The following is a 286289-nucleotide window of genomic DNA, read 5'->3' as shown; positions in this document are numbered from 1 at the left end:
GATTTCAGTTGAAGAACCAAGCAGAGGAGCCGGGCATGGTGGTGCATACCTGAAATCCCAATACTTGGGAGGCTGAGACAGGAGGATCCCGGGTTCAAAGCAAACCTCAGCAACTTAGTGAGGTCCTCAGCAATTTAGTGAGACCCTGTTTCAAAATAAAAAAAAAAAATATGGCTGAAAGTGTAACTCAGAGGTAGAACACCCCTGGGCTTAATCCCCAGTAACACACACACACTCACACACACACACACACCACCACCACCACCAAAAAAAAAGGTTACATGCTTCCAACATACAGCAGTGAGACAGGTACAAGGTTAACATTTCCATTTCAAAAGGGAAGAAAAAAGTAGGGAAGGGATAGACCAACAGAAAGACCAAAACACAGCAAGGCAAACATTCATTCCGAAATCACTATGTCTAGCGTTCTGGGTACACCGGGTGGGCTGTGGGGTGCTGCCCCTGACTGTGCTGGTTGCAGCCACATGGCCGCTGTCTTGAGCTGGCTCTGCTTGTTGCCTGCAGCTTCCCTCTACAGGTGTTGCATGGTGTGGCCATCTTTCCCTCCCTAGGGGCTCCATCGCAGCTTCAGCCTCATTCCACAGCTCCATTAATCAGTCCTGTCGGGGCTACTTGCAGGGGCTCGGATCCTTCAGTATGTTGCCTGGCTTTTCAGACTTTCCTTTGAAATCCTGATGGAGTCACCAAAACCCACAACTCCTGCATTCTGCACGCCTGCAACCCCAGCATCACTGGATGATGCCGAGGCTGCCACCAGCGTGCAGTGTCCCTGGGCTCCCTTGAACCGTGGCTGCAGTGACCTTTGAATTCCTTGCTAGCTAAACATGGGGAAGTTATTCCAAAGGTAGTCCTGAGTAAGGACATCCCAGGGCTCTCTTTTGAAAGGATCCTAACCTGGAAAGTCTTTGAAACAAATTTCCATTACTCTGCGTTTGGGCCTGTGATGGGAGCGGTGGCCTTACAGAGTTCTGAGATGTTCTCCACTCATCTTTCCTGTTGTTCCAAAGGCACTTGACTTCTTGTTATCAGTGCTATCAGCCCTACCTCCCTTGCAACACCCCCCCCCCTTTACACATATTTCTTTCCTAACCAAGCTGTAAATTTTCCAAATCTTTCTGCTCTGCTGCTCTTTACTCCTGACTCCCACTTTAAGATGGATTAAAACAGACAAGGATGCCCATGACACAACCTTGGTGCTTTGCTGCCTGAAATCTTTTTGCCAAACAAACATATCCATCACTGTTAAGCCTGGCTTCCCACAGAATCTCAGGGAATGGACAAAATGCAGCCAAACGGTGGTTGCATAACAAGGGTTGCTTCTCATAGATCCTAATAGGGTCCTCATTCCCAGTTGAAACCCTGTCAACATAATCTTTACTGTCTGCATTATGGTCTTCTGGGCCTCCACTGGAATGATCCCTTGAGTTCTACTTACAACCCTTTAGGATTCATTCTTCATCGTCATCGTCTTCTTTGTCTTTTTGCAGTACTAGGGATTAAACCCAGGGACATTCTACATCCAATCTACACTCCAAGCCCTATTTATTCTTTATTTTGAAACAGAGTCTCACTAAATTGCGAAGGGCCTAAGTTGCTGAGGCTTTCTGTGAACCTGCCATCCTCCTGTCTCAGTCTCCCAAGTACTGGGATTACAAGCGTGCGCCACCACACCCAGCTCTTCCAGGCTTTTTCTAGCCTACCCCTCCAAAACTTTACAAACTCCTCCTACAAACCAATTCCAATGGCTCTTCCACATCATCAGGTAGTTATGGCAACAACCCCACTTCTTGGTACCAATTTTCTGTGTTAGTTAACTTCCCATCACTATAACCAAATACCTGAGAAAAGGGTTACCTTAGACCATAGCTTTAAAAGTTGCAGCCCATGGTCAGGAGGATCTCCAGTGGACATGCCAGAAGGCAGTGGTAGGGAGGGCCACCGCTGCAAACTGCTTACTCCATGGTCAGTAAGCAAAAGAGGAAAAGGAAGGGGCCCAGTCCCACAACTCCTTCAAGGACATTCTCAGTGGCCTAAGGACCTCCCACTAGACTCTGCCTCCCCAAAGTTCCACTCCCCTCCCACAGTACCATCCTGGGAACAAAACCTTTAACACATGGGCCCTGGGTTTGATCCCTAGTACTGCAAAAAAATAAAATAAAATGAAGATTCTGATAAGGTGGGTCTGGGCCCAAGAGTCTACATTTCTACCAAGTTCCCAGGATGCCCTAGACTGTTGTGTACACACACACACACACACACACACACACACACACACACACGTTGAAATCTTAACCAATGTGATGGTATTAGGAGGTGGAGACTCTGGAAAGTGATTAGGTCGTGAGGGCAGAGTCTTTATGAATGAAAACTCTTATCTCCTCCACCGTGTGGGGCAGAAGATGGCCAGGAAGCCGCAAGCCCTCGCTGGACATCAGCCCCACTGGCACCTTGGTGGACCTCCCAGCCTTCAGAGCTGTGAGACGCAAACTCTGTGGCCTACAAGCCACCCAATCTAGGTTCTGTGCTACAGCGGTCCAAATGGCCTACGACCTAAGTAGTGTGGATGCTACGGCCTCCTGAGCGCCTTCGCCTCTCTCTCCGGTGAAGCCAAGGATCACGCGGGTTGCTCGTTTGGTCTGTCTTCTCCTCACACCCGTGGTTCTCAGCCCCAGGGGACATTAGGCAATATCTCCAGACATTTCTGGTTACCACGATCTCATAAAGGAGACTCCTGGCATCGAGCTACTTAACATCCTACAATGAATAAGACATTGCAAAAGTCAGAGTGAAGTGAAACTCCTGCCTCAGTCTCCCTGGCCAAAAAAAAGTCAATGATTCCAAGACTGAGAGCTTTCCTAGTCCCTGAGAGTAGAGACTAGAATGTCTTATTTTCAGTTTAATCCCAGATTCGGGCAGAGTACCTGCTTAGAGTATAGCACAGCCAAGAAGTTCCTGAGTGATGGGGTGTGTCTATACAGCGCCTAAGAAGATTGGCCTGAGCGGCCTACGGCCTAAGGCAAAACTTTAAGTAAAGTGATTCAGCAAAAAAACGGTCAAGATGGCGCCTGGAGGAAGCTAGGAAGGCGTGGTTTCCCCATTCACTATGGGTGGGGAGACTGAGCGGTTTTTCCCTTTCTACCTTTAAAGGAGCTTTCCGCACACATGAATGGCTCATGTACTGGCCTGGGATTGGCTGTAAACTACGTACTAGATATCTTTATCCCGGATAGGCTAGGCTACTTCTCATGGAAATTCCCCCCGTGGCTTGGTGCTATATAAAGAACTGCTTGGAGAGAAATAAATGAGATCTCGCTTGACTTGACTCCCGGCTCGTGGGTTTGTGTTCCAGTCATCTGGTACTCATCATCTTGCCAAGCCCCGTCAGCTGTCGGGCAGGATTCCCGACACCTGAGTATTCTCTTCACCATTCTCCACCCCAATTCTAGATGTTTCCATGTTCTGTACATTTCCTCCCATCACAACAGCTAAAAGGTCTGAAAGAATCCCTGGTATCATAAAGTTCTACACAAAATAAAAAGTAAAGCTAATAAATAACAGGGAATCCAATGTGTAAAGACTTTAGGACTTTTTGACTCTCTGTAGACATTTAATAGATAGTTAATAATTTATTGACAGATTCCTTCAATGATTGTGTGACATTCAATTATTTATTTATTTACTTATCTTGTGGTACTGGGGACTGAACACAAGAGTATTCTACCTCTGAGCTACCCCCCAAGCCCTTTCTATTTTATTTTAATTTAATTTATTTATTTATTTACTTATTTATTTATTTATTTATTTATTTATTTTTGGTGGTACTGGGGTTCCTGGAAACCTTTCTACCTCAGGGCTACACTCCCAGACCCATTTTTTATATTTTTATTTGGAAACAGTGTCTCTTAAGCCAGCAAGGCTGGCTTCGAACCTGCACGATCCTCCTGTCTCCGTCTCCCAAGCACGGGGGATTACAAGCCTGCGCCACCACGCCCAGCTTATTTTTTATTTTGAAACAGGGTCTTGCTGAGTTGCTAGAGCTGTTCTCTAACCTGTGATCCTCTTGTCTCGGCCTCCCAAATACTGGGAACATGTGTGTATCGCCGCACCTGGCTGGCACTCATGAATACTGATCAGAAAGTTTGTCTCTGACCTGAGCACAAAGGTTGTGACCACAAAGCAGCGGTGAGGACTGTCCTTGGGAATGACATGTGCCAAGGACAGAAATGGCAAAGCCATTGACTTCTGCTGACTGCCTTCCAATTGCCATGAGTAGCCAGTGTGAGACATTTGCTTCAGTCTCGCTTGTCTAGAAAGCACTGAGAAGTAGACATGACCGCAGGCTGGGAAAGGAGATTGGTGGCTGAGTTTCCTTTGCAGTGGTCTGATCGTAAGCAAACGCCTGCGTGTGGTAGGAGAGCTACTGAAAGGCCAGAGGGAGCAGCCGGCTGTGGCATCTGAGATGAGATATAACATGGAGAGTCCACTTGGTGGCAAGGGTATGGAGGAGTTGGTATTTTTCTGTCCTGTGGGTAGCATTTTGGAGAGTTATTTGGCAATTGATTTTAAAATAAAAGAAGAACGTCGGGCGTGGTGGCACACGCTTGTAATCCCAGCACTTGGGAGGCTGAGACAGGAGGATCGCGCAGATTCGAAGCCAGCCTCAGCTACTTAGTGAGGCTCTCAGCAACTTAGTGAAACCCTGTTTCCAAATAAAGTATAAAATAGGTCTGGGAGTATAGCCCGGAGGGGGATCCACCCCCAGTACCACACACAAAAAAAATTAAATTAAAAGAAAAGAAAAGAAAAGAAGAAATTTGTGAAGGAGTAAGGATGTGCCATCAAGCTGAAGCTACATGAGAAAACATAATGTCAGCAAGGGCCATTTGGCCTGTCTTTTGCTAAAGTGCAGTGAACCATAACATTTCTTTTAGGAAGATGTCCTTCACACGCCAAGGCCAGCTTAGATAACCAGAGACTGGCAATTGGGTTTATTCATAGTGAATATGAATAAACAACGTTTCTGGGGGTAACATTGATCTTCCAGCAGTTCCTATACTCCCCTGTTCATGTAGCTCTTAGAAACACCCCTAGACTTTACTACCCTAGACCAGATACCCCCCTGTCCTATCCTTCCTTTATAAATTTATGTTCTTTCTCTAAAAAGTATAAATACATAACACTTTGGTCTTTTCTTCAGGCTTTACTCTTAGGAACATTACCCCATGAACATGTAAATTTAATATAACTTTTATGCTTTTCTCTTGCTAATTAGCCCTTATATTAAATGGATTCCTAGGTCCAGCAAAAAGCTCACATAAGAAGTAAGGAGGTGTCACCAGGCATGGTGGCAATGTGCCTGTTATCCTAGTACTTAGGAGACTGAGACAGGAGGATCTCAGGTTCAAAGCAAGTCTCAGCAAGTTAGTGAGACTCTGTTTCAAAAATGAAAAATAAAATAAGGTTGAAGGTGTAATTTGGAGGTAGAATGACTCTGGACTCAACCCCCAGTAAAATGCTAATACTAATACTAATACTAATACTAACTAATATTAATACTGAGGAGGAGGAAGAGGAGGAGGAAGAGGGAAGAGAGGATCTATCTACCTCTATCTCCTCTTTCTCTCTCTTTCCTCCTATACCTACTTTTATTTTAAGAAAATGCCATAAGTTTGAACCATGAATGATAAGGAAAATGCAGTGAAACTTTATTTATCATACCAAAACTTTGGAAACAAGTATCTTTCCATAATAGACTGATGAAATAAATTAAGCTACACACATGCAAGTGTGCACACATACACACCTATATCTACTCACAAACACACACATTGGCATATTCCATAAATATCATATTGTCAAGTTTGTTTATACTAAGGATTGAACTCAGAGGCATTCTGCCTCTGAGTTATACCCCAGCCCTTTTTTATTTTATTTTTTGTTTTGAAACAGGATCTCACTTGGTTGTTAATGTCTTGCTAGATTGCTGAGACTGGTCTTGAACCTGTGATCCTCCCATCTCAGCCTCCCAAGTACTAGGATTACAGACATGAACCACCATGCCCAGCTTGCCAAGTTATAAAAAGCAAATTGTGAAACTCATGTAGGGTTGACATCTTATTTTGTAAAGTTAGACACAGAATGTATATGGGCTGAGAGGTCTACTAAGACTGTCATGAAAATGTAAATTTTAGTTAGCTTTGTTTGATGAAATTGGACACAATTTTTACTTTCTTCTCTGTACTTTTCTATATAATTTGTATTGCTTAGAAGAGTATATCCCATGATTCCAAAAGCAATAAAACTACTTTTACATAAAATGTAATGTTATAGCTGTTATTATTTCCTTTCAAAAAATGTTATCCCTTCTAAGATAGCCAAGCTGTACTAAATGCTAATTTCTCAGTTTGGTTCACTGACGTCTTCTCCTCCTTCTTTCTTCTTCTTCTTCTCCTTCTTCTTCTCCTCTTCCTTCTTCTTCTCCTTCTCCTCCTTCTCCTTCTTCTAGGAGTTAAACCTAGGGGCATTCTACCTCTGAGTTATACCCTAGCCCTATTTTATTTTATTATTTTTTTTAATTTTGAAACAGAGTCTCATTAGGATGCAGAGGGCCTCACTAAGTTGCTGAGGCTGGCCATGAACCTGTGAACCTTCTGTCTCATCCTCCCAAATACTAAGATATATTGACTTCTTGGAAAGACAGAACTGTCCCAAAAGGAAGGGCCACTGGAGATGGACTCCCGTTATCTGTCTATTCCTTATTACCTGATGATAACCAGTTATATATCTTTGCACCATACTGGCTAGCCTCTGTCTCATACTGCCGCCACGTTACCCTCCAGACTGATCCTAACCTGCATTCCCTGACTTGTTGATAAGCACCCCCATCCATCTCATCACCCAGGCAAGACACCCAGAAATCATCTCGGATTCTTCTTCTTTCTTCCCCTCCCACCCCCGCAACATCTCTCAAACTGTTCATCTCCTGCCCACGTCCACAGTGCTACCTTACTGTGTGTCTCATCAATCCTCACCTGGATCCTCACCGTGGCTCCCTGCGACCTCACTCCTGCTCGCCACTGATCCATCTCTTTTCCTGCAGTCAGAAAGACCCTTTCCAGCATAGAGATGATCACGGCACTGTCTCTTCTCAAATCCATCAGTGGTTCTCCTCCATCTGAATAGAATAAACTTCCTAAATATCTCATCCTCTTCTTTCCTATGAGCTGTCATATATGGTATTCCTCTCCTGGAATGCTCTTATTTCTTTAAACCCAGCACATTACTTCACCTGGCTAATCCTCCTCATCCCATGGTATCTCTGCTTAGTCACCATGTCCTCACAGAAACCTTCCTGGACTGTATATACATATTACACACACATATACATACTCAGTATGTGCTTTTATAGTTCCCTATAATTCCTTATCGTGGGACTTATCACATTGATTTATAATTACTTGTTGATATGTCTACATCCCTCCCTAATGATCTTTCAGGACCAGAACTGTGTCTAGTTCACTACTGTATCCCTAGCACTTGGCACATTTCCCATACATGGATACTCACAGAATGAGTGTGTTGTAGACATGGATAACTTCCATCCAAAATTGATTCCTCTTTTGAAAGAGGTCTTTCAAATTAGCCCTGAGCCAGTGAACTAACCTGCCCTAGGCCCATCTACATTCAGACATGTCACATAAGCTAAAAAGCACCTTTGCTACTGGAGCTGGTAGAGTCAGGGTTTTCTGTTCCATGCAGACCAAATCATCATAAGAAAATGACTGAACAGAGCAGAATGTGTATGGTAGCACATACCTGTAAGCCCAGTATTTGGGAGGCTGAAACAGGAGGATCACAGGTTCAAGACCAGGTTAAGCAATTTAGCAAGGCTCTCAGCAACTGAGACCTTGTTTCAGGTATAACTCAGATGTAGAATTCCCCTGAGTTCAATTCCCAGTACCACAAATAATAAATAAATCTAAAAAGGGTTGGTGATGTAGCTTGGAGGTAGAATACCCCTGGATTCAATTCCCAGCTCCACAAAAAAAAAAAAAAAGAAAGAAAGAAAGAAAAGAAGTGAATGAATGAATGAGTTCACCAGCATGAGAAAGCCAACTCCCCTGTAATCCAGCTGGAGTCTTGCCTTGACAAACATATAGTTGTTTTTTTTTTTGTTGTTGTTTTGTTTTTGTTTTTTTGCGGTACTAGGGGATGGAACCCAGGGGCATTCTACCTCTGAGCTATGCCCCCAGCCCTATTTTTTATTCTTTATTTCGAAACAGGGTCTCACTAAGTTGCAAAGAGCATTATTAAGTAGTAGCTGAGGCTGTCCTCCAACCGCGATCCTCCTGTCTCAGCCTCCCAAATGCTGGGATTACAAGCATGCACCACCACGCCTGGCTCAAATGTACAGTTCTTGATAAACTCAAGGCAATAAGACAATAAAATGTTTAATATCTGGAAGTTAGTTTATTATAGTTTTCTGGATAAACTTAGCTTTTGGTGGAAGCCTCACTTTATAAGGGAAAAGAATTCCCAAGTAGGACTTTATTTAAAAACAAGGGCAATAATATCATGAATAGGGAAGGGTAGGGTGTGCGGAGAGGGGAAGCTCACCAAGTACTGTTTGTGCACACACTGTCCCTATCACTTTGAACTATATTATGATGTGAGACTACAGTGCACCAATAAAGGTATGTTAAGACACACACACACACACACACACACACACACACACACACACTTAGAGACGTTCCAGGGCCAACACACAGTGTAAGTGTGCTAAGTTTTAGCACACCTAAGAATAACTTAGAGACCTTTTTTAAAAAGCAGGCTCTTCTGCCGAGGGGTTAGGCCGATGCCGGGGCCATCGGCTAACATCGGAGCCTGCCGTGAGGAAGGCCGGTGCTGGGGCCTCTGAGGCCGGGATCAGAGCCAGCTGAGGGGTTAGGCCAGTGTCGGGGCCAGCGAGGCCAGAACCGGGGCCTCCCATGAGGCAAGGCTGCTGCTTGAACCAGCGAGGTCTGGATCAGTCCACCGGGTAGCCAGGCCACAACTGGGGCCGTCAAGAGTGGGATCAGTATTTGCAACACGGCATGCACAGAGAAATATCGCAGAAAATTAAAACCAGATGCTTCCCCTAATCAGCAATAACTAGGAGGAAAGGGGCAACAGGAAGTGGTCGAGCTATAGAAAGGGCCCTATAGTGAAGCAATTAAGGTGACCAATCAGAGGGTATGGAATAGGGGAGGATGGAGCCTCTTTAAAAAGCAGGAGGTACATAAACATATGTATCAAAGTTAATCACCAAACAAGCATGGGATTGAGGGAGGGGGAGGGAATGGGATGGGGAATGGATGAGGGCTAATAGGATGATGTGTGCTTGTATATCCTCTCAAGTCTTATATTCCAATGTGATGTATGATTACAATGCACCAATAAAAATAAATTAAAAAATAAAGCAGGCTCTTGGGCCTCACCCCTGGAGGTTTAGATTGTGGAAGGGGTGTAGTCCAGGATTCTGCATTTTTAGCATGCATTCTGATGTAAGCGGTCTGCAAACCACACTTCAAGATGCTCTAGTCTAACACTCTCACTTTATGTCTATGAAACAGAACCACCAAAAATGGTGTTTTTCACAGTCAAGGGAGCAGATTAAAACTATGGAAAGATCCAGAAGAAGGGAGCCATATTTTGGTTTCACTATTTACCACAATAGGACATGGAGCAGACAAGTCACAAGTCATTTAACTTCTCTGAGTCCAAATGTCCCCATTTGTCAAAAATAACCACGACAGTTCCCTGCACTGCCACCCCTCAGGCTGTTTTGTGGAAACCAAATGATCTCAGTAGCTATACTGTACAAATATAAGAAAATGCTGCTAGTTAGAATTCTGGTGCTTACTGAGCTCCTTAATTAAAAGAAAAACCTATTTGTGTTCATGAGGCTCTACTTGTTGAGAAATAAATGGAGACTCACACTTTAGGAAGATTGTTATATGGTCAAACTATAAAAGGGATTGTGCTTAATTTCTAGTTAACCTGCAAAATTACTGTCTCCCTATTAACATCCTCCCTATTAATAGACATTCTGACTCTTCATGGGTCATCAACTCTGTAAATAAGGTGCAGTTATGAGTAGATTCTCTGTCTCAGGCAGCTGCTTTGCCTCCAGCAAAAATTAATGGGCTCCATGACTTCATTCATATGACCTGGGTAGAGGTACTAGAGTGATCAAAACTGCCAGGGCCGGGGGAAGAATGTGATTACAAAGGGGCAGCACGGTGTGGGGAGGGTTTGGGGTGATGGAACTATTCCATATCCTTGTTATGAGGGAGTTACAGAACCCTAATATGTGATAAAATTGTAAACCATACACAAATACACAAAAATAAACACTTTTACTATTTATTGTTGTCTTTGCCTAGATAATAACAACCCAAAGGGCTGGAGTTTGTGGAGAGAAAAAAGAAGAATCAGAAATCCAAGGAGAGGAGGCAGGGAGGGAGAATATAAACAGATGTTCTGAGTACTTTTTCATTTCTTTCCCTTTTTTGAGAGTTGTTTCCTATAGACGTTTTCTCTACTTCTCTTCCAAGGCTAAAGCTATCCTGATTAACCAGCAATCTCCATGGTTTCTCTTCAAAATACTTAACAAATTTTTAGGTTAAACTTTATTCTCCAGATATCTCAACCTGAACTTTACACAGTAAACTGCCAAAGCAAATATGTTGGTTTCAACACATGAACTCACATAGGTACAAGAAAAGGTACTGTCTCTCTCTATTGGCTCTCTGTATATTGCAGATGCCCCCCCCCTTTTTTGCGGTACTGAGGATGGAACCCAGGGGCACTCTACCTCTGAGCTACACCCCCAGCCCTATTCTTTAGTCTTTTTATCTTTTGAAACAGGGTCTCACTGAGTTGGGAAGGGCCTCGCTAAGTAGCTGGAGCTGTCTGCAAACCGTGATCCTCCAGCCTCTGCCTCCCAAATGCTGGGATTACAAGTGTACGCCATCCAGCTCAGGTGCCCTCTCTTGATTGCAGCTTCTACAGATATAACACAAGACAAATCTGCAAATTTAAAATTTCTAGTAGCCACCTTAGAACAAGAAAAGCATACAAAAATAATTTTAATGCTCTTTTATTTCACCCAATATACCAAAACATATCATCTCAACATGTAATTAATAGAAAATTGTTAATAAGCTATTTTGCACTCTCTTTTTATGTACTGTCTTTGAAATACTGTCTTACACTTTCACAGCATCTGAGTTTGAGCTAGCCCTCCTGGAGGCACAGCTTCAGCTGCCATGTAAGACAGTCCAGGTCTAGACTATCCACTTTTGAAGCCTTATGCAAACAGCCTATCACTATTTGGACTTTAACTGTTACTGAATATCTGAGCCCTTGACTAGGTTCTTCAGTCACTCATTGGTCAACACAAACTGGTGTGTCTACTAGCATGGTGCCCTGTGCTGGAAGCTGGGGATACAAAAGTAAACAAATGCTGTTTGCCCTAAAGCTCAGTCTATGGGGGTGGAAGACACAAAGAGACAATTACAACCTCAAAGAATGGTGACAGTGATGCAGTGTTTTATGAGCACCTGAAAGGGGAGGTAAGTGCCATAAATGGAGCTTAACAGGTGGCCCTGAGCTGCCTCTGGGCTGTGTAATGTTATCTCTGTGAAAAGGATGGGAAAGGCATTCCAGAGGTGCCCTGATTCACCAAAGACACTAAAATGAAGGTCCAGGAGACCCAGGGGACCTCCTAAAATGTGTCAGGGAAAGGGCGAAAGGAGGGGAAATGGCAGGCAGGCCAGCCAGAAGGGTCTTGCTTGGCTTCTACACTAAAACATCTCAAAAACTTCCCAATGTCTGGGGGAAAGTAAATTACTTCGTTTTCAGCCGGGCACAGTGGCCGCCTGCTTTGTTCGCCACCTTACCCCAGAGCCCGCGACAGCAGCACCGAGGCTAGCTGCAATTCCTTCCCTCCTTTCTTCTCCAGGCTCCCCATCGGCCTCAGCCCTCAGCGGGTGGGAAAAGTGGAGGGGAGCCAGCCTAGCTTCTATGCTTCAAAAGTCCTTAGGAGTTCACAGTCGGGCTTCACCTCTCTGGGCTGCTTCCTCATGTATAAAATGGGGCTCACAACTACTCACCGCCCCGCACTGCTGAATAGCTCAAAGGAATTTATGGGAAGCACTTCAAAAAACCGAAAAGATGCATCCCCTGGCCTTCTAGTGACCCCACCTGTCCTTGTCCCCGCCAGGGGACTCTCCTGCGGGGATGCAGGGTGTCTGACTCCCGGCCTGGAGCGCCTCCCACTCTGGAGAGGTGGTCCATCGCGTGGCCGCTGGACGCGCTTCTAGAGCACGCGCCATCTAAAGGGGAAAGGAGGGGCGACCTCGCTGACCCCAAGGCGGGAACCCGGAGTCCCCACCGCCCCCGCGTGACGGAGCATCCCGACCCGACTGTGCCCCCGGCCCGGGTCAGCCCCTCCTCGCGCGTCGGCGAGGGGAGCGGGTGGAGCGGCCCGGCTCCCGCAGCCAATGAAAACAGCGGGTTCCTGGTCCGATCCCCGGCGCGGCTCGCCATTGGTCGCCGCCCGGGTCTCGGCCCACCGAACCTTGGCGACCCGAGCCAATCGCGAGGCGGCGGGCGGCCCCGCGGCTCTCCGGGCGGCGGCGGGCGCGGAGCGGGCCGGGCGCGGCGCGGGCGGCGGTGACAGGCGGCGCGAGCCCGAGCCCTCCCCGCGCGGCGCGGCACCATGGAGCCCGCCGTGTCGCTGGCCGTGTGCGCGCTGCTCTTCCTGCTCTGGGTGCGCGTGAAGGGGCTGGAGTTCGTGCTCATCCACCAGCGCTGGGTGTTCGTGTGCCTCTTCCTCCTGCCGCTCTCGCTCATCTTCGACATCTACTACTCCGTGCGCGCCTGGGTGGTCTTCAAGCTCAGCAGCGCGCCGCGGCTGCACGAGCAGCGCGTGCGGGACATCCAGAAGCAGGTGAGCCGCGGGCTCCCGGGGAGGCTGCGTGCGCGGGGATAGCGGTCCACGAGGCTGCGAGGGCTGTGAGTGCAGGGGCAGCCTGGACCGGGGGAGGAGCCGGCGTGGGGGGGCAAAACAGACGTGATGGGGGGTCTTTCTGGAGAGGGAGCAGAGTAAGGAAAGGCACTGGAGCAACAAAACGTTGCCCAGGCGCTGTGGAGTGCCCACTGGGTGCAACGTGCGCGCGGTGCCTGTGAGGATTATAAAGAATCTCAGAGGAAGGTGCGCACGAGTCAGGTAACTCACCAGGCCCTGGCATGTCAGAGGAGGAAAAGCTTCCGGGAGGTGGAGCTGGGAAGTAGGGGAAGTGATTGGGGAGAGCCTGTCGGGTGGTGTAAGGATTGGTGTAAGCACCGGCAGGGAAGGGGGAAATCACAGGCATGGCGGGGTCAAGAAGGTTGGAAAGTTAGTTTGGAGCTAGAGTGGAGAGGGTCCTGGATGCCAAGTTGGAGGTTAAAGTTTATTTGGTAATGGTAAGGTGTTTTGAGATAGAGGACTAACGGCAGAATGTAGAATCCAGTCCTCAAACCTAAGGGAAGAGCCGCATTGCCTCCAGTGAACCAGGGATCCTTGATAAAGGCAGTGTAACTGGACATCCTCCCATTCGCCAGCCCTGAGGAACCTGGGACCCTGCTGCCGCTCACAGTGGAGCCTTTTTCTCTAACCTCCAGGGCTGACATAAACCTTGGGCTTGTGCATTTTCCTGGCTCCCTCCGCTCCTCCTTAGGTCCTCTCTTACTGGCATCAGGTTGCAAAGAGCTTCTGTTTCCTGCTGCCACCCTCTCGGCAATTGTAGCAGCCTCCATGTTCTGTTTGCTCCATGCTGGGTGCTGCAGGCAAGAACATGAAGATGGATGCAGGGAGACCTCCCTAGGAGGGATCAGACTTCAGGCCTGGTGGGAGGAAAAGGCAGTCCCTGGAAGCGCTGGGCTTTGCTGTTCTAGTCGCTGGCTATGCTTGCCCTCCTCTGCAGCTGCACTCATTCCTATGTCTTTCCTGGAGTTCAGGTTCTTGATTTACCTGCTGTTTAGCTGCTTTCAGTCTGTGCTCCCAGAAAGTAGGGACTGTTATCTGACTCGCCTCTAGCCCGCGGGGCCTGGCTCAAAACAGCATAATGAGTGCTTATGATTCTAAACTAAATGCAAAGACTTACTGTGGACAGAAAACAAGGGCCCAGGCCTGACCAGCCCCTGCCCTGGACCTGCCATGTGCTGCTGGTGTCCCCTATTTATAATCCTCACAGAGGCCCTGGTAGGTCTTATACCTGTTTTACTAATGGGAAAAAAATGGAGGTTCAAACTGTGAGTCATGTGCCCAGGGTGGCATAGTTCAGAAATGATGCCGGAACTCAAGGTAGCTGGAATTGAGAGCCTGAGCTCTTGACACCTTCTTTCCCTTTCTTTCCACTCCACCCTGTAAGCCTGGTTCTGTGGTCTCACACCTGGCTCATTGTAATAGCTGCCCAACCAGTTCCCCTTTTCTGGGCCCTCCCCTCACCCATTGGCCAACACATAGTTCCAAGAGTGGTTTTTCTCAGCATCACCTCCCTGCCCAACGTCATGGTTGGCTTCCATCAGGTTCTAATCCATCCAGTGTTTCAGGACTTATGGCTTCTATCCTCTGTGGCCCACCCTCCAACTTGAACACAGCACACTTAGTTCACTCTCTCAGGGCTTGTATGGAGTCCTGTGCTGCAGAGGCATCGAGGCCTGGTTGGTCACAGAATCCTACCTCTGGTCCTATCGCTTCAATGCACAGGAATCCCTTCCTTGGTATCCTCCCACACAACATGTAGCAACCCGGCCTTGATGTTAAGAAAGCCTTTCTTTATGTTGAGCTGGTGGCCCCACCAGCTCTGGTGCAGTCTCCTCCAGGAAACCTGATTGGCAGTTGACAGTACTCTTGGTTGCAACTCAGTTTAAACTGACTAGTGCAAAAAAGAGAGGCTTTACTGGCTCAGGTTCTGAGAAGTCTTCACAGACAGAACTAGATCCAGGATCCCTATATCTATCTCCATCTTTCCACACACCTACCACGTCTTGGCTCTGCTTTCCTGAGTTGACTGCATCCCCAGGGAGGCTGTCTCATTGTAGAGGCCCCAATGGGGCCAGCTTAGTCACCCCAGTAAAGAGAGAGGGCCTCTTAGCGGGCACACCTGTAATCCCAGAATTTGGTAGGCTGAGACAGTAGGATTGCAGGTTCAAGGTCAGCCTGCGTAACTTAGACTATGTTTCAAAATGAAAAGGGCTGGGGTATATCTCAGAAGTTCCCCCAGGATTCACTTCCCAATGCCACATTCAGGAGGAGGAAGAGGAAAAAAAGAACCTTTCTTGGAACCAGTCACATTGGCTTGGCTGGGGTCGTGGCCTCATCCCTGAATCTGTCACTGTGGTCAGGAAGGTAAACTCAGACCTCAGTCATGTGAACACCTTCTAGGTGGAAGTAGAATCAACTTTACCTGAACCAAAGGAAGAGATCATTATTAGAAGCAGATGGCGAAGAAACGGATGGTCACAGGTCAGAACAAGTGCTATCCACCTCCCCTGCCCAGGCCCCCCTGTGTTCCTGAAGGCTTGTCATCCCCTAGACTGGGTATGTCATCCTAGGGCCCTTGTGCTCTGGTCACTTATAGTCAAGGCTTTGTCAGAGCTGTTTCTTCCATTGGCCTGCTAGTCCTTCCCTGTCCCCTCTCTCCCCATCAAGATGGTTCCTGAGCTAGCACCTGTGAATGCTTAGAACAGAGTTCGGCACAGCGCATGCCTCAGCCTGACTCCCGTGGACTCTTTGTACAGCCCAGCTATCCTCCTAGCCCCATAGTCATGCACTCCTGGCTGCATGATCACAGGCAAGTTATTTTGTTTCGTAGTTTCCTCATCTGCAATAGGGGATCATTCCAGCCTCCTTGGATCATTCATGTAAGAAATAACAAAACAGTGTACAATAGGCGCCTTTGCACAGTGGAGGCACCCAGTAAATGATAATCATTTTAATAATTGCTCTTATTACCATGGCAAAACCTTTCCTGGACTTTCCAGTTAATGTTTTCAAAACACTCTGATCTTGTGTTCTAGCTCTTTCCTCATTCTATCTTGTGGTGTAACAACATGTTGACTTTTCTGTCGGCCTTTCGTGGCAGCCAGGGAGTCACCAAAGAGTGGGGCCAGCAGGTCTTCACCATCCTCTTCCTCCCACTTCCTCGATGGAGGCGTCTTTCCCTGCTTCCTCCCTGAAAGGCAAAGCTGCAGCTGCTCTGAGGATCTCAGTGGGGCCAGCTCAACCCCTTTCCCATCATTGCAGGTACGAGAATGGAAGGAACAGGGCAGCAAGACATTCATGTGCACAGGACGCCCTGGCTGGCTCACAGTTTCGCTGCGGGTTGGGAAGTACAAGAAGACACACAAAAACATCATGATCAACCTGATGGACATTCTGGAGGTGGACACCAAGAAACAGGTGAGAGCTCACCACTCCCTGGCTCTGGGAGCAGGGCACTGGCCTTGGTGTATATGGCTCATAGGGAGATAATTTTAGCCAAGGGCATCCCAGAGTGAGGAATTGGACATAGCTCCATCTCACAAATAGGCACTCAGAGCTCTCAGGGGGCATTCTTTGATTGTCTTCAGTTATCATGGACAGAAATGAGAGATCAAGGGCAGCTATTTACACCTTCCTGGTAAGGTAATGTGGCGGTAAAAATTGGGCTGCAGTGGTGGCTGGGAGGAGAGGATCTTGTTATGAGCTTCCTAGAGATTTGCTTGTCTTTAATAGCTTTAGAAATATGCAATACTCAGCTGGCTGTGGTGGATCATGACAGTAATACTAGTACATGGGAGGGTGAGACAGGAGAATTGCAGGTTTGCAGCCTGCCTCAGCAACTTAGTGAGGCTCTCTACAACTTGGTGAGACCCTGTTTAAAAATAAAAAATGAAATAGGGCTGGGGGTATAGCTCAGAAGCAAAATGCCCCTGGATTCAATGCCCAGCACCACAGAAAGAAAAAAAAAAAGAAAAAAAAAAAGGATAGATAGATAGAAACGGGGTGTCTTGCCACACGCTTGCAATCCCAGTACTTGGGAGGCTGAGACAGGAGGATTGCCTATTCGTGGACAGCCTCAGCTACTTAGTGAAGCCCTGTGCAACTTAATGAGAACTTGTTTCAAAATTAAAAATAAAAAGGGCTGGAGTTGTAGCTTTGAGGTAGAATGTTCCTGGGTTCAATCCCCAGTAACACACACACACACACACACACACACACACACACACACACACACACACAAAAGATAGATAGATGGATAGATGGATACATACACTTTGGACTACCTAACAACTCTACTTCTTGAAACCTGGTTTGATGAAAAGAAATATAGCCAGGAACAGTGATTCAAGAGCAGTGGCTCATGTCTGTAATCCCAGTACTTGAGAGGCTGAGACAGGAGGATCGCATGTTCACAGCCAGCCTCAGCTGCTTAGTGAGGCTCTCTACAATTTATCAAGACCCTGTTTCAAAGTAAAGAATTAAAATAGGGCTAGGGGTGAAGCTCAAAGATAGAATGCTCCTGGGTTCCATCCCCAGTACTGCAAACAAAACAAAACAAACAAAAATTTGCCATGTTGTCTTCTAAAGTGGTTGTAGCATTTTACAACCCACCCCCCAATCTGAGTGGCTCTGTATTGTATTAAGCCTGATATGTTTAGTCTGCACTTTATTTCAACAGATGTGAAGTAGCATCTCACTGCGGCTTTCATTTGCACTTCCTAAGTGACAATAATGGATGTCTTCTCATGTATATTTTGCCATTTATATATCTTCTTTGGAGAGGCCTATTCAACTTTTTTATTTTTTGCCAATTATTCTTCTCAGATTGTTGGCTTTTAAATTTAGCCTGTAAAAAGTCTTTCACTGATGATTTGCAAATAGTTTCTCCCAGTATGTGGCTTGTCTTTCAAAAACTAGAAGTTTTTAATTTTGAAAAAAATCCAGTTTGTTGGTTTCTTCTTTTATAAATCATGCTTCTGATGCCTTATTTAAGAAATCTTTGTCTAATACAAAGTCCTACAGGTTTTGGGTCCCCCCCCCCGTGTTTTATTCTTAGGAGTTTTATAGAAACCATAAAGTCCATCTAGCTGGACCTGGAGTTTTCTTTGTGAGCAGGTTTTTAAACTACAAATTTAATTTCTTTAATAGGTACAGGACTTATCAGTTTATTTGGTTTTTGTCGGGTGAGCTTTGGTAGTTTGTCTCCAAGGCATTTGTTCATTTTAAGAGATCATATAGTCTACTGACAAAGTTGCTCTTAATTAAATTCCTGTATTATCCTTCCTTTTAACATCTATAGAGTCTATAGCTTTCACATCCTTTGCTTTATTTTTTTTTCTTTTTTTGTGGTCTAGGGATTGAACTCAGGGGTATTCTACATTTGATCTGAGGTTACCCCCAGCCCTATTTTTTACTTGGAAACAGAGACTCACTAAGGTGCCGAGAGCCTCACTGGGTTGCTGAGTCTGGCTTCGAAGCTGCAATCCTCCCGTCTCAACCTCCCAAGTACTGGAGTAAAGGAGAGTCACTGTGCCTGGCTTATGCTCCTGATACTGCTAATGTCCATGCACTTTCTTTTCATCCTGATTAGCCTGGCTAAAGGCTAACCAATTTTATCAATCTTCTCAAAGAACTGGCTTTTGATTTCATTGATTTGTCTATCTTTTATCAACTTTTGCTTTGAACTTTCTTATTTATGCTCTTTTCTCGCCTTGGGATAATTGTCCCCTTATTAAACCCAGGACTTCATGCATGCAAAGCACTCCTTTGCATTTCTGGCCTTTTTTTAGGACTTTTTTTTTTTAAGGTGAAAGCTTAGATATTTAATTTAGACACAACTTCTCCCCCAGCCAACCAACCAACTTTCTTTCTTTCTTTCTTTCTTTCTTCTTTCTTTCTTTTTTTTTTTTTTTTTTTTTTGCATTACTGGGATGGAACCCAGGTGCATTCTACCCCTGAACTACACCCCAGCCCTATTTTTTATTCTTTATTTTGAAACAGGGTCTCACTGAGTTGCAGAGGGCCTCACTAAGTAGCTGAGGCTGTCCAAGAACTACGATCCTCCTGTCTCAGCCTCCCGAAAGCTGGGATTAAGTGTGTGCCACCACGCCTGACTCTCTCTCTCTTTTTCTAATAGAGACATTTAGTGCTTTGATTTTTTTTTCTTAAATACTGTTTTAAAGGAAGCACACAAATTTCAAGGTCTTTAAAAAATTTTTTTTTCATTTAGTTCAGAATACTTTCTAACTTCCCTTTTGATCAGTATTTTGACTCATGGGTTATTTAAAAGTATGTCATTTAATTTCCAAATATTTGGGGATTTTCCAGATCTTTCTATTTCTGATGTGTGTGTGTGGTCCTGGGGATGGAACCCAGGGGCTTTCTACCTCCGGGCTCTACTCCCAGACCTATTATATATTTTATTTGGAAACAGGGTCTCACTAAGTAGCTGAGGCTGGTTTTGAACCTGTATGATCCTCCTGTCTCAGCCTCCTAAGCACTGGGATTATAAGGGTGCACCACCATACCTGGCTGTGATTTTTTACTTAATTCGACTTAATTCTTATTTAATTCAGTTGTTATTGGAAAATATTATTTTAGATTAGATTTTATTTTTGATACAGGGGATAGAATCTAGGGCTTGGTACATGCTTGGCAAGTGCTGTAGCACTGAGCTACACCCCCAGCCCTGAGACATAACTTAATGGCCCAGAATTTGTTCTATCTTGGTAAACATTGCATAAGTATTTTATAAAAATATTTATTATATGTATGTATGTATGTATGTATGTATGTATGTATTCTGCTGTTTTGGTGTGGCATGTTAAATAAATGTCGATTCGGTTAGGTTGCTTAATAGTCTTGTTCAAGTTTCTGAGTCCTTACAAATGTTCTCTTAGTCTATCAATTATTCAGAGAAGGTGTTACTGAATATTACTGTGGGCTTATTTTTCTTGTAGGTCCATCAGTTTTTGCTTCAGGTGTTTTGAAGCTCTGTTATTAGATTCATGTATATTCAGATTTTCTCTGTCCTCTTTATTAGTTGACCCCCTTTATTATGAAATGACCTTTTATAATCCCTAGTTATATTCTTTGCTCTGAAATCTACTTTGTCTGATACCTCAGTTTCCATTTAACTAGTGATAGCATGGTGTGTGTGTGTGTGTGTGTGTGTGTGTGTGTGTGTGTGTGTGTGTGTTTGGTGGTACTGGCGATTGAATCTGAGGCATTATACCTCTGAGCACACCCCAGGTCTCACTAGGTTGATGAGAGTCTCACTACTTGTTGAGACTGTCCTCAAACCTGCAATCTTCCTGTCTCTGTCTCAACCTCTTAGGTGTGTTACCATGCATGATATAGTTCTTATATACTTTACTACTAACCTAATGTGTCTAAAATGTCCTCTTATAGGTAACATGTAGTTGGTTCTTCGTTTCTTATCCACATCTTACCACCTCTGCATTTTAGTTGAGGTGATGAGATCACTTACATTTATGTTATTGATATAGTTTGATTAAAATCTATCATCTTGCTATTTGTTTTCTATTTGCCCCATTTATTCTTTGTTCCCTCTTCCTTTTTTTCTTTCCTATCTTATTTTAGATTACAAAAAAAAAGTTTTATGACTCTATTTTAGCTCCTTTGTCGGCTGATTAGCAATAACTCTTTGTTCTTGCTATTTTGGCAGTTATTTTAGGGTTTTGAGTACCCATTATACTTATTATAATCCACCTTCAAGTGAAATGACCTCATTTCACGTGCAGTATAAGGATCTTACAATAATATGCTTCCATTTATTTACTCCCACACTTGTAAGTATGTTATAAACCTCACAGTATTATTATTTTAATGGTCAGGTAAGAAATTTAGTCCAGGCGTGGTGGCACATGACTATAAGCCCAGTACTTGGGAGGCTGAGACAAGATTGCAGGTATAAAGCCAGCCTCAGCAACTTAGTGAGGCTCTCAACAATTTAGTGTGACCCTGTTTCCAAATAAAAACTTAAATAGGGCTGGGGGTATAGCCAGGAGATAGAATGCCCCTGGGTTCATCCACAGTAACACACACACACACACATACACACACACACACACATTGAAATATTAAGAATCTTCTATATTTACCCATGTATTACCATCACTTCATTCTCTTCTATAGATTTATACTTCTGTCCAGTTTCATTTTCCTTCTGCCTAAATTTAAGACCTCCTTAACATGTATATTTATATATAAATATAGATTAAATTAATATATATAAAGATATACATATACTTTCTTTCCAATTTTTTTTAATTGGTGCCTGTATTCATACATCATAGTGGGATACAAACTTTTGTAGACATACATGCACACATCGCCCAGTCAGCCCCCACCCGATCCCCACCCCATTCTCTCCCCATCCCTCCCTCCCATGCTTGGCTTAGTGGTTGACATCTAGTATTATAGCAATTTATCCAAAATTAAAAATGATAATCTCACATAACAGTTTCATTTGTCTGATACCAAGCTTTTGATGACTTAAAGATAACATTTCAATATTTCTTTTTACTTTCTTTCTTACCAGAGAATATTTTTTTTCTACTTTTTTTTAGGTGAAACTATCATATATTTATATATTTATTTTTCAGAAAAAAACTCTATCCTAATATGGAATATGGACTCTAGATACCCAAAACGATCTTGAAATAGAACAAAGCTAGAAGATATATATTTTCTGATTTCAAACCATATAAAGCTACAATAATTGAAACAGTGTAGTACTATTCTAAAGGCAGATATATAAACCATTGGAGTTAAATAAAAGCCTAGAGCTAAATTCTTCCCTATATTGTCAAGTTATTTTTGACAAGGTTTCCACGAACATTTGGTGGTGGAAATAATAATCCTTTAACTAAATATTGTTGAAACATAATAATTACATGGAAAAGAATAAAGTTGGACCCTTACCTAATCCCATATACAAATATTAACTCAAAATAGATAAAAGACCTAAATATAAATCTTAAGACTATAAACTTTTAGGAGAAAATCTGGGTCATAAAACCTCACAACATTGAAATTGGCAGTGATTTCTTGGATATGATTTCAATGGCACAGGCAACAGAAGGGTATACAAACTCCCTAAAAAATAAAAAAAAATATTGTATATCCAAAGACAATGTAAACAGAGTTAACAGTTACTAATAGAATGGGATAAAATATTTCCAAATGCTATATCTAAAGGTATGTTAATATTCCAACTAGAAATCCTAAAAATTAACAACAATAAAGGCAAACAATACCATTTAGAGATAGGTAAAAGACTAACATAAGTAATGAATCTCCACAGATAACCAATCTTAGTTGACTGTTGGATGGAAACTCTTGTTTCTCTGGTTCTGGTGTGTGTTACCTATTTCTTCTTTGTAGTTAATCTCTTTGAGTATTTTCTCTAGTGCTGGTTTTGAAGACAAAAATTCCTTCAGTTTCTGTTTGTCATGGAAGCTTCTTATTTCTCCATCTAATTTGATAGAAAGTTTTGCTGGATAGGAAATTTTTGGCTGGAAGTTGTTTTCTTTCAGAGTTTGGAATATGTTACTCCAAGCCCTTCTGGCTCTCATGACTTGGTTTGGGAAGTCTGGAGTGATTCTAATTGGCTTGCCTCTGAATGTCACTTAGCCCTTTGTTTTTGTTGCCTTTAAGATTCTCTGCTGGGCTTCCACATTGGTCATTTTGACAATTATGTGGCATGGGGATCCTCTTCTCCGATCCTGTCTAAAGGGAGTTCTATAAGTTTCCTGGACCTGTGTATCAACCTCTTGCTCTATGTTTGGAAAATTTTCTGCTATTACTTCCTTGAAGAGATTGTTGATCCCTTTGGTTTCACTTTCTTTTCCCTCCTCTATTCCAATTATTCTTAGGTTAGCTCTCTTAAAATGGGCCCATATTTCTTCAATATCAGATTCCTGCTGTCGGATATTTTTTCCTAGATTAGAAACTATGCGTTCATTTTTGGAATGATCATCTTCTAGGAGCGAGATTCTGTTCTCCATGTGGTCTAATCGGTTGTTTGTGCTTTGAATTGAGGCCTTTACTTCATTAATTGCATCCTTTATCTCTTTTTGGCTCTCTCTGAGTTCTTTTCGAAGCACCTCTATTATTTCTACAGTTATTTTCCTGATTTGATCTTCTAGAAATCTCTGATTTTCTGTTTTATCGGGTTCTGATGTTGTGGGGTTGTGGGCATTCATTGCTCCAGTATTATTCCTCTTTCCCATGATTTTGGAAGTTTGTGCCTTCTCTGGGTTCTTCCCTTGGGTCACTATGACTTCACTTAAGGTGTTCTGGATCTCGAGTCAGTAGTATCTCAGACCCCACTACTCCTTTACTGGGTTGTATCACAGAGTCTCTGACCCAGAGAGTCGATAAAGGCTGCTTTAGACTGTGGGGGGTGCCAGGTTGCACGTTCTCCTATGGTGTGATATCTCTGCCACCGCCCCTCCCCCACTGGGTCAAGTCCCAGGGAGTACAGTACTGGGATTTCTCCTCTGTGGCCCGCAATTTGACTCACTGTTCTTGAGTACGCAGATGTAGCTGTACTGGATTCGGTGAATTCTCTGCTGCTGCCGCCGGTGGCAATATGGTGCCGCTGCTATGCCCTCGGCCGTGAGGCAGGCGTATTTCTTCTTGGTTTTGATTTCCACTCTGAATCCCTGCGGTGTGTGCTGAGCTCAGCCACTGGGAGCTTTAGATTTTACCTGCGGCGAGAAATCCCGCCTGGCTGTTCCGCAGCGGCTCACCTCGGCTTGCTGTAGCCGTCCGGTGAATTTGCCGCTGCCGCCGGCAATATGGCGCTGCTGCCGCGTCCTCGGGCGTGAGGCCGGTGTATCTCCTCCGTGGCTCTGAGCTCTGTTCTCAGTCCGCTTTCTCTCTGGAGCCTGGTGATTTTTTTGTTTCTCTGGTGATGGTGTTTTCTGGCTATGAAAGGCACGCCGCTCAACTTCCGGCGACATGGCCCTTTCTTTCCAATTTGATAGGCATTTTCTTTCAGTACTGTTAAGCTATTCCAGCCAGGCATGATGGAGCAGGCCTGTAATCCCAGTACATGGGAGGCTGAGACAGGATTATAGGCTCGAAGCCAGCCTCAGCAACTTAGTGGGGTTCTCAGCAACCTAGTGAGACCCTGTTTCCAAATAAAACATAGGGCTGGGGGTATAGCCTAGAGGTAGAATACTGGGTTCAACCCCCAGTACCACACACACACACACACACACACACACACACACACACACATTAAAAAAAAATTACTCCACTTTTTTTTTTTTTTTTCCAGTACTGGGATTGAACCCAGGGACCTTCTACCTCATAGTTATATCCCCAGTCCTATTTTTTACTCTTTATTTTGAAACAGGGTCTCACTGAGTTGCAAGGGCCTCACTAAGTAGTAGCTGATCCTCCTGTCTCATCCTCCCAAATGCTGGGATTACAAGCATGCACCACCACACCTGGTTCCACTGTCTTTTTTACTTATGTTGTTTCTGGCATGAAATCTATTATGATCTTATTTTTCCTGTATGTAATATCTTTTTTTTCCCTTCTGCCTCCTTTTAAGATTTTTTTCTTCTTAATAATTTGTTTTGAGCAAATTTATTAATAATAAATAATATTTCTTAGTATATTTTCTACATAATTTTTTAAAATTTTCCTGGTACTGAAGGTTGAACCCAGAGGCCTTCTACCTATAAGATATACCCCCATCCCTATTTTTTTTTTTTTTTTTGGTGGTACTGGGGATGGAACTCTTCTACCTCCAGGCTACATGCCCAGACCTATTTTATATTTTATTTGGAAATAGGGTCTTTTAAGCCAGCCAGCGAGGCTGGCTTTGAACCCACACAATCCTGCTGTCTCCGCCTCCCAAGCGCGGGGATTACAAGCGTGCGCCACCACGACCGGCCCCCATCCCTATTTTTGAAACAGGGTCTCACTAATTTGTTGAGGCTGGCCTTGAACCTGTGATCTTCCTGTCTCAGCCTCCCAAGTACTAGGATTACAGGTGTGTGCCACCATGCCCGGTTTCATAAATCCTATAACTGGATTTTTTTTTTCATCAAATCTGGAAACCTTTGGCCATTGTTTCTTCAAATATTTTTCTGCCCCCATTTTTTTAATTTTCTCTGGGGAATGTCACATATATATATTAGTCTGCTTCAAGCTATTCCTCAGCTCAGCTCACTGGTGAACTATTCATTTTTTAAAATTCTCTTTTTTCTCTATTTCCTTTTGCATAGTCTCTGTTACTATCGTTAATCCTTTTCTCTGATATCTAATTTACTGTTAGTCCAAACTAATGTGTCTTTCATTTCAGACACTGATTTTTATTTCTAGAAATTTGATTTGGGTCTTTCTAGTATCTTTGTAATGTATCTAACTGAGTATTTGAATTAGAGAATACAGCTATCATAGCTTTTGATATTCCTGTTTATTAATTCTAATATCTGTGTGTTCTGGGTCTGTTTTGCTTGGTTGGCTTTTCTCCGCATTTTGGGTCAGTTTTCCCTGCTACTTTGCATGCCTGGTAAGTTTTGATTGGATTGTGACATTCTGACATTGTACATTATTGGGTGCTAGGTATTGTATTCTTGCAAGTCTTAAACTTTGTCCTAGGAGGCAGCTAAATTATTTAGAAACCATTTGGCCCTGTTGGGTCTTGATTTTCTTAGGTGGAACCTGAACAGCATTTAATCTAGGGTTGTTAGTTCCCCGCTGCAGAGACAAGACCACTGCTGACAGATTACCCCTGAGTCGACACTTTACAGGAAGGCTTCCGTGTTTCCTGCAGTGTGAGCCCCGTGGCCTCAGCTGTTACCTTTTCTGATGGTGCTTTCTCTGGCCTCAGCCTCAGGTGCTGTCTGCGGGAGTTAATCCTCAGCTGATTTTGTCAGCAGCCCCCTTTGCAGTTCTTTAGCATCTTTCTCTGTGAGCTCTTTCCTTTTGGTGCTGTGTCCTGCAAACTCTCTTCCCCTGGGTCCTCTGGAACTTTCATCTTCATCCCTACAACCCAGAGCACGGGGCTCTGCCTGGGCCTAACTCCAGACAGGCGACCGGGGCATTTGCTGAACTTGCCTGTTTGCTTCCTGACTCTCAGGATCACTAACTTCCATGGCCTGTGTTCACGACACTGGAAACTCTTGTTTAAAATAGTGTATGTGTGCATTCATGTGTATGTGTGTGCATGCGTGCGTGCGTGTTCATGTGTGTGTGTGTGTGTGTGTTTCTAGACAACAGTGTAAATCTAGGCCCTATTGCTGTGGCTCATCTGAAAGCAAAAGCCCATGTAATGACATATTAGGGTGCCCACTAAAAATCATGTTTTCCAAGGATATTTAATGATAAGGGATGATAATCATAGTAAAGTGGTAAGGATTTAAAAGGCAAGACAGCAGTGTGTGTGTGTGTGTGTGTGTGTGTGTGTGTGTGTGTATTATGTTATGTTAACCATAAGAACTAGCAATATAAACATGTATTAAAAAAAGCAAAGTAAATCTGCTCCAACATTACCATTGATAACTCTTAAGAATACAATGAGTTTTTTCTTCTTAATTTATGCTGTATCTCCCAAATGAATGAGTTTTTTTTTCCTGTAATCTAGAAAAAATAAACTAGACATTAATTGTAAGATATTTGAAAGGATGAGATTCAACACTAGCTAACCCAGAGCCAGAGATCACATTCACTATAATTAAAGGCAGTGTAGCATTCTAAAAAGAGCCCACAGAGGCTGTCTAGGAACCGCTGTGTTGAGTGTTTAGGAAGGTTGCATTGACACCCTTTGTGTGCCAGAGCCTCGTGAGACCCAGGGTCCCTTTCCTTGTGTCTACAGATCGTCCGCGTGGAGCCCTTGGTGTCCATGGGCCAGGTGACCGCCCTGCTGACCTCCATTGGCTGGACTTTGCCTGTGCTGCCTGAGCTTGATGATCTCACAGTGGGTGAGGACTCCATGTTCAAGGGCAAGAGGAAGCAGGTGGTTCTTGGATCAGAGCTGAGAGGCCCTGGCCACCTTCCCTGTACTCCAGGAATGGCCACGCTTCCATCTGAGGCCGAAGTCACCCTGGCTTTTACTCGCCTAGTGCCAGTGAAGGGGCCCTCACTGTACACCGCTCCACTTCTGAGCAGTTCAAATCGTTAGACAGCACTTCTTAATTTCCAACTCAAATCTGCTTCCCAGTGACTTCTGTCCATTCGTTGCTCCAGTTTTGCCTATGGGACACATACAATCTCATACCCCTTTTTTCCCATAGGATCATGGTCCCCAAGGCCTTTTCTGTCCAAGGAAGTACCTTCCGTTCCTTTAACTATTCCCATAGCTCACGGCTTCTTGCCACCCCAGCAAGTTCCCTTTTCATTAAAGACCCTCTTAAAATGAATGCACACAAGCTGGGCATGGTGGCACAGGCCTGTGACCTCAGTACTTGAGAGGCTGAGACAGGAAGATTGCGGGTTCATGGCCACCTTCAGGGACTTTAGTGAGGCCCTGTTTCAAAAAAATAAAAATAGCCAGGGCATGGTGACACACACCTGTAATCTCAGCACTTGGGAGGCTAAGACATGGGGATTGGAGGTTCACAGCCAGCCTCAGCAACTTAGCAAGAACCTTAGCAAAATAAAAAATAAAATAGGGCTGGGAATGTAGCTCAGAGGTAGGCTGCCCCTGGATTCAGTCCCTATTACCACAAAAATAAATACATAAATAATACATAAAAATTAAACAAGGCTAGAGGTATAACTGATAGGTAGAATATCCAGGTTAGAGCCCCAGTAACACACATGCACGTGCGCACGCAAATATATACTGGTCTCTAGTTTGAGGCCAGCCAGAGTGAGGGTGTGAGCATCCTTGCTGGTCCTCTCATTCCTCCCCAGTCCTCCTCTCCCTCCCCTCGCCAGGAAAGAAGGCCTCACACTCAGCCTTCTCACTCCTGCTTCCCAAACCCACAAAGATGGGGGATCTTCCGTAAGTCAGCTGCCCCATTTTATGCCCCTGTCCTGCACATTACAGCTCTCCCTGGCTAACTCATCTGTCTCTGCAGGGGGCTTGATCATGGGCACGGGTATCGAGTCGTCATCCCACAAGTATGGCCTCTTCCAGCACATATGCACCGCCTATGAGCTGATCCTGGCTGATGGTAGCTTCGTGCGCTGCACACCGGTGAGTTCAATAATCGGGAACATTTATCCCATCCTACTCAGGGCATTAAGATCCTGGAGTCAGAGATGTGGCTTCCCTGGGGAGTCTTCATTTCAAATCTACCTGTTCAGTTTGTAGTCATAATAATAAAAATTTATATGGCCCCTTACATGCACTTAGACACTGTTGTGAATGCTTTTTATATAATAAGGCATTTAATCTTTCAACAACCCATTAGGTGCTATTATTTGCGACATTTTATAGACAGAAAAACTATAGCACAGAGAGGTTAATAAACATGCTGTAGGTCACACAGATAGGTCTACACAGCTGAGACTTAAACCCAGTAATCAGACTTCCAGATCGGCTTCAGCCACGCATTACACCAGGCTGCCTCTCTAGAGGAAGTCAGGCCTCCAAAGCTATGTCACATGTAGTGAGGTATAGCTAAAAGCAATCAGAGGGGTTGTTTTGGCAAAAGAAAAGAGGATTCTACTATCCAAAGCAGAGCACAAACACTCAAGGCATTTTACCCCAGAAGTTTAACGGGACTGAAACTTTAGATAATCTCAGACCTGTCCTAGTGTAAGTCAGTGTCCCCTAAAATGGGAAGGACATCATTCCTCCTGAAGTGGGCATTTCAAGGAGCCCCAGAGCTGCTGGCCTCTAGCAAAGTCCAGGAACGCCCCCTCCCGAGCTCTGGCCTGAGTAGATGGGTTTTGGATGGGATCCAGTCAGTTCAGCAAGTTTCCTCAGCACTGGCCTGGGTCCTGCCTTGACTTACTTGTTGCCAGCAGAGCAAAGGAGATTAACTCCCTTCTGAGGCCCAGGTTCCTTCGTGGCCAGAAGTAAGTAAGTATTGTGTGCAGAGCTCCTAGTACAGTGGAGCGCCCAGTAGGTCCAGCTTTACTGCTATCCAATCAGTGTGCTCTAGTGGCCCGAGCTGAGGGGTTAGTTGGCCCCATTCTGCTGTTCCAGAGGTTCTTCTGGCCTGTTGCAGAGCTTCCCTGCCCCAGCCCGCCCCACCCACGCCCACCTCCACAGGTATGGCGGAATGTGCGCAGGACAGTTTATCCTGTTGATAAAGCCAACACAAGGCCTGAGTTTATCTAAAGGAGCTTTTGTAGAATCAGAGACTGAATTCAAATGGCCAAAGGCTAGTGGTTTGTCTCTGAGACAAGTGTGGAAACACCTCCTGACAGTTAGAAACAGATTGGTGGAACCAGGTGAGGTGCTGTGGAAAGAACAGTGGATGTGGAGTTGGGTGACCTTGCCTGGGACTCCTTGGGCAATGCCTGTCACCTCTCAGAGACTCAGTTTCCTTACCTATCAAAGGGGTTGATGCCCTTCAGGAGCTTTGTGCACACACGTCAGGAGATGGAGGACCCCACAGCCAGTGGAAAGGTAGATCTCTTTCTGAGATCTAGCTCAGAAGGAGGTGTTTTCCTGTCCTTTGACTACCCTGGCTCTTAGTAAGGGCTCAGCTCTTTCAGGCTAGCCTGCCCTGTAGCGCCTTTGCTGGGGTCTTTGGGCAGTTGTGGTTGTGGCCTGTGGTTCAGAGGCTTGATGGAAGAGAACAGGTGCTCTCCCAGTGAACAACCCTGATGGAGAGCAATGCCAAGTTAAATGCCATGCGGACGTGGGAGGGACCAGAGAGTACAGCTGGTATAGTTCCTATTCAGATGTGCACAAGATGCCACAGAACAGGACGTCAGCAGCCCCATGTTCTCCCGTTGACTATGTGCCATGCTGTGGAGTCCAGGGTCCAAGTTCTCAGCACATGTAAATTCTGTCTCATAGTCCGAGAACTCAGACCTGTTCTACGCTGTGCCCTGGTCCTGTGGGACGCTGGGCTTCCTGGTGGCTGCTGAGATCCGCATCATCCCTGCCAAGAAGTATGTCAAGCTGCGGTTCGAGCCAGTGCGGGGCCTGGAGGCCATCTGTGACAGATTCACCCGTGAATCCCAGCGGCCGGAGAACCACTTTGTAGAAGGGCTGCTCTACTCCCTGGATGAGGCTGTCATCATGACAGGGGTCATGACAGATGAAGCAGAACCCAGCAAGGTAGGCCAGGGTGTCAGCTGCTGCAGGCCTGAGTCAGCTGACCTGCGGTACAGGCCTCGGGCTCTACCTTCAGACACATCCTAAGCAGTGATGCAAGTCTCCAGTTCCTCCGCTCCTGCCACCTGCCCGGGACATGTTCCTCTCCCCATAGGTGTGAACTATGTTTCCCACAGCAGCCCACATTATAGCTGAGGAAGCCAAGGCTCAGAGAGGTGACATAAAGTTCAACAGGAGGGCAAAGCCAAGATCTGAGTAGTTGATTTGATGCCTTGCAATCCAGATAGACACTTCTTCAACTTAATATCATGTTTTGGAGTTTTGTTTTGTTGGTACTAGGGAATTGAACCCAGAAGTATTCTATCTCCAAGCTACATTCCCAGACTGATTTTCTTATTTGGAAACAGGGTCTTCCAAGGTTACTGAGAACCTTGCTACGTTGCCAAGGCTGGTCTTTGAACCTGCAATCCTCCTGTCTCAGCCTCCCAAGTACTGGTATTACAAGCGTGTGCCACTATACCTGGGTAATACCATGTGTTTTGTGGATTTTTATTTTTTTGTAATGAGGATTGAACCCAGGGGCATTCTATCTCCAAGCTATACCCCTAGCCCTTTTACTTGTTTGTTTATTTATTTATTTATTTATTTATTTATTTTTAATATTGGAACAGGGTCCTGTTAAGTTGCTGAGGCTATCCTCAAACCTCCTGTCTTAGCCTCCCAAGTACTGGGATTATCAGCATGAACTACTACATCTGGCACCATGTAATTTTTAATAGCAGTTGTTTTCCCCATTTAGAAAGGATTTGCCCTTTCTATAAGAGAGTTGGAAGACATAAACAAGTAAAAGGAAAGAACAGACTTCACATACAAATGTGACCCAAAGCCAGCTGCTGCTGACATGTTTGCTATATTTATTTCCTGTCTTTTCTTATGCACAGACTTTTAAATCATTAAATCACAAAAGTGTTATAACAATGTGGAATGCATAAAGAAAAGGCTAAAATGCATCTGTTCACCACCTCCAAAGTAACCACTTCCAACACTGTGGTGTGTATTCTTTCAGACCTGTTTTTCTGTGTGTGTACATTTGTGTGCTTGTGTGGTTGCTTACCCTGATTTATTCCACTATATCCCACTTGTTGCATACATGTAAATAACTGGCCAAACTCATTGCTTTTTTTTTTTTTTTTTTTTTTCAGTACTGGGGATGGGACCCAGGGGCATTCTACCTCCAAGCTACACCTCCAGCCCTATTTTTTATTCTTTAGTTTGAAACAGGGTCTCACTGAGTTGCAGAGGCCTTACTAAGTAGCTGAGGCTGTCCAAGAACCACAATCCTTCGGTCTCAGCCTCCCAAATACTGGGATTACAAGCGTGCACCACCACGCCCAGCTAAACTCATTGCTTTCTGATGAGCATTTATCCTGCATAAGTTGTTTCAGTCTCACAAATGAGATTACATCTATCCTTGCCTTCATATATATAATTTTTTTGGAGAATTGAGTCAAATAAATAGAATTCTTAACCCAAGGTTTTGGGCACATTACATACTTAAGTAGGACCACACAACTCTCCAGAAAAGTTGTGTCTGTGTCTGCTGCCAGCAGTGGTGTAGGAGAACACCTTTTCCCCTAAGTTCTTGCCAAAACTAGTGATAATATTGCTTTATCAATTTTGCCAATCTGATAAGGTTAAAAATAGTTTCCCTTCTTATTTTGCAGTCCTTGGGTTACTTGTGAGGTTGAGCATCTCTTTGCAGAGTCTTCTAGCTTGTCTTCATCTGTGATCGCCTGTTCGAGTTTGTCTTCTTGTGTGATAAGAATTTCCCTGCATTACCTGGGCTTCATGGCTGCCCCAATGATGTCTGCAGGGCATTGAGCGAAGGTCAGGGGGAGCTGCCATCACAGTGCACCCAAGTGGTTTACTGTCGTCCAGTGTGTTGGGTAGAGGCTACCCAGCGTGGTGATTGGGTGGGGGTCAGGGAGGGTGTTGTATAGTTTTAAAATAATTGAACACCCGACCTGATTCCCTCATTTCCCCAAAAGGAGACCAAGCCCTCAGACTTCACCAAGTGTCCTGCTACCCCACGTGAACAGGGCCAAGCAGGAGGGTGGTGCATGCTGTGGAACGGGTAGGCATTACATCTCAGAGCACATCTTCCAAGCATTCCAGGAAGGCTGCTCAGGAGTGTGGCCCTGTGTGTCAGGCACTGAGGGACCCTCTGTAGGCAAAGGCAGGGTAGGTTCACGGGACCCTGAGAGGACGCAGCTTACCCCACTTCACTAAGTTCATGGGGTCCAGAACTAGGAGTTGGCTTGCTGTGGAAGTGCTAGGGCTAGATGTGGGGCGCAGGCCTCTCCTGCTGACAAACACCCCAGGAGAGACAGGCCATCTGGCTTCCTTACTGTTTCTGAGAAGCCTTGACATTAGGAGCACCTGCAGCCAGGTACACCAAGTCTCAACTTCATTGTGGAGCGGGTGCCACCGTGGGCTTGCAGCCAGGCCTCAGCTGGCTAAGCTCAAGCGGCTCCGTTTTCTGTTGAGTTTCAGTCTCCTTTAGTTGCCAGGCAGAGGCCCCACACTATTCACACTGAATCTGATTTCACCAAACATACTCTTGAGCCCTAAATTCTTGGCCCCTCACATTTCCAGTTTCCTCTCTGCAGAGCAAGCTTTACAAGAGGGCAGCACTCCTAGGCCATATGTGCTGGTGCCGAAGAGCGAGGTTAAGGCTTCTCTGGCTGCAGAGTGCAGTGGCTTGCAGAGGGATGGTGGAGATGGCATTGACAGGCGAGGAACTAGTACCGCACCTGCTGTGGGCCATGCCCCCTGCCACCACAGGGGGCAGTGTCTCCATTCTACCTGTACAGAAAATAAGGCTCAGAAATACTAAGTAGCCTGTGAAGGATTGGCCAAGTGAGTTATAAATCATAAAAGCAAATCCGCACAGTGTGTACAGGATGATCCTATTTTTATAAAAACTACAGTGTGTGTGTGTGTGTGTGTGTGTGTGTGTGTGTGTGTAATATCTAAAAGAAACTCCCACAAAATGTATTTTTAATTGTCATTTTACATGTGAAGAAACAGATTCAGAATGTGACCTGCCCAAGCCCACATAGCTAGGGGCCGACTAGACAGGGTTTGGCCCCAGCTACCAAGCCCCAGAGCCTCAGGATGCCCCCTGCCTCTCTTTTCAGGATGCCCCTACCTCTCTCCAAGCAAATCTGCTCAGAATTCATTGCTTAGTTGAGGGGGCTGAGTCATCTCAGGGCACACAGCTAGTAAGCCTGACCATTTGGACCTGAAGAAGCTAGCAGCTCAGTATAAGATCTAAGAGTTGTAGACCACAGGCTCAGTGCCAGGAGCCTATGGGTCCATCCTTCTGAGCTTCCTGCAGGGGATGGAGGTGTGGGCTGCAGTGAGGGGTGCCCTATGCTGGCCAGATGAGGGCAGGAGGAGGAGCTCACCTACCGAGAGCCCCGCATCGTGGCAGGCACTGTTAACATTCATACTCTATTCTTGTGGAGGAGGAACACCAGGCCAGGATGGGGTTACTAAGTTCTCTAGACTGGCAGCAGCTAGCCATGTGGCTCCGTGCACACCTCTTAACATCTTTAAGTGTCTGCTCTCTGCTGGAGGATGCCCACTGTGCCCGACCTCGCCTGGCTTTCAAGACTCAAAGACAGGGATCAATGGCAGCTCTAAAAAGGCCAGGAGTGCTGAACAGCAGCCCGTATCGCTGTCACTCCCTAGTGGCCTTTGCCACGCGTCTGTGAGCTGATCACAATGCCCTCTATCATTTCAGCTGAATAGCATTGGCAATTACTACAAGCCGTGGTTCTTCAAGCACGTGGAGAACTACCTGAAGACCAACCAAGAGGGCCTGGAATACATTCCCCTGAGACACTATTACCACCGCCACACACGCAGCATCTTCTGGGAGCTCCAGGTGAGGCTCAGCTCTGCATAGTTTCACTCCTGGGCAGGTGGGGAGCCAGGTCAGTTAGCATCGCAGCCATGCCATCCCCCTTAGGAAAGTAGCTCTGTCCTGAGAGACCTGAACACACTCAGCTGTAGCCTTTGTCTCCTGCGGGAACAGCCACCCTGCAGCAACAGCAGCAGGCTCTCCCCATGGGTGCCAGGAGTGGGTCACCGGGCTATGTTTTGGGAACACAGACCCACTGTTTTCCTGAGAGCAGTTAGCCTCACCCAGCAAGTGGATTCTGGCTCTGTGCAGGACAGGAGAATAAGAAGATGAAGTGGCTGATTCTCCCTAGAATGGACGTGGTAGACAAGCTTGACCTTGAAAGTTGAACAAGAATTGGGTATAGGGAGGAGTGGGCAGATGATGATTGGTAACATTTTTACTGGGATGAGGAAAGACCTCTCAGAAGATGAGCAGGGACCTGAACATGAGGAGGGCAGCCCACCCAGAACCTCCATGAGAGTGCCAGGAAGGGGAACAGCCAGATGCCGCCTTTTGGCGAAGTCTCTATTCAGATCCTTTGCCCATTTTTAACTGGGTTGTTTGTTGTTGAATTTGTACAAACACGATGTTCTGTAGCCACTTTTATCTGGTTCCAAAATTTTTTTTTATCCCAAAAGGAAACTTTGCACCATTAAGCAACCACTCTCCCCAAGCCTGTGGCAACCACCCATTTGCTTTTTGTCTCTGTGGATTGGACTTGTCTTTCTGGATAGTTCCTACAAATGGACTCAGATAGTATGTGTCTTTTATGGCTTGCTTCTTTCACATAACGTTTTTGTACATCAGTATTTCTTCTTTGGCTGCATAGTACTCCATTGTATGGATAGCCCGTGTTCTGCTTTTCGACTCATCTGTTGGCTGACATTTGGGTTTGCTGTGGGCAGTGCTGTTATAAAGGTTCATGGACAAGTATCTCTTCAAGTACCAGTTTTCAATTTCTTTGGATGTGTGTGTGTACATATAATACACGAATGGAATTGCTGCGTTTTATGGTAATTTTGTCTAGTTTATTAAGGAATGCCTGTTTTCCCACAGTAGCCCTACCATTTTACATTCCCACTAGCAATGTATGAGTGCTCTGATTTTTCTGCATTCTCACCCACATTTCTGTTTCAGGAAGCATTCTCACTTCTGTGACCCAGAAGTGAGACACAGCCTAGAAGAAGGAAGATTTCTTTGCTTACAATTTTTGGAGATTTTAAAGGCTTGGTCCATGTTAGGCCAGGTCTGTAGAGCTCAGGGCATGGTGGCGAGAAGCAGAGAGGGAAAGTGCCGGGCTCCAGCCGCACATCGTCCAGGTGGAGGCTGGAAGCAGAGAGAGAGCAGAGTGTGGGAGACCTTATATAACCCCCAAGGCCACACCCCAGGGACCCTCCTTAGCAGCGAAGCCCCACCACCAACATGGATACCTTGCTTCCATGAGGGATATTTAAAGTATTATTATAGGCCATTTTAGTGAATGTGAAATGGTCCCTCATTGTGGGTTTGATTTGCGTTTTCTTATCAATCAATCATGTTGAATGCCATTTCATGTGCACGCATGCGCACACACATACATATTTTCTTTTTCCCCTTTTTGGTGAAGTCTCTATTCAGATCCTTTGCCCATTTTTAACTGGGTTGTGTGTTGTTGAATTGTAAAAGTACTCCATGTTCTGAAAAGTAGACGCTTATCAGATACAAGATTTACAAATATTTTATGTTGTCTTTTACTTTCTTGGTAATATCCTTTGATGCCCAGAAGGTTTTTGTTTTGTTTTATTTTTGTTGCATTGTAATTTCCCATCATACTGGTGATGTAGAGTGCTAGGGACACACATGCACACAACCCATGGAGCAGTCACAAAAGTTCCAGTTTAAATGAAGTCCAGTGTTTCTGTTTTCCCTCTCACTGCTTATACTTCTCAGGTCATATATGAGAATCTGTTACCCAGTGCAAGGCCATGAACATTCACCCCTTTTCCTCTTAGAGGAAATGTTTTGGCTCTTAAAGGTTCTGGTCTTTTGGGTTGTTGCACATTTTAAGTTAACTTTTCTGTACCATGACAGGTAGGAGTCAAACTGCATTCTTTTGCATGTAGCTATGCAGTTGTCCCAGCAGGCTGCATGTGTTTGAAAAGCAGCCAGAAGGCCAGTGGGCTGGAGCCAGGGCACAGAATGAGGTCAGACGGCAGCCAGAGGCTGCGTCACGTGGCCCTTGTAGGTCGAGGAAGGGCTTTATGTCTTATTCTAAGTGTGATAAGAAGTCAGTGGGGACTTTGAGCAGGAAAATGACATGTCCTGATTTTTGTTTTAGAAGAATAACTTTTAAGGAGCTGGATGGAGAGAGATTGGCATGGTGGGGTCAAGGGTAGAAGAAGAGGAGAAAGATTTCTGTTGTCTGGGTGGCAGCAGAGGAGGAGGAAAATGGTATCAGACCTGGGAGATTCTGTGAAGGTTGAGCCACCAACAGCATTTCCAGACAGATTGGTTGTAGGTGTGAGTTCAAGGTTGGGGGGCCAGGAACTGGGTGAACCAGGTGCTCTGGGCTACCATGGGAAGTAGGGGAGGGGCTGGGAAAGGGAAGGCAGAGCTAGGTCCAGGTGTGTGCGCTCCAGGTGCCTCTCTGACCCCAGGTGGAATTTTGTGTCAGGACTTCCGGGCTTCAGCAGAGGTTGAGGCGACACACAGAGATGTGGGCATCAGTGGCAGACGAGTGCTGCGTAAAGCCATGGCAGTAGAGGAGTGAGGGTAGGTAGAGTAAAGAAGGTGTGAGAGCCAGCCCCGGGGCTCCCTGCAGCTCAGAGGGAGAGGAACCAGCCAAGGGGAAGGTGCCGTCAGAGGAAAGAGAGCGTGGCATCCCAGAGCCAAGCGAGGGCGTTTAGGAAGGAAGAACAGCTGCATCAAACGCTGCCCAGGGAGATGAGCAGAGACTGCACCTCTGGCCTTCACCCTGGGGAGGTCATGGCGACCCTGAGCAGTGAGGTGAAACCCTGACTGGTGGGCTCTAGAGAGAATGGGGCATGAGAGCCGTGGTGCACGCTTGTCATCCTAGTACTTGGCAGGCTGAGACAGAAGGATTACAGGTTCAAGTCCAGCCTCGGCCACTTAGCAAGATCTTATTTCAAAATAAAAAGGGCTGGGTGTATAGCTTAGAGGTAGAATGCCCCTGTGGGTTTCATCCCTAGTGCCACCCTGAAAAAAAAAAAAAAAGAGAGACAGGCAAGGAGGTGGAGAATCTTTGAGGCTCCCACTGAAGGGAAACGGAGAACCAGGGTGAGGCTGCTTGAGGCTGGAGGGACTGTGGGACAAGAGAAGGGATCTTGTTTGCAGGATGTTTTATAACTGGAGAGATGATAGTGCATGGGTGTGTATCCTGGGCAGGACACCGCGGGGTGGGGGGGACAGTGCCAGAGAGAGGGTGTGTCTCCAGGGGAGGAGGTGGCCTTTGTACCAGGTAGAGTTGCCTCTTAATGGGGCATGGACAGGAGGGAAGCAGAACAAATGGGAACAGGTCTGGGGGTATGTGGACATTCCCATCAGATTGCTTCTAACTGCTCAGTGATGGGAAGCCAGGATTTCAGCAGGGCTGGAAGACTGGAGGAAAGAGGATGTGGGAGTTGTCCCTTGCGCGTTGGGAAGCTCTTGCTAGGAAATGCAGGATTGCCAGGGCTGCCCCGGGCTTGCCTGAGCCTCACGGTGGTGTGTTCACACGCTCAGCTGTGAGGGTGGATGCACAAGGAGGTGAGGCCTCACTGCATCAGCGCATTGCGGTGAGGTGAGGAGTGGGCAAAAGCCAAGACCCAGGGCCATGATGGCGATGAGATCTGGCCCGGCTCAGGGCACCGGCAAGGGACTGGGCGGCCCAGGCGGGTGAAGAGTTGAAGGCAGGCCACTAGAAGGCAAGAGCTAGAGAGAGAGTGGGTAGCAGCGAGAAGACGAATGCTTGCCACAGGACCCGTGGAGACAAGGAGTAGAAATACAGTCTAGGGGTTGGTGAGCTTTTCTGAAGGCCAAACAGCCAGTATTCCAGGCATTGTGGGTCAGAAGATTTGCCACAGCTACTTGGCTCTGCCACAAAAAAGCAGCCACAGACAGCATGCAAGTGTGGTGTAGCTGGCTGCAGGAAAGGCATCTACGAGTGCAGGCGGCAGGCCAGGTGTGCTCAGCGACTGGCCTGGGCTCTGAGGCCAGATCCCCGCAGGCTGCAGTGTCTCCACTGTGCAGGGATGTGATGTAAGAATCAGTGTCTGAGGCTGGTAGACGATAAGACCCTTGCAGAGATGGGGAGCCAGCCACTGAGACCGAGGTGTGGGCAAGCTCATCTCTGTGGATATGAAGATCTCCAGAAATCAAAGTGGAAGAGGGTGACAGTGGTCCAGGATCTAATAAGGTGGGGCGGTGATGCGGGGGTGAGGGGAATCCAGTGATCTAGGATCAGGATCCACTGATAAGGAGTGATGGGAGTGGGGAGGCACGTGTTCAAAGTTGCTGATGCTGTTTTTAAGGAGGGAGAGACCTGGAAGCAGTAATGAGGGGCCAGGATGACCCTACCTCACCTGCTTCCACCCCAGTGGCAGGACGTCATGGGAAAGAAGATGGCACCCCTTCAGAGGGCTGAGGGACAGCAGGGTTCCAGGTGAAGGGTAAAGAGAGGAAAGGACTGTGCAGGAAGAGCCAAGGCCAGAGGTGGCCGCTGAGATGAGCCCTCAGGGGGACTGGGGAGGCTGGGGAGTGGCAGGTGGGGTCAGCTTGAGGTGCCGCTTTGCTCCCGCAGGGCAGGGTGAGTCCTTCAGCCCTGCCCAGACAGCACAGGGGTGAGGAGGTGAGTTTTGTTAAGAGCAAAGACTCTGGGAGACAAGAGAGGCGAGGAGCCAGTGAAGACCCGGTGGGGGGCACAGGAGAGATGGGGAGGGCGCCTCACCGTGGTGTTGGCTGTTATGCCGAACACTCTACACATGTTATCTTAGTCTCCCCACCACCCCTGAGGGTAGGTACCAGTGCTGTTTCTATTTTACAGGTGAGGAAACTGAGGTTTAGATGACCCAAAATAACAGGACTCCATAAGAGATAATATAATAGTCACTTATTAATGTGTAATGAACTAACCCAAAATGTGGAGTGCTAAAACAGGCAGTACCTGTTATGATGTCTAGGGGCCAGCACTTGGGAGTGACCAATCCGGTGGTCCTGGCTCAGGGCATGTCATGGTGGCCCTTGGGTGACTGTTCAGTCCAGCCCTGTCACCTGCCAGGCGTGGTGCAATCACTCCCCCTTACCCAGTACTCAGCCAGCAGCACTTGGAGTCAGGGCCAGGGCCAGCTGCATAGTTTTGAGGGCAAAAGAAGCCAAAAGTATTGTTGAAGGTACTGAAATATAAAGCTATTCCCTTTATTCTGTGGTCTCTCCTGTCATAAATATTTGCATTTAATGTCAGGCTAAGTAAACAAAATTAAAAATTTAAATCATTAGCGTGAATTTTACTCTTCATCCTTTAAGTACAAATATAAGAGTGCTTAACATTTCGTACATATGTATTTGCTACATCAAACTAAATCAGCTGTTCTTGTTTTACTTCTTGACACCTGCGTCTTCTGCCAGCCCTACCTGGCTCACTGCTGAGTGGGAGAGTGGAAGGGACAGGAGCCGGGTGGGCCCGTCTTGCCTTCCCCAGAGCTCACCGTGTTCGGTGCAGGCGGTTGGCTACTGTGAGGAGTTAGCGCAGGTGAGAAAGGAGATGCTGGGCCCTTAGTTGTTCCTGCTTCTTGGGAGGCCATTGCCACAGGGCCTGCCTCTGGGGCTGGGGGTCCCAGCTCAGGCTGGTCCCTGGGGTCTCTGGTGGCCCCCGCAGCCCAGCAGAACAGAGGCCGGTGGCAGGCAGGGCACAGGTAAAAGTCAAGGGCACCAGGGCCAAGAGGCTGCAGGCTGAGTCCCTGGAGTAACCGGGTGTTGGCAGGACAGTATCGGAAGTACAGCCAAGGACAGGGACCCCAGGTCAGCGAGGGACAGGATGAGTGATGGGGTGGACAGAGGTGGGAAAGAAGGGGAGCCACATTTAAAGCTTGGACTTTCTGAGGCCAACTGGGTTCAGCTGGCATGAGACGCGGCACAGCCTCACTCGGCAAGGGACGGCGTCTCGTGGCTCACCTCTCAGATGGCGGAGCTCTAGAGGCGCCATGACATACCATGCTGGCCCCAGCCTGGGGAATGGCATCCCCGCTCTGGAAATGGCAACCACTGAAGTTGTCCACACTGCTGGGACCAGAATCTTCTACTTCTGGGAATCTGTCTTACCCAAAAATCGTACATGTAAATGTGCGAAGGCCCACACACAAAGGATATTCATTGGGACCATTTGGAAGTAACCTAATGTCCACCAGTGTTGTCTAAAGCGTGGTCCATCCATCCAGTAGAACAGGGCTCCGCAAACAGTTTATGGAAAGAGAAGAGGATTAACAGTTCAGGTTTGCAGGGCCCTATGTCTCTTAAGTGACTTCTCTGCCCTCATAGCTGACAGCGCTATAGATTCTGTGTAAATGAAAAGGTGAGGTCGTGTTCCAGTGAAACCGCCTATTTAACCAGAGGTGGGCCAAGTATGCGGCCCCTGCAGCTCGGTGTTGATCACGTATGACAGAACGTGGTGAAGCTCTCTGGATCCATACGATGGGTTGCTCACTGGGCTTGGGTTGGGGTGTGATGAAGGCATCTGCTTGTTGGAGCACCAGGTACCTCTAGGAGGGCATGCGGAATTGGTGCTGGAAGCTACTCTAGATGGAGGGATGAGTGAGGGTGGCAGGCTGGGAAAGGGGGCTGAGCCTCTGTGCTTGGGATTTCCGCTTCTCCAAGGAAGTGGTAAAAGCCGTGCTTTCTATTGCACTTTCTCTGTGTTCCAGGCTCTAGTGTAGTGCAGAGATCAAATAAAAGAAAGTTGACTGGAGCCTGCCCTGGCGGGAGCAGCCACAAAAACACAGTCCCTCAGCCTTCAGTGCCTGGCACATGTGGCTTCTCTGGGCCTTTTTTTTTTTTTTTTTTAAGTACTGGCGATGGAACCCAGGGGCATTCTACCTCCGAGCTACACCTCCAGCCCTATTTTTTATTCCTTATTTTGAATCAAAGTCTCACTGAGCTGCAAAGGGCCTCACTAAGTAGCTGAGAGGCTATCCGCCAGCCGTGGTCCTCCCATCTCAGCCTCCCAAATGCTGGGATTACAAGCGTGTGCCGCCATGCCCAGCTCCTTCTGGGTCCCTTTTTCTAAGCTGCCTCTCTCGGTCCCAGCTCCACCACACTGCAGTCCAGTGCCCTGTTCTCCCCATACCTGAGCCTCTTAAGGACAGGGCCCATGTCTCCATTGTCTTGGTACCTCAGCACCCAGCATAGAACTTGGTGCTGGGGCGCTAGCCAGACATTGGGTGGCTCTCAGGAAGATGGCAGGACTTGGAGTGGGGAAGAAGATGTGAGCCAGGGACCAAAGTCTTCTCTGGGATGTGGAAAGGATGGTCTACAGTGGGCGCCCTGGAGGAGCTGGCCAGGGACAGAGGGCCTGGCTAATCAACAGCAGAGCTGAGGGAAGTGGCTCTGTCTTCCTGGTGGTGGCGGCACAATGGAAGAGGAAGGACAATGTCTGCTTAGCAGAACTTCCAGGGAGACTGGGTCAGGGTGCGAGTGAGGGGTGCCACCGGCCAGGGGCTTCTTGCAGAGCCTGAGCTGGACTCTGCCCACTGTCAGGAGCTGCCCCTGCTGCGAGGCTCAGGAAAGCTGCTACTCAAGCGTCAGTGCTGGGTGTCACTATTCTCATTCTACAGCAGCCATTTCTCACACATGTGTGCAATGACGCCTGTTCCATGCCAGCCACCCTGACCTCAATTGCCAAAACAGGAATGACAGCCACCTTATCACTTACTCCGGGGCCTGGGCAGAGGTCTTCCATTTGACCTCACATGTCCCTTTTCACAGATAAGGAAACTGAGCTCAGAGAAGCTAAGTAACTAGCCCAAGGGCGGTCACAGCTCTTAACTGCTAGAGCTGAAAATCAAAACCCGCTCCACCTGGTGAAGTCCTAGGTCCCCTCACCGCCCCACCCCAACAAGGATCGAACCCAGGAGCCCTTGTGTAAAGCATGGAACCCAGCCCCTCGCACATGGACACACTTGGCGCCTCTCTCCACCCCCACCTTGTCTTTCAGGACATCATCCCTTTTGGCAACAACCCCGTCTTCCGCTACCTCTTTGGCTGGATGGTGCCTCCCAAGATCTCCCTCCTGAAGCTGACCCAGGGCGAGACTCTCCGCAAGCTGTACGAGCAGCACCATGTGGTGCAGGACATGCTGGTGCCCATGAAGTGCCTGCGGCAGGCCCTGCACACCTTCCACAACGATATCCACGTGAGCTCCTGCCCCTCAGAACCGTGCGCCCCACCCCCACAAGCCTCACTCTTCCCAACCGTTAAAACAAGGGCTGTCCCGGTGCCTGTGAGGGCGTAGGGCCTGCTGGTAAGCACTTCCGTGAACTGCTCCAGTGTGTCCTCACAGGTAGACTTGGGGTATCCCAGCCAGGGCTGGAGGGGGGCTTCAGGAGGATGCTACAGAGCCTTCCTAGGGAATGGGGGGCAGCCACACACCTGTTACCTGCTCGAGAAGCAGCTCCAATGCCCACCTCCCTGCCCCCTAGGTCTACCCCATCTGGTTGTGTCCGTTCATCCTGCCCAGCCAGCCGGGCCTGGTGCACCCCAAAGGAGATGAGACAGAGCTCTATGTGGACATCGGGGCTTATGGGGAGCCACGCGTGAAGCATTTTGAGGCCAAGTCCTGCATGAGGCAGCTGGAGAAGTTTGTCCGGAGCGTGCATGGGTGAGTGGGGAGACAGATGGGCCCCCCTCCACACTCTCCCTGCCAGTGTTTCCTGACACGACCTCCCCTCCACAGGTTCCAGATGCTGTATGCCGACTGCTACATGAACCGGGAGGAGTTCTGGGAGATGTTCGATGGCTCCTTGTACCACAGGCTGCGCAAGCAGCTGGGATGCCAGGATGCCTTCCCCGAGGTGTACGACAAGATCTGCAAGGCCGCCAGGCACTGAGGGGGCCGCCGGGACAGACACGTGTGGGTGGACATGCGTCTGCCCTTTCCTCCAGCTTGGCTGCTTTCCCAGACCCATGTTTTCAGAAAGGATCCCCTCCAGAAATCTTACCCAGATACCCTGGCAGCTTCCTGCTGGCTCCAGAGGCAGCCTGGCCAAGTGTGAAGAGCAGGGGATCTGGAGTCAGATGAACCTGAGTCCAGGTCCCAGTGTAGCCACTCACTCGCTGTGTGACTCTGCTGAGTCACTTAACCCCTCTGCCCCCATCTCTTATCTGTAGAAGGGTCACTGTACCTGCTGCAGGTTGTCCTCTGAGTCAAGCACCCATCACATGGAAGGAGCAGTGTGAGCAGCAGCTGCTGGCATGGCCTCCCATTCAGCATCACCCCGACTCAAGTGCTTTGGATTCAGCAGTGGCCGAGCCTGGACAGGCTCCCCGCTAGGTCACCTGTGCACAGGTGTGGCTGGAATGATGATGGGGACCCCTGGAGTTGTCCTCTGTTGTCTGAGTCAGGAGAAAGAGCCCCTTGCTGGAAAGGAAGACTCCTTCCCATCCTGGGGTACAGGAGGGCCACGCAGGGACGGGCAGGCCTAAGATGTGCCGTGCCAAAGCCAGGTTTGATTCCAAAGTTCTCTCTGCCGTCCTTGGTGATGTCCTGCCCCTGCTTCCTGCTGGCTCAGGCCTGCAGGCCACCTCTCTCATCACTGAGTCCCCCTCAGAGGACCATTCCTGGAAAAGACAGCTGGATGCAATGTAGCCCCAGCCAGCATGCCAGGCAGGGAGGGGCATCGCAGCTCTGAACCCATCCAGGGCGTCTGGGCTCGTTCTCTGTGGCTCACTGGCCTCCCAGGCCTCCTCTTGTCCCCACTTAGTCACTACAGGGACGCATCCATACTGCTCTGTGGCCTGGGCGCAGGTGGACCGCTAGGTGGCAGGTGGAGTCCACCATCATTGCATCTCTGTGAGGAGTCTCCCGTGGGGCTGAAAGAAGAGCATCAACCGGATTCCTCCAGTCACTCATCCCCCTTTTTCTTTCTCCCACCCCCAGCTATAGTTAATTTCAGTGCCTTAACAAATCCGAAGCTCAGAGAAAGTTAGCTCCATTTCCGTTCAGAGGGAAGGGACCTCCCTAGGTCTCTCTGCCTTGTTATCAAAGCCTGTTTGTTTACGCAGCTCCATCTTAAGAACTTCCAGCCCAGCTGGATACCCTGAATGTGAGAGGATCTGCCCTGTAAGGGAAGCCAGAATTAGAGACCTCAGCCAGTTGCAGCAGGGGCTGGAGTCAGGGGACCTGGCTCTACCGTCGGCGAGCTGGACAACTGTAGACAAGTCGTTTGTCCCTCCGAGCTGCAGTTTCCTCATCTGTCACATTGGTACAGATAAGACCTCCCTGGAGCCTTTCTGACTGTCTTTGACACCATGTTTCCAAACCTGTGGGGACCATTCCTTGTTTGTATTGAAAATCAGAGGGAAAATTGATGTTGCAGGTGACACTTAGGGATTAACCATCACTTCCAGTCCTTCCTTCAGTCCCAAGGCCGGCTCCCCTCTCATTTTCAGAAAGGCTCATCCTTGGCTGGCAGGGGAGCATCTGTCTTGTCCCTCCAGGTGCCAGAATCTCTTAGTCATGCTTTCACTGAAGGCCGCCATGTGGTCCCAGGAGGGCTGGGCCCCTCTAGGGCAATCAGTAAGCAAAGGGGCCACTCTTACCCATTTGGCCTCTGGAGGAGGCAGGGAAAAAAATAAACCTCATTCTCTAATCTGAAAAGCATGCATTTGTAGCATGAGCTCTCCCAGGGCCCGTGTGCTTCCTCACTCGGTGCTAACTGATGACTCTACTCACTGTAGATGAATGGTTGGCCCGAGAGAGGCTGATCCAGCAGCTCAAGTGCCATCTTTCCACTAATGGAGCCTCCCTCCCGAAGCCACTGGGGCCGTGGCCAGGATGCCAGCATCCGGTGTCATCCTTAGTCCTATAACCAAATGCAGCCCTTCACAAACTTGCCCAGGAGCTGGGGCTAGGAAGGGAAGTTTTTTGGAATTATACCAGCCTCAGGTTAATGTTTAGCTCCAGTAATATCTTGCCTGGAAAAAAAAAAAAAAGCAGTCTTCCAAACATGGTGAGCTGAGTTCCAGCCAGTTCTTGTAGCCAGCCCTGTCACTGTCCTTCCAGGGGTGGCTTCAGGTGGAGCCAAACCCAGTGCCATGGAGCAGTGCAAAGCTTCTCCCTTCCAGAGCCTGGTTTCTTGGCTGTGTGACGTTTTCTGTAAAGTTTGTTGTTGCCAGTTTCTCTGGCTGGATGAATCATTGGCCATGACTGGAAGGGAAGAGAGGGTTGGGGATAGGTGTGGCATGGCATGGTATGTGATTTCTCCCCCTTTGGTTGTGGGAACCAAGGGGAAAGGCACGAGTCTCCCCATCAGGCTCTTGCAGTTGCAGACACTGCACCTGCTCTCCAGAACACATGTCCCTCTGGCTGTGGAGCCACTGCTTCTGTAAAAATAAAAGTATGGCCTGGAAAAAAGCCTTCGTCGTTTCTTGCTCAGGGGACCACGATGTGGAGTCAGACGCGAGCTCAGGTGCAAGCAGTACCGCTCTGCAGCTCAACGGCCCTCCCCAAACTTATGTATCCGTGGACAAGGGCTATGAAAACATGGGGATGGCAAGTTTATTTCCCTCGTCCCAGTGTGATCTGGACCAGGTGTTCATAGGCACTGTCTGTCTGCAAGGTGGAGAATGGGGGAAGCAGGCAAGAGTCCACGTGAGAGATGATGGCAGCTCAGGTCAGAACTGGTGGTCCTTGTTAAGGGGCCAGACCCGGTCATCAGGAGACCTGGCTGCGGTCCTGGCTCTGTCACCTGTTTGCTACCAACTAACTTGGGCGAGCTAGTTAATCCTGTTGAGAGCCTTTTCCACATCTATAAAGTAGAAGAAACTACGACCTATCCACCAAAACACATCCCTCCCTGTGTGTCCTCGGCTAGGCTGCCTTTCCCAGCCTCCCTTGCAGCACGTGTTTTCTCCATTGGAACTTGAACAGAAGTGGTAGGAACCCACACGAGTCCTCCTGGCTCCTTTCCCATGGTAGCTGGATGGAAATGACACCCGGGCGGTAGGAGGAACCTGGATCCTTGAGTCACTGTGTAAAGAACCCGCCCTGGGCTGTTAGGGGAGCAAGAAATAAACCTATTATAGTTGAGCCAGTATTTGTTAGAGCAGTTTAGCTTATGCCAAGTGCCCCAAGATTGTGAGGCTAAGTGAATGGAAATAGGAATTGAGTTTATTGCAATAAAGTTTTGTCCAAATGTAAAAATATACATGGTGGGCATTTTTCTGAAATAGGTGTGATACGTGAGTCTCATTCTGAAGTTATCTGCAAAGATCCCTTTGGGAAAATTACTTTTCCAGTTGTTCAGTTTCACAATTTAGATTTTGTATATTTCCCTCTGTGTGTGTGAATGTGTGTGTGTGTGTGTGTGTGTGTGTGTGAGTACTGGGGATTGAACCCAGTGATGTTCTGCCTCTAAGGTACACTCTCCAGCCCTATTTTATTTTTTTATTTTATTTATTTATTTATTTATTTATTTATTTATTTATTTTGTGGGGGGGGTACTGGGGTTCCTGGAAGCCCTTCTACCTCCAGGCTACACTCCCAGACCTATTTTTATACTTTTCTAATTTTGGAAACAGGGTCTCAAGCCAGCGGAACTGGCTTCGAACCTGCGCGATCCTCCTATCTCCGCCTCCCAAGCGCGGGGATTACAAGTGTGCGCCACCACGCCCGGCTTATTTTTTATTTTGAAACAGGGACTTGCTAAGTTGCTGAAGGTCTCACTAAGTAGCTGCGGCAGTCCTTAAACTTGTGATCCTCCTATCTCAGCCTCCCAAGTACCGGATTACAGCTCTGTACCACCACACCTGGCTTGTAGATTCTTCCCACACACACACAATACTGAAGATTGAACTTGGGCATTCTACCTCTGAGCTACACCGCCTGTCCTATTTTTTTTTTTTTATTCTTTATTTTGAAACAAGGTCTCACTAAGTTACAGACAGCCTTACTAAATTGCTGAGGCTGTCCACAAACCTGTGATCCTCCTGTCTCAGTCTCCCAAGTACTGGGATTATAAGTGTGCACCACCATGCCCGGCTTCTTTGTATATTCTCTTTAAAGGAGAAATTGTCAGCTTTCTGACACTATAATAAAATACCTGAGATAATCCACTTATAAAGAGAAAAGGCTCATTTGGCTGATGGTTTTGGAGGCTCCAGTCCGTGATTGGTCCTGTGGGAAGGGAATATGTTATGGTGGAGGTGAGTGGCCGAGCAAAGTCCTCACTTCACAAGCCAAGGAGCAAAGAGAAGCTGGGAAGGAACTGTGGCCCTACAGTAACCTTTGAGGGGACGCCCCATGACCCTCAGCCTCCCTGCCCCAGGCCTCAGCTCCTAAAGGTACCACCACTTCCAAGTCTCACCAAGCTGGAGACCAAGCCTTTAACACCTGGGCCTTTGGGAACACTAGATACAAACTATAGCATCCATTAAAACAACTTTTTCCGTTTAAGCCCTAAATACCACTTCCCGTTTGGATAGCACAGTGTCTTATTTAATCCTCATAATCTTATCACAAAAAAGGTTTGTCTCGTCTCCCCAAATTGCAGATAAGGAAGGTGAAGCTTAAGAAAGGTGGAATGAGTTGCCTAAAAGCCACGTGGAGACTTATTAAAGAGTTGGGCAAGGATGCAGACTCATCATCTGGTCTTACAACATCAGAGAGTCTAAGGATTCAGGATCCTGAGCCAACCCAGACCACAGCTGCAGACCTGGGGGGCTGAAGGGAAGCACCGTAGCCGGGTCCTGCCCAGGCAGGTGGCCCCTGGCTCACTGCACTTGATCTGGCTCAGAAGGGAAGCTGCTAGCAGCCAACAAAGTTTGTTCTTTGACCCAGGACATTTTCTTCTGCAAGGAGCCCCTCCTCCCAACCAGAACCTCAGGGCCATGCCCAGGGACCAACACTCATGGTAGAATTGTAATAGCTGGTTTTCCAAAAACCACTACAAGAAAAACCACATATACACATATACACATACACTACTATACAGGTTACATGGGATGTATTTCAATAAGGGGCCTCAGCTACATCCAGCCTCAAGATGGCCCACGGGTTCCATGCTGTGTGCCCACTGGTGGCCTTAAGGACTGTGTTAAGATGATGGAGGGCTAGGAGATGAGCTCCCAGGGACTCGGAAATAGCTGAATCCTGCTCATCCCATCACCCTGCTTTTCACAGCCTTCCCTTGGAAGCAGAGCCAAGGGATGATTTTTTAAAAATCATTGCAAAAAAAGTGAGGATTAAATGAAATATTTCATCTGTAAAATAGGAATAAAAACTCACCCTTTTTTTGCTATAAGATTGTGAGAATTAAATAAGACAGTGCACTATCCAAATGTAAGGTAGTAGTTGGGGCTTAAACTTCAAATATCATTTTAAGAAATGCTATATATAGTTTGTATCTGGAATGTCCCCAGAGGCTCATGTGTTAAAGGCTTGGTCCCAGCATGGCACTACTGGGAGGTGGTAGAACCTTTACGAGCTGACGTGTAGTGGGAGGTCTTTAGGTTATGGGGGCATGCCTGTTGTTTGCTCCCTGTCTTGTGAAGGTTTTGCTCTGCCACTTATTAGCTGGTTTGGTGCCCAAGAGCCCAACCCAGATTCCCTTGGTAAGGGGCTGGCACACTGCTGTGCCCTCCAATTCCAATCCTGATCTTAGAAGCAGCAGGCTCCTGAGCCTGAAGCCAGGGAGCTAGCATTGGGAGCTCTGAGAGGGCCAGAGAAGGAGCAAGCAGGGCCACTTAGTAGCTGTGTCTCATTCTGTCAACCTGGCCATGTGCAGGAGGGTGCCAGAGAGGATGGAAGAGCGAGGAGGTTAGACCAGCAACCTGGTAACTGACCTCGTGGAGCTAAAAGTAGAAGAGCCCTCACATGCATGTCCTTTGGACCCAGGGCGAGTGTGAGCCCGTACCCACAAACCCAAAGTCCAACCTGTCTGGGACATAGGGCCAAAGGGCAAGGGAAAGAGTGCAGAGGCATGCCAGGGCTGGCTTGTCCTCCCTGTGTGCCTTTCCTTCCATGTCTGTGTTCAGCGAGCTGGTGGCCTGAAATTACTCATTCACAACACAGAAATTAGCGAACACTACAATTCAGGGCTTGTTTTGTTCTAGTGTTCTGTGTCAGGGCTCTCCAGAGAAATGGCACCAATGGGAGATGTATATATAGGGAGGGCAGGAGACACATGCAAAAGAGAGAGGAGAGATAGAAGGTATTTGCTTACATGGGTTTGGAGGTTGAGGTGGTCCAAGATCTACAATCAGCGAGCTAGAGACCCAGGATTGCTGATAGTGTCGCTCCAGTCTAAAGCTAAATGCCTGAAACCCCAGGGAGCCTGTGGTGTAGCTCTAGTCCAAGGGCAAGCAGCTCAGGGCCCAAGAAAAGCTGATGCTTCTATCTGAGCCCAAAGGGAGGAGGGGACTGAGGCCCTAGCTCCAGCAGGAGGAGTTCCTGCTCTGTCTCTTCTCCACTCAGATCTGCTATGGATGAGGCCCAGCCATACTAGGAAGGACCATGTGTTTATTTCATCCAGACACAGCCAAAATAATGCTTATTCCAGTGGAACAAATTGACACAGAACCTCAACTAGCATAGATGTTTTGTTTTGAGAGCCTGCTGTTAATTATTTACCAGCACGCTACTTAGATACCACCTCGCGACACCCCCCCAAACGTGAGCTTAGCAAGAAAGGTGGCCCCACACCCTCTGTCTAGCCTCAGCAGAGCTGCCTCCCAGGCTTCTGAATCATCGACATCTGTGATCCTCCCCTATCCCCCAGCCACCCATTCCTATTCCCTGGTTCTTGTTACAGCAGGTCTGGGAAGGGGAGCAGATGAAGGGAACCCAGGATGCACACGTCCTGCCCCTGTGGGTCATGCCCCTGTGGAGGAGGAGCACAAAGGTCCATCTGCAAAAGCCTGAATGGCTCAGGGCCTGCAGTGGGAGATGTGCTTGCTCAGGCCCCCGGCAGATATCCTGCAACCCACAATGGTGGAGATGGAAGGTTTGAACTCAGACAAACAAGGGCTCCAGGCACCATGGTGACATGAACCTGCAGTCCTAGCTACTCAAAAGGCTGAAACAGGAGGATTTCTTTTATTCTGGCACTAGGGATTGAACCCAGGGACACTCTACCATTGACCTGCATCCACAGCCCTTTTTATTTTTTATTTTGAGACAGAGTCTCGCTACGTTCCCCAGGCTGGCCTCAAACCTGCGATCCTCTTGCACCGGCCTCCCCAGTACCTAGGATTACAGTTATGTGCTACATGCCCAGTTTAGGAAGATATCTTGAGCCCAGGAGTTCAAGGCCAGTCTGGGTAACACAGCAAGACCCCAACCAAAAACAAAAACAAAAAAAGTAAATTGTCTTAGGCTGAGGGTGTAGCTCAGTTATTTGAGCATTTACCTATGCAAGGCCCTGGGTTGGATTCCCAACACCACCTAAAAAACCAGAGCTCTCACCTGGCCCAGTAGTCAGAATATTGTGAACTCAGGATACTAAGCCAAAGAAAACACCATAGCGCATTCAGGGTGAACCACCACCCTCAGGTACTGACAAGATGAAAGCCAAGAGCTGGGCCGTGCATACCTGTAATCCTGTACGTGGAAGGCCAAGACAGGAGGGTAGCAGCTTTGAGGATAGCCTCAATAACAGTGAGGCTCTCTCATCAACTAGGGGAACCCTATCTCAAAATAAAATATAAAATCGGGCTGGGAGTGTAGCTCAGGAATAGAATGCCACTGGATTCTATCCCCAGTACAACAGCAGCAAACAATATGCAAGCCAAGAAAAGTCTGTCCTGCAAGCTATGTTTACTAAAGCAGCAGTGCCGTGCAACTGGATGGCCATGTTCCTCCTCTGGACTTTGTCAAGAGAGCAGCCAGGCCACAGCATTACTGATGCCCACCTGCCCCGGCCTGCTAGTGGGTCACCAGGACCTGGTGTGACACCCACTCATTGCTACCTCACCTGTGGTCCTTGTAGGGGGCACTGGAGTCCCAGTAAGAGCCTGGATATTAGGTCTGGCGGTGAGGCTTGCAAAAGGCAATTGATGTCCTGCTCAGAGCTTTCCACACCCTGGTAGGATCACATACTAGAGTGGAAGAAGTTGCTATCCTCCTGAGCAACTAGGGAGATGCTAGAACCCGACGTTTCCTTTATAAGATGTGTGTGTGTGTTGAGGTGGGGGTACTGGGGATTGAACTCAAGTGTGTTCTACCTCTCAGCTACACCCCTAGCCCTATTTTATTTTATTTTATATTGTAAAACAGGGCCTCGATAAGTTGCTGAGGCTGGCCTAGAACCTGCAGTCCTTCTGTCTCGGCCTCCCAGGTAGTGGGATTACAGGTCTGTATCACTGTATCTGATTACCATTACAAGACGCCTGTGCCTGAGTGTTCATTTCTACAGGACTACTTCAAAAGATCAAACTAGAATGGGTGGTTATTAAACATTCACACATGCATGCATGCATTCATTCACTCATTCATTTATTGGCTATAGGGCTCTTCCTCACTCCACACCCAAAACAAATGCTTTAAGGAAAGTTCAATATATAGCCAACAGGGAGCTACTTTGACTCCAGCAGGGACAGCCAGGAGTCCAGCCCTCGTGGCCAGCACCTGTGCCCTCCTTCCCCATGGGTTGCTAGAGAATGTGGCGGGGCCCTTTAAAAAAAATTTTTAATGGTGCATTGTAGTCATATATCTCAATGGGATAAAAAAAAAAAACTTGTGGAGATATACATGCACACATCACCCAATCAGCCCCTACCCAAATTTTAAACACTTCCCTCCCCTTCCCTCCTACCCATGCTTGGCTTCCTGCTTGACTTTGATATATTTAAATACATCGTGTGCTTTACAGAGTTTCCCTTATCCTCCCTCTTAGCCCCTCAAGATATATCACCTTAATTGCTTCTCTATAGGGTCCCTTCTTCATCTAGAGTTCCTCCTGTTACCCATTTCTCCCTAATATTTTGCACACTAAGAAAAGCATCTGATTTCTTATTTTTTGTGACATTTCACTGTAAATGCCATAATTTTGTTCTCCCTTATGGCTGGGCAAAATTCCATTGTGTACGTAGCCCATAGTTTTGAAATCCACTCATTCGCTGAAGGACATCGTGGCTGGGTCCACAGTTTGTCAATGATGAACTGTGCAGCTATGAACATGGTTGTCCATGCATTGGTTTAGTATTTTAGTTTTCATTCTTTTTGGTAGATACCCAGAGGTGGTATTGTTGAATTATATGGTAGTTCGTTTTCTTTCTTCTGAGGATCCTCTATACTGTTCTCCAAAGTGGTTGTACCAACTTGCAATCCCACCAACAATGTATTAGAGCTTCTATTTCTCCACACTTATTCCCACTTACTGGAAACCTGAAAACCAGAAGGTGAGTAACTTTGACAAGAGGATCAACTCACAACCAATTTTTTTAAACAGAGGTCACTTGGATCTGGAAATCTGCTGAGAGATTAGGTGAGGCAGCGGAAGCTTCTAGTGCTTCCTGGCCACACAGCTGAAAAAACCCGCTGGCCCTTTGCTGTGGAACAGGCCCCAGTTCCAGGCCTGCCACGCAACAGGCTCCAGGTCCGGCCTCGCTGGCTCCAGACCCAGCCTCACCGCGCAGCAGGCTCTGGGTGGCAGGACCCTTTTAACAAATCCCACATCTTCCTGTCCTCGCAGGGCCCTGCCCAGGCAAAAAGGAGCAGGGGGGGAGGTCACAGAGCAGATTTCTACTAAAATCCAAAGGATACTTTCACACGGGGAGGGACTGCCTGGGGGAATGTGCGAGGAGAGGCTGGACAGAGGAAACTGCTGTTGAGGGGTAGAGCAATGGTTTCCAAAATGAGAGGCCAAAACTAGGATTAGAACAAGATAATCTACTGGGATGCCAGAAGAAATATTTGTGTTCTTTTGGTTTGAGTTTCCCTAGAAGCTAACCCTGAGGCAAGGATTTGAATGCAAAGTAGCTTTATTTCAGGGGTAAAGAAAACATCAGAGAAGGTGGTGCATGCACATAATCATAGTACTTGGGAAGTTGAGACAGGAGAGTCACAGGTTCAAGGCCAGCCTCAGCAACTTAGCAAGACCCTATTTTATTTTTATTTTATTTATTTATTTATTTATATTGGTGGTACTGGGCGTGGGACCCAGGGGATTTCTACCTCCAGGCTATACTCCCAGACCTATTTTATATTCTTTATTTGGAAACAGGGTAGCAAGACCTTATTTTATTTTATTTTATTTTTTGGTGATACTGGGGTTCCTGGAAACCCTTCTACTTCCGGGCCACACTCCCAGACCTATTTTATACTTTTTTAAAACTTGGAATCAAGGTCTCTTAAGCCAGCACAGCTGGCTTTGAATCTACGCGATCCTCCTGTCTCTGCTTCCCAAGTGTGGGGATTACAAGCGTGCGCCGCCATAAGCAAGACCTTATTTTTAAAAGGTGTGGAGCATGTAGCTCAGAGGTAGAATTCCCCCGAGTTCAGTCCCCAGTACCAAAAAGAAAACACCAGTAAAGGTGCAGAGAAGGAATGCCACTGTTAGAAATAAATTTCCATGCTGCTGTAAGAAGACACATATTTAAAAGTAGCTTATCAAGGCAAATTTTTTCTTTTTTTCAAAAAGTCATGTGTGCAACAACAGCATAGAAGAAAGCTGCTGGGTATCCTATTTCCAGCTTGGGGCTTCTGTGCTGTGCTCCTATTGGCGGAAGCATGACTTCACAATCTTTACACCTTTGGCTGAAGAGGATGCCAGTGGCATGTTGGCACACACAATTTCCAGAAAACAGTGTTTTTTTTTTAAATAAAAAACACAAGTACACACAAGGCTACACAATGGCAAGGTTATACAATGGCAGTCCTACAAAATGGGGCCTAAGTCAAGCTATTCCTCTCATAGGAAAGATATAATTATATTCTCATACCAGCCAGTGATGGTACACTAAAAACAGATTACCCTTGAGGGCAACTAGAATTCAACTGCACAAGGAAAACTTTGGAAACTAGTGTAAAATATACACTTCAAAGTTCTAGCCCACAGGGGCCAAGGGAGCTGGATTTTTTTTTTTTTTTTTTTTTTTTTTTTGGTGGTACTGGGGTTCCTGGAAGCCCTTCTACCTCTGGGCTACACTCCCAGACCTATTTTATATTTTTGAAACAGGGTCTCTTACGCCAGCGCCACTGGCTTCGAACCTGCGCGATCCTCCTGTCTCCGCCTCCCAAGCGTGGGGATTACAAGCGTGCGCCACCACGCCCGGCGGGAGCTGGATATTTGATGGATCAGCTTCCACAGTGAGAAAGTACAAAACATCAGGAGGAAGGGGTCATGTCTCTGGCACTTCTGGGCCCCCGTGGGCCAATAAAGCGTGCACTGTCACCAGCCAACCTTTGTACTCCAACAAAGTGCACAACCATCTCCAGCACCCATGCCTTTCATAAGGCACGCAAGCTCACTGGTTATGTCCTAGCAAAACACTTAAGCACAAAGCCCAAATTCAGAGTTCAAGTTGCTACACAAGTTTCTCTTACAACAAAAGCATTCCAAATCTGCTTATCTTCTCTGGGGTGACAGTGACTGAAATATGATAGCTGGTAGATATATTTGAATAAATCTACTGGTGGTATAAAGGTAAATGGTATTTTTAAATGTTTTTTGCATATATTTAATTTTTTCTTAATTAATTTTAGACTTTTTTATGTATGTGTTGCATTACAGATTGAACCCAGGGGCATTATACCTCTCAGCTACAACCCCAGACCAATTTTCTTTCTTCTTTTTTTTTTTTTCCTTCAGTACTGGAGATTGAACTCAGGGGCATCTACCTTCAAGGTACATCCTCAGTCCTATATTTTATTCTTTATTTTGAAATAAGCACTCACTAAATTGCAGAGGGCCTCACTAAGTAGCTGAGGCTGGCCGCAAACCTTCAATCCTCCTGTCTCAGCTTCTCAAGTACTAGGATTACAACTGTGTGCTATCACGCCTGGCTCCAATTTTATTTATTTATTTATTTTTTATTTTATTTTTTTTATTTTTTGGTGGTGCTGGAGTTCCTGGAAGCCCTTCTACCTCCAGGCTACACTCCCAGACCTATTTTTACATTTTTATTTGGAAACAGGGTCTCCTAAGCCAGCGCACGGGGCTGGCTTCGAACCTGCGCGATCCTCCTGTTTCTGCCTCCCAAGCGCGGGGATTACAAGCGTGCGCCACCACGCCCGGCTCAATTTTATTTCTTAATTGGAAACAGGGTCTCACTAAGTTGCAGAGGGCCTCGCTAAGTTCCAGAGGCTGGCTTTGAACCTGTGATCCTCCTGTCTCAGCCTCCCAAGTACCACACCTGGCACAATTTTATAGAGAAATTGCAACGATACTGTAGAGTTTCCATGTCTCCCTCATCCCTCTTCCCCTCAGGATAACATCTACATCATGGCAAAGTGATCAGAAGCAACAAGCCCACACTGGCATGGTATTATTAACTAAATTTTAACCCTATTGTTCCTTTCCTTTTCCACAATCCTGCCCAGGATTAAATTCAGTTGTTATTTCTACTTATTTTTATCTCAAACCGAAACAGTTTACTGAGGTACGACCAGCCTCTAATAAACTGCGGGCATTGAAGTGCCAATCTGCTTTGTCTTGACATCTGTACGGCTACACTGCGGATGTCTATTCCTTTGCCTGTTGAACATTTGGGATGTTTCCAGTTTGGCGCTATTGTGAATCACATGATTAGGAACATTTGTGAACAGGCTTTGTGTGGGCATATGCTTCCCTTTCTCAGGCAAATACCTGGGAGAGAAATGGTTTGGTCAGATGGTGGGTTTATGGTTAACTTTTTCTCTTTCTATGCCGTCCTCCAAGGTGGGTGTACCATTTTACATTTCCACCAAGAGTACATGAGAATTCCACCTCCTCATCAATACCTAGGAAGTCAGTATTTTTGGTTTAGTCATCCTAGTAGGTAGACAGGGGTTTCTCAATGGTTTTAATTTACATTTCCTTAATGACTAAGTCATTTTGAATTTCTTGTGTTTGCCATCCATATATCTTCTTGGTAAAGTGCTGGTTATACCTTTTGTGCATTTTTTATTCTGTTGTTTCTTATTCTTAATATATACATATATCTATAGGTTCATAATCTAGATATGTCCTTCATCAGTTATATTATTTGCCAGTATTTTCTCCCAGTCTGCTGCCTATCTATTCGTTCTCTTACAAGTGTCTTTAAAAGAATGAAATGTTTTCATTTTAGTTAAGTCAGATTTAATAATATGTCTGATTTATGAAAGAACAAAGAGTTAAATCTGTATCTCAGAATTTTTTTCCTAACACAAAATCCAAAGATATTTCTTCTTTGTCTTCTTCTAGAAGTTTTATGGTCTTGGTTTTACATTTTGGCTTATGACTCTGATGAGAAAGGGTTCTTTTCTGCTCTGACTCGGCACGCGACACTTTCGACACCAAGCATTTCTCTAATGGACACCAGCTGGGTGTCCAATAATTCAATTGTGACAATATCTACCTGGAGACAATCAGATCCCATAGGTAAAGGGCTCAGTCTCACAAGACCGTCCCCACTTCAGATGTCAATCACAAGTCCCAGGCTGTGATCTGTGCCTCTCACCAAAGACCTCTGCCTCTCACCGACCCACTATAAACCGGAGTGTTCCCATCATCTTCAGGTTCAACTAATTTGCCAGGAGAGCTCACCAAACTCAGGGAAATGCTTTATTTATGCTTACCTGTATAGTATGAAGGCTATTACGAAGGCTACAGATCAACAGCCCAGGTGGGCAGGACAGGTGGGGAGAAGTTTCCAGGCCTCTGGGTGAACCACCCTCCAGGCACCCCCAATGTTCAGTACCCAGATTCTCCCTAAACGTAGACCTTCTGGGTTTGGGTTCAGGTTTTTAATGAGGCCTCATTACTAGGCATAATTGATTACATCATTGACCATTAGTGATCAACTCAATCTTCAGCCACTTTCCCTTCTTGGAGTTAAGTGGGATTGAAAGTTTCAACTGACCCTCTACTTAGGCCTGAATCTTTCTGCCACCAACCTGAAGCTATCTAGAGTCTTAGTTACCAGTCATCTAATTAGCAAATGGAAGACATCACTCTAGAGATTCTAAAGATTTTAGGAGCCGAGTGCCATGAAATTAGACAAGAATCAAATATATACTATATTTCAGATTGTCACAGATTTTGTTTTGGGTTTATTTTTGTACATGATTGAGGTCACGGGTCCTTGTTCACATTTTTGCAAATCCATATGCAATATAGTTTGGGCACCGTATGTTGAAAAGACAATTTTTACCCTTTGAATTTTCTTTGCACCATCACTGCAAATCAGTTGTTCATATGCGTGTGAGCCTGTGTCTGGATTCTCTATTCTATTCCTTTGACCTAGCTATCTTGGTGCCAGTTCCACACCGTCTTGACTACTGTAGCTTTCTAAGCCTGTTAAGATCATTTTAGTCATACAGTGTTGTTCTTTTTCTAAGTTGTTCTGGCTGTCTTATGTCTTTTGCATTTCCCTATCAATTTTCCAGTTAGCTTGCTGACATTCACTTTTTGGTGGTGCTGAGGATCAAATGGAGGGCTTTGCACATGACAGGTAAGGACTGTACCACTGAAGTATGTTCCCAGCCTAAGCTCGTCAACTTCTACAAAAAAGGTCTCTGAAGTCTTGGTTGCTGTTGCTTTAAATCTATAGATCAATTTGGGGGGGTGGCAGCCAACAGCTTAACAATGTTAAGTCTTTTGACCCCTTTATGTCTTCTTTAATGTTCCAGCTGTATTTTATTGCTTTCAGTGTGCAGATCGTATATATCCTTTATCAAATTTACTCCTAAGTATTTCATAGTTTCAATGCTATCATAAGTGATATTTTCAATTTTTTATTGTGTGTTGCTAGTATATGGAAATAATTGGTTTGTGTAGATGTCATTTTCGGTAACCTTGCTAACATGACTTCTCAGACTTAGTAGCTTTTTTGAAGATTCAGTAGTATTTTTTTAAACAGATAACCTTGCTATCTGTGAATAAAGATGGTTTTACTTCTTCCAGAATAGCTGTTTTGACACAAGTGAGAAACCAACCGCTTTCTGTAAGACCTGCTCTGAAGAACGTGTTTGAAATGTTTCTTATTCTGTGAGTTTTGTGGCTAAATCTGTGGGATCCCAGCCTCCTCTTTTCTGGGTTTCTGGAGAGCCGTAGGGCTGCCATGTGCTATACACTACACTCTCCCACCTCCTTTTGGACTTTAATGAGCAGGGGGCCAGCAGTCTGGCTTTAGAATAGAAAGAACACCAGGGGGTCACCCGTATTCCACCCTGTGGTCCATCTGGCTCTCCTTTCACATCACTGGATGATTGGAATTCTCAGGACAATCAATAGCTTGTAACAAAAGATAACTAGCCCCAGTGTCCCAGCAGACATGTGACCCTCCACAAACTCTCCCATCTCTCAGGCATTCTACTACAACCTTTCTCCAGACCCCATTCCCACTCCCATCTTCCCAGTCCGAGTCTTCAGGCTTCATTCAGGCCCTCCAGTCACTGTAGGCTGTCTTTCCCATGTGCCTTTAAGGAGTAGGATCCGAATTATAATCCACAGTTGTAGGGCATCTGCCCTTTGTAAAAGGTGTGATCCTTTCCCTTTAAAAAGAGAGAAAAAATGGCAGTGATTCCTGGGAAGGAGTGGACCTCCCTCCCTGGAGGCGCACCCCAGGAGAAGAACAGATATCTATTGGTCATGTGTCACAGGGGATCCTACAATGGAAAAGAGGTCAAAATTGGTGGCCTCCAGACCTTTCCCAACAGAGTGACCTGATTCTAAGGAGGAGATCCCTCTAACTTTGCACCTATTGTGACCCATCAGAGCGCCCAGATTGGTGTGTAAGAATGTCAAGTAAGAAAATCATAGCACCTGAAAGAGCATCCAGCCCAATTCTAGGAGAGAGCCTGAGGGTCAGAGAGAAGAGGGAACTTACCTGAAGTCCCTTGAAGACCAGAGTCCAGACAGAAATCCAGGGCCAGGCTCCTGACCTCAGTCCCACCTCCTCCCACTGCTCCATGCCATCTTGGGAGCAGAGCCTCTGAGGACTCTGGTCCCCATCCCTGCAGCCACTAGGAAGATGGCGTTCCCATAGGAACCCCTGGCCTATGCGTGTCAAACAGCATCTGTCACCATTGGTTACACATTTGATACACTTATTATCTGTGTATACACATGAACTCCTTAAGGCAGGGTATGGATTGGTCCTTGGTATTTCCTTGACACCTAGATAATGACCTGGTGCTTAGTAGATGCCCCACAATATTCATCAAAGGAAGGAAGGTGGGAGGAAGGGAAGAAGCTCACCAGGGTAAAGGGGGCCTTCCCCACCATCCAGTGAGTCTCCATGTCTCCTGTCTCTTCATTCCTGCCCACCAGCCCCACTGCCCCGGCCTGTCCCAGCACCTCCCCTCTCATCTCAAGACAGCCTCCTTGTCACTATCCCATCCCATCTGTTCCCCACCCAGTAATGCCACAGAGCTAGTTGTTAAAGCACCAGGGTTCTTTCCCATTAAAATCCTTCTGAGTGGGAGAAAATATTTGCAAAACACAAATCTGATAAAGACCTTATATCTAGAATACTAAAGAACTTAAAGGGCCAGGCGTGGTGGCGCACGCTTGTAGTCCTAGCATTCGGGAAGCTGAGACTAGAGGATCGCGGTTCACGGACAGCCTCAGCGACTTAGTGAGGCCCTCTGCAACTCAGTGAAACACGGTTTCAAAATAAAAAATAAAAAATAGGGCAGGGGCTGTAGCTCAGAGGTCAAATGCCCCTGGGTTCCATCCCCAGACCTACAAAAAATAAAATAAAATAAAAAGACTTAAAAATAGGACCGGGGGTGCAGCTCAGAGGTAGAATGTCCCTGGATTCCATCCCCAGTACCGAAAAAAAAAAAAAAAAGAACATAAAGAACTCTCAAAACTTAATATGAAAAAACAAGCAACCCATTTTTAAAATAAGTAACACAATTTTTAAAATGTGCAACAGATCTGAAATTACTTCAATAAGTAAGAGATATGGGGAAGCACAGGAAAATCTCAACCCTAATGAGACACACTATTAGAATGGCTAAAATTAGAAAACAACGACAACAAAACCCCTAACAGCAACAATAAGAAAAAATTATTTGCAAGTTGAAAAGCAGACAGAAGAATGGCAATTAACATAGCAGACCCAAGAAAGCTAAACCCCAAATCAGTAAAGGCCACAGCTAAGAGTCCTCCTATCCCCATAGACTAAGAAACTGACAGCACTGAGCAGCTCTGGGAGTGGGACTGAAGGCGAAACAATGGGAAAGGAGGCAGCCATAGAAAGTCTATAGAGCATCAGGTTCCCTCCCCCACCTGCTGCTGCCTTTTATTCAGCCTGGCAGAAAATTAGAGATTTATTCTCTGGAGTCAGAGAGGTTTCTCTGCTCAGGATAGCACTAGGCACAGTTGAAATGATGAGTGCCATATTCCAATCAGGGAATAAAATGGAAGTTTAGTTAACTAAATAGTGAGAGCACGAGCCTCTTCCTCTGCCGCAGATTCTAGAGCTTGGGAGGCAGGCTTAGATCCACGGAGAAGCTTTCTCTAGCCCAGGCTGAGAGAAAAGACCTGGCAATGCTCTCCCTGGAAATCCTCCCAATGAGAACACCCAGCACAGTGGTCCTGGGGTGGAGTCCATAGATGACACGGTCCTAGAGCCGTTAGAAGGATTTTTAGCTGACCCAAGAAAGCTAAACCCAGCCAAGGCTTAACAGATATTTGAGAAACATCTCTAACGTGGAAGATTGAGGCCAAAACAAACGTAGAGAAAAACAGGATTTGGAAAAAAGGGAGACTATGTCAGGCAAACTTGTCTTAAGATCATCAAAGAATGAGAAAGTACGGCTTTCATGAAGTAAAAGCGTGTTCATTAAAAGGATCATTCAGAAAACAAAAACAACTCTTCAAGATAAAAAGAAAGAGATATAATTCCAATACTTGGGAGGCTGAGACAGGAAGCTTGTAGGTTTGAGGCCATTGCATGATAACTTAAAGAGACCCTGTTTCACAATTAAAAAATAAAATAAAATAAAATAAATATTACACACACACACACACACACACACACACACACACACACACGATGAAAATAGAATGCAGAAATGAACATTTCAGTAGCTAAATGAGAACTTTCCCACCCATCTGAAAATTCATCAGCTCAGAAGTACCCAGGACAGAAGGAAACGGACAGGAATTTCAAATGAATCCTGAGATGAAAGGGTTTATAAGGAATCCTCCATACTTTGTAACCTGCCTTCTGTGCCTCTGGGCACGGCGCTCCTAACCCAGGAGCCCAAATGGGTTCAAGGGCTTCTTGAAAATGCTGAACCAAAGCCCCAGGGCAAATTGTTCACCAGCCCAACAACCTGACACTCACACAAACCTGCTGATTGGCTTCATAAGCATCCATAAGCCTTAATTACGCTTTACTATGAACCTGCAGGGTATAAATTATTCCCTTTCCACAGACAGGAAAACTGAGGACTGGAAGACAAAGGGTAACTCTTGGCTGGAGATGGGTCGAAAAGAAAAACTCTTAATTTGTATAGCTTATCTTAAGGAGGATACACCTATCTTATTCTTTTTTTATTTCCATTTTTTTATTATAAAAATAGCATATGTTTATTTTGAAAAAAAATCAAGCAATTTACAAACAAACAATGCAGGAGGTGAAAGTATCTGAAACCCTCCTCTCCAGAAGTAATCACAGCCAATAGTTTAGCGCTTAACCTCCACATTATGTTTTCTATACACTTTAAACTAGGATCATTATTCTTAATTTTTAAAAATTATCCATAGTTGGGCACAATGGCATATGTCTATGATCCAAGAGTTCAAGGCCTAGGGAACTTAGTGAGCCTCTGTCTCAAAATAAAAAATACACCCAAGCCTGGTGGCACATGCTTGCAATCCTAGTACCTGGGAGGCTGAGACAGGAGGATCATGGGTTCAAGGACAGCCTCAGCTACTGAGCGAGGCCCTTTGCAACTCAATGAGATTCTGTTTCAAAATAAAGAATAAAAAAATAGGGCTGGGAGCTGGGCGTGGTGGCGCACGCTTGTAATCCCCACGCTTGGGAGGCTGAGACAGGAGGATCACACAGGTTTGAAGCTTCAGCTACTTAGTGAGGCTCTCAGCAACTTCGTGAGACCCCGTTTCCAAATAAAGCATAAAATGGGTCTAGGAGTATAGCCCAGAGGTAGAAAGCCTCTGGGTTCCACCCCCAGTACCACCAAAAAAAAAAAAAAAAAAAAAAAAAAGGCTGGGGGCATTCCTCAGAGGTAGAATGCCCCTGGGTTCAATCTCCAGTAATAAAATAAAAAATACAATTCAAATTTATTGAGATGATATTGCAACTGATAGCCTCTTAGGTCAATAAAATAGAGCAGCAGCTAATATTCGCAAGCTTTTTTATAGTTGTCATGGTATTTCATGGACCTTTTATTTCTCAGGCTGTAGAACTACTTCCTGAAATGAGTTTTACTACTCCAGTATGAGAACCCAGCAACTGAGATGTCATGTGGTGAGGCCACCCAAGGCAGAGACCAGATTGTGTGGGTCCGGGTTGAAGGGTGTGGTGTTGAATGAGAACTTTTTCCTTACCAAGAGTATGATACAGATTGTCTCATCTGAGTCTCCTCAGCCATCTACCCAGTTCACAGCTGAAGGAAATGAGCTCAGAAAAGCAACTTGCCTCGCCCCACACAGCCAGTAAGGGGCAGAGCCAGAGCCAGGATCTAAACTTGGACTTGAGTCTCTTAACTGCCTCTGCTGTCTGGCTGGTGTTGGGGGGCAGCAGCAGTGTTCCCATGGGAACTAAGCAGGGGAACCCCAGCCCATCACAGGGTCAGCCCTCCCCTGCAGCTCCAGGGGCACTCACTGCATGTGCCGATCCCGGGTCAGGTCTGAGAGGTAGCGCTTGGGTCCCTCCAGGAAGAGGGACCGGTACCGCTGCCGGGTGTCCTTGTTCTCCATCAACGTGGTGTTGAGGTAGCGGCCCACGCCCACCGGGTTCTGCACCAGGAAGAGAAGGGCACAACATTAGCAAGCCTAGCTGGGAGGCTTGATCTCAGGCCTCCGCCCCTTCCCCCCGGCCCCTGCCCACCGCAGATGTTAGGGGCTGGATCAGGCCGCCCAGAAAGATATGCTGACGTTCCAAGCCCAGTCCTTAGAATGAGACCTTCTTTGAGAATAGGGTAGTGGATACAATTAATTAAGATCTACTGGAGGAAAAAGGGACCCTGATCCAATACGACTAGTGACGGCCATAGGACAGAGACAGATTAGAGTGAGACATGTCACGGCCACCACCAGGTGCCATGAAAAGGCAAGAATCTTCCCCGTAGCCCCACCAGCACCCTGATTTCAGTCTTCTAGCCTCCTCAGCTGTGGAACTGTACATCTCTGGGGTTTATTGTTGTTGTTGTTTTGGTATTAGAGATTGAACCCAAGGGCATTCTACTTAGCTACACCCCCAGTACTTTTTATTTATTTTCAAACAGTTTCATTAAGTTGCTGAGGGCTGGTTCATCCCTGAGGTTGGCCTCAAACCTGTGATCTTCCTATCTCTGCCTCCCAAGTACTAGGATTACAGGTGTTTCTGGCTTATATCTGTGTTCTTTAAGCCACCTAGTTTGTGGTCCTTTGCTATGACAGCCCTGTAGCACAAGGGAAACCCAGCCTTCTCATCGGGGCCTTCCCACCTCAGACTGCTCATCATGTGCTCATCTGACTCTAGTCTGAACATTTTACTTGGGGTCCCCAAGAGCAAAGTGTGGGGGTGTGGGATGAGACAGGGGTGGGAGCAGAAAGAGAAGAGAGGAAATTTACAAAGAAGACATCTCCAGGGAGACCAGGAGAGATCTTAAAAATAGAAAGCCAGCCAGGCGTGACTGCGCACTTGCTTGTAATCCCAGTACTTGGGAGGCTAAGACAGGAGAATGGCAGGTTCACAACCAGGCCCAGCTACTTAGTGAGGTCCTCAAAAGCTTAGTGAGACCCTGTTTCAAAATTAAAAAATAGCCGGGCGTGGTGGCGCACGCTTGTAACCCCCCTCCCCCCCCTGCGCTTGGGAGGCGGAGACAGGAGGATTGCGCAGGTTCAAAGCCAACCTTTCTGGTTTAAGAGACCCTGTTTCCAACTAAAAATATAAAAAATAGGTCTGGGAGTGTAGCCTGGAGGTAGAAGGGTTTCCAGGAACCCCAGTACCACCAAAAAATTTTTAAAAAATTTTTAATTTTAAAAATAAAATATAAAGTAGGGCTGGGATGTAGCTCAGAGGTAGAATGCCCCTGGGTTTAATCCCCAGTACTACACAATAAAAATAAAAACAAACAAAACCAGAAAGCCAGTCAAAACCAGGCAATACTCCCCTGTGCTCCCAGAGTCAGCTAGGAGCCTGCGCTGGGAGCCTGCACTCAGATTCCGTGGGGGTTGGTCTCAGGATAAAGCCATTGCGTGACAATTCATGGAGCGATGCACTTAGGTGTAGGGTTATTAAACTCCAATAAAAAATGCACTTAAAAACTGGTGGGGAGGGAGAGAGAAGAGCGAGGTCGGGCTTACAAGAAAGGCTCTCTCTCTCTCTCTCTCTCTCTCTCATACACACATACACACACACACACACACACACACACACACACACACACACACACACACACTGAGATGGAGCCAGGCAGGAGAGGAGGAGACAGAACCGGGACTTGCTGAACCAGGGATGAGAAACGGACCAACAGTATCAGGTGCCCCTGAGGCCCCAAGACAAACACAAAGAGAAAACAGGAAATATCTTCTAGGAAAGTTAGAGAACAGGGTGTCTGTGGAGTGAGGCTCTTATCTGGTCACCTCTCAAGGTGTGGTCCCTAGAAGAGCATCCTCACCATCACCTGGGAACTGAGACCCACAAATGCAGGGCTCCACCCAGGCCTACTGCACCTGTTGGGACCTGGGTCCTAATGAGCCTCCAGTGATGCTACTGCCTGCTTGAGAGGAGAGCCAGGGCCTTGCACAGGTGCGACAGGGGAGTGAGAGGAAGAGGGGCGGAATCCACTCCTGCTGGGGCAAGGTGAGTTCCCCGTCGTAGACCCTTTCAGACCCACTTAGCCAGACCCACTCCTTTCAGACCCACTCACCCAGCTTCCCAAAAACAACTGGTATGCCTTTATGCCTGACCGCTTGGAAGCCAGGAGGAATGGCGGTGGTTTGACGTGCTTGGACTCCTTCTCCTGAGGGAGCCATGAACCTGGACCAGATGTGGCCTAGGGGTGAGGATGGGAGGCTGCGTGTTGGAGAGGCTGGGAGGCTGGGTGGGGCAGCCTGAGCGGGGCAGGCGAGGGTTCCTGGCGGCAGCTCTCACCTGCCCAGCAGTGCTGAGCCTACAGCCTCGCACTGGGGACATGAGGGGACCCTGCTGTGCCCAGGTGACCCAGGCCAGCCACCTAGCCACCCAGCCCTCCATCTCTGTAAGGTTCCTGAGTGCCCTCGTGGTTGGGCAGGGTGCGAGGGCACTCCAGATGGCAGCCTGGGGAGTGGCACTCAGCCCCAGAGCTGGGCTCCATTCCTGCTCATCACCCCTGCCCTGGCCCCAGTTTCATTTTGTGAATGCTAATGAGAGTCTCCCCTGGGGAACCTGGCTGCAGGGGGTCAGAAACTGTTGGTGCCCTCTTTCTTCCCCTCCCCTCTCCTTCTCCTTCCCTTCTGGGCAGACCCTGCCTGGGGGGCCTGTGGGAAGCCTGGGGCATAAGAAGAGTGTTGGCTGCCACCCCCTCCCCCAGAGGACTGCCTTGAACAGAGCAGAGCCCAGCTCCCTAGACAGAGCAGGAGGCAGACCTCCCAAGGGGGCCTTATCTTGCTCTGTCCTGGCCCTGCCCTCTCTCCAGCTCCCCGAGAACCAGGGCAGGGAGCACGGGGTGGAGAGATCAACCCTGGCTGGGCACTTTTGCTCTAGGCTCTAAACTGCTAAGTGCATCTAGTTCTCCCAACCACCTCGCTGTCCTCCGAGGACAGGTGTGCAGACGGAGGCTGGGAGGGTGAGAAACCTCACCCAGTGTCTGATCCCTAAAACAGAGCTTTCTCCCCTACACAGCCACCGCATCCACATCTCCCACCCACAGGGGAGCTGCCACGAGGGTACACTGACTAGTTTTCGGGGGCACTGGCTAAGGGTGGTCCAATAAATCCTCTCTGTAGGGGTTTTCGGGTCGCGGGGAGCTTTTGAGAAAACCCCACGCTTCTTATTGTGACTTGAGTTAAGTTCATCCACGAAGCTCTTGAAATTCATCAGTTCTCTGGGCTTTTTTTTCTGAGAATGAGAGAAAGGGGGGAGAGAGAGAGATGTCATGCTTGGAAAATCAAGAGCCCCCTTCCTCACCCACAGCTGTTGCGGGGGTGAAATGTGCGTGGTGTGTGTGTGTGTGTAGAAGTAATCCCCCCCACCACCACCACACAAACAAACAGAAAAACCGTGGATTCTTGTCCTAAGCTAAGAATAAGTATTCATCGCTTGGACTGTTGCTGAAGATTTAAAGGAGTTTATTAGAAAGATAGAAATACAGAAAATAGAAATACAGCCCCATGCCAAGATGGCATGAGGGGATGACTCGAATGAGTACACCAAAGGGCTTACACGTGGACTTGGCCTTTTATACCCATGACCTCCATCTTGTTTGCGTGACTCTGACGTAGTGAATGTCCCTGTAAGGTACCTCCCCTAGCAAGGTGTGGTGAGGTGTCTCCTTTCATGAAGGGCAAGGTCAAACCCTGCCCCATCCTCCCTAGGTCATCATGTAGATCTGTCTGTAGAAAGAGGAAGCCCTTGCTCTCCTCTATTGACTTGTTAATTACTTTGAGCTAGGCTGATTTACATTGGAATAGCTGCCTGTTTTAGGCAGAAACCAAGTCCTTTCTTTACCCATGTCTGCCGCCATTTTGACGCAACTATTTTGAAATATACCAATTATTTTCTTTTGAAATATATTAATAATCAGGGCTTTCCCAAATCTTCCTAGGCCATTCCAATACTGGTACAACAGCAACCCCGGCAAGGCCAAGCAGTGGCCTCACTGTAGGGGTGCTAGAAAGCAGGCTGGAAGAAGTGCTTCCCCCCACCCAGCATGAGAAGTTAACTAGAGAAGTCTTCTCCCATATTAGGATTAGAAATAAGATATTAGAATATAGAGTTAAGATATAGAAGTAAGGTAGGATTAGAAACAGAATGAAGATCCGTAAGCCCAGCTGCCCAGGTTGCAGGATTCAAGGACCAGGGCAGGGGACCCACCAGGTCAAAGCCTCTAATCTCCAGCTTGCTGGCCAAGGTCTTTGAACATGGGCCCCATCCCCATATCTCTGAGCCAGATCAGCAAACAAGGCCATGCTAATCTGCTCTCCAGGCAGATTCCTCAGCGCAGAGATAAGCCTGGCCCAGCCAAGGTGGATGGGAGAGGCAGCCCTAGGGAACGAACACATACCATAAGGGAGATAAGCAGTCTTTAGCAGGCTCTGACGTGTGTGGATGCATGTTTTAAAATTATTGGTTGTACTTGTTTGTCCTTGTATCTGATTGGTTGTATTCTAAGGCTGGCGGGCTCAGACTTTTGGCGGGCTCTGACGTTGTAACCACTCCCTCCTGGGGCTATAAATCCAGACTGTGGAGTGAGCCCTGGGTCGAAACTCGACCATAGTGTCTGGGTCTCGACCCCTGGCTAGCTGGGACAGAGCTGCAGCACAATAAACCTTGCTTGCATTTTACATCTCTTGTGAGTCCTTCGTTATTTGGGTTGGTGGGCGATTCTCGTACCCTTCATCACCACCTGGAGTGGAGGTCTGCACCCTGCCACTCAGCTTGCCTGCATCCACCCCTCACTCATTGGACATAATTGATTGAGTTCCAGCACTGTTCTAAGCGAGAACGATACTTCAGATATTTAGAAGCCAGAGTGACTGGCAGAGCACAGAGGACTTGAAGGACAGCAAAACTGCTCTGGATGATACTGCAACAGTGGACAGTCACACATTTGCCAAAACCCGCAGAATGAATACCACCAAGAGTGATCCTCGTGCACACGGTGGGCTGGGGTGCTAATGGTCAGTCACTGTGGGCTCATCGACTATAACACAGGTACAGCTCAGGTGAGGGATCTTGCCAGTGGGGGAGGCCGTGTGTGTTGGGGGAGGTGGAGGGTACACAGACACTGCCTGGCCTTGCGGCTCAATTTTGCTGTGAACCTAAAATCACTCTAAAAGGTAAGGTCTATTAAGACAAAAAGAATCAACATCACATGACTTGGCCCTGGCCAGTCAGGGTCAGTGCTGAATGTGGTGCCCACTGAGGGTCACCGAAGCCCCTGCACTGCTGGCAAAGTGGCTTTCCTGGCTGGTCAGGGAAGGCCTGGGAGGTCACAGGGGAGCAGCCAGGTCACAGGTCAGTGGATCTTTACCAAATGGCCCAGAAGTATTCTCGCAGGACCCACACCCTTCCTCTCTCTCCTGGTGCCCGCACCCGCCCACGACATGCATCGCCTGCTAGCGCTCTGGAATGTTTTATTCTAATTTTTTTTTTTTTTTGAGGTACTGGGGATGGAACTCAGGGGCATTCAACATCCAAGCTACACCCTCACCCCTATTTTTTATTCTTTATTTTGAAACAAGGTCTCACTGAGTTGCAAAGGGCCTCACTAAGTAGCTGAGGCTGTCCCCAAACAGTGATCCTGCAGTCTCAGCCTCCCAAATGCTGGGATTACAAGCGTGTGCCACCACGCCCGGCTGGAATGTTTTATTCTATTCACGGAGGATTGCTTCTCTTTCATTAGCACGAGTTTCCAGGAGCTGGTTCCCCTACACTGAGACTGCTACAGGTCAACTCTGATGAGCAGGAAGAAAGCAAAACAAAGCAAGCTATGGGGCAGGAAAGCTAAAATTCTATCTCAGTTTCATCTCCTGGCCTTCCAATTCTCCACTTCATTAACAGAGTGCTACCACTAACCCAGCCAGCCTAGCTATGGAGCCTGAGAAGTCTTTCCCAAACAGCAGGATACCCACTTCTGTGTCCTCACGGTGTCTGCAGGCTTCCCAGCTGGTCTCCAAGCAGCCCGGCATCAGCCAGTGCAATTCACATTGGTACAGAGAAGGGACCCGGCTGTGGAACTGGACAGCCTTCCTAGTGTGCGAATCTGAGCTCTGCCCCCTGCCAGCCTCCGTTTCCTTGTCTAACTCAGAGAGCAGTGTCCCTCCCTGGCTCTGGGGGTCAGATTGGGGCCCCGGGCAGCGCCGGGCACCTGGGCAGTGTTCCTCAGGTTGGTCAAGAGGTTTGTCATCCTGCTGGGGAATGAACTCCCACAAGCCACCCAGGTACTCACCTGCATAGAGTAATGTCCATAAGGCAGGGGCTTGCTTCGGTCCCCAGAGAAAGTGTCATAGGGGCCACGGGTGCCCACAGTTCGTTCCACGAACATCTCGATGCCACTTTTGAAGGAGTAGGTGCCAGGCCCCAGACCACTGCCCTAGAGCACAGCAGAGGCCTGCAGCAGAGTTGCCAAGGCGGGGCCTCAGTTTCCCCATCCACCCTGGGAGCCCCCTCCAGAGCCGTGTGGACAGGCCAGGCCACAGGAAGGTACCTGATGGTCCAAGGGCAGCGGCTTGTTGGACATCCTGCACATGAGGCCCGTGGAGTGGGACCGGTTCCAGGCATTCTCCTCCAGCCGCGTGTACGGGTTGCCCTTCTCCCCGTAATTCCCAGGGCCTGGATAGTAATTCTGTGGGGCACAAAGATGGGACTTACAGGCCACTGGTCCTCTCTTTGTGCTGGTGTACTTGAAAAAGACATCTAGGATCCGCACCCCAAGCAGAGGACAGGATTTCCAGGCTGCCCACCCACCGGCCAGCTCCAGCATACCACACGGTCACCTCTGAGCCTGCACCACCATCCACACCTTCGCCTCCAAATCCGGCTTTTTTGCCAGGCTCCACAGGCCTGTCCAAGTCACATCCTACTGCTTGCTTTGTATACCCCAGGCTTTGGCCAGCACGGGCTCCCTGCCACCGCTTGGCACATGCCATTCCACCCAAACTCCCTGCCTTGGTTTGCTCAGGCTATAACTGCCACCGGGGATCCTGTCCCCACCCTCTCTGCCTTGTAAAATCCTACCAAACCTGCAAAGCCCGCTCAAGCGGCACCTCTCCTGGGAGCGAAGCCTTCCTTCCCCTAGCACCACAGGCAGTCACCTGCCTCGCAGACACTATGTGAGCGGCTTGCTCACTGTGCTGACACGCCTGGGGCCCTGGGGTCAGAGCCTGGCTCTGTTGCTTTCTAGCTGGGTGAGTTCAGGTTTTCTGAGCCTCATGGTTCATACTAGTAATATGAAGATGGTAATAATTTCCTGTAAGGTAATAACTATGGGGTTTAATAATATCTGCACAGTGCCTGGCACACATATGTCACAGTGGGATGACTGATATTCTTGGAAGACAGGTGGAGAGCTTAAGAACTGTTTCTGGAATGGCCGACAGGGGCCTAGACTGCCAGGGTTCGAAGGGTGGGCTTTGAAGGTGGAGCCTACCTTTCCTGTAGGTGGGTGGGGAGGCATCCTTGGTAGAGACCTGGCAGGATTTTTGCTGCTGCTTTACCATCTTTAACCACATGGGGTCGCTGCTGCTTCGCAGATGGCTCAGCCCTGCCCACCTCTGCCCAGGCAGGTGAGAAAGGACCAGGAACTCTGCTGGAGACTGAGGTCCCCCACAGTCGGAGACGTACTCATCCCCAGAGGAAAAGAGGGGTGCCTTGCCTCCTTCCAGGGCTCAGGGTGCCCTGGTGTGTTCTTGAGAAAACCCCCAATGGCAGAGTGCTGGGCCCTTAAGTTGTGTGCTAGGATGTATCCAAAGCCTTAACTTTTTTAATCTTAGCAGACCAAGGGCCACCCGCAATTAACACACAGGGGAAACCTGAGTCTCAGAGAGACAAATGGCACGTCCACACTCCCACATCCAGAAAGGGGCAGCATAGGGGTTCCAGCTCCGAAGCCCACCTTCTTTCTGAGCCTGTACTATTTGCTAGACGGGGGGGGGGGGGGGGGGGCAGTCAGCAAGAACCACAGTCCCTTGCAGGGTGTGGTGGCTCATGCTTGTAATCCTAGCATTTGGGAGGCAGAGACAAGAGGACTGCAGTTCACGGCCAGCCTCAGCTGCTTAGTGAGGCCCTCTGCAACTCTGTGAGACCCTGTTTCAAAATAAAGAATAAAAAAATAGGGCTGGGCATGTAGCTTGGAGGAAAATGCCCCAAGGTTCCAACTCCGGTACTATAAAAACAAAACAAAACAAAACAAAAAACACTTTGTCGGCATAATCCCATTTCTTCTGTAAGGCCTTCCAGTTCAGAGGTTTAGTATCACATTGGGCTGATGTAAAAATCTATGATATTAACTAGAACGCTATGTCATCACAGCTTTGGTTAATTTGGGGGAGGAATGGTCATATTATAAGATATATTTTTCAAGCTGGACCCTGAAGCATGAGCAGGATGATGGGTAGGGGAGAAGGTGGGCGGTCCCCCAGGCAGATGAGACACGGGAAGGAGACAGGGTCAGACTGTCTTCTCGTTTTGTCTGCTGTCATCCAGGCGTTAGACCCTGTCCTCCACTGTCAAGGAACGAGTCCGGGAACTCCGGAGCCAAGCCTGCGGTAGATGCCGTGACTGTGCGTGGGCCCCTGGTCCAGTCCTGCTGCCTTGCTGCCCAGTGGCGCTGTGACCTTGTGCGCCTCATTACTCAACCTCGGCACTGCAGTTTCACCTCCTTTAGAGTTGACATAATAATGGTGCCCAGTTCCTAGTGCTGTGAGGATTCAATTAATTAGTACGCGGTAAGTGCTGTGCTAAGTGCCAGCCGTTATTACTTTAGATTTGAAGGCAATGCCTCATTTTTACATGTCTCCAAGCGTCTCCTCTCCCTAGGTGGCAGCTCCAGCTTCCATACCTGAAGATGCATCTGGTAGGATGTGGCAAGGAGTAATGAATTTCCCTCCATTGTAGAACGCTTTGTGGTAGTAAGGAGTAAAGGAAGGCCCTGGCGTTGGAGTCCCCCTTGGCCGCTTACCAGCCCTGCAGCCTGGGCAAGTCATTTACCTACCCTGAGCCTCCAGGGCCTTACCTGGAATGCTTGCAAAGAATGAAAAAGAAGGTTTGGGAGCTCCTGGCACTTAGTAAGCATGTGTGCACTTATTCAGCCCACAAATGCTCACTGCATGCCTACTGTGGGCTGGGCACTGCTGAGACCTCAAGTGCTGTCATGAAATAACCACAGGGACGTGATCCAGGAGCTGCCATCCAGTGGTGGAAGAGACACTGAACACACACATAACAGGGACCCTAGGAGGGGAGATCTGGCCTCCTGGAGGCCCAGAGGTTTCTGCCTCTGTCAGACAGGCTGCCGGGGGAGAGGGCATCCCAACAGAGAGCCGCAGCAGGGCAGAGCACAGCCGAGGAGCTGGAGGGCTGCAGGCCGGGCGCAGAGTTCAAGGGCAAGAGCAGAGCAGCTCTCAGCAAACAGCAGCACTCACCCATGGGGCTGGCTGGGGCGTGATTGCTGCCTCCTCCCCCCACCTTCCTGAGCCTGGGCCTCACTCAGGTCCTCCCCACAAGCACTGAGGAAGATCACCCTGCACACAGCACTGCCACTGCCGAGCCAGCCCTGACCCCCAGGCTAAAATGTCCATCAGGTCCTTGGCCTGGGAGAACCTGCCAGCACCCTCCTACAGAACTTGGAGAACCTGGCAGGTGGAACCTCACACCCAGCCCTGCCCACCCCTTCCAGCCATGCTCTAACTCACCTGGAATGTTCTAGCACAGGTCCTTGAGTCTCCATTGCTCACGACCTGCAGGCTCAGCTCAAGTGGCACCTCTTCAGGAGGCCTTTCCCAACTGCTCTACAAACCTTCCCTGCAACACTATATTCCTCCCCTGCATCGTCTGCCTTGATAGCCCTCGTTAATTCTGTATTTCCTTCTTTGTACAGTTGTTTCCACCACTAGGATGTCCACTTCATGAGGGCAGGGATTGTGTCTTTGTCACTGCCAGATCCCCAAGGCCTAGGGCTGCACTTAGTAGGTGCTTAATTGTGATTTCCTGATTATCTGCCTGGATGTATATATAAATGGATGGATTCCTTGAGCCCTAACAGATGCTGAAGTCTCTGCTGGGAACCTAGAGATGGGCCAGACCTATCCCTTCTGGAATATATGACAGCCAGGGGCTCAAGACAGGCACTAGAAAGCAGAGGGGCTGTGGAGACCCAGAGGAAAGTCTGACCAAGCAGGGAGAGGATAGGGCACTTCCAGCACCGGCCAGGATGCACAGTCCGCCCACAGAGAGCAGAGATCCTCCTCCATAGGCGAGAACACCTACCCCAATGAGCCCTCGGAAGCGGATCTCCCCAGAGCTGAGCAGCCCCCGCTTGCTGCACGGTTTCTGCTTCAACTGTTCTATGAAGTCTTTGAAGTTGTAGGAGCCAGGTCCCAGCTTTTGCTCCTGCCCCAAAAGAAGAGAGCAGAGGATGAAAACCGTGAGCTAGGGATGTCTGTGCAGAAAGGAGGCCCAGGCATGATGGTGTTCCCTTATGAGGAGCTCTCCCAGGCCCTGGGAGGAGCCACAGCAGGCCAGAAAAGGCCCTGGCAGTGGGGAGGGCCCTGGCCCAGAAGCCCCTCACCTGCAACCGGCTCTCTTTCATGATGGTCTGGTACTGGAAGTGGGGCAGCTGGGTCAGTCGAGTGGCTTCCTGAGCCAGTGCCCATCCCGTGTCCTCCTCCTTCTTCAGCTTCTGTTTGCTGAAGCAGGTCTGCTTGAAGTTGTAAGTCCCAGGTCCTATGTGGGACTGAGAGAACATGGTCAGAGCTGGGTCAGCCACAACCCAAATAGGCCACTACCAGAGCACGTCCTTGCCCTGCCGCCTGCTGCCTTTGACCTGTGCTGGGGCCGGGCAGTCCCCAGCAGCCAGCCTGGCACCCAGGGCATGGCTCTCGAGGTGCAGTCATGACCTCCTGTGTCTCAGAGCCTCCCACACTCCACAGAAGTACAGGAAGCCTTCAGAGCCTGTAGCTGGCTGCCTGGGAGCCAGGAACGGGAGCCTGTGCCCCCCCCCCACGCATGCTGTTTCCCTACAGTTCTGCATTTATCAAGCACGTGAGAAGCCTGGTCTGGGCCCTGCTCAGAGCTAGGGCCGCGGGCACACACGCAGCTCAGCTGGCCCACTAGATGGGCCACTCAGGGAACGGGGCAGGGGCAGGCCACGTGGGAGCAGGCAGGGAAGCACCACAAACTTACCACGTCCACAGAATGATGTCTGGAGTACGGGGCCTCTGTGAAGGTGCTATATTTCTTGTGGTTGGGATAAACAGCGGAGACATCGAACCTAGAGAGGGACAGATGCCCAGTGATAGCCCAATGCCTGGCACCTGGCCCTGGCTTGCGCAGTGCTGGGAGATGGAGAAGTTGGCTTCCTAGCGGGTGGAGGATGTGGCTTCGGAACTAGCCCCAGAAGGATGAGCAGCAGGGTGGCACCCCACCCACCCCCCTGCACCCTGACTCTTCCTCCAAGCTTACTTTTTCTCCAATGCCTTTATCAATATCCAACACCACACACACACACACACACACACACACACACACACACACACACACTTACCATTCACCCCCACCCTTCTCCCATAAGAATGCAAACTCTAAGAATAGGGTTTACCAGGTGTGGTGGTATGTTCCTACAATCCCAGTACTTGGGAGGCTGAGACAGGGAAAGCAGGTTTGAGGCCAGCCTCAGCAACTCAGCAAGCCCTTCTGCAACTTCAAAATAAAACTAAAATAGGGCTGGAACTTACCTCAGAGGCAGAACACTGGGTTCAATTCCCAGTACTCCCCCCTCAAAAAAAAAAGTTGAGTTTTTTTTTCATTGCTGTAGCCCCAGATCCTAGAATTGTGCATGGCACATAGTGGGTCATATATGTGGGGGAAGAGGGAGAAAGATAAGACAGCTGGGCTGAAATCCCAATCACGACTTCTCAGTTGATGACCTACTAGGGTCCAGGCAGTGTGGACTTTCTAAATCTGGCACACGATAGGTGCTCTGCGGATGTTTTTCAAGAGCTTATTAAGGAATGGACAAGAAAGGAGGAGGAGGACAGGAGAGGAGGATGGGAGGAGGAGAAGGAGGGGAGGAAGGGGAGGGGAGGAGAGGAGGAGGGGAGGGGAGGAGGAGGTGAAGGGGAGGAGGAAGAGGAGAAGAAAAGGCTTCGGAAGGCAAGAGAGCCTGGGCGGGAAGTGGGGCTCCCCCTCCCTGCGCCCGCGTGCTCCTGGGGCAGTCTCCTGCTCCTCCCCAGGCAGGGGGTGGGAGGGGCGAGGCGGGTCGGGGCGGCAGCCTTGGACCGGTGCAGAAGGGCCCACCTGTGGCTCTGCACCCCGAAGGGCGCCCCTTGGAACAACTTGGTGGCAGTGGACATGGCGCCGGCGCGGACCCTGTGCCAGGGTCCAGGCTCCAGTGCCACTGGAGCCCCCTCGCCGCCGCGCCCTGCTGCCAGGGCAACCCGCCTTGTGACCCGAGGGGAGCTGCGGCGCGGCCACGTGGCGCCCCGCCCTGCTGGCCCACGTGGACAGGTTGGTATTTCCAGGCCCTCCTGGCAGATCGTCCTGGGCCCAGCCGACACAATGACCCCCCCTGGTGTTGGATATGGAGGCTGCTGGCCGAGCTTTGAGTCTTTTACTCAGGACAGCTGTTGAATGAGTGTGTTACCTAAACTAGGTCATTTAATCTTCACGGAGGCCTGAGGAGGACGATTGTCAGCTTTATTTCACCAACAAGAATGTAGATTGAGGGGGGGTGATTTGCCCAAGGTCGGGCTTGAGAGAGCCCTGGTTCAGGAGGCACTGCCCATGGGAAACTGAGGCCGGCCAGAGGGCAGACTTGGGCCAAGGGCATCCCACCCTTCTCCACTTGGGGGAGGGTCCTGGAGGGAGGCCCCGCATGGAAGACAGCAGTAAGGCTGGAGAGATGGGCAAAGGGGTGCAGGGACCTCAGCACTCATGGGTCCCCCAGACACATGTGCAAGGCACCCAGGCCCCAGATGTGGTCCCTGCCCTGAGAGTCTGCTGGGGAAACAGGATCCCGTGGAGAGGTTGGGCCTAAGGAAGGAGAGGGAGGCCTCTGAACAGCCTGTGGGTGGGCCGGTCAGGGAAGGCTTCCTGGAGGAGGAAAATTCCAGACTCCACATTGAAGCAGGTATGACTTGCCAGGTAAAGAAAGCTGAGGGTGTGGCCCCCAGTAGGCACGGTCAGCTGTCTTCCTTCTTTCTGCCTTACCCTCCCCAGCATTTCGTGGTTATGTTGTGAGATCTTCTAATATCTTCAAGATTGCCTATGAACCTCCCAGCAGCCTTAGGCAAAGATGGCAGAAAACTATACCCATTCCACGGTCATAAGATTGAAGCCGGAGACAAGGTAGGATGTGCCCCAAGTCCTGCATCCAGGCGACTAGAGGCACTCAGTGCCCTTCCCACATCCCAAGCTGAATTTATTGTTTATTTGTTTATTTATGTATTTGTAAATACATAAATAAATACATTTATTATATATTTATGTATTTATGATAGGGGTTGAACCCAGGGAATTCTACCCTGTAACTACATTCCCAGCCCTTTTTATTAATTTTATTAAATTTTGAAGGTTTCACAATTTTTCACATTACTGAAACAACCAAGCCCAATATTATGCATCTTTCATAGCTAGAGATCGGATTCATTTTCAGCCTGATGCGGCAAGATGGTCATGACCTTGGTACGGCATAAATATGCGTGTCATCTCATGTCTAATTCTTTACAGACCCAGCTTGGTCGCCTCCAGTGTCTCCTCTTGGAGTTGTACCTGATTTTATTACCAGTTTCCATCCAAATCTACTGGGGAATGGGACAATTTTGCTTTGGTTTCTTGGCCAGGAATTGCTTGACCCTGAAAGTCTTGTGCGAAGACACAGTGGAGAAGCAAAGGAGGAGCTCAAACCACAACGGCGGAGAAAAGGCAAAGAAGAGGAGTATTGATTTAACTTAGAAAAAGGGCCTCGCTAAGTTGCTGAGGCTGTTCTCCAAACTGCAATCCTCCTGTTTCAGCTTCCCCACGTACTGGGATTACAGATTTGTACTACCATGCCTGGCCCCAAGCTGGAATTTAAATAAGGGTGGTCCCCCCTCCCCCAGCTGGACGTCTGGCCTCCAGGCCTGGTAGGCACATGGTCCTAGCTGGCAGAGTGTCCACACTGCACCACTAAACTGTTGGCCAAAGGCAACAGGTCTCAGGATTATATGCAGAATAAACACCCTGAGTCACCCAAGCTCAGCCTCTGCCCCTGCCCAGCAGTGTGACCTTGGGCAAGTTACTACCTTCTTAGTACCTCTGCATGCGTATCTGTGAAATGATCTGATAATCCGTCTCCACGGGCTGCCCAACGAAGAGTAAAAAACCTAGTTAGTTAGCACTCTAATTTAGCACTCAACACAATTTAGGACACACGGCAGAATCTCAATAGGGTCATCCCCAGCCCTTGGGAAAGGACCTTGCAGAGACCCACAGGCAGAGACTATCTTATGCACTCCTGAGTAAGCACATGCCCCATAATAAATGTTCAGTAAATATTTGTTGAGGGACTCGTGAATGAATGAATAAGCAGATATACCTAGCTGGTGGCCTTAGGCAAGGTGCTCCCCAGCTTCAATTTCCTTACCCGGGACAGGGACTTAGATTGGCGCTTTCTGGAGAAGCTGATTTTAGGTATCTGGGAGGCTGGGAGAAGCAGTAGAGCAGCTGGAGGCAGGTCTGGATCCCGCTGTGGATACCCTCCCACCAGCCTGGATCTGCTCGGGTGTCCACAGCGGGGCCCAGACCTTCCTGCAGTTGCTCTGCCGCTTCTCCCCTTGGCTCTGTGGCCCAGGAAGAGTGACAGAGGCTGAGGGCCAAGGTCCATTGGGCCAGGAGTCCTGGCTGCCAGGCAAGCCAGAACAGGCAGGGTGAGTCAGCTCTAGAGCCAGGCAGCCTGCCCGGGGCAGCCCCATACTTCCCAGGCATAGCCACTTCCTCATCTGAGCAACTAACACGGTCCCTCTCTTAGGTGCTATTGTAACCTCCTTCACCCTCATTGCACAGCAAAGGAAATGAAGGCTCAGTCAGATGTAAAGGATAAGTTGTCCTGGTCACATCTAGTGAGGTATAGCGTCACACCGTGAACCTGGGACTCAGGTGCATTTGAGAGCTCCCTGGCTGCAAGAGTTTAGCCCACCCAGACCCAGGAGCCAGGTGTCCATCAACAGAGGTAAGTCAGGCTTCTCAGCCAGGGTCGAAGCCCCTTGGAGGAGCCTCTAGCCACTGGCTTTAGCCCCACTTCCCGCCACCTCTTCCCCAGGGTCCACGAGCTCCAGCCATGAGCCTGCTCTGTCCCTAGGACACACTGCATGGAGGAACCACTGGCCTTTACAGACCTTTCCGCAAACCCAACCCACCCTCCTCTGCCAGCGCCGACTCCTCTTCTCAGTAGACAAAAGCCAAGCCCACTCATCAGAACGGTTATTATCAGAGCAGTAGAACAAGACACACATTGGCAAGGATGTAGAGAAGGTGGAATCTTTGTCCATTGCTAATGGGAAAATAAAATGGGGTGGCTGCTGCATAAAACAGTATTGGCAGCTTCTCAATGAATTAAACAGAATTACTATATAATCCAGCAATTCTGCTTCTAGGTATAGACCCACAATTAAAGGCAGGATTCCAAACATGTATTTGAATAATATACTACATGTAGCAGCATCGTTCACAGTAGCCACAAGGCGGAAGCAACCCAAGTATACACCAAGAGATGAACAGATAAAATGTGACAGGTACAATGCAATATTAGCCAGAAGAAGGAAGAAAATTCAGGTATGCACTACAACATGATTGGAACTTAAAACATTATGCTAAGTGATATAAAGCAAACACAAAAGAAAATACTGCATAATTCCATTTATATGAAATACTAGAGTAGTCAAATTCATCAATACAGGATGTAGAGTGGTTGTTATCAAGCACTAGGGGAAGAGAGAAGTGAGGGGATGGGAGTCGCTGTGCTTGTTTTTGTTTGTGGGGTGCGTGTGTGAGGGGTACTGGGGATTCAACCCAAGACCATTCTACCTCTGAACTGCACCTCTGGCTCTGTTCTATTTTTATTTTGAAACTGGGTCTATGTTGCAAAGGGCTTCGCTAAGTTGTTGAAGCTGGCTAAGAACCTGCGATCCTCCTGTCTCAGCTTCCCAAGTACTGGGATTACAGGCATGTGCCACCACGCCCAAGTTGAAGTTAGTGTTTAATGTTATGGAGTTTCATTTTGAGAAGATGAAAAGGTTTCAGAGTTGGAAGGGATAATGGCTGCAGGGAATGTGAATGTACTGAACACCACTGAACTGTACACATGAACATGGTTAAAAAGACACATTTTATTTATTGCCCGATTTAAAAAAAAAACCCAAACCGTCTGAAAATCTATCCCTGATATTCCCAAGGAGGTGAGAACAAGTTTCATCTCATGATTGCCAGCAATTTATAGTAACAGCTTCTTTAATAAAATGTTTACATGTATGAGATTTTATATCAAAAAATTAACAGATTAAGCTGGGCGTGGTGGCACATGTTTGTAATCCCAGTACTTGGGAGGCTGAGATAGGAAGATCGCAGGTTAATGGCCAGCCTCAGCTACTTAGTGAAGACCCTGCAACTTAGTGAGACCCTGTTTCAAAATAAATAATAAAAAATAGGGGTAGGGATGTAGTTTGGAGGTAGAATGCCCCTAGGTTCGATCCCTAGTACCATGCACACACAAAAAAAATTGTTTTGGCCGGGTGTGGTGATGCACGCTTGTAATCCCAGCATTCGGGAGGCTGAGACTGGAGGATCACAGTTCATGGACAGCCTCAGCTACTTAGTGAGGCCCTCTGCAACTCAGTGAGACCCGGTTTCAAAATAAAGAATAAAAAATAGGGCAGGGGCTGTAGCTTGGAGGTCAAATGCCCCTGGGTTCCAACCCCAGACCTGCAAAAAAAAAAAAAAAAAATTGTTTTGATTTACCTTCTGACTGCTAAAGTCAAGTGTTTGCCCTGCGTTCATTAATGATCCCGACTTCCCCTTTTGAAGACACTAGTGCATTTTCTAAAATGAAGCAGCAGGAGTGGTTGGAGCCAGGTTCCAGGTAGAAGGAGGAGGAATCCAAAGTCCAGGTCTACTTCAGATCTAGCCTGTAGAGGATTCCACTCTTCAGCGCAGAGCTAACAGCCTAGGCTGCAGGCCAGAGGTCCAGGTCCCCTCCAGACCTGGAAGGAGGACTGGGAGCACAGGTGGGGACAGGACAGGAGCGGAGCAGCCTGACCTGGGGCAGTCATTTACCAGGCATCTTCCCTCGGCACCCTCATGTCACAGAGGAAGAAAGTAGGCAAGTCATAGATGGAACCCAGGGGCATTCTACCTTTGAGCTGCACCCCCAGGCCTATTATTATTTTTATTTGGAAGTAGGGTCTCACTCAGTTGTGGAGGGCCTAAGTTGCTGAGGCTGGTGCAAACCTGCAATCCTCCTGTCTCAGCCTCCCAAAGACTGGGATGCCATAGCTTTTTATAGGGACCCACTGCTGAGCAGGAAAAAAAGCACAGAAAGCCCACAGGGAAGCCTGGTGAATAATAGCCAGGGAAAGAGGAGGGGTGGCAGGCTCCACAGCTTCAGGGGCGAGGGTGGCTCCCGCAGCTGGCAGGGCGGGTCATGACGGAGAGCTCAAGCAGTCGGACTGGCACCGCCCAGCGAAGAAGGGTCTGGCAGGCCTTGGGTAGACTGGGGGTTCCAGGCCTCCTTGGGTATGCCCCAGTTCTGTGACCTGGGCAAGTCCTTTCCTTTCCGCTGAGCAGAGTGAAATTTCGCTTTTGCCTAGCGCCAAGGTTTGCCCGGCCGTGTTTGTCAATGCACCTGTTTTTCTGGCACACCTGGTTCTGCAACGCCGGTGTCTAGCAAAGCAGCGAAAGCGGAAACAGCTAACTGCGAGCTCTGGCCGGCGCTGCGACCCACCGACCGGCCGGAGGCGCCGGGAACCGGAGGCGCCGCGCCCTGGGGCTCCCCACCGCGCTCTGGGGGCGCCCAAGTCCGCTGCCCTCCGCCCTCCGCAGCTTGGGGGCAGGCACGAGGCCAAGGGGAGCAGCGATGGCCGAGCCCGAGGCCGCGGCCGACGACCTAGACGCCCTCATCGACGACCTGGACTACCTCCCGGGCCACTTTCACCTGGAGATGCAGCTGAACTTCGAGCCGCGCTCGCCGGCCCCGCTGCGCGCCCGGGACCTGCGGCTGCAGCGGGAGGGCCTGCGGCAGGAGCTGGAGCTGGCGGCCGCCCCGCAGCGGCCCGCCGTGCAGCACCTCCTGGGCGCCTTCGCCTTCTACCTGGAGGAGCTGGACGAGGCCCGCGAGTGCTTCCTGCAGGTGGCCCGCGAGGACCCGGGGAACCTCAACGCCTGGGCCAACCTGGCGCACGTGTACGGGCGGCTGGGCCGCGAGGAAGAAGAGGAGGAGTGCGCCGCGCGGCTGGCCGGCCTCATGGGCCTAGAGGAAGACCCCGAGGCGGCCGGGGACCCCCAGCTCCGCGCAGCGCGCTGCCTGGCCGAGCAGGGCTACGCACACGGCTTCGACGTGGGCTGCGCCAGCCCCGAGGAACTGGCGCAGGTGCTGGCGGCGGGCATCGCGCTCTACGACCAGGCGCTGGGCTACGCACAGCAGGTGGGTGACACGCCTCCCGCAGCTGGAAGGGCTGGGGTCCTGAGCCCTTTGGTCTCCCTCAGTCCTGGCCCTTTGGCCCGTGGACTGCCTTTCTGATGTGCACCCCCATTCCTGACCCAGACTGGGCCCATCACTTTGCTTTCCCCGGCAGGCCAGAGGGTGGACCCCCGGAGGCTGCCTGCCTAGGTTTTGCTAAACACCGCACACACTGCCTGGACAATTGACCCCTCTTCCTTGATCCTCCCAGGAGGTTCCCCTCGTGCTGTGCACACCCACCTATAAAGGGCCGGAACGGACAACCCGCCAGAAACTAAGGCAGCATTCCTACCTCTGCTTTCCCACCCCATCCCCATCCATTAAGACCCCGAATCCTGTCCTGTCCACTCCACCACCTTTATCTCTCGATCCAGCCGCCCTCCCCCTCCCTCAGCCAGCCCAGCCTCCAGAACTTCCCTCCTGTATCTGTGCAGCTGCCTGCATCCTCCCCGTGGTCCTGCCCTCCCGAGGACCCTTCTGCTTCCTCCTCCTCTGTGCTGCTGTGCTTCATCTTGCAGGCCAAGGCCCCGGGCCTCCCCGCTGGCTGCCGGATGAATCCTAGGGTCTTGGGCGGGCACGTGAGGATCTACCTGTAGGCCCTTCCTCTGCATGTCTCCTTCCAAGCCAGGCTTTTGCCACATTCTGCTTCTCCGCTTTCCCCCGCAGAGAGCAGCTCACTCTCCCTTTCTCAGCCCCTCCTGAGGTGCCCTTCTGCTCCACCTCTGCCTGGAAGCACCTCTTCAGCCTCAAGTTGGTCACAGGAATCCCCCCTCTAGAAGTCTCCACTAACTTCCCAGGCGCCCTCAGAGCCTCCTCCGGGCTCCCATAGCATGGTTCCTCCTGTTCATCAGCAAGTCCATCTCTCCAGCTCAACCTTAAGGGCTCTGAGAACAGAAACGTCCTTGTGCTCCGCCACTGCAAACCCAATAGCTGGCGCACGGTGGCGTCTTCAACGGAGGGGTACGCAGCATAGAGCCTGGCACTGAATGCACAGACACTACTTACACTAGCTTTCTACTGCCACAGAACAAATGCCCCAAAGCTTAACACAGTACACATTTATTGCCCCCAGTTTGGGGAGCCAGGGACCGAGGCCTGGCTGTGGGCTCATCGGAGGCTTGCCTGCCTGGGGACAGTCTGCTTCCACGCTAGCTGATGGGGTTGTGGGTGGGATTCGGTTCCTCCCTGGCTGCTGGCTGACCTTCTATTGCTTTTGCTAGATAGTGCTGTTTGGAAGCAAGTCACTGGGTCCAGGCCACACCCAAAGGGAGAGTATTGCACAAGTTCATGCATACTAGGAGGTGGGGAAACACTGGACGATGGGTAGATGGGATGGAGGGTGTTATCCCCTTTGATGGAAGAGGACACCAAGGTTCAGAGGGGTACCATGACTTTTCCACGAAGGCACAGAACAGGCAGGCTTGAGCTGACGATGGTGATATTGTCTAATGTTTAAATGTGTGATATTTAAATAACAAGTCTTTACACACAGGGTAGCATGGCTCCATTCACCAGACCTCTGAACACCCTCTTGGTGTCTTTTATTCCAAACTTGATGGTTTCTGTAGAAATGTGGCTGCCACGACTTCAGAGAGGACAGGTTGGATGGCTTGGACTTGTCTTAAGGACAGGAGCAGGGCAGGGCAGAGGCTAAGAGAGAAGACTGGGGTCGGAGGGCTGGGGTCCAGATCGCCGCTCCCAGGTGCTGACTCCTCTATCAGTGTTCGGCCTCTGTCTCTAAGCATCCTTTCCCTCTTGGCACTGTGGGGATCATAATGGTCCATGTGTCACGGGCTTCCTCATTGGTAACATGGGATACCTTTCATTTGGCCGAAGTCATAATGAAGAGTCAATATCTGTAAAGCTCCCAGCAAGAGCCTGCACAGGGTGAGTAGAGTCTGACTCTTCATCTCTCTCCCCAGCTAAGAAGCCTCCTCTGCTCCTCAGCTAAAGTCTAGATGTGGGGCGAGCAGGGACCCAGGTCTCCAGTTTTACATCCTGAGCCTGTCAGCCTGAATGCCAGGCTGTCCCGCCCGGATGGCACAGCCAGTGGTGTAGGAGTGGAATGCAGTTGTGGCTGCAGGTCCCAGCAGCAGAGCGGGGTCTAAGAGCCCGCGCCAGAAGCCAGGAGGCCTGGTTCCCATCACAGCTGCAGCACTACCACAGCGGAGCCTTCCCTGTGTGCTTTCCCCATCTGTGAAACGGGTGCAGGAAGGGAAGACTGTATGGGCTCCGAGGGCCTTTTCTGCTCTCAGGATGTGTTTGATTGGGGAGGTTGCTTCTTTTCTCTTTTCCTTTCTTTCTTTTGTTCTTTCTTTTTCTTTTTTCTTTTTTTTTTTTTTTTGTACCAGGGATGGAACCCAGGGTCATTGTACCTCCAAGCTACACCCCCAGCCCTATTTTTTAGTCTTTATTCATTTCTGAAAGAGGGTCTGACTGAGCTGTGAAGGGCCTTACTAAGTAGTTGAGGCTGTCCCTGAACCTTGATCCTCTGGTCTTCGCCTCCTGAGTGTTGGGATTGCTTCTTGGAGGAGGGGAGAAGAGAGGCAGAGGCTTAGTTGTAGAGCGCGAATGGAGGCCAGCCGCTCCCTCTGCACAGTCAGCACGGCCGTGGTAGGATGTGTGCGGTGAGCGAACTCCCAGAGTGGAGATGGGAAGCGGGGGGCCCAGGGCCCTGGAAGGGAGCGGCTGTTTCAGGGCTGTGTGGCTGCCAGGCTCTGTGCTCGTCTGTGGGCCTGGCCTGGCCACTGCTCAGGGCCACTGGTCAGGGGAGAGTTGGGGATGTAGACCCCTGACTGTCCTCTGAGAAGAAGATGAGAGTCTGTGTATCGAGTCCCTGCACACACAGGTGATGGTGTGTGGCAGTTAGCGCCGGAGGCCTGTGCTGAGCCCCAGCTCTGTTCTTTAGCTGTGTGGCTTTGGACGAGTCGCTTGTCATCTCTGGCCTCAGGGTCTGCTTCACAGTTAGATTGATTGTGATTATCCAGCCAAATGAGGGAGTGAAAGTGCCCATAAACTGGTAAATTCTGGGGCCCTCTGAGAGACATTTACTGAACTTTTTTTCTTTCTTATTTCTGGTGATACTGAGGATTGAACCCAGGCACATTCTACCTCTGAGCGATACTCCCCAGCCCTATTTTCTAATTTTTGTTTTGAAACAGGGTCTTGCTAGATCGATGAGGGTTTCACTCTTTGCCAAGGCTGCCCTCTAACCTGTGATCTTGCTGTCTCAGTCTCCCAAGTACTGGAATTACAGGCATGTGTCACCACACCCGGCTTATTGAACTTTATATTTATTGAACGCCTAATAGGTGCTAGGCCCTGTCTTTAAGAAGTTCCTGCAGTTAAGAAGGTCATGAACAAAGGAGGAAGTAAGCATTCATTCTTTCATTAACTGCTCTTACCGGCGCCCTTCCCCTGGAAGAGGGAGCCAAAGGGGCAAGCCAGAGATGTCTCCGGCTGGCTGAGGTCACAGACCTGTGTCATGGGACAGTTCTCCTTAAGTGCTGATCAACCGGAGGCCACACTTTCTGAATCAGAAACAGGACCCTAGAGGCTGACAATGGAAGTGCACGTTGGGGACCAAAAGTTGGCCCCCTGGGGTCCCGGGATGGCATGATGAGTCCCAGAGAGGGACTGCCTCCTGACAGCAGACGGGGCTGAGGGAGGCTCTGAGCAGGCAGCGTACACTGGCGGGAACAGGTGAGGGCTCCCCCCCCCCCAGCTGTGTGGTGTGTGCAAAGGCCCTGTAGTGGGAGCCCATGGAGCACCGAAACTTCAGCGACCCCTGGTCTAGAGCAGGGCACAGGCCGGGAAGAAGTGCAGCCCGAACTTCCACAGGGAAGAGCACATGCCGGCTCCAAAGGACGCTGACGTGTGTTCAGAATGGTGTTCTCATCTCGAGTGCGTGAGAGAGACAGACAGACAGACAGACAGAGGATGGAACCCAGGAGCGCTTTACCTCCAAGCTACACCCCCAGCCCAGTTTTATTTTTTGTTTTGAAACAGGGTCTTGCTAGGTTGCTGAGTCTCGTTGCTGTCCTGAGCTGTCCCCTAGGAGGCTGTCCTGGAGCCTGCAGTTCTCCCGCCGCAGCCTCCCAAGTACTGAGACTGAGGCAGGTGCCACCATGCCTGGATTCTCTGGCTTCTCATTTCCTCTTGCTTCCTTGGACTCTGCTTGTCAGCATTCTAATGAACTTGTACTTCTGCAAACATAGTGTGTTGGTTCACACCTCCCTAGGTTATCACTGTTCCCTCCGCCTGAAAAGCAAACTCCACCCATCAAAACCCAGCTTGAAGGTCACCTCCTCCTGGAAGTCACAGTGGGATCAGTGACTGCTGCCTCTGAGCATCTTTGGGACGTGGTCTTGGTGTTCACGGGACCCTTCGGCCCTGATTTACAGGTGTGGGGTGGAAGCATAATAAACAGCCTGCCCAGTGCACTGAGCTCGTAGCGCAGTGGGCTCTACTCCTCCCGGCCCCACAGCCCTCGCCCTTTCTGGAAGGGTCAGGAGGTGAGGACGCAATAAGAATGAGTGGAGAGGTGGGGTCACGTGGAGAGAGGAGGAGGGTGGGTTGCCCTGTGTCACAGAGATCGGGGGATGAGGGAGGAGCAGGGGCCAGAAAGAGGAGGGAGTGGGGCAGAAGGGTCACCACCCACGGGAGCGGGAGTCCTGGGCACAGTCCGCCCCAGCCTGTGCTGCCAGAGGATTTCTTACCCGTGGGGCTGAGATATCTGCAGGAAGGGAAGAGTCCCAGGAACTCAGAGGATAAAGACCACCAGGGAGCCAGGAATAGCTGTTCATCTGCTGACCTGGATTACAGTGCAAAATGCTGTAACATTAGTAATTCTGCTCATAATCTGAAAATAAGCAGTTTGTATGTGAATGGTCTCTGTGACTTTTATTCTCTGCCCTTCATTCCCTTTGTTTTTCTGCAAAAAAGGACAAAAAATAAGAGCAGGTCACCCCCCCCACATACACACAAGGTCACCGTGGATTCATGGTGGCAAATCTCAAGGTCCTGTGGGCGCCAAGAATGGGAGGCTTGCACCTAAACAGACCCGGGGAAACTTCTGCCTCCACTGCCAGCTGGCTTAGGCATGTTGCTCCGCTTCTGTGAGCCTCAGATTCTCATCTGCAAAGTAGGTTCCAGTGTGACCTCCCAGGGATGCCGTGAGCACTGTGGGACATGAGAGCACCAGGCAGGTGTATGTGGGCTCATGCTTGGTCCTCCCTGCACACGGAGATCATGCTTGGTCCTCCCTGCCTGCCTCTGGGTTCTGTGCTGCACTTGCTATTGCCTCCTCCTCCTCCTCCTCAGTCTCCTCCTCCTCCTCCTCCTCAGTCTCCTCCTCCTCCTCTTCCTCCTCCTCCTCCTCCTCCTCTTCCTCCTCCTCAGTCTCCTCCTCCTCCTCCTCTTCCTCCTCCTCCTCCTCCTCCTCCTCTTCCTCCTCCTCCTCCTCCTCCTCCTCCTCCTCCTCCTCCTCCTCCTCCTCCTCCTTTCTCCTCTTCTTTTGGTACTGGGGATTGAACTCAGGGGCATTCTAACTCTGAGTGAAACCCCCAGCCCTTTTATTTTGATTTTTATTTTGAAACAGGGTCTTACTAAGTTGTTGAGGCTGACTGCAAACCTGTGATCCTCCTGGCTCAGCCTCCCAAGTACTGGGAATCCAGACATATACCTCCTCACCGCTGTGGCTCTTGAACAGAGCCATGGCCAGCCCCTAACTTATCTTCAAGTGAGTCTGTCTTATCCCCTGGGGGGTGAGCCCTCAGTCTTTGGCTTTTCTCTGTTGTCCCTTGCCTCTCCAGGGAATATTACAGGGCTGAGCGCACAGAGAGACTTCTCAACCATTGTTAAACTTAATTTAGTTGAATAACTCATAAGTTTTACACCACCTATTTTTTTTAACTTTAAGTTGTTTTTTTTTTCGTGTGTGTGTGTGTGTGTGTGTGTGTGTGTGTGTGTGTGTTACTGGGGGTGGAACCCAGGGGCTTTTCTACCTCCAGGCTATACTCCCAGATCTATTTTTTATACTTTATTCGGAAACAGGGTCTCACTAAGTTGCTGAGAGCCTCACTAAGTAGCTGAGGCTGGCTTAAAACCTGTGCAATCCTCCTGTCTCAGCCTTCCAAGCCCTGGTATTACAAGCATGCGCCACCATGCCCAGCTTTAACACCTATATATTTTTTTAAATAAAGTATCTTGGCCGGGAGTGGTGGTACACGCTTGTAATCCCTGCTCTTGGTGGGGCGGAGACAGGAGGATCACGCAGGTTTGAAGCCAGCCTTGCTGGCTTAAGAGACCCTGTTTCTAAATTTTAAAAAGTATAAAAATGGATCTGGGAGTGTAGCCTGGAGGTAGAAGGGTTTCCAGGAACCCCAGTACCACCAAAATAAATAAATAAATAAATAAATAAATAAATAAATAAAGTATCTTAAGCCAGGCGTAGTGGCACATACTTATAATCCAGTACTTGGTAGGCAGAGACAGGAGCATCAGGAATTCCAAGACAGCCTTAGCAAGTAGTGAGACTCTCATCAACTAAGTGAGACCCTATTTCAAAATAAAAATAAAAAATAGGGCTGGGGGTATCTTAGAGGTAGAATGCCCCTGGATTAAATCCCTAGTGCCACAAAAAATAAAAATAAAAATAGAAATAAATAGAAATAAAGTAGCTTAAATTTACATTTCTCTAAAAAGCACAATATCCTTGTTCCAAGCCAACACAGTTATTTGATTTTTATTCTTCTCACACGTGCTAACCCCTCATCCTTGCTCCTGGCCCAGGGCAGGACCTGGGCAGTAACGACAAGAACCCGCATGGGTACCGGAGCGCCAGGCAGGAGCTCAGGACTCCACCATCATCAGCACCTCTGATGTGTATTGAAACCTTACAAACCTGAGACTCCTCTCCGCAGGGAGGGGAAGCAACTTGCCCTGGTTGGCCCAGCACACCTCTGTGCTGTCCAGCTTTCACCGGGCACCAGTGGGAGGGAGGAAAGGGGGGAGGCCATACTGGCAGGCCAGCCTCACACAAAGGTGTGGGCATTCCAGTCCATCAGGGTGGGGACTGGAAAGAAGGGCTGGAGGGCAACACACACACACACACACACACCCCTCCAGAGTCCTACGTGCTTTGATATAGTTCAGCTAGAAAAGGAGGTGGAGGAAGCAGGTAGAGCTCTGGGGTGCTTTTCATAGATGATCTCACTTGACCCTCAAAAGTCCTGGAGATCCAGCCTGGGCCAACAGAGGCCTAGAAAAGTGTAGTGACTTTCCCAAGGGCACACAGCCGTGAGTGGCTGGCAGGAACTGAACTCAGGACTGTTGGGCACCAAAGCCCAGGCTGGGGCAGCATTCCTGGGGCTCGGGGCTACTTCTCCCTTGCATATCACTGCTTCCTAGTTTGCCGCTGGTTTCTCTCCCCATTTACCTGGTAAGTGTGGGAGCTAGGTCTCCACTTCTCATGGATACAGGACCCCAGAGCCAAAGATGCTTTGAGCATCTTCTGGCCCAAGGACCTCTTTGACAGGAGAGAAGGTGATGTACCTGCGGGTGCAACACAGCAGAGACCAGAGGAGGAGCTGAGAAAAGCCAGGCCTCACTGTTAGTACAGAGACTGAGACTTCTTCAGACCTACCCAGCTGCTGCCACCCTGAGAGTTAGACTTGGACCCAGGACTAGACAGGGGATACTTCTTTCTCTCTGGGAACATGGAAGAGGAGTAGCTGAGAATAGTGCTTATAGCCTGGGAGCCAGCACAAAGCAAAGATGACTTGCAGAGCAGGCTCCTAGACAGATCCAAGACCAGAAAGAAGGTGGCAACCGGGAGCTGTAGTCGATTGGCTCCTGTCTATAACCTACGCAGAACCATCCAGGGAGCCCCAGACAGGCTGAACGTGTACTTCCAAGGCCTAGCACCCAACCCCCAAATTCCCTCCACCTGGCCCATTACCACCCCTCCAACAAGCTTCTACCCAACCCAGACCCTATTGGTACACACAGAGGCTGAACCAGTGGCCTTTCTGGGTCCCCTCTGGGCAGGGGGAAAGGAAGGGTAAGAGGCAGGAGATTGGGACTGAGGCTCCTGGGAGGCAGGAGCCCAGCTTAATGATGAGATGGGAGGAGACCCTCTCTGCCTATCACACAGGCCCCACAGGCAGCTGGACATTCCAGTTCCACAGGAAGGGCGCATTCCTGGACCTGCCACCTCATGACTTTTGTTTCTGTGGTATCAGCCTTCACTGACTGGGTCAGCCTGATGAGGTGAAATAAACAGGCGTTGGAGGCAAGCAGATCTGAACTCGAGTCCTGGTACTTCTGCTCTGGGCCATGGGGCTGAGACAGTGGCTTTTTTCTTAGTCTGTTTTCTCTGTGCAAGCAGGAGGAGGCAGTAGATCGTTGAAGGCTGTTGTGAGGACCCAGTGCCGCGATGCGCTGAGGTCCCCAGCGGCCCTGGAAGAGGCTCCTTCTTTGCTCTGTCGTTCCCCTCCCTGAGTGAATTCGTCAGCTCTCAGGAACCCACTCTGGAACGCCGAGTGCAGCCACCAAGGGCAAAGTTCAAGCTGCAAGGAAAACATTTTCCCTAAGAACAAACAAGGTGTCTGTACAGCCTATTCGGACGCATAAAGATTCATAAGCCTTGGGTACAGTCAACTCCTCTCTGTGTACTGGGGATGGAACCCAGGAGAATTCTACCTCAGAGCTACACCCCCAGTCCTATTTTTTATTCTTTATTTTGCAACAGGGTCTCACTAAGTCGCAGAGGGCCTCACTAAGTAGCTGAGGCTGTCCAAGAACCATGATCCTCCTGTCTTGGCCTCCCAAATGCTGGGATTACAAGCGTGCGCCACCACCCTGGCCAAAGATCTCTTATTGAAATCCCTTAAAATGTCCAAGGCCACCCAAAGTCCCATCTCTCAGGGCCACCTTTTGCAGTGCATGGGATCCTAAGACTCATCCTTTGACCTCAGTCAGCACTGCTCATGTAATGGCGAATTCAAATCCCACCACTCCTTCCAGGCCACCAGCCTTTGTTGCTTATACACATCCAGCCTTGGAAACTCAGATCTTTAGGCTTCCCTAAGTACTGTGGATTTCTGAACCTTTGCCTCATTTAAAAAGTGACAGGAGCCGGGCATGGTGGCACACAGTTGTAATCCCAGTACTTGGAAGGCTGAGACAAGAGGATCACAGATTCACAGCTAGTATCAGCTACTTAGTGAGGCCTTCCCCAACTTAATAAGATAAAAAAAAAATACAGCTGAGAGTATGGCTCAGAGGTAAATGCCCCTGGATTCCAGCCCCAGTACTGTAAAAAAAAAATAATAATAATCACAGGTTCAATGACAGCCTCAGCAACTTAGCAAGATTCTTGTCAACCTAGTGAGACCCTGTTTCAAAACAATTATTTTTTGTTAGGCATCATGGTGCATGCCTGAATCCCAGGACTTAGGAGGGTGAGACAGCATGATTGCAAGTTCAAGGACAGCCTCAGCAACATAGCAAGATTCTCAGCAACCTAGTAAGACTCTCAACAGCTTAGAAAGACCTTGTTTCCAAATAAAAAATAAAAAGGGATGGAGGTATAGCTTGGAGGTAGAATGCCCATGGGTTCAATCCTCAGTACCAATAAGTAGATAGATAGATAGATAGATAGATAGATAGATGATAGGTAGATGATGGATGGATAGATGGATAGATAGAACAAACAGACTAGGGGTGTAGCTCAGAGGTAGAATGCCCCTAGGTTCAATTCCCAGTACCAATGAAACAAAACAAAGCTTCACCTGCTAGCGTATCTTGCTTCCCTCTCCGTAGCAGAGTCTAGCTCAGTGGTTCTCAAACTTGGGTGTGCAGCAGAGGGTCTGTTGGTGGGCAGGCACCCCCAGGGTTTCTAGAATTTGCACCTCTGGACCCCCCCCCCCAGGTACTGCCTGTCCATGCTGCTGGCTGGGGGCCACACACTGAGAACCACTGATCTGGGTAGTTAGATGCAGAGACTCTGGAGCTAAACTGCCCAGTTCAAGTTCTGCCAGCTTCTAGCTGTGTGTCACTTGGGTGTATCACCTGGCCACTGAGAGCACAGCAACCTCGGCTATAAAATCAGGATAATAGTCCCCACCCTGTAGGTGATCCTTGAGAGAGTCCAACGGGTTAACATGTATGTGATGTGGCTGGTGAACAGTAAGTGCTCAATAATTAGCATGGTGAAAGGAGCAGCATCCCCAAATTTCAGTCCAGGCTTCGGCATCGGCCATGTGGCTCTGAGGATACCATCTTGCCTCGGTTTTCCCATCTGTGCTGAGAGGGTAAGGAGAAATCACTTTACACTCCACACAGGATGTTCTGAGACTCCAGTGGAATATTTTGAAAGCAATTTACAAGCAGTAAAATACCACACGGACACTAGTGTTTGCAACTAGATGTGGAAAGAACATGAACTTGAAGTCAGAGAGCCCTGGCCTGGGATATCAGGTCAAGTAGGCCAGCCTCTGCCTCTCCACAGTGGCCTCCTCAGTCCTGGATGAGGGAGAGTACTGAGGAGCTGGGATGTGTCCCGAGGACTCCTGCTCTCACCTTCAGCTACTGCTGGGTTACAGATTCACTTCAAAGCAAGGCCTTGCCCGGTTCCTCCCTCCCACAAATTTGCCAGTGGACGGCAGCCTCTTGGAGATCCTTCCAGCTAGACAGCTCCCTCTCCACAGACCACGGAATCCCCCAGCTCTGGGACTAGGGTGAGGACGAAGAGGAGAAAGCATGAATCGGCTTGGTGGTGCACACCTGTAATCCCAGTACTGGGGAAGCTGAAACAGGAGGATTGCAAGTTTGAGCCCAGCAACTTAGTGAGGCCCTCAGCAACTTAACGAGACCTTGTTTCATCTTAAGAAATAAAAAGAGCTGGGGATGTAGTTCAGAGGTAGAATATATGGGTTCAATCCCCACTATCAAGAGAGAGAGAGAGAGAAGAAGAAGGAGGAGGAGGAGGAGGAGGAGGAGGAGGAGGAGGAGGAGGAGGAGGAGGATGAAGGGTAGGGAATGTGGGGTCCTACCCAGAGCTCACACCAGGCAGAGCCTCTGGAAATACCCTCCTGGCAGCAGGCCTCAGGCTCTTCCCAGGCTCCTCCAACCCCTGGCCTCTGGGAGTCCCAAACCCTGTATCTGCATTCCTTGCAGCTGCCCAGGTTTCACAGGAACTTTATTCTCCAGGAGAGAGAGAACATCCCCTCCCTCTGCAGGAGGGAGGGGCAGCCAGAGGCCTGCTTAATTTAATTTAACGCACTGTGGCTTGCCAGGTTGCCCCTGGTAACAGCTTCAGCTGCTGCTTCTGCAACAAGCAGGATTTTTAAAGAGACAGCCGATCTTCAGCCCAGAATTGCACCACAGTGAACAGCCTCCACCAACTACATCGTGGGGGTGAGGTTGAAAGTCCGGGTACACTGAAGCTTTTGACTAGTTCTGTTTACCCCATTGATTCCATTCTACATCCACCGACCCCACCTGCAACCCCACACGCCCTCCTGAAGATGGCTCTCTCAAGTGGGGTCTGTTGAGGGGCTACACTTGGGATTGCTCACACAGATATCACTCAGCCAGCTACTTTTTTGGAAAATTTTAGTCTTGGGAGTTGAGGGGAAGGAGCTCCTGGGTTACCCCTGCAATTTAGACATACAGCCACCAGGTGGTGGTATTGATCGCTTTGTAGAAACCATAGCAGGCTCTGAACTACCTACTCAGGACTAAAATGGTGAGGGAATCCCTGGGGCATAAACCCTGGTACTAACTCTGTGAAATTTTGGGTAAGTCACTTCACCTTTCCGGTGTCAGTGTCCTAAGATACATAATGGAACTAATAAGATAACTAAGTGTTGTGGACAAGGCTTGGAGCTAGGACCTTAGAGGCAGACACAGGTTCAAATTCCAGCTGTCATGCACAAACTGTATGGTTTGGGCATTCACTTTCTTTTGGCTTGTATACCAAACAGGAGCAGTAGGAGCCAGGAAGAGTCCTGAGGACAGCCCAGTACTCCAACACTGGTGCCTGTGACCCCACAGGGACTAGTCTTGGGAGAGGTGACAGTGGAGAACAGGATGAGGCAGGGCATCTCCAAACTCCAGGGCCTGAGGCCTTGTTGCCCCCCAGGGCACTGAAACAGGTCACAGTGAACAACGGGCAGCCTCCTAGTGAGCCTGCCCGGGCCCAGCCGGACCCAGACCAGGGAAAACGGAACACAGGTTTCCTCTGATGGGCACTGCAGACAAGGACACAGCCTCCTAGGGGTGACTGGTCCCCCAGGCTGAGTGGGACATCTGGGCCGCTGCTCAGATCACAACCACCCCACCTACTCCCTCTTGAGGCCTCGCCCTCGTCAGGAGCACAGAAGGGAGGGCAGGGTCTCTCCACTGCCACGATTGTTCAGACAGCGACAAAGCCGACTGGGGCCGGAGGTCCTGAGCTACACCAATGCGCAGCCAAGCCCTTGGCCCTGTCCATGGCCACGCCTTGACTGCACAAGGCCTTTGGCCAGTGCGGCCCACAGAGTGCTCCATAAATCAAGGTTGTGAGTAAGGAAAGCAGATAAGGTGATCCAACACTCCGCCCCTCCCCACTTTGCTCTAGGAAATGTTTCCCTCTTCTGAAGGATGCCCTTGGATCCCCCTAATGTGCTCTGCTGGCTTAGCTCCCTGCTCCCACCCTGACCTCCAGGGCCCAGCCTTGGCTGCCTGCAGATCTGGCCGGCAGCCGCGTCGCCAACCTCAGAGCTCTTGCCCGTGATGGCCCTCTTCGTGGAATGCTTTTCCTCACCGCGTCCACCTGGGTGACTCCCCCTGAGGACCCTCTCCTGTGCCCCCCACTCTGAGAGGCTCTGAGAACTCCTGGAGTGGCTAGGATACCTCCTTGGCCTCCCAAGCTCCAGTATCCCTTCCAATTGTGTCTTTGGGTCTGGCTTTCTTGCCAAATCAAGGCCCCCTCAAGATGGGACCCCTTCCTTTCCTGTCCTGTCCTCATTATCTAGCCTAGCGCTACCTAGAGAAGATGTCAGGGGAAGACAGGCTGAGAGATGTGATCTGTGGGGCCGTCTGCGCGCTCTGACTGGACCAGGGCTCCCGACCTTGGCCCGAGGGCAGTCACAGCAGTCGGGTCCATGGTCTGGCGCACAGGTCCTCTCCCTCTACCCTCACCCCCAAGCTCACCAAGGTCTCCCTTGCTGGTGCTGGCTGCCGACCCCATGCACACACATTGTGGTGTCCCAGCTGTCTGCTCCGGGGCCATGCTCCTGCCACCCGTGAGGGATGCCCCTGATATGCCTCGGCCTCCTCAAGACCCTCCTTAAATCCAGGTCCTCTGGCTGGGAGCGGCCTGTCCACCTTGTACTTAGGCTGCTAACCCCTCACAGCCTTGGTCAGACTTTGCTTCTTTTTTTTTTTTTTTTTTTTTTTTTTGCTGGTCTGGGGATGGAACTCAGGGGCATTCTACCTCCGAGCTACACCCCCTGCCCTATTTTTTATTCTTTATTTTGAAACCGGGTCTCACTGAGTTGCAGAGGGCCTCAATAAGTAGCTGAGGCTGTCCGCGAACCGCGATCCTCCGGTCTCAGCCTCCCGAATGCTGGGATTACAAGCGTGCGCCACCACGCCCGGCTTAGACTTTGCCTCTTACTAGAGTTTTTGGCAAATGGCATGCAAAGGGAGTGTGGGCTTCAGAGCAGAAGAGTGTTTGATTCTCAGCTCTGTCAATCTCAAGCTGTGTGACTTTGGGCAAGTCACTTTCCCTCTCTGGGCCTCTTATATATTTATCTGTAAAATAGGGCTAACACCTCCCTCTTACGTTTGTTTGAGATTGAGGGGATGAGTGTCAGGACCCAGCACAGGGCAGGCATCCCGTCAAGTCCTGTTAATTGATGCCTGGCTGTTTCCCAGCTGGCTTGTGAGCTCAGGTCAAGGTGCAGCTCCTGTTCACAGCACCCACCTAGTGCCTCATGCAGGAGGCACTCAGAAACGCTAGCTGGACTGAGTACTGCTGTGGGAGTGGGGGAGGGGTGGGTGATGCAGGAGGCCACAGGGGGCTGGGGGCTGGGGACGCAGATCAACTGCAGGAGATGAATGTGGAGGGCGGGGCTGAAGCCCAAGGCAGAGCTGCCGATATGCACTGGGGGTTTTATTGGTTTTCATTAAAATTCCTTCCCGAGGCAGGAGCAGCTACTCCCATAAATAACGGCATAAATATTTTATCTGGTGCCCAAGTTGGTCTAAATGCACACAAGGTTGGCAAGAATAATAATGGGAAAGCAGTTAAGGGGGGTCCAGCCCTCAGGCTGAGCTGGACTCACTTAACAGGCCTGGAGTGGCTTCCTGGGAAAGTGAAAGGTGCCAGGGTTGGTGGAGGAGAGAGAAGGCAGCCAGTGGAGCGTGGGCCCCAGGGTGGGGGAGCCGCGGGAGGCGAGGGTGGGTATCCCACACCTGCTCCCTGATGCACCTCACTGGGGGTCATGCCACTTATCTTGTCAAACCCTCTGTGGTCAGAGCAAATAATCAACCTGCCCAAAGCCACCCAGCCAACACTGGCAGAGCCAGGACTGAGATCAAGGGTGTGTAAGCCCCCACCCCACATTGCACCTGCCACCTCTTGTGGCTCAAGGAAAGTGCTGGAACTTAAGATCAGTGGCCTGGGCACCCCAATCACAGCTGCACAACACTCTCTGCTTCCCCAGATCCCAGTGGAGGAGAAAAGGGGCTGGTACTTCACCATGGCAACGCTCTTCATCAGGTCAGGCCAGGGGTGGGCAGGGGCGGCCTGGGAGGCTGGGCCTGGTACCCGGACAGCAGGGGCGGGAGCAGAGGTGGCAGAGCTGACCTTTGGTGAGGGATTCCCAACACCGCTCCCTGTCATGCCTCCGGGGGCTGTGGGAAGGGGTGCCAGCCGGCCACCACCCCTTCTTCTTCTTGGCCACAGGCTGGACGGCATCTCCCTGGAGCTGGGCAGCGAGGAGCAGAAGAGGCTGCCCGCCTTCAACCGCACACTGGCCCTGCTGCGGCAAGTCCTCAGGTCGTCGGACCCCCGCCACCGAGGTAGGGCCCCAGGTGGGAGGAGGGCGGCCTCTGCCTGGCTGTCCCTGAGCCCACACTAGCCCTGCCTGCCTCTGGCCTTGCTCCACCTGGCACTGTCTCCCTTTCCCACCTGTTTCTTCCTCCCTTGTCCCCAGTCTCATGGGCTCACGTGCCCACATCAGGAGCCCACACACCCTGCCAGGGGATGTGCCCCTGACTGGTCACTGCAATGCCACGTGCCCAGGTCATCTTGGGACCTGAAGTCAAGACTCCTGAGAGGCCCTAGCTCCTGGCTGCTACCCCATTTTATGGCCAGAGAAATGAAGGCTCTTCTGGACATGGGTGGAGCCACTTTATTTGGGGGCTGACAGGCAGAGCAGGAAGGACATCCTCCGGGAGATAGGGTCAGAGGGGAGCCATGCCGCCAGGCGAGGGTAGCTTGTTAGACACAGTGATGAGCTCCAGAGGGTGGTTCACTCCATGTCCCCCCGCTCATCCTTTGCTCCTCTGTCCCTGGGTTGCTGGGCAGTGTCCTCCCCTTGTCCCTTCCTGCCGTCTGGGGCCTTGATGGAGCTGGCCCCTCCCCTCCCCCACGGCTGCTCCCTGGAGACCCTCTCCCACCCTTCGCCCCAGCCCTGGCCTGGTGCTACCTTGGGATGCTGCTGGAGAGGAAGGACACCTTCTCCACCACACCCCTGGGCGTCCACGACTGCGGGTACTCGGGAACCGACCCTCTGGACTGCTTTGGCAAGGTACGTGCACCCGGCTACTCCCTCCTGCAAACTGGGGAGGGGCCTTTCCTCTAGAACCCACAGCCTCCTTGGGTTCATCAGCCTGCTCAGGATGGATCCTTTCTCCAGATCCCCCATCCATCCTCTCTGAACTCAAAACAAAAGTATTCCCTATGGTCCTTCCTCTTTGCCTAAGACTAAGACCCTCCCCATGCCCGAGCTGACCCCAGCCCATTTCTTCAGTCTTGAAGCGGAGCCTCAGGCTCGTGTCCACACTGTTCCTCTGCCAGGCATGCCCTCTCTGCCCACCCCTGTGGCACAGAGGAAAGACCATGGGTTTAGCTGGGTTTCCCTTGCTGCACTACCCTTGGGCCACGTGACCCTGAGGCCAGTCACTTAGAACAGGCAGCAGGCAATACCAAAAAGGGGGAATGCCAAGGCCCAGCTAGAAGCCCCACAAGTATGGGGAGTGAAGGCTGACTCTGGTCCTCCCTTCCACCTTCCCTGGGAAGATGTCAGAACAGCCCCTCGGGTCTGGAAGGGTTTTCTGTCCACGACTGGTGAGCAGGGCAGTGAGTTGGGCTCTGGGGACTTGGTGCCAGTGGGTTTTCCCCAAAGTGTTAGGTCCCCTGATATGGCTGAACATAGGGCAGGAAGACATGGGTAGATGTGGAGAATTAGTCTGTGGTGATAGGGCTCTGTACAGGGGTGGGCTCCCTGTGGCTCAGACACCATGTAGTCTTATGCCAGACATGCAGGTACAGTTTATTCCCATCCTCTTCTCTTGTCAGGCCATCGAGATTGCCAAGGACCAACCTCCAATCCTGAATCACCTGGCCAAAATCTTCCACTATCTGGGAAAGCAGGACATGGCCATTGGTACCTGTAACATGGCTCTAGATGTCCTACGAGATCCAGAGCTCAACTGGCAGGCATACTGCACAAGGGCCAAGGTGGGTCACCCTGCATCCTCAGAGACCAGGGGCCAGTGGCCAAGGCCCTACTGCTGGGGCCTGAAGGCCTGGACCCTTCCTGGTAAAGGGAGCTGGGGAGCCATCAAGTCCCACCATTATGTGTAGTCAGGTTGTTGGGGTCAGGAATGGTTGAGATGCTTCCCACTGCAGGGATGCCTCCCACAGTGCCCGGGAGGGGAGCCTCCAGGCTCTTCTGGATTAGCCCAGTGGACTCAGACTGAGCGAAGCTGAAATACAGCCTCACTTTCTATGGCTGTGAGGCCTGTGGCAAGCCACCCACTCCTTTGATCCTCGGTTCCCAAATCAGTACAATATGGCGAATAAACCTCTCTTGAAAGGTTGTCAGAGGCTAAAAGATGTAGCACTGGGGCTTTAGGAAGATGGTAGACTACAGTAGAGGCAGATACTGTCATGGTTTGGGCCTTAGAAACAGCTCACATCACCATTTATATGCCACGGGACCTTCAGCAAAATACTCTTGCTTAGCTGGGCACAGCGGCACACTCCTGTAATCCCAGTAGTTGGGAGGCTGAGATTGAAGGATCACAGGTTCCAGGACAGTGTATGGTAACTTAGTGAGACCCTGTTTCAAAATAAAAAATATAAAGGACTGGAAGCGTAACTCAGAGGTAGAACACCCCTGTATTTGTCAGCATTTTCATAGCTATAATCCAAAGACTTGACCACGTAATTTAGAAGAAGGAAGATTTTTTTTTAGCTAATGGTTTCAGGGTTCAGTTCATGTGAGGCCAGGGCCTGTAAATCCCAGGGCCTGGCGTGGGAAACACAGAAAGGGAGAGCGCATGGGCTGTGATCCTCACATCATGGAGGCTGGAAGTAAGAGGGAGCAGAGGAGGAGCAACCACATATTATCCCCAAGGCTGCAGCCCCAGGGACCCACCTCCTCCAGCTACACCCTACCAGTCAGGCCTCCCAGAGAAATCCATGACAATAGATTCATCCACTGCTGAGGTTACTACTCTCATGACTTACTATATCAACCCTAAATATTAATAAATGAGCTTTTTAGGGGACATTCTGTATCTAACTATAACAACCCTGCAATCATCCCTAGCTCCCCCCACTGGGCCCCCATATGCTCTCTGGAGCCCCACAGGGGCCTCATACTATGGGACAGAGCCCTAGAGCTCTGAGTTTACTTTGCTCCAAGCTAATAAGCATCCCCCTCCCCATCTTCTCCACTACCGTTCACCTGACCTAGTGGCAAAATTGTACCTGGGGTTGGTCTCAATGGTTTAATTATTTTGCCAGCAAATACTAGGCATAAAATTCCTTCACTATAGTTTATGTGGTTATTATTATCAATAATGAGGATATTAATCATAAAACATTTCCATAAAGCAGCATTTCGCCAAGCACATCCACGTTGGTGATGTGATTTATCCTCACAAGAACCCTGCTAGAGACCAGCCATGTGCCGATGTACAAATGAGGCCACAGAGGCACAGTGAACTTTCCCAGGGACCTGCATTTAATTAGTGGGAAGGAACTCCAGCCTTAGTCTCCAAATTCCGTTGTCTGGTGTCTTATGCTGGCTGCCTCGTTGTAGCTCCAAAGGTCATATGACCAGTGGAGGAAGGAACCAAGGAAAGGGAACTCACCTGACCCGCAAAGCACCCTTGGTCCACACAATGGCCCACGAGCCCAGACCTGGCCAAGCCTGCCCGCCCTCCTCCCTCTGCTGCCTGAGCCCCCTTACGGTGCTCTTCTCCCCAGCATTTGGCTGGCCTCCTCACATCCTATGGGCGTAACAAAAAGACAGCTTCTAGAGACCATCTTACTGAAAATGTTGACTCTTTGCCAATATATTCTGTCCTTTCCTGGTTTACCTTTTCTTCTTAACACCAGCCATTCCCTGACACACTGTTCAGCTATTCATCAGGTTTATTTTCTCCCCCACTAACATATGAGCAAAGGGCAGGGTTTTGTCCTTTTGTCCTCTATGGTATCCTCAGAGCTGGGAACCATGCCTGGCACATAGTTGACTCTTGATGAATATTTTTTGAATGAATGAGTGAATGAATGAATGAACTAAGTGTGTGCTAGAGTGTGGCTAAGGGATGTTCTCTGAGTCATCATGGTAATTCTCCAAGGGCAGTATTAGAGCAGTGACTTTTCAGATGTAGAAAATGGGGTTCACGGAGGTTGGGTGATGTCCTCCAGGTCACATGGCTAATAGTGGGGAGGTCACTCAATGTGTCTGTTGAGTGAATGAGTGAATATATGAGAGGATCTTACTTCATCCACCCCTCCTCATTATACAGACAGGGAAAACAAACTCAGAAAGGGAGAGTGGCTAGCCCAAGCTGGCCCAGAATCAGGACCCAGGACCCCTGGGTCCCAGCCTCGGCGGCTTCTGCTGCAGCCCAGAATGGCCCCATTTGCTGTTGAGAGAGGAGCTGCTTGTAGGACAGAAAGCAGGGAGGTCCTTGCTCTGAGCACCTGGCCCTCTGTCTGTAGATCCACATCAGAGCCTACCTGCATGACCTGGAGCGGGCCAAGGCGGGGCTCGGGGGCATGCCTGACAGGAACCACCTGGCCTGCGCCAAGGCTGACCTGGAGGAAGTGGTCAAGGTGAGCCCAGGCCTCAGGACCTACCTGGATATTGGTCAGGTAAGCCTGCCTCTCGGCTTGATTGGCCAGTGCTCACTAATAACCAACTGACTCCCTGCCAGGCCACACCTGGGCACTGAGGACATGCAGAGGAATAAGGGGCACCCCTACACACCTCCAGCCTTGGGAGGATTAAACGTGATAATGTGTGCACAGCACTTAGAAGACGGCCTGCCCTCTACCACTCAGTAACTGTGGGCCACTGTTTACCCACAAGTGGCTGCTGAGCTCAGGGCATGTTACCAAGAGGTACCAGTATCATGATTTCACATATGAGAAAGCCAAGGCCTAGAAATGGACTCGCTCAAGGTTATATGACTAGGAGTGAAAGGGCTGGAACTGTAATTCCAGAGCTGTCCTTTTCCAGGAGAGCAGGCACAAAATGTGTCGTTAATAATTGCCAATGGAGGCAGGGCGCAGTGACACATGCCTGTAATCTCAGTACTTGGGAGGCTGAGACAGGAGGATCACAGGTTCCCGGCCAGCCTCAACAACCTCATGAAACCTTCTGCTACTTAGTGAAACCCTGTTTCAAAATAAAATAGGGCTGGGGATGTAGTTCAGAAGTAGAATGCTTCTGGATTCAATCTCTAGTAGCACACACACACACACACACATACACGCTGCCAACGGAGGTAGGGTGGGAAAGAATAATATTTATTTATTTATTTATTTATGCCGGTCTGGAGATGGAACCCAGGGGCAATCGAACTGTACCCCCTTCCCCCCTGCCCTATTTTTTCTTTATTCTTTATTTTGAAATAGGGTCTCACTGAGTTGCAGAGGGCCTCACTAAGTAGCTGAGGCTGTCCGCGAACCGCGATCCTCCAGTCTCAGCCTCCCGACTGCTGGGATTACCAGCGTGTACTACCAAGCCCGGCTAAGAATGAAATTCTTTTAACAAGTGTGGGGATGAGGAAGGTAGCAGCGACTGCAAAGACAGATGGAAAGCTCAACCTGCCCCCCACCCATCCTCCCCAGGTCTACTACTACATGGGCGTGGACGCCGTGCAGGAGCTGCTGGCGGTGGACGAGGCGGCGCTCGACCAGGCGCTGGTCTTCCTGGCCAAGGCCGGCGAGTCGGAGCCGGGCGCCGCGCTGCCCGAGCTCCAGCTGCTTCGCGGCAAGTGCCTGCGCATCAAGGGCGAGGAGGCCAACGCGGCGGCCTGCTTCAAGCGCGCGGTGGAGCTGGACGACGCGGGCTCCAGCCACACCGAGGGCTTCGGCTGCCTGCTGGAGGCGCTGCTGGCGCAGTGGAGCCAAGCGCAGCTGAGTGACTGCGAGCTGGGCCGCGAGGTGGACGTGTGGCTGCGCCGCGCCCAGGGCAAGTACCCCGCGGCGCGGCTGCGCCAGGAGCTGCAGCGCGTGTGGCGCGGACACACGGACGAGGTGCTGGGGCTGGCCCGGGCCTTGGTGGCCCAGGGACGGACGGCTCTGGTGCGGCTGCTCTTCGAGACCATGGAACTCGAGGGCGAGGGAGCAACGCGTGGACAGCGGGCATTCTCCTTCTGAGTGCCAGGTGCCCAGGACTGAGGCCCCGCCCTGTGGCTTGTGCGGAGCCAATCAGATTTCGTTTCGGAAATCCTGCAGGGTGTTGAGACTCTGACTTTTTTTTTTTTTTTGGGGGGGGGGGTACTGGGGATGATGGAACCCAGGGGCATTCTACCTCCGAGCTACACTCCCAGCCCTATATTTTATTCTTTATTTGGGGTCTCACTGAGTTGCAAAGGGCCTAAGTAGCTGAGGCTGGCTGCAAACCGCGATCCTCCTGTCTCAGAGTCACAAATGCTGGATTACATCTGACATTTTGAACTGCCCACCCTAGCAGAAGACCCTGTTTCAGGCACCAGGCATGAGAGGCCACTAATTGCCAGTTGATATAATTTTGCAAACATGCAGAAACATGCAAGTCTTCTGAGAGCAACAGAAGGTAGCTGCCTCGGTTGTGGCGATTTCCTAGTCCCTGAGGCCTGAGTACCTGTGTGGATTCCCAAGAGTCACAAGCGAGCCCTCGTGTCCTTGTAATGAAGCCCCTTGCCGGCTGGTGTAGGGAAGTGGTGCCCTGGAATCCCAGCTACCCAAGAAGTCGAGGCAGGAGGACTGAGTTCAAACCAGTGTGTGCAATTTAGCAAGACCCAGTCTCAACAAAAGACATAGAGAAAGAAAATTAAATAAAAATAACAAAAGCCCCCTTTGCTTGAGTTGCGGCATATGGGTTGTCTTTAATTACAGGTTTGAGACCAGAGGGACATTCCTTCCCATGGGTGGCTGGGAGGACAAAGGTGATGTGGCCCAGTGGCAGGCGCTCCCAGGGGAGCACTGCGGAGTGAAAGCCAGGGGAATGAAGATGGATCACACCTTGTGCTGCCCGCCCAACCCTTCCTCTGGTTCTTGCAGCCATCACCAGGCAGCCAGGAACTCACATTCAGCCAGTGTGAGCAAGGCATGATAAAAACTGAAGATGTGGGGCGTGGTGGCGCACGCTTGTAATCCCCGCACTTGGGAGGCTGAGACAGGAGGATCGCATAGGTTCGAAGCCAGCCTCAGCTACTGAGTGAGGCTCTCAGCAACTTAGTGAGACCCTGTTTCCAAATAAAGTATAAAGTAGGTCTGGGAGATAGCCCGGAGGTAGAAAAGCCCCTGGGTTCCACTCCCAGTACCACCAAAAAAAAAAAAAAAAAAAAGACTGAAATGTGACCGGGCATGGTGGCGCACGCTTGTATTCCCAGCAGAATCACAGTTCGTGGACAGCCTCAGCTACTTAAGTGAGACCCTCTGCAACCTAGCAACACCCTGTTTCAAAATAAGGAATAAAAAGTAGGGCTGGGGAAGTAGCTTGGAGATAGAATGCCGCTGGGTTCCATCCCCACTAAAAGTCACACACACACAGATACACACACACACACACACACACACACACACACACACACACACACAGAAAATAGATTGAAATCCTCCAGTTACAGGTTCCTAGGATCTCAGAGTCGGAAAGAACTTTTGTTGTCACCCACTGCAGCCCCATCTAGAGCAAGACTCCTCTCTACAGCGAGTGTCCTGGAAAGAAGATCTAAACAAGCATGTCTCTGGAAGATAGGCAGCTCAGTACCTTATAAAGGAATAAAAAATTTTCCAACAGGTCCGAGTCTCCTGAGTTTGACCCTCTCATGAGTTGAAGTCTTTTTTCCCACAATTTGTTACCCCAGTTCAAGGTCATCTTCTGGGGTCATACAGAACAGTTCCTAAAAAGCAAAGTGACCTTGGATGAGACCCTTTCCTCGGGCCCCATTCTCTCATCCTGTCACGGCGCCGTTATGGTGCTGGAGTTGTCCAGAGGGTGACAGGCTGAGCCCTGGCCCGGCCCCCAGCCGCCAGCCTCCCCCTCCCCAGACCTGCACAGAGTGGGTGCCTGCATCTGAAAGCAGAACAAAACAGGATTTCTCTCTGTCTCTAATCAGACTCCGAGGGCGCACCCTGTGTGGATGATGGTGGCTGGATGCCAAATGAAGTGAAATATCTCCTTTTCTCGGGCTGTTAACTTTTTTCTTGTTTAAGCAAAGGGAGGATAATGACATTTAGCACTTTACAACTCGGCAATAAAATGAGCAGATGGAAACCAAGCCTCAGCTTCATGGGCACGCTTCCAGCAAGAAACCCTCCCAGCAGCACGGGGCCAAAGTCACTGGCGGGCTTACTGATGGGGAGGAAGACACAGCAGCCTCCTCCCAGCTCCTCCCCACGCCCAGCTGCGCCAGGCGCCACCCCCGCCCTGGGTACCAATTCCTCACCTCAGCTCCCGCTGTCCCACCTAGCTACAACACCCGTCGCCTCCCAGGTCTGGTTGGAACACTGCCTCTCTACCTGTTAAGGGGAGGAGGGGTGTTAGTTACCTTTCTGTCACTGTAACATAATATCTGAGAAAACAACTTTAGAGGAGAAAAACCTTAGGCCAGAGAGGCTTGCCCATGGTTGGTGGTCGCCATTGCTTTGAGTCTCAGATGGGGCAGAAGATCATGGTGGAATGGTGGAAGGACATAGCAGAGGAAAGCTACTCACCTCGTGGCAGCCAGGAAGGAGAGAAAAAGAGCAAGGGGGAGGGGCAGGGAACAAGACTTATGCCCAAACCAAAGACCCCTTCCCTTTAAGTAGGCCCCACCTCCTACAGATTCAGCTATGAATTTATCGACAAATTAATCCACAAAGGAGGTCAGAGCCCTAATGGTCCAATTACTTCCCAATGCCCCACCTCTGAACAGTGCTACATTGGGGACCAAGTTTTAACACATGGGCCTTTGGGGGATACTGCAGTCCAACCATAATAGGAAGAGGAGGAGGGAGATGTTCTTTTGTTCTGTTTTTTGTTTTGTTTTGTTTGTGGTACTGGGGATTGAACTCAGGGACATCTGAGCTACACCCATAGCCCTTTTTATTGTTTTGTTTTGAAACAGGGTCTTGCTAGGTTGATAAGATTCTCACTACTTGCTGAGGCTGTTCTCAAACCTGTGACCCTCCTAAGTCCTGGGATTTAGAATTCAGGTGTGTACCACCACGCCTGGCTTGGGAGATGTTCTTTTTTGCAGTTCTGGGGATGAAACCCAGGGGCATTCGAGCTACACCCCCCTACCCTGTTTTTTATTCTTTTTATTTTGAAACAGGGTCTCACTAAGTTACGGAAGGCCTCACTATGTAGCTGAGGCTGTCCGCGAACCGCGAACCTCCGGTCTCAGCCTCCTGAATGCTGGGATTACAAGCGTGCACCACCACGCCCGGCTGGGAGATGTTCTTGATGAGAGGGTAGTGAGCAGACTTCTGTGGAGCTATTAAAAAGCTCCAGGTGGCCACAGAAGGACAACTGGACCAAGCAGGAAGGTCCTCAGGGGACAGTCATAGAAAATCCTTGCATTCTTCACCATCAAAATAATTTGATGCCTGGCTTGCCATGGCCAGGCACCGTGCACCTGTTCCACATGCCTGGCCCCATTTAATGCTCACAAGCCCATGAGCTGTACCTCAGCATCAGTCCCCTCTTCTACAGAGGAGGAAACTGAGGCTCAGAGAGATTACACAGCCTTCTCAAGGTCCCGTCACACAGCCGGGAGCGGCAGGTAGGCTAAAGAGCACTGATGAATGGCTTTTCAGCGATTTGGCTTTTAGATTACTTTCCCTTCTGTCACATATGTTGCTCTATAAACCAAACACATAAAATTTGGATGGATTTTTCATGTTTATGTCTCCAAGCCCATCAATAGCTCTGTGGCGGGGCCTGTTCTACTTGGGCATGTAAATTGTTTGGGTTTTGCTAACACAACTTTGATTATGAGTCGAGATGTGTGATGGAGGTAAGTTGCTATTAGAAGCTGTGAGTACAGACATCAGTCTGTGCATCAAACAGACCCGGGTATGTCTTCTCTTTTTACTGGTTTTGTTGGCCACAGAAAAGCTAAACAGTTTTTCTGAGCCTTAGTTGCCTCATCTGTAAAATATTTATAGTGGTGTGTGTCTGTGTGTCTGTGTGTGCCTGTGTGTGTCTGTCTGGAACTGGGGATGGAACCCAGGGGCATTATGCCTTTGAGCTACACCTCCAGCCCTATTTTATTTTTTATTTTGAAACAGAATCTCACTAAGTTTTAGAGGGCCTCACTAAGTAACTGAGGCTGGCCACAAACCTGCAACACTGAGGAATCTGTCTCAGCATCCCAAGTACTGGGATTACAGGTGTGTGCCACTACATTTGGCTTATAATGATATTTATACCTTATGGAGTAAGGATTTACTCAGACATAGAAATGTAAGGATTTAATCAGACATAGAAGATATTGTCCCTGGCACATAGCAAGGACTTTATAAATGGTAATGATAATGAAGACATCGATGATGATGATAGTTGGTGGCCACATTATTTGTTATTTATTTATTTATTTATTTATTTATTTATTGGTGGTACTGGGGTTCCTGGAAACCCTTCTACTTCCAGGCTACACTCCCAGACCTATTTTATACTTTTTTATTTGGAAACAGGGTCTCTTAAGCCAGAGCGGCTGGCTTCGAACATGTGTGATCCTCCTGTCTCAACCTCCCAAGTGCGGGGATTACAAGCGTGCGCCACCACGCCCGGCTCACATTATTTAATTTTGAGGAATCTAAAAGTCCCACTCTCATAGCTTCACTCTGGTCTCCAATCTTCATTAGTCGACTTAGACACAGAACAATGAACAGCGGTGTGCTCTGGGCCAGGGATGAGAGGCCCCAGAAGATGGGCAGGGATTCATTCACATGGCACACAGTGGAGAGGGTTCCTCCAGAACAAGAGGCATCAGCAAAAGAATGGTGGTTTCTTCTGATGGAGGAGAGGAGCGACGGGACTGAGTCAGCACAGGGGAGAAAGAAACATGGGCTGAGGGATGGGATAGATGCTCTCAGTGACGCTTCTTATCCAATCTTCACATCACCCTGTGTGATGATATTAGGGTTTCTGGATTGTTGACAGACATGTGAAGTATTTGCCAAGGTCATTCAGCTGGGCAGTGACTACAAAACCACCTCTCTTTCAGTTCAGTCGGCCTGAGCCAGGCTGGGCTGAGCGTACAGAGGGTGAGCTCAGGAGTCCCTTGGTTGGACTGTCCCTGGGCAGGTATCTCTGGAATCTGTCACCTCCCTTCCCTTCCTGTCCCATCAAGGCCATTGTGAGTCTCCTTCCTGGACTCTCTCCCTATCCTCTTTCTCCTCTGTGTTCACACCCTGTGCAAAGAAACGCAGTTGGCCTGAGGTCTCTCGGTGTCAAGCCCTCCCACTGCCCGCAGGCCTGCTTCTGCACTGGGGGTGTCTGCCTGGGGATGCTCAGCCAAGGAGACGGCTATCTTCCTCAAGTGTCAGTCACACCATTCCATGATGGTGCACACCATGGAGAAAAGTGCAAAAGTTCCAGTGACTTTGATCAGAGGAGTCTGTGAGTTGGGGGTGGGCAGAGTCTGAGAAAGGGATCACGCCTCACAGGAAAGGGTTCTGTGGCCTCAAAGAAGATAAACTCAGCCTGGCCCAGCAGCCCGTCACACGTGCTCCTGGTGCCTCTCTAGTTGTGCCTCCCAGGCGCCTGGGTGCGCTCTGTGCCCCAGCTAGAATAATCTTTTAGCTTTCTTCCTTATATCTATTTTTAATTTTCAGTCCTGGGGATTGAACCCAGGAGCATTCAATTTATACCCCCCTCCTTTTTATTTATTTTGAAATAGGGTTTTGCTAAGTTGCTGAGGCTAGACTCAAACCTGTAATCCTCTTGTCTCAGCCTCCCAAGTACTGAGATTACAAGCTAGCCCCTGTGCATGACTAGCTCTCTTCCTTATAATCAGCAGCAGCTTACAGACCCTCTGATCAGATGATCAGAATGTCTTTCTACATTTTTTTTTTTTTTTTTTTTGGTGGTAGGTACTGGGGATGGAATCCAGATACCTTCTACCTCTGGGCTACACTCCCAGACCTATTTTATACTTCATTTGGAAACAGGGTCTCACTAAATTGCTGAGAGCCTAAGTAGCTGAGGCTGGCTTTGAATCTGAGTGATCCTCCTGTCTCAGCGCAGGGATTACAAGCATGCACCACCACGCCCAGCTCTACCCTGCTTTTTAAACTGAGAAGTTGTACGTGTGTGTGCGTGTGTATGTGTGTGTGTGTGTGTATACATACATGTGCAAGTGCTGGGATTGAGCCCAGAGGATCTCTACCACTGAAGTACACCCCTAACCCTTTTTATTATTTGTATTTTGAGATAGGGCCTCAAGAAGTTGCCCAGGCTGACCTCAAACTTGTGATCCTCTTGCATCAGCCTCCTGAATTGCTGAGATTACAGATGTGTGCCACCACACCTGGCTTTTATTTTTCTTTTTGATAACTAATAAATGAGCAAAAAAATTCTGCTTTTTTAATGCATAGGGCTTTAATCATGAATGAGCTGTAAATCAAGATATTCAATAAGTTACTGGCATGTTGATTGATTGAAATGTCACACAGGAAGTTGCTAGCAGTAAAGGGCCAGAGGCTGGGTACCCACCACCCTGGACCTTCTCAGTGGGGAGCAACTCTACTCTTGACTGTGTCTGTCTTGACCAAGCTGTGCTCCTCCAGGTGCAGAGCCTCCTGCAAACTCACAGCAACATGCAACATTCTTGGCCTGCCTCCCAAAGGGGTCGTGAGCATTAATTAGTTACCATTGGTAAGTGTTCCGAAGATGTGGGGGTATACAAACGGGGTATATCATTAGGCCTCCCCACACCACTGTGCTCTGCAGCCTGGAAACTGCTAATTGAGAAATAATTAACACCTCAGGGTACAGAGGACAGCTGCCTGGCTTTTCCAGGATTGGGAGGGATATAATAATGTGCAGAGGGAGCAATGAGAAAGAAAAGGCTAGTTTGGGTGAGTAGATCCTGAGAAATTATGAAGACAATTTGGTTCTGCTTCCCAGGAGGAGCAGAGAGGACTACTGCTCCAGTACAGTCTCTGGAACTGCCTGGGGAAAGGCCTTCCCACAGTGTAGAGGCCAAGGAGGGCTCTTAGAATCAGAATCCAGGTCCACTCAGCTCCGCCCTGCCGCCTAGTGGACAGGAAGATGCTAGTCATGTGCGCCAACTGAGCTATATTTGCTCGACTTTGATGATACCATGCACCTAAAATCCCGCTGACGCCAGGCATGCATGGCAGCACGCACTTTTAATCCCAGCATTTGAGAGGCAGAGACAGGAGGACCGTGGTTCGAGGACAGCCTTAGCTACTAACTTAGCCCCTTTGCAACTCAGTGAGACCCTGTTTCAGAATAAAGAATAAAAAATAGGGCTGGGGGTGTAGCTAAGAGGTAGAATCCCCGGGTTCCATTCCTAGTACCGAAAAATAAATAAATAAAAATAATAAAATCCTGCTGAACGCCCCTCAGCAGGCTGTCTGGCCCCTTTCATGTGGGCTAGCTGAGCTCAGACTGCACATTCACTATTCTAGGAGAGACTTCAAATACTGACACCCAGGCCTACTCCAATGCTATCTGTGTGGGTAGGAGGGGTTCACCCAGGGCTTCCAGGGCAGTCAAGGTGAGAATCATCATTCTGACCTGTGTGTCAAGCACTGTTATGAACTATGAAAAATGAAGATGCAAACCCCACCACACCCCACGCCTCCGTTCACACCAGCTCATCTGTGCCTTTCAGTGTCCTGAGCCCTCTGCGTAGACATCCCACTCCACTCTCACTGGCTCTTATACTGGTAATCCCTGTTCATCCCCGCCACCACACCCGGGCAAATTCGTGTTTTAAAGACCTGAGCGGGCGAGGTGGCGCTCGCTTGTAATCCCAGTACTTAGGAGGCTGAGACAGGAGGAGGCCCTCTTACTTAGTAAGGGCGTCTGCAACTTAGTGAGACCCCGTTTCAAAAATATTTTTTTAAAAGGGGTGACTGGGCGTGTAGCTAGGAGGTGGAATGCCCCGGGGTTCAATCCCTATTACCCCCCCCCCACACACACACACAGTTTTTTTCCTTCTGTCTCACAATTGCAAAGTTACTTAGGTTGAAATACTGTTTACTCATAAGATGGGTTAGAAACATTGTTCAGCGGTTTGTTTCAGTTACTCCATCACTACCGGTCTTCCAGTCCCGATGCCAAGCAACGTGGGAAAACTACACTGCGTTCAAATTTCCCAGGTCGGCTTTGGCCATAGAGTTACGCCTTCCTAATTCCTAGAGGGCCCTTCCGGAATCCTGTTCTATTTACTGCGTCCCAGGCCAATCTCCGACCTTAGGAAGTGCCAGGTTTCCCTTTGGCTAAATTTCCGGAAAACCTCTCACGTATCCAGAGTGGGTGGGGCCAGAGCCTCCCCCGCCCCGGTCCCGGTGAGCGCGGCCTTGTGATTGGTGAAAAGGATTGGAGGCGGGGCTTGGGGCGAGCTGGCGCAAGCGCACTGGCCCGGCGCGGCGGACCAGCTGACGGCGCGGGTAGAGACTGAGTGGTGAGCTTGATGCAGGGCGTGCGGGGAGGGCGGGGAAGGCGGAGTGAAGCGATGGCCGGGTTCTGGGTGCGGGGACCCAGGACTTGGTGTTTGTTTCCCCACGTCCGTCCTGCCCTTGATTTGGGGCGGTGTCACAGTCACATAAACTCACCTCCGGCGGTAGTGAGAGTCACGGCGTTCCTAGAAGTGCCATCTTGGGAGGGCCTCGGAATCCCCTGTGGCCAAGCCAATCTTCCCGTGTTTACGGCTGGGCACCAGGCTGGGGAGTGGAGTGACTAGACCAGGCTCATTCTCCCCCCACGCCCACTTCCCCGCGTAGGCTGAGTCAGTTCTTAGGTGTGAGGTTGCATTGCAGTTTTCTAGAGGGTCAGTGACGGAAGCTTCATGGGATTGGGAGGGAGGACGGTTCCTTGCCTCCCAGGGATAACCTTGCACCTGTTTGCTGTTGCTTGACATTTGACATAAGGTGCATATCTCAGAACCTCCCTCTTCTGTGAGTTGGGAATAATAATAATAATAATAGCAGCAAACGCAGTGGCACTGAATGTGTACCCCACACTGTTCTAAGAACTTTTCCTAACTTCTAAATCCCCACAGTAAACCTGTGAGATGGATTTTATTGTCATTAGCATTTTACAGATGAAGAAACTGAGCACAGAGGGGCTAAGGCAGGTATCCTAAGCCACACAGGATGTGGTCAGTGAGAAGCATGCCTGGAATCCAGGCCGCACGGTTCCAGGGCCTGTGCCATTACTACTGGGTGGTGTCTCCACAGCGTGTTGCTGTTTTCATAACCAGGAAAATACTGTTTGTTTGTTTGTTTGTTTGTTTTAAGAAGTGGAAGTAAGAGATAAAAGAGTAGTGCTTTGACCTGCAGGATATTGGAAATAGAAGGCTTCACATCTGCAAATGTCAGCCCGTCTTGGAGTTTGCTGGAGACCAGACTGAGTGGCTGCCTGGGGATGCTGGAACCCAGTTAAAGCTCATTCCCGCACAACTCATTTTTTTCCAGGTGCTGTGTTTCCTGGAGCCAAGGTGTCATGGAAGGGCTGCTCACAAGATGCAGAGCATTGTCTGCCCTGGCCACCTCCAGCCGCCAGCTCTCTGGGTACATCCCCCACAGGTGTCACCAGTGCGCCCCGGGGAGAGGGCAGCAGCGCTTGTTACTGTCCCGCGTGTTCCAGCCGCAGAACCTGCGGGAAGATCAGGTGCTTTCCTCCGAGGGCAGAGCTGGGGACCTGACCTGTAAGAGCCAGCGGCTGATGCTGCAGGTGGGCCTGATCCGCCCAGCAAGCCCTGGCTGTTACCACCTCCTGCCTTACACTGTTCGTGCCATGGAGAAGCTTGTGCGAGTGATAGACCAGGAAATGCAGGCCATTGGGGGGCAGAAAATCAATATGCCCAGCCTCAGCCCTGCAGAGCTCTGGCAGGCCACCAACCGCTGGGACTCAATGGGCAGAGAGCTGATAAGACTACAGGACAGGCATGGCAAGGAGTACTGCCTAGGGCCCACTCACGAGGAGGCCGTTACAGCCCTCGTCGCCTCCCAGAAGAATCTGTCCTACAAGCAGCTTCCGTTCCTGCTCTACCAGGTGACAAGGAAGTTTCGGGATGAGCCCAGGCCCCGCTTTGGTCTGCTCCGTGGCCGAGAGTTTTACATGAAAGATATGTACACCTTTGACTCCTCCCCAGAGGCCGCCAGGGAGACCTACGGCCTGGTGTGCGAGGCCTACTGCAGCCTGTTTGACAGGCTGGGGCTGCGGTTCATCAAGGCCCAGGCAGATGTGGGCAGTATTGGGGGCATGATGTCTCATGAATTCCAGCTACCTGTGGATGTTGGAGAGGACTGGCTTGCAGTCTGTCCCAGCTGCAGCTTCTCAGCCAACATGGAGACACTAGATTTGTCACAAAAGAACTGCCCTGCCTGCCACAGTCCACTGACCAAAACCAAAGGCATTGAAGTAGGGCACACATTCTACCTGGGTACCAAGTACTCTTCTGTTTTCAATGCCCAGTTCACTGATGCTCATGGGGAACCATCCCTGGCTGAAATGGGGTGCTATGGCTTGGGTGTGACTCGAATCTTGGCTGCTGCCATTGAAGTCCTCTCTACAGAAGACTGTATCCGCTGGCCCCGCCTCCTGGCCCCATACCAAGTCTGCCTCATCCCGCCTAAGAAGGGCAGTAAGGAGGCGGCAGCTTCAGAGCTCACAGGGCACCTGTATGACCACATCACAGAGATGGTGCCTCAGCTCCGCGGGGAGGTCCTGCTGGACGACAGGACCCCTCTCACCATTGGAAACCGACTGAAAGACGCCAACAAGGTCGGCTACCCCTTTGTGATAATCACTGGCAAGAGGGCCCTGGAGGACCCCGCACACTTTGAAGTTTGGTGTCAGAACACTGGTGAGGTGCTCTTCCTCACCAGAGAAGGAGTCATGGAGTTACTGAGCCAAGTGCAGGTTGTCTAAGTGTCCTGTCTTGCAGCTGTGGCATTCACTAACACCGCGATTTCCTATACTCCTTTCCTAGAGGCTCTCCCCAGAAACGGGGCAGCTCGTGGAAGGTGAGAACTTGTTAGGGAAACCAATACTTGCCCAGTCATCGCTTCAGATGATTTGTACTTGAAATCATTACTGTGATCCCTTTCTCTGGGCCGGCCACACCACCTACGCCTTTCCTTTTATATTGCATCATGGAAGCTTCTGTTACGAAGCTGAGAGACAAGAACGAGACCCAAGTTCCAGTCTTGGCCTTGGGCATGTCATTTCCCTTCTCAGCTGAGTATCCCGTGTGCAGGATAGAAGTGGCTGAAGGCCGAGGGAGTCGTGTGCCACGCAGTCCACAGAACAAACCCCCCAGCCCTCCTCCCTGCGCAGCTAAGCTGAGAGTGTAGGGGGAGAACCAGGAGACCTGGTTGCTGCCCATCGTTGGTGGGTTGACACTCTGCTCCCTTGCTGTGGGCTCAGTCTCCCTATTTGTACCAAGAGAAAATGGAAATACAGCTTTGGCTGGGTGGCCCCACACATGGTCTGTGACAGGTGGCTCTGGTTCCTCTGATCCTGTGTAGTCAAAGCATCCTGCAAAGTTGAATTGCCTGATGGCCCCAAAACTACCTCTGGAGACTTGGCCCTGAGGTGGCTTAAGCACTGAGATCATGTTTTCTTGATTGAATAAAGTCAAACTGTTGAAGTGAGCCTTTTATGTTAGTTTGAAATAATTCCACCTATTTAATAGCTTTAATGGTTTACTATTTCTGTTCACTTTCTACTATTTCCACACTCAAAACAACAACAAAAGATAGTTGAGAAAAATGTGTTTTAAACCATTTTAAATTTACAGGGTTCATGAGTAGCAGGAGGCTTCTCTTTTTTTTTGTACAGGGAATGGAACCCAGGGGCATTCTACCTCTGAGCTATACCCTCAGCCCTATCTTTTTTTTTTTATTTTTTGGTGGTACTGGGGTGACTGGAAACCCTTCTACCTCCGGGCTACACTCCCAGACCTATTACTTTTATATTTTTATTTGGAAACGGTCTCTTAAGCCAGAGAGGCTGGCTTCGAACCTGCACAATCCTGTCTCCGCCTCCCAAGCGCAGGGATTATAAGTGTGCGCCACCACGCCTGGCCTCCCTCAGCCCTATTTTTTATTCTTGATTTTGAAACAGGGTCTCACTAAGTAGCTGAGGCTGCCTGCGAACTGCAATCCTCCTGTCTCTGCCTCCCAGGTACTGGGATTACAAGAGTGTGCCACAACATCCTGCTTGCTATTGATTTCTTTATTTCAAGACTGGGATCTTTTTCCTTAATGGGATATTTTACAGCTTCTCTAGGGAATGCCACAAGCAGGAGTTAGGTAACACCTGCAGAATGGTTTTATCCCAGAGGAAAGATGGAAATACTGTATACCTTACTCTCATTTCTGAACTTTCCAATTTTACTTCTTGCCATAAGTTGACCAAATGGGGATACTGGCAAAATAATAGGTACAGGATATGTTATCACTGCTCATTCCTTGGGGGAGATCTAAAAGCAACCAACTGGGAAATTGCAGAACTAATACTTGGGAACAAAGGCTGGAACATCATGTAAATCAAGCTTAGAAGGCAAATCAAGAATTCCATTAATATTCTGTTTTAATGGAAGAAACACCTGCTGGACTATCAATAAAGGAACTTTGCAGAAATCTGTTGAAATTGCCATTTCCTTAACTGCTGAGTGCCAAGCTCCTTCAAAGTTCCCACAATCCACTTCTATATTAAGATGGCAGAATGCTTATTAGAACAAATTGTTAGAGATACAAGTGCATGTGAGATCTTGTTTTGCTTAGAAAACAGATGGGAAAATAATTTCAAAATGTTATTACAAACCTGAATATTTCTATTTTAAATCAAGGTACATCACTTAATTTAAAACAACTACAGAGCCGGGCATGGTGGCACATGCTTGGAATCCCAGCATTTGGAAGGCTGATACAGGAGGATCCAAGTTCGCGGACAGCTTCAGCTACTTAATGAGACCCGTTGCAACTTAGTGAGACCCTGTTTCAAAATAAAGAATAAAAAATAGAGCTGGGGGGTGTAGATTGAAGGTAGAATGCCCTTGGGTTCCATCCCCAATACTGTATACAAAATTTTAAAATAAGACAATCACATCACTGGGCATGGTGGTGCACACCTGTAATACCAGTACTTGGGAGGCTGAGGCAGGAAGGTAGCAGGTTTCAGGCCAGCGTCAGCAACTCTGCAAGGCCCTCAGCAACTTAGACCCGTTTTATTTATTTATTATTTATTTATTTATGGTGGTACTGGGGTTCCTGGAAGCTCTTCTACCTCCGGGCTACACTCCCAGACCTATTTTTACATTTTTATTTGGAAACAGGGTCTCTTAAGCCAGCGCACGTGGCTGGCTTCGAACCTGCGCGATCCTCCTGTCTCTGCCTCCCAAGCGCGGGGATTACAAGCGTGTGCTACCATGCCCGGCTTAGACCCGTTTTAAAATAAAATAAAATAAAAATAATAGGGCTGGGGATATAGGTCAGAGGCAGAATGTCCCTGGGTTCAATTCCTAAAACTATAAAAATAAAAATAAAATGGAATAAAATAATCACATCATATGTAGGACTCCAGACTGGAATCAGACCACTCTGGCCACCCTTTTCCAGACTTCAGATTCTTTATCTCTAAAGAAAATGGTGCCTGGCTCACAGTATGTGCTTGGTAAATGGCAGCTGTGTTTATATTCAGTGATACTTTGTATGTAGTGATACTTTGTAGGTGGGTGGGTGGCACACAGGCTGTGTCCAGGTGGCATTCTGGTGGTTAGATCTCAATTACCCTGGCTAATGAAAACCATGGAGCTAGGAGAGGAAGGAGGCACTCACCAGGTAACTACCGGGGGGGGGGGGGGTGTCCTGTTTACAAGGTCAGAACCTCCTGCCCAGGTGCACCCAGAAAGCTCAGGTGCTGATGGGAGCCTCACTGATGGAGTCAGGTGCTATGGGGGTTTGGGTAAGGACTTTAGTAGGGATTGCTGCAGGAAGTGGTTTCTTCTTGGCAGACAGGCTGGGGGCACTGCACGACACAGTGATGCTGAGATGCTATAGCTGGACTGAGCCGGGCAAAGGCAGCGGGGTCTATTACAAACTCCTAAGAGGCGGAACCCGTCTTGGGAACGTGATCTCTTCTGACCTCAAGTGCTGCTCTGCTTTTCACTAGCAGAAAAGCACGTCCACTTGGTGCTGAGGAGGCGCCATACAGAAGTACACAGCTCAGGGTCCTTGACTCCCTTTACAGAGAAGTAGGAGGAGCTATGGAGTTAACAGTTACTGTGCAGCATGGTAGGAGCAGTGGTGGGGACACCTGGGCGAGGAGCCAGGGAGGGCTTCCTGAGGAGGCTGTGGGGTTGGTTGCTGGCGTTCAACAGTGAAGGCAGACACAGCTGGGGATGCAGAGAGGGGAGCAGGTGGGCGAAAAGGATCCAGGCAGAGGGAACAGAATGTGCAAAAGCCAAAAGCTAAGAGCACTGCAGAGTTGCGGAATAAGGAGTAACAGGGTAAAACTTGCTCTGAAGACAGCTCTGTTCCGTGTGCTCCATGGAGCACAGATCAACTCAGGCTCACAGCACTGGCACGAAGCAGTTGCTATCATCTTGCCCATGTTGCAGATGAGGAAACAGGCACAGAGAACTTAAGCAGAGTGTCCAAGGCCTACAACTAGTGAGCATGGGGCTAGGACTAGAACACAGCAGGCTGGCTCCAGATGGGACCTCAGCCACTGCTCCCTCCCGCCCCGAAGCCGGACTGTGCCCAGTGTTCTGGATGACTGAGAGCAAGGGAAAAGCTGCAGCCACAGCTGGAGGGTGGCTCCTGTGGGGCCTCAAGTGCCATGCCAAGCGTGCTGACAAGGGGATGGGAGCCTCTGAGGACACAGGTGGGGACAAGGACAGGCCTGCTTGTTGTGGTTGTTTCTCTCCACTGGAGCAGTTCCCAGCCCCAGGTCGAATTTATTGCATCCACTAAACAGTCAGAAGGCAAAGGCTGGCTGATGCCCAGGCCTTGCTCCACCCGTGTAGGTGCGGATGGATGTTTGTAAAGGACAGGAGCACAGGGCAGAGGTGGGCGGGCCTCGGCAGGGTGCGTGGCTCAGCGCCGGCTCTGCCCTCACCATGCCATCACTGTGTGCCCCACCTGCGTCTGTAGAGCTGGCCTGCCCTCGTGTGCCTGCCAGCAGTGTGCTGTGGGGGCCCCGTCCCCTACTCAGTTCTCCAGCTGCCACGCAGATCCACAGGAAACCAGACCGAATCGGATGGTTTTACCTCCATCACTGACTCCTGGCTCCGGGAAGGAAGGGCCAGGTTCTGGTCCTTCTAGGAGGAGGGTTCACTGGGATAGGGGTGGGAGAGGCTCCACCCTTAAGCTGGGGATGCAGATAACTATACCCCCCCACACGGGCCTCCATTTCTCTATCAAAAAAAAAAGGGGCAAGGGAGACTTGAGTCCGTGCGCTCTGCTGAAGTCCAGGGGATGCGAATGGTGGCCAGGGTCACCAGCTGGGGGTCAGCCCACGTTTCCCTCAGGAAGCATCTGCCTCCCAAGAGAAGCAGAGCACTTTGCCCGGCTCAGTCTGGTCTTCCCTGACTCCTGGAGGCCGGGTTCCCATCGCCACCACTACTGCCTGTGGGCTGTGCCCCTCGCTCATCCCTCCTCTATCGGCAGAGGCCAGGTAGGGCACTCATCCCAGCCAAGTTCTAGTCTTTCTCTCTGTGGGCACAGTGGCTGCAGGGCCTTGTGTAGAAGTCCCAGGATGCAGCGAGGCCCCTCTGCCACGCGCCCATTCTACTACCTGATGTGCAAAAGAGAAGCAGAGGCCAGGTCCTTCCTGGAGGAGGTATAAAGAGGCCATTTGGGCTTGAGCCTGGGAATGCTACTGCTGATTCTATGCATGTAGGCAGGGACCTGGGAACAGGTTGCTCCTTTACTCCTTCCTTTCTTAGTTCTTTTCATCCATCCGTCCATCCACTTGGTAAGGTTTTGGCAGGTGGGCATAAGTTACTTAAGAAGCATGCCCAAAGCCATACAGCTATTAAGTGACAGGACTGGCTTTGAGCCCTGGCACTCTGGCCTGAGACAGCACCATAACATTCCAACTGCCGTGGGGTGTCAGCATCCAGACCTTGGGTGGGCCCCCAGTCACTGCCAGCCATTGTGACTGGACCAGCCCGTGTGCAGGCTTTGAGAGGCAGTAGCATGCCTTGCTGCATCTTGGGATTCGACCGGAGCTCTGCCTGTGCCTTCCAGCACCTAAGGCTTCTTGCCACGTACCACCCAAGGGAGCTCCTCAAGGAAGAGGCCACCAGGGTGTGCAGCCCCCTGCCTCTGGCTGCCAGGCAGCTTTGGCAAACCACTCCCTGCTCCAACACTGCCCCAGCTGCCCAGGGTATGCCTGCTTAAGTTCACACAGCTGGGCCCCAAGGAAGGCTGTTTGGCTCCCCGCATGGTCCACCTGCACCTCGCTCCAGCGTCATCACAAACACTAGCCCTCAAGCATGCCTCAGGTCCCCACCACACTCTAGGACACATCCTCTGTGCTCGGTGCTGGGGCACTGGGCGCACAGGCAGCGACACAGGCCTGGCCCGCAGGGAGCTGTCTGGTGGAGTCATCTTGTTGCTGTTGGCCATGGCCATGTTGAACATCCAGTGTCTTGAGATGATGACATCAGTATCATGATGACGTGCTCCTCACTGAGCAGAGCTGTGCCCTGGGCTACAGCATCAGCCTTTTCTCCAGGAAGTCCTACGCTTACCTGTGGGCTGCCAACCCCAGCCACCAGAATCTGCAATATTTCATCCCTCTACATCCTGGGCTGCGTGGCCTCTACAGCCCGAGCCTGCACTTCCTGGCAATGCACCTCTCCAAGCTCTAGTCCCTAATGACAGGGATGGAGTCACAAGGCTGATGGCTCCCAAATCCATACTCCTTAAACTGGGGGCCTTGGGGATCATCTCGCCAGCCCTCCCATGGGGCTGTGATGATGATGATAGCTCTAGGCCACACGACCAGGCCATAAACTGCTTTGGTGCTATTTACGGGCAGCAAGGAGGCTGGTACCATCTTGCCCACTGATCCAAGACTTTCTGTGGGCTGGTTTCTAGCCCTAAATGCTCTCCTCTGGCTACAGACACTCCACAGGGCCCCACATGTTCACCACACAGTGGTGTCCCAGGTCCCACTCCTCTGACCTTTCTGCAAGGACTGCCCAGAGTCCTGGCCAGGAGCCAGGCTCTGCTTCCCACATCAAAGGTGAGGATGGAAGCTCTGCAGAACCAGCAAACATGGCAAGCATCTGGCCCTCCATTTCCCCTCTCCATCTGACAGTGGAAAGAGAATGTCATGTGATCTCAGGGGTCAGGGCTGGGCCCCAGCTTCCTATGCCAACAGCACAGGAATACAGGATGTCTCAGCCGGGAGCCTCTCCTGTGCCCACCTCTAAGTGCTGGTGATGGAAGGGCCTAATGACTAGGAGGCCCGTGGACATGAGTCCCTCTCTGCACCCTACCATTAGACATGGCAGAGTATTTTTTTTTTCTTTCCATAGTACTGGGGATTGAACCCAGAGGTATTCTCAGATTTCAAGTACTGGGATTACAGGCATGAGCCACCACACCCAGCTGAGAAAGTACTTCAGGGTATTGTTACTGTAAAAAATGTTTCAACTTACAAAGTCTAGTTGGATAAAAGTTTTTATCTTTTGATTTTAGTGCAGCATTTCTCAGCCTCAGCATTGCTGACAACTTAGGCTGGACAGTTCCTTTTGTGGGGGCTGCCCCGTGCACTATGCAGTGTTTAGAGACATCCCTGGTCTCTCCCTACTAGATCCCAGTAGCACCCAGAGTTGGGATGTCCCCTGGTGCAGTGCTCCCAGTGTGTGCAGATGTGCCCCTGGACACAGGGTGCTTGAGTGAAGAGCCGCCTGCTGAGTGAGTGCAGGCCAGGCAAGTACCTTGAAAGGCCAGCACCACCAGCACTTTACAGATGAGAAAGTTCTATGCAGCAGTCCCTAACCCACATTCATGGCAAAGAGCAGCCACCTAGATCCTACTTCTGGTCTAACAGCTGCCCTTCGAAGCTCCTTCTCCTCCTCCTTCTGCTGGGACAGGCAGGGCTGAAGGTGGAACAGATGCTGGCTGGCAACCTAGCCTGCCAGGAGCCCAGGCTGTGTGCTGAGGTCACACTGAGCACTGTGACAGGGGTCACAAAAGAACTCTGCTCCCTGCATTTCAATGTACAAGCGGGTGGCATCTGGCACCTCGTCTGTGGCTGAGAAGGGAGCCATGTAATCATCTCTAATCAGAGACAACTGAGAAGGCCCCATGGCAGTGGCCAGTAAGGCCAGCAGGAGTTGCTGCTGACTGTTGGGCCTTACACAAAGTTGTGAGTTCTTACAAGAGCCAGGTAAGAAGCCTCTGACAAGGGAGCGAGAGGCTGACTGGTAAGCACCAGCACTGGAAGAAAAGCTGCACGGTTCTCTGTAAATATTCTACAGCCAGCTTCTCCTCCAAAAACAATGACACACAGGACACAAAACAGCATATGAACTCATGTGAAGCAGCAGCTGGTTTCAGTTTATTGATGTATTATCAGCTTTGCTATAGTAACAAATCCCGACACCCCTGTACCTCTCATTTATGTTACAATCAATGGCTGCAGGCCAGCTGCTTGGCTCTGCTCCCTGCATCTAACCACCATGGCATCCACGCCAAAGGACTGCTCCTACTTGGGAACTGGAATCTCACAGTGAGGGAAAGAGCACAAGCCTACCACGCCACCGACAGCGCACCAGTATGTCGAGCTTCTGGACACAGCCCAACACGTCCCACGTGAGCAGCAGAAAGTACACTTCCCTGGGGGTGAGGGAAGGGTGAGCACTGCAGGAAGTCACACAGCTACAGGTAAGGACACAAAATCCTTTAGGACATGGGGAACACATAGCCAAAGACAAAAATACAACTATGACAATGATACAAAATGCAAAAAGATTTTCCAGGTTAAGAGGCATAAAATCCAGCCCGGCGTGGTGGCACACACTCGTAATCCTATACCTGGGAGGCTGAGACAGGAGGGTTGTGCGTTAGCGGCTACCCTCAGCTACTTCGTGAAGCCCTCCATAGCTTAGTGAGACTCGTTCAAAATAAAGAATAAAAAATAGGGCTAGGGGTGTAGCTCGGAGATAGAGTACCCTGGGTTTCATCCCCAGTACTAAAAAAGAAAAAAAAAGGGCATAAAATCCTAGCCAGGCACAATAATGCACGCCTACAGTCCTAGCACTCAGGAGACTGAGGAGGAATCACTTGAACCCAGGGGTTCGAGATCAGCCTGAGCAAAGTAGTGAGATCCCATGTGAAAACAAACAAAAAGGCATAAAATCCTAAAATCAGAAAGAAGCCCAGAGGCTGCTGTCCCGGTCTGTTGCAGTTTCCACACTGCAAAGATCAGAGAAATTGGCAAATTTTGGAGTACTAAGGATCTGCTTGTTTATCACCAGGGATTGAAACGGGGGTATTCTACTCTGAACTAGACCCCTAGCCCTGTTTTATTTTTTTACTTTAACATGGTCTTGCTAAGTAGTTGGTCTCACGAAGTTGCTGAGATTGGCCTCAAACCTATGATCTTCCTGTCTCAGCCTCCCAAGAATTAGGATTACAGGTGTGTGTCACTATGCCTGGCTTGAATGGTCTTTATAAATACAAAAACAGTGTGTGACTTTCCTAGCCCTTTCTACCCATAGTATCTCTACATCCCCCTACGGCTCCCCTCCACACCGGTGCGACAATGGGAGGCCAGGCTCGCTCAGCCTTACAGCCTTAGAATCCTAGGCAAAGGATGTCTTCTCTAAGGTGCCAGACGCTTTCAGAACTTGGGTCAGTTGCTATGATAACTGCAGCAGCCGGTCCCTTAAGAGATAGACTCCACAGATGTCATGACGAAGGCACTGAGTTTTATATCCACGAGGAGAATGATGACCAGCTGGAGCTGGGTACTTAGTCAGCAAAGCCACTGTCCAGGGAGGTCAGCAGCTCCTCCCCCACAAGAGACAAGGAAGGAAGGTCTCCAGGGTGACAGAAGAGAGGTGCTGGAGCTCTAGGAGTGCATCCAGCTCATTCACGCAAGCTAGATTCCAGGCAGAGGCAGGTGAGGGAGGAGATCTGGGGGCCTGGCTCACACAGCCCAGCTCACACAGCCCAGCTCAGTCACTTTACCCAGTGCACCTTTTTCTCTCGGAGATAGCTCTTGCAAAAAGGGGAGGATCTTACACAGACCAGAAATACTGGTTTCAGGGCCGTTACAAAGTACCTGCAGTAAACACAACAAAGAGAGGGGCTAATTAAACTATGACCTTAGTCATCCATGCACTTTACCAACAACATTCAAGGTGAACCTTTGGATATGAGTGAACATTAAAATGCAAGCTTAGCAAATGTATTTGGTTTGTTCCTTTGTTTTGCAGTACTGGTATCTTCAGGATTAAACTGATGTTCCTTAATGGGGCATTCAGGTTTATGCTCCAAGGATGGTTCTAACTTAGCTTTCTAGCCTCATTTCCTACCACATCTAATCACCCTCTTCCCCAATACATGAGCTACACCACCAGTACTATTTTATTTTTATTTTGAAACAGGGTCTAAGTTGCAGGGGACCTAAGTTCCTAAGGCTGGCCACAAACCTACAATCCTCCTGTCTCAGCCTCCCAACTACTGAGATTACAAGCATGTGCCATCATACCCAGCTTACACGAGGCTCTTTTAGCCTGAGTCCATAAAGCACCTGCCTTTCTCTTCTCCACTTTGCTCAAAGTTAGAAAGAAGTAGTCTAAGAGTCAACTTGCTAACCCACTGAGGGCACCCATGAGCACTGCGGAATCCCACGGCTGCTCCCACTGACGACAAAGATGCCCTCTTGCAGCAAGGCCACTCTAGTTTACCAGAGTACTTTTTTTGGTACTGGGGATTGAAGCCAGGGTCATCCTACCTCTGAGTTATACCCCAGCTCTTTTTTATGTCTTGAAATAGGTTCTCACTAGGTTGCTTAGAGTCTTGCTACATTGCTGAGGCTATCCTTGAACCTATGCTCCTCCTGTCTTGGCTTCCCAAGTACTGGGATTATAGAGGTGCACCCTCATGTCTGATTTACCATAGCACTTTGACTCCTATTCACTCACTGACACTCAAAGGCCTACAAAAAACATTAGGTAAAAGTTATCATTCCTGTTTTAGAGATGAGGAAAGAGCCCCAGGCAGGAATAAAGGTGGTCTGACTTCAGGAGCCAAGGCTCTATCCACATAATGGTATCAGGGGCACAGGCACAAACATAAAGGAGGCCCACTCCCAGCTGCCTGTAGGTACAAAAGCCAGGCAGCTATTTTTTTTTTTTTTTTTGTGTGTGTGTGTGTGTGTGTTTCTGAGGATTGAACCCAGAGGTGTTCTACCACACCACAGCCCTATTTTACTTTTGAAATAGGGCCTTGCTAAGTTGCTGAAGCTGGCCTCAAACTTGTGATCCTCCCTCTCAGCCTCCCAAGGACTGGGTTTGCAGGTGTGTGCCACCATTCCCCGCTAGCTTTTCTCTTCTGAGACAAGCCCCGTTCACTTCCCCTGGCCTGGGGTGTCACAGCTTCAGTGAATGGGCAACCTGTTTGGCCAGAGGCTCAACTTAATGGGCCGAGTCCGTCCCCATGGCTCCTGTCTCATACAACTCGTGCCTGTGCTAGAAAAGGGATGGAGTGCAGGTGGTCACTGAGCAGAGGAATAAGGAGCTGGTGCACTCCTGGACAGGTGCCTGGGTGTCTTCCCTGGGTGCTCACCTGGGGTGCTGCAGCACCTGCAGCAGGGTGCTCTGGGGAGCCACCTGGTACAGTTCTGCCTTGTCTTTATCCTCAAAGTAGACCTGCAAGATTAACAAAGCTAGCATCAGAAACAAACAAAGGCTTCAGCAGCACCAGGCCTGTGGAGGCTAGACCCAGGGAAACCAAGGACGGCCCCGGTTACTGTCTGATTGCCTCCTTCACACAGCTGCAGCTGAGCGCTCTCATTCAGTCCTCCTGACACTGTAAGGATTATCAGCCCCAATATCCAGACAGAACCAAGGCTAGCGAACGGAAATGTCTTGCCAGTGGCACCCAGCTAGTACAGAGAGAAGCCAAGGCTGGAGCCTGGGCCCATGCACTCTCCTCATCCCTAAGGAATTAGTCCTAGACTCATCAGGTGTGGGGAGGGAAACGCCATGGCAGCCAAGAGTAAAGGAAGAATCTGAGCAGGGTGAGAAGGACGTCTGCACAGGGAACGTCAAGCCAAGGCAGGTGAGGAGGATGTATGTACAGGAGGGCTGGACCAGAGGTGGGGATCCAGGCCAGGAGCCGGCCAGCCTGAGTGGGGTCAAACGGGCTTGTCAGATGGTTCCCGGTATGGTGCATGAGGAGCGTGTCCACGCAGGGTGGCCGAGCTTCCATGTGGGGTGTCGGCTCCTGCATAGGCTGGGTAAGGCCCCACGCTGCAGCCTCACATGGAGAGCCAGGAGTGCAGGAGGGCTGAGGAGAGGGGTCTCTGGTGGTGACGGGAGAAGGCTGACCAAACGAACACATATGGAGGATACTAAAGTCACATCACAAACACAGGCAGAAAGCGTGTCGGCTGGTGATAACTCGTTTTTACGTGCACACACACACACACACACTCTCTCTCTCCTAGCTCTGAGGCACTGAGCCCCCTCCCCTGTTTAACAACACATCTACTGCACAGAGCTCTTGGCTTCTAAATACCATTCACCACTAGAAAAAAACAGGGTTTCTTGAAAACAAATTAAAAAAAACAGAGCAAGAGACTGATTTTAGAGCTGGGGCAAAGTCAGCACAAACTGAACATGAAACACTTGTGCCAGAAAGCAAGTGCTTAAAAAATGAAGGTAGCCAGGCGTGGTGGTGCATGCATGTAACCCCAGTGCTTGGGAGGCTGAGACAGGAGGATCGCACAGGTTCAAAGCCAGCCTCAGTTACGTAGTGAGGCTCTCAGCAACTTAGTGAGACCCTGTTTCCAAATAAAGTATAAAATAGGTCTGGGAGTATAGCCCGGAGGTAGAAAGGCCCCTGGGTTCTATCCCCAGTACCACACACACATACACACACACAAAAAAGAAAGTAAGTTGAAAGGGCACAGAAACAAATTTGAAGGCATTACCATTGGTCAGAGAGCAAGGATAATTGAGCATAAAATAAACAATCTTCATAATTCACTGAACAAGAGGACACCATACACCCACTAATCCAATTAGGTTGGAGGTTTGATTAGCAATGTGATATTTACATCATCTCAAAATACTTCCCTATTAAATACGTACCAATTACAAAGAAGAGTAATTGTGAGATAGAGAAGCGCGGCAGCCCCTCCTCCACCAGGTGATGGGACGCATGAGAACACAGCATCAGTTCTGTGACAGTCCAGCCAAGCATGCCTGACCCCAATTTAGTTCAGGATCCATGAGGCAAACCACATGGACAAGCACTCCACAAAACAGTTTAAGAGAGGAAAAGGTGGAGGAAAGTCCCAGGAACTCTTCTGTGACGGGGCAGACCAAAGGATATGATCCTAAATACACTGAATGTGTGTGTGTGTGTGTGTGTGTGTGTGTGTGTGTGTGTGTGTGTGTGAGAGAGAGAGAGAGAGAGAGAGAGAGAGAGAGGGGGGGGGGGGGGGAGACACTAGAGAGACTACTGGGGACTGACCAGGAGGCATTCTACCTCTATGCTATACCCCTGCCCTATTTTATTTTTATTTTTATTTTTGAAACAAGGTCTCACTAGGTTGATGAGTGTTTCACTACTTGCTAAGTCTGTCCCTAAACCTGCAGTCCTGTCTCAGCCTCCCAAGGACTGGTACTACAGGCATGTGCCACCATGCCCGGCCACTGTGTAATTCTGAGGAGTCACTGCAGGCTATGAAGAACATTCCTGGGGCCGCGTGTGGTGGCACACGCTTGTAATCCCCGCACTTGGGAGGTGGAGACAGGAGGATCACGCAGGTTAGAAGCCAGCCGCACTGGCTTAAGAGACCCTGTTTCCAAATTAAAAAGTATAAAAATAGGTCTGGGAGTGTAGCCTGGAGGTAGAAGGGTTTCCAGGAACCCCAGTACCACATACACACACAAAAACAAAACAAAACAAAAAACAACAACAAAAAAAACATTCCTGGACAATCTGTGGAGCCTGATGGGGCCTGAGCACTAGACACTAATGGTGTGTACTGGTTAATTTCCTGACTTTGATGGCTATTTTGGGATTATAAAAAAAAAAGTCCTTGTTTATAGGAAACACATACTAATTCAGGGTTGTTGAGACAGCCATGCACATTAACATCTTAACTCTTAAATGATTACAAGACCTTTTTTTTTTTTTGCCCCTTGGTACTGGGGATTTAATGCAGAGGACTTCTACCTCTGAGCTACACCAATAGCCCTATCTTATTTTTAGTTTGAAACAGGGTCTCACTAAGTTGCTGACAGACTCACTAACTTGCTGAGGTTGGCCACAAACCTGCAAACCTCCTGTCTCAGCCTCCTGGTACTGGGATCACAAGCATGGTCCACCATGCCCAGCAAGATAAATTACTTATACGGTAAATTATAGGGTTTCTTAATCCTAACAATGGAATATTATTCAGCCTTAAAAAGGATGGCTGACACATGCTAAATATGACACATAATATAACACAGATGAACTTTGAAGACATTATGCAAAGTGAAATAAGCCAGACACAAAAGGACAAATACTATATGAATCCACTCATCTGTGATTACCCAGGGTAATCAATCATATTCCTGGAGACAGGAAGCAGAGTGGTGGTTGCCAGGGGCTGGGGAGAGGGAAAAATAGGGAATTACTATTTAATTAGTGGAAAATTTCAGCTTGGGATGATGAAAAGTTCTAGAAGGGATGGTGGTGATGGTTGCAAAACATGCATGTGCTTAATGGCACTGAATCTCATGTATGTATGTACACACACACACACACACACACACACACACACACACTCTTATCTCAGTCTTTTTTGTAGTGAGGACTGAACCTGGAGCCTTATACATGCTACGCAAGTACTCCACCACTGAGCCATACCCTCTGTCCTATTTTGCCACAATAAAAAATTAAAACAACAGCCAGTCTCTCGCCCCCTGCTCCCTCTCCAGAATAAAATCCCACAGAAGAACAAAATAAAACTTCACTTACCTCCAAATTATCTGGGCAGTACTTTTGCTCTGAATCCCAAGAGGGTGTTTCACCAAACATCACCATTAGATGATCAATAAACCTAAGGATGTAACATGTACTTTCTGGGTATCAATAACTCATGATCTACTTTTCCAAATCAGTCCCTGGATACCAATTCTCAGAGATAAAACAAATGTATAAAACACAATGCAAGCTTAATCCACTTTGACAGCAGTGCCAAAAATGCATATGTCTATCACTTGTTCTATAACATATATATATATACATATGTATGTGGTACTGGGATTCCTGGAAACCTATCTACCTCCGGGCTACACTCCCAGACCTATTTTATATTTTATTGGAAACAGGGTCTCTTAAGCCAGCGAGGCTGGCTTCGAACCAGCGCGATCCTCCTGTCCCTGCCTCCCAAGCGTGGGGATTACAAGCGTGTGCCACCACGCCCGGCTAACATAATTTTTTTAAAAAACAGACTCAGAGTTAAAAATGTTTCTTACACTTAGCCACATTCTAAGCATTACCCCCGAAATCACAAGTTAAATGTGATATTTATATTTTCTAACAAGCATACATTTAAATCACTACGCATGTACTACCTCAAATTTCTGCAGATATGTACTGCTCTCTGGCAAACGCTCTACTGTGGTGTCGATTTCTAGTCCAGGAGGTGCAAAGTCAAGACTTGGGCTTGGCACTACACACCTAGTTAAGAAAGGTTCCACCAGCTAAAGGACAAAGGGGCTGCATCAAACCAGACTGTGTGAAACCCACTAAACTATTCTCTTCCCTTCACAACCCAAACTCCACCCATCAGGACAGCAGGGAGAGCAGGCAGCAAGAACAGAAGCAAGGCAAGCCAGTACCTGGAGTCCTCGTGAAAAGCAGAGATGAAGTCTGACTGGGAATGCTCCGGGTACAGAAGGAGCACAGGCCAGCTCAGCCTGCCCTGGTCATCGAGACTCAGCCTGGCTCCGCAGGGGTTCTCAGAGCTGAGCCCATCCAGGAACACCTCACCCAGACCTTCCAAAGCTGATTCTTCATCCTCACCAGCAGCTTCAGACACAAGCCTAATGTTCCTAGACTGGATTAAGACAAAAATGCACACACATCAAAAGCCTTATTGTGTGGTATGATGTCAATCCATTCACTGAAATATGGAAATCCGAATGATGTGAGCTCCCTGAGGACCAGCTCTATACATGATTCATCTTTACTATTTCTGAAGCTCAGCACATAGTGTCACCTGTTTAACTCACCTTCACCTGGGTCTTCCATATGCTGGGCCATGTCATAGAGAAGAAGAGACATGGTCCTTTGCCCTTAAGCCTCTGGTCTAGTGGGGAGAACAGCTATGGAAATAATTATAATAGAAGGTAAGAAGTGGATCCGTGGAGCTGTGTAAAATGGAATAATTCAGCCTGGGGCTGGAGGTGATTGGGGAATGCTAAGCCTTGAACAATGACTTTATTTTTTGTTTGTTTTTACGGTTCTGGGGATTGAACCCAGGGGCATTCTACCTCTGAACTACACTTCCAGCCCTATTTTTTAAATTATTTATTTTGAAACAGGGTCTCACTAAGTTGCAAAGGGCCTTACTAAGTAGCAGAGGCTGGCCATGAACCTGTGACCCTCCCATCTCAGTCTCCCAAGTACTGGGATTATAAGCGTGCACCACCACACCCAGCATTGAACGAAGACTTTGAAAGGAAAAAAGTTGTGGGAAGGGGTTGGGAGAACACTGCATTCCAAGGAACAGCATGTGCATCAAGAAGCCAGGCGAGGTGGTAGACACCTGTAATCCCAGTTCTTTGGCGGCCAAGACAGGAGAATAGCCAAGTTAGAGGACAGCCTCAGTAACTCAGACTTTAAACAAGTTAGCGAGACTCCGGTTTGAAACAAAAAATAAAAATGGCTGGGGGGTGTAGCTCAGAGGTAGGACAGAGGTAGAATGCCCCTGGGTTCAATCCCCAGAAACACACACACACACACACACACACACACACACACACACACACACACAAAGAGTATACCCTGTATGGAGATGTCAAATGTTTCAATTTGGCTAGAACATGGGATATACTACAAATAATGCACACTGGCTTAATACTTTTTTTAATGGTGCTGGGGATTGAACCAGTACCTTTACCTCTGAGCTACACTCCCCAGCCCTTTTTATTTTTATCTGGCAACAGGCCTTGCTAGGTTTCTGAGAGTCTCGCTCAGTTGCGGAGGCTGGCTTCAAACCTGCAATCCTCCTGTCTCAGCCTTCCAAGTACTGGAATTGCAGGTGTGTGCCACCATGCCCAGCTTAATCTTTAGTGTCTCAAAGAAATGAGTTTCAATCAGGATCTGAACAGTTAAGGTCACCTCTTACATAAGTGTGCTGAGGTTCCTTGGCTTAGCAAATGAGGGAAAATAGCATGCAATCAAAATTATTATCCACCAAAAAAAGATGGCGAACTTTTTCTTAAAGAATTAGACAATGTGGGCCAAAGAGTTTTTGTTGAAATTAATCAACTGCCCAAAACACCACAGATGATGCATAGACAAACGGACAAGGCTGTTTCTCATGGAAGCAGTTTGCTGACTCATGCCTTAAACCATCAGTAAAATATGGCTATGTGTACCATTAAGAGCAGTTCTTATGTACAATGAAGTTTAAGATGCAGGGCTGACTAAAGTAGAAAACCAATTATTTTCAAAATTTTGTATTTATACAAATATCTGGGCATTTCAATATTATATATTTTTTAAAAATGACCAAATTCCTCACTAAGTTGTTCTTTCATGGTGCTAGGGACTGAACCCAGGGGCATTCTACCTCAGAGCTGTACCCCAGCCCTTTTTATTTTTGAAACTGGGTCTCATTAAGTTGCAGAGGGCCTGTGTTGCTGAGGCTGGCTGTGAAACTGTGATCCTCCTGTCTCAGCCTCCCAAGTACTGGGATTACAAGTGTGCACAACCTCGTCTGGCCCAATCCCTCACTATGAATGAGGTCTAGATGGAAAATCTAGAGGGCTCCATTCTATTTAGAGTGTTAATATATGTTAACAGACTGCTATTGGGAAGGACAGGTGGAGTGCATTTTACTAGTGCTAAGTTCTCAAAGTCAATAAATAAATGGGTGCATAATTCAACTGAACAAACAATGAAACCAAAAACCTATCCCAGGCTCTGGACAGGTGTTATGTACCTTGTGGAGACAAAGCAAACTCCACTGGGTAACTTGCTGGGTACCAGGGTTCAAGCAAGATTTAGGTCAGACTACATTCATTTCAAAATGCAGGAAAGAGAAGGTAGGGGGTGAAGGACTTTATGGTTGTTGCTAATAGTTAGAGGAGCAACATCCTAGAAATTCAGACTTTCTCAGGATGCAGAACAAAACTGTGGTGAAGAGCAAGGTCTGAGCTCTAATATCCTCATTAGCTACATGAAGTTTTTTCTTCACCTCTCTGAGAAAATTTCATCAGCTAGCAAAGCAGAAACAAAGACCCACCTCAGGCAGCTGCTGTGAAGCTTAAACAAGAGAATGTAGCTGGCATGGTGGCACATGCTTGTAATCCCAGTACTTGGGAGGCTGAGACAGGAGGATCGCTCAGGTTTGAAGCCAGCCTCAGCTACTTAGTGAGAGTCTTAGCAACTTAGTGAGACCCTGTGTCCAAAACAGGTCTGGGAGTGTAGCCCAGAAGTAGAAGGCCCCTGGGTTCCATCTCCAGTACTACACATAATAAATAAATAAACAAACAAACAAATAGACAGACAGACAAACAAACAAGAAAGAGAAAATTTAGCCTGGAGCAGCACTCAGTATGTTCCTGAGACCAGCGTGCCCGCACAGCAGGAGAACTGACTAAACTCAAGGTCTGACTCGAGAGCCCAGGCTCCTTGGTCATACTGCTTCACCACAGCAGAAAGAAAATGATCGGTCATCCAGTTGAAGCGTCCCAGGAAAGGTTCCCAGCAGGCTTCACAGGATTAGAGGGCTGCACAAGACTGGGGGACCCAAGGTTTAAGAGCTCACCTTGAGAGCCTGGAGTAGAGCCTCATTCTGATTCTGCTCCTTCTTTTCTTTCAGTTTTGCTTTCCTCATATCCCTCTGTTCAATTCGCTGGAAATGAAATTCAGATGCATCAATAGTATGGAACTTGCCTCCTCTTCTCCCATCCCAGCCTGCTCCTAAATAACTCTCTCTGGTATCTAGCCAGCCCACACTCCTGTGTCAGGGGATGCCAGTGGCTGATTCGGCTTAGTAAACATGCACATGCACAAAGCAACACCTAGATATCAGACTCTACATCAGCAAAAAGCTGAAATCTAGTTCCTGTACTGAAGGAGCTCACAGTCTGCAAGGGGTACAGAGAAGTGAAGAACCAAGTGGACAGGTACGTTCTGCGTGACTCTGGGGTGTGAACCAAGTCCTATGAAACATAAAGGGAGCAGCTGACTTTGTCCCACTGCAGAGGGGGGCTTAGATGGACAAGGAAGTGCCACCAACAGAGGAGAAAGAGCATTCTCCACAGGGACTCATGAGGGGCAGACCAGCACCCTCGGGGAATCCTCTGCTGTGGCTGTAGTATAGGATAACATATTGGAAAATCTATTGTAAGAACTTATCAGACTCTGCCTTTTGCACAGTTATAACACAGGAGAGAACAATACTGACATGTTACTCAATCTGACAGAGATATAATTCAGATTTTGTTTCCTGAATCTCCCCAATACTAGTCGATCCTATTTTCATCCTTAGGATTACAAATTAATAGAAATCATCAAATGTTTTCTGCAAAGGGCAAGACAATAAATATTTTAGGCACTGGAGACCATATATGGTCTCGGTTGCATATCATCTAGTTGTTTATAACCTTTTTGAGAATGTAAAAAACATACTCAGTTCACAAAATGTATAAAAGCAGCCTTAGGCTGGACTTGGACTGAGGGTCAGTGTACTGACTCCTGCTCTAGCATAGAGAACCAACCAGCTTCCGTCTTCTCCACAAAGGCGAACACAGATCTTCCGTTGTGAACATAGTCTACCCTCTTCAGGGAGACAACGTGTGATATCTCTGGCTATTCCTTCTCCAATCCACTCTACCAAGGGAGAACTGTGAAAATCCTTTCTACTGTTAGAAGTTTGATCACACTTTCAAAGGTACCCCAAGCCCAGGACATCACTAGGACTTCCCAGTTAAGCCACGCCTGACCAGTGCGTGGGCCATATCATGACCTGGATGCCGCCCAGGTTGTTTTTACTCTGATGTACAAGATGAAATGGCTGTGGGTGCATGTAACTTCCTGCTGTCCTACCCTTAAGCCTGGAATCTCAGTAAGACAGAGAGAATGGGATGTCCTGAGTACTGAGACTTCAGGCATGTACCAATAGATCTAGCCTGTGCTACCTTTTTATAAAATAAACTTTGTTGAAATACAATGTGCAGGGTTTAAGGGTATAGTTTTAACAAGTGTACATACCAGAGGAACTCTGAACTGTGAAGTATACTTTTTTTTTTTTTTTTGAGATAAGGTCTCTCTGTGTTGCCCAGGCTCGTTTCAAACTCCTGGGCTAAAGTGATCCTCCCATCTCAACCCCAAGTACTAGAACTTCAGGTGCACACCACCATGTCCAGCTTGTGGTACCTTTTTACAAAATGAAAAAATACCAGTACTCTGCTGTCACCAACCTTCAGCTTGTCTGCTTTAGCCCTTATTTCCAGAAGCTTCTTCTCCTTGGCATCTATCTGCAGCCCCTCATCACACCAGCTCACTGCCTCAGGAAAGTGTTTTAATTCCAGATGGCACAGGGCACCTGCAGAAAACAGAGCCCTCAAAATCTAAGGAAGACATACATAAAAAGCCCCGCTTTGAGTAAAAACTCCCACCCACGCCAGCCACCAGCCAACCAGCCAGACCCAACCCCTGAATGGAAAACAGGATAAAGCTCTCTGTGTACTTCAGTATCCAGGCACGGTATTTTCTGTCTGAAATGAGAACTATTGTTAAGTGTCCTTTCAGCTCAAAACTCCCATTAAAAGTAGGAAGCTGGGCTGGGTGTGGTGGCGCACACTTGTAATTCCAGCATTCGGGAGGCTGAGACTGAAGGACTGAGGTTCGTGGACAGCCTCAGCTACTTAATGAGGCCCTCTGCGACTTAGTGAGACCCTGTTTCAAAATAAAGAATAAAAAAACAGGACAGGGGGTGTAGCTCTGAGGTCAAATGCCCCTGGGTTCCATCCCCAGACCCACAATAAATTAAAATAAAAGTAGAAAGCTGGGCATGGTGGCGTACACTTTTAATCCCAGTACTTGGGAGGCTGAGACAGGAGAATCACACAGGTTTGAAGCCAGTCTCAGTGAGGCTTACTTAGTAAGGCTCACTTACTTAGTGAGGCTCTCAGGAATTTAGTGATACCCTGTTTCCAAATAAAATATAAAATAGGTCTAAGAGGATAGCCTGGCAGTAGAAAGGCCCTTGGTTAGAGCCCCTGTCTGTCTGTCTGTCTGTCTGTCTGTCTGTCTGTCTGTCTCTCTCTCTCTCTCTCTCTCTCTCTCACACACACACACACACACACACACACACACACACACACACCAGAAAGCAAAACTGCCCCACCAATGTAGTAGCATGACCCAAGAAAGATTCTTCTAATTTTGTTCTTTATAGCCATACAGGCAGTTTCAGCTGCCTCTACAGAGTATCTTCCCAAGGTCACATTATAAGGAAAAACCGACAACTGAAACCCGGACTACAGACTTCCAGCCTGACTAAGTCCACACGACTACACTCCGTGTGTCCATCTTTACTCAGCACCCTCTTTCTCTAAACAGACCTACTTATCACCCCCTCGCCAGGAACATCTAAAGAGACATAACTCTGATAAAGCATTTTAAGCTAGTCTATGGGAATGTAGATAAAATTAATATATGATGAATAAATTAAAGCTTGTAAAGCACTTATGAGGGTCTCAAATAAAAGGTGAAATGTAAAAGTAATAAAAACATTATTTTTTACATAGAAAGGTCAGATTACAAAAGAGAAAATAATCTGGGAACATCTCAGCACAGAGTTATCAGCAAAGGTCCCACAACTTATCTCTTAATTAACATTAACATGGCATTTGAAGATCTTACCTTGCAATCAGCTAATTTGGAAAAATACCAGAATGTAGCTTTTGGAACTGACTTATTTTAATTAATTTTATTCTTTATTAACTTTAAGAGGAGTTTTAATTTCTATACAAATTCTTAGAGCATAAAGGATTAGATTATCCTTAGAAATGTTTTCACATGTGGCATGCTGCTATTGATAAGAAACAGGAACTTAATATCAAGACTACAAAAATAACATGACTTCATTAGTAGCCTAGTACCTTGCTGTCAAAGCTTTAAATGTCAATTTCTGATGCAGTGAATTCCAGCTTTTCCATAATGATAACCACACTCCAGTTCTACAAGACTTACCTCTTATTATTGCTTTGAGGTGGCAGGGTTTTAGCTTTCTGGCAGCCATCACATCATTGAGAGCAGAACGAAAATTGCCTAACAAAATGCCATTTAGAAAAAGAAAGAACAAGTTTGGGGATCAAAACATTTCCAAAATCTTGTGTGCACTGACAAAGACATTCTTGTACCATCCTGGAGAAATAAAAATCAGAGCAACGATTTTTAGAAAAATATAGTCACACTCATCAAGCCTTCAAAAATGCTTATAACATCAGGCAATCCACAGAAGAACTATAAATGGCTAGTAAGCATGTGAAAAGATATTCAACATCACTAGTGATTGGACAGGACTGCAGGTTCAAGGACGGACTCAACAACCTAGACAGACCCCGTTACAAAATAAAAAATAAAATAGGGCTAGGGAGTGTAGCTCAGAGGCAGAAAGTCCCTGGGTTCAATCCCCAGTAAAACACACGACACACACAAACACATCAACAGGAAATTGGTAAAAATGAAAACCAGATAATATCCACTATTGGTGCAGACATGGAAAAGGGGCACTCTCAAGATAAACTAGAGAGAAAATTAGCATGCACTTTGTGTATACACTTTGACTCAACAATTTTCTTCTGAAACATTATCCTCAAATAAATTTGTATAAAAGTACAAGAGTATATGTAAAAGTACGTTAACTATAGCATTACTTTTAATTTTAGAAGCTTGGAGATAACTCAAATATCTTCAATTTAGTAATGATTAAATGAGTTATGGTAAATTCATACTATTGAGTAGTATGCAGTCATTAAAAATAATGAAATAAGGTGGGCGTGGTGGTGCACGCCTGTTATCCCAGTACTGGGGAGGCTGAGACAGGAGGATCACAGGTTTGAGGCCAGCCTCAGCAACTAAGCGAGACCTTGTTTCCAAATAAAAAATAAAATAGGGCTGGGGTGTACCTTGAAGGTAGAATGACTGAGTTCAATCCCCAATATCACGAAAAAAAATTTAAAAAAGATGAGATAGATATGAATATAAGAGACATAGCAGGATGTCTTTGCTATACTGCTTGCTATACTGCTTTAAAGGGTGCTATTTCATAACCAAATATCTAGACCTACCCACAGAAGTATATATTTGTAAGTGCATTAAAAAAAAAGAGATGCAATCATACTAACACCCCAGTTATCCAAATTAGGAGGTGGGCAAGAGACTTATACTGTATTACTTAATGTAATACTGTACTTCTAGTTTATGCAGTGAATATTACATAATGATTCAGTATTCTTTCTACCCCTGAGCTACAGCTTCAGCCCTATTTTATTTTTTTTGAAACAGGGTCTCACTAAGTTGCTGAAGGCCTAAGTTGCTAAGGCTAGCCACCGTGAAACTGCAATCCTCCTATCTCAGCCTCCCAAGTACTGGGATTACAAGTGTGTGCCACCATGCTTGGACATTTATTTTTATACTGGGGACTGAACCTAGGGGCACTCTACCACTGAACTAGATTCCCAGCTCTTTCTTTTTTTTTTTTTTTTTTTTTTGTTGTTATTGTTGTTTTTGAGACAGGGTCTTGCTAAGTTGCCCAGGCTGACTTTCAACTTGTAATTCTCCTATCTCAGCTTCCCAAGTACTGGGATTATAGGTATGCCCAACTTTACCTCATCTAACTTACATTGTTGTTAGGCGGTCACATGAGCTAATAAATTTGAAAGTTTTTTGAAAACTGTACCAGTAACATCTTGTTTCTGATTATTAAGCACCTGCTCCTGTAGTATCTCACATAAACTTTGATTTCTCTTGCAAGATGCTTTTAGTCTTATTAGCCTTATACGCCACATTCCTGAAGTCCTCCACCGGCACAAACTATGTAGCTCTTGTTCACAGTGTCGTACCTAACACAATACCTGCTTCTGAATGAAACTACCTTAGGGAAAGATAGGTCATACGCCTCTATGACAGTGCTTCACACACAAAACAATTCCACTGTTTTCAAGTGAAGAAAACATACTCCTCCCAAAGTTAGGGGCAAGTTCTAATCCATATTCTGGCATTCATCAAAAGGTATTTCTCCAGGCTTAATGTGAAATGAGGGAGCTGCTGGCCCAAATAATCTCTAACACGCTATATCATTCTGACTTAAAAATTTTTTCTAGCAAAACAGACTGAGGGAGGAAACACTTCAAGCAGACCTGGCTGGGGAGAAACTGCTCAAATGGTGATAAACCCTTACAAATTTGGTCCAGCTACACTGCAAGACCTGCTCTCTACTGGACCCTCAGTAATGCTTGATCACTGCCAGGTCCTTTCCAAACTCCGTAATAAGAAATGAGGATTTAGTATGACCGAGACTAGTCACCAGCAATACTCAGTCAGCATTTCCCAGTATCAGCTCTGCCAAAGAGCATGCACAGGGTTAGTGTTACCTAAAGACGGGGGCGATAAAACTTGCTGTAGTGTCTTTATAATGCTAATATGTACTGCAAGCCTCCAGCAAAGCAGTAGCATTTTCAAAACTTCCTGATCGAAGAAATGTTCCCTTAGATTAATACAGCTTCTTTCACCCAAAGAGCTCTATTGCCTTACTCTATTTTTTTTTTTAAAGAACAGAAGCATTTGGGCTAAAAAAAATTAATATATGAAATACCTTACCAGAGTGACCAAGTTACTTTTTTGGTCGAGCTAGTAAAATTATACAACCCAACCTGTTTCTCTTCTCACCATATCTACTTGGAAGATCAGAATTCAATTACAGTAAACTATCTTTAGTTTAGGTTTCTGGGATGAATAGCTCCTCTTTCTCTGCTACTCTCAAACCCTTCACTAGAAATTGGATGGCTTTTGACATAAGTAAATTCCTTTTTCTTTCTTTCTTTCTTCCTTTTTTTTTTTTTTTTTGTGTGTGTGTGGTACTGGGAATTGAACACAGAGCATTCTACCTCTGAACTATAACCCCAACCCTATTTTATTTTTATTTTAAAACAGGGCCTCACAGGAGGATTGCGCTAGTTCAAAGTCAGCCTCGCTGGCTTAAGAGACCCTGTTTCCAAATAAAAATATAAAATAGGTCTGGGAGTGAAGCCCGGAGGTAGAAGGGTTTCCAGGAACCCTAGTACCACCAAACAAAACAAAACAAAACAAAAACAAACAAACAACAACAAAAAAAAACAGGGTCTCACTAGGTTGATGAGCATCTCATTACGTGCTGAGGCTGTCCTCAGACAAGTAATCCTCCTGTCTCAGCCTCCCAAGTACTGGATTACAGGTGTGTAACACCATGCCCAGCTAAGAACATTCTTTAGAAAGCACTTAATAATTACCCAGATAGTACTGTGCTGCTGCCCGGTTGGTATAAAGTACAGCATTCAAATCAGGATCTGCACATTTTTTCTTTAATCCTTCAGTGTATGAAATTACAGCTTTCTTATAGTCTTTCTCTTTAAAGTAATCATTTCCTTCATCTTTATAGGTCTTGGCTTGTTCTGCAAAGAGGATAAATAATCACTATTTCCTACTTTTTTAAAGACTCATTAAAGAGATTCTAAATCATGCAACAATAAAATATATGATAAACCAAAGAGAAGACACAAATAGAGAAAGGACACTCACAATCAGCGCTGTGATAAAAATGAGTATTGATATAAATGTCATGCAAACCTAATGCTACAATTGTTCCAAATATCATACAAGGTACATTACTAAGCACCACAAAAAAAGAAGCATAAAGGAAAAAAGCATAATTTATTCTATCTTATGAAAGCAGGACCTTTTTAATTACTGAGGAAATGGGGGAAACTTACAATTGCTTTTGCTTATGTTGCTTCATTCTCTGGAGGGCAAATTCCCCTCCTTACCTAATAAGAGCCTATAAAATTGTTAAGATTCAGCTCAAATTTCTGACTGACTGAGCCTGCTCTTGCCTCTTTGATGTTCTAATAGACCCACTACACTTATCACACATTTGTCCCGATTCTTCAGGATAATTTACCCTCTCACTGACCTTTGAGGGAAGGAAGTGAGTCATATTTGCTCCCATATTTCCAATGCCCAGCAATCAGTAGGTACCCAAAGAAGTGAGTGTGGAGTGAAGAGAGACAAATTAGCTGCAACTAACTGCTACTTATAAATCAGAACCTCTGCTCATGCATTATCTCAATTCAATGAAGATAGACAGCAAACACTAGTCATGTAAGATACCTTCTGGAGATCGTTCCTCATCAAAAATTATTGACTGGAGACAAGCCAAGTCAGGATTCTCCTTGGGATCAATTTCTGATGGTGCTTTCTTCATAAATAGAGGGATCTTATCAAATTCCTGGAGTTTAGGAGAAGAATTAACTATGAATAAGATTTGTGGGGGGGGGGGTGGCACACGCTTATAATCCCTGTAAGTCTTGGGAGGCTGAGATGAAAGGATTTCAAGTTTGTGGCCAGCCTCAGTAACTGAGACCCTATTTCAAAATAAAAAAATAAAATAAGGTTAGGATTGTAGCTGAGAGGCAGAACACCCCTGGTTCAATCTCCAGTATCACCAAAAAAGAAAAAAAAAAAAAATCGGAGTAGATCCAATTCTGGACTCACCACCAAAGTTTTCTTACTTATCATGATTTGCAAACCATGATTAGCTGTATCTATACAAACCTGTTTCCCTTTTGTAAAAGGAGAGTGTAGGACACTGATCTCTAATTATTCTTTCAGTTATCATATTCTACAGAGCAGTAGTAATTATCACTCCTGACTTCAATCAATATGTCACTTCATCATTGCCGCAACCCCACGTGATTGGTGCTGCAGATACAGCAATTTTACAAATGAGAAAACGGACCAGAGAAGTTAGTCAACTAATCCATTGTCAGAGCCAGTAGGTGGTGGAATTACAGGCCTGACTGAACCCTGTAGTGTGTGTGTGTGTGTGTGTGTGTGTGTGTGTGTGTGTGTGTGTGTGTGTGTGTTCCTGGGGATTGAACCTAGAGGTGCTCTACCACTGAGCTACACCCCCAGCCTTTTTTTAATTTTGAGACAGGGTCTCGCTAAGTTGCTAAGACTGGCCTCACACTTGCGACCTTCCTGTTTCAGCTTTCCAAGTACGAACCCTGTACTCTTAAATGTACTGACTTCTTGAGAAGACCCTCAAAACCTCGAGGCCGACTGTTAACACTTCTCTGGAAACCACTCATCCGGGGCCGCCACCCGGCCCTGGGCGAGGGGACGACGCCCCCACGCAGTGCGGGGCTCCCGGGACCGCCCACCTCTTCCCACTGGTCCTCGCGGAAGCCGCCACGGTAAGGCTGGCTCTGGAACTTTTCCAGAAACGAGTCCATGGCGTTGTCGTCGGCAGCGTCAGGCTGAGACAGGTCCATAATTGCTTCCGACTTTCCCACTCTGATCCTGGGGACCGGAAGCGCGCTTCCTCTTCCGGCGGCGCAGGTCCCTTCCCTCAATCCTCCGGGCGGCGCCCGCCCGCGCGCCTCGGGTTCCGCAGGCCCGGGGGCGTGGCCCACCCGCGAGCCTTGGTCCAACCCCGTGCTGGATAAGCTCCTCCCACGCTCTGGTCTCCCCTCACCCTGCCTGGACCCCGCCGCCCCGAGTGCTTTGAGGGTGCTGAATAAGCACAGGCTCCACCCGGCCCGCGCTATCACTTCACTCCATTTGTTAATACGCATTTACTAAGCCACCTTCTGTCATCTCTCTGGGTCCTGGGCTCACGGTGGTAGACAAAATAGATAAAACCTGACCTCTAGGAGCTGACAAAGTAACAAGGAAACACATGGACAGGTGAGCTGTGACAGTTTGTCAGGTGGCACAGAGCTGTTGGAGAACAAAAGAGGAGGCCTGGCTAGAAAGGAAGCGTCTGGGAAGAGCATTCCCCATGAAGAGGGCTGGCAGGGTGCTTGTGGAACAAGCAGGAGCGCTCTGAACAGGAGGCCAGGTGGCCGCAGCACCTGAATGGGGCAGGGACGAGGGGCTAGTGAGGTGGGACGGATAAGGAGACAGTGACTGCAAAGACTTCTCTTTTCCCCAGGATGGGAAAGCTCAGGTATGCCTATTTCTGAGCTTAACCAGCCCCTTTCCCCCATCCCTGGGATGAAAGCTGGGTCTCCAGTTCAGATGAAGCAGGCCTGCTTACCCAGCTGCTATGGTTTTCTGCAACCACCTGGTTGCCCAGCAAATGGCTGCCATAGCTTTAGGGAGCTCATAACCTCGTCTAAAGTGAAAATCAGATCACTAGTAGACCATTCTAAACCAGCACTGTGTCACAGTCTGTGCAGTGGGGACACAGAGGGGTGAGGTCCAGGGAGGCTGCACATAGGTGATGCAGAGATGAGACACAGGTGAGGAAGTCTCTCTGCACATGGATGGGACCTGGAGGGAAGCTGGGAACTTCAGGCAGTGGTTGCCCATATGTGGAGAGGTATGGAGGTGTGCAATAGCTTAGTGTGATGGATTCTGCAAGAGCTAAGAGCTAAGGCCAGCAACTTGGCATAGGTGCGAGGACCTGACTGCCCCATTGACCTACATCCTGCAAAGAATAGCCAGCCACTGAAAAGACCTAGAGAGCTTTTTCTTCAGAAGACCTGGGCTGCCAGGTGACGGACCAGTGGGGAAGGCTGGGTTAAGAGATTTGAAACAGGCTTGGTCACTATTTGATAAGGGGATGCAGTAGAGAGCAAGGCTAAAGAGTGCAGGAGGGATCATGAGCCTCCCAGGGCCAGGACTTTTTTTTTTTTTTTTTTTTTGGTGGTACTGGGGTTCCTGGAAGCCCTTCTATCTCCGGGCTACACTCCCAGACCTATTTTATACTTTTTATTTGGAAACAGGGTCTCTTAAGCCAGCGAGGCTGGCTCCAAACCAGAGCAATCCTCCTGTCTCCACCTCCCAAGCGCAGGGATTACAAGCGTGCGCCACCACACCCGGCGGACTGTCTTTATCTTCTAACTCTCCACACCAGCAGAACACATTGTGTAGTGCTCCCTTTCCTCCAAAGCAACCCTTATTTATTTGTTTATTTATTGCAGTACTGGGGATGGAACCCAGGAGCATTCTACCTCCAAGCTATACCCCACCCCTATTTTTATTCTTTGGGGAAAAAAAAGAATAAAAGTAGTAGCTGAGGCTGTCCATAAACCGTGATCCTCCTGTCTCAGTCACCCAAATACTGGGATTATAAGTGCATGCCACCATGCCTGGCTCTCCTTTTTTTTTTTTTTAAAAACACTTTCTCCTCCATCCTCATCCCCTAATGTTTTTGTCTTTTTTTTTTCCCCTTCTTCATTGACCTTTTTTGTAGACTAGGAATTGATTGCAGGGGCATTGTACATTTGAGCAACACCTCCATCCCTTTTCATTTCTTATTTTGAAAGAGGGTTGCGCTAAGTTGCTAAGGCTAGTATGGAACTTGTGATCCTCATGTCTCAGTCTCTCAAGTGCTGGGATTACAGGCATGTGCCACCAGGCCTAGCTGACCCATCTCTCAAGTTGTTAGGCTGTGGCCTCATCTGTCAAATGTAGGCAAGAAAGCTGTCCTATCTTCCTCTAGTCCACAGAGCTACTGTAAGACTCAGGAGCAGTGTTCATGAACATTTTTTGGCAGTGGAAAGGGTTGTACAAATAGATAACCTCTATTTCCTACTCTCTCAGGCCCAGAATCCCAACAGTCTTGGACTATCATTTATTGGAGGTCAACTGTGGGGTCAACTTCATGGGTTCCTCATCCACAGCAGGAACTCAGATTATATGCTCCCCAGGCTTATGTATCTCTTCCCCTCTGCATAGCTTCCCAGCAGAATTTCACCCCTTCCCTGTACACAAATGAATTTCAGATGCTTTTTACCTCAGACCCCTCCGCTGAACTCTACCTCATACAGCCATCTTGTTCTAGGTGTTTTAACAGAATGCCATAAAGTCTGTGGTTTGTAAACAGCAAACATTTATTTCTCACAGTGTTAGAGCCCAGTGTCCAAGATAAAGGCATCCACAGATTTTTATATCTGGCAAGGGATGAACCACTTTCTGCTTCATAGATGCCATCTTTCCACCATGTCTTTATAGACAGAAGGGATGAGGAAACTCCCAGGAACCTTTTATAAGGGTACTAATCCCATTCAGTAATCCTGAATCAACTCTCAAAGGCCCTCACCTCTTCTTGTTGTTTTGCAGTACTGGGGATTGTACCCAGGGGCATTCTACCTCTGAATACACCCCCATCTCTTTTTATTTATTTTTATTTTGAAGCAGGGTGCTCGCTAGGGTGCTGAGAGTCTCAATATACTTCTGAGGCTATCTTTGAACATATGATTCTCAATCCTCCTGTTTCAGCCTCCCAAGTACTGGTATTACAGGCATGTGCCACCACACCTGGCTGCCCTCACCTGTTTGTTTTGCGGTACTGGGGATGGAACCCAGGGGCATTCAACCTCTGAGCTACGCCCCCAGCCCTATTTTTTATTCTTTATTTTGAAACCGGGTCTCACTGAGAGGCAAAGGGCCTCACTAAGTAGCTGAGGCTGTCCGAGAACCGCATCCTTCCTGTCTCAGCCTCCTAAATGCTGAGATTACAAGCGTGCACTACCACGCCTGGCTGTTGCCCTCACCTCTTAATACCATCATTTGTAGATTTAGGGCTTCAAATTAGGATTTTTTTTAATTTAAAGAAGTTTATTAAAAAGATAGAAATACAGAAGACAGTTACATGTTACCCCTGGGGTAACATGAGGGGGTGCTTCGAGGGAAATCACCCAACATAGGAATTTTTGATGGAACATGTGCTGTCCTTGATTCCTCCCGCTTCCTCCTCCATCCTGACAACCCTCAGGCTCTGCAATTCCCCTCTGCGCCCAGTCCCACCTTTGCAGTTCAAGCCAGTGCTCCTCTCTGAAGTGTTTGCCAGGTCGTGTCCATTTGCCATCCAGCACTTTCACTCCACCACAGAGGGCATTTCTGCTACCCCGACTCCCTTTCATACCTGAGATGTCTCTTCCTTATCCCTTCCCACCTTAACCAATCATTCTAGTGCTTTAGTGTCTTTGCTGCCTGAAAGTGGTCTTGCAAAAGTCAGTTCTTTTGTTCAGACATTTCTTTTTTTTTTTTTTTTTTTTTTTTGGTGGTACTGGGGTTCCTGGAAGCCCTTCTACCTACGGGCTACACTCCCAGACCTATTTTTACATTTTTATTTGGAAACAGGGTCTCCTAAGCCAGCACACGCGGCTGGCTTCGAACCTGCGCGATCCTCCTGTCTCTGCCTCCCAAGCGCAGGGATTACAAGCGTGCGCCACCACGCCCGGCGTTCAGACATTTCTATTAGACTTTCTTCTCTCGGCACTAGGTTCCAAGTCCCATCCATGGAGATGCAGGTACCCCCACTGCCTCTAACTGCGCGTGGGACTCCATGCTTGCACATGCACTCCCAAGCATGGGTACCCAGCCTTCCTCCTCCCCTAGCACCACAGAGAATGCTGCACTGGACAGCCTCATACATCTCTCTTTATGGATCCGTGAGAAGAGTCCCCTGAGATGTGTGCCTACAAGTAGAATTGCTGAGTCACGGGTATGCATAACTGGATTCCTATCCAGAACAGCTCCACAATCTCCTGGCCCACAAGCAATGCCTAGAGATTCCTGTACCCCCATGAGTAGGGAACTTCCTAAATGCTGGCAGCTGCACTTATCTCCATCCCTAGTACTCCACAATGCCTGTCTGCTGATGTCTGGACAAAGTCTTCTTCCTAACACAGCCTCCAGGGCTCAGTGGTCTGCCCCTCTCTCTGAGCTCCATCACACTATGAATCTGTAGCTGGTCTTCCATCCTGTGTGCCCTCTTCCCCTCCATATATGCCCACTTGTGGATCACCTTTCCAATTCCACATGAAGAATCTTCTCTGGGAAACCTTACCTGATGCCCCAGTCCCCACCTGGACTCCAAACCCCTGTACCTGCCCGCTGTGCCTTTGGTGTCTCTTTGTGTCTCTGATACTCCCATTAGACCAAAAATTGTCACCCTTGCACTTTTTTGACATCTGGGGCTGGATGATTCTTTGTGGTAGGAGCTTGCTGTGTATTGTAGGATGTCTAGCAGTATAGTTGGCTTCTGTCCACTAGATGTTAATAACATCTGCACCCTTTAATTCTAACAACCAGAACTCTCTCCAGACATTGTGATCTCCTTGGGTGGGTCAAAAGCCTGGTTGAAAATTGCTGCATTAATCTATCAACTGCTCACTACCTGGGGCTAGGTCTCACTCCTATCTGTATTATGGCACCAGAGCAGTCTGGCCTGGGTTAGAAGCTCAGTAAATACTGCTGGGAAACCCCTGGGCCAGGATAGGAGGGTGGAAGTCAGAAGTTAGCCTTCTGGGATACACATGGCATCATGGGGAGGGGGAGTCTCTTCTTTCCCTCTCCTTCCCTCCCCCCAGGAGCCACCCAAATCATCCTTTTCCTCTTATTATATTGGGGAGGGGAAGTGAGATGTCCAACAGATTTACTGTGTGTCCTGGAGCAAGTCACTTCACCCCTCTGAGCCTCCACTTACCCAGTTATACAAAGTGGACAAAATAGCCTGCATGCATCAGTAAACATCAACTGAGTCTACACATGACAGCCATGCTGCCTCACAGATTTGTAGCACGGAGCAGTGTCCACTCAGAGCCTGTGGATTTTCATGGAAAATGCTCAGGATAGAGAGGTAAGGTACATGACATTACAGTGAGCATGGCTGCACTCAGCCACCCTGAGGAGGCCTGGAGGCTCTGTGACATCACTGCTTCAAAGACATCTTCCAGGAGCCCAGTGCCTGCATGATCCAGGAGCGCCGCTGGTGCGAAGTGGGCAGGTTCTCACAGCTGGGGCTCCAGCGATGTGTGGTAGCCGGGTCACATACCCACGAGTCCCCATGTGGCAGTGGCCAAGAATTCCGCCAGCAGCTGGCCAGGATGTGGTCCTGGGCCTGGGCCGCATAGATGCACACTGAGGCTTCTGGGTCATGTCTCAGGTTTTCCAAAGCTGAAACATGGGAGGGGAGAGGCCACTGGTTAAGGCCAGGTCCCTCTATGGGCCTCTTCCTCCCCTCCTCCATGTCCTGGTGTAGGCGCCCTCTGCTCAGAACCCTCATCTCACTTTCCTCCTGGACCTTTGAATTGTTCACATCTTCCAAAGCCTGAATTAAAACCAGCCCCTCTGGGAAGCTGTACTGGATGGCTCCAGCCTGCCTTCACGATCTCATTGGCTTCCCCACTTACAAAACAAATCTGTGTCCCCTTAAGGATCTAAACTACTCATCCTGCACCATGTGGGTTCTAATCTCAGGGTTTTTTTTGTTTGTTTGTTTGTTTGTTTGTTTCGGAATTGGGAGTTAAACCCAGGGGCATTTTACCTCTGAACTACACTTCCAGCCCTATTTTTTTTTTAATTTTGAAACAGGGTCTCACTAAGTTGCAGAGGCCCTCACTAAGTAGCTGCAGCTGGCTGCAAACCTACACTCCTCCTGTCTCAGCTTCCCGAGTACTGGGATTATAAGCATCATGATGCCCGGCCTCTGATCTTGTTTTTGAACCTCCTTTTCTTAATGAGACTGTAAGCTCTCCAGAGTGTGGCTGTATGTTCTGCCTCCTGATAACCCCATGGTACCCAACACTGTACTCACCCTGGATAAAAACTAGTATACCTGAATTGAGCTGAAGACCCTGGCCTCGGGACATGTCCCTTCCTTCCCATCACCCAATGATACAATGATCCTGTCCCATGATACAGTGATCCTGTTCATTATATCACTGCTCCAGAAATCTCACCAACCCAGGGCACAACTTACCGCTCTTCACTTCATTCATCCAATCTTCTGTCATTATGTTCTCCATGCAGGGGACCAGGGACCCTTGAGCATAATCCAAGAGGTGAGGAGCCCACCTCCTGAGTACAGCACCACCCCATCGTGGCCCCACTCCAGACCTCCTGGCATGGGAGGAGCTACCTCTGCTGCCCACTTTTCCAGGAGCGTCAGCAGCCGCAACATTCAGGACACTGAGCACCTTGCGCACAAGTCAGGCAGTCTGTGGGTTGGGACCCTGGAGGAGCGGCTCTGGGGAACCCTTCAGCCACTTTGCTTGGTCCTCGCTGCTCCCAGCCAGTGCACCTGGCTCCCACAGTGCCTGCAGATTCTTGAATGGGCTGTACCTCTCACTATTCAGAAAGTCCACTCCTCATGTCTTTTCCTGGGAATTTCTATTTGTCCTTCATGTTCAGTTTAGCAAGTGGCTCTTCCACAAGTCCTTCCTGCCCCTGCTCTTGCCCCTGCCCCTGTCCCTGCCTAGGTCAGGAGCCTGTCTAGATTTCCAGAGTATTGGTGAGTTTTCACTATCTGTATATATGCACTGTGTTGTATTTTACTTGTGATTTATGACTCCATCTCCCACCAGACTGGAAGTTTCTTGATCTTAAATTTACTTGGGGGTTGAGAGTGGGAGGAGAAGTCGCTGATGATTTTAAGATTGCATGCAGATTTGTATGCAGATATGCATTTTTCTAGAGAAAATGCTCATTACTTTCTTCAGAATCTCACAGAATATCCATAACTCAAAAGGGGTTAAGAAGCACTGCACTGTGCCATCAACGATCCATTGGTGAGGGCTCCGCACCCATGCCCAACACCTTCCTCTAGCTGTCTGCAGGCAGAGCCAGGCTCTGCTCAGCTGTCTCCCTGGCACAGAGTATTAACACTAACATTTTCAGAAGTGTTAATTTGGAAAAAGATTTAAAGAAAGCAGCAGAAAATTCTTCTAAGCAGCCCACTCCATTCTGAACATGCCCTCAGTCCTGGTGGTGTTACTCAGACCCAGCAGGATCAGGTTAACATCTCATTCCCTCAGTCCTCATCCTTACCTCCCCCTCATCAGCATTACCTCCTGAAGGGCTATTTGTTTCTCTAGCCTAAGCATCATGCCTGACACTAGGGATCAACTAATATTTGCTAAATAAACCAACAGATGGATGGGTGGGTGAGTGGATTGGTGGGTGGGTGGGTGGGTAGATAGATGGATAGATGAGTGGATAGATGGGTGGATAGGTGGGTAGATGGATGGATGGGTAGTCAGACTGGTGAATGGGTGGGGATGGTTTGATAGGTGGGTGGGTGGATGGACGGATGAATATATGTATCGGTGGGTGGGTGGATGGGTGGGTAGGTGGATGGATGAATGGGTAAGTGGATGGATGGATGAATTGGTAGATAGATAAGTGGATAGATGGATGGATAGGTGGGTAGATGAATGGATAAGGGATGGTTGGATGGGTAGGTGGGTGAGTAGGTAGATGGATGGATGAGAAACAGCAAATGAGTTGAGGGTCTCCTGGTTCTCATTGAAGAGAATGTGGTTATTTGGGGGCCAGGGAGAGTAATAGGGAGGAGGCACCCTGACTTAGCATGAGAAGGATGCCGTGAGGGGTTCTGGGAAGGGGGAATAGGCTATTTGGTTTTTTCTCAGAAAGGCAGAGGATAAGATTATGGGAAATAAAAGGATAAAGATGATCAACACTGGGCACCTTGACATGCCAGGCTTCGCCTTTCAAAAAATAGTCTCATCCAGTCTTGAAATAGTTGATCCTTATCTTATATATGAGGAAAATGTGGGAGTAAATGACTCAACGGGAATCACACAAAAAGGGGATACTGAAGCTGAGATTCGACTCGATCTCCCACCCTGTTTCTCAGCTCCTGCTAGTCCAATCAGTGGGAGATTTGCCTAGGCTCCTGCTAGGTTTGGGCCGTATTGAATTCCCAGAGGAAGCAGCAGCTCTGTTGTGTATGGTTGCTAGGGTTATGGCCTGCACAAAGAATTAAGGCCAAGCCAGCCACGGCCCACTTCCTGAGCCTTGATCTTAGAGGAGGGAAAGACCACTCTAACATGGACCACGACCAACTGCCGACCCAGCCTCACGCCCAGGGGAGGAATCCACCCAGGTGCTAGAGGGGCCAGAAGAGTGGGAGAAAGCCAGCTGGCGAGCAGAACCAGGCCTGGTTATGGCAGAGCAATTACCTATGAACATGACCGAGGACTTCCGGAGGGAGGCCCGTGAGCTTTTGGCGTACTCCAGGCTCTGGCTGAGGAACATGATGGCGCTGTCCCGGTAGGTATTCACCTGTGGCAAAGGAAAACCCCAAAGTGCTGGGCCCTCAGGGGACACGTTTCCCACTGACTGCCCTCAAAGCTAGGAATGGTTTTCCTGCCTGGCAGCCAGGGTGTGGCCTCCTGCCTCCTAAATGTCCCTGTCACCCAACCCTCTGCTTGAGGCCCCAGAAGCCAGGCCTGGCTTCTCTGAGCTGCAATGGTGGTCCTGCCATGGGTGTCTCCTCTTCCAATCCATTCCCCTGCTGCAGCCAGAGGGAGAATTCTAAAATGCAGATCCTGCTCTCAAGATGGGAATGGACAGGGAATGCGAGGTCTGTCCAGGGAGAAGGATTCAAGTTGTAGATCTTAAAAGCCAGACAGGAATTGGGCTTCCTCGGGCACCAGTAGGAAGCCAGCCTTCAGTTGTTACAGGGGAGTGATGAAGCAGTGTTTGGGGCAACAGAGTCTGAGGGAAGTCGTCAGGATGGGGTGGGAGAGGAAGAGAAATCTGATCTGGTCAGTCTCCTGTTGACACACCAAGGTCTAAACTCCCAGGCCTGGCATGCAAAGCCCTCACGATCATGCTTGGCTTCTAACAGCCCTTGTCTCTCACCACCACCTCTGCCCACTGTACACACTGTGCTCTGGACCACGACCTGGCCTGCTCCCAAGACCTGGGCTTTGAACAGCAATTGCTCCTGTCTGTCTGGAGCGTCCTTCCCTCTCTTCTTTACCTGACAAACTACCTCTCTCCCTTCCAGCCTCAGTTCAGATGCTACCTCCTCCCTGAGTTTCCACAACCCTCAGGCAGAGTTCATCAACCACTCTTGATGTTTCTTCAGCCTCTTAAATATCCTCAGTCATGGCACCTATGACATCATCTTGTAAATATTTATAACCACCTCCCCCATATATGTGTAGTTCTCCCAAACTAAGGGACCCTTTCCCTCAGCTACAGCACCCAGGGCCTGGCTGGGTGCTGGTGCCCAGAAAGTGTTGGATGGATGAATGAATGAACGAACGAACAATAGATTACCAACCCCTGTGTGTGTGTGTGTGTTGGGGGGGGGGGGTACCGGGGATTGAACCTGGGGGCATTCTACTTATGAGCCACACACTTTTTTATTTTTATTTTGAAACAGGGTCTCGCTAAGTTGCTGACAGGCTGGCAAAGTTGCTAAGGCTATCCTAGAACCTGTGACCCTCCTGTCTCAGCATCCCAAGTACTGGGATTATAGATGTCACCACCATGCCCAGATACTGACCTTAAAGCTAAGGCCCATATGAGTAAAGCTACTGATGGCCTGGAGTGCACAAGACAGTCAGAACCCAGAGAGGTCTACCACAGAGGTCACAAGCTGGCAGCCACAAGTATCCTGCAGATCAGTGACCAGCACAGTGTTGAAATAAAGGAAATTGTTGTTAATTAATGTCTTATGAAAATGTAGGTTTCTGGCTTTTCTTGGGAAACTGGAGGACCAGGCAAGAGGGGCCTGCTAGTGAGCTAGAGCTCTCCACTGCTGCCCTTGATGGGCCAGTGCACAGGCCCCCTGTGTTCACATCCACCTGGCCACCAGCCACTGTTGGCATGTTAAGCAGCCACCCTGGCCAAACACTTCCTGCAGACCTCACTCCCCTCTGCAGAGAGAGATGGTGATTAAATCAGATTCTTGACTGCAGAGGCTCTGAGCATGGCTGACAGCAGCAGTGCCTCCTGTAAGGACCTGTACTTTGTATAATTGTGTTAGATTCCCAGCGGGGGGTGCTAGATGCCCACTCAGGTCTCCCTTCAGGAGTGAAGGATATAATCCTCCAGCGATGAGGATTGCCTGGCTGAACAGAACTGCCTGGCTCAGGTTCATGTCCCTCTCCATGGGGGCTGGTATCCAGTGACAGATAGGCAGAGGGGTGTAAAGACCTGACCCAGCCAGGCATGGTGGTACACGCCTTTGGTCCCAGCTGCTTGGGAGGCTATGGTGGGAGGGTCACCTGAGCCTAAGAGTTTGGGGTTAGCCTGGGCAACACAGAGAGACCCTATTTTTTAAAAAAAATGACCTGGTTCCAGGGCCCATTTTGGGACTGTCACCATAGGGTTGGTGGAGATTGCCACTGCCACTACACTAAGCCCCACTCCTCCTCTGCTAGCCCTCGCTTTCTCTCCCTTTCCCTCTCCTCCCCTCCACAGGAGTGGATCCCACAGAGCTTCCTCCAGAACTGCCCTTGCAGCTCTCATCTGAACATGGTAGCCGGGAAGGGAGGTGGCACTAGATGGCCAGCAGCAAGACACCCTATACCCACAGAGTCATGCTTCACGGTGCATGTGTCTCGCTCCTGCCTCAGGCTGCTCACAGGTCTCACCTGGCAAGGGGGCTCAGTGGCAAAATAAGTCTGGGGAACAGTGAATTCCACAGACACAAGCTTGCTTCCTCGCCATAAAAAAAATGTCTCAGAGCCTTTAATGTGCTGATGTCACTCACATTTATTGGTCCTAGAACTTCTTCTCCCCTCAGGCATATCTGGAGAAACTTGCATCACAGGGAATACACCCTGCAAATTGCTGTTGCAGAAAAGGAGGCCAAGGAGACCCTTTAGGCAGGGACATAGTACAAACAGGCTAAGCTGAGGTTGTAGCTCAGTGGTAGAGCACTTGCCTAGGATGTGCAAGGGCCTGGGTTCCGTCTTTAGCACTATAAACAACACACACATACACACACACACACACACACACACACAAAATATATATATATATATATATATATATATATATATATATATATAAAGAGAGAGAGAGAGGGTACTATTTTAATAAAGCCACCCTGGTGGCCTGGTTGTGGAGTGGGTTGATTCTAGACTGAAGGATTGTAGGTTCAAGTCCAGGCTCAGCAACTTAGCAAGAGCCTGTTTCAAATAAAATAAAATAAATCCAGGCATGGTGGCACATACTCATAATCCCAGTGCTTGAGAGACTAAGACAGGAATATCACAGGTTGGAGACCAACCTCAACAAGCTAGTGAGGCCATTTGCAACTTAGTGAGACCCTGTTTCAAAATAAAAGAATAAGATCGGGCTGTGGGTATGACTCAGAGGTAGAATCCCTCTGGGTTCTATCCCCAGTACCACAATAAACAAACAAACAAATAAATAAATATGTAAATTTCCAGGCGTGGTGGCACACACTCATAATCCCAGCGCTTGGGAGGCTCAGACAGGAAGATCGCACAGGTTCGAAGCCAGCCTCAGCTATTTAGTGAGGCTCTCAGCAACTTAGTGAGACTCTGTTTCCAAATAAAATAGAATATAGGTCTGGAAGTATAGCCTGGAGGTAGAAAGCCTCTGGGTTCCACACCCAGTAGCACCAAAAAAAAAAAGGGGGGGGGGCTGGGAGTGTAGCTCAGAGGTAGAATGCCCCTGAGTTTAATCCCCAGTAATAAAGTAAATAAATAAATAAATAAATAAATAAATAAATAGGAAGGCTTAAGTGCAAATGAGGCAGGGCACACTAGAGGTGGGGGAGACGTCCACTATGGGGCCAACGACTCATGAGCGGTGATGGAAGTAAATTGCCAGTCAAGATGCTGGCGTGAAAAGAAGGGAGAGAGAAGGCGGCGTCCCCAATCTGCAACCCACTCAGAAGTGCAGTCGATTCAGGAAGCACTCACTAGGTACTTGCAGATTTTGGCCACTGTCTGTTGCTGGTGGTCCCAGGGCTTCCGGCTATAAGCTCTTTTTGGTAACTCCCAAGCCATGAAGCAAGAACAGCGGAACAGGGTCTTCATACATTTCTGGGGACCAATAGGAAGAGAATACCAGAGCTGTGGAACTGTTCCAGAAAAAAAGAGGGTGTGAACACTGGATTTGGGAAAATCAAATCCTATTTAAAAATATATGAGTAAAGGTGGCTATTCTTAGGAGGAATCGGACATGGATGTCTTTGGGAAACAGAGCAGGCTGAACATTAATAACTAGTGGGCTGTGTGGGATCTTGGCCTGGCTTCTTTAGAGGGCGGCTTGCCTGCAATGAGGGTAGAGGGCCCGCTGCCTGCGCCTGCTCACCCGTGCCACCTTGGTGTTGCCCTCCTGCATGATGAGCAGTATGGGCACCAAGGTGCTGATCAGCTGCTCCTCCATGGCTTGGGTGCGGGGTGACCGGAGCTTCTGGACCACCTTCCCGTATAAGCTGATGCAGGAGTAGCGCACATCCTCTCTTGCCTGGGACAGACCAGAGGCTCAGGGGACCCCTCCTCCAGGAGGAGGCTCCGTGGCCTTTCCTCCCATTCTGAGGAGTCCTCCCGCACAAAAACGCAGAGACAAAGATCACCGAGGCCACCCCATGGGGCTGATCCGGGGCCAACACTAGCTCCCTCCCCCAAGCCTAGCTCTAGAGCCCTCTCTCCTCTCCCCAGCCAGGGCCCATGCCCCTCTCTGCTCAGACTGGTTAAAAAAAGAAAGTACAAGCCAGGCGTGGTGGCACACCCTTGTAATCCCAGCATTTGGGAGACTGAGACAGGAGGATAGTGGTTCTCAGACAGCCTCAGCTACTTAGTGCGGCCCTCTGCAATTCAATGAGATATAAAAATTAGGGCTGGGGGGGTGTAGCTCGGAGGTAGAATGCCCCTGGGTTCCATCCCCCTTACTGCAAAACAAAACAAAAAAAAATGTACCAATGGCAATAAGACCACCTTCTCTGGGGAGACTTGATTATAAAAAAAACAGTTCACTCCAAAAGAACCAATGAGGGTAAGGGAACTTCTCTGGATGAACCAATTGCAAGGAGGCCTGGACTGGTTGGAACAAGATGCCCTTCCTCTGCACTGACTTAGCCCCACCCAGGACCCAGTGGGGTGGGTGGGCAGGGAGGTAAAGGACCGCCCTGCCTCCCCCTCCCGCCACTGTGGGATCCCTTACATCACTGAAGTGTGGAAGCAGGACCTGCAGCATCTCCACGTAGACCGAGCTGTCTGTCAGCTTCCGGTCCTGCCCCTTGAAGATGGTCTTGAGGTTGTGGACCGCCTCCACCACCAGCACCCCATCCACGCTCTTGAGGCCCTTCACCATGGAGGGCAGCAGTGCCTGTACCTTGGCCATCTGCGGGGCACGGGCACATGCTGGGGGATCCTATCTGGACTAGCAGGCAGGGGACTCAATTCACTGACCTGAACTTGCTGACCCAGCTCCCACCCAGGCCTGGCCCACACCCTGCCCCTGCCTGCAACACCCTCACTCAACCTCTTGCTCTCCCTGAAGCCCTCGGCCTCACTGGCTCCTTCCTGGCCTGATCCCGGAGGCCTTCTATGGTCTACCCCTTCACTGGCACCGGGCAGACAACATCCTGCATCGTTATTGTCTATCTCCTCTCCCTTCGTCCTGGTTACATCATGAGCTACAACAGTGTCCAGTAGAGGAAAACTAAGCACTTTTACAAATGCTAACAATGAGTCAACCATCTGGGCCTGTTTCCTGGTTTGTACAAGAGGAAGAACTACTACCACCTCCGCCCCTCCTACACTATCGCTTTAGGGTCATTGTGGAAACCCTGGGTTAGAAACTATTCAACAAGCCAGGCATGGTGGCACACGCTTGTTGGGAAGCTGAGACGGGAGGATCACACAGGTTCAAAGCCAGCCTCAGCTACTTAGTGAGGCTCTCAGCAACTTAGCAAGACCCTGTTTCCAAATAAAATGTAAAGTAGGTCTGGGAGTATAACCTGGAGGTAGAAGGCCCCTGGGTTCCATCCCCAGTACCACAGAAAGAAAGAAAGAAAGAAAGAAAGAAAGAAAGAAAGAAAGAGAGAGAGAAAGAAAGAAAGAAAGAAAGAAAGAAAGAGAAAAAAACTATTTGAAAACTATAAAATAATATGATAATATGTAGAGATTCTGAAGGCACATCCATTTTACAGATGGGACCACTGAGGCCAGATAGAAATAGGCCCCAACTGCAGCCATGAGCCTGAAAGGCTAACAGCCAAGCTCCTTCTCCCTCCCAGGGCCTGCTGGGCCTGGCATCCCTCTGCTTTCCATTCACCTTTTCAGACCTGCGGGCCAGAATGACCAGGCCTCGGATGGACAGCACCTTCATGATGGGGTCTCGGTGGCTCAGGCCTTCCACCATCCGGCCCAGGGAGTACTCCTCAGGGATCCGGCGCACCTGCTCCATCTGGAGGAGCTGAGGAAGCAAAGGGTAAGGACTCCCGGGCTGAGCGGGGTAGTCCACCAGCCTCCCGTATGCAGAGAAGCAGGCCCAGCCTCCGCCCAGAGCTGCAGGCTTGCAAAGCCAACAGCTTGCTGCAGATCCCCCTCAGGTCTGTTAGCACCTCCGGGTACAACTGAAAGTGTGTCTCCTCAGCCCACAGTCCTCCTGCCTCCCCTGCCAGTCCCACCCAGCCCCTGCTTGTCCCGTGGCATCATGAATAGCAGGCCGGCCCAGCAGCCCACACCGCACACCAGCCAGTCAGCAGAGCCACCCACTGTTCCTGAAACGGCCCAGGCGTTTCGTGCCTTTGTTGCTGGTGGGACACTCCTCTGCAGGACACCCACCTCCTCTCTGATCCCCTCCATCCAGAACTCCACTGCCATAGCCAAGCTCGATGCTGCCCCAGTGTGTCTCGGGCTGGCTGCCCCTTCCCTGGCCTGGAAAACCTGAATATCCCCAGGCAGCTCCCTTGAAGGTGAAAACCCAGGTTCCTCCCTAGGCCTAACCTGAGCTCCTGGTGAAATACACACCTATGGGTGGGGAACTGAGCATGAGTTCAGGTGCAACAAGGAATTTGGCCCCTGGCTCAGGAGGACTGCCCTTCATCCTGGGTCCCCATGCATGGTTACACAAGCAGCACCCCCATTGTTCTAGCCCAGGCCATTTCTCTCACACCCCCGGCCCTCACACACTCAGCAGCTCTCAGGGCTTCAGTACCCATGGGTCCTTCTAAACACAGGCCGTGTGCCCTGACTCCTACTGCCACTACTGAGACCCGTGCTGGGGCATAGGGAGTGCCAGAGACGGGAGCTGCAGGAGAGAGCGGCGCAGGTAACCAGAGGCCACGCCCACCACTCCCCCTCTGTCTACCCACCCAGTGATGCCAGGCCCGCTCCACCGGGCTCTGGGCCAGATGTGAGGTAAAGGCTAATTGTAACAGCGGTGCTCTGGCTCGCAAAGGGCACGTCCCACGTGCCAGGCTGGCCTAAGGGCTGTACATGAACTTGTCATCTCCATCAAAACTCTATGAGGAGATTCATAATCCTCGGATTCGAGGTGAAGAAACAGGTACGCACAGGCCCAGCCAGTGACTTGCCCAAGGCCCCACGGCTCCCTCGGGGAATTTCCGGCCTTGAGGAGAAGCAAGCACACACACAGTCACAGGTGGCGGGCTGCGGGGTGCCAGGGAGGACGTGGTGGGCTGGCTCACCTGCGGCCATCTCTTCTGGGCAGGTGGGAGAAGCCTAAACCTACAGGGAGACCCTTGCCACAGGGAGGGAGGGGGCCACTGGGATGTGCTTAACCTGGAGTCTCTGACCTTGTGGAACGTCCCTGAGATCCGGTAATGCCCAATGTTTATCCCTCCCCCAAGAGCCTGTGCTGCAGCCACTACGGGTCCTGAAGAGCCTCTCCCGAGAGGCTGACCAGGATAGAGGACTGAGTCAGGCAGACCTGGCCGGAATTTCTCTAGACTCCTCACTCTGTGGCTTTGAAAAGTACCCCTCACCTCACCTAACCATGGACACCATAATTTTTAGCAGGGTTGCCATGTGGCTAGGTGGGGTGGTATATGAAAGAGACTTTGGCACATAGTAGGCCTGCACAAAAAAGGGAAGGAAACCTTCCCTTTCCTTCCCCCCACCAGGGTAATCAGAAATAGAACTGGGCAGAACTGGGGCTGGGACCCAGGACTCCTGACTCCAAGACCAGGTTTGTCCTCCTGGACATTCTGCTGGCGCCTGCGGAGCCAGGCACATGCTCCCTCAGGCACCGGCTCGTCTGTCCAAGGAGGGGACAGTGGAGGAAGACCTACAGGGCCTTCTCCGTAGTCAAGAGATGCTCCCAGAAAGGCTTTGTAAACTGTAAAGTGCTGTGCGCATGGGAGAGAGAGCCACTGGTGTGAGCCGAGGCCCGTGCATGCCCCTGCCCTGTGCCCGGGCCCCCGTCGGTACCTCCACGAAGAAGGCGGTGGCAGTGATCTTGTGCTTCTCGTCGCCTCGCTCCAGCAGTGGGATGAGCAGGTAGAGGATGCGGCACAGCTCTTGGCAGGAGTAGTGCACCATGGCCCTGCGCGGGGAGGGGGACAGGCCCTCAGGCTCTCCAGCCCCTGGGGACCTGCTGTGTGGGGGTCCAGCCAAGGCACTGGAAACCCAGGTCCCTGCGTGCTCAGGCTTCTCGCCTGGGTGGATCTCAGTGGCTGTCTAGTTTAACTGCTTCATCGTACAGATGGAAAGACCGAGACCCAGAGCAGGAAAGCATTTCCCTGAGGGCACAGAGCAAATCAGTGAGCGAAAGAACCTGAAGACCACAGTGGCCATGCCAGGAGGAGACAGAGGAGAGGCCTCCAGGGCCGTCTCCCCAGGCTCCAGGCCCAGTCCCAGGTCTTCGCCTATTCTTTCGTTTGATCCTTATTGAAGATCTGGGGTTCCGCCCATCCCTGCCCCTGTTACTGGGCCTTACCTCGCCAGCAGGGACACTCCACGGTGGTGGTTCTCTGCCTGCCCCATGAGCTCCCAGCCACCCTGGTCTTCCAGAAACGTGGCCTCGTAGGAGCAGCCCATCTTCAGCAACAGGGTTTTCACCACCTTCACCACCCAGCTGCCAAGACAAGGGGCTGAGACCTAGGGCCCAAACTGCCCTGCGGCCGGCCTCCCACCACCATCTCCCGCACCATGCAGTGGGCTGCCCCTGACCCGGCTCCTCTCCAGAACGCTGGCTTTGGATAGAGGTATGCAGTGTGTCCACAAAAGGTGACTCTTTACAAGCAACAACTGGCTTTGAGAACAAAAGAGGAAACAGAAGCCAATCTCCCTCCCTTTGAAGGTGGGGATTTTAACCTTCTCTTTCTTTGGAGCCTCATCCACTGGAAGAAGAGGCTGAGCTGGACCTCCCCAGCCTCCTGGGTCCTGCTGTCTCTCCTCCACTCCCCATTTAGCCTGTGGCTGGACAGGCGACTGGAGGAATAGCCCTTTGTGCTCACTTGGGCACTTGGTCTCCTGTCCAGTTCAGGGTCCTATCTTCCCATGGCACATTTAAGAAGGATTCCCATCTGGAATCTGAAGCCGTGGGGACTGACCAGGCTGGGGCTCAGACCTCTGCCTGTCAAGCTCCTAATGGGCCCAAGGAGCCCTGGGAGGGTGCTGCCATCTATTGACGTCCTACGGTAGGCCGGGCACAGCATAGTTTACAGTTTTTCACATAGTCACTCGTTCCTTAATGCTGGGATATCTTCTAAGAAATGCACCATAGGTTGGTTTTGTCATTGTGCAGGTATCATAGCATGCCCTGACTCAAGCCTAGATGGCATATCCTGACCCACATTTGCCTTCATTGCAATCTTTGGGGACCACTATCAGATACGTGGCCCGTCACTGAGCAAGACAGTTATGTAGCACGCGATTTTATTAAACCTTTGCTAAAATTAAATCTGAGCTGGACCTGGTGGTGCACGCCTGTAATCCCAGTACTTGGGAGGATGAGATAGGAAGATCACAAATTTGAGGCCAGCCTCAGCAACTTAAGAGATACCCTCAGCAATCCAGCAAGACCTTGTTTTAAAAAAAAAAAAAAATCTAAGAATTGAGGGTGTAGCTCAGAGGGTAGTATGCTCCTGGGTTTAATCCTCAGTACCAAAAACCAAAAGAAAGTAAAAATTGACAGCGTATGGAATAAAGTTTAAATTTGTACAAAGTTTTCCAGAAACCTGGACATTTGCTTGAAGAGTTCACAGTACACTTGGCTGGACATAGCTCAGATGATATGGGGAGCTCTTGGTTCTCATGATCCAAGACAAAGCACTTTGGAAATCACAAAACATAGGCCGGCGTGGTGGCGTGCACTTGTGATCCCCGCACTTGGAAGGTGGAGATAGGAGGATCCCGCAGGTTCGAAGTCAGCCCCACTGGCTTAAGAGACCCTGTTTCCACATTTAAAAAAATATATTTAAAAAAATAGGTCTGGGAGTGTAGCCTGGAGGTAGAAGGGTTTCCAGGAACCCCAGTACCACCAAAAAAAAAAATCACAAAATATCCTCATAACTCTACTCTTAATTTTTGTGGTTTTAATTAATTTAGCAAAACTGGGGATTGAACCCAGGGGCATTCTATCTCTGAGCTATACTCCAGCCCTATTTTTTAAATTATTTTTTCATTTTTAATTTCTGTGGTACTAGGGATTGAACCCAGGGCATTCTACCTCCAAGCTATACCCCTAGCCCTATTTTTTATCCTTTATTTTGAAACAGGGTCTCACTAAGCTGCAAAGGGCCTAAGTAGCTATAGTTGGCTGTGAACCTGTGTTCCTCCTGTCTCAACCTCCCAAGTACTGGGATTTCAAGCATGTACCTCCACACCTGACCTTTTTTTTTTTTTTAATTTTGAAACAGAGCTTACTAAGTTGTGGAAGGCCTTACTAAGCAGTTGAAGCTGGCCATGAACTATGTTCCTCCTGTCTCAGCTTTCCAAGTACTGGGATAAGTGTACGTCACCACGCCCGGCTTATTTATTTTTATTTTTTTATTTTTTGCTGGTCTGGGGCTGGAACCCAGCGTCATTCGACCTCCAAGCTACACCCCCTGCCCTATTTTTTATTCTTTATTTTGAAACTGGGTCTCACTGAGTTGCAGAGGGCCTCGCTAAGTAGCTGAGGCTGTCCACGAACCGCAAACTTCTGGGTCTCAGCCTCCAGAATGCTGGGATTACAAGCATGCGACACCACGCCCGTCTAATTTTATGATTTTAAGTGCAGAGTGATCCAGTGTGAGAACAGAGCTCCAGCTGAGCCAGGCCTTTAAATTGTGTCCTATAACATACCAGCAACATCCCCTCCCAGTGATGCCTCCCATATTTAAAAAAAAAAAAGAGAGAGAGAGCCAGGTGTGGTGGCGCACGCTTGTAATCCCAGCGCTTTGGAGGCTGAGACAGGAGGATTGCGCAGGTTCTAAGCCAGCCTCAGCTACTTAGTGAGGCTCTCAGCAACTTAGTGAGACCCTGCTTCCAAATAAAGTATAAAATAGGTCTGGGAGTATAGCTCAGAGGTAGAAGGCTCCTGGGTTTCATCCCCAGTATCACAAAGAGAAGAAGAAGAAGAAGAAGAAGAAGAAGAAGGAGGAGGAGGAGGAGGAGGAGGAGGAGGAGGAGGAGGAGGAGGAGGAAGGAGCCTGTGGCTCAGGCTCTGGATATTGTCCAAAGCCCCATCTCTCCCCTTCCCCCTCTCCCTCTGCCTGCGAAGTGGCTGAGCTGCACTGTTTAGGTCTGGGGAAGAAAGGTTGTTTTCCTCTTCAACTTGAAGCACTAGCACCTTCAGCTCAGCAGCTGCTCCCGCCCTCCGCCCTCTCCTCCTAGAGGCCCCCTCTGCCGGGCAGCTTCTGTCACCTCTCGCCAGCCATCCAGGGGACAGCACTGAGCTCCGGTGCTCAGAGGGCACCTCACTTAGAGCTTCCAGACAGCCACAGGGGGCAGACCCCGGCCTCCTCACTGGGCAGTGGACTGAGCTTGTGTTTAGGCCGAAGATCCCAAGCCTGGGATTGTGCTATTCTCAAGTGACATCTCTACTGGTCACTCAGACACAATCGGCCTCTCTTCCTCCCACCCCACGGCCAAGGGGTCTGCCTGCAATAGCCCCAAGTGGCATTATGCCTCTGCGTAAAAAGGCCTTTGGGAAGCTGCAGGTGGTGGAGCGGCTCTTTTGGCCCCAGATTCTGGAGGATCTCCCAGTAAGATGGGACAAAGGGGCCTTGAAATAGTCACCCGGTCACTGAACCAGAGCAGAGAAGGATGTTCCAATGTGAAATGCTTTGGTAGTGGGGATGGAACCCAGGGGCATTCTACCTCTCAGCTACATCTCCAAGACTATTTTATTTTTATTTGGAAATATATCTCACTAAATTGCTGAAAGTCTCACTAAGGTGCTAAGGCTGGCCTCGAACCTGTGATCTTCCTGCCTCAGCCTACCAAGTACTGGGATTATAGGTGTCCACCAGCACACCTAGCTGGAGTAGATTTTTGCTTTGTTTTGTTTTCATTTGTTTTTGTTTTGCATTTATTTTATTAATAAACAATTCCTATTCAACAAATAATTGTGTTATTTATTGTACACTTAAAATAATTTTATTGGGACATTATAATTATACAATGTAGTGAGATTCAAAGTGATATGTATATATATGCACACCCGCCTGGTATGTCCTTCAGATCCCAGCCGACTCCCCTGCCCACCCCCGTACATATTAGTGAGATTAGCAGTGATACCTTCATTATATGAACATAAAATTATTTGGTCTGTTTCCTTCCTCAAGCCTCCTTTTCCCCCCTGTCTCCCTCCTTAGCCCTTTCCATGGAGCAGCTTAAATGCCCATGGCTGCTACAGGGCACAGAAACTGGACGTCACAGGACAAGCCGTCAGACCATGCCCATGAGGTCCATGCAGCAGGACTCGCTCTTCCCCCTTGAAGCCCATGTCAGAGTGTTGGGGCTAATGTCTGCACAGCTAAACCTTGCTCTCCTCACCCGTGCTCCCTCCTCACAGGAGGACATCTCACTGTGAGCACTGACAGCCTGGCCTGGCACCTCATGGAGTCAGGAGCACCACCGAGCACACCGGGGCCACACGGTCTGTAGGAGGCCGACTGGCAAGCTGAGTGTTTCAGGAGTTACTCTGTTTACCCACCATCACTGAGTGGTCAAGAACATTTCCCAGCACACACCCCTGTCCCACCTTAACATTTCAATGCAGAACCCTTAGATGTGTCCATTTCACTTTCAGGAGTTCATCCTACGCATACAATCACATGTGTGCAAAAAACAAGAAGCAAGAGAACTCTCTGGAGCGCTGTCTGTAATTGCAAAGAGCCGGGAAGTCCCTAAATCAGGAGTCCAGCTACAGAAATTACAAGATGTCAGACTCCTACACAGAGGGATACCCCGCGGCTGTCAAAAATAATGAGGCAGCTCTAAGCGTGATGATCTTCAAGATACACACAGATTGTGATAAGAGCAAAAACGTGTACTTGTGCAAGGCATACTACCACGGGTGTAAAAACAGAGCATAAACAAGTGTGTTCATCCCTGCATGTCCAGCCCCGGAAGGGTCTGAAAGACCCTGCCTGTTTCTGGGAAGGTAACTGGGTAAGGGCAGGAGAGGAGACTCACTTTTATCATCCTTTGAAGAATTTTACTTCTGTGTGTATACTACGCACTCCAATTAATAATTAAAATGAAATAGCTGAGCCCAAATAATGCCTCTAGGGAGGGAGGAAGAAACTTTGCTGCTGAGCTCCCTGGGGAAGCTGGTTCCTCCTACCGTCCTGTGCTATACACAGCATCAGACACAGAGCAGCTACTCAAAAATAGTCACCGAGAAAAGTATCAACTAACAAAAGTGTGCTTCTGTTTTCTCTTCTAGTCCCAGAGCTCATGCCTGTCAACTGGCTGCCCTGGAGACTTGCGGAGGGGCCCTCACAGGTGGCGCTCCCCCCTGCGGGGACAGCGGAGTCAACAGAGGCGCCAGAGCATACCGCACTGGAACGAAGACAGCAGGCTGCGTGTGGTTCTGGTCATCCTTGCGGGGAGCCACGCGGCCGGGCAGGTTGAGGCCGATGTGGTAATGGACCTGGATGAGCAGGGCCAGCAGCAGCTGGGGGTAGATGCGCCTCACACGGCCCACGCAGCTGTTGACCGACAGGAGCTCGCACAGGCCGCTGGCTGCCTGGGGACAGAGGGGAGTTGTTGGCTGGAGCTGCCCCTCTCCACAGCACTCCTGGCCACTGAGGCCTGGACTGCAGCTGCCCAGGGTCACCCAGCCCTTTAAGGGCAGAGCTGGAAAGTGAGCCCAGGTTTTCAGACACCAACCAGCGTGTCCCTGCTCTCCCTGGTTTACGACACAGGTGCCCAGAATGTGGAGGGAGATTGGGTTTTGCTGGCTTGTGACCTTGGGTGAGACAGGGCCGCTCGGCAGCAGTGTCCTCTTCTGTAAATGGGTTATCCCGGCCTCCTCCACCCACTCTTTGTTAATTTACTTTCCTCCACCAGAATGTCTTGCTACTGGACCCCAAAACTTATGAGTGTGCCTGGCACCTAGGAAGTGCTCAATAAATATGTATCATGTGGCTAAATCAGCCCCCCAAAAATATCCCAACGCCTACTATGTGCCTGGTGTATGCCTGACATCGGGGTGTCATGATGGCATTGGGGTGTCATGGTGACACTGGGGTGTCATGGTGAGCAAAACAGAATAGGCATTGTCTTTGTGCATCTCACAGATCGGCCAAAAAGCCCCCACACAATTATCAAACCACACCTGGGACAAACTCTTCCAAGATAAAGCAGGTGAAGCCAAGTGTAATATGCACAGATTTGACCAAGTCAGGGCGATCAGGGAGGGCTTCATTGGGGTGGCAACGCTTGTGTTGAAGGGTAAGGGGTGAGAAGACGCTGGCTTGGTGGGGAGTGTTCTAGAGAGAGGGAGCAGCATGGGCAAAGGCCCTGTTGCAGAAGAGAGCATGGGTATAAAAGTTCTAACAAAGGCCAGTGAGGGTGCACCAGAGCGAGCCAGAGACCATGGAGGGTGACAAAGGGGGCAAGGGGCGCCGGGCCTTACAGCACAGGTAGGAGTGCAGTGATGCTCTCCAGGGCAACAGGCAGCCACCGAAAGGGCTGGGAAGAGCAGATGTGCGTTTCCAGAAGATTCTGTTGACTGCTGCCGGGACTGGAGGGAGGAGTGGCAGAGGGAGCCTGTCTCTCCAGCCTGGCCAACTTCCCAAGGCAGGGTACCTTTCCCCTTCCTGTGCCAGGGCCCAGCCCAGAGCCTGGCAGGCAGATGCATTTAAACCCTGTGTGTTGCCTACACAGTGAGTGATCCACCTGCCCTCCAAGGTGGGTGATTACTGCTATTCACATAGAGACGGTGCCTCAAAGAGGTGAAGTGATTTGCCCGGATCACAAAACAGTAACAGAGAGAACAAGACTTGACCAAGGCCTGTGGCTCTGGGTGTTCTGTTCCTGCCATCCCAGGCTGCTGTCTCAACATCTGCGGATCAGAACCAAGAGCCCAGAGACAGGGTCCTGGAAGGCAGGCCTGCTGAGCAGAGCGGGAAGGAGGAAGGGCTGACCACAGGCGGGGCTGAGGGCTGGGTCCTCACCGCCAGGGGCACGATGGAGGCCCGGCCCTTCTTGGTGACTGGCTTCTCTTTAAGGCTGGTGAGGAGCAGATCCAGCAGGTCTCGGACTTCGCAGCTGGGCTTGCGCAGAATCAACTGCCTCCACATCTCTGCGCCATTACTGAGAGCAGGGGAGGGGTAGTTAACGGGGCCCAGGTCAGCGGGCCCACCCTGCCTCCAAATGGCTTCAGAGTCAGGGGAGGTAAAGTGAAATTGGCACGCCAGCCAGGACTGGTCCAGCAGGCACTCCCCAGGAGGCAGAGGTTACAGTGACTAGAAGCCCCTTTCCCCAGGTACCATGCCGGGTGCTTGGCGTACAATTGTTACTCAGCAAATATTCATTAAGTGGGTACTGTCTACGAGGCATTAGGCAAGTTGGGATAGGGATGGAATCAAGAATTGGAGGCATTCCTGGCCATCAATTTGTTCTTATTTTACAAATGTGGAATGAAGGCTCAGAGGTTTGCAGCCCAAGGTGATACAGCTGACACTAAGCTGCAGAAGCCAGACGTGACCAGATCTGATTCTTTCCAAAGCCAGCACTCCTTCCTCCGTGCCAGGAAGCGGGAGCCCTTGGGGAGGGGGCTGAATCTAGCCTTTATCTTATAATACCAGAGAGCAGCACTCTAGCCCCTTGGCAGGCAGTGCCCAGGCAGGGGAAGCGTTGGAAAAGGACAAACACCAGCCTGCTGGTGAGAAGTTGACAGCCCACTCAAGGGTTAACAGAAACCCTTTCCCCTTCTATATGAGCATCTGAACCTTCCATTCACTTTTTAGCTCTGTTCCCCTGGAAACCTGATAAAGATAGTGTGTTAACTATGTTGCTAGGCAACATTGCTTATGGTAAAAATGGTCATCTTTAGACCTACTTGGTAATTGCAGAAGAACTGGACTGGGAGGAACTATCAATTAACTGTAAGAATAATGGGGTTGATAAGGACGCTGGCAGGGACAGTGACTCTTGTAATGGGATTGTCCCCGTTTGGCCCCTGGAAGTGAAACCCATAGAGTTGACAAAAAGACTCTTGTCCCTCTGAGTCTTGTACCATTTAAGCAAGGGCAGCTCCTGCTCTACCTTGTAGGTCTTCTTCCCTCACATCTGAGCTTTACCCGGGAGCCCCAAGAGACCCCTCGCAGACCAGGGCCACCAGGGTAAGGAAAGTGACACCCAGGGCACAAAGTTTAAGGAGGTGCTGGCACCCAGGCTCCTGCGGGTGAAGGCTGGGCTCCTGGGCTACGCACCTCCTTAAATTCTGTGCTTTGATACTATCCCCATCCTGATGCTGAGTGTGGCCCCCAGCGGTCCTGTGAACCTGCCTGTTTAGTGGACCCAAGGAGATGGCACAGCCTGAGTGGTACAGGCTAAAGTCTCCTTGTGGGAGGGACATGCAGCCAGGACCTTGCTGTCCCTGCTGATGTCATCACTTCCAAATGTCCTTAGAGCACACCCCATTTGCATGGTTCTGCATAATTCTTTCACACTTTATCAGCCCTACCAAGGGCTGATTTTATCAGCTGCTACCTGGGCTGAGAGGCTGAGCCAGCCAGATGGGTCACCACCCGACTGCAGTCGCATCTGCCCGCCAGACCAGGGGCTCCCTGGAGGCAGTGGAGCGCGGAGCTGCCCCGCACAGTCAGACCTGAGCAGGTGCACACACAGCTGGCTACACCGCTTCATCAGTACCACACATCTTGGGTGTGAAGGCAGGGGCCATTTTCTCCTTTAGCCTCTGGGGGGAAACTGGAGCCCTGAGAGGGCAAGCAGGTTGCCCCAGAGGCAGAGTCAGGCTTCCTTTCTATGAGCGTGGACTCAGTCAGACCTGAATCAAGGCTTTTTTTTTTTTTTTCGGGTCTGGGGATGAAACCCAGGGGCATATGACCTCTGAGCTACACCCCCTGCCCTATTTTTTCTTTATTTTGAAACCAGGTCTCACTGAGCTGCAGAGGCCTCACTAAGTAGCTGAGGCTGTCCACGAACCGCGATCCTCCAGGTCTCAGCCTCCCAAATGCTGGGATTACAAGCGTGCGCCACCACGCCCGGCTTGAGGCCCTCTGTTTTTTGATGCCTCTGTGGGTACATAGGGCCAGAAACCTCCTTTGAACCTCAGTTTCTTCATCCGTAGAATGGAGGAATTTTTTTTTTTCTTTTTAGAATAAGAGAACATATCCGTGCCCGACACTGGCAGCCAGCAGTGTCAGGAGGCAATTCATAGTTGCCATGGGTACCACAAATCATGAGAGGGGGGCACCTGGAGGGCAAGGGGCTTCTGTAGGCAGGGGGTGGCTTTCAGACTGGGTGGGGCTGCTTCAACCCCATGGGGTGTGGTGGCTGGGGACTCCCCTCCTTGGTACCTGTCCAGTGGGAGGGGGCACATGAGCAGGGCCACCACCACCTCCGTCATGAAGGAGCTGGCCAGGAAGGAGACAGGCAGCAGCGCCACCTCGCGGGCCCGCGGCTCCTGGATGTGACTCAGCTGTGCGTAGATGCCCTGCATGATTTCTGGGATCTGGGGTGCAGCCATGAGCAGGCAGAGGGAGGGCCCGTGGGAAAGGCCAAGGGGGAGGCATGGGGGAGGAAGAGAGAAGGGAGGGTGGAGAGAAGAAGAAGAAGCACAGCACAGGAGAAAGAGCAAGGGGAGAGGAGTGCAGAGTGGCTGCTGCTCCTCTGGGGGTGAGTCATTACTGCTGCCGGCCCTCACCCCACCCCACCAGGCCAGCTGAGGAGTGGCGAGACACCTCTGCCCTGCCCCAGGCTTCAGGGGCCCCTCCACCCCACCCACTGCCAGGCAAGCTGTACCAAACGATGGGCAGGCCCAGGCGCCAAGGGAGCCCCCCAGGCCCCAGGGGCCACCAGCCTCTGCCCCCTGGCCGCCTTACCACCTCCAGCGCCCGGTGCTGGTACCACTCCAGCACAGAGCTGAGCGTGACCTCGGAGGCCAGCTGCATCATCTCTCCGGAATGTTCCCCCCGGGCCTCCGAGCCGCCTTTCAGCCCTTCCAGGACTGCCAGCAACAGGTCCTTCACCTGCTGGGGCCCCAGGAAGTCTCCAAACTCCTGAAATAAAGGCACAGAGGTAGGTCCTGACCCTGATGGGCAGAACTGAGCCATACACAGAGGCACACAGTCCACCTGGCCCGTGTGCAGAGGGCGCCACGGAGGGACACGCATCCCCTTGATGGGGGAGTGTTGAACCCTTGGGGAAGGAGCTACCAAAGTCAAAGTTGGGGTGCCTCGTCCTGTACCCAGGACTAGACAGCAGGCATGAGGGAGAATGAAAATGGGGCCCGCAGCTGCGGCGAGGAGGGACACTCAGGCTGGCTCGAGCATGGAGGGGGAAGGGGTCCCACAGTGGACTCGCAGCCAGCAGGGAGGTGAGCTGGCATTCAGGACTGGGGGTGCAGTCCCGCCCTCTCCCTAGCCCTGGAGGCCCGGGCCCCTGGCAGCAGTCACCGCGATCACACGCAGGATGTTCTGGCATGGGCTGACAGGGTTGTAGGGCCCCAGGAAGCGCTTGTTGCTCTCGTACAGCTCCTTCTTATTGGTCTCCTCCTTATCTCTGGCTCCTGCAAGAGAAGAACCTTCTCAGTGAGACCTGAGCAGCCTAACTGCTTTTCACCGTTTATTCAATGCGGATCTAGGAAGTACCCAAATCCTACATAATTTTCTCATAGTAAATTTCTCATACCCGGGTAGCTGGCACCCAGGTCAGGAAACAGAAACCCCCATGCACCCCTACCAGGACCGTTCCTTTCTCCTCAGGGAGCTGGTTTCTAACCCCTAGATTGAGTTCTTCACTCTGAGCTGTGATAAATGGACTCAGCACCACCCCTCGTGTCTGGCTCCTTCCACTCAACATCGCCGTGGCACTGAGCATTAGTTCATTCATTCAATCTCAGTGCTACGTAGTTTCCCATGGCATGACTGCCCTGCAGTTTGTGCTTTGGTGGACATCTGGGCTGTGTCCCGCTCTTACACAGAGTGCTGCTAGGAACATTCTGGGCACATCTCTCGGTGAACATATGTACACGTTTGCTAGGGATGTGCCCAGGAGTGGAATCTCTGGGTTGCAGAGTAAGCACAGGTCTAGCTTCCAGAGATAGCACTGGACAGTGTTCCACAATGGGGGACAATTATGCTTTCATCAGCCATGCACAAAAGTGCCCCCTGGTACGGTACCATGCCGGAACTGAAGGCTGAGCCCAAAGGTATTCTACTCCAAGCTACACCCCAACCCTATTTTTTATTTTGAAACATAGTTTCACTAAATTGCTGAGGCTAGCCTGCAATCCTTCTGTCTCAGCCTCTCAAGTACTAGGATTACAGGTGTTTGCCACCATGTCCGGCATCGATAGCACTTTATTTATTTATTTATTTATTTATTTATTTATTTATTTATTTATTTATTTTGGTCCTCACTCCCTTCCCCGGTCCTGGGAATCAAACCCAGGGCCTCTTGCATGTTAGGCAAGCACTCTACAGCTGAGCTATGTCCCCAGCCCAGCAATGCCTTTATAAAATCACATCCTCCCCAGCCCATGGCAGTCTCCAGCCCCTCTTCTTTAGTGCTTCTCATCATCTGACTTAATCTATGCATTGCTGCTGTTTATTTTCGGCCATTGTGTGTCTCCTGGCAACAAAAAGGTAAGCTCACCCAGGGAGGATTATTTAATGAATCCCTTTTTTCACCATTGTGCCCCCTGAGCCTAGAATGGTACCCAGCACGTGGTGACTCTGTATTTTCTGTTGAACGAAACAATTCAGACACACGTTTCTGGAGCCCTGACCGTGGCTGGGCCAGGGTGCTACTTGGGTCCCCTCAAGGACAAGCCATGGGAACAGAAGGGAGCAGTTGAGTGTGAGGGGCCACGTGGACATGGGTACACACACTTTCTGTAAAGGGAAGAAACTTGAGGACTGGGGAGAGGACGCCCCAGGCTCAGATCCTCCCTCCACTGCTTCCTACAGCTAGGTGGCCTGGACACACTGCCGGGTGGCTAGCTAGACATTAGCGGGTGGGGTCAGCTGGGACAGACTGGGTCAACTGGATAGACTGCACCCGCTGAGATTCACTTCAGCCCCCTCTCCTGCGGGAAGGAGGCAGAGAAACAGCACAGGGCCACTAAGGTGTGATGCACAAAGGGCAGTCAGTTGCCCCAGATGTTAACGCCTATAAAGAAGGTAAAGACATTAAACCCCCACGTGTGAACACTCCACGCTGCTTTCCATACCCGGAAACCACTGCTCCAGAACTCATCTCTGGAGCGTAACTCATCGCCCCAGCTGCCTTCCCCTTCCCGGGAATGGCCCGTTTTGGCTTTTTCCCCTGGAGCGAGGCCCTTTCCCTCTCTTCACAACCTTTCCCATGTGGAACCTTGATCCTCTAGATCAACCTCCTGTGCTCCCCATTTGTGCTTTCTGATTGAATGCTTTCCAAGAAGATACGGAAGGACTGAGGTTATGCAAAGTAATTTTAAGATCTCCCACTTAATAACAGAACTACTCTACTCTTTGAGAACCTAACGGTGAGAGTTTGGCCTATGCCTCCCAGAGAAAATACAGGATGCCCAAATAAATTTGAATTTCAGATAAACAAAATTTAGGGCAATAAGTCTCAAATATATTTAAAATTATTCACTGTTTACATGAAATTCAGATTAAACTGGGCATCCTATATTTTTAGCAAAATTTGGCAATCTCAATTTGGTCTATTACTATTCCTACCCCAAGAGCTCATCACTAATATGGCTTAAAATTCACCTATCACTTAGGAGGCATGATCAGTCTCTGATCACTTGGGGAAATCTCCCAGGGACCAAACCTTTGCCCCAAATACTGGAGACCTAGAAGAGAAGGCACAGTGGACACATTCCAAAAGGTTGAAGAGATGGGGGAAAAATTCAAGTGCTTATGATATGTGGCATGGAGGTCTCTACAAAGTACTGTGTGTGTGTGTGTGTGTGTGTGTGTGTGTGTGTGTGCGCGCGCGTGCGCATGGTACTGGGGATTGGGGATTGGGGATTGAACTCAGGGGCATTCTACCTCTGAGCTACACTTCTATCCCTTTTTTAAATTTGAAAACAGGATCTTACTAAGTTGCTGAATCTGGCTTCAAAACTGCAATTTTCCTGTCTCCGCCTGCAAACGTTGGAGCTCCTACAATAATGTGTGTGTTACTTGAACTTAGAGGTGCTTTACTACTGAGCTACGTCCCAGACCCTTTTTATTTTTTTATTTTGAAGCAAGGTCTCACTAAGTTGCCCAGGCTGACCTCATGCTTGTAATCCTCCTGCTCAGTCTCCTGAGTAGCTAGGATTACACGTGTGAGCTACCCACACAGCTCTTTATACTCTTATAAAAGATATTTAAGCTGGGCATGGTGGTACATGCCTATAATGTCAGTATTTGGGATACTGAGACAGGAAGATTGCAGAGGGGCTGTCAGCAACTTAGCAAGACCTTATTTCAAATGATGATGATGATGATGATGATGACAGGCTTAGGGGTGTACCCTGGAGGTAGAATGACCTGGACTCAATCCCCAGCACCACATACAAACAAGCAAGCAAAAAATATTTAATATTTCTTTTTCGTTTGTTTTGCAGTACTGGGGATAAAACCAAGGGGCATTCTACCTCCGAACTATAACCCCAGCTCTATTTTTATAAATTCTTCTTTTTCTTTTCTTTTCTTTTTTTTTTTTTTTTCAGTACTAGGGATGGAACCCAGGGGCATGCTACCTCTGAGCAGCTATACCCCCAGCCCTCTTTTTTATTCTTTATTTTGAAACAGGGTCTCATTGAGTTGCAAAGAGCCTCTCTAAGTAGCTGGGGCTGGCCACGAAACCAGGATCCTCCAGTCTCAGCCTCCAGAATGCTAGGATTACAAGCGTGCGCCACCATGCCTGGCTATAAATTATTTCCAAGTAGGGTCTCACTAAGTAGCTGAGGGTGGCTGTGAACCTGGGATCCTCCTGTTTCAGCCTCCCAAATAAGGGTGCCACCACACCTAGCTGATATTCAATATTTCAAAAAGTCTGTGGATTCTATTCTACAGTAACCTTTTTTACAGATAAGGAAGTTTGGGCTTAGATGAGTAAAGATCTTGACTGGGGACACACAGCCAAGAAGAGACAAAGCCAGGTGTTGGATGCATGGCTCTCTGCCTCCAGAGCCAGAGCAGTTTAAACATGTCAAAATCCCCTGGACCAGGGCAGAGTTGAAACTACAGAGGAAGGAAGAAGGCCAGAGACCAGACACTGTGCACCAGGGTGCACATATGAGCTGGGGACCTGTATCAATGTATGGTACATTGTTTAACCAAGTATCGGGCGGGACATTCTCCCACCAGCCTTGGCCACTCCAGATCTGAGACAGGGCCTGCTCTTTGTTAGTTCCTTCTACAGATGTTCACTGAGCACCCACCACGTGAACACAGTGGTGACCAAGACACAATCCTGCCCTACCCTCATGGGGTCACAGTCTAGTGGGGAAGACTGACAAGAAAACAAGATGTATGGGCCATCTTACCTGAATGTATGTAGTGCTACGGAGACATGAAAGTGACAGTCACAAGCTTGGAAAGGTGGAGAAAAGCTCGGGAGAAGAACTGCTTGCCTCAAAATAGACTCCTTAGTAGCGTGTGTGCCCCTGTTCCTTGGGGACTAGGGCTTCGCAGCAGTGTCCTGGGCTGGCCTCCACCTCCCAGCAGTGCCCGGCTGCCACCCGGCTGAGCAACGCCCCGGAGCCCTACTTCGGGTGTTCCAAACAGGGCTTACGTTTTTGGAGCTCCAGGATGGTGTAGAGGATGGTGATGCCGTCCAGAGCCTCCCGGCCAATCTCCTCATCGGGATCCCCAATGCGAAGGAGGAGCCTTCCCAGCAGCAGCCCCAGTGCCGGGAACCCCGATGACATCTGTGCGCATCAGAATTGCAGGGACTGACTCATAGGTTCAGTAATGTTATATGGTAACTGGGGAACAGGGCTGGGTAGCCTGGCCCTGACAGCAGAGCCCTTGGCACTGGGAAGAGCGTCCCCAGGTGTGCCCACACCTCCCGGGGACACTCACAAAGAAAGGCAAGGTCAGGAGTGTGTGGTTCAACACAGAGACATTGCTTTTCACAGCCCGCGCTCGCTCATGAGCCTTCCCAGAGTTCATCCAGGGCCCCAGGGGCTGTGGAGACAAGGACCAGACTCAGCTACAAGTTTGATGCCAGGCCCTGCTGCTGATGAGCAGGCCAGCCCACAGCAGGAGAGCCCAGGAGGTGATCTGCTGCAGTGCTCCTTCTCCTCTTAAGGCTTAGGGAGAAATGGGTCCAGGCTCTGAGACCAGGACTCACTGACCAGAGGGAAGGAGGAGGCCAAGGAGGAGAGACGAAAGGTAGAGGAGAGTCATGAGGTTAGAGAGGCAGGAGCACCAATGGCGACAAAGAGACACGGGGACACAGCAGTAGCAATAGCTGGAGCAGCTGTATATGGCATGTGGGGGCCAGGGAGAGGGTGAGGGGCAGGAGTCTGGGACAGGCCGTTAAGAGGACAGAGAGGCAGGACACTGGCGCCAAGTGATGCCCTGAAGCCAGTCTCTGCTCTGGGGTCCACTGCAGCTTCCCTCTGCCCTTCCTCCCCCTCCGCCAGCCCCTCCCTGCACCTCCAGGATGCTCTTCAGCCCTGCAGGGGTGGGGTCTTCAACAAAGAGGGCATTGAGCAGCGTCTGCAGGGCATCCAGGGTCTGACGGTACAGCGTCTGTGGACAGGAGGGGATTGAGGGCCAGACTCAAGGGCTGTCTGCCCCAGGTACCCCCTTGGGTGGTCAGACAGAGGACCCACGAGAGACCTGCTTTTGAGCCCCACTTCTGAGACTTACCGAAAGTTTGGCATTAGGCAAACTACTTCCCTTCCATGGGTTACAGCATGCTTACCAACAAATTGAGAATTAATGTCCCTGTACTTCCTGTCTTCATGGGGATGGAAGCAGATACCCAAAATTTATTGAGACTTTACCACAGGCCGGATGATCTGCACACTCACATCACTTTGTTCTTAAATTGAGAAGATGCTTGTCCAAAGCCACACAACAAGGATGTTACAAGTATGAGGGGCAAACGAGAGAACGCACGGGACAGTGCTCCGGCACACTAAGGGCTGGGTACATGGGAGGTCAGTCTTACTAACTCTGGGGAGTGTGCTGGTTAAAACTCAGATGGTCTGTCCAAGTTTCCCTTACAGCAGCCACCTCTCCCCTGACCAGGCTCCTCATCGCTCACCACACCGCAGTCCTGGAACTGCACGTACAAGAGGCTGAGCTACTCTGGAAACGCTCTCTTTTCCTCGCCTCCCTCCTCCTGCTGGGTTCCAAGTCTATCTCCCAGGCTGTCACAGTCCAGGCTTCCTGAGTCTGCACACACCCTGGATCTAGTGGCCCTTTGGGTGATACCACAACAACCAAGCCAACTTCACAACCCGCTACCTCCTCCTTCCCTTCCATCTGCCACCTGTTACCACACGGTAGTGCCCTCTGTTGGCCAGATCCAGTACTGCAGGAAAGATGCCTGCTCTTCCTGTCCTGCAAGGACTCCCCGCCTTTCCTTTCCTTTCCTTTGGGTCTGAGTGCACCAGCTCCCACCAGAGCCCTCATGCTGTCTGTGTGGTCTGCCCCACCTGCTCTCCTCCTTTTTCACAACTCTTTTCCCATCCTCTCAGCTCCAGCCACACTGCCCCCTTGTCACCCTGGGTTCACCATGCTGTCTGTCCACAGGCCTCTGCACAGGCTGTTCCCTCCACCTAGGACGCTGTTTCTTCTGCCATCCCCTTCAGTTACTTCGTCTTTAACCTCTCAGGCCCAGAACCATGACCCCTGATCCCACTAGGCCATGTCCCCAATAAATTGATAGTATTTTCTGTTCACAGCACTGGCCTGGAGTGTTTTGCATTCATTTGAATGGTCCTTTGGTAACGTCCACCTCCCCCGCCCTCCGCCCTGCTGCCACACTGGGCTTGGTGTGGAGGGCACTCGGCATTCTCTGAGCAAACGGGTGAGTGAATGTGCCCACCCAAGCTGGAGCCCTCTTCCTTAGCCACTCCACCCTGCTCTCATCCTACGCCAAGGGCCACCTCTGCCTGCTCCCCCAGGATAACCCGGCAGAGGGTCAAAGGTGCTGAGATGAGCTCTGCTCCTCCAGGTCTCTGCCCCAGCTTGCCAACCTTTCTTCCTCACGCCCCACCCTCCAATCCTGGCCGCCCCCTCTGCCCACTTCCGTCCCTCAGGGCAGAGACCAGGCGTAGACAGGCCCGTCTAGATGGGGTGCTTCCATTGCGAGGGTTCATTCATTCATCCACTATTTATCAAGTGCTTGCCTGCTCAGGCCAGCAGAGGCAAGGGCAGGACCTCGGCCGTCCAGCTAAGAGGCAGGCGGTCGAGCTCTGGGTCTCCTCCCACATGGCCCCGGCCACCAGGTGTCCAGGAGCATGCCTGACCCTAAGACTCGGGGCCCGCCTCACCTGGATGGTCTCCGCCTTGGCCTCGTCCTTCTCCTGCATGGCCTGCACCGAGGGCAGGGAGAACACACTGCGCACACACGTGTTCACCAGCTCCACCCTCTCGTGCACACCCAAGATGGGCTGCGTGTGACTAAGGAGAGAGGAAGCAGGCTCAGAGTGAGGAAGGGGCCAGACGCAGGCGGGGCCTGGAGGTAGGAGGTCAGATGAGGTGGGGACAATGCGGGGAGCAGGTTGGAGGGAAGGGGCAAGGAAGGGGAAGCCTGGAGCTGGGTGGGGTCCCAGGGAGACCCGCAGAGCTCAGAGGAAGGGACTGAGGGGGCGTGGGCACCTCAGCTGGGTCAGGGTCTCCATGGCCTGCTGGCGGACAGTGCTCGAGAGGGAATCCAGCGGCTCCTCCCGGATCTGCCTCTGGACAGGGACCATGCAGGGCTAATGAGGGCCATGCTCCTGTGGCCACGAGGCCAAGGCCGCCCTCCCCACAGGGAACAACGCAGGGCCCTCAGCCCGGGAAGCGCGAAGCGCGCCTTCCCCACCTGCCAGCCAGCAAGGCAGCTCACTGCTCAACCGCATCCTGAGCCTGAGTTCAAGGCCGCCAGAAACCCCACACCCTTACCCGCTATACCCCATGTGGAGGTAAGGTCAGCACCCTGGGGTGGGAGACATGTTCAGTCTGCAGAGCTGGTCCAAAGCAAGGAACCTGTGTGGCTCTTGAAAGCTGTGCAGTAGGATTTCTCTCTCTCTCTCTCTCTCTCTCTCTCTCTCTCTCTCTCTCTCTCTCTCTCTCTCTCTGTGTGTGTGTGTATTACTGGAGGTGGAACCCAAGGACTTTCTATCACTGGGCTATACTCCTAGACCCATTTTATACTTTATTTGGAAACAGGGTCTCACCAAATTGCTGGGAGCCTCACTAAGTAGCTAAGGCTGGCTTTGAACCTGTGCCATCCTCCTGTCTCAGCCTCTCAAGTACTGGATTACAAGTGTGCACCACCACGCCCGGCAAGGTAGGATTCCTTTTAAAGATCTTTTCTCTTTCTTTCTTTCTTTCTTTCTTTCTTTCTTTCTTTCTTTCTTTGGTGGTACTAGGGATGGAACCTAGGGGCCTTCTACTTCCGGGCTACACTCCCAGACCTATTTTATATTGTTTATTTGGAAACTGGGTCTCTTAAGCCAGCAGAGGCTGGTCAGCCTCCCAAGCGCGGGGATTACAAGCGTGCGCCACCACGCCTGGCTAAAGTTCTTTCTAATTATCCTTACTTTTGATCTAGCCCCTACAAACAGTAGGTGCTTAACTAAAGTCAGGTAAATAAAAGTATGCTGAGGATTGAACACAGGGCCTTGTGCATGCTAGGCAAGCGCTCTACCATTGAACTATACCTCCAGCGCTCGCTCTCTCTCTCTCATATGGGTATCAAACTCAGTGGCATTCTACCACTGATCTACACTCCTAGCCCTGTTTCTTATTTAGTTTGAAACAGGGTCTCACTGAGTTGCACAGGCTGGCCTCAAACCTACACCCTTCCTATCTCAGCTTTTCAAGTACTGAGATTACAGGTACATGCTACCAAGCCCAGTTCCTTTTCCTCTCTCTTTAAGGGGCACAAAGCCAAATATAATTTTGTGAACTTCAGTATTTAACCCTGCCCAATTCACTCCAGTGGATAACTGAGCGACTGCATTTAGCAGCTCTAAAATTGCCCACTAGGAGGAATTTCTAGAAAAAGAATATATTAATCATGTTAAATATCTCTACAGTGTATAATTACAATGCACCAATTTAAAAAAAAAAATCAAGCCAGGCATGGTGGCCCACCTGTAATCCCAGTACTCGGGAGGCTGAGACAGGAGGATCGCAGGTTTGAGACCAGCCTTGGCAATTTAGTGAGGCCCTCAGCAACTTAGTGAGATCCCATTTCAAAATTAAAAATAATGAAAACAAAATTAAAAAAAGGGAAAGAAACAAATTTTTTAAAGGATGCATTCATGATAACTTCTCCCAGCTACACAAGAGTATACAAGAAACTAGACATCGGGTTGTGTCCCTTCTACAGGCCAGAGACACAGGCATTATGACACCCATCTGTGAGATGCGGAGAGCTGCTCAGAGTGGGAAATACTTACCCAGGATCCCTCCGGGTAGGTGGAGGACAGCTAAAGGTGGAGGGAAGGTTCAAATCCAGGCGACCAGCTCCCGCCCCCCCTCCAGTCTCGGCCACCAGGGAAGTCGGGAGCTCCACCTTCCCACCCCAAGCCACAGACCCATGAGTGGCCCCACACCATCATCTTCCTCATCATGGTCTTCTTCTCGCTTTCCTCTTCCAGCAGGTCCTGGTTCTTCTGGAGGATGATGTTCTCTACCTTGGGGGCAGCAGAGGGCAGAACCACGGGGCTATGTTGGCACCGCTGACGCCAGCGCCTGGGCAAGCCCGCCCCAACATCAGCTCCAGAGAAATGAGCAGCTCCCCCGAGGGGCACTCGGGCGGCATGAGGCCTGGGGAAGCCTTGGTGGGAAGAAAAATCCCTACAAGCTAGTGTTTACAGAGCAGTCCTCCTTCCCTGGTCCACCAAGGGAGGGAAGGTAAGGTTGCCTGAAGCCCCACCATTAGCAACACGTGTGAGCCTTCTAGAGCACACCAGACAGAGGGAGGCATCCTGCTGCCCAAAGACAAAATGCACTAACCAAGTCCAACCAGTGTATGGGTCCCCCTTTTCTCAAGGAAAAAGACAAGATAGCCACAAATAAGTAAACTTGAAAAAGCAAAAAAAAAAAAAAAAAAAAAAAAAAAAAAAAAAACCCTCGCGATGGAGAGCGTGGTGGGTTAAAGATAACCACAAGTTCCTTTTTCCCACCGTGTGTGTGTGTGTGTGTGTGTGTGTGTGTGTGTGTGTGTGGTACCGGGAATTGAACTCAGAGGTATTCTACACTCCCGGCCCTATTTATTTTTATTTTGAAACAGTCTCACTAGGTTGATGAGTCTCACTACTTATTGAGGCTGTCCTTGAACCTGTATCCGCCTGTCTCAGCCTCTCAAGTACTGGGATTACAGGCGTGTGCCACCGCACCCGGCTTCCACTCCTCTTAACAGGACAGAGGCCCTGAGTCAGGAAGGAGCGTGGTGTGTGTGCAAATCAAAAAGTCCAGAGCAGGTTGGGTGAGAAGACCCTGGAGTGAGGATGAGCCCTCCTCACAGGCTCTGGTTCCTGTCAGGCCTCCCACCTGCCCGAGGCCATGGCCGGGACTGGAGCTAGCCTGAGTAGACGCCGCCCTCCAGGCTCTGCCCACAGCTGGTCTCACCTCACCTGTGCCACACTCATGTCCACCAGCCTGTCCCGCCTGCCCTACAGGCCTTCCCTGGGTCCCACAGAGGCTGTGCGCTCCCTGCGGCCCGGCGTCTCACCGCTGTGTGGCTCAGACCTGGCCTGGGACTATGTGCTGGAAAAGGCCATTTTTGGCCTTTGCGTCTTTTTCAGAGCCCCTTCCACAATCTGGTTGTTTAAAATGATGAAAACACAGCTCTAAGACAGAAAGCTCTGATTTGTGGGAGCCTCCTTTTAGTGGGTAGGATGAACAAGAAAGAAAGGCAACTCAGGAAGCACCCGGCGCAGCAGCGGCACTGAGCACCCCAGACCACCAGGACCGCTGGGGCTGTGGGCACGGGCTTCCCAGGGAAGGGTGGGCAGAAGGCTTACCAGAGCCACGGTGTTGCCACCTTCTCTCTTCTCCGGCACCTTCACCAGGCATGAGGTCACGTTATCGAAGGCTCCTGCATGGCACCAATTCAGTGGGAACAGGAGGGGCAAAGCATGGTGTATGCGGGGTGCCAGAATCCCACCTCCCCTCCCTACCCTAACCCCCCAGCAGCACAGGCTAAGCTTTAAAAGTAAATCAGATTGTGCCAGTCATGGTGGCGCATGCTTGTAATCCCTGTGCTTGGGAGGCGGCGACAGGAGGATTGCGCAGGTTCGAAGCTAGCCGCGCTGGCTTAAGAGACCCTGTTTCCAAATTTTAAAAAAATATATAAATGGGTCTGGGAGTGTACCCCGGAGGTAGAAGGGTTTCCAGGAACCCCAGTACTACAAAAAAAAAAGTAAATCAGATTGCAAGTTTGAAGCCAGCTTTGACCACTTAGCAAGGCTCGCAGCAAGCCAGTGAGACCCTGTTTCTAAATAAATAAAAAAATTGGGCTGGGGGGTATAGCTTGGAGGTAGAGTGGAGTTTTATCCCCAGTACCACAAAAAGAAAAAAATCTAATAAGTACTTACTCTATGACCACACTATTCTAGGTGTACTTAAAAGTAAGTAAAATTATTTTATGGACCTCCCATTTTAATGGGAGGGGAAAGCCATAGGGTAGGTAACAACTGAAAAATAAGGATGAGGAAAAATGCTATGAAAACAATCTACATAATGACACGTTACTATACGTTTTTACTATTTCAAAATCTTTAAAAGAGAGGCCAGGCGTGGTAGCGCACACTTGTAACCCCCGCGCTTGAGAGGCAGAGACAGGAGGATCAGAAACCCTGTTTCCAAATAAAAAATATAAAATAGGTCTGGGAGTGTAACCTGGAGGTAGAAGGGTTCCCAGGGACCCCAGTACCACAAAAAAAAAAAAATCTTTAAAAAAGCCAGGCAAACTATCTAGATATTGATGCACATTACTATAAGTTTTTGCTGTTTTAAATCTTTAAAAGAGCTGGATGAGGTGGTGCACACCTATAATCTCAGTGCTTTGGAAGCTAAGACAGAAGGACTGAAGGTTCTAGGCCAGCCTCAGTAATTTAGCAAGACCCTCAGCAACCTAACAAGTTTCAAAATAAAAAAGGGCTGGGAGTCAGGCTCAGGGGCACACACCTGTAATCTCAGTAAGTGGGATGCTGAGACAAAAGGATTGCAGAGTTCAATTCAGCCTCCACAACTTAGCAAGACCTTGTTTCAAAATAAAAAGGGCTAGAAGTGTGACTCAGAAGTAGAATTCCCCGAGGGGATGCTCCTAGGTTCAACCCCCATTACCAAAATAAATATACAAACAAGAAAATAAAATCTTTAAAGAAACTAAGGCAAAATAGAGATATTTTTAGGCAAAATTGCGTTTGCCATCAGCAGAATTCACCAAAGGAAATTCTAAAGAACATTCTTCAGGCCACAGGAAATTAACTCCAAATGGAAGATCTGAGACACAACAAACAGTGAGTGAGCAAGAGGCTTGTATTTGGGTAAACAAAAGAACACAGGGCCAGGCATGTGGTGCACACGTGTAACCCCGGTATTCGGGAGGCCAGGACAAGAGGGTCGGGGTTTGAAGCCAGCTCAACAATTCAGCAAGACCCTATTTCCAAACAAAAAGAGCTGAGGGGCCGGCAGCTTGGAGTATCCCCGGTATCTCTCTTACATACACATGCACACACACATGAACACACACACACATACACACACACACGTGTATACACACACACACGCCTGTAGCACAGGATATAACTCCCACACAGGAGAGTACGAAAAGGGAGGAAAAACAATCACTCAAAAAGTGAAAAAGGAGAAAAAAATAAACAGAGCAAGCAGAGCAAAGATCACCAGCAGACGGTGCGCAGACACCCAGATCACCGTCACGTTAAATGTAAGTGGACTTGCTGTGGAAAACCCGGTACTGTAAAGAGGACAGAGCATCGAGATAATGAAACCTTGTTGAAAGTCTCAGCAGGTTTTGGTTTCTAGAATCCATATGGAAAAGCAAAGCACCTAGAGCAGACCATCCCAAGGAAGAGCACAGCTGGGGACTGGAACAACGGGGTGTCGAGCGTAGCTCTAGGCCGGGGGATCGCAGCAATGCGTAAGGACGGACAAGTGCAGATCCCGCTGGCCACGGCTGCCATCTTGAGTCATGTGCCACGGCTGACCCTGAGCCACCCTAGCTGGGGTTTCCTGCAGTTTCCTAGCAAACCATAAATACATAAAACCATTAGCGTCATTTGTGGACTTTACAATTGGACCCTGGCTCCAGGGATGCACTTGACTCTTCAATATTATTATCTTAAGATAAACCTTAAACTTAAGATATCATCGTAAAGTGGTACATTCCAGCCAGGATGATGTCACTTTTGTCCTAACCCCTAAATATGCCCCTCTTTCTTTCTTCCTTCCCCACTTTAATACTTAGGGTTGAATCCAGGGGTGCTCTACCACTGAGCTACATCTCTAGACTGTCTATTATCTATCTATCTATCAACTACCTATCAGCTATCTATCTGTGTATTACTAGAGATTTAATTCAGGGACATTCTACCTCCAAGCTACACACCCAGCCCTTTTTATTTTTTGTTTTGAAACAGGATCTCACTATGTTGCTGAGAGTCTCACTACAATAACAACAACAACAACAAAAATGGGGGGGCTTTGTGCATCAAAGAGTATCAAGAGAATGAGAAGATAACCCACAGGAAAGGAGAAAATATTTGCAATTTATACATCTGAAAAGGAATTAATATTCAGAATATGTAAAGAATAACAACTCAAAAACAAAAAATAAAGCCAGGTGTGGTGGCGCATACTTGTAATCCCAGCATTCAGGAGGCTGAGACCAGAGGATCGTGATTCGCGGGCAGCCTCAGCTACTTAGTGAGGCCCTCCACAGCTCTGTGAGACCCTGTTTCAAAATAAAGAAGACAAAAATATGGCAGCGGGTGTATCTCAGAGGTTGAATGCCCCTGGGTTCTACCCTCAGACCCACTAACTAAATACATACATACATACATACATACATACATACATACATACAATGACCAAATTCTAGCCTCAGCAGCTTAGCAAAGCCATCCTCAACCTAGTGAGATTCTGTTTCCAAATAAGAAATAAAATCTGGCTGGGGGTATAACTTGGTTGTAGAATTCCTCTGAGTTCAATCTCCACCAAAAAAAAAAAAAAAAAAAGGCAATGAATTTGAATCGACATTTCCTCAGAGAAGATAATAACCAGCCAAGAAGCACTTAAAAAGATGTTCTGCATCATCAGTCATCAGGAAGATGTAAATTACAACCAATGAGCTGCTACTCCACACCCTGTAGATGGTCTATCATGAAAAAAGGAAGAAAGGAAGGGGGGAGGCTGCGGGCAAAACAGGATACAGTGGAGCCCTCCTGCACTGCTGGTGGAAACCTAAATTACTCCAGCTGCTATGGACAGCAGTTTGGTGGCTCCCCAAAAAGCTGAATGTAGAATTACCCTATGACTCGGCAACTTAACTTTGAGACATATACCAAAGAGAAATAAAAGCTTTTCTCTGTACAGAAACGTATAGGTAAATGTAGCATTATTTGAAAAAGACAAAAGAGAGGAACAACACAAATGGCCATCAACAAAATGTGCTATGTCCACACACTGGAATAGCAGTCTTTTTTTTTTTTTTTTTTTTTTGGTGGTGCTGGGGATGGAACCCAGGGGCCTTCTACCTCCAGGCTACTACATGTTAAGTTGGGTCCTGCACTCATGTGACTTTGTGTCACATGACCTCTGCAGGGCAAGGGAGGGGCTGAAACCCCCGCGAGAATTGGGTGTTCCTGCGAGTAAACCCTCATCTCGCGAGATGCATGCCTTGAAAAGGAGAGCCCGCGTCCTCAAGCTTCGGACAGGCGCGCGGGCCCCACGGTGCCTTGCCCTGATCCCCGGGAGAGCCGTGCCATTAAAACTTTACATGCCACGTGTACCGGACCTCTCTCGTGTTTTTCACACTCCGCCGTACTCACTTATTTTTATTTTACTCGCATTTAATTTTTTATTTTACTTATCACTACACTCTCAGACTTATTTTCTATTTTATTTGGAAACAGGGTCTCACTAAGCTGCTGAAAGCCTCTCTAAGTAGCTGAGGCTGGCTTCGAACCTGTGCAATCCTCCTGTCTCAGCCTCCCAAGCGCAGGGATTACAAGTGTGCGCCACCACGCCCGGCTATTACTCAGTCTTAAAGAGGGATAAAGTACTGATACATGCTACAACATGAATGGAATCTGAAAACATGCTAAGTGAAAGAAGCCAATCACAAAGGACCACATATTAAATGATCTCATTCATATGAAATGTTTAAAATAGGCAAATTTATTCACATAGAAAGTAGACTAGCAATTGCCTACGGCTGGATAGAAGTAAAGGGGTAACGAAAATGCTCTAAAATTGATCATGGTTATGGTCAAATAACTATAAAAAGCCATATATCATATGCTTTAAAGGGGGATGGTATTTACATAGTAAGATAAATCTCAATAAAATTGAGGTATAATTTCAAAATCAACTTGTAAAAACAAAGTCTCTCTTCATCATCAGCACCAAACAGGAATGGTATGAAACCAAGATCTAGCCAGAACGTGGTGGTGCACACCTGTAATCTCGGTACTTGGGAGGCTGAGACAGGAGTATCACAGGTTCAAGGCCAACTTCACCAATTTAGTAAGACTCTCAGCAACTTAATAAGCTCCTGTTTCCAAATAAAAAATAAAATAGGTCTGGGCATATAGTTCGGAGGTAGAATGCCCCTGGGTTCAATCCTCAGTACCACACATGCAAAAAGTAAGGTCTAGAGGCAGGCATGGTGACACACACTGGTAATTCCAGCATTCGGGAGACACAGACAGGAGGATCAGACAGGAGGATCCCAGTTCATGGACAGCCTCAGCTACTTTAGTGAGGCTCTTTGCAACTCAGTGAAACTCTGTTTCAAAAAATAAAAAGACTAAAAAATAGGGCTGGGGATGTAGCTTGGAGGTACAGTGCCTCTGGGTTCCATCCCTAGTACCACACACACAAAAAAAAGAGTAAGTAAGGTCTAATTTATGATAGCAATAAGAACCAGAAAGTAGCTAGGATAAACCCATACTATAAGAATGCACCATACTTCTACACAGAAATTTTTTATACTAAGGATTGAACCCAGGGACATTCTACCTCTGAGCTACGCCCCCAGCCCTTTTTTATGTTTAGTTTGAAACAGTGTCTCACTAGGTTGATCTCACTAGTTCCTGAGGCTGTCTTCAAATCTGCAATCCTCCTGTCTCGACTCCCAAGTACTGGGATCACATCCAGATGAATTTTGTTTGTTTTTATTTATTTATTTTTGTGTATGTGGTACTGGGGATTGAGTCCAAGGTCATTCTACCTCTGAGCTACACGCCCAGACCTACTTTATATTTGTTTTTTGTTTTGTGGTACTAGGGATGAAACCCAGGGACATTCTACTTCCGAGCTATACCCCCAGCCCTATTTTTTTTTTATTTTTTATTTTTTTGGTGGTACTGGGGTTCCTCGAAACCCTTTTACCTCCGGGCCACACTCCCAGACACCTATTTTATATATATTTATTTATTTGGAAACAGGGTCTCTTTTAAGCCAGCGTGGCTGGCTTCGAACCAGCGCGATCCTCCTGTCTCCTCCTCCCAAACTTGGGGATTACAAGGGTGCACCACCACGCCCGGCTCCCAGCCCTATTTTTTATTCTTTATTTTGAAACAAGGTCTCACTGAGTTGCAAAAGGCCTCACTAAGTAGCTGAGGCTGTCGGCAAACCAACCGTGATCCTCCAGTCTCAGCCTCTCAGATGCTGGGATTACAAGCATGCGCCACCACGCCTGGCTATATTTGTTTTAGAAACAGGCTCTCACTTGGTTGATGAGAGTCTCGCTGCTTACTGAGGCTGTCCTCAAACCTGCAATCTTCCTGTTTCAGTTTCTCAAGGACTGGAATTACAAGCATGCGCCACCATGCCAGGCTTTGAATTTTTAAAATTCTAATAAAGCATTTAGTAAACTGGGCGTGGTGGTACACACATTTAATCCTAGTACTTAGGAGGATTGCAGGTTCACAGCCAGCCTCAGAAGTTTAGCAAGGCTCTCTACAACTTAGTGAGACCTTGTTTCAAAATTAAAAATAAAATAGGGACCGGTGGTATAGCTCAAAGGTAGAACGCCCCTGGACTCCATCGCAAGTACCACACGCAAAATACTAATAACACTCTAAAACAATCAGTAAAACTTTTTTGAGAATCTAGACAAATACATTCTGAAATGTAGAGGAAAGATAAAGTTCTATGAATAGTTATTTTATAGATTTTAAAAATAGATTATAAAAATATTTTACAGATTATAAATAGATTTTATTGTACTGGAGATCGAACCCAGGGCTTCTGCATCCAAGGCAAGTGCTCTACCGCTGAGCTACACCCTCTTCCTCCCCCCCACCCTTTTTAAATTTTGAGACAGTCTTGCTAAATTGTTCAGGCTGGCCTCAAATTGCGGGGATTATAAGCATACATCACCTCATCCGGCTCTCCAGAAATATTTTATCTTTTATTTTACTTATTTTGTTTGTTTATTTGTGTAGTACTGGAGATTGAACCCAGGGCATTCTACCTCCAATTTATACCCTCAGTCCTATTTTATTTTTATTTTGAAACAGGGTCTTACGAGGTTGCTGAGAATCTCATTATTTGCTGAGGCTGTCCTTGAACCTGCAATCATCTTGTCTCAGCCTCCCAAGTACTGGGGAGGAATATTTTAAAGAGGAATTCTCACCCTAGCGGATGTAAATACATATTTTCAGTGTCATGCTGATTTTTTGTTTTTTGTTTTGTCTTGTTTTGTTTTTATTTTTTTGTGGTACTGGGTACTGGAACCCAGAGTACCATTCTACCTTCAAGCTATACCCCCAGCCCAATTTTATTTCTTATTTGGAAACAGGATCTCACTAGATTGTTGAGAGGCAGCCATGGTAATTTTTAAAAATCATAATATGTAGCCAGGTGTGGTGGTTCTTTTTTATAATCCCAGTACTTGGGAGGCTGAGACGGGAAGATCACAGGTTCAAGGCCAACACAGTAATTTAGCAAGATCCTGATTCAGAAATTTTTTTGGGGGGGGGCGTTGGGGATAGAACCCAGGGGCATTCTACCTCCGAGCTACACCCCCAGCCCTATTTTTTATTCTTTATTTTGAAACCGGGTCTCACTGAGCTGCAGAGGGCCCCACTAAGTAGCTGAGGCTGTCCATGAACCACGATCCTCCAGGTCTCAGCCTCCCGAATGCTGGGATTACAAACTGTGCCACCACGCCCAACTCAGAATTTAAAAAAAATAATAATAAAAATAGCTGGTGGAGGGTGTGGCTCAGAGGTAGGATGCCCCAGAGCCAAATAAATAAAAATGATAAAAATCACAATGTGGATCCATGTGCAATGGTATTTAGGAAGCTGAGACAGGAGGATTATAGTTTACAGTAATTTAGCAAGACTTTGTTTCAAAAAAATTAATACAGGGAGCCGGGCGTGGTGGCACACGCTTGTAATCCCAGCATTCGGGAGGCTGAGACCAGATGATCGCGGTTCGCGGACAGCCTCAGCTACTTAGTGAGGCCCTCTGCAACTCAGTGAGACCCAGTTTCAAAATAAAGAATAAAATATAGGGCAGGGGGTGTAGCTCGGAGGTAGAATGCCCCTGGGTTCCATCCCCAGACCCACACAAAAATAAATAAATAAATAAATAAATAATAAAAATAATAAATAATAAATACAGGGCTGGGGATGCGGCTGAGTGGTAGAACACTTGCCTACCATGCATGAGGCTCTGGGTTCAAACCAACATTGCAAGAAGAAAAATAATAAATAAAATAGGACTGGGGGCATATCTCAGAGGTAGACCACTACTGGATTCAATCCTAGTACCCGCCCACCCCCGCACACACAAATCACAATATAGTATTGGTACATGAACAAACAAAAATTGGTTTCGGGAAAATATTTGCAGCATCAGAAATGGACAGGAGATTAATTTGCAGAACTGCGTGTCAAAAGCCAGACGCTTCAGACAGGACAGCAGGGCCTGGGCCTGGTGTGCACCTCAAACCCTGGACAGAGGTGAGCTGAGTGCAAACCCACCCGCCTCACTGGCCAAACCTCAGCCAGAGGAGGCAAGCCTGAAATGTATCCAGAAAGAAAGAGGTGGATGTTCTGAATGGGCGGCAGGTTTGGGGAATAGACTTAGAATTTGGACGGTATAGAAGCGGCAATATTACAATTCAGGTAACAGAAGCTCAGGGAAGTCACGGAGCTCGTTCCTAACCACACAGCTCGCAGGGGCCAAGTGTGTGACTACCATCACACCACCTGCTGCAGGCTGCTCCCCTCCTCTCCTCTCCTCTCCCCTCTGCCCTGTGGGTCTGACTACAGAAATCTTTGGGGGCTGTCACCCCGCCTCACTCACCCTCGGAGAAGCTGCGGAAGGCGGCGATGTCCTTCTTGGGGGTGTGGCACACCTTGCCCCAGTTCTCCAGGTTCTCCTCTGGGGGCACAGTGCGGATGCTGTTGTCCTCCGAATAATCCTGTGGGCTGCTCAGCGTCAAGGTGGAGGTGTCACTGATCATGAGGCTGGAGTCCATGCTCAGCGTCTCGGAACCCAGGATGAAGGTCATACATGAGGATGGAGAGAGGGTGGAGGTGGGGCCGCGGGCACTGGAGTGCAGGCTGACGCCTTCGCTGGAGCCAGAAACCAGGGTCACGTGCGAGGCCTGAGTGCCAGTGGTGTTTGCGTCGGCTCTGGGGCGGTTGTTTGAAGGCATGTTGAGGGCGCCCTTGGAACTTGTGTCCCAGCTGGCCGTATAGGCCCCTTTCAGAATGGACCCAGAGATGTTCCGTGAAGCCAAGGTGATGGTCTCGTTTGCATCTGGGCTGAGGGTCCCACAGGAATCTGGAACCAGTGCCACGTTCAGCTTGGAGATGTTTCTTGAGCCCACACTGAATGGCTGACTGGAGTCCAGATCCAGAGAAGAGGTAGAGGGCGGAATGAGGAGCGCCTGGGAGCCAGACCGGGAGATGCAGTGGCCCAGAACCAGGGGTTCTCTCGAATGGGGCCTTTTAAATAGGTTTGACTCTGGCCTGGAAGGATTGGAGTTACTTTGACCTAAATCAAAAATCTTGCTGGAAAGGGACTTGAAGGCCGCCTCAGGACTCAGCCCAGAGTGGTTCCCTGAGGTCAGACCGGCAGCCTCAGCAGAGCCAGGGCTCAAGATGGGGTTGGAGGCTGGGCAGTGGGGACCCTGCAAGCCAGGCATGGAGATGTGACTCGAATTCCGTTTCAGGATTTCTGCAGAGTGGGAGCCGGTGACCTGGAGGGAGGCCGGAGCCACGGACCTGCTGTCGTCGTTGGATGTAGGGGTGTTATCAGACATCAGGCCCGAGGCTTCCCTTTGGACAGGGCTCAGAGTTGGATTAAGGTCTGGAATGAGAGCCATGCCAGGACTTGGAGGTAGATTCAAGGTAGGAACCAGGGCCATGTCAGGGTTGGGCCCGGGGTTGGTGCCAGAACCCAGCTCCAGGGCCTCACAGGAGTTAAGAGTTGGTGTCATCTTAGGGTCTTCATGGAGAGCCAGACTAGCCCCTAGGCTCAGGGCCATGTCCAGGCTGGAGGTGTCAATGCCACTGCCCCTTCTCTCTAATAGCTGACTGTCGAGTTCTCCCTAATACTCCTGAGACAGAGAAGACAAATGTGTTAACAAGTTAACCTTTCCCTGCCTCCCCCAGGTCCTTCGGGCCTCTCCCATGACTCGCACAGGCCTGGGCAATTGCATCCAGCTCACCTTTCCAGACCCCTCCTTGCTGTCTCGGCTCTACCTGTCCCCCCTCCCTGTCTCCTCCCTGGTTGCATCCTGCCCCTCAGCTCACAGCCCTGAACAAATGCAGCCCCTTGGCTTCTCACCTCCTCCCATTGCTGTCTGCCTATCCCACTCCTCCCTGGTGCTCCCCGGCCCTTGCTAGAGATGAGCTCTGGAGTCAAGAACTGTGCTTATGCTGGACCCTGGGCACTCCCGACTCCTTCCACAGTGCCAGGCACACGGTGGGGGCAGGGGGGGGGGTCCTAAAGTAGACAAGCCAGAAACCTCTTCTGCTTTAAGGTAAAGGGGAAGAGGAAAGCCGAGCGTGATGGCATATGCTTGTCATCCCAGCATTCGGGAGGCTGAGACTGGAGGATCACGGTTTGCGGACAACCTCAGCTACTTAGTGAGGCCCTTAGCAACTCAGTGAGATCCTGTTTCAAAAAATAAAGAGACCAAGCCGGGCGTGGTGGTGCACACTTGTAATCCCCGCACTTGGGAGGCAGAGACAGGATGATTGTGCAGGTTCGAAGCCAGCCGTGCTGGCTTAAGAGACCCTGTTTCCAAATTTTTTTAAAAAAAGTAAACAAAATAGGTCTGGGAGTGTAGCCCAGAGGTAGAAGGGCTTCCAGGAACCCTAGTACCACCAAAAAGTAAAAAATATAAATAAATAAACAAATAAATAAATAAACCAAAAAAATAGGGCTGGGGGTGTAGCTCAGAGGTACAATGCCCCTGGTTCCATCCTCAGCACTGCAAAAAAGAAGGGGGAGGAGACTTCTCATGTGTCCCCCTATTTCCAGCTGGCCACAGGTGACTTGGTGACTACGACACCCAGGATGCTGAGTCTTGGGAGCTTGGGGTACTCCAAGCCAGAGACAAGCCCCAAAGTGGCTGGAGCTCATCTACCAATAGTCACTGCACTAGAGTGTCAAAGCCACCTTGGCAGAGCTCCCCGGAGCCTTTAACAACATCCTGTTCTAGCGCAGCAGGCTCTATGGAAGAGAGCACGGGCCTTATGAAAAATGGATCCCGTTATGGCCTGGTGGCTCACACCTGCTATTCCAGTACTTGAGAGGCTGAGACAGGAGGATCACGGGTTCAAGGCCAGCCTCAGCAACCTAGCGAGACCCTGTTTCCAAATAAAAAATAAAATAGGGCTAGGGGTATAACTCAGAGACAAAATACCCTTGGGTATTTAATTTCCAGCACACACACGCACACACACACACACACACACACACACACACACACACACGGAACCTGTTCAATCCAGCAATCTAGCTGTGGAGGAGCTCCCTAGTCCTCCCACCACCTCCTCCGCCCACACACTGGGCCGCCTCCCTGCGGGCCCAGTGGGGACAACTCACCTGTGTGCATGGTGCTCTTAGACAGGAGTGGGCCCCTGAGAGAAGATGCAGAAGGAAACCGAGTCAGGAAAGAGCCGCTTTTGCAATACCTACCGAGCAGCCTACAGACCACGCGTGCACACACATGTGGACAGATGAGACAGATGTCACTGCCCCAGTTATACACGAGGGTGTGGAGGGCAGGGGGAGGAAGGTCCTCTCTGAAGTCATCTCTGTGCTGCCCCTGCCTAAACCCCTCCATGGGCGTCCCACTGTCTTTAGCACAAAGCCCCCGTGTTGAAAGGCCCTCTGTATCTGCCTCCAGGGCCCCTACGCCCTTCTTGCCCTCTGTACACCCATTCCCTCTCCATTCCACCCTTGCTTGGATCCTCTGAGTCTCTCCAAAGAGCCAGTTGGGCGTGGGTCTTCCACTCCCCTTCCCCAGAGTCCTGGGTCCCCTCGACAGGCGAGGACCACCTCCAAGAGCTCAGGACACCTGCACAGCGCCCGGCTTCCCCGCTGCGTGGTGAGAGTGGGGCCGCGTCCGCTTTGTTCTCTGCCAGCTTCTCACGTCTCCCACAGCACCCGGCACACAGTAAGTGTTCAACCAATGGGTGGGTTTGTTTCTCTCCATCACTTTCTCTCTTCGTTTGCTCATCCTTCCCCTAGCTCACTGCACCGCTTGCTCATCCGTCATCCATTCACACGCTCACTCGTTCACTGAATCCTTTACTCTCTTCACGGATTTGCTGTGCATCTTTGCAGCTTGGCTTTGGAAAGATCACAAATCTGGATTCACAGAGTCCTGAGTTCAAATCCCAGCTCATCCTATTACTAGCATGGGGGAATGTGGGTGAGACTTTCCCCATTGGCTCTGTCCTCCTCAAGGGCATACAGCTCCTCTCTTACAGGGAGGTGGTAGTTACAGGGCCCAGCACGGAGCACGTGGCCTAAGCCTTACCTCAGTGATAGCTACCCACTGTGCCCCTCACCTCCCGGACACTGTGGACAGATAGCAGTCAAGGCCTCGGTGCCCAGTTGGGAGCCACCTTCCTCCCAAACAGGTTTTCCTGCCCATCTTTGCATCTGCCTGGGAAACAGGCTGTGTGCCCCTGGCGTCAGCACCAGAGGCGATTTTACCCTGCAGCTAAGGAATTTAAAATGTTGGTGCTCCTGGATTTCAGAGTCCCTTGCTAAAGACTTGTACTTAATTTCACGTTCATCATTTTTTCTTCTACTTAAAGAGGAGGCTGGATTGTCTCTTGATTTTCCCTCCCACCCATGAACATAGGCAAGCACTCACACACACACACACACACACACACACACACACACACACCGCCATAGTTATCAAAGAAAGGCATTTTCAAGCTGGAAAAAACAAGGGTAGTGTGGTTTATGAGGCAGTGAGCAGGATCCTGGAAGGCCTAGCTAATTGGGGCTGTGGAAGAGAGCCATACAGTCTCCTGCTTCCCCCAACTCAGCAGGTGCACAGTACTAGTTCCCCCGGCACAAAGCTACAGGGCTCCTCCCTGGCTGGCCCTCCCTCTTCCATGGGAAAAGTCCAGCTCTCGCCCATGTTCTCCTGTCCTCTCAATCCTCCTCCATCCTGCCACAGGTGGGCAAGACTTAAAAGCTGCCGGACAAGTCCTGGGCCAACTCGTCATTTTTCTTCTGCCAGATGGATGCTAGGCATTGGGAAGAGCAGTGCCTGTCCAGGGGCTTGTGTGGGACAGTGGGGTGGAGAGGGCGAATGGAGCTCCCTGCTTAATACCAGTAGCCATGAGCTGCCTGAGGGACCCAAAAAGTGTTTGTATAGACATGTGCACATGTCTATACAAATATCTAACCTAATTTACACATGTTAGATGCGCACCATCTAACACTGGGTACCTCAGACCCAGAGAATCCAAACCCAAACCTCCAATTTCTCCCAAATAGGACCCTCCTATTCACCATTGCAAGAAATCAATACCACCACTGGTGCTGAAATAGCACCATCCTTCACTACTCTCACTTGCTGCCCCAATTTTAGCCAATTCCTGCTAATTCTGATCCCCAAACAGCCCTCAAATTTCTCAGCCAGGCAGGAGGCACGCACCTGCAATCCCAATACTCGAAAGGCTGAGACAGGAGGATGGCAGGTTTAAGGCCAGCCTCAACAACTTAGAGAGACCTTGTTTTAAAGTAAAAAAAGGGGGTTAGGGTGCATCTTAGAAGTAGAATGCCAGCCAGGTGTGGTGGCGAACGCTTGTAATCCCAGTACTTGGGAGGCTGAGACAGGAGGATCTCAGGTTCAAGGACAGCCTCAGCTGCGTAGTGAGGCTTCCACAACTTAGTGAGACTCTGTTTCAAAATAAAGAATAAAAAAATAGGGCTGGGGGTGTAGCTCAGAGGTAAAACATCTCCGTGACCATGGAGTGTAGGTGGAGCTTACATTTTGTAAAAGCTAGATGTGAATCCTCACACGCAGACTCTTTATTTTGTAGTTCTGAGGAAACTCAGAGTCAGCTTTTTATCGACCTCTCCTCTACCTTCTCGGCAAAGTGATGATCACAGAGCCGGCAGACAGGTCCCTCATGGGGTCAGCCTGACCTGAAGACAGCTGTCGGTGTTTCTTTTCCCAGAGCTCTCAGACCACAGAACTGTCTCCTCCATCTCTCCAGCTCCATCCATCCCTGTCCGCAGCCTTGGCCCCATACTTAAACTACTTTCAACTTGCCCCAGCGCCTCAAATGTGCTGGCCTCCCTCGTGCCTTGGGGCTTTGCAAGCACTCTTTCCTCTTCCTGCAAACTTCCCTGAGACCACCCACCTAAACCTCAGCTGCTCCTCCCACCTAACACCTGATCTAGTCACACCCAGTACTATCTCAGATGGCCCCTTCTCCAGGAAGTCTTCGTGGACTCCTGAGATGGAGTAAGGCAGCCTCCTCTTGTGATCACTGTGTCAGAGAAACACTCTGTCTCCAATCTGGAAAATTAGCTTGCTGAGGTTTCCTGTTTTCCCAGAACATGGCACAGTGCCTGCACAGAAGGGGAGTTCAGAAAACATTCATGGAGGGAACAAATGAATGGATGACGGCTCTTCAAGATAAAGATCATTATCATCATTACCCTCATGTACTAGCATGTTAATTCAGACTGTCAAAGCTCTAAAGTGACTTTTTTTTTTTTTTTTTTGGTGGTGGTACTGGGGTTCCTGGAAGCCCTTCTACCTCCGGGCTACACTCCCAGACCTATTTTTACATTTTTATTTGGAAACAGGGTCTCCTAAGCCAGCGCGCGTGGCTGGCTTCGAACCTGCGCGATCCTCCTGTCTCTGCCTCTCAAGCGCGGGGATTACAAGCGTGCGCCACCATGCCCGGCAAAAGTGACTTTTTTTTTAAGTCCCCAGTAAGTGGCAGCGGTGGGATTCAAACCCAGGTCTTGTCAGCCCCGTCCCCCTGCAATACTGTAGATATACCCAAGGAATGATTCGCTCCCTTTCTGCCTCTCCTTCCCCTTCCCTCTGCCACTTGTAGGTCCCTACACTAATGGGAAAAAAAAAAAAAAAAAAAAAAAAACAGTGAAAGCAGGGAAATCTCAGATTCCCAGCTACAATGCAAAACTCCAGGGCTTTGGAGTCAGACCGACCTGAATTGAAACCTGTTCCGTTTCTCAACTCTATGGGGCTGGGCAGGTGGCCTAAGATCCATCCCAACACTGCAAAAGTGGTGACTGCAGTTCCTGCCCACAGTAGGTCTTCAGTAAGTGTCCATCCCACCGGCCCTTCCTCCCCCTGGCTGAGGACAGAAGGAGAAGAGCCTGGTTTCCCAGTCCTCTGCCTCTCCACCCCCGTGTGCTGTATTCCCTCCCTGGGTCTTCTCCCTCTTTCCCCTGGCCTCCCCCAAATCTCAGCCCCACACTTGACATACTTGCCAGAACTCTCTCTCTGTGAGCCTTGAGCTGCTGATGTCAGATTCAATGTGTTATCTCCACCTGGGATATCCACATGATAACAAAAAATTCAGCTATAAGCCCAAAGTATGAAGTTCTAACTGAGGAATTACAGCCAGAGGGGTAATCTTTACCCAGGGGGGTGGGGTCGAGGTGGTAACTGCCTGTGGAGGCTGCAGAGGCTGACCCCACCCCTGGGACTTTCTTTGAGCCACCCTTCAGCTTACCTAGGCTCCCCCCAGCCCAGGCCAGTCTTAAGGCCTTTGTGAGGTCACCGTGACCTGGAAGTCCCCTGGCCAATAAGATCCCTGCTCCTTCCTGGGCAGTAGGGGAGGTGCCGTGTTAAAGGGCCTGTCTCCAGACACCCCCAACCCGGCAAGCAGTGGAGAAAACCTCATTCTCTTAAATGAAGTCTCAGCTCCCTCGTGCCTTTTAAGATCCCCCAAACCCTCATCATGTGACTTTATACTTCAGTTTTTTATGGGGTGACAAGACCGTGTGTGTGTGTGTGTGTGTGTGTGTGTGTGTGTGTGTGTGTGTGTGTGATAATGGGGATTGAACCCAAGCATTCTACCTCCAAACTACACTCCTAGCCCTTTTTAATTTTTTTTTAAACAAAGTTTCCCTAGATTGCCAAGATTTTCTCTAAATTGCTGGGGCTAGTCTCAAACCTGTGATCCTCCTGTCTCAGCCTTCCAAGTACTAGGATGACAGGTGTGAACCACCAATGCCTGGAGACAGGGCTATCATTATTATTATATTATTATTATCATTATTTATTTGTAGTCCTGAGGATTGAACCCATGGGTGTTCTACCTCCAAGCTACATGCCTAGCCTAGTTCTTTTTTTCTTCTCCTTTTTTTCTTTATGTTTGGAAACATAAAATCCCTCAGTTGCTGAGAGTTTCAGTATGCTTTTGAGGCTTTCTTCAAACCTTTAATTCTCCTGTTTTAGCCTCCCAAGCACTGAGATGACAGTCGCACATCACGCCTGGAAGCAAGGATTTTTGAACCAGGTGGCGTGTGGCGAGGAAACTGAGATCCACAGAGGGAAAACACTGGCCAAGGTCGTGACTAGGATGCCAGCCAGTGTGTCCCAAGTCCTTGATCTTTTCCCTACTCCACCCTAACTCCTCCACAAGGTACAGATAACAGAGTAGAGCAGGGTGGGGAGGAGGGCAGGGCCTGGAGACCCAGAACTGTGACCTAGATTCTGTGATAAGGAAATGAGGACCCTGCAGCTATCTCTAAAGAACCTCTCTTTAATGATAAGCAATAACTTAGATAATTAAGATGACAGTGACTAGATAGAAAAACTCCACTGGGCACCATTTACAAAATGAGAGTAAGAATGTCCATAAAGTTGTATTCTTACTTCTTCCCAGGTCAGGAATTCTTAGGATGTTCTTAGCTATGAAACACAATTTGTTCTGAGATGTGCTGCTCCGAGATCATGAGCCTCACTGTCCACCTGAGTGCCTACGAGCCACTGACAGCAACCTCACAGGAGCAGCCAGCCCTGGGCAGGTTCTAAAATTCCCTCCGGTCAGCCTTAAGCCTCGCCCTTCCTGCCCTCTCCCTCATCCTTCCCCCACTGGTCCACACCCCGCCACTGCACCTCCAGTCCCCTCCTGCTGCTGCAGGGGCCTCATGTCTTCCAGAGTTCCCCCTCCGCGTTCCCCTTTCTCACACCCATAAAACACGGCCAAGCCTCCTCCTGGTAAAAATCTTTCTGGCCAAGTTGCTTCTTCCCAGCAGCTCCTCGCTGGCTCTTAGCTGTGACAAGCGGCTCTGAAGGACCCTTTCTGACTCATATCTTTCCTCCCTCCCGCAGGTAATTAACCACCAAGTGCTTCTGATCTGCCTGTCCTGTCCCTCCTACCCCACAGCCCCACAAATTCTAACTAGATCCTCATCACAGGAAGTCCAGATATGGGCCAGTCTTCTAGGGAACATCCTCAGGGCAGGTGCAGCCCTCTCCTATACCCACCTCCAAGGGAGCTCCCCTGAAATCTCACACACACACACACACACACACACACACACACACACACCCCGCAGCTTCCATGTCTCCCTCCTGCCTGCAGGGACACACCCAGCCCCTGGGTCTGGCATCGAGGCTCCTTCCCAGTCTGTCCCCACCTGCCCACTCACCTCATCTCTCTCATTTCACTTTTCTAGTTTGTACTGAGGCATCATCTATATGCAGAAAATTACATATGCCACGCCAAGTCTGATGAATTCTCACTAAGCGAATGTACCCGTGTAACCAGCACCCAGATCTAGGAATACAGCACTGCCAGAAACCAGAAACCCTCCTGTGTCCCTTCAATCCATGTCCCCCAAACCAGGGTGAGCCATACCCTGACTTCTAACACCATAGTTTAGATTGCCCTGTTTTTGCACTATCTAGAAATGGAATTGGTACATTTTTTTTTTTTTTTGAGGGGAGGAGTACTGGGAATTGAACTCAGGGTCATTCTACCCCTGAGCTACACCCACAGCCCTATTTTTTTTTTTTTTAAACAGGGTCTTGCTCAGTTGCTGAGGCTGGTCTTGAACCTTCGATCCTCCTGTAGCAGACTCCTAAATACTAAAATTACATGTGTGCGCCACCACGCCTGGCTTAGCACATACTCTTGCTTCTGACTTCTTTGGTTCAATATTATGTTTTTGAGACGTGATGTATTTTGCATCTGGTAGCTGTTCCTTCTCCCGACTGTTGGCTCTCTTCTTGTTTCTTCTCTGTTCTTGGTCTCTTTCCAAAGCCTTTGGGCTTTTATATTTTGTCCCGAGTTCAGGACTGTCACCTGTGTAAGCACTGGGCTGATGGTAGTGACTGTGGTATTTATTACCAGAGCAGAGCTTCTTCTTTTTTATTCTTACTTTGTTTGTTCTCTTTCCCTATTTCCTTTTAGATTCCTTAATTTGTCTTTCTTCTTTCACTCCTTTTCCTAATCTCTACTTGTTTGGAAACTGCATATTCTATGCCTTTTTTGGGGGAGATTCCAGGGATTGAACCCAGGGGCACTCTTACCACTGAGCTACATCCCAACCCTTTTTATTTTTATTCATTCATTAATTCATTCACTCATTTATTCAGTACTGGGGTTGAACCTAAGGGCATTCTACCTCCAAGCTACACCCCCAGCCTTTTTTATTCTTTGAGTCAAGGTCTCACTAAGTTGCAGAGGGCCTCACTAAGTAGCTGAGATGGGCCACAAACCTACTGGGGTTAGAACTATATGCCACCATGCCCGGCTCCCTGCATTTTTTTTTTTTTTTAGAAACAACCTCATTAAGTTTCTAAAGCTGGCCTCAAACCTATAATCCTCTGGTCTCACCTTCCTAAGTACTAGTGAGTAGTAAGATATTGGGTAGATGGTGAGGAATCAGGACTCCTGGAAGATATAATGTTAAGAATAATAAAAATCTAGACACCCCCCCCCCCAGGAAGGAAGGTGATTATGTGTTGTTCATCAGACCTGAACACAGACAATTGAATGTGGACAAGCAGGGCCAAGATGTGAGACACTAAAGATACATTGCATCAACTATACAGCCATGAACTTTGCCATGTGTAGACCAAGGAGCAAACATACAGAACAAACAGTCCCATGAATTCAGGGAGTTGACAGCCATAGATGACAGATTAACTCAAGAAACAATATGAGAGGCAGGCGTGGTGCACACGTTTGTAATCTCAGTACTTAGGAGGCTGAGACAGGAGGGCTGCAGGTTGAGGACAGCCCCAGCAAGTAGTGAGACTCTCATCAACATAGTGAGACCGTTTCCAAATAAGAAATAAAATCGGTCTAAGAGCGTAGCTCGGAGGTAGAATGCCCCTGGGTTCAATCCCCAGTACAAAGAAAAAACAAACAATATGAGGAAAAATGGGGACTTTCTTCATTGGTTAAAGTCTACACAAAGGGGCTTTAAACATATCCCTATACCCAGCATCAATATGGGCGACCCTCTTGGAGACTCCTACCCTGCCTGGGAGCTTGAAGCCTGCTACTCTCTTTGGTGGATCAAGTGCACTTTAGGGAAAGATGGTGTGCAATTGCTGGTGCACGGCCCGGGCTACACTCAAACAGTGCCAGAAGTCTAAAGTCCTCCAAGAAGCCAGGCGTGGTGGCATACTTATAATCCCAGTACTTGGGAGGCTGAGACAGGAGGATTGCAGGTTCAAAGCCAGCCTCAGTAACCTAACAAGGCTCTCAGCAACCTACTGAGACCCTATTTCTGAATTTAAAAATATCCGGCTGGGAGTGTAACCTGGAGGCAGAATGTCTCTGGGCTCTGGGTTCAGTCCCTAGTACAAAAAAAAAAAAAAAAAAAGGTCTGTCAAGGCCCGAGTGGCCTGCCTCTCTGCTTGCTCTTTCATAATAAACATTCACTTTTCTGACATCTGTGGATTTTATTCTTTGACTTTGTAAGACAAGGACCAATAAGAAACTTGATATCACTGATATTACAGGTGTGGACCACCATGCCTGACCCTTATTATTTATTTTGAGACAGGGTCTCTCTAAGTGGCCCAGGTTTGGCCTCAAACTTGACATATGCCTGCCTTGCCATCTCAACTAGCTGGGATTGCAGGCGTGCGCCACTGCGTCTGGCTTTATGTCTATTCTTTAGGGTTTCTCTAACCATTTTAACATTTATACTTAAGTTAGCAAAGTCTAAAGCTAATACTGTTATCCTCCTTCAAAAAACATATGCAAACAGACAAAAACCAAGGGACCTTAGAAGATTCTGATCCCAGTCAGCCAATTCCAGCCTCTATGCAGCTGTTTTCCTTCATTTTAGTCCGTTCTGTTTTATAAACCCTCCCAGTTAGACGTTATTATTGCTTTATGCAATCAGTATTTATTTAGATTTAACCAATACCTTCGCGAAATCTTTGATTTTTTTTGGGGGGGGTGTAATACTGGGGATTAAACCCAGAGGCATTCTATCCCTGAGCTACACCTCCAGCCCTGTTTTATTTTTTTATTTGGAAATAGGTTCTTGCTAAGTTGTTGAGGGCCTTGCTAAGTTGCTGAGGCTGCTCTGGAATCTGGGATCCTCCTGTCTCAGCCTCCCAAGTGCTGGGATTACCGGTGTGGGCCACCATGGCGGGCTTCAGCAGCAGTCCTGAACAGCTGCTCCATGTCTGCACCACCAGGAGCCTCCTAAGTGCCCTGTCTTCCTCTCCCCTATGACTTGTCATGGGGTGGGGAGATACCAAAGCAAACCCAGGTAAGGAAGCCTGAGGCTCAAACTTCCACAGGTCTTTGCCTTGCTGGGTGGTGTGGTGTGGAACGTTGTGTGCTTTGCGGGATGCACGGTGGGCAGTGCTAAACCCAGGTGACTGGAGGCTGGGGAGTCAGCATCAGCTTCAAGACTCACCCTCCCAGCTGAGCCTGTCACTCTCCTGTTCACCCCATAGGTGAAGACCCTCTCTGGGGTGAAGCCGTGTGTGTGTGTGTGTGTGTGTGTGTGTGTGTGTGTGTGTGTGTTACTGAAGATTGAACCTAGGAGCATTCTACCTTTGAGCTATACCCCTACCTCTGTTTTATTTTTTATCTTGCAATAGAGCCTCACTAAGTTGCTGAAGATGGTCTTGAGCTGCAGTCCTCCTGTCTCAGCCTCCCAAGTCCTGAGATTACAGGCAGGCCCCACCAGACTCACCTCCCCAGCCTCATCTCTGAACTCCCACCTCCACAGCTCACCTGGCGCTTGGGCCATGCGGCAGCAGGGATCTCCAAGTCATCCCAGTCCTCTTCTGAACGCCTCCTGACCCACAAAGGAGGCTGGGTCCTCCCCTGTGCTCCTGATCTCCATGACTCTTGATCCTGCATGCCCCCTCTGCACTTCCCAGGCCTGCGTCCTACAGACCGTGAGCTCCCTCCAGCAACACCAGCCCTAAGACAGCTGCCCCTTATCTGAATTGCCGGAGCCCACTGACCTCTCCAGTTCCTCTCCTCAGAATGTTGTGGGTGGATCTCGGAGCGCAGCACAGTGCCCCGCACAGAGCATGCTCAGTAGCGCAACTGGTAACTGAACTGACACCTCAAAAAACACAGTGGGGGAGGTCTTCAAAGTTCAGAGTTCATCCCAGAGCTGATCTTCCTGCCAAATGCCAGCGCTGGATAAAGCCCATCTTTATCCAGAGAGCGCTCCTCCTGGAGAGGTCGCTGCACCCTTCTCAGGAAGCTGTGCCACCTGACTCACATCCCAGCTGTGAAGAGGGAGGGTGGCAAGTCAGGAGCTAGCTGAGCTACAGTTCTAACAAGAGGTCATTTGTACATGGACTGTAAGAACCAGGTTTTAGGTTTTTCTTTGAAAAGAGATTATCCAGCATTTGGTGTTTATTAAAATAAACATCACGTTGTTATTATTTAATTATTAATTAATATAATATTGTTTATTATTAAAATAAAACCCAAGTTATTATTATTATTATTTTATGGTACTGGGGATTGAACCCAAGGGCATTCGGCCTCTGAGCTATGCCCCAGCCCTATTTTAATTATTTTGAAACAGGGTCTCACTAAATTGCAAAGGACCTCACTGAGTTGCTGGGGCTGGCCTGAGATCCTCTTGTCTCACCCTCTCAAGTACTGGGATTGTGTGCACCATCACACTGGGTTTGATGTTAAATATTATAAACCAATACAAGTGACCATCCCATGATCAACGGGTGTGGACGAGAAGAGGCTGGGAGATGCCGCACAACCAGGCAGCGGGGCCTGGAGTCAGCCCGGTCTGTGTTCCAGTGTGACACTGAGGTGGCTTGGGGACAAGTAGTGACCTCTCTTGTTGTGACAAGTAAATGAAATAAGGATGTGAGATGCTTCATGGGAAATCAAGAAACAATATATTAGTAACAAAAGCAGAAAAAAGCCAAACTGGACCAGGCCAGATTCAGCCTGCCCCTAATTCACTTGCTTATCAGCCACCAAGTGCCCTGCCGGATTTCCTCTGCACCCTGAAGTCTGTGCACACGTTTGTCACATGTGACTCTTGGACTGTTTTATACAGGGTCGGGCTGGGGATGCAGCTCAGTGGCTGGCATGCTTGAGCTTCTGGGTTCAGTCCCCAGCACTACAACAGTAAATAAAGTCCCAGGGTCCCTGGCGCAGGGTATCTAAGTTGCTTCCCATCCTGTTGCCCTGGGAGATCTCTCTGCATAAAGAGGTGACTCAACCCCCAAGGGTGGCCTGCAGTCACCAGGCCTCTTGCCAGGACTCTCCGTTTCAATGCCAGCGTGATCTATCAGCCACGATCTTAGATAGAAGGACAATTCGTGTCCCTCATGCAGTTCTAATCTCTCCTTGTCACCAGCCCTTGCTGACCCAGGAATTCCCTGTGGCAGGGAAGAAAGGCCTAGAGTTAGAAAAGCCCATTAGAAATCACCCAGGCTAGCTGCTTCCTTTTACACAGGGCAAAAGGGGGCTCAGGGAGGACCTCTGCCTCCAAGAAACCCAGCTGGTCTGGACTAGCTCTCTGACTTCCCCACATCCCTGCCAGGGAGAAGAGGCAGGGGTGGGGGCTCAGTCCCGTGTCCTCCACTGCCTTTTACACTGCTCAAAGGTCATTTGGGGGGTGGCAGGATGTTCTGCTTGGCCTGTTAAGATGTAGGGAGGGCGGGGTGGAGGGAAGGGCTTCAGGAGCTAACCGCAGGGCCGCAGGAGCTGCACTGGCCGGGGGGGAGAATTAGGTGCAGCCGGGGGCTCCTGCCTCCCACCCAATCCCAGCTGCAGGCAGCCTCAGGGACTGTGGTACCAGAGGGGTAGAGAAGGGAACTCTCCCCGGCGAGGGTCAGCATGGCCTGCAGGTGTTCGGACCGTCGGACTAAGTGGGCACTGGCTGTTGTCATTGGTGTGGCTCTGGTGCTGGCCATTGGGATTGTCCTGGGTTTCACCCTGCAGCGGGACACCCAGCCAGGTAAGAAATTACCCTGTTGCCACCAGGTCGGCATCCCGCATGGGGAAGGGCTGCTCCATTCACCTGGGGAACTGGGGTAGCCTCCACCTGCCCCGGCCTGGCTCCAGAGCCCTGAGGACCCTGCCTTCCTGTCCTCTCTCCCACCTGCCTCCGAGGCCTCTGGTCTCCTGGAGCCTGCCATGGCCTTCTGCTCCCACATCACTCTGCCACCAGCCTGCCTCCCCCACCCCCACCCCACGCTCCTCTGCAGCTCTCTTCTCCAGTCTCACTAACCCTAACCCTCTCTCATTTCTCCACCTTTACCAAGCCAACGGCCATCCGCACTCTGCCTCTGAGCTACATGCCCCCTGCCCCAGCCCCTTTTTATTTTTTATTTTGAAACAGGGTCTCACTAAGTTGAGGAGGGCTTTGCTAAGTTGTTGAGGCTGGCCTCAAACTTGTGATCCTCCTGTTTCAGCCTCCCAAGTCCTGGGATTACAGGTGTGCGCCCCGTACCCCGCTCAATGGCCATCCCTTTAGACAGCTGTGCTCTCCCCATGGTTACACTGTCACTTCTGTTCTTTCTGTCAAATATACACCCATCCTTAAATGTCCCCTCTTCTGTGGGCTCCCCCTTCCCCAGATGCCCTAGGCAAGCCCCAGAATCTCCCTGGCCCCAGCCCACACACTTCCGTCTCCCGCAGCACCTATGGCTCCAGGCCCCTCTGCCTCTCTGCTGGACGGTGTGCTGGACACACAGCAGGAGTCTGGGTGGGCGTGCGGGCCGAGCACTGACACTCACAGGCCTTTGGCATTCATTCCAGGCTGTGAGCAGGACGAGGCCTGTCGCCCTGAGGCGGACATGCTGGATTACCTGCTGAGCCTGGGTCAGATCCAACAACGGGATGGCCTGCTGGTCACCTGGTACCACGCAGCCAACAGCCAGGAGGAGATGAAGGCTGCGCTGAGCAGTAAGTCCAGCTGCCAGGACTGGGGTCAGCCAGGGCAGGGAGGGAGGAGGGGAAGGAAGAGCAGGGCACTGTGGTCACTGCGGCATCCGGATGGCCCTCTCCATGAGCTTGACCTGCCCGCCTGAGGAAGCCGGGGGTCTGGGGGGCTGGCTTAGGCTTGTGTAGCTGATGAGCTCTGGGCACAGGATTTGGACGAGCTGTCTGATTCCAAAGTACTGCCCTCCCTCCCAGCCAGTGTCTCTCAGCCGGTTAGGTACCTACTGTCCCTGCTAAGGAAGCCTTTGCCCTCAAGGACTAAGCAAGCCAGAGATCTAAATTTGAGGTCCAGTGCTACTAAAATAAACTGTGAACACCCAAGTGGGCTGGGTAACTCCTCTGAGTCTCAGATGCAAAATGATTAAGGCAACCAGGCAGCAACACACACAGCCACGTTAACCATGGGTTTTCCAGAGACTGCTGTATGATCTGTTTTGTGGGCAGGGCTCAGAGAAGCTGGGTGACTTCCTGTCAGCTCTGCTGTCTGAAAGTGGTTAGGTAACACGGGAGCCCATAGCGGTGGGCCCCAGGGCCCAGGATCTGAGCCACTGCACTGTGCTCGGTCAACAGGAAAACACCATCCCCTTCAGTAGCCAGGAAGCTCAACAGACAATGTTCGTGAAAGTGCTGGTGCTAAGCTACAAAAAAATGAAAGAAAGGGCCCCCAAACTCGAGCCAACTTCAGCAGATACAGGGTGCTGGCCCCACCCCAGGGTTTCTCATCCAGTAGTTGGGGTGGGGCCCGAGAATTTGCATCTCAGGTGACACTGATGCTGCTGGCCCCAGGACTCCACTTTGAGAATATTGCTCAAGAAAATCTCCCAATTTCAGATGAGGAAATCGATCCAGAGTGGGAGAGGATCTTGTCTGAGGTCACACCATAGGTCTGAGGCAGAGTGAGGCCCCTGTCTTATTCCTGCAGGGTCCCCTGTGGGCCTGGGCAAGGTCTGCTGGATGAATGGATGAGGGAGGGCTGTGCGGAGGAAGCAGGCAGGTGGCCAGCAGGGGCCAGGCCTGGCAGGCCGCTCCAGGTGAGGCTGGTTTGCTGCTGCTCAGGGAATCCCTCCAACTGGGAGGCTAACTGCTGGACTTGGTGATTAGGATGACAGAGAGCCCTCTTCCCTAGCAGGGATCCAGGCCAGAGAGGAAGGACTCCCATCTGGGGGACAGGTCCTGACTGAATGCAAAAAGGTGTGGTGGGGCACACTTGCAATCCTAGCATTCGGGAGGTGGAGACCAGAGTGTAAGGTGTGAGTCGCCCCCCCTGGCCCACAGGGGGCAGGGCCGGAAGCTAGGAGGTGGAGCTCTGCAATTCCGGAGGGGACCAGGCCTCCTGGTCCGGAAGAAGAGAGTTCAGTGCAGGGTTCAGAGAGGAGCCCGAGAGGGAGGAACGCACGCTCTCCCCCGCCACCGGCCCCCGCGGCCACGCGGGGGCTGGAGGCTGATCTCCCACGAATAAAGGCATCCATATATCTGCTATGGATTCTCCGCGTGTCTCTATGCGACTGGGGGACACACACGCTCATACAATCTTACACAGAGGATCTCAGTTCAAGGACAGCCTCAGCTACTTAGCGAGACCCTTTGCAACTCAGTGAGACCCTGTTTCAAAAAATAAAAAGACTAAAAAACAGGACTGGGGGTGTAGCTCAGAAGTGCAATGCCCCTGGGTTCAATCTCCAGTACTGGAAAAAAAAAAAAAAAAAAAAAGGATTCACCACCCAGGCTCATCCAGGTCAGCCCTGGCCCAGCAGAGGGACCATCAGGGCCCCACCAGCCAAGACCATGGCTAAGAAGAAAGCTAAGAGCTGGGGGTGGGGACACACATCTGTAATCCCAGTATTTGGGAGGCTGAGACAGGAGGATCACAGGTTTAAGGCCAACCTTGGCAACACAGTGAGACTCAGCGACCTAACAAGACCCTGTTTCCAGACAAAAATTAAAAGGGCTGGGGGTGTAGCTCTGAGGTAGAATGCCCCTGAGTCCAATCCCCAGTACCACACAAAGGAAAGAAAGGAAGCTGAGGGCCCAAACAGGCAGTGCTCAGCAGCAGAGAACAGATAGCCTGCCCCCTTAGCACTGAACCCCTACCAAACTCTCAAAGTCAGGGATCTGATGACATCCACCCAATTAAGTGTGCGAAGTTAAAAGATAAAAATAGTGTGCATGTATGCCACTGTCAACATGATTTACATTATGATGTGAGACTATAATGCACCAATAAAAGCATATTAAATAAACAAAATTAAATAATTTAAAGTACTTAAGAAAGAAAAAAGATCTAAATAGCAATGCTAATTTAAAAAAAGCAATGCTCAGCTCTGCAAAGATGCAGTAAGGTTGGCAGTCCTATGTATTTTAGGTGGAAACACAAATTTGAACAACTTTTTGGAAAGTAACTTGACAACATGGGCTTTAAAACAATCCTATGGCTGGGTGTAGTGGCACATACCTGTAATGCCAGTACTTGGAGACTAAGACAGGAGGATCACAGGTTTAAAGTCAGCCTCAGCAATTTAATGAGACTCTCGGCAACCTAGCAAGACCTTCTTTCAAAACAAAAAATTTTAAAAGGGCTGGGGGTATAGCTTGGAGCTAGAATGCCCCTGGATTCAATCCCCAGTTCTACACCTAAAAATAAGATGATCCTATGTTGCCCTAACTCAAATTCCACAAGGAGGGATCAAAGAGAATCAGAAAGTCAGAAAAAATATGCATCAGTGTTTATTAGTTGCAAAAAACTAGAAACAACCAAATGTCTCAGAAAAAGGGGGGTGGTGAGCCACATCTTCATGAGTACCTTCAACCAGGTTTTCAGCCTTTTGTTCTTGATGTTGGGTTCTTTTGTTTTGTGGTACTTGGAACTCAACCCAGGGGCATTTTACCTCTGAGCTACACCCCCCCCCAGCCCTATTTTATTTTTATTTTGAAACAGGATCTTGCTAGATTGATGAGCATCTCATTACTTGCTGAGGCTATCCTTGAACCTGCAATCCTCCTGTCTCAGCTTCCCAAGTACTGAGATTACAGACATATGCTACCACGCCCGGCTATTGTTGTTTTAATGAAATGTAGAAGAGGTTGTGAAAATATGTCAAAATGTTTAAAAAAAAAAAAACAAAACAAAAAGAAGCCGGGCGTGGTGGCGCGTGCTTGTAATCCCCGCGCTTGGGAGGCAGAGACAGGAGGATCGTGCAGGTTCGAAGTCAGCCGCGCGTGCTGGCTTAGGAGACCCTGTTTCCAAAATGAAAATGTAAAAATAGGTCTGGGAGTGTAGCCCGGAGGTAGAAGGGCTTCCAGGAACCCCAGTACCATCAAAAAAAAAAAAAAAAAGAAGAAGAAGAAAGAAAGAAAGAAAATTATAAACACAAGTTAGCTTCATCTTTGTAAAAACTACCCATAGACAAAAATGAAAGAAAATTTATTAGAATGTAAACTGTGATAAACCTATGGATGCATTTTTCTCTTCTTTCTGCTCCTCTGTATTTTTCAAATGTTCTATAAAAAATGTATTATAACGTTATGATGAGAAAAAAATGTTTTAAAAAAGACCTGAGTTCTGCCTCTTCGACAGGCAGCATCATGGTCTTGGAGGCAGACGTCACTGTCGAAGGGCTCAACACAGTCAATGAGACAGGGGTCCCCATCATGGCGCACCCTCCAGCCATCTACAGCGACAACACCCTGCAGCAGTGGCTGGAGGCCGTGCTGGCCTCTTCCCAGAAAGGTAAGGGCCCTGTGCCCCTCCCCAGCTCCCCGGGGTACTGGTCCTTGGGCAAGGGACCCACGAGTCGCCCACTGCCTTGGCTACAGACACCCAGACTCAGTGCAGACTAGGAGGAAGTGAAAGTGCACGTCCAGGTTTTCTCTCCTGCACTCAGGTGAAATGAATAGCCATGGAAGTGTGGAGTAAGCAGCATGGTCCACCCACGTTCAGGCTGTGCCCCCGGATCTACAGAACCAGTGCAATATATTCAAAGCCAATCCACGCCCCCTTGTCCCAGTGTCAGAATCTAGGCAGCCTCCAGAAGTCTTCGGCTCCCTCATCCTCATCAGCCCCTCAGCTGCACCTGCCAAGTCTAACCCTGGTCCCAGACACATCATCTCGCTCCTGAGCCCTTTTCCATTAGCTTCTACCCCAAACTCAGCCCAGCTAGCCTTCGCTTGGTGACTGCTATCACACATACACACTTGTGTGGTGGCTCCAAAGGCTAATATTGTCATGACACCCTGCTGCTTTATTTAACCCTCAGTGGCTCCCCATTGTCTTGGCCTGGCTTTCAACATCTCCCTCTAACTGCTCAGCCTCATGTCCTCATCATCCTGAATAAGGTGGGCATTTACACACACCAGGCCCTTTCTACCTAGATGGCTCCCTCTACTCAAATCCTCTTCCCTGAGGGCTCTGGGGGCTCAGGGTCCTCTGCACCTGCCCTGTCCAGGAATTGCAGCCCTTTTGTATTAGATGTTTTCCACCCCCCTCCCATGGCAGCCCCAAGCCCTTGGCTGGCCTCTGCTTCTGCCCCCTGGAGGATGGAACCGTTGCTCTGGAGATGAGCCTTTTCTGGGTCAGCTCTGTTTGAAAGCCTGTCCCCATATCCAGCCAGGATCTGGTCCCTGTGTACCACCTTCCCTCACCCCATCACCCACTCCCTGCCTGCCCTCTCTGTCCATGGAGTCATGTCTTCCAGCTCCCCAAGCCCTTGCCTCTTTCCCGCAGGTATCAAGCTGGACTTCAAGAGCCTCAAGGCCGTGGGCCCCTCCCTGGACCTCCTGCGGCAGCTGACCGAGGCAGGAAGAGTCCGGAGGCCTGTGTGGATCAATGCTGACATCTTGAGGGGCCCCAATGTGCCCATCTCAACTGAGGTCAATGCCACGCAGTAAGTGCTCACCTCTGTGCCCCGTCAACGTCTAGCATGGATAAAGACCTTAGGCGACCTGCGTTCAGCTTGCCTCCAGTCCTGCCATGCAGCCTCACCCCTGAGCCTCACACTTGCTGTGCCCTCTGCCTTGAATGCCTTTCCCTCCTGTCCCAATGAACCTCCACCCAGTCATTACTGCCTCCCCAAACCTCCCCCACATCCCAGGATGCTGAGGCGCTTCCCTGGGGCCCCTCCGTCCACCAGCCCTGGTTTCAGTGGGTTGTCACTCTTGGTTTATAGGTTTGTCACTCTTACTACATTGTGGACTCCTGGAGGGCGGACAGGGCCAGATCCTCTCTGTCTCTGCGGTGTCAAGCACAAGACTTGACTTGCTAGAAAAGTGTGACACACTGAATCCCCTCCACCCTCCTGAAATCCCACCACCCTTTTAACAGCCTTGGGATGCTCTAGCTATGCTGTGCTCTGTGGTCTACAAGGGAGGGGATGTCCTTGATTCGATCCTTTACATAGCTCTGCCAGGTAAAGAGTATTTCTTCTTCCCTGTTTGCAAATGCAGAAGATCAGAATACTTGAGACATAATTTGCTGAATGTTTATTATGTGTCCCAGGCACTGTTGTAAGCACTTTACTTACACAATACTCTTACAATGAGGTAGGTACTATCATTTTTGCTTTATAAATATAGAAACTATGTTATAGAAGTTAAATGACCTGCCTTCAACCCAAGCCTTTGTGATTCTAAGCCCCACCATGCTCTGTACCCACCATCCAATCAGTCAACAATCCATCCATCCATCCATCCATCCAGTATTTATTGTGATTCTCAAACTGCTCTATCTGGAAAGTAGCAGTTTGAAAATACAGTCAACAGCCCAAGAGGAGTATCTTCTCGGTGTGCTGATTCTGCTCATTATGGGACTCTAGGGGAGAATTTGCCTATTAAAATTTTCATCAGGGAGCTGGTCATGGTTGTGCACACCTGTAATGCCTATACTTGGGAGGCTGAGACAGGAGGGTTGCAGTTTTGGGCTCAGCCTCGGGCACTTAGTGAGGGACTCAGCAATCTAGCAAGACCCTGTTTCAAGATGAAAAATAAATTAGGAGCCTTTTTTATTTTTGTTTTGAAACAGGGTCTTGCTAGATTTCTGTGAGTCTTGCTACTTATACAATATTCCTACAATGAGGCTGATCGTGAATCTGTGATCCTTCTGTCTCAGCCTCCCTAGTGCTGGAATTACAGGCAGGTGCTACCACATCCGGCTCAAACATGTTTAATTTGAAACTTGCCAGGCATGGCGGTACAACCCCTGTAATCCTAGATACTAGGGAGGTTGAGGCAAGGAAGATCTTAAATTGGAGGCCAACCTCAGTAAGTTAGCAAAGGTAGAGGACCCCTAGGTTCAATACCCAATATTAAAAAAAAAAAAATCAGAGACATCAGATACTCAAGTTGCCGGAACCCAGGTCGGCACACCTTGGGACTCTGGTCCGGTCTACTCTGTCCACATGGACAGAATCCTGCCCGGGTTCTGCTGCTGCCCTCGTGCCACACCTTCAGTAGGCCCTGCCACTCCTAGCACTGTGAGGAGCTCTGCAAGAGACCAGCGTCTCTCATTCTCTGCAGGTTCCTGGCCCTGGTCCAGGAGAAGTTCCCCGAGACCACTCTGTCTCCGGGCTGGACCACTCTCTATCTGCCTCCGCTCCTGAACAGCACGTACACCCAAGCCATGGTGGAGGAGATGCAGGGGCTGGTGGGGTCACTGCCACAGAGGGTCACCTTCCCAGTGCGGGCTGCCATGGTACGGGCTGCCTGGCCCCACTTCAGCTGGCTGCTGGGCCAATCTGACAGGTGAGAGCCCTGAGGCCCCTGCCACAACCCCTGCTGGCTCCAAACCCACCCCTGGGCTCAGATGCCTGGGGAGAAGCCCAGCCAATTGTGGCTGGAAGGCCTGAAAGATCATCTTCTCCAACCCTTGCTGGTGCTCATACCTCTACCGTGTCCTGGTCTTTTGCTTGTATACCTCTGGTGACAGGCTGCTCATTACTTGGGGGTGGTTTCTGTTGGCGGGTAATTCTCTACCTTTTAGATTATCCTGAGACAAAATTTGTCTTGCCACAGCTTCTTCCCATAGCAGCCATCTGTGGTCTGGAGCTACAGAGGCAACACCTGCAGCCTCTGCCCAGGATAGCCCTGCAGGTGGCTCCCAGCTGCCCAGCCCACCCTTCCTCAGTTCCTTTCTGCTGGGGGTCCTGAGGCTGCCCCTTCTCCTCTTCACACCTCTCCTGTCCCCATGCCCACCCTCACACCTTGGTCCTGTCCCTTTCCAAAGATGGAACTCAGAAATAGACACTCCAAATGGGCAGCCCCTCCCTCCTTCTGGATTTCTGCTCTGTCATCCCTGGGAATGGGTGCCCAGGGAGGAGGAAGGTGGAGGACAGAGGCCCCACCCTGTGCCCGACATCTGCTTCTGAGCACATGAGTGGGCTGTGGGTCTGGCTTGGCCCAGGCAGGCTCTGAGCCAGCTCTCTTGGCCCAGGTACAGCCTGACGCTGTGGCAGAGCGCTTCCGACCCCATCTCTGTGGACGATCTCCTGTACATCCGGGACAACAGCGCCCCCCACCAAGTCTACTACGACCTTTATGAGCCTGTCCTGTCGCAGTTCAAGCAGCTGGCCTGTAGGGAGGGAACCTAGGAAGGGTGGCATGGGCCAGATTCTGTGCAAGGCAGTCCTGGTGGGCACTGGAGCAGAGCTGGGGGTAAAGGATGGGGGGAATCTGGGTGGATTAGGAATAGCCGTGTGTGACGGCCCCTGGGACGGTAAGCTATCTAAGCATCACATATCTATAAGGCTGGGGTTCCTATTTGTAAATAGGGAAACGAGGCTTCAACAGCTAAGGAGTTTATATAGCCATCGGCTCCTATGAGGTGCAGCTCAGCTCAGAACCCAGCAAATTGCAAAAACTGACCCCTCTCCCTGGTGAACAGCTCCTCTGCAGGTGACACGAATGCAGCCCCTCCACTGCACCCCCAATCAACGACCCAGATGCTGCTGTGCGAGCCCCTTGTTCCTGAACCTGAGGGAGCCTGCAGTTGAGCCGTCTCAAGGGGACCAGGCAGACTAAACATTCCTGCTGTGGGACCCACCCAAGTGAAGGGGAGGGATACCATCTTTGGGGACAGCAGCTCTGGTTCCGTTGAGGTTTTTATGTTTTGTTTTTGTGGTACTGGAGGTGGAACCCAGGGGCTTTTCTACCTCCAGGCTATACTCCCAGACCTATTTTATACTTTATTTGGAAACAGGGTCTCACTAAGTTGCTGAGAGCTTCACTAACTAGCTGAGGCTGGCTTTGAACCTGTGTGATACTCCTGTCTCAGCCTCCCAAGTGCTGGGATTACAAATGCCACCACGCCCAACTTCCATTGAGGTTTTTTTTGTGTGTGGTACTGGGGATCCTGGAAGCCCTTCAACCTCCGGGCTACACTCCCAGACCTATTTTTACATTTTTATTTGGAAACAGGGTCTCCTAAGCAAGCGCGCGTGACTGGCTTCGAACCTGCGCGATCCTCCTGTCTCTGCCTCCCAAGCGCGGGGATTACAAGTGTGCGCCACCACGCTCGGCCTTCCATTGAGTTTTAATCCCAGCAATTCTGTTTACTGGCTAGAGGACCTTGAGCAGATTATTGTTTTCTTTTTGTGGTACTGAGAATTGAGCTCAGGGGCATTCTACCTCCAAACTACACCCCCAGCCCTATTTTATTTTATTACTTTTTTTTTTTTTTTGAGGAAATAGAGATTGAAACCAGGGGTATTTTTCCTCTGAGTTAGACCCTCAGCCCTTTTTTATTTTATTATTTATTAATTTTTTGTGTGGAGCTAGGGATTGAACCCAGGGGCATTCTACTTCCAAGCTATATCTCCAGGGGTTCCTGGAAACCCTCTACCTCCAGGCTACACTCCCAGACCTATTTTTATATTTTTATTTGGAAACAGGGTCTCTTAAGCCAGCAAAGCTGGCTTCGAACCTGAGTGATCCTCCTGTCTCCGCCTCCCAATCGCGGGGATTACAAGCATGGGCCACCACTCCCGGCCTTATTCTATATTTTGAAACAGGGTTTCACTAAGTTGTGGAGGGCCTCACTAAGTAGCTGAGGCTGTCCGCAAACCCGGATCCTCCTGTCTCAGCCTCCCAAGTACTGGGATTACAAGCATGCACCATGCCCGGCTTTGGTCAGATCACTTCTTATAATTAAAGGAAAAATGACAACTACCTGGAGGTTACCACAGAGGCTAAGAGGGAATATGGGGGTGCCAGGGTATACAGAAGGCACCATGTGAGCACAGTCGCCTCATCTTGGCAATTTGGGCCCCACAGTGAATGCCACCCGGAAGCGGATGTACTACACAGGTGGCAGCCTGATCCCTCTTCTCCAGCCACCCAGGGGTGACGGTCTAGGCGTGGAGTGGCTGGTTCCAGAAGTTCAAAGCAATGGGAGAACAGTAATAATTAGCCTCCCTGGTAAGTCTTTTGCTTGGGGGATACTGCGGGTCTCTGTTACCATAGCAACACAGGTCCTTGTAAGCCATGCATTAGATACAAAGTAGGGGGGAGGCAGAGGGGAGTGTCTAATGTGGAGAGTGTGAGTCCTTAGCCACATGGTGCTGTGGGAGGAACAGGCACAGGCTCAGCTGTGAGTGACAAGCACAGGCCAAGAGCTGGGCCAGCAGTTTATCAGATCAGCCCAACAGGTACCAGGCATAGCACCTGGAGCCCAGAACCAAGGTGGCAGATTGCAAGGAGGCGAGCCACCAGCTCCTCCTCCTCAGTGCCCCTCGCAGCCCTGCTACCCTGTAACAAAAGATTCTGACATCCCATAATAAACTAAGCCCCAGCACTGCTGTCTCTTCCAGACAGAGAAGGCATGATCCTGCTGGACGTCGGCCTCCAGGGAGCTGCAGCCGAGGACCCTGTGCCCATCATTCGTGCCCCCGGTGGCTCTGACCTGACACTAGCATCATGCCTGCTGCAGCTGGCCACACGCCCTGGGCACTGGGGCATCCATCTGCACGTATCAGAGCCTGCAGCCCTCCGGCCAGCCCTGGCCACGCTGGCCCGCCTCTCTGCCCAGGGATACCTGCCCCGGCCTGTGTGGGTCGGGGCCACAATATCTCATGGGAGTTTTGTGGTCCCTGGCCACGTGGCTGGCAGAGAGCTGCTCACAGCGGTAGCTGAGGTCTTCCCCCATGTGACCGTGGCACCCGGCTGGCCTGAGGAGGTGTTGGGCAGTGGCTACGGGGAGCAGCTGCTCACAGATATGCTGGAGCTGTGCCAGGGGCTCCGGCAGCCTGTGTCCTTCCAGATGCAGGCCAGGCCGCTGGCCCAGAGCAAGGCGGGAACTGTGGCCAGACTGCTGGCGGCCTCCCCCCGGGCTACTGTCACGGTGCAACACAGCCTGGGCAGGAGCAGCGATACAGCTGTGCGGGCGGCGCTACTGGACGCCAGGGCTGTGGACAGGACCCGAGTCTACTACAGGCTATCCCGGGGGGACCGTGAAGCCTTGCTGGCAGAGGCCAGGAAGTGACCGCCCAGCGGAGCGCGGCAAGCCAATCTCGGGAGGGAGAGGGATGAATAAACGTCTCTGCCTGCCTCTGTGCACTGTAGGTGAGTCCTTGGGCAGGATGCAGGGAGCGCCTAGAGGGTCTGGAGGCTGGGGGCCAGGTCGTTCCGGTTGTTCAGGAGGAAATGCTTGCAGGCCTCGAAGGTGGTGTAGAATCCTGAGGACAGGCCGGCCACATTGGTGGTCACATAGTTGAGAAAGCCTGGGGTGGCCTGGCTGTAGTAGGACACCTGCAGGGCACGAGGGGTGCTCAGGAAGGCGGAGATAGGGGAGGGGTGTCCTCCTCCTTACCCGGCTTGCTCACCCTCTGGGAAGTTAGCAAATACAACCCAGCTCCCTGGGTCTCAGAGGGTAAGAGACCAGACGGCCGCCCAGCTGGCAGGCAGGACCTCCTCCTTCCCTAGCTCTTCCTGGTCCTCCCTCGGGGTGCTGACAACCCTGGCTACCCTGACACCACACACCATATTGCTCATCTTACCTGTGAGCTGGTGGCTCTGGAGGGCAAGGACTGGGTGTCTAGGATCAACCAAGCCCTCCAGGATGTGGCTCAGGGCCAGCGGGGGCTGCGGGAAGCCACTGGGGCGGCTGCAGTACATCCCCCCAGCCAGCCTCCTTCCCACCTTTTCAGTTAGCGCTGACTGCCCACTGAGTCCTACAGACCCTCAGATACACATAAAGCTTCTTGGACAAAGAGTATCCAAGCAAATAAATAATGAGAGGAATCTTTAGATCAGAACCCAGCCCTCCGCCCTCAGCGTTAGTGCTTTCTCCCAGCTCTGACCTACCGCAGCACTGATTAGATCTTAGTGAAGGAAGCTTCCTTTTCAGCCCCACACTCCAGGCCCCAGAGGGAAGAGCTGGAGGAGGGCCCAGCTCAGGACTTGTCCTAGCCCAGCAGCGTGGAGCTCAGTACAGGGATGGCGCTGGGATGGAGCAGGGGGATGGGAGAGGGGCCACCAGGCCTCACCTTGGTCAACTGGTCCCCCTCGCGCCAGAGGCAGAAGCCTGAGCACAAGGTCTCCCCACGTTGGTACTCTGGGGTCTCACGGTGCGTGGGCAGCGTGACTGACCTCACTGCGATGACGTAGGGTTCCCTGGAGTGGAGGAAGGGCGGAAGGGGGCAGTGATCAGCCACAGAAGGACCTGCCCTGTCCCCAGGGATGGAGAGTCTCAATGCCTGAAGCCTGGCTCGGGCCAGGATGGACACCTGCACAACCCCCTGGGATTTTCTGCAAAATCCCATTTCCACTGTGGACGTGCACAGGAAGGGCTCCGTGTTTGGGACTCTTTCCACCTTCCTGACCCTGGATTAAGCAGCGAGGAGGCCTTCTGTTCTGGCCTCCCTTCCTCCCAGGCCTCCCTTCCTCCCGGGCCTCCCTTCCGCCCGGGCCTCCCTTCCGCCCAGGCCTCCCCAGCTGTGGAAAATCTCTAGTCACATGGGCTTCCAGAGATGGAGTCTGGGGAGTGGCCACGTGAGAAGCGCCCTGTCCCTGGCCTTCAGCAGGCAGCCCTGGCCACCAGGCCACAGATGACCTGCTTTAGGGTACAAGTGGCCCAGGAGGAAGTGTGTGCCTTGGTCTCCCTCCCATTTTATCTGTAGTAAAACCACAGTACCCAGTACAGTCTGGTGGGGCTTGGGGTCCCATGGCCAGTGGGAAGTAGACTTTGACTCCAGCCTGGTGCCCTCTCCCTGGAGAAGACAGGCACCTACCCACTGTCACAAGGTTTCCGGCGCGAGGCCAGGATCACAAAGTCCTGGGGTTTGGCATCATTGCTAAGGGCAGGGCTGATGACGTGGTAGATGGCATCATCCTCATCCACCTGCTGCACCAGCTCCACGCTCCTGTGGGGAGAGGAGGCCGAGCTCAGGGCCCAGGGAGCCACAGCAGATCCCTGTGGGAGAGCAGTTCTGCTGGGGCTCACGTGCTGCGGCTGCCCTCAGCTTCTGTGATGGACACTTCAGCCCCGGTACTGCCCAGGAGGGGCCCGAGGCAGGGCACCAAGGTCCAGTCAAAGTGGGCACAGCATACACACAGGCACGCAGACACATATACACAGGTACACAGACATAGGCACACAAGCAAATGCCCACATATGCATTCATAGAGACACAAATACACAGACATTCACACAAGCATATGCAGACACACAGAGGCAAATATAGACACACATATAAGTATATGCACACACAGGCACACAGACATGTACACAAGAAAATATACACATGCACACACATATACAGATCTTTGCACACATGCGCATAGACACCAGCGAACATACAGATCCGTGTTTGTCTACATTTGCCTGTGCCGGTAGCTGTACACACCCCACATAGATAGGATGACTTAGTGGCTATACTTAATATGTAGCTGTGTGCCAGGCACTATCCTAAGTGCTGCACACATATTATTTCATTGAGTCCCTACCACAGCCTCATGTGATAGACACTCAAATCTGCACTTGATAGATGAGGAGGCTGAGACTCAGAAATAACTTGTCCTCAGCCATAGGGCTGATAAGGTCACAGGCTGGGATGTTCAGCCTGTTAGGAGCAGAGCAATAACCCCAGAACCAGGCACATGGCATACACGTGCCCAGGTCCATGCACATGGGCTCATGTCAACACACACACACACACACACACACACACACACACACACACACACACACACAGGCATAACCACATTCAGACCCAATACCTTCCTGGCTCTCTACCTGCACTGAGAGGCTGCCCTGGAGTGGGGTGGCTGTGCGCAGGGCTAGAGAAAGCAGACTAGGGATTCTCTTTCCCTCAGGGGACTCCCCGCAGATCCCACCCACACCAGCCCACCTCTCTAACACCCCTCTCCCACCTGACATGCACCACCAATCACCTCCTGGGAAGAAAGTGACTTGCTCAAAGTCACGTGGCTAGTGGAGACAGAAAAAGGACTTAGACCCAGGCCTCCAAGTCCAACTCCAAGCTCAGTCCCCGCCGTGAGGGCTCACATGCTCATGCCCTGACCCCCCAACACAGAGCTCCAGCCTAGCCCCTCCTCACCTTGTTGGCAACCAGGGGGGCAAGTGTGGTGGGGATGGCTCAGCAGCAGAAGATGCCCCCCACCCCAGCCCGCCCCACCCCAGCTAGCGCGCAGACCCTCACCGGTAGTGCTTGTCCCACTCTGGCCTCCGACGCAGGTCAGAGAGCAGCAGGAAGGCCTGGGCTGCGTCCACATGCACCACCATCTCCATGTAGAAGGAGAGAAACTTGTCCTCCTCCAGGGTGTACATGCGGACCTGCATGGGACAGAAGGTGGCCTCGTTCCCTCACCCCTGCCCACACTGCCTGGGAGGCTGGAGACAAGGGCTCAGGCAGCTACTGGCTGCCGTGTGCCTCTCAGCCTCAGTCACATCCCCATGGAAACGGACCTTGGAGAGAATTGGGCACAAATGGACAAGAAGGCGTCTTAAGAAGCAGTGAGTCGGGGGACAGTGCAATGATCCCCGGAGCCAGGGGCCCATCCAATCCCTAGCAGCCCAGGATGGGGGGGATTTGTCCAAAGGCACAGGCAAGAGTAGAGAGAGAGCACAGGTCTCCCCTCGGCCCACATCCGCTACCCTGAGGAAGGCAGGCACAGCTGCATGGGCGGAAGGCTCTGGGGCTTCTCACTCCAGGCCTGAGGACATGAGATGTTTCTCCAACTGGCTTGGTTTCTAGATGTTACCGAGTTACTTTGAAAGAGTCCCCTTTGACGTCCGTGGCCTGAGAGAGCACCCGTTGCTTGCCACTGGCCACCTCTGGCCAGTCAGAAGGGGAGGAGGTGGGGTGGGCTCAGCTACCTGATTGGTCTCAGAGGACAGCACCCAGTTGTCCTTGGCCACTAGCATTTTCAGGGAAGACACATTGTTGTAGCTCAGGTACACCTGGAAGAACACACAGAAGTGCTACCGTCCCCTTCCTGCGGGTCCCCGACCGTGGCCACACTGGTGTGGGGGAAGAACCAGGCCATGAAGCGGGTGGTTGCTTTGGAAAGGGTCCTGGGCTTTGGGGAAGGAGATGCTGGCTGGTCCAGGCCCACCATGTGACCCTGGACGAGCTGCTCCCAGAGTCTTGGCCCCCTCCTGTGAATCAGGGCACCCAGACAATCCCTTTGGGAACTGTAACACTTGGGAGGCAGAGCATAGGGCTCTCTCTGGATGGTCCTGCTCCCTTTGGGCCTCCCTCCAAGCCCACTCTGACAAGCACGGACAGGTTGGGGGGTTCCCCTGTCCCTTAGAGCAGAGGGCCTTACCTGATTGCTCGGGTCCCAGGGAACAGAGAGAGGCACCTCTGCCTGCCTACAGGACACGATGTACTTCCTGGGAGGGAGGGAAGATGACAACCGGGGTCCTCAGAAGTCAGTCACTCTCAACAGGCTCCGTTGTGCACCTACCACAAGCTACCATGTGCTGAGCCCAACAGAATTGGGCCTTCTTTTCTTCCTTTTTTTTTTTTTTTTTTTGAGACAAAGTCTCTCTAAGTCAGCTGAGGGCCTCACTAAGATGCTGAGGCTGGCCTCAAACCTGCAATCCTCCTGTCTCAGTTGCCCAAGTACTGGGATTACAGGCATGAGCCACTGTGCCTGGCTAGGGATCAGGCCTTCTGTCTGGTTAGGGAGACTGAACTGCGCGGACACTGGGGAGACAGCTGTTGAGGGCACACAGCCTTAGCCAGTACCTGGAGCAGCTCTGAGAACCCAGCAGGGTGGGCAGGCGGGTTTCGGAGCTCAGTGTCCACACCCTTGCTGAGTGGCTTCACCCTTGAGCCTCAGCATCCTCTCCCATTAAATGGGATGCACAGACTTGCCGGCCTTGCATGGGCTTCCTAAGGACCAATGCTTGGCTACTGCAAATGCTATTCTTATCTGCAGCATGAAGATGTTTCTGCATCTGCCACAAGGCCTGGGTCCATGGGACGAACACAGGATTTAACATCACTCGGGCCTGGCCAGGTTCAAATGCCACTGCTGGTCACACCCGCCAATGCCTCATGGGCAAGCCACCTGGCCCTCAGTCCTCAGTGTCTTTGCCTGTATGATGGGCCATGAAACCTGTCCAAGTGGGGCCAAAGCTAAAGGCTGCCTAGATAGAAAGAGCCCAGCCCAGGAGCAGCATGGAAGAACCTCATTGACAGCCCTGAGGCTCTATCCCTCCTGCTGCCCAGCCCCCACTCACCTGTCCAGGCGGATCTTCTTCCTGGCACTGGCCTCTCGGTACCGCCGCTCACCCTCCTGGGAAGAAAGCAGGGACAGGCTGCAGCCCTACAGTAGCTCTCAGGTCCAGCCAGGGCAGCTGGCATCCAAACACCCCAACAGGGAGAGTGCCGGGACACCGACCCGCAGCCCTGTTCTTCTCAGCCTCTGAGCTATCTTGGGAACCACCCCCCTCACCGGGCCTCAGTTTCCTCCTCTGTAACATACAGTCCTTGGTGGGCACACACTGGGTGCTGGAGCCATGCTCATTTGTCACTGGCTGTGAACCAACCCTCCTCCCAACCATGGCACTCCAGGCATTCCCTCCAGTAGCCCCCAAGGTCAGACGCACTCATCCCCTCTCACAGAGGATGACACTGACCTCAGGGGTCCTGTGGCTTGCCAGAGGCTATAGTATTATGGGGGAGCCAGGATCAGGACTCGGCCTGACCCGAGCCCACCCTCTTTACCACTGAAGGCCCCACTCGTGAGCATGGAGAGCACAGCACATCCAGGGGCACCTGCTGTGGCCCAGGGGCCGCCCTCCACCCCAGCTGCGCCTGCCGCCCAGCCCCCTGCTGCAGTGTGGTCTCCACCGCCTGTGCTGAGCCCTGTGAGACAGGCAGGCAGGCAGGCAGGCGGGGCCTGGGGAGAGACAGAGCAGCCCACAGGAAGAGACGGCTCTGACCTCAGGCCTGGACCCTCGCCCCCTGCCCCGCGTCCTCCTGTCCCCACCATCATCCTGATAGCCACCACATACTGAGAGCTTCCAGGGCTCGCCAGCACAGCTGCTCCCCCACAAAGCCCCACAGCCCAGGGGCAGGGACTGCAGACACCCCATTTTGCAGGTGAAGACTGAAAGCCCATTAGAGTGTGGCAGAGGAAAGGTTCTAACCCCCAAAGCCAGGGCTCTTCCAATTCTACAGCTGTGCAGGCCCATTAATACTCAGCACCACCCAGATCCACAGCCCCCCAAATTCTATCAGGCGTGCCTTCCCAAGGGCACCTTGGTAAGTGGTGGCTGTCAGGACAATAGGGACAGGAGAGTGAGAGGCACGAGGACAAGGGTCAGGGGTCTGTGCTCAAAACTGTTCCTTTAGAACCAGGGTCCTGAAAACATTGTGCTCCCCCATGCCTGGGCAGGGAGGAAGAGAGGGAGCTGGGGGGCATGGCCCTCCCTACTTACACCAGGCTGGGGCCGGATCCAGGGCAACACCTGGGGCTGGTCATCCGCGTCCAGGACCACGAAGGTCATGAAGGCGCTGTTGATGTGCCTGCGCTGGGTCTCAGCCTCCTGGTGATAGGCCTCCACGCTGACGCCCACCTCCATGCTGAGAGGGAAGAGTGCAGATTTCATGCCAGCCAGGCCCTCTCCAGGCCTTCCCAACACACACACACACACACACACACACACCACAAAGGTGCACACACAGGTGCATGCACGCATGTGCACAGACTCTCCTGTGGTGTTTCCAGCAATCTGGATCAGATTCTCACTGGTGGGGACCTAGAGTGTCCCCTCCCACAGTGTTACAGAACACCGACTGCATGCCCCAAGGGCAAGACAGAGAAACAGTTAGTCCAGTCAGCACCTGTGGGCTAACAGCCGGGGAGCCGGCACCAAACAAGAAAGCGCAGGGTCACAGAGGACACTGACAAGGAGAGAGGTGGACAGCCTCACTAGACCGTGTTCTTTCCACAAGGTTCCCAGCACTGCCCCCTGCTGCCCTCTATGTGCATCTTACTACTTTTTTCGGTTTTCTTCCAGATACTAGAGGTTGAACCCAAAGACATTCTACCTCTGAGCTACATCCCCAGCCCTTCATTTTTTTTATTTTGAAATAGCATCTCACTAAGTTACTGAGGGTCTTGCTAAGTGGCCGAAGATGCCTTCAAACTTGCGATACTCTAGTCTCCATCTCCCTGTACTGGAACTGAAGGTGTGCGCCACCAGGCCCAGCATCTGATTATCTTCATTAGTTATTAAATAGCAGTCATTGCCGGGCGTGGTGGCACACGCTTGTAATCCCAGCATTCGGGAGGCTGAGACCGGAGGATCATGGTTCGCGGACAGCCTCAACTACTTAGTGAGGCCCTCTGCAAATCAGTGAGACCCAGTTTCAAAATAAAGAATAAAAAATAGGGCAGGTGTAGCTCAAAGGTTGAATGCCCCTGGGTTCCATCCCCAGACCCACAATAAATAAATAAATAAATAAATAAATAAATAGCAGTCATCGCCATTCTCCCAGTTAGAGTCTATGATTAGAGTGTGGACCTTAGACCAACAGGGACACCAAGACCCTAGAACAGGGTGAGTTGCCCCAGGTCACACAGCCAAGCAGGGAGAGGGTCTGGGTGAGACCTTGAAGCTCCAGGGAAGGGGCTTCTCCCCTGCACAGCAGCAGAGTGCATGCCGGTCAGACTGCAAATAATGCCAGCAGCAGCAATGGCTGATCTTCATTGAACTTTTCTCTGGCATTCTACTCGTAACATCTCAGTGAAGCCCCATAGCTATGAGGCAGACATAGTGAACATTTTACAGGTAAAAGAACGGGGAGGCTCAGAGAAGTTAAATAATTTGCACAAAGTCACACAGCCAGTAAGAAGTGTGGTCAAACTTGAACCTGGACAGGCTGGCTCCAGATGCTTCACTTTTATGGTCTTTGAAATCACCAAAACATAGACTTAGTCTAAAGCCAGCTTTCACATAAGTAGGTATCAGAATTCGCTCCAAAGGTAAGGACCCTGGGGACCACTTGTTTAGGAGAGGGGTGGGAAAGAGGCTGATAAAGAACGGAACACTGGCCAGAAGTGGCCCGGCACTCTGCGCATCTCCAGTGGCCAGTCCCAGAGCCAGGGTGAGGGAGAGAGACAGACGCCCCAGCACACTTGTGATTTAGACAACTGGAGGCACAGGGCCGGGGTCCCTAGGAGGGGCCCCCAAACCTGCAGGGGGTGGAGGGCTGGGCAGCAAGCGCCAAGGGAGGGACTCTGGAGCTGAATTTGAGTGATGTGGCTGCACAGGGGTTAGACCTGGTGTGCAGGTAAAGGGCTCCTGGGTGGAGGAGGTCCTTGAGGTCCTCTCTCGGGTCGGGGTGCACCCTCAGCCCTGGTGGTCCCGCCCCACTTACCTGTGCTTGAAGGCGTTGTTCACAATGGCCTTGAGCACCAGCCGGTCCCCAACCTGGGATGGGCCTCGGAAGTGGAACATCTCGATGGCCTTCAGCGTAGGGTGGGCGCCGCACAGGCGGCTGCGGGACAGGGGTGGGGGACAGGAGGGTTGTGCCCAGTGCTCCAGCCTTCCCCAGCCCCAGCCCCCGCCATCCTCTGACCCAACCCAGGGGCAGTTCCGCTCACAGGCACAGCACACAGCATTCAACTCTCATTTCATAACTTAGAACACCGAGGTCCTTATACACAATTGGGAAGGAGCTGAATTTGAATGACAGAAGAAAGCCTAGGGCCGTGCTTGGGATAAAACCCTCCTTCCAACACTCACACCTTAGAACCTGTTGTGCCTAGTAGCTGGAAGCCAACCCTCCCCAGAGCCATGTGTCTTTCAAGGCCCCTCTGAAGGGCTCCTTTGCCAGGGAGCCTGCCCTGACCACCCAGGTCACCCTCTCCTCTGAGAACTTATGGAACCCATGACCTAGGGTGGACCCAAGTGGCATTGCTTCAGCCCTGTCTCCCAGGTTAAACCTGAGAAGGAGCCATGTAAGCGAGGCTCTAATAAAGAGGAAGAACCGACCTGGAGGAGGGTGTGGGTTGGCGAGGACAGCCCTGGCACAGTTCAAATGATGTTAGTTATCATAGCTAAGAAACCAGCCCTGGTATTAGGATAGAATAAGCCCCTGACAGGCATGAAGATTGTAGAACAAACAGGGATTGTCTTCAGCACTATAAAGAGACTAGATCTGGGCACAGTGGCGCACACTTGTAATCCCAGTACTTAAGAGGCTGAGACAGGAGGATCACAGGTTTGTGGCCAGCCTCAGCTACTTAGTGAGGCTCTCCACAACTTAGTGAGACCCTGTTTCAAAATAAAGAATAAAAAATAGGACAGGGGGTGTAGCTTGGAGGTCGAATGCCCTTGGGTTCAATTGTCAGTAGCCAGAGAGAGAGAGAGAGAGAGAGAGAGAGAGAGAGAGAGAGAGAGAGAGAGAAGAGAGAGAGGAAGGAGACTAGATAGAGCTGGCTTGTAGGAAGAGGTGGGCAAAATGTTAGAGACAAGCGCAGTGGGGTTCACAGTAGGCACTCACACCAGGAGCAAGGGCAGGGTCTGGGAGTGGGAAGACAGCAGAGAGACCAGTTGGCTCCATAGGAAGGGATGAAGGGAGTACAAGTTACTAGAGCTCAGGCAGGGCCAGCTCCAGGGAGGCTCTAGGGCCAGGCTGAGGGGCACGGTATTTTCCAAGGAGGCCATGGGAATCGTGGTGGGCTTTATGAGAGGAGGAAGGAATGGTCAGCTCACATATCGTTTCTCTCTAGTTCTGTGAGTCTAAAAGCCCTGGGATGCCCTAATAGAATAGTGGCTTCCAAAGCCTTAAATGCCAATGTGAGCAGGGGTTTCTCCTGGGGGGGAGCACCAAGGGGAGGAGGGGGAAGGGTGAGGTGCCAGCCATGTCCTCACCTGGCTGCAATGGTGGCCACATTCTCCATCCAGGCCATGATCTGACCCCCGAAGGTATTGCTCTGGTGATTGGCATGGGGGGGCAAGACCAGCTCTACGCTCTCCACACGAGTCTTCTCAGCCGGCACCATGCGGCTGCAGTCCCTGCTGTCCAGATCTGGCCAGGGAGGTGCGGGGGAGGGAGGTGAGACGTTCCCCAGGGCGGATCTCCCCTGAGGCAGCTCCGGGACCCTCAAACGCCCCTCCACCAGTGAACGTGAGGCCCAGGCTACCCTGGCTGAGGATCCCGAGCACGCAGAGGCAGCGCACAAACGCCAGCTTTGAGACGAGCACCCCTCGCAGGTGTGTGACCCTGAGCAGATCAAGCGGCCCTGGACCTCCAATGCCCATCAGTAAAGGGCCGTGGACCATCCCACCGGGCTGTTGCGGGTGGTCGTGATAACAAGCATAAAGGGCTCTGATCTCAGTGTCTGCGCTTTCACCATTGCCTGACCATGCTGTTCCCTGCAGCGGTGGCCTTAGGATACCCTCAGAGGCCAGAGTGTGACCCTGGATGTCCAGGCAGCAGATCTGACATGCCCGCCCAACCCAAGGTGGCGCCATTTGCCTCCTGACAAGGGAGAGAGCCTTCTGCAGTTCTCCAGGGAGAGCCCAGCGGAGAGCTGGCATCTCACTGGGCTCCCAGGCTCCCTGCCATGCCACAGGCGGGGTGGGGTCAGGAAACGGCTGGGCACAGTATGGGGATGGGGCAGGCAGGACCCCACAGGGCACAGGGAGGCTCTGGCCCAGCTGGGCTGGAGGGAGAGTGGGCGGCCTGAAGGCCATCAGGACTGGCATGGGGAGAAGGCTGTGAGGACAGAAGGGATCTAGGGGGCTGGTGACGGAAGGAGGGGTCCAGGGGGCCCACAGGCAGAGCAGGTCAGGTCCCCCTCCACACCAGCACACACAGGAGAGCATCCCAGCTCAGCTCCCGGCTCTCACTGGAGTCAGGGGGTCCCGCTTGCCTTTTCTCCATTCAGCAGTTGAATTACCTCTTAATTATCTTCCAGTTGCCTCTCAACGGCCTCAAGGAAGACCTTGTATATAAATATTCTAGAGATTTAAAGAAACCCAAGTCCCCACTCACCCACATACTCACTACCCAGGCTTTTGCCCAGACTGCACCCTCTGTCAGCAACACCTTTCCTCATCTCTCCACCTGTCAAAATCCCACCCCAAACAAAGATCTTCCTATACCAACTCAGAATAGCCTCCCGGCCTTTACAAAGGGGTTCATGATGCAGAACAATATGTCCTACAGGTTCCCTTCTGAATAAAAATACGGAGCCAAATAATATACACTACGCTTAAATATACAGGGACTACTTCTAGAAAGTATTAAAGCCCAGGTAATAGCCGGGCATGGTGGCGCACTCCCTGTAATCCCAGCTCCTCAGTGGCTGGGGCAAGAGGACCTCGAGTTCAAGACCAACCTGAGCAACTGACCAAGACCGTCTCAAAATAAAAACTACAAAGGGCCGGGGATGAGGCTCAGTGGTAGAGTGCTCCTGGGTTCAATCCCCATTACTGCAAAACGAATAAATAAATAAAAATAAAATGGGTGCAGCTCAGTGGTTGAGCACCCATGGCTTCAATCTCCAGTCCCAAAAAACCAGGCAAAAGCAGTTGGCTCTGAGCAGGACCTGGGTTCTGGGATAGGAGGGAATCTTGCTTTTTATCTATATCGTTTTGGAGGAAATACACACACACACACACACACACACACACACACACACACACACATATACATATACACAGATGCTTTTTAAAAATCCTTCAGTTAGGCCAGGCGTGGTGGCCCACGCTTGTAATCCCCGCGCTTGGGAGGCGGAGACAGGAGGATCGCACAGGTTCGAAGCCAGCCGCGCTGGCTTAAGAGAGCATGTTTCAAAAAAAAAAAAAAAAAAGTATGAAATAGGTCTGGGAGTATAGCACAGAGGTAGAAGGGCTTCCAGGAACCCCAGTACCACCAAAAAAAAAAAAAAAATCCTGCAGTTATTGAGGCCCAACTTAATACCTTCCCAAACACCTTGGCTCCTAGACCCAAATGCATTTTGTGGATGACAAAAGATCTTCCCTGTCTCCTCACTCCACCTTCACAGCTCCTGGGGTCTGGATGAGAGACCCCCTTTCCCTGGAAAGCCCACGGTGCAGGTAGATAAGCCTGAGGCCGCCAGGGGGCCGAGGTCCCTAGGAGGCTCCTTCTTCCCTCCGTGGGGGTGGGGGTCCCCAGTGCAGGGACACACTGAACATTACCTGTCTTCCCCGCACAGGGCTGCTGCTCACCTTCCTGCACGGTCCAGTTGGCCAGGAGGTCCTTGATGGTGTCGGCGTAGAGCAGCCGCATGCGCCGGCGCTCGGCCGCGATGCTGTGCTCCATCTTCTCTTCCTCTGTCCGCGGCGTGATCTGCTTCAGCTTCACCTGTTGGCCAGGGGACCAGTCGGGGGAGGTGCTCAGGACAAGTTTCCTGAACTAGCACAAGGACCTGTCTCCCGCCTGAGGCTGGCACCCCCGGGCCTGGGATGCTGGTAGCCCTGGCCTCCATCTTGACCTGACATACAGTGTCCTCCCAGTTACCCTCCTTGGACAAAGGCTCAGGGAATAGAGAGGTCACTGTGAACGTGAGAATGTTCTGAAGAATTCTCCTTGCATGAGACGTGCGGGGAGAGGTAGGGAGGGAGGGGAAGTGCCGGGGCTGCAGGGCAAAGGACCTTCCTCTGCAGCCCCATGGTAGGCGGCACTGAGGCCAGAGAGGTGCCTACCTTGGAGAAGTCCCGGTAGGCCACAAAGGTGGCCAGGGCCTTGCACACGCTCCACTGCTTCCCAGAGCACATGTCCTCAGAGGCCACCTGGATGCCCACCTGGAGAGCGAGAGCGAGGTGGAGTGTGCAGGGAAGAAAGGGGCCATTGGCTCAAGGGTCTAAGCCACACAGGACAGGAAGCACCACCCAGGCAGGGCCTCTGGTGCTTAGTCTAGAGGGCCTGAGACGGGCTGGCTCTGCCTCCACTCTGGCTCCCGGGGAACCTTGGCAAGTCAGCTCCCTTCTCTGGGTCTCAGTTTCCTCATCTATAGAATGGGACTCATCATATCCATCCTTACAGGACTTTTGAAGAGACTCAAAATGAGACTGTAAGCTGGGTGTGGTGGCGTACGCTTGTAATTCCAGCATTTAGGAGGCTGAGACAGGAGGATTGCAGGTTCACGGCCAGCCTTAGCTACTTAGTGAGGCCCTCTGCAACTTAGTGAGACCCTGTTTCAAAATAAAGAATAAAAATCAGGGCTGGAGGTATATCTCAGAGGTAGAATGCCCCTGGGTTCCATTCCAGTCCTGCAAAAATAAATAAATAAATAAATAAATAAATAATAATAATAAAACAAGACTGTGTCCAGCAAAGGACTGTGATAGGCAAAACATTGGCTCAGTTTAAAGGATGGACACCTGGGGGTGCCTGGGCAGTATTTAGGCATTTGTAGGGCGCCCAGAGGTACAGTCAGGACTCTGCTATCCCAGCCTCAGCATTCTCTCAGGAGCTAGAAGCTCAGCTGAGTGATGTTCCCAGGCCTGCGGTCCCTGGAAAATAAAGGAGCCCTCACCAAACCCCATGGATCCCTGTCCTCACATGCAGCCCTCCCATTAAACCTGCAAACTAGGAGCCTGTTCCCATTTTACAGATGGGGCAGATGGAGACAGTGAAAGGTAAGCTAACAGGGGAAGCCCAGCACCCTCCTGCTGTGGCCCCTTTGCCCCCAATCAGACGCAGCAGCTGTCTTCCCTCCATCCCCCTGACTGCTAAAGAGAGGGCCTGGACTAGAAGATGGAGTCAGGTGCTACATTGATATTTACGTGGCTTCCCCTTCCTGGGCCTCGATTTCCCTTTCTGTGCTATGAGATGCTGGATGGGAAGATCTTGGGTCTTCCTAACCCTGCCGGCCAGTTCAGAACTCTGTTCTCCTGCCCAGGGCTCTGCGGTGCCCCTGGGCTGGGGCTTGCAGGAGTGAGGAGGAGAAAGGAAGGCTGCCCCACCCCCAGGCAGGGCCCGCCCCACACACCTCCATGCTGGAGTTGAAGGCCCGGTTCACCTTGGCCTTGATATTCACCACTTGTCCAACGCTGGGGAAGGAAAGCAAGAGGTGAGCCTTGCGGAGGGAACAGGGGCCTCAGATAACAGCAGCGCCTCTGTCGGCTAACTGGCAGAGAACCTCAAGGCTCCCAGAACACAGCATCATTTGCGATGTCACAAGTCTCAAAGCCAGCCAGCAAGGCAGTGTGGGCATCCCACCTCAAAGGAGGGGAAGCTGAGGCTGGTAGAGGAGGCCCGACTCCACTCACCTCCCCTCTCCCCTCTGCCTGCTCCCCTGGGCTGGTTAACATTGAGCCTCTTTCTGCCCCTGGCTCCCTGCCCCTGCCCTCCAGCACCCCACAAGGCTCACCCCAACACTGCTCCCAGTGGAAGATCTTCTCCCCACACTCTTCCGCTCCACTACCTATGTGTTTTGTTCTGTTTTATTTATGCCGCGCTGAGGAATGAACTCAGGGCCTCGTGCTAGGCAAGTTCTCTACCTCTGAGCTACACCCCAGCCCAAGGGGCCTGGTGTTTTGTTCTCCACTGACTCTCCAAGGCCTGGCACATGGCACAGGGTGGGTCCTCTATAAACGGTAGAAGGATGGATATATCAATTGCCATTTACTAACTGCCTCCTGAGTGTAAGGGGATAGAGAGAAGGCGGACGGGGAAACAGAAACATCAAAGAATGTGTGCTGTGTGCCAGGAACTGCACTACCTCATTTATGCCTCAAAACAAGCTTGACAGGTAGGTTTAAGAGGGATTGAACACCAGAGAGATTAAACCATTTGTCCAAGGTCACCCCGCTAAAAAGAGAAAAGGGGCAAGGATTCAAGAGTGAGGAGTCCCCAGGGGAGCCAGCCCGCTTGCCCCTGGCCTGAATGGAGGCAGTAGAGGGCTGGGGGCTCAGGGACAGGAGGCTGGGGAGCCGGCCCCGTCCAATCACTGTGCTCCTTTCACCTCTGTGCCTTGGTTTATGAGCACCAAGAACACAGCACCAATTTCTCTCTCCTGCTCAAGCCTGGAAAGGAGCCCCTCCCAGGGGCCTGCTGGTCAAGGGAGCCCAGTGAGCACGGCAGGAAGAGTCCCATCAAGCTCCTCCTTGGCCACCACACTCCCAAGCTGGGTGGCCTTGGGCCAGTCACCTCCCCTCCCTGGGTCTATTTCCTCATGGGCAAAATATGGACAATATATGCTTCCTGCCTGAGCTTCTAAGGCTCTAGTGAGAGGAAGCTGGCCTGGCCCGCCACAGGGCTCACGTTTGCAGACACCTGTTGATTTTTGTTCATAGTTTTTAGCATCAATTATTGTCTAAAAGGTCATTTTTAGGAAATATATATCGATATGTTAGGGGATAAAATTATGCTATCTGCAGCTCACTTTCAAGTGGTTCAGAACAAAAAAGAAAGAAAAGCCTGTGTCTGGCCACTCTCGCACTCTCGAGGGGGCCCGAGTTCTCCCTTGAACGTGTATTCTCACTTTCCTATATGACCTTCTGTCATTGTCTCTGAAAAAGAAAGTATATGTCTTCATTTATCCATATGCAAAAAAGCAAATTTAGCAAAATACTAATTACTGGATCTCAGTAATGGTGACCACCTCACTATTCTACTTTCCATATGTTTGAAGACTTTCATGATCAAAAATTAGAAAAAGGCCAGACACTGTAGCACACACCTATAATCCCAGCAGCCCAGGAGGCTGAAATGGAAGGCTCACAAATTCAAGACCAGCCCGAGCAACCTGGTGAAACCCTTTCCCAAAATAAAAAATAAAAAGGGTCAGGGATGTCACCCACTGGTACAGTGCAAGAGGCCCCTGGGTTCAATTCGTAATATCATAAAAGAAATTTTCAAAAAGACTTAGATGTAGCCACTCATGAGACATTGTGGGCATCTGAAAATGATCAGATATTGATGTTAGTGAGATATTATTGTTAATTTTTGTAGGTATAGTAATGATGTTGAAGGTTTTTTGTTTGTTTGGTACTGGGGATTGAACCCAGCTGCTTTGTGTGTGTGTGTGTGTGTGTGTGTGTGTGTGTGTGTGTGTGTGTGTGGTACTGGGGTTCCTGGAAACCCTTCTACCTCTGGGCTACACTCCCAGACCCATTTTTATACTTTTTAAATTTGGAAACAGGGTCTCTTAAGCCAGCATGGCTGGCTTCGAACCTGCGCGATCCTCCTGTCTCTGCCTCCCAAGTGCGGGGATTACAAGCATGCACCACCACACCCGGCCCATCCCAGTCCTTTTTATTTTTTTATTTCTTTTCTTTTTTTTTTTTTTTTGTGGTGGTACTGGGGTTCCTGGAAGCCCTTCTACCTCCGGCTATACTCCTAGACCTATTTTTTATACATTTTTATTTGGAAACAGGGTCTCCTAAGCCAGTGCGTGCGGCTGGCTTCGAACCTGCACGATCCTCCTGTCTCCGCCTCCCAAGCGTGGGGATTACAAGCGTGCGCCACCACGCCCGGCCTATTTTTTTATTTCTATTTATCATTTTTTGTGGTACTGGGGGTGGAACCCAGGGACTTTTCTTTTTTTTTCCTTTTTTTTTTTTTGGTGGTACTGGGGTTCCTGGAAGCCCTTCTACCTCCGGGCTCCACTCCCAGACCTATTTTATATTTTGAAATAGGGTCTCTTACGCCAGCGCAGCTGGCTTCGAACCTGCGCGATCCTCCTGTCTCCGCCTCCCAAGCGCGGGGATTACAAGCGTGCGCCACCACGCTCGGCCTGAACCCAGGGACTTTTCTACCCCCGGGCTAAGTTGCTAAGGGTCTCACTAAGTAGCTGACGATGGCTTCGAACCTGTGCAATCCTCTTGTCTCAGTCTCCCAAGCGCTGGGATTACAAGTGTGCGCCACCACGCCGCGCAGTCCTCTTATTTTTTATATTGAGACAGGGTCTCTTTAAGTTGCTGGGAGTCATGCTTTATTGCTAAGAGTCTTGCTGTGTTGCTGAGGCTGGCCTCAAACCTGCAATCCTTCTGTCTCAGCTTCCTAAACACTGGGATTACAGGAATGCATCACTAACCCAGCCAACTTTATATTTTAAGAGAGCATTTGGGCTAGATATGGTGGTCCACACCTATAATCCCAGTACTTGGGAAGCTGAGACAAGAGGCAAGACCCTGTTTCTATTTATTTATTTATTTATTTATTTATTTATTTATTTATTTATTTATTTTTGCAGTCCTGGGGATGGAACCCAGGGCACTGTACCTCCATCCGAGCTACACCCCCAGCCCTATTTTTTTTAGTCTTTTTTTTATTTTTGAAACACAGTCTCACTGAGTTGCAAAGGGCCTTACTAAGTAGGCTGTCTGGAAACCATGACCCTCTGGTCTTAGCCTTCTGAATGCTGAGATTACAAGCATGCACCACCATGCTCAGCCCATCTAGATGTGTAGATCAGAGGCAGAATGTACCTGGCTTCAATTCACAGTACCATAAAAAAGAGCACTTAGTCCTTAGATATATATATTTTTTTATATGACAAAATCAAAATAAACAAAAACCTTCTCTAGCTTTTCTCAGGTACAGCCAGACCAACCATGCTCCAGGGCCCCCCACAGCTTGGCCACCTTCCCAGCATCCTCCTCTGCTCAGACTCACTTCACCAGCCAGGCTGCAGGAGTCCCATCCATTGCACAGGTGCCCCCAGTCCTCTCTATTTCTAGCTCCACAGAGAAAGATAACCTGGGTCAGCAGCAGGGACCCAGAGCAGGCCCAGACACAGTTCCACGGGCTTCCAAAGTGCAGCTATGCACCGAGCTGCCAGTCCTCCTCTGTGCCACACTCCCACACCACACATACAGAAACACAGACCACTGGTTAAAAACAAGGACTGTAACTGGTCATGGTGGCACATGCTTGTAATTCCAGTATTCAGGAGGCTGAGACAGGAGAATCTCAGGTTCAAGCCCCACCTCAGCTACTTAGCGAGGCCCTCTGCAACTTAGTGAGACCCTGTTTCCAAATAAAGAATGAAAATAGAGCTGGGGGTATAGCTCAGAGGTAGAATGCCCCTGAGTTCAATCCCCAATACCGAAAAAAAAAAAAAACAAAAAACCACACAAACACTGTGAGGCCAGACTGGCTTCCTGGCAGTATATCCTGGATCCTCCACTAGCCTAACCTTAAACATTACCGTACCTCTCTGTCTCAGTTTTTTCCTCTGAAAAGGAAATTTGTAACAGTCATGACCTCAGAGTGTTATTCTGAGGATTAAATAAATTGATGTATTAAAAAGGGCTCTCCTGAGCCGGGTGTGGTGGCGCACGCTTGTAATCCCCACACTTGGGAGGCTGAGACAGGAGGATCGCACAGGTTCGAAGCCAGCCTCAGCTACTTAGTGAGGCTCTCAGCAACTTAGTGAGACCCTGTTTCCAAATAAAATATAAAATAGGTCTGGGAGTATAGTCCAGAGGTAGAAAGCCTCTGGGTTCCACCCTCAGTACCACAAATAAATAAATAAATAAATAAATAAATAAATAAATAAAAGGGTTCTCCAAATAAGGTTTTGACATTAGTTCATCAATTGTGACAAAGATACCCTATAAATTTAAGTTGTTAATAATAGGGGAACTGGGTGTGGGGTATACAGGATCTCTGTACTATCGCCAGAGATACATCCTGTTTGTAAATCTAAAATAATTCTAAGATTAAAAGTATTTAGAATCCAAGCATGGTGGCACATACTTGTAATCCCAGTAACTGGGAGACTGACAAAGGAAGATCGGAGGTTCAAAGCTAACCTCAGCAATTTATCGAGGCTTTCAGCAACCTAGTAAAACCCTGTATCCAAAGAAGAAATAAAATCTAGCTGGGGGTGTAGCTTGGAGGTGGAATGCTTCTAGGCTTGAGCCCCAATACCCAAAAAAAACCTTTTTTAGAAATGTTTAACAAATCATCAAAATGTCCAAGCTTATATTATCAGTGTGAAATTTCCTTCTTTTTTTTCTTTCTTTTTTTTGTGCTAGGAATTAAATCCAGGGCCTTGTGCATACCAGGCACAGCTCTACTACAACTATTCCCCTAATTTGAACAGAAATGTTTCTACATCTGCCTCCCCTGAGAACAGAGACTGAGATCCAGTAGACTCTGTGTCCCCAAACCCAGAATGGCCCCAGTCCAGAAACGTACCCAGCTAATACTAAGTCTGTAGTGAATGGGAAAATGACTGAGTACGCCGGGCGTGGTGGCGCACGCTTGTAATCCCCGCGCTTGGGAGGCTGAGACAGGAGGATCGCACAGGTTTGAAGCCGGCCGCGCTGGCTTAAGAGACCCTGTTTCCAAATAAAAAATATAAAATAGGTCTGGGAGTGTAGTCCAGAGGTAGAAGGGTTTCCAGGAACCCAGGACCACAAAAAAAAAAAAAAAAAAAAAAAAAAAAAAAAAAGACTAAGTACAGGACTGGCCAAACTTTTTTGTATGTGAGGTACTGGGAATTGAACCCAGAGGAGTTCTATCTCTGAGCTACACCTCCAGCCCTTACTTATTTTTTATTTTGAAAAAGGGTCTGGCTAAGTTGCTGAGGCTGGCCTCAAACCTACGATCCTTCTCTCAGCCTCCCACGTACTGGGATCACTCACAATTCCAAACTTTTACTTAACCAGGACACACAAAGCACCAGGCATCCTGAATAAGCCCGCAGCGCTTGCTGTCCGAGGCCCAGGGCAAGTTTAGGAGCAGGCCCGGAGGCAAGCGCTCTGTGTGCTGCCCCTGCCATCTGCCCCAGGCAGGAGCTCAGCATGTTCCTTGTGTCCCAGAGGCTGGACAGGGGCACATGGGCAAAGCCCCGGGAGTCAAGCTCCAAGCGGTATAATGAAGAGCTGCCTAGCCAGTGTCGCCATTAGACAAAGCAAAGCCCGTCATCCACCTGGCGGTGTGTGGCCAGAGGGTGACTGGCCCAGGCTTCCAGCTCAGGCTTTGGCCAGGCGCCTTGTCCAGGGACCACCCTACAGTTCAGTGACTGATGAACCGCCGAGAATGTGGGCACTCATTCACTAGCCAAGTTACCTTCAGATAAGAAGAGTAAGGCCCAGAAAGAGAGACTGACCTCCCCAAAGTCATACAGCCCCCATGACCACATGCAGCAACATCCTGCCCCCAACCTGAAGCCCCACCCCGGCCTAGGGAACCGCCCCGTCGCCCAGAAGTGCCAGAGGGCCCGCAGGCAGCCCTTTGCCCAGAGGCTGTGTCACTGCAGCTTTAAAAGCCGTAGGTCAGTTGGGTCAGGCTCCAGGCAGCACACAGCCTGACCAGGCAGGGACACAGGGGACCAAGCCCTGGGTGCATGCTGGGGAGCCCAGAGGGACCCTGAAGCAGAGGGGACGCTTACCTAATGGTGTGCTCAAAATAGATATCATCCATGGAGGCCGTGACACAGGGGCAGCCAGCATGCCTCTCGGCTAGAGAAGAAAACTAGATGTTAACAGCCTCCCACGTCACACAGGCCTCCGACCAAATGTCACCTCTCCAGAGGCTGCTCCACCTGCCAAGCCAAGGCCACCTTCCTGCCAGGCCTTCACTGATTACCATGCCTTGACCCTCATTCATTCATTCATTCATTCATTCATTCATTGTACTGGAGATTGAAACCAAGGGGCATTCTACCTCTGAGCTATACTCCCAGATCTACTCTCACTAAGTTGCTGAGGCTGTCATCAAACCTGCGATCCTCCTATCTCAGCCTCCTAGGTACTGGGCTTACAGACTTGCACTCCCACGCCCAGCTCTTAACCCTACTGTATCTATCTGGGTTCCATCTGTCCACTGTTTCTCATTCCCCCTAGGCTGTGAGTCATTTGAGGGTTTTGCCTGACTCTTTTTTTGCTGTACCAAAAGAATGCCGGCACACAGTAGACGCTCACTAAACAGCCGCCACGCTCCTCCATTCCTAGACTCCTAGAACACGCACACAGTTCCCACCTGTTTTGCTGCCTGAGTCCCTCTTACCCTCCCTGCCCCCTGGGCTGGGTCAGAGCTCCTTGAATAGGCAATGAGGTCACTTGCGTGTCCCCCACGGTCACCCAACCAGGTTGGGAGGTCCCCATGGGCTGGAGGACAGGGTACAAAGGGAATGAGCGGGGCAGGCTGGCCCTGGGAGCACAGGAGTTCCCTCACGCTGTGCGCAGGCCTCTTCAGGCCGGTGGGGACTAGATGCAAGCAGGGATCCCTGGGTGTTGATACAACCCCAGGGCTGTGGGGCCTGGGGAGAGAGCCGGCTTCCCTGAGCACTGGGAAAGCGGGAGGGCATTTCAGGCACATGGAATCATGTGAGCCCAGGCCAGGAAGAGGAACAGTGCGGCTCTCGGGGGGACAGTCACCACCTCTGAGTTGAGGCCCCTAAACTGGTTGGGACGGCCAGGCCGCGCGGCCTCACCTGACAGGCAGGCCGTGGTGTCGATCCACTTGAGCAGTTGCCCGACGCTCAGCTCGCCGCGCTGGTTGGTGTGGCAGGGCAGCACCAGCTGGCTCATCTGCACCTCTGTGGGGTTCCGGTACCCCTCATCCTCCGCCATGGCGTCCTCGTCGGCCGCACGCGAGGCTGACTTCCTTGAAGTGCGGCTGGAGAACACAGAGGCAAGGCCCTGAGGAACAGGGACAGAGAGGTCAGCTTTCTGCAAGGTCCCCCAGGGCAGCCCAGCGCCCCTCCCACCAGCCCCAAAGAGAGCGGCCCAGCTCTAGCCCTGATCTCAGACCCAGCAGCTCTCTGGAAGCCATCTATGTCCAGTTTCTTTCTGGCCAACAGCTCCAGTCAATACAACCTGGGACCCTGAGGGAGGGGGAGAGAGAACAGACTCCACCTCCTCCCTTCAGCCTGTGGCCAACTTTGGAAAGTTCTGCCGCATATTTATCTGCATTCTTAAAAAATTGTCCTTCTCAGTAGGGCGTGGTGGCGCACGCTTGTAATCCCAGCACTGGGGAGGCTGAGACAGGAGGATCGTGGTTCAAGAACAGCCTCAGCTACTTAATGAGGCCCTCTGCAACTCAGTGAGACCCTGTTTCAAAATAAAGAATAAAAAAATAGGGCCGGTGGTGTAGCTCAGAGGTAGAAAGCCCCTGGGTTCTATCCCCAGTACAGAAAAAAAAAAAATGCCCTTCTCTACCAAATGTAGTAGATACGTACAGTGGAATCCTAAGTCACCTCAGCCTTCAAAGGGAGGGAAGAAAATTCTGACACTTGCTCCAAAATGGATGAGCCTCGAGGACATTATGCTAAGAGAAATATGCTGCCACAAAGGGACAAATACTGTATAATTGCATACATAGGGGGCCCTCGGAGTAGTCAAGTCTCCAGAGACAGAAAGGAGAATGGCGGTCACCAGAGGCTGCGGAAGGAGGAGATGGGGAGTTACTGTTTGTTTAATGGGTACAGAGTGTCAGTTTGGGAAGATGGAAGTTTCTGGAAATGGTTGGTGGCAATGGTTGTCCAACAATGTAAATGTACTTAATGCCATTGAACTGTGCACTTTAAAATGGTAAATTTATTGAGCCTAATGTGGTGGCACACGCTTGTAATCCCAGCATTTGGGAGGCTGAGACAGGAGGATCACACAGGTTCGAAGCCAGCCTCAGCGACTGAGTGAGGCTCTCAGCAACTTAGTGAGACCCTGTTTCCAAATAAAATATAAAATAGGTCTGGGAGTATAGCCCAGAGGTAGAAAAGCCCCTGGGTTCCACCCTCAGTACCACAAAAAATAAAATAAAATAAAATAAAATGGTAAATTTATTTATTTTTATTCATTTACTTATTTATTTTTGCAGTACTAGGGATGAAACCCAGGGGCATTCTACCTCCGAGCTACGCTCCCAGTGCTATTTTTTTTTTTTATACTTTATTTTGAAACAGGGTCTCACTGAGTTGCAGAGGACCTCACTACGTAGCTGAGGCTGTCCACTAACAGCGATCCTCCTATCTCAGCCTCCCAAATAATGGGATTACAAGCGTGCTCCACCATGCCCAGCTCTAAAATGGTAGATTTAAAAATGTAGTTTGGCATGGTGGCACACGTCTGTAATCCCAATACCTGAGAAGCTGAGATAGGAAAACCACAGCTTCATAGCCAGCCTCAGCAATTTAGTGAGACCCTCAGCAACTTAGTGAGACTGCTTCAGAATAAAAAATAAGCTGGGCATGGGGGACGACTCTTGTAATCTTAGTACTTGGGAGGCTGAGACAGGAGGATCACAGGTTCACAGCCAGCCTCAGCAACTTAGTGAGACCCTCTACAGTTTAGTGAGACTTTAATTCAAAATAAAAGAACAAAGCCAGGAATGGTGGCGCACGCTTGTAATCCCAATACTTGGGAGGCTGAGACAGGAAGATCGCAGGTTTGAAGCCAGCCTTGACAATTTAGCAAGGCCCTCTGCAACTTAGTGAGACCCTGTTTCCAAATAAGAAATAAAATAGGGCTGGGTTTGGGCTCAGAGGTAGAATGCCTCTGGGTTCAATCCCCAATGCCACAAAAAATAAATAAAGTAACATAACAAAATAGGGCTGGCTAAGGGTATAGCTCAGAGGTAGAATGCCCCTGGATTCAATCCTCAGACCACTAAATTAAAAAAAACATAGCCAGGCATAGTGGCACACACTGTAATCCCAGTATTTAGGAGGCTGAGACAGGAGGATCGCAGGTTCATAGCCAGCTTCAGCAAGTTAGTGTAGTACTCCACAACTTAGCGATTCTCTGTTTCAAAATGAAAAATGAAATAGGGCTGGGTATAGCTTGGAGGTAGAATCCCCCTAGGTTCAATCCCCACTTATACACACAAATTAATAATAATAATAATAATAATAATAATAATAATAAATAGCCATGATAACAATTATAATAATAATGGCTATTATTATTATTATCATCATTAGCATCCCCAATTCATCCTTAAAGGACTCCTTTCTTGAGCTCCTGTACTTGGTTCACATCAAAGGAGAGCCCCCCCCCAGCCAGTTGTGGTGGGGCAGGCTTGTAATCCCAGCATTCAGGAGGTAGAGACCTGAGGATCGCTGTTGTTTGTGGACAGTCTCAGCTACTTAGCGAGGCCCTTTGCAACTCAGTGAGGCCCTGTTTCAAAAAATAAAAAAAGACTAAATATTAGGGCTGAGGGTGTAGGTTGGAGGTACAATGCCCCTGGGTTCCATCCCCTATACTGAAAAAATAAATAAATAAAGGAGAGCTGCCCAGTGGGTGCTAATGTCCTTAGCACTCAGATCTGCGGGCTGGGAGGCCCAGGCAGTCTGTGCAATCCCAGGCTGTGCAATCCACGGCAGGGCTTCAGCAGCTGTCAGCTGGAGAGGCAGCAGAGAAAATCCTCAAACTCACGCCTAAGAGATGGGTCTCAAGCTTGGAGCCCACTCTGTCTTTTTTATTTTTTTATTTTATTTTTGGCACTGGAGGTTGAACGGGGCATTCTACCTTCAAACTATACCCCTGGCCTTTTTTTTTTTTTTTTTTTTTTTTTTTGTGGTACTGGGGTTCCTGGAAACCCTTCTACCTCTGGGCTACACTCCCAGACACCTATTTTTTTATATTTTTATTTGGAAACAGGGTCTCTTAAGCCAGCGCGGCTGGCTTCGAACCTGCATGATCCTCCTGTCTCCGCCTCCCAAGCACTGGGATTACAAGATTACAAGCCTGCGCTATCACGCCCAGCTACTCCTGGCCCTTTTTACTTTTTATGTTTTTGAAACAGGGTTTCACTAAATTGTTGAGGCTGGCCTCGAACCTGCAATCCTCCTATCTCAGCCTCCCAAGTACTGGGATTACTTACTCTCCAAAGAAAAAGGGTCGTGCCTGATGGATCCTCAGATGGGGCGGGGGAAGCAACCTGTCATCCCATCTCTCTGGGCTGCCCTCCCTGGTCAGATGGTAAACTCCAGAGGGCACACTTGCACAGGCACAGGTGTTCCAGTTCTCACTGCCAGTGCCCACTGGGTGGTGGTGACTACAGTTGTAGCCAATGTTTATGTAGCATTTAAGTGTCACATATTCTTCTAAGTACTTTACATGTGTTAATTTTATTCACACAACAACATGTGAAACAGGCACATTATTATCCCAGCTCCCATCCCTCAGGTCTGGCTGCGGTCTCAGCTACCCCTACAATACTGCATTGCCTGCAGGGCCTTCTGGGACCAAGAGAGGAAGGAGTCGGGGCCCTGGCCCTTGGACCAATGGCGAGTCAGCTACAGCTGCAGGGTGGAGCAGTGCTGGCTTGCAGACCACGTCCTGGGAGGGTTTCTCCACAGGATGCTATAACTAATTCAATGAATTCAAAACACACCAGGGAAACCGGGCACGCTTGTAATCCCCGCGCTTGGGAGGCTGAGACAGGAGGATCACACGGGTTCGAAGCCAGCCTCAGCTACTTAGTGAGGCTCTCAGGAACTTAGTGAGACCCTGTTTCCAAATAAAATATTAAAAAGGTCTGGGAGTATAGCCCCAAGGTAGAAAGCCTCTCGGTTCTACCCCCAGTACCACCAAAAAAAACAAAAAGGAAGAGACTTGTTCACGGGCCCTGACCCCTACGGTGGTAGTACTAGGATTTGAATCAGGCCTGCCTGACTCAGATCTGCATGTGGTTTCCAGAGAGGCAGCTCATTCCCTCAGAACCCCTGGGTGCCAGGCACGGTGCTAGGCACGGAGGGAAGAGGGGAGGACGACGGTCCCAGCAGCTCTCAACCTGCACGAGGTATGGCTGCCCAGCTCTCAGGCTCTCACAGGTGGCTGGAAGGCTGCCGTGGTCCACGCAGCAGGCCCTGTCTCCATGGTAACTGCTGCCAAGGCATCTCCAGCCTGCTTGTGCTCTGGGGGCTGTGTGGATGTGTATGCGGGTGGCTGGCTTTCTGGGTGTGGGAGCGCCTAGAGGAAGGGGGTGGCGGGCTCCCTTTACCCACACTCTCCCCAAACTCTGCTCACAGCCAGGCGTTCTGGAAAGAACAGCCCAGAAAGAAGCCCTGGGGAGGAAACACAAAAGGAAGCAGCAGAGGAAAGCAGGCAGAGCAAACGGGGCAGAACACTGGCGTCTCGGCGGTCTGGACACACACAGGCAAGCCTCCACACAGCACCCTGCCTCGCCACATCTGGCACCTTGCCAAGCCTCCTTACAGGTGAGGGAGCTGTGATAGACAAAGCCCTGGCCAGCAGTAGGATGGGCAGCCCCTGCGCCCAAGGGACTGTGACACTGCCCTGTCCTGTGGCCCGGTGCCCCTGCCTTCCCATGAGACGCTCCGTGGGCATCCTTCATTCACTTGCCAAGCACCTCCTCTGCACTGAGCCCTGGGCCAAACACCAAGAATACAAAGGTGAACTGAGCCCAGAAGGGCCTGGCACACAGTAGGACCTCATCAAAGGTTTGCAGACCAGTGAGACTTGAGTGCAAATCCTAGCCTCCCTCAGGCACTGTGTGATCCTGAGCCACATCTGTCCTCACCAGTAGAGGAGAAAACCGCCACTCCCAAGGTGCCCAGCCCAAGGGCCTAGGTTCTGGGGTCTAACTCTGCCTGGGCCTGACCCACCCAGCCGAGATTCCCAAGGAGGAAGCCATAGAGCCTTGTCACCTTTCAGACAGGAACACCACACAGAGCTGAGCCCTTGCCCCCAGGGGGAGCAGAGGACCTCACTCCCTGCAGAGCCCTGGCTGGAACAGACACAGGGACAGAACAGCTCAGGTGGCCCCACAGTCTCCTGGACTCCACCTCCTTCCTTGGGCTGCAAGGCAGTCTGCTGATGCCAGGCTGGGCCAAGCCAGGCCTCCTGATCTCAAGGTGGGCAGCCAGCCAGCCCCGGAAACAGGGGTGTATGCGGCCGGGCAAGATTTGGCCAATAGGACCCCAGAGTGGGGCTACTCCTCCCGGGAGAACAGCGGCCCTGGATGGAGCCAGGGCCTGGGGCAGCCAGGCAGGCAGAGCCGCTGTAAGGGGGAGGGCATCCAGAGCCCAGACGTGCCCTCTCAGATGGCAGCATGCCAGCACTGGCCCCAGGCCACCGCCGACCTGGCAGATCTAACAGTCTAGACTAGGCCCCAGCTGACCACACCATGGTTCTGTGTCCCTTCCCCTGGCCACTCATCACAGATCTACGCAGCTAGAACAAGAAAGGCCACCTTGCCCAAGCTCTCCACAGCTAGGGAAACTGAGGAACAGGTCGGCCCATAGCCATCTAGGTGGGGCAGCCCCTGGCCTGTGCTCCTTCTAGGTGACTTGACACCAGGCATAACCTTGATTCCCACCTTCCCCAAGCAGCAAAGTTCCCATGAACCCACTTTTTTTTTTTTTTTTTTTTTGGCAGGTCTAGGGATGGAACCCAGGGGCATTCTACCTCTGAGTTACACCCAGCCCTATTTTTTATTCTTTATTTTAAAACAGGGTCTCACTGAGTTGCAAAGGGCCTCACTAAGTAGCTAAGGCTGGCCGCAAACCGCGATCCTCCTGTCCCAGCCTCCCGAATGCTGGGATTACAAGCCTGCGCCACCACGCCCGGCTGGAGCCCACCTCTTTAAACACTTGGTCCTTGCACTGGTGGCCCTGGACTATTGCCAGTCACTCCACCTCCTTCCTGCCTCCGCACACGCAGAGGGATCTGTCCAATAAGATAACCTGCCGGCTGCACAGCGGCCACTTATCATCCCTGCCTCACAGAGGGAACTGGTCTAGTCCTCAAACTCCCTCCACCACCACCACCACCTACTTCACTGTTCACTTTAGCCCTAGGACCACACAGAGCTTCCTAAAGAGCAAGCCTCACCAAGTACCTCCCTTGCTCAAGACTAATCGATGGCTCCCACCGCTGTCAGGATGGAGACCCAGCCACCGCAGCTCCTGCCACTAGTCCCAGCAGCTGCTCCCACAGCTCCAGAGCCCAGGCAGTTCCTCAGAGTGCTGCAAAGAAGAGCAACCACTCTGGTGAGGGGCAGGAGCTGGGGTGGCCGCCATGACACAGGCTGTGCTTGGGCCTTGGGGCAGACTGGCATGGGTTCAGTCCAGTGCCACCACTAACCCCTACAGCCTCGAGCACACTGTTCAACTTCTGTGGGCCTCATTTCCTCGTCTGTAAAAATGAGATTATAATACCTACCTCCAAGGGTCACTGGGGGGTGAAATCAAAGAAGACCAATAATACACAGCTCCTAGCCAGGCGTGGTGGCGCACACCTGCCATCCCGATACTTGGGAGGCTAAGACAGGAGGATCGCAAATTGGAAACCAACCTCAGCAATAGCTGGGGGTGTAGCTCAGAGTAGAGCTACACACACACACACACACACACACACACACACACACACACACACACACCAAAGCTCCTGGCACAAGAGCTCTCCAGAACTGTGCTGCAATCTGTGAGGGGCTGGATTATCAGCCCCTTTGAGAGGTTCTGCCATAATTCAAAAAGCCAGCAATCACCGGCAGAGCTCCAATCCCTGGGCCGAGACTGCGAAGCCAGAGTCCCCCTCCTCCACTGGAAGGCAGTCCTCGAGGGGGCCAGGAGAGGAGGCCTCTGGCCCACCCTCAGAGCCCTGGCAAGGCCCCATGAAAGGCCTCATTGTCTCTGCCAGCCGTGCTGAGCTGGTGTGTGGGAGCTGCCGGGCTGGATAAAATCCCACAAAGGAGGCCAGCCCCTAGGCCAGCCTCTGAGAGACCAGGGCAATGAGGATGGCCTCTGGGCCTCTTCCCACAGGCGAGGCGGGAGTCACGCCAGCATTCCAGAGCTCCCCTTCAAGCCACCTTCTACCCAAAAAAGGCTCTGGGGTGGCCTATGCAGGCACGGGGACACGCACGGGATGTATACGCACCGGGAATAGAAATGAAAACAAATCAAGTTACGGAACCAAATAAGGGAGGAGATTAGGGAAGGAATCCAGAGGCTGCCGTAGAGAACCTCGTCTGGGCTTGAGGTTCCTAGCAGACAAGGCAAAAAGGGTAGTAGTGAGTAACAAACTCTTAGGTAAAAGTGGGAGCATTTGTCCTTGAAGCCACCCTGAGGTTGTGGAAAGGCTGCCAGTTGTCTATAACATCAGATCACATCTCATTTCAGAAGATGAACATAGTCCACAGAGTCCATCATACATCCCAGCTTTGCTTCCAGCTACCATGTGTTGGTACTTGACACTTTTAGATTTGAGGGTTGGAAGGATAAAGAACTGAACCAAATACTTTTGATTAAGTTCCTCCTATTTGCTATCCATTTTGTGAACATTTATTGAAAACCTACTAATTATCCTATGCTAGAAGTTTATACGTGATGGCGCAGTAATTTGGAGAGGTATTAAGGTTTGGACCCAGAGGCCCGCACATGATTGGCAAGCATTTTATCACTGAGTTACACCCCTACCCCCTTTTTAAATTGTATTTCGAAGCCGAGCATGGTGGTAAACACCTGTCATCCCAATACTTAGGAGGCTGAGACAGGAGGACCTTGTTTCAAAAAATTTTTAAAAATAGGACTAAGGGGTGTAGCTTGAAGGTAGACTGCCCTGGGCTTCAATTCCCAGTATCACAGAAAGAGAAAAAAAAAAGATAAATACTGAATTACCATTTGACCTGGCAATTCTACACCTAGGAATATACCAAAAAAAAATTTTTTTTAGAATTTTCAAAGAAATTGAAAACAGGTACTCACATACATACACACACATGTTCGTAGCAGCACTATTTGCAGTAGTCAAAATGCCTATCAAGGGACGAATGGATGAACACATTGTGGCTTATCTACACAAGGAAATTTTATTCAGACCTAAGAAGGAGTGAAGGACTGATACACGCTACAACACCAACGGACGCCAAAGACGTTACACTACGTGAAAAAAGCCAGGCACCAAAGGTCATACATTGCACGAATCCATTTAAACGTATTGTCCAGAACAGATAAATCCAGAGACAAGAAGCAGGCTGGTGGTTGCAGGGGGCTGGGACAGAAGGGAATGGGGGAGGGGAAGAACTGTGAAGGGGCAGAAGGCATTTTGTGCTAGAAATAAGCAGGACTCTATAGAGGGCTGGTTGCACAGCATTATGTATATACTGAATGCCAGTGGACGGCACCATTTCTGTGCATGTACGCCGCACACGTGGCACTGGGGAGTCTACCTCTGGGCTGCACCTTAGCCCTGTTTTATTTTATTTTGAAACAGGGTCTTGCTAAATTATAGCCTTGAACCTGCAGTCCTGTGCAGCCTCCTTAGTACTGGGATGACAAGGGTACACCACCACCACTTCTGGCTAACAATGCCTAATTAATTGTGGGGTACTTGGTTGATGCCAGAGCAGAAGATCCACAGAGCAGAAATCTTCCTACGACTCCTGGTACCCACGGGGACGAGGACCGCAGAGTCTGGCTTCTTGCGGTCCAGTTGCCTGAGTTTGTTCGTTGAGTCCCAGATTTCCTCCGGTGTCGCTCCACACAGAAAGAAGGATGCAGACCATAAGGCCCTACTCTTATCCTTCCCCTTCACCGCATTCTAGAACCGAGAGCCAGAACATACCTGCCTCCCTCCACCCCCAGGTTAAAAATAACCTAGTCTGAAATCAGACACCCACAGCCTGATCTTCAGAACTGCCTGGGGCCCACTAGGGAGCCAGCCAGGGGCAGAGCGAGTGAGGAGGAAGTTTCCTGACACCCAGGGCAGATATGTGAGGCTGACAAAATGGGTCCTGACAAAGCACACCCAGGGGACCCAAGCCCAGAGACGCCCCAAATCCTGCCCCAGCTGCCCAGTTCTGGAGCAGAGATTCAGGACTTGAGCAGAGGCTTCCTGCCTCTGTCTACCCTGCGGGCCTTCCTTGGCACCGTGAGAGTGAGAAGCGCTTGGTCGTATGATGGGGAAACCGAGGCACAAAGGTCTCTTTGTGAGGGATGCAGAGAATGGCCTGGATCCTGCTGGGATTCAGGCAGTCCTGGGGAAGGCACTGAGAAGCTGTGTCCTCCTTGGGTAAAACAGAACAAGCCTCCCTCATCTCATCCAAGGCAGGTGGAGGGTTGCGGCAGATCCCCAGAGGGCAAGGCACCTGGCTGGCTGTGAAGTGCTCTGCACGGGTGAGGGAGGCTGGACAGCAGGGGGTGGGGCTGGGTGGGGGCTCCTCTTTCCTAAACCACCACCCCCAGCAGCCTGAGTTTCTCACTGAACTGAAAATGTGGAGGGGGGAGGCAGCACTGGCCGGGGTGTGGTATATCCCTGAATGTGGGCCCCACCCTCAGCAGCTGAGGGGTGACTTGCTGGCCTTCTGTCTCCATGGTGACTCATTCCTTCAACAACCCCTGAGCATCCCCACAGCCCTCCCCTGTAAAATGAGAACTCTAGGAACTTAGCAGCGGCATCCGTAGGTGCAAAGCAGGAACACACAGCCCAGGGCTTTGCCAGGCACAAGGGCTCTGCTCTCAACCAGACTGGAACAGACATGCCCCACAAGCAAGCCCGAGTGGGCCACCCTCACAGAGCCAGGGGCCAGCCAGGGAACCTGGGGGTGCTGGTACCCAGGGGGTCGGCCTGCGGGAGTGTGCAGCCTGGGGCTGGCCAGAGTACCAGAGCTTCCGCTTAATTTCCCCAGTGTGCTCACACCCACGTCTCCATACCACTTGGGCACTGTGCCTGCCTCGTGCCCACGACTAGCCACCTGGGAAAGTGAACAAGCGTCTGAACCTGTCTGGGCTCAGCTCCCTCAGTTCATAAAACTGAGAGGGGTAGGCATAAGGTGAGGTGGAGAACAATCTCGCTCCCTTAAGGGCTGAACGTGTGCCAGGCTAAGGCTTTCAGGTGGGTTTTCTCTTAATCGTTACACAGCCCTAAGCCACGTTGCTGTAACCACCCCTCATCTGGCAGCAGGATCATTACTGCTGTCTCCCAGGCCCTTGTCATGGTCACGGCGTGCCAGGCCGGCACCCACCTAGAGTCAGGAACCCCGAAGGCTCCCCATCTGCTTTCATGACCTCTGCAGGAAGAGCGGTGGGATCAGTGCCCTACAGCCAGGTCAAGGCTCCCTGTGGAACCCTGTCCCACGGGCCACCACCAGTGAGGTGGGCAAGCCCTTGGTGAGCTGAGACCGTGCCTTAGGGGCCCTCATTCCGGGAGTAGGGGACACCCCATGGCCAGCCAGGTATACCTCTCTGAGGGGAAGCAACGCCCAGCATATGCCCCCGCCCAGTGGCTGCCCAGCATAAGTTCGCTTGCTCCCAGAGATCATAGGCTCACCCCTTCTGACACAGCCCCTTCTACTGAGGGGCCTGTACCCTCCCTGCACATCCCAGGAAGGAGCCCTGAGGCTCTGACCCCCAGTGTGATTGGCCCCTGCTATGTGCACCTCAGGGGAGCCACCATGACGGCCCCCAGCCTAGAACCCACATTCGCAGGCCTCACTCCATACCAGAGCCCTGGCACTGAGGTGGGCCAGCTCCATGAAGGATAGCCCTGGCCTTCCCTGCCAGACCGCCAGGGCTGCCCTGCCTCTAGGTCACCATGGCAACGGGCGGCCAGGCCAGAGGCCCGGGCCTGCCACCCTGCACACCACCTCATTTACCCTGGAGCTGGGCGGGGCAACTGTGGGCACCACAATTCCCCTCCAGGAGGGAGCCCGGGAGGATGAGAGGAGAGGGAGAAGAGAGAGCAGTTATTGAGGACGGGTGTGTGTGTGTGTATAAAGAAAGGGGAAAGAGAGCAGGAAAAGGATGAAGTCAAGGGAGAGAAAACAGGCAGACGGAGCAGACGGAGCAGACAGAGCAAGGGGAGAGGACACACTCTTCTCTTGCGCACCCTCTCTCTCTCTGTACACACACACACACACACAGCAGAGAGAGAGGAAGGGGAGGCAGGAGAGCCCCACACACACCACCCCCCAACCCCCTCTACACATTCCTCTGGCTTGAGCTGCTCTCAGCCTGGTGGGATCCTGGCGGCAGCTGGGACTTCCTGCCCCAGGAAGCAGGGCAGCCAGTGGGCCCCTGCAAGGCCCCAGCTGCCTCTCCTGGCCCCTGCAGGCCCCTCCCCTGCCCGCCCTCCCTCCCTCAGGCAGTACCTCCCCACTCAGAGCTTCCAAGGCCCCAGCCCCAGAGCTCTCCACCGCCCTGGCTCCTTCCCATCAGGCCCAGCTTCCCATGCAGAGCACAACTTATTTCTCCCCAAGCAGGGCAGGTGGGGTTGTGATCTGGCCACTGGGTGTTTTCCCTTACAGGTGTAGCCAGCCTCAGAATGACACCTAGTGGGGAGCTGCCACCTCTACTCCTGAGGCCCTAAACTAGCAGATCTGAGGGCTGGGAGATATACAGCCAGGCCGACAGAGGTGTGGAGCAGGGCAGGCACGCCACACACCGGGCACCATGTGCCTCCTCTGCCTCCTGCTCTCTGGCTACAGAATGGCCTTAAGCTGTCCCAGTCCCACCCATCCCTGCATTTCCTGCACTCTCTCAGAGGAATCTGAACCTACAAGAAAGTCTTGTTAGCCAGACTTGGCGGTGCATGCCTGTAATCCCTGTACTTAGGAGGCCAAGACAGGAGGATCACAGGTTCAAGAACAGCCCCAGCAAGTAGTGAGACTCTCATCAACCTAGGGAGAGCCTGTTTCAAAAGATAGGGCTGGGGGTGTAGCTCGGAGGTAGAATTCCCCTTAGTTCAATCCCGCCCCCTCCAAATAAGAGAATGGCTTGTTGAAGAAAAATCAAGAAGGATAGAGGAAGAGAGTAAAGAAGAGCACAGGCAGGCATGAGCAGGGGTGCAAGGCGGTGAGGCACAATGGGCCCGGACAGAATGAGGTCCTCAACCTGACTCTGACTGGCTGGATCCCCCTAAGCCTCTGGGAACCTCACTTTCCTCATCTGTAAAATGGGATTTAAAGGTCATGGAGAGAATTCAATGAGAGTCTAAGTGTAAAGAGCTTGGAACAGGGTCCACCCTGTCCACAGGAAGTGCTCCTAGTACAACTGTTTGTGTGGTTAAAAGGCCAGAAGACACAGGAAACCTTCCAGAGAGGAGGGGCCTTCACAGATCCCACGTTAAGAGACGTCTGCTGAGACTAGCCAGGCCTTTGTAGAGAAGTGGGGTGAGATGGGGCCTGTCATTACCGGCCTGCAACAATGGCCTTCACTTTCCTCCTGGCACTGCCAGTTGAACACAAATCTACCTACCACTAGAACTTCCTATTAGTCAGGAATCAAGACCGAACAGGATGGAGTCATGGCCTTCTGTGACACACAGCCCAACACTTGTGATGGTTCAGACACCTACTCACTTCCGGGCCTTTGGGAAGGAAATGGACTTTTGGAATCACTAGAAAACAGCTCGGGGTCACTGCATTGGAGTCACCACGCCAGGCATGGGGAGGAGCCCACTGAGACAGAAATAGGTATATCTGTATATTTCACATCTGTATAGACCCCCACACTGTAAGTGCTCAGTTAAAGGGGTTAAATTGGACCTGGGGGTGTCTTCAATGGAGTGTCACATTTGCTCGCTCCATTAGACACTGGATCAGATAGCTCCAATGCAGATACCTGGCCACAGAAGCCACCTCAAAGTCTACAACATAGAGGGGAAAGACTCACTCCTCCATCCCTGCATTTAAGTGCCTCCAACCACTTTATTTTAAGTTGTTTGCATGCCAGGGCAGCTCTAGCTTAATAGTTGTTTATGTGAAAACAGTCTCATGATTTCAGCTGTCCACAAACTTAACAGCCACAACTCCTGCTATAACCAACAGGGCCTGTGGTTGCTGCAGGCTTCCCGCTGTGGTGGTTGGGGTGTGGTGAGGGGACCCAGTTAGGGAAGGAATGACTCAGTGCAGGGAGGAGACAGCCCCAGGCTGGGGTTTTGCTGCAGTGTGAGGCCCTGTGGGGGAAGACTGGAGGGAGCTGGGAGTGGCCCAGAAGTGGGACAACTAGGCTGCCAGGGCTGGGCTCTGTGTGGCCAGCCACAGGCCTACGGCTGCAGGTCCTCAGCTGACTGGATTGGGAAACCAGAGGAGTCCTAATAAGGTGTAAAATCAAGACCACCCAGGGTGAACGACAGAGGCCAACTCTGGCTAGGGACATTGATTGTTGTTAAAAACCCCACTCAGCCCTTCAAGGCCTGGGAATACAGAACTGAACAAGACAGTCTCTTCTCTAGTGGACAGACAATAAAGAAAAAAAAGTAGCCGGGCGTGGTGGCGCACGCTTGTAATCCCCCACGCTTGGGAGGCGGAGACAGGAGGATCGCGCTGGTTCGGAGCCAGCCTCGCTGGCTTAAGAGACCCTGTTTCCACATAAAAAAGTTAAAAAATAGGTCTGGGAGTGTAGCCCATGGGAGTGTATCTCAGAGGTAGAAGGGCTTCCAGAAACCCCAGTACCACCAAAAAAAAAAAAAAAAAAAGTGGCATGGGGGGCTGGGCATGGTGATCCCAGGCACTACTAGGGAGGCTAAGGCAAAAAAATCATTAAATTTGAAGTCACTTTGGCAACTTAGTGAGACCCTGTGTCAAAAGTTAAAAAATTCTAAAAAGGGCTGGGGATAGAGCTCAGTCATAGAGTCCCCATTGGGTTCAGGAGGAAGGAAGGAAGGAAGGGAGGGAGGGAGGAAAGAAGGAAGGGAAGAAGGAAAGAAGGAAAGGAGGGAGGGAATAAAGAGAGAGAGTGGTAAACAGGAGAAGCTATTTAGGGTGAGTAATGGAGGAGGCTTCCTGTCTAAGGTATGGATGAATGTTTTTTTGGTATGGAGAATTGAACCCAGAGACATTCTACCTCTGAGCTATACCCCCACCCATTTTATTTGGTTTTTGTTTTGTAGTGTTGAAATGGAGTCAGGGGTCATAGGAGAAGGGGAAGGGGAAGGAAGGGACCCGAACTATCACTTCTGTGAATCAGAAAACTTCAAAGAGAAGAGGCCACCACCATCCCATGTGCCCCCGCCACCTCCTCTCTTATATACCATAAGAAGTGTAGTGCTGAAGAGCTCTTAGCCATTTTGCCATTCTGAGCCACCTTTCTGGGCCATTTTAGCCATTTTTTGAGCTGTTTAGGGGACAGTTGGGGCCATTTGGGTGCATCTCTGGAGCAGCTTTTTTTTTTTTTTTTTTTTTTTTAGGTACTAGGAATGGAACCCAGGGGCAAGCTACAGGCAAGACGATTCTCTCGTGACCTCTGCAGTCTCGTGATCTCTGGAGTCTGTCTCGCGATGTTTGGAGTCTCGTGACACCTGGAGTCTCGTGATATCTCCGCTTCTGGCTTCCAGGGTTCTGCCTCCTGTACCCACTGAGGGGTCACATCGGGGGAGGGGGACCTGACCTATCAGGGATTAGACTCTACCTCTCGGTGGGATTAGACTCTATCTCCAAGCTACACTCCCAGCCCTATTTTTTATTCTTTGTTTTGAAACAGGGTCTCACTGAATTGCAAAGGGCCTCACTAAGTAGTAGCTGAGGCTGTCCATGCTGGGATTACAAGTGTGTGCCACCGCGCCCGGCTCTCTGGGGCAGCTTTTGCATTCTCTCCCTGGGCCACCCTCATGCTTTTGAGATGGCCAGCCATTCCCCTAAATGGGTATCTTTATTTTACTTGAATTAAAACCTCTGCCTTTATCTCTGAGCGGCGCGTGTTGACATTTTTTTACGGAAGCCAAGAACCCACAGAAGTTACCCTGCTGCCCATGACAGTCTCAGCCTCCCAAGTACTGGGATTACACAGTACTGGGCTGGTCTGAATAAATTTGAAGGAGTAACTGCTTTAGGTCCTGGGGCTGCAGAACCGCAGGCAGGAGACAGAGAGGCTTGGCTGTGAGAGAAGAAAAGGTGGCGGGGGAGAAGTGGGGAGGGCAGAGCGGGTCCACGTGGCCCAGGGCTGGCAGGTCCCCAGGGAGGCTGGATTTTCTCCAGCATCATATGCTGAGGCACTGAGGGTTCCCACCATGAGGGGGAGAGAGAGGGAGGGCCTGGGCTTGGGCTTGAAAGAAGTGGCTGGCGGGTGGCAGTGCTGGTCAGACGGAATCAAGAATTAAGCATTTAAAGCACAGTATCAAGGAGTTCTGGCATGCAATCTACTGAGGATGACAGGCCACACCGAGAGCCATCAACAAGTAAGCATCTTAGATCCACAGGACTCCATGCCTGATCCGTGGTAAGCTAGAAGCCGCCAGTTTTTTGTGACTCTTCCCACGGAGAGGTAGAGTCTAATCCCTGATAGGTTGGGTCCCTCTCCCCCCACATAACCCCTCAGCGGTACAGGAGGCAGAACCCTGGAAGCCAAAAGCAGAGATATCACGAGACTCCAGGTGTCACGAGACTCCAAACATCTCGAGACAGACTCCAGAGGTCGCGAGACTACAGAGGTCACGAGAGAATTGTCCTGCCTATAAAAACATCAGTGCTTCTGCTCCTCCACGTGACTCAGCCGGCCGATTGGGACTATGTGCAACTCTCCAAATGCGTGGCTCGTTGGTCCCTTCCCCCACAGCCTGCTGACTCCCCGAGGGTGTTGGGTCCGAATAAAGCAGCAGCTTTTGATAACTTGGCTGGTATTCTACCTCCTTCGCGACTCCCTAGCTCCATTTTCAACGTTTCAATCCCTTCCCTGGATCTGGGCACCTTCAGGGACATTTCAACCAGTGCCTCTAAGACCAGATCCTGGGAAGCTTGCAGCTCCCCCCCAGGTCTCTGAGAACTCTTGCTGTGGTGGAGCCAGATGCCAGGTAGGGAATCTGATCCCTTGAGACTGCCACCCTGAAGAGGCCAGGTGTGGGTGCTCCAAGTGACAGTCCCGGAGGACCCCAACTTTGCAGTTATCCCCACTGAGGTACGAGCAAAGCCGTCTTGGATTCCCAACCAGCAAACCTGCCAGCTGAATACCACCAAGGAACCTCCACAGTACTACAAAGCAGAAGAATCACCCAGCCAGGCCCTGCCCAGCTCCTGACCCACAAACATAGGACGCCATACAACAGTTGTTGCTCAAAGCTCAAAGTTTCAGGGTGTTCTGTAGCCCTCATAACTAAAAGAGGCATCACTAGTGATCACTAGACATCACTAGTGATAGGAGAGAGTGTGGACAAAGATGTGCGCACTCCATACTTAAAGATCCATGGGGAGGGGGCCTACAAAGGAGACTGAGGGGTGCAGCTGGCAGAGGCCCCTAGAGGCGGCTCTTCTGCCCTGCTGGTGCACCCGCAGCGTCAAGGCCGACAAGACAGGAGCTGTCCCCAACTTGACCACGGGAAGGGAGGAGGAGAGAGGGAAGAAGTCTAGTCAAAGTGACAGAGAAAAGATGGGAGAGGTAGCCAAGTGGGAATAGGGACTGCAGACAACTCTTTTGGAGATTTGTATGGGAAAAAAGAGCAAAGAAACAGGCAGTAGGTGGAAGGTGAAGTGGGGGTGGGGAAGGGCTTTGTAAGTTAGAGCTCAGTCATCTGCTAGAGGAAAGAGCCAGTAAGGAGTCACACAGAGCCAGAGAGGTACTCCCAGAACAGGGGTTGCCCCAGAAGGTCCCTGGCAGAAACTCAAGGCTCCTGTTCAGAGAGCTATGGCTGCCGCCTCTATGTTCCAGGCTGGTCTTGGGGGCCTTGAATTCCCATCTCCACTCTGAAGCAGGATTCTTCATTTCACAGCTGGAGCAGGGAGGGACTTGCCAAGGAACAAAGGAAGCCCCCTACCCTGCAAAGATGCCTGGCCAATAAAAGGCAAAGGGGAGACTGGGCTGGGGTTCTCTGGGGTCCAGAACCTGCCAGGAAGGGGTAGACCCTGCCTCTGCAGCATGAAAGAGGTCACCAGCCCACCGCACATGTGTGTTGCTGGGGGATTGAACCCAGGGCCTCATGCGTGCTCCCCACGGGGCACTTTTTCATATGTATGTGGGGATTTAATGCAGAGGCATTCTACCTCTGAGCTATACTCTCAGCCTATTTTGGTTTTTATTTTGAAACAGGTTCTTGCTAAATTACTGTGCTTTGGCCTTGAACCTACAATCCTCCTATCTTAGCCTCCCAAATACTGGGATTGCAGGCATGTCCCATCACAGCTGGCTTTTTTCTAGTGGTATTTTGTTTTGTTTTCAAGTACTGGGGATCAGGCCCAGGGCTTCCTGCATAGGTAGGCAAGTGCTCCACCACTGAGTCACACCTCCAGCCTCTGCCAGTGGCACCTCTGAGACAGGGACCCAGCTGGAGAGGGCGTCTCTGACCAGTGGACCCCACTTGGGATATGGGGGAATGTCCAAGGTAAAGATGTTGATAGATATCGGGACAAGGAGTGCACAGTTCAACAGCAGGAACAGAATTAACTTGGGATAAATGTGGGAAGAGGCACCCAATCGGGAGAGTCCAGGAGAGTCAGGACCCCTGCCTTACATACCTGGAGCTGTTTATGGGACATTAGGAGGGAGGGAGACCTAGACAGTCTTGGATTTTCCCTACTGGTGGTCTTGACAGGGGGCCAGGACAGGTAGATTTATGAGGCTGGGGGCAGGGGGATGATTAGGGCCACTTTCCCGCCGCTACTGGAGTTCTTTCGTTCTCCACCCCCCCTGGCCAGACTTCACAGCCAGACCTCACAGTGCCCGCAAAGACACCCTAGATCGCCATCCCGCAACTACTCCCTGTCCACAAGGCCAGCCCGGCTGGACCAGAGGTCCCCTCTCACCCTGTCGCCTAGCTGAGAACCAGTTCCACAGTGAGACATACCTTCTCTTAGCTTCTCTGTCTGGAAACCCACTTTTATCTTTAAAAGCAGGGGGAGGGCAGAGACCAAGGCAACTCAGTCTCTCCGGAGGGCTCAGAGCACCAAAGCCATTGAGCCCTTTACCCCTTCCTCTCTTAGACCTTCCTCTTCTCCTGCACACCACTTCCCCCAGAGCCTGTAGGCCTGCAGCTTCCTAACACTCCCGTCAGACTCATGATGTGAGCCTGATCAGGCCATAGGGACTGTTATTACCATCACTCCCCCGCCCCAGAATTCCAGTCTGGAAGCAGAGAGCTGAGGCAGGGAACCAGCTAGTCTAGAGCACACACATACCCAGCACTACGGCGCATGCCTATAATCCCTGTTCTTGGGAGGCTGAGACAGGGGGATCACAGGTCGGAGGCCAGCCTCAGCATCTTAGCAAGACTGTGCTTCAAAATAAAAAATAAGCCAGGCATGGTAGTGCACACTTGTAATTCCAGCATTCGGGAGACAGAACAGAGGATCGCAGTTCGCGGACAGCCTCAGCTACTTAGCGAGGCCCTCCGTAACTTAGTGAGACCCTGTTTCAAAATAAAGAATAAAGGGGAGTGGTGAATTGGCCCGGACCACCCTTCCCCATGCCATTCTGGCATGGGGCTGTAACTATTTTCTGTATTTCTATCTTTTTAATAAACTTCTTTAAATCCTCAAAAAAAGAAAGAAAGAATAAAAAATAGGGCAGGGGGTATAGCTTGGAGGTCAAATGCCTCTGGATTCTATCCCCAGACACGTAAAAAATAAAATAAAATATAAAAAATAAATGGGCTGGGGGTATAGCTTGGAGGTAAAACAACCCTGGGCTCAATCCCCAGGATCAAACACACACACACACACACACATACACACACAGTCCCCTGGCTACAGACTGCCCTTTGTCCCTGTCACTGCTTCCTGCAACTGGTTCCCTGAGAAGGAAGAGAGAAGGCTGGGGTCTCTCCACCCCTCAGAAGGTCTCAAAAGCCGGGCGTGGTGGCGCACGCTTGTAATCCCTGCACTTGGGAGGCTGAGACAGGAGGATCGCATAGGTTCAAAGCCAGCCTCAGCTACTTAGTGAGGCTCTCAGCAACTTAGTGAGACCCTGTTTCCAAATAAAATATAAAATAGGGCTGGGAATATAGCCCGGAGGTAGAAAGCCTCTGGGTTCCACCCCCAGTACCACCAAAAAAAAAAAAAAAATAGAAGGTCTCAAACCAGAACCACCTGGTTCTGCTGGTTCTGCAGTGCTGCTGGGAACAAGAGCTTCTTTAAGGGAGGCCCCAGGGTCACTCCCCTCCCACCTCTCACCTGGGCCAGAGGCCACACCTGGGCCAGGCCGCTCCCAGGAGATCACAGCCTGTTCTAGGGGTCACATGTAGGACAACACCAAGGAGTGGAGACCTGATCATCAGCACCCCCCAGTGAGCATCGGGAGCCAAGGTCCAGCCCGGCCCAGCTCAGGCGCTGACTCAGGCTCCTGAACAGCTGAACGTGGTTTCAGTGCTTTCTACACTGTAAAGTGACTGTGCACACAAGAGGCCAGGGAACCTCAAGTGCAGGTGTAGGGCCAGTGTGCATGTCTCTCCAGAGTCTAGTGCCTCACTGTAATATTTTGAGCTCCCACTATATGGCAGGTCTTTTTTGGGGGCTGGGGGTGGGTACTGGGGGTTAAGCCCAAAGGAATTCTAACTCCAAGCTATATCCCCAGTCCCTTTATTTATTTATTTATTTTGAAACAAGGTCTCACTAAGTTACTAAGTTGAATATAAAAAACAAATGGGCTGGGGATGTAGCTTGGAGGTAGAACAACCCTGGACTCAGTCCCCAGTATCAAATACACACACACACACACACACACACACACACACACACACACAGTCCCCTGGCTACAGACCACCCCTTGTCTCTATCACTAAGTTGCTGAAGCTGACTTCTAAAATGCGACCCTCCTGCCTCAGCCTCCCAAGTGCTGGGATTACAGGCATGCACCACTACACCCAGCTTGTAGCAGGTCTTTAAGACACTCTGCGATGGTCCTGTACACATAACATGGTTTGTTCCTCACCAAGCCCTTCAGGGGACGAGGATGCTTCTGGCACAGGACTGGGGGCTGAATGAAGCCGGCCACCTGGAGGACTTGCTCAGGGCTCACTGGAGCCGAGACTCCACTCTTCCCTCTACCAAAGCTGGCTCTGCTCTTCAGCTGTCTCCAAGATGCTTAACAATTCGTGTCTACTGACATTAAGAGTTAAGGCGGCTGAGGACCACCTGCTACTACAGAGGAAGCCCCAGGCGGGATGCGTATATCCCATGGCCCAGGGAGCCAGGGGCGCCCTCACTGCCAAATTCCTCTTGCAACTGGCTTTTCCTTCCTCTCACCGGTGCCTTGGCCTGGACGGTACTCCCTAACCTGGAAAAGTTTTCGGGGCGAGGTAACCCATCACCTCCTCCAGGGAGCCTGTGCCGACCCTCCCTGCGCTGGTGAGGGCCACCGCGGGGCTTCCCTGTGCACAGCTTGGCCACACAGTGCTCCTACCATCGGCTGGCACCTCTCTCAGTCGCCCTATTGCTGGGGTGCCTAAGGACAGGTGTGCTTTGATTCATCGCTGGGTGCCCCAAAGATCCAGACTCCGGCCCTTTCTATCACTGCCCCGGTGCCACCTCCTCCTGCAGGGTGGCTCCTGGGAGCAGCAGGGGCACACAGGCCTCAGCCAGGGTGCCATCAGAGGACCTAGCTGGCAGCACCATGTGCCCCTGGAACCACAGACAGAGCAGGTACAAGTCAAACATGCCAGTTCCTCCGCTCAGCCAGGTGCGCCAGAACAAGGTAAAGAGGCCGGTGCAAAGCCAAGCATAATGGTTCATCCCTATAATCCCACTACTTGGGGGGCTGAAACAAGAAGATCGAAGGTTCAAGAACAAGCCCCAGCAACGTGGTAAGAGTCTCAGCAACCTAGAGCGACTCTGTTTCAAAAAACAAAATAAATAGGACTGGAATTCTAGTTTGAAGGTAGAATGCCCCTGGGTTCAATTCCCAGTACCAAATAAAAATAAAAAATAAAAAGCCTAGAGCAGGGCCCCTGCCCAGTTGGAGCCTAGAGTCAGAGAAGACTGAATTCTCTAACTAGTTCACAGTGGCTTAATGCTGCAGCCTTGGTTTTCTTATTTATAAAGCCAGCTGAATACCAGCAGCCTCACAATACTCCTGACACAGCCAGGCATGATGGTGATGCCTGTAATCCCAGTACTTGGGAGGCTGAGACAGGATTATTGCAGGTTCAAGGACAGTTTCGACAAGTAGCCAGATTCTCATTAACCTAGTAAGACCCTGTTTCAAAAAATAGGGCTAGAGGAGCAGCTAAGAGGTAGAATGCCCCGGGTTCAATCCTCAGGACCACAAATAAATAAATAAATAAATAAATAAATAAATAAATAAATAAATAAATAAATACGCGCCTGACACTTGGTAGCGCCTCAACAGAAAAGTTTTCTTTTACCATCTCATCTGACCAAGCAGTCTTGCCACTGAACCACTGAGGAAACTCAAGTCCAAATGAGATGAAAGAAAAAGGGGGAGACACAAGTATCTACTACGGCCAATCATGTCAAGTTCTGCCTTTCTCTAATGTCTGTAATTCTGCCAACAATCTGACAAGATTTCTAGGACAGAGTCAGTTTATAGGACAGAATCAGCATCACTCAGCATCACCCGGGCGGGGCTCTGGACCCTCTGCTGACTGGCGGAGCCATTGGGTGACCCTCCAGAGGCTCCAGTGTGACCCTGCCACCAGCCCAAGCACAGGCCAGGGGCAGTGGCACAGCCTCCCTAGACCCTGCTGTGTCTGTGATGGGATGGGCTCAGACAGCCTGGGACCCATACATACGGTGTCAGTGTGCAGGGTGGGCAGAGGAAGCTGGGGTGACATAGGTGTGAGGGTAACAGAGGCTCCTCACTGGGGACCTGCAGGCTCCAGATGCCTCCCTGACCAACTAAAGGATGAGGAAGGCATCCAAGGCTAGCAGGTGAGGGTCCTGGGACTCTGGCCAGCTGCATGAACCCAGGCACCTCATCTTGCTTCTCTGTGCCTCAACTGTACTGATGGCTGACCCTATGCCCGCTTCCTTGCTGTGAGGGATTAGGGGCAGATGGGAAGGCCTTGGGACCATCACAGTCCTCAACATGCAGAGATGAAGAGTCAGGATGATGTATTTCCTTGGTCTCTGAGCTCAGCCTACAGGGTCCGCACATCTTGCACTAAGCCTGGGGACCAGATAGCCCCCCAAAAGCTCACAAGTGACAGAGGCCACAGCTCTCCAAACTCAGCCTATGAGGCCCAGACCCACAGCTGCAGCAGCTCACAGCCTCACCGCCGCTTCTTCCAGCTGTTCTGCCTGGGTTCACACCACTGTAGGCCACGGGGGCTCCACTCAGCAGTTCAGGAGAACCAAGATTCCCCACCCTGGAGCCTGCAAATAAGCACTCTTCCCTCCGCCTGCAACGCTCCATGGCTGGTTAGGTCTGCTCAGCTGTCAGCTGCTCAAAGCTGCCCCCTAACCTACCTCTCTCCCTCATGGTTCCCAGTTCTTCAGATGCCTATCAAACCCTACAATGCCACTTACGGCCATGTGACCCAGGAAAAGTCATTCTCTTTGTCTCCATTTCAACTTTAATATGGACACGGTAACATCATCTACTTCACAGAGTTGCTAAAAGGAATAAATGAGTAAATTATTATTCACAGCACTTATTACAGATTGGCATTGTTATTTATTTTACTACTGTCATGCCTTGGCTGTGGAATGTGCCCCCAGAAAAGCTTATATGTTGGCAATGCAGCAAGGTTCAGAGGTGAAATGACTGGATCAGGGCTCTGACACCATCAGTGGATAAATCCATTAATGGGCTAACAATCTTAATGGAAGCTGAGCGTGGTGGCACACCCCTGTAATCCCAATACTTGGGAGGCTGAGATAGGAAGATCACAGGTTCACACCCAGCCTCAGCAACTTAGTGAGGCTCACAGCAACTTAACAAGACCCTGTTTCAATAAAAAGGAAAGGGGCTAAGGGCATAGTTTGGAGGTAGAATGCCCCTGGGTTCCATCCCCATACCAAAATAAATAATAATAATGTGAATGGTAACTAGGCAGGCAGGTGTAGCTAGAGGAGGCAGTCACTGAGGGTATGACCGTGGGGACTAACAGTGTCTGGCACGCTCTCTCCCTCTCCCTCTCTCTCTCTCTCTCCCCCTCCCCCTTCTCGATCTCGATGTCATAAGTTGAGCATCTTTCTTTTCCATGCTTTGCCGCCATGTTTCTGCCTTAGAGCTGGCCAACCATGGACTGACCCTCTGATATCATGAACCAAATAAACTTTTTCTCCTCTAAACTGTTCCTGTCAAGTATTTTGGTCACAACAACAAAAATCTGACTAAAACAACCATCTTTTCACCACCTCTCCCCTATTAGTGGTCAGCTCCATGTAGTCATGGGCCACAGTATATTCAGTACTTGCCACATTAATCCCTCAGTTAAGTACCTATGGAAGAAACAAGTGAACATCTTGAGGAGACATCATTAACTCTTGGACCAGGCAGGATGGGGACTCAAAGGGGAAGTGATGGCTGAGCTGGGTTTTGAAGGATAAAAAAAGAGTCCTTCAGACTCTTAGATTACGAGCCTAAGGGTGTCTGCCCAAGGCCAAGACCGGGATTCACACATGGCTCCTGAACAGACTGACACCAATTGTTTAGGTCTCAACTCTTCCTCCAGGATGCCTCTGGGACCACCTCAGCCCCCTCTGCGCTCTGGTCAATCATGCATTCAGTAAGTTTTGAACTCTTACTATATGACAGGCACAGCATTTTATGTCTATAGGTCTCCCCTACCCCACTGAGTGTCCTCCAGGTGATGAGTCCCTGCCTTTCACATTCAAGACCACCCTCAAGGTGGTATAGAGACCCTTCACAAATGTTCAGAACCCCCATATATCAAGGCTGGGGGACCCTTGGGATCACCCAGCACACAGGCCACAGCCTTGGGCCTTGGGCCAGGCATTCCTTTCTCTGGGCCTGTGTGCTGGCGGACCCTTGGAATCAGAGAAAGGAATGCCTGGCCCAAGGCTGCACAGTGAGGAATGAGGGGAACAGAGATTCTAGCCCAGAGGCCATGGCCTGAACCTCCATATTCTGGGCTAGACCCCTGATGAGGTGGGAAGAAGCTTCTCCAGCTGTTCTCAGGTACAGAGTGGGGTAGTGCGCGGTGCTGGGGGTCTGTGAGCATGAGTTCAGATACCCACCATTATTTCTGGCCTTCCACCCCCCTGCTGGCAGCACTACCTGGATTCAAGGTACCTGGGAGAACTGGGGCAAACAGCCACATCATCATTTCCAGAGTTAAGAACAAATGCCCCTGAGCCCCGCTGGGAGCTGACCTAGCTAGACTTGAGGCTGGACAGAGGTTCCCAGCTCTCCCAAGAGTCTGGCCAGCCTCCTGTTAGGGCACCAGCGGGCCCCTGCCAGCCAGAAGGATGAGCCTTAGTAACCCATACAGACTACCCCTTGAGTGGGAAAAAGAGCTCTCCACTAAGACAGCACAGGGAGACCTCCCAGCACCCCAGATTAGTGCTCAGCACCCTCCTGCCCCTGCTCGGTGGCAAATCCACAGCTCCATAGACTCGCGGCTCATACTTGCCAAGCGATTGCTCCATACCTGGACGGGGGAGGGAGAAGCTAGAGCCCCTCTAGCCTTAGGCTGGAAAAGCCTTAGCCTCATGCAGAATGAGGCTTGTGGTTAGCTGAGAACGCTCACTTCTATTTCCAGTTTAGCCTGGCTTCTTTAGTCTTGGGTGAAGATAATCTGGGGGGTCTTTTGGTTTGCTTGTTTTTCATTAAAACACATTCAGGACCAAGCCAGAACATATCCCCAAACTCTCCAATATTCCAGAGGAGCTAAGGGAATTCAAGAACAAGCAAGGAAAATCCAAGCTCTGCCAACCAGGCAACAGTTGAAAGGTAGAATCAAGGCCAGAGGGTTTTGAACTAACATGAGGTCCCTTGTGTCTGCAGGGGCCCAGTTTCCACATACAACACTCACCTCTCCCCCAAGAATCAATGGAGGCAGTGCAGGGGAAAGGAGGGCTGGATGCTGCTTCTGGGCTTTCATCTAGCAGAGCCTCAGATTCTTTAAGAGCTCAGACTCTGGAGCAAGGACCACTAAGTTCAAATCCCAGCTCCACCACTTCCTACCTATGTGATCTTGGCAAATGGCTCTCTCTGGGGGTCTCAGATTCCTCATCTGGGATATGGGAGTGATAGGTGAATCCACCCATAGAGAGTGGAATGAGTTAACAGCCATGACTTTGGCGTGGTGCCTGGACACATGGGAGGATCTGCTCCCATTGCCCCATCTGTAAATGGTGGCAAGGACACTTCTCTCACCCACACTCTGTCCCCCGTCATTGATGAGGTTAATGGAAAAAGAGTCCTGAAGGGTTGGCTAGGCACAGTGGCACCCACCTGTAATCCCAGTACTTAGGAAGCTGAGATAGGAGGATCACAGGTTCAAGACCAACCTTAGCAACTCAGTGAGACCTATTTCAAAAGAAAAAATTAAAAAGGGCTGAGAATATATCTTAGAGGTAGAATGTCCCTGGGTTCAATCCCCAGTGGGTTAATAGGAAGGGCTTGAAAGAAGGCCCAGGCAGCCCACCCAGCAGGGAGACCCTCTTCCCTGGGCTCCAAAGACAGAAGCAAAAGCCTGCTGCTCAGATCGCGCCTTTGGGCTGGCTGAGAAGCTGTCTGTCTCATTCATTCATTCACTGAGCATTCTCTGGACTCTGGCCAGGCCCAGCCAGGAGCAGCCTCCTGGGGCTCCCTGGCTGGTGGACAGGTGCACATGCTTGTCAAGCCCACATGCCGGTATGAACAGGGGAACACACAGAGACGCACGGAGACGTGAGCAGCCTGCAGGGCTGTCCAGAGGAGGGAGCACCTGCGCTGAGTTGAGGGCTCAGAAGGCCTTGCCAGGGCGGCACAGGGAGGCTGGGGTAACTGGCAGACAGCGCAGCATGGACACCAGCCCGGAGGGGACCACAGATGTACACCGAGGCAGTGGACAGTAGCTCAGTATAGCTAGGGGAGTGCAGAGGGCACCCCATGGGGAGGGGCCCAGGCAAGGCCAGCTCGCCAAGACCCTCCAAGTCAGGTAAGGATGGGGAAAGTGGTGCTGAGGGAGAGCCACTTGTGCCTTCCAGAAGCAGGTCACGGGGCTGGTGTGGAGGACAAGACGCGCTGGCCAGGTGAGGCTGCTGAGTGCAAGGATGGCTGTGCAGACAGAGGTGGGGTGAGGCAGGCGAGAGAAAATGAAAGAAACAGGCAGAAAGGAGCCACAAAGCAAGGGCAAGGAAATATTTTAAAGTTCTGTATTCTTTTCCCAACCTGTCACTCCCAAATTTCTGAGAAACCTAACCTTGGTGCACTGTTAATTATCCCACCAATAAATAAGAAAGAGAGATATGATATTTTGAGAAACCTATAAATTAGGGGACGTCCCAGTAGTATCTGCTGATCAGCCAATGAAGATCCTGTCTGCCAATGCCCATACCCATAAACTGTCTTGAGTTTACCAGACTGATGTCATCCCTACAGACCTTCCCATACTCACTCCTCACCAAGTTTCCTTTAAAAGATGAGCTAGGAGCTCCCAAAACACATCTCCTGCCCTTTTTATTTATTTATTTTTGGTTTTGGCACTGGAGACTGAATCCAGGGGCATTCTACCTCTGAGCTACACTCTCAGCCCTATTTTATTTTTTTATTTTAAAACAGGGTCTGAGTTGCTGAGGGGCTCACTAAGTTGCTAAGATTAGCCTTGAACCTATGATCCTCCTGTCTCAGACTCCTGAGTACTGGGATTACAAGCATGTACACCACGTCCAGCTTGGTTTTTGGGTTTTTTGTTTTGTTTTGTTTTGTTTGTTTGTTGGTGGTACTAGGGGTAGAACCCAGAGGCTTTCTACCTCCGGGCTATGCTCCCAGACCTATTTTCTATTTTACTTGGTAACAAGGTCTCACTAAGTTGCTGAGAGGCTCACTAAGTAGCTGAGGCTGGCTTCAAACCTGTGTGATCCTCCTGCCTCAGCCTCCCAAGTGCAGGGATTACAAGCGTGTGCTACCATGTCCGGCTCAGCTTGTTTTTATTTTGAAACACAATCTTGCTAAGTTGCTCAGGCTGGCCTCGAACCTGCAATCCTCCTGTCTCAGCCTCCCAAGCACTGGCATTACAGGAGTGTGCCACCACACCTGGCACATCTCTTGGTCTTAAGAGGGCCCACATTCTCCTTTGAATGTGTACTCTTGCTTTCCTAAATAAATCTCTGCACCTCAATTAACACTGTACTGAAATTCTTTTAGTTGCATAGGTCAGGGCCCCCCTGATACTGAGTCCAGTTCCCCCTCTCTCTGGGAACTCCAGATGACTTCTGGAGACATCTCTTCTCCCATGACAGGGAGATAGGTAGGACATCTTTTATTTTATTTGCCCCAGCTCCTTTGTAAAGGCTTCAGCTGAAAGTGACCTGGACACACAGTCACTCTGCACCCAGCGCACATTCTGCACCCCGTGCTCACACTGCACCCCGGGCACGCTCTGCTGGTGCGTCCTGAGCTTTCTCCGCACACCAGGTCAAAGGCCCCATCAGCCGCCACTGAGCACTTGGGTCTGTATCAGGCCTCAGCTCCTAATCTCAGCTCCAAGGTTCCTATCAGGAGGTTCCAGGTCAAAGTGCGCTTCAAGGTCACCCCACGGGACACTTTCACATGGCCTTTCCCTCACATGGTCCTGTGCTTGCTCTCTGGTCCTCACACCGTCACACTCGGTCACTCACGTACACACACACCTGCACCCCACAGCTTCTGTCAGCTCCAGGGCCTTCCTGAGCTCCCGGAGTTAAACCCACAGAGCACTGGCCTGGAGAAACACACGCCCCCCACAGAACCCCAGCAGAACTTGCTGCCGGCGATTCTGCTCCACACAGCCAGCCGCTGGGGACCTCACAGCCCCGGGGTGCGTTTGCGGATGGTGCTTGGACTTAAGCTGCGGGAGACTCTGCAACTTCTCCTTCCAAAGAGAGCTAGAGAATGGCCCTGGAAAGTGAGAAGGAAGATGCAGAACTTCTGACGGAAAGGGAAACGTCCAGCTCTTTCTGGGGCCCTAGCCTCCCACGTCCGCCCCCTCCCCTCCAGCCCCGGCATACCCTTCGCAGGTGATTTCCGACATTCTGGATCATTGCGCGTCCACTCCTGAGCGGACCGCAGGCTCCCAGAGACAGACGCGGTCACCTGAGCCACAGCCGGCTCCAAGTGCAGCGGCTGGCAGGCAGGGCCTCTCCTCGGCTCCTCCTCCCCAGCTCCCGCCCTCCCAGCCAGCTGTTATCACAGCCCCGTCCTCTCCACAGACCGCCCTCTGCCCCCTTCTCCTAGAACCCGGCACAGTTCCACAGAGGTAAGCAGGCTGGGCTGCCGCTACTCAGGAGCCAGTGCTGCCTGCTGGGCACCCAGCCCAGTGCTCCGTTGTCTCCCAGCCCAGCCAAGCTCCAGTCACCTCTAATCCCCATCATCCTGCACATGGGGGATATAGCTCTGGGATGCCCCCCAGGGGCTGGGAGCTTCAGCTCACCAGCCCAGATTTCCATTGGTCCACAAGGGGTCAGGCTGAGACCTGGCAGGAAGCCAGGACCCCCTGCTAGGGCTCCCCATCCTGAGGAGAGCAGCCCACCTGCTCCCCCTCTCCAGGCCCCAGAGTCTAGCAGCTGCTGGCCAGAAACAGTCACGCACAGTCCTTGCTTCCTTAAAATAGGAAATAGGATTCTTCTCAAAGTGGCACCTGCCAAATTCCACCCTGATGGCCACACAGGGTTCAGCCCCTGCAGCCACCGCCGGCTAAGAGTCCACCAGGATTTTCCCTTCTCCCTTTGGCTTAGGCAGGAAGCTTGACAGGGATCCCTGCCACTCTCCTTGGACTTAGGATGGGACAGTAAAGTGCTCCGTAGTAAGAAGTGTGGGGAAAGGGATCACAGCAAGGGGGCTGTGGGGAACAGTGGATGAGGACTAATACCAAGTACCCCATAATAACCAGGCTCCGCTGTGAGCCAGGCCTCATGCTGGTCCTTGACTTGGTTCTGCCAGGAAGGTTCCTTGGGGAGGGGAGATGATGTGCCCCAGGTGGAATTGCCAGTGCCTACCAAGCAGGCAGGGACAGGTATGCCCAGCCCTGAGGCCTCTGCCCTTTCCTGTCCCCCACTGCTCCCAGTTCACTAACCACAAACTCAGCATGCCTCCTCTGGGCACACTTTGGTTGTGACGCCTGGATTCTGGGCCTGATTCTTTTTGCTCGTGTGCTGTGTGATTCTGGACATGCCCCCTCCTTTCTCTGGGCCTCCCTGCTCTAGGGCTCTGGGACTGTAAAGTCTTTCCCTGTGAGCTCAGACCCTGCTTGTCATCTGTCAGCCATTCTGCATCTATAAATTAAGGCCATACCTTAAAAACAGCAAGATGATCTGCAGATGGCACTGAGGACTGGAGCAATCCAGGCGGCTTCCTGGAGGTGAGAGTACTAAAGCTGACCTGGAGGCTGAGTGGGTTTGGAGAGGTGGAGAAGAGGGGTGAGGGGGAAGGTTTAACCAAGATCAGGACTCAGTTTTGGGCTGTGAGGAGCCTCATGCGGCAGGAAGGCTGAGGACTTGCCACAGGGGGATCTCTAATACCAGGTGATGGGGTTTGGACACCAAGAGAATGAGGAACACAGGCAACAGGAGGAAAGCCAGGTGAGATAAACAGGTTATCATGTATTCCCTGGACCATAAGCAGACCAGCCCAGAGAGGGACAGCTGGCCTCAGCGGTCCCTGAGGTAGCCTGACAGGTAGGAAGCCAGGATGAGTTCAGGGCCCTCAGTGTACACAAAAAGGAACCCAGATATCTTCAGGCCCCAGCCCGCCTGCTCCCCAGAAGACACAGTGTCTGCCTCCCTAGATGCAGCCCAGTGCCCCCATTTAGAGATGGAAAAATCGAGGTCCGAAGATGAAGGCGAGCCACTCACAGACACACCTTGAGGACATGGTCTAGAATCACCTCTCCTGACCGCAAGCCCAGAGCCCTGTCCACACGACCCCACATAAAGTAGAAGAAGCTTTGGTTAGACTTGCAGAAGGACTTTCAGTGCCACTGAGTCAATCGTATTGTCAGGAACAAGCAACGGAGAGCTAGATCTTCCCGTCTCTCCTCTCTGTGCAGCTCTGCGCCGTCTGTTACTGCAGAAAATGCTTCTGTCTTCTCTTCCCAACTCACACGGCAGCCCCCTGAAGGCTCAGACCACCTCTTCCTCATCCCCGTTCCCCCAGCCCAGGTCCCAAATGCTTGAAACACACAAGGATGAATCATAGTCCTGATCATCGAGACTACTAGAGGACTTGCTAACACACAGAGCTGGGCCCCATCCCCAGAGTCTGTGATTCAGGAGCGCCAAAGTAGAGCCCAAGAACTTGCTTTTCTAACAAGATCCCCAGGGATGCTCATGCTGCTGGTCCAGGGACCTCAGTCTGCGAACTAGTCAGCCCTCCCAGGTGCAGAGGGGAGAATGAGGCCCAGACACTTCATTTTACTTTATTTTTTGGTGCTGGGAATTGAACCCAGGAGCATGCTACCTCTGAGCTAGACCCCAGCTCACTCACTCGTTCTCCCTCCCTCTCCCTCTCTCTCTCTCTCTCTCTCTCTCTCTCTCTCTCTCTCTCTCTCTCTCTCTCTCTCTCTCTCTTTGTCTTTCTCCCTCTCTTTTCAGTACTGGGGATCTACCTGGGCATCTACCTCAGAGCTACACCCCCAGCCCTATTTTTTATTCTTTATTTTGAAACAGAGTCTCACTAAATTGCAGAGTGCCTCACTAGGTAACCGAGACTGGCCTCAAACCTGGATCCTCCTGTCTCAGCCTCCCAAGTACTGGGATTACAAGCCTGCAACACCATGTCTTTTTTTTTTTTAAATAGTCTAAGTTGCTGAGGCTGTCCTCAAACCTGTCTTCCTGTCTCAGCCTCCCAAATACTGGGAGTACAGAAATATGCCTGATTTTTTTTTTGGGGGGGTGGACTGGGGCATTCTACCTCTTAGCTATACCCCCAGCCCCTTTTTTTTTTTTTTTTTTTTCTTGCTGTTCTGGGGATGGAACCCAGGGGCATTTGACCTCTGAGCCACACCCCCCTGCCCTATTTTTATTCTTTCCCTGTGAGCTCAGACCCTGCTTGTCATCTGTCAGCTGTTCTGTCACCCCCTGCCCTATTTTGAAACAGGGTCACACTAAGTTGCAGAAGGCCTCACTAATTAACTGACTGTGATCCTCTGGTTTCAGCCTCCCAAATGCCGGGATTACAAGCGTGCGCCGCCACGCCTGGCTCCTTTTTTTTTTTTTTTTTATTCTTTATTTTTGAAATAGAGTTTCACTGAGTTGCAAAGGGCCTCACTAAGTAGCTGAGGCTACCCTCTATCCATGATCCTCCTGTCTCAGCCTCCCCATGCACCTGATTTTAAAGGCAGAACCTCACATATACCATCGTTAGGAGCAGCAGCATTATGACTGTTCTCACTGATTATAACTCTGCCATTCGAGCCTTCCTCCTGCCCAGCACTGAGCAAGCACTTTCATTACCGCCTTTAGGTCTCACTCTAAAAGGAAGAATCTATGACTCTTACTCTCCTGCAGAGGAAAAATTAGAGGCAAAGAGTGCTAAGTCATCTGTCCAAAGTCACACTGTTCATTTCTTTGTTTGCTTTTGTTTTGTTTTTTGTTTTTGTGACAGAGGGGATTGAACCCAGAGGCATTATACCTCTAGACCCTTTTATTTTATTATATTTTATTTTATTTATTTTGCGGTACTGGGGATGAAATCCAGGGGTATTCTACTTCCAAGCTATACCTCCAGCACTATTTTTTATTCTTTATTTTGATGGTGGTACTGGGGCTCCTAGAAACCCTTCTACCTCCGGCTACACTCCCAGACCTATTTTTATACTTTTTTTTATTTGGAAACAGGGTCTCTTAAGCCAGCGCGGCTGGATTCAAACCTGCGCGATCCTCCCGTCTCTGCCTCCCAAGCGCGGGGATTACAAGCGCCCGGATATTCTTTATTTAGAAACAGGGTCTCACTGAGTTGCAAAGGGCCTCACTAAGTAGTTGGAGCTGGCCGCAAACCGCGATCCTCCTGTCTCAGCCTCTCAAATGCTGGGATGACAAGCCTGCGCCACCATGTCTGGCTTGTTCTTTTTGTTTGTTTGTTTGTTTGTTTGTTTGTTTGTTTTTGAAACAAGGCCTCACTCACTAGGCTGCATTTACCGGGCAGTTCTGAGCTGCCGCTGTCCGTGCTGCCTCGTCTTTACCATCTGACTGAGAGCTCACAAGAACAGGGACCTCGTCTGTGTCATTGGAGTCCCCAGGATAGGCCCAGCTCTTACTAAGCAATGGATGGATGATGGGCATAGAGAAAATTAATGACTGATTAAATAACCAGACCTGGGCATGGTGGCACACACCTGTAATCCCAGTACCTGCGAGGCTGAGTCAGGAGGATCACAGGTTCAAAAACAGCCTCAGTAAGTAAGGAGGCTCTCAACCTAGCGAGACTGTGTCTCAGAATGAAAAATAAAAGAGCTGGGGATGTAGCTTGGATGTAGAATGCCCCTGAGTTCAATCCCCAGTACCACAATAGATGATGACTCTTGAACCAGGATGTGCTCCTGGCCAGTGAGAGCTGGCAGAGGTGGGGGACAAATGTCCTGTCCTCCGCAAAAGAAGCTTTCCTGGGGTTTCTTTTGTACCTGCTGTCCGTTCCACCTGCCAGTCTCTAGAGTGAGGAAGAGCCTAATAAGGACATCCAAGCCCTGCCTACCATTGAGGCGCCGCCCCCAGGAAACTTCCTAGCCCTCCCACGACGTGGCATGCTGCAAGGGCCCTTTATCTCTCTAGGTGGTTTTTCTCTTAAACTCAACTGCTTTGTGCTAATTTCCCCTTTTTGACCATGAGCAAGACAGCAGCAGAGAGAGAAGCCATTGATTAGAGTATCCTGCTCCAGTGAACACAGAGCCTTGAAACATAGATGTCCAATAAGTATCCAGAGAATGAATGAATGAATGAATGAGTGAGTGAGTGAATGAATGATGAAATGTGAATGGAAGGGCATACATGCATCAACACGTGATCTAAAGAATGAATGTGACCAGGGAGGTTGCAGTCCTCGCCTGTGCCAAGCTGAAGAATCACAGCCGTGGGGTAAATGTGTGTGTGTGTGGGGGGGGCAATGAAGGGACAAAGAAAAGGGTTAGTGGCACCAGCCTGAGAGGAAGTGGAGGTGGCCTGGTTCAAAACCAGGTGCTGCTCAGAACCCCAGCCCTAGGTAGAGACGACCCTGGGGCAAGGAGACCAGGGAGAGGCAGGTTAAGAGGTCCAGGAGGAGAAGACAGCAAGGTGAGGATAGAGAGAGGGCCTACCAGCAGCTCCTAGAGGCCAGAGCTGGGACAGAAGAGCAGAACTAAGCCAGTGAACTCCATCCTGCCTAGTCCAGCTCAAATACAGAGGGCAACTCTCAGCAGCTGCTCCCGGGGGGCTAGAACCCCCTGCATGGCCCAGCTGCTGGGGTCTGCACTGACCTGTTCCTGGATTTGGCTCTTTGTCCAGAACTGTTTGCACCTGGGGCTAGTGCACCGGGGTCAGCACTCGCTGTGAGCCCTGGACTCGCCTGGATCCCCCTAGGTCCTCCCCAGAGCAAGCCTCTGCACCCCTCCCCGTCCTGGTGGGAGGCCCGCCCACCCAGCTCACCTCCCAGGATGCTCCAGGCCCCAACACGATAGTGCCAGAGAGCTCCCGACATGCCCTGGCCCTTCTGGAGGCCAGTCCTAGGTAAAGACCCACCTGCCTTAGGAGAGTGGAGCTGGAGGAGGAGCCAGGAGGGGAGACTCCCAGGAAATGTGGCTCTTCCTGGGGAAGGGAGCAGGAGGGGAAGCTGGCGGGGCAGCCAGGGACTTACCCTAGTGCTGAGACACCTCCGACCCCCTGGCTTGCTTGCTGGGCGGAGGCCAGGGGAGCTTGGGGGTGGGAGAGCGGAGGCCGATGGGGGAGGCTAAGGAAGCCGCGGAAGCGTGTAGGGCAGCTGCGGCCGAGCAAGTTCCCAGGCCAGTCTGCTCAGGTCCCTCCCCTGCCCGGAGAGGGTGGGGCAGCCGGGCTGGCGGCAGATCAGAGAGGTCCAGGCCCCCAGGCCGGGGCCAGGCTCCCCAGCACCAGCCCACGGAGTCCATTCCATCAATCCCAGGGCCCTGGGCAAAGGCGGAAACGCGGCACCCGTCCAGGTCCAGGCTGAGGGCGGCCAGTGGCGGGCAGAAAACGGCCTCCCTGCTGTTGCTAAGCCAGCCCCTCCGAGTCATAGAGAGTAATAGCTGATATTCGCCTAACCTTTACTGAGCATCCACAATGTGCCACCCCTGTGCTGGGAAGAGTTTCAGAGTGGGACACACTGTCCTTGACCTCGTGTGTATTGATAGAAAAAGATTAAAAAATGACTAATTCAGAAGAGCACAAAGACAATGAATACTGCCCCTAGGTCATGAGTACCTCCCATGACCGCACTCAGAGAAAACCACTGTTAGTGTGTGGGATGGTGCTTCCAGCTAGACTAAAGCTGAGGGGTGTAGACACCTCTTCACACCCAGCTTGCAGATGTATGTTGCATTCTGTATGACAGAGGATCCGCTCGTGGTGTAAGAGACTTAGAGGGGCTGCCTTTGCTAAAAGCTGAGACCGGGGCCCCCAGATGCCCATGGGTGACTAAAGAGGTAAAGCTTAGCCAGATGCAGTGGAGCACGCATATGAGCCCAATACTTGGGAGGCCGAGACAGGAGAATCCCAAGGTCAAGGGCAACCATAGCAACTTAGTGAGACCCTGTTTCAAAATAAAAATAAAATAGAACTAGGGAGATAGCCCCGTGGCAGGAGCCCCTGGGTTTAATCCCCAGCATACATATAAAGCCTGGCAGCTGTTTTTATTTCGTATCTGTCTCCTTTGTGACCTTAAACTTTGTGGCCTGCTCAGCTCTGCACATAGGCATATTCACCATTTAAGGAGTGTCCATCTAAAAGCTAGTTATTCAAGGTTTATTAGTCCTAAATTTCCCTAAGCTCTCTCACTCCCCCATGGAGACCAAGCCAAGGTTTGCAGGGACATTGTCAACTTTTTTTTTTTTTCCCCTATACTGGGGGATTGAACCCAGGGGCATTCTGCCTCCAAGCTACACCCCCAGCCCTATTTTTTTAATTTTTAATTTTTATTTTGAAACAGGGTCTCACTAACTTGTGGAGGGCCTCACTAAGTAGCTGAGGCTGGCCACAAACCTGCGATCCTCCTGTCTCAGCCTCCCAAGTACTGGTGACTGTCAGCTTTTACAGCATCCTCTTTCAGAGCCTTGGAGCACACCTGGAAGTCCTCAGCCACTGACACCTTCCAGGACAGTGGACCTTGCTGACAGAACACCCCATGAGGAGACTGCCCCCCTAAGCAGGAGGAGATATCTCTAGGAACTGAATTGCCCCTCGAGTGATAAGGACTTCTCTGGAGCCACCTCCTCTCTGAACCAGGGCTGATCCACCAGACCTCGGTTTGACAGAGACTTACTTAAGCAGGCCTCTCTCCCCACACCACTCCCCCTGTCAAAACCTACAGCTCGCCAGGCGTGGTGGCGCACGCTTGTAATCCCCGCGCTTGGGAGGCAGAGACAGGAGGATCGCGCAGGTTCGAAGCCAGCCACGCGCTGGCTTAGGACACCCTGTTTCCAAATAAAAATGTAAAAATAGGTCTGGGAGTGTAGCCCAGAGGTAGAAGGGCTTCCAGGAACCCCAGTACCACAAACAAAAAAAAAAAAATCTGCAGCTCAGTGAGCACCCAAAGACAGTATAGAGACTCCAGGTCTCACTTGGCCTTCCCAGTATGCCCAGTATGATTAAGGTTCCTTTCTTGCTTTTTGCCATCTCCTTTCCTCTTCAGTTTTGGGGGTGAGCAGCTGGACCAGTTTGTTGGAATCCCTCAAGTCAGGCCTTTGGCCTAGAACGCTAGTGATAATAGGCTTCTTAAAAGAGCCATTTACAAACTGCCGGGCGTGGTGGCCCACACTTGCAATCCCAGCATTCGGGAGGCTGAAATAGGAGGATCACAGTTCACGGCCAGCCTCAGCTACTTCTTAGTAAGGCCCTTTGCAACACAATGAAACCCTGTTTCAAAATAAAGAATAAAAAATAGGCTGGGAATATAGCTCAGAGGTCGAATGGCCCTGGGTTCTATCCCCAGACCCACCAAAAAAAAAAAAAAGAGCCATTTTCAATAAAGGTCACGGGTGTTCATGGTTGGTATACAAGCTAAGAAAAGACCTGACAGAACTCAATGGCAGTCCCTGAAAGAAACTTGGACACAGGAGGAGTTTGGCACAAGGGGTACATCCCAAGCCAGAACCAGAGACCTGGAGGCTCGTCACTCCAGACACCCGCGGAGGCTGGTACAGGAACTCACGCCCGCCCTGGCCACTCTGGAAGGAAGAGTAGTGGGAGAGTCTGAGCCCAGCCACCCCTGAGCCCCAGGAGGGCTTCCCCTGGTCACTAGCTTCAGCCCCACTCCCCAGGCACCCTGGGTGAGAGCTGAGAGGGTCAGGGCCAGAACCATGAGCGCCCATGCCTGGGCCTTGGCAGCAGCCCGGGAAACAAGGCTGGCCATCTCAGGCCCAAGGACTGCACTAATGCTGAACCTCAGCTCAGCAGAGGCCCCAGGTGTCAGCAACAGCAAATGACACCCAAGAGCAGCTGAGTCATGTCTGGGGACTCCTAGAAACCTATGGGACTGACACGGGGATTCCCACACTGGCAGGATGGCTCTGGGCTGGTTTAATATTAAAGTGACGCTATGCTCAAACAGAGAATCTTGAAGCTATCCGGAGTACCTTACGCACGTGCGCACACGTGGGAGGGGGGTGTCGCGTGTGAAGATTGAACCTAGAGGCATTCTACCTCTGACCTACACCCCCAGCCCTATTTTATTTTATTCTATCTTATTTTATTGTTATGGTACTGGGAATTGAACCCAGGTACCCTCAAACCTGTGATCTTCATATCTCAGTCTCCCAAGTACTGGAATTATAGGCGTGTACCACCAAGCCTGACTTACTCTACTCTACTTTTCTTTTTTTCTTTTTTCTTTTTTTTCTTTTTTTTCTTTTCTTTTCTTTTTTTTTTTTTTTTTTTTTTTTTTTTTTGGTACTAGGAATTGAGCCCAGGGCATTCTACCTACAAGCTACATCCCCAACACCTTTTGTGTGTGTGTGTGTGTGTGTGTGTGTGTGTGTGTGTGTGTGTGTGGTACTGGGGTTCCTGGAAACCTTCTATCTCCAGGCTACACTTCCAGACCTATTTTTATACTTTTTTATTCTGGAAACAGGGTCTCTTAAGCCAGCGCGGCTGGCTTCGAACCTGCACGATCCTCCTGTCTCCACCTCCCAAGCGTAGGGATTACAAGCGTGCGCCACCACACCCGGCTCTCCCCAACACTTTTTTAAAAAATTTATTTTTAAATAGAGTCTTGCTAGGTTGATGAGAGTCTCATTGCTTACTAAGGCTGTCCTTGAACCTGCAATCTTCCTTTCTCAGCCTTCCAAGTACTGGGATTATTGGAGTGCACCACCATACTCAGCTCTAAATTACCTTTTTAAAGTGAAGCCCAGCACAGTAGTGTAGTGCATGCCTATAATTCCAGGATTTGGGAAACTGAGACTGGAAGATTGCAGGTTAGAGACCAGTACTCAGTAACTTAGTTCCATGTTTCAATTTTTTTTTAAGGGTTAAGAATATAGCTCAGTGGTAAAATGCCTCTGTGTTTAGAAACACACAAAAAAGAACCACATACACAAAAAAGTGGCCATATATATTATATATATAATATATATATTATATATATATTACAATTTACCTTTTCTTTCAACAATTATAAGTATTTCCCCATGATTTTCATTACTACATAGTGTCCTCCTTATGAATCTATTTGAATTTGTTTAATCAATCTCCTTGGTTTTTTTGTTTATTTTGTTAGTTGGGGTTTTGTTTTTTGTTTTTTGGGTTTTTTTGGTGTTGTTTTTTATTTGGTGCTAGGGATTGAATCCAGCGTGGTTTACTTCCAAGCTACACTCCCTAACCCTTTTAATTTTTCATTTTTTAAAAAATAAGTCTTGCTATAGCTAGGCATTGTGGCACACACCTATAATCCCAGTAGTTAGGAGGCTGAGACAGAAGTATCACAGGTTCGAGGACAGCTTCAGCAAGTAGTAAGACTCTCACCAACCTAGCGAGACCCTGTTTCAAAATTTAAAAAATGAATAAACTGGGCATGGTGGCACATGCTTGTAATCTCAGCATTTGGGAGGCTGAGATGGGGGATTGTGGTTCACAGCCAGCCTCAGCTATTTAGTGAAGCCCTTTGCAACTCAGTGAGACCCTGTTTCAAAATAAAGAATAAAAGTCAGGGCTGGGGGTGTAGCTCGGAGATAGAATGCCCCTGAGTTCCATCCCCAAGTACAGCAAAAAAAAAAAAAAAAAAAAGAATAACCTATGGGTTCAATCTCCAGTACTAAAAAGGGGCGAGGGGGAGAAAAAGAGTCTTGCTAACTTTGTTGAGAGATTTGATTGTGTGATAATATGAATACACTTAACACTACTGTTCCCAGGGGTAGTCTACTTCCAAGCTATATCTCCAGCCCTATTTTATTTATTTATATTTATTTACTTATTTATTTGTTTATTTATTTGCAGCACTGGGGATGGAACCCAAGGGCATACAACCTCTGAACTGCACCTTCAGCCCTATGTTTTATTCTTTATCTTGAAACAGGGTCTCACTGAGTTGCAAAGGGCCTCACTAAGTAGCTGAGGCTGTCTACAAACCGCAATCCTCCTATCTCAGCCTCCCAAATGTTGGGATTACAAGCATGCACCACCACGCCTGGCTTATTTTTATTCTGAAACAGGATCTCACTAAGTTGGGGGGGGGGCTCACTAAGTAGCTGAGCCTGGCCATGAACCTGTGATCCTCCTCTCTCAGCCTCCCAAGAACTAGGATTAACAGACCTGTGCCACCACACCCAGTTCCGCAAGCACTCCTGACAGCTCCATGGGCTTACAGCTTTATTGCAATATAATTTATACATAATAAACTAAATGGGTTTATGAATTTATTACAATATAATTTATATACAATAAACTGCACAAAAAGCTATAATTTGGTAAATTTTTATATATATGCATAAAATATACATAGTATACATATGTATATATGAAATTTGCTCATTTCACATATATGTGTGTGTATGCTTGTGTATATATGTATATATCTGTGAAAACACCACCACAGATATGGTAAAGAACAGGGTCAGCACAGCTGGGTGTAGTGGCACACACCTGTAATCCCAGTACTTGGGAGACTGAGGCAGGAAGATTGCAGGTCGGACACTAACCCCAGAAATTTAGTGATGCCCTTAGCAACCTAGGGAAACTCTGATTCAAAATAAAAAAGAGCTGGGGTGCAGCTCAGAAGTAGCATGCCCCCTGGGTTCAATACCTGATACCCAAAGAAAAGAATAGAGTTATGATCGCCCAAATTTCCTCATGGCTATTTGTAATTTTACCCTTCTGCCCCACACTGCCCCAACCCAACGTCCTCAGGCAAACAATAATATGCCTTCTGTCACTTTAGTACTTTGCATTTTCTAGAATTCTTTTTTTTTTTTTTTCCCAGCACTGGGGATGGAACCCAGGGACATTCTACAATCTACACTCCCAGCCCTATTTTTTTATATTTTATTTTATGCTATTTTATTTTGCGGGTCTGGGGATGGAACCCAGGGGCATTTGACCTCTGAGCTACAGCCCCTGCCCTATTTTTTATTCTTTATTTTGAAACCAGGTCTCACGGAGTTGCAGCGGGCCTCACTAAGTAGCTGAGGCTGTCCGCGAATCATGATCCTCCAGTCTCAGCCTCCCAAATGCTGGGATTACAAGCGTGCGCCACCACAACCGGCTATTTTTTATTTTGAAACAGGGTCTTACTGAGTTGCAAAGGGCCTCACTAAATAGCTGAGGCTGTCTGTGGACCACCATCCTCCTGTCTCAGCCTCCCAAATGCTGAGATTACAAGCGTGTGCCACCATATCTGGCTCATTTTCTAGAATTCTAAATAAATACAATCAGATAGTATATATTCTTTTTTGTCTGGCTTTATTCACCCAGAATAACTGTTTTGCAATCTGCATATACTTTTGTATAATCACTAACCCATCCCCTTCTATTGCTGAGTAGAACTCCATTGTGTGGCCAGACCACAGGAATAGGTTCTCTGTCCACTAGTTGGTGAACTTTAGGCTGTATCTAGTTACTGGCTATTACACAATATAACCAGTATGATCATTCATCTTCAAATTTATATAGGGACATATACTTTCATTTCTCTTGGATAAATATCTAGTAGTGAGCTGGGCATGGTGACACAGGCTTGTAATCCCAATACTTGAGATGCTGAGACAGGAGGATCGCAGGATCACAGGTTCGCAGCTAACCTTAGCTGCTTAGTGAGGCCCTCTGTCTGTTTCAGAATAAAGAATAAAGCTGGGCGTGGTGGCACACGCTTGTAATTCCAGCATTTGGGAGGTGGAGACAAGAGGATCGTGGTTCGCAGACAGCCTCAGCTATTTAGTGAGGCCCTTTGCAACTCGGTGAGACTCTGTTTCAAAATAAGGAATAAAAAATAGGGCTGGTGGTGTAGGTGGGAGGTAGAATGCCCCTGGGCTCAATCCCCACTACCACAAAAAATAAAGAAAGAGAAAGAAAGAAAGATGCTGGGAAAGGCTGAGACAGGAAGATCGAGGTTCAAGGAAGGACAGCCTCAGAAAGAAAGAGAAAGAAAAAAAGGAAGGAAGGGAGGGAGGGAGGGAGGGAGGGAGGGAGGGAGGAAGGAAGGAAGGAAGGAAGGAAGGAAGGAAGGAAGGATAAAAGTAGGGCTAGGATATTAGGATATAACTCAGAGATAGAATGCCTCTGGGTTCCATCCTCAGTACCAAAAAAAAAAAAAAAAAAAATCTAGTAGTAGAATGCCCAGGTCATATAGTAGATATATGTTTACCCCATTTGTTTATTGGTTTATTGATATATTTGTCTTATTATTGAAAGAATCCAAAAGAATTGAAAGCAGGGTCTCCAAGAGATATCTACATACCCATAGTAGCATTATTATAATAACTAAGAGCCCGGCGTGGTGGCGCACGCTTGTAATCCAAGGATCGAGGTTCGTGGACAGCCTCAGCTACTTAGTGAGGCTCTTTGCAACTCAGTGAGACCTTGTTTCAAAATAAAGAATAAAAAATAGAACTGAGGGTGTAGCTTGGAGGTAGAAAGCTCCTGGGTTCCACCCCCAGTACATCAAAAAAAAAAAAAAAAAACTAAGAGGTACAAACAACCCAAATGTACAATTCCACTTCTAGAAAAAGACTCAAAATAATTGAGAACAGGCACTCAAACAGAGACTTGCATGCAAATGTTCATGGCAGCATTGTTCACAAAAGCAGAAAGATGGAAGCAACCTCCAGGGAACAGATAAGCAAAATGTGGGAGACACATACAAGGAATGCTCTTCAGCCTTAAAAGGGAGTGTGTGTGTGTGTGTGTGTGTGTGTGTGTGTGTGTGTGTGTGTGTGTGTGTTTACTGGGGATTGAACCCAGAGGAATTCAGCTGGGTGTGGTGGCGCACGCTTGTAATCCCCGTGCTTGGGAGGCAGAGACAGGAGGATCGCACCGGTTCGAAGCCAGTCTCTCTAGCTTAAGAGACCCTGTTTCCAAATAAAAAAATATAAAATTGGTCTGAGAGTGTAGCCCGGAGTTAGAAGGGCTTCCAGGAACCCCAGTACCACCAAAAAAAAAAGTAAATAAAAAATAAAAAATAAATGAACCCAGAGGCATTCTACCTTCAAGCTACACTCTCAGCCCGATTTTATTTCTTATTTGGAAACAGGGTCTCTCTAGGTTGATGAGAGTTTCACTACTTGCTGAGGCTGTCCTCGAACCTATGATCCTTCTGTGTCAGCCCACAAGTACTGGGATTACAGGAATGTACCACCAAGCCCAGCTAAGGAAAGAAGTTCTGACACATGGTAAAATATGTTATTATTTATTTATTTATTTATTTATTTATTTATTTATTTATTGCAGTACTGGGGATTGAACACAGGGTATTTTACTTCCAAGCTACATCCCCTATCCCTATTTTTTATTCTCTATTTTGAAACAGGGGTCTCACTAAGTTGCAGAGGACCTCACTTAGTAGCTGGCCTTGAACCTGTGATCCTCCTGTCTCAGCCTCCCAAGTACTAGAATTACAAGTGTGTGCCACCCTGCCTAGCTTACTATTATGATCTATTATGACTTTTTTTTCAGTACTGAGGATGGAACCCAGGGGCATTCTAACTTTGAACTATACCCCCAGTCTTATTTTTTATTCTTTATATTGAAACAGGGTCTCACTGAGTTGCTAAGGGCCTCACTAAGTAGTAGCTGAGGCTGTCCTCAAACCGTGATCCTTCCGAGTACTAGAATTACAAGTGTGCCACCCTGCCTGGCTTACTATTATGACTTTTTTTTTTTTTTTTTTTTTTTTTTTTGCGGGTCTGGGATGGAACCTAGGGGCATTCAACCTCCGAGCTACACCCCCTGCCCTATTTTTTATTCTTTATTTTGAAACAGGGTCTCACTAAGTTGTGGAGGGCCTAAGTAGCTGAGGCTGTACATGAACTGTGATCCTCTGGTTTCAGCCTCCCAAATGCTAGGATTAGGAGCGTGCTCCACCACACCTGGCTTATTTTTTTTAATAAATATTTTTATTTTTTATTTTTTAAATATTAAACATTTTTAAAATTGTATTTTTTAGCCAAGCATGGTGGCACACGCTCGTAATCCCAGCATTTGGGAGGCTGAGACCAGAGAATCGTGGTTTGTGGACAGTCTCAGCTACTTAGTGAGGCCCTCCGCAACTCAGTGTAAAACCCTGTTTCAAAATAAAGAATAAAAAATTGGGCAGGGGGTGTAGCTCAGAGGTCAAATGCCTCTGGGTTCCATCCCCAGACCTATAAATAAATTAATTTTAAAAATTGTATTTTTTGCTATCAAGTTGCTTGAATTTCTTATGCATTTGCACATTAAGCCCTTATCAGATGGATAGCTTGAAAATCTTCCTTTGCCTCCCATAGGCTGCCTCTTCACTTTGTTTCTTTTGCTGTGCAGCTTTTCAGTTTGATGCAATTCCATTTGTCTGTTTTTGCTTTTACTTTCTATGCTTTGGGGGTCATATCCAAAAAATATTATTGCCCAGCTGGGCATGGTGGCGCATGCTTGTAAAAATTAAAAAGAATAAAAAATATGGCTGGGGGTGTATCTCGGAGGTAGAATACCCCTGGGTTCAATCCCAGTACAGTACTGCAAAAAAAAAAAAAAATTATCAGTCTCAGAAATGATAAAAGGGAGATTACTATATAGATTTGATAGACATTCACTAGATAATAAGAATATTATAAATAACTTTTGCTAATAAACTTGAAATATTTTATGAAATAGAGAAATATGCAAAGCACCAAAGCCCATTCAAAACAAAAGAGACAACTTAAGCAGCTCTGTAGTTGGGAGGAAGAATGCCCCTGGGTTCCATCCCCAGACAGCAAAAAAAAAAAAAAAAGAATACGTGGCTTAAAAGTTTCTCTCAAAGCCCACTTCACGTAACAATGACTTCGTGGATGAATTCTGCCAAACATTTAAGGAATAAAAGCATTTCACAAACACTTTTGGGTAATTGAAAAGAAGGGCACACTTCTCAGCTCATCCTAGAGGCCAGCATTATTCTGTTATCAAAGCTTGATAAGAAGCCTGCGGATGGTACATGCCTATAATCCCAGTACTTCAGAGGCTGAAAAGACAGGATTGCAGGTTCAAGCCCAGCCTCAGCAATTTAGTGAGACTATTTTAAAAAATAAAAGGGGCTGGGGATGTAGCTCGAAGGTAGAAAGTCCCTGGGTTTTACCTTCTAGAATGTCCCCAGTACCAAAAAAAAAAAAAAACAACGGGGGCAGGGAGCTGGGAATGTAACTCAGGGGTAGAGCACTTACCTAGAATTCACAAGGTCCTGGGTTCAATCCCCAGCACTACCAACCAAAAAACAAAACAAGCAAAATAGATAAGAATATTACAAAGAAAATGATCTGCAGAAAAATATGCATAATGAAGCAGATGCAAAAATTCTTAACAAGCTTACTCAAAACCAATACGTGAAAATAAAATTCACCACTTTACAATACAGTATCCCAAGAATGAAATGTAAGTTTAACATCTGAAAATTAATTAACAAAATTCATCATGTTAACAGACTAAAAAGAATAAACCATGTGATAATCTCAATAGATACAGGAAAGCCAGGCATCGTGATGCATGCTTGTAATCACAGTACTTGGGAGGCTGAGACAGGAGGGTCACAGGTTCATGGCCAGCCTCAGCCACTTAGTGAGGCCCTCTGCAACTTAATGAGACCCTGTTTCAAAATAAAGAATAAAAAATAGGGCTGGGGGTGTAGCTCAGAGGTTGAATGCCCCTGGGTTCAATCCCCAATAACACACACACACACACACACACACACACACACACACACACACACAGGAAAGTATTTGGCTGGGCATGGTGGCACAAACCTGTAATCCCAGGATTTGGGAGGTGCAGTAAGAAAGGAAGACTTTAGGTTCAAAGCCAGCATTAGCAACTTGGGCTCTCAAAAAACTAGAAAGACCCTTTTTCAAAATAAAAAATAAAAAAGGGCTGAGGGTATAGTTTGGAGGTAGAAAGCCCCTGGGTTCTATCCTCTATACCTAGAAACACACACACACACACACACACACACACACACACACACACACACTCACAGTATTTGATAAGATCCAAAATCCATTCATGATGAAAACTTGACTCAAACTACAAAGAAGAAATAGGTAATACACACCAAAACCAAAGAAACAAGATTCCCATCCAGCAGACAACTAAGCAAAGAAGAATAAACAGTATCTCAAACAGAAATAAGATCTTAACATGGTAGGAATTAAAAATTATCTCTCAATAATCACACTGAATGTAAATGGCCTCAACTCTCCAATAAAAAGACATAAAGTGGCAAAATGGTTAAAAACCAGAATCCATTCATCTGCTGCTTACAAGAAACACATCTTACACGTAAAGATAGGAACAAACTCAAGGTAAAGGGCTGGAGCAAGGTAATCCATGCTAACGGAACTTGAAGACAAGCAGGAGTAGCAACTATGATATCAGACAAGTTAGACTTCAAACCCAAACTTATTAGAAGAGATAAAGAAGGTCATAGTTTACTGGTAAAAGGAATAGTCCAGCAAGAGGAAATAACAATAATCAACATCTATGCCCCAAACATAGGGGCAGCTACTTTCATAAATCAAACTCTTTGTGACATGAAGTCACACATAAATCCCAACACAATAATACTGGGAGACTTCAACACACCTCTCACAACACTAGACCGATCTTCCAGACAAAAAGTCATTAAAGATGCCTCAGAACTAAAGAACACCATTCATCAAATGGACCTGTTGGACATTTGAAATACAGAATATTTCACCCAACTACAGTGGAGTTTACATTTTTCTCAGCTGCTCATGGAACCTTCTCCAAAATAGATCACATCCTGGGACACAAAATGAGCACTAGCAAATTCAAAAAATGTTACATACTTCTCTGTGTCATTTCAGACCATAATGGAATGAAACTAGAAATCAACTATAAGAAGACCCAGAGAAACAACATAAACACGTGGAGACTGAACACCACACTTCTGATTAAAGAATGGGTCATAGAAAATGTAAGAGGTGAAATCAAGAAATTTCTAGAAACAAATGAAAATAAAGATACAACATATCAAAACCTCTGGGACACTTTGAAGGCAGTATTAAGAGGAAAATTTATAGCACTGAGTGCTCACATAAGAAAAACAGAAAATCTTCAAATAAATAACCTAACAACACACCTCAAAGCCCTTGAAAAGCAGGAACAATCAAACCCCAAAGCCAGTAGAAGACAGGAAATTATTAAAATTAGAGCAGAAATTAATGAAATAGAGAACAAAAAAATACAGAAAATCAACAAAACCAAAAGCTAGTTTCTTGAAAAAGTTAACAAGATAGATAAACCACTAGCCAACCTAACTGGAAAAAAGAGAGAATCAACCCAAATTATGAAGATAAGAGATGAAAGAGGAGACATTACTACTGACAGTGTAGAAATCCAGAGGATTATCTGAAACTACTTTGAAAACTATACTCCATAGAATAAGTGTAAATTTAAACCATTAAACATTTATTGGTGAATAATAATATATATTCCCATTCCAAGAAATATAATAAATGAGTGGAGTTGAAACAAATACTTTCAAGTTTACTATATTGCCAGTGGTTTCACAAAAATTCTCTTGTATGTAACAATTGAATCAAATAAAAATGATTTAGACAATGTGTCTTCAATTACTTAAGGAGTAATTATCCTGTTTGAAATGGACCTACACATGTTTATTTCTTTGCCTCTTTCTATAGTTAAAAACAAAATGGAGAGGAATAATAGAGAATATGTATAAGATATTATTAGTGAGGAAAATGTTAGACAAAACATGATTTCAAAATTGCAAGATTGTAATTAAGGAAAAATGAAATATTTACTATTAAAAGACCATTAAAAATAAAAAGATAACATGGACTATTACATAATAAATCCTATAAAAAGTAAAAAAAAAAAAACTATACTCCAACAAAATGGAAAATCTGGAGGAAACTGACAACTTCCTAGATAAATACAACCTTCCTAAACTGAGGCAAGAAGATATAGAACACTTAAACCAACCAATAACAATCAAAAAGATTGAAACAGCAATAAAGAGCTTACCATCAAAGAAAAGCCCAGGACCAGATGATTTTCCAAGTGAATTCTATTAAACCTTTATAAAAGAGCTAACCCCAATACTCCTCAAACTATTTCGTGAAATAGAAAAAAGTGGGACTCTCCCAAATACATTCTATGAAGCCAACATCACACTAATACCCAAACCGAATAAAGACAGTTCAAGGAAGGAAAACTGCAGGCTTATATCTCTGATGAACTTGGATGCAAAACTATGAAACAAAATACTAGCAACACGCATTCAAAACCACATAAAGAAAATCATACACCACGACCAGGTAGGGTTCATCCCAGGGATGCAAGGCTGGTTCAACATAAGAAAAGCAATCCATGTAATTCATCATATAAACAGAAACAAAGACAAAAATCACACGATCATTTCAATAGATGCTAAAAAAGCATTTGATAAAATCCAACATCCATTTATGATAAAAAAAAAACACTGCAGAGAATTGGAATAGAAGAAACATATCTCAACACCACAAAGGCAATCTACAATAAGCCCGCCACCAACATCATATTAAATGGGGAAAAACTTCAAGAATACCCCCTAAAATCAGGAATGAGACAAGGATGTCCATTATCATCACTTCTCTTCAATATAGTACTAGAGACTCTAGCCAGAGCAATAAGGCAAGAAAAGGAAATCAGAGGAGTACAAATAGGAAAAGAAGAACTCAAACTTTCACTACTTGCAGATGACATGATACTATATTTAGAATACCCAACAAACTCAACCAAAAGGCTTATAGAACTGATCAACAAATTCAGCAAAGTGTCTGGATATAAAATCAATCTTAAAAAAAACAGAAGCTTTCCTGTACACCAACCATAAATCCACTGAAAAAGAAATTCAGAAAACACTTCCACAGCCGGGCATGGTGGTGCACGCTTGTAATCCCCGGGCTTGGGAGGCAGAGACAGGAGGATCGCGCAGGTTCGAAGCCAGCCACGCTGGCTTAGGAGGCCCTGTTTCCAAATTTAAAAAGTATAAAAATAGGTCTGGGAGTGTAACCTGGAGGTAGAAGGGCTTCCAGGAACCCCAGTACCACCAAAAAAAGAAAGAAAGAAAGAAAGAAAGAAAGAAAGAAAGAAAGAAAGAAAGAAAGAAAGAAAGAACTTCCACTGAGGATCTGCCACAAAAAAATAAAATACTTACGAATAAACCTAACCAAGGAATAAAAGATCTCTACAAAGAAAATTATAAAACATTGAAAAAAGAAATCAAAGAAGATCTTAGAAGATGGAAAGATCATCCATGTTCATGGATTGGCAGAATAAATATTAAAATGGCCATCCTTCCACAAGTGATCTACAGATTCAACGCAATGCCCATTAAACTACCAACATCATTCCTCACAGACATAGAAAAATCAGTCCTTAAATTTATTTGGAATAACAAAAAGCCCAGAATAGCCAAAGTAGTTCTCAGCAACAAAAACCATGCAGGAGGAATCACAATACCTGACTTTAAACTATACTACAAAGCCATTGTAATAAAAACAGCATGGTACTGGTACAAAAACAGATACATAGACCAATGGAGCAGAATAGAAGACCCAGAAACAAGTCCACACACTTTCAGCCAATGGATTTTTGACAAAGGGGCCAAAAACATACACTGGAAAAAAGATAGCCTCTTCAACAAATGGTGTTGGCAAAACTGGTTAACCATGTGCAGAAAATTGGAAATTAATCCCACTTTCTCACCCTGTACAAAAGTCAATTCAAGATGGATCAAAGACTTGGAAATCAAACCAGAGACCTTGAAGCTCCTTGAAGAGGGAATAGGTCCAACACTGCAACACATAGGCACAGATGAACACTTTCTCAACAAGACCCCAAAGGCACAACAAATTAAAAGGCGAATGAATACGTGGGATTGCATGAAACTGAGGAGCTTCTGTTCGGCAAAGGAAACTGTCAAGAACCTCAACCAAGAGCCAACAAAATGGGAGATTTTTGACACCTACACCACTGATAGAGGACTAATATCTAGAATATACAGAGAACTCAAGAAACTCAACATAAAAAACCAAATCATCGAATAACAAAATGGGAAAGCGAACTAAACAGACACTTCACGAAAGAAGAAATTCAAATGGCCAATAAATGCATGAAGAAATGCTCAACATCACTGGCAATTAGAGAGATGCAAATCAAAACTACCCTGAGATTTCACCTAACTCCAACTAGAATGGCAATTATTCAAAACACAAACAACAACAGATGCTGGCAAGGATGTGGAGAAGTGGGAACTCTAAGACATTGTTGGTGGGATTGCAAATTAGTGCAACCACTTTGGAAAACAGTATGAAGAATCCTCAGAAGAATGGGAACAAATCTACCATTTGATCCAGCAATACCACTTCTGGGTATCTACCCAAAAGAAAGTAAACCAAACTACCAAACTAATGCATGTGTATCTATGTTCATAGCTGCACAATTCACCATAGCCAAACTATGGAACGAGCCAAGATGTCCATCAACAGATGAATGGATTACAAAACTATGGGATATGTACACAATGGAATTTTACTCAGCCATTAAAAAAACTCAATTACATCATTTTCAGGGAAATGGATGGAACTGGAGGACATTATGCTAAGTGAGATTAGTCAGTCACAAAAAATAAGAAATCAGATGCTTTCCCTAATATGTGAAAGCTAAGGAGAAATGGGTCATAGGAGGAACTCTAGATGAAAAAGGAAATCCTATAGAGGAGCAAACAAGACAACCTAAATGAGGGGATGGAAGGGGGGAAGAAGGAAATTCTCTAAAACACGCAATGTACTTAAACATATCGAAGTCAACCACTAAGCCAAGCAAGGGAAGGAGGGATGGGGAGGGAATGGGGTGGGAATTGGGTAGGGGTTAAATCGGTGATGTGTAGTACACATAAGTTTTTTACCCCAATATGATGTATGAATATAATGCACCAATAAAAAAATTAAAATAAATAAATAAAAAGAAATAGGGGGCCGGGCGTGGTGGGCACACTTGTAATCCCAGCACTTGGGAGGCTGAGATGGGAGAATGCAAAGGTTTGAAGCCAGCCTCAGCTACTTAGTGAGGCTCTCACTAAGCCTCAGTAACTTAGTGAGACCCTGTTTCTAATAAAATATAAAAATTTGGCGTGGTGGCACACGCTTGTAATCCCCACGCTTGGGAGGTGGAGACAGGAGGATCACACAGGTTCAAAGCCAGCCTCGCTGGCTTTAGAGACCCTGTTTCCAAATAAAAATATAAAATAGGTCTGGGAGTGTAACCCAGAGTTAGAAGGGTTTCCAGGAACCCCAGTACCACCAAAAAAAAATATATATATATATATACATAT

At 49.7% G+C, this 286289-nt stretch overlaps 8 protein-coding genes across 8 annotated transcripts; 4 read left to right on the top strand and 4 right to left on the bottom strand.

The window, feature by feature from the left end:
* Window positions 1–12787: 12787 nt before the first annotated feature.
* DHCR24 (24-dehydrocholesterol reductase) lies at window positions 12788–43367 on the top strand (the record flags this gene model as incomplete). The annotated part of the gene is made up of 9 exons (XM_080690862.1): window positions 12788–13018; window positions 16358–16513; window positions 26958–27063; window positions 28165–28283; window positions 30063–30326; window positions 34132–34275; window positions 42476–42673; window positions 42960–43138; window positions 43214–43367. The coding sequence occupies 9 exons, from the start codon at window positions 12788–12790 to the stop codon at window positions 43365–43367; spliced, it is 1551 nt and encodes a 516-aa protein (XP_080546988.1).
* Window positions 43368–59079: 15712 nt separating this feature from the next.
* Window positions 59080–76055, bottom strand: CIMAP2 (ciliary microtubule associated protein 2; the record flags this gene model as incomplete). The annotated part of the gene is made up of 10 exons (XM_080690897.1): window positions 59080–59152; window positions 63463–63596; window positions 65714–65839; window positions 66721–66882; window positions 69935–70078; window positions 70193–70330; window positions 73972–74094; window positions 74273–74437; window positions 74887–74974; window positions 76000–76055. 10 exons carry the CDS (start codon window positions 76053–76055, stop codon window positions 59080–59082), a joined length of 1209 nt encoding a protein of 402 aa, XP_080547023.1.
* Window positions 76056–81808: 5753 nt separating this feature from the next.
* TTC22 (tetratricopeptide repeat domain 22) lies at window positions 81809–103316 on the top strand (the record flags this gene model as incomplete). Its single annotated transcript, XM_080691125.1, has 7 exons — window positions 81809–82375; window positions 97129–97184; window positions 97371–97486; window positions 98099–98217; window positions 98988–99149; window positions 101652–101804; window positions 102786–103316. The coding sequence occupies 7 exons, from the start codon at window positions 81809–81811 to the stop codon at window positions 103314–103316; spliced, it is 1704 nt and encodes a 567-aa protein (XP_080547251.1).
* A 9505-nt stretch (window positions 103317–112821) lies between these two features.
* PARS2 (prolyl-tRNA synthetase 2, mitochondrial) lies at window positions 112822–114255 on the top strand (the record flags this gene model as incomplete). Its single annotated transcript, XM_080692526.1, has 1 exon — window positions 112822–114255. The coding sequence occupies exon 1, from the start codon at window positions 112825–112827 to the stop codon at window positions 114253–114255; it is 1431 nt and encodes a 476-aa protein (XP_080548652.1). The 5' UTR covers window positions 112822–112824.
* A 9278-nt stretch (window positions 114256–123533) lies between these two features.
* Window positions 123534–141352, bottom strand: TTC4 (tetratricopeptide repeat domain 4; the record flags this gene model as incomplete). The annotated part of the gene is made up of 10 exons (XM_080691126.1): window positions 123534–123636; window positions 125145–125227; window positions 128556–128637; window positions 129422–129639; window positions 132580–132666; window positions 134237–134361; window positions 136014–136091; window positions 139313–139474; window positions 140190–140307; window positions 141242–141352. 10 exons carry the CDS (start codon window positions 141350–141352, stop codon window positions 123534–123536), a joined length of 1167 nt encoding a protein of 388 aa, XP_080547252.1.
* A 5393-nt stretch (window positions 141353–146745) lies between these two features.
* On the bottom strand, window positions 146746–189346 carry MROH7 (maestro heat like repeat family member 7; the record flags this gene model as incomplete). The annotated part of the gene is made up of 22 exons (XM_080693318.1): window positions 146746–146990; window positions 147796–147858; window positions 150017–150119; window positions 153749–153871; window positions 154143–154298; window positions 154995–155174; window positions 156111–156251; window positions 158231–158345; window positions 158739–158876; window positions 163792–163982; window positions 165415–165553; window positions 167785–167939; window positions 168310–168486; window positions 168883–168995; window positions 173207–173342; window positions 173497–173601; window positions 174076–174171; window positions 175926–176055; window positions 176254–176333; window positions 178200–178280; window positions 179613–179686; window positions 188158–189346. 22 exons carry the CDS (start codon window positions 189344–189346, stop codon window positions 146746–146748), a joined length of 3930 nt encoding a protein of 1309 aa, XP_080549444.1.
* A 13297-nt stretch (window positions 189347–202643) lies between these two features.
* FAM151A (family with sequence similarity 151 member A) lies at window positions 202644–214215 on the top strand (the record flags this gene model as incomplete). Its single annotated transcript, XM_080691424.1, has 8 exons — window positions 202644–202764; window positions 203568–203714; window positions 207325–207477; window positions 208471–208630; window positions 210258–210482; window positions 211171–211310; window positions 213009–213152; window positions 213545–214215. 8 exons carry the CDS (start codon window positions 202644–202646, stop codon window positions 214213–214215), a joined length of 1761 nt encoding a protein of 586 aa, XP_080547550.1.
* Window positions 214216–214325: 110 nt separating this feature from the next.
* Window positions 214326–264124, bottom strand: ACOT11 (acyl-CoA thioesterase 11; the record flags this gene model as incomplete). Its single annotated transcript, XM_080692305.1, has 16 exons — window positions 214326–214481; window positions 215219–215345; window positions 215963–216094; window positions 217394–217527; window positions 218071–218154; window positions 218523–218589; window positions 219445–219500; window positions 220648–220792; window positions 222593–222712; window positions 224092–224248; window positions 226417–226552; window positions 226894–226992; window positions 228183–228243; window positions 234540–234609; window positions 235584–235791; window positions 264092–264124. 16 exons carry the CDS (start codon window positions 264122–264124, stop codon window positions 214326–214328), a joined length of 1785 nt encoding a protein of 594 aa, XP_080548431.1.
* Between the last annotated feature and the right edge of the window lie 22165 nt (window positions 264125–286289).

Source organism: Muscardinus avellanarius, assembly GCF_963383645.1.
Source record: "Muscardinus avellanarius genome assembly, chromosome: 3".
NCBI classification, from domain to species: Eukaryota; Metazoa; Chordata; class Mammalia; order Rodentia; family Gliridae; genus Muscardinus; species Muscardinus avellanarius.
The sequence above is the reverse complement of the archived record's forward strand: the minus strand, read 5'-3'. Positions and strand labels throughout refer to the sequence as shown.